Below are 278,295 nucleotides of genomic sequence, written 5' to 3'. Positions count from 1 at the left end.
AGTGAACAAATTATTTTTGTGTTTTGAATTAAGTTGGTAGTTTGTCATGCCTGTCCACAGGAAAAGGACTCCATGAACACTTTATGATGCTCTTTACTGATCAAATGTAAAAAGCAAAGGATAATAGAGAAGATGCACAAAGGTACCTCCTTATTGTGATGAGACAGTGCAGACCTGTACTGTGTGTATCCATATTCACAGATACCGTACATAGCAGAATATTGGTCAACATTTGATTTCACCATGAAGCACGCTTTGAATCTGCTGTGCATAAATTATGTTAATTTGCAGGCTGGAGTTAGTGATACTTCTGTTGTTAACACTGTGGTTGAAGAAACATTTTGAAGTCCTGACTGGTGGATTCCTTGGTCTCCCCCTTCTCTGTTGGATGCTTTGTATAAAATTACATTTCATTCCTTTTTTCAACTTTTAGGTTCAGCATTGATTCTCATTCCTTTAAAACCAAAATAATTCAATTTTCTCCAATAGATTTTCACACTTGTTAGTAATTGGGGATTGCAAGTTCAAATAAAACCCCCAAAATGTTGGAACTGCAAAGCAGGTCAATCAGTTTCTGAAAGAAATCTTCTGAAGAATTTTCCTATCCAAAACGTTCTCTTTCAGGTGCTGGTTGACCTCGTGTGAACTAGAAGCAAATCTGTTCATTTCAGATTTCCAAAATTCTTTTTTGTTAAAAATTATAAACACAAGCTTGTCTGTCAATAGCACACTCAGTCATGATGACTCAATTCCATGCCCTCCTGAGTCCATTAAACTGCAGGCAGTTACTTGGCATAGATGCAACAATTCATTTAAAATAGCTTTTGAATTATACAACAAAGCCTGTAGTTTAAATCAGTGCTGGTAATTGTATGCCAGACAAAGACAGGATAATTGTTTTTTTACTATTGTTGTAGCTGCACCTTCTAGGTGCTCTGCTTTTATGATTGATGGTCAAGGACATTGATAATGCATGCTTTATAAAGTTACTCTGAACCACTTGCTATGTTGGTGATGTGCACAGTCTGGTATTTTTATCTTCGCAGTGAGACTGTGGAACATAATAGCATTATTGTCAACATGTTAAAATATCCTTCAGAGAATCGAAATAGAAATTATATGAAGCTAATTTTTTGAGAATAGATTGTGTGCATGTATTGCATAGAATTATATAGTGTAAAGCATGGTTTACATTTGACCTAGCTAGTTCCTTCTCTTTCCTAGTGTATTTGTCAGCCTGGCTCAGTCGGTAGCACTCTCAATTCAATTAGAAGTTTTGGGTTCAAGCCGCATGTTGGGACTTTGAGCTCACAGTCTTGGCTGACAAGTCAATGCAATGCAAGGTGCATTGTTTTAGGTGCCATCCTTTGGATAACATTTTAACCAGGTGGACTTCAAAGATCCCACTGCATTTTTCCCCCAGACAAATCTCCCCATTCACTTTATGTCTGTTTGTTGGACACTGCTTTGTGTAAATTAGCTGCCATATTCGCCTTCTAAATACAGAATCACTCAAGGTTTCAGTAAATCCTGTGAATCACTTTGAAATGACCTCCCAACATGAAAGGCGTTATATCAAATGCAAGGACTATTATATATGTGAGTGCTCAAATTGGCTCAATCGAATGACTAGTCTTTGCCAAACTATTAAGATGATAAACCTCTTTGGTAATGGTTCTTTTCCCCAATAATATAATTCTTTTGGCTTTTTTTTGTTTCGGGCAGAGCAAAACCTCAGGCAAGTTTCCTTACTCCACACGCCTGTTTAGGTAGCAATAAGTAGGAACCCGGTTGTTCATTGATTGGTGGATCACTTTCCGGGGCAAATAATCCCTTCCCCACAAAAAAATGTTCACTCAATCTACCACTGTTTGTGGGACACTGCTGTGCTCAATTGACTGCCACATTTTGCCCACAAAATACGCAATCAATCCACTTTACAATATATTCTGTGAAGCACTTTGAGATGTGCCAACTACGTGATATATCAAATACAAGGATTATTATTATTGAAATGTGTATGCAAAGACAAGCTTCCCCTATAGAATCTCCTGCTCTGCTAATGATGATTATATTCAGATTTTTGCTGTGTCTGTGATGATTTGGCAACTAAGAAAAATCAAATCATTCAGTTTTCCTTTTTAGTTTCCTTAAGCACCAAAGATTGTTCATATGCCACTTTCTGTATTTTGATGTTTCCATTATAATTTCACTTAAAAATAGTCCTTTTAACAGGTATTATGTAAATGAAGAGAAACAAAGAGGCTCAAAAGAATTTTCAGTCACCACTTGTTCTGCTCATTTGCTTGCTCTTTTCAGCAATAAATCCCTCTTAATTAGATACTTTGAACCGACATCGACTACCTGGCTGTTTCTGCTACCCAATTACATAGGCACTTGCTGGGCAGCACTGCTGATTAATATAAACTGGAATTAACGAGGAAAATATCAACTCAATGAAGATTTTTTTAGCGGCTGGATGATAACCTGGATTAGTTTGTACACAAAAGGTATCACCTGGCTATATTACCAAAGGAAAAATAGCACTGATATCTACTACAAACATTCAATCTTCCCCTCCTCTTCCCTTTAATTCTGGCCTCCTCTCTTGAAAGCGCTAAGGCTAGTTTTACATCTTTCAGCTGCTTATTGTCCATTCTTTATGGGTGAGACTAGACAATGAATGTCCACAGGCTGTTGAAATGTGAGTATGTCACAGCTAAGTCTACAGCTGAGAGCCATTTATGTTCACTTTTCAACCCGGGTCGCTGGACAGTGATCAGGTACATTGGTGTATTTAACTTTGTTCCCCAAGGTCGCTGAGGCAAATCACAGCACCAGCTCCTATTGCAGGTCTGGCCAAGGTCAAAAACATTTCAGCGATTATTGTAATTTCATCAAATCTAAGGTGCAGGGAGATTTTAATTTGTGGAGAGAAAAATACTGTTAGTACAAATCTAAATCTCCATTGATAGCGCTCCATTGGCTCACCCTGATTGTGGAGGTACTTTAACATCCACGCCTTAGATTGAAGAAAATAGAATAATCTTTTCCATTCATTTTTAAATGGAAATAAAGATAAAGAGGATCGGCTAGACTAGTTATGGTGGATTACAGAGTCAAGAGTTCTTGAGACGCTATCCTGATTGAAGGGTGCAATTGCAAGTTATTGTTGTTGGCTGCAAGCACCGATGTAATTTATAAGTTTCTTTGTGTGAGAATTGGTTCGATTCCCGGTGGGGCGAAACCTTGGGCAAGTTTCCTTACTCCACACGCCTGATAATAATCCCTCAAGAAAACAAATTGGTCACTTCAATCCACGACTCTTTGTGGGACACTGCTGTGTGCAATTGGCTGCCACGTTTTGCCCTCAAATATGTAGTCAATTCACGTTATAGTATATTCTGTGAAGCGCTTTTAGATGTCTAGAAGAGGTGAAAAGCGGTATATCAAATGCAAGGATTATTAATAATAATAATCCTTGCATTTGATATAGCGCTTTTCACGTCGGAAGGACGTCCCAAAGCGCTTCACAGAACACACTGTAAAGTGAATTGACTGTAAATTTGTGGGCGAACGCGGCAGCCAATTACGCACAGCAATGTCCCACAAACAGTCGTAGATTGAAAATGCCAATTTTTTTTTTATTATTGTTTTTGGTTTTGGAGGGATTATTATTAGGCGTGTGGAGTAAGGAAACTTGCCAAGGTTTCGCCCTGCCTGGAATTGAACTCAGGTCTCTCGCTTGCAAAGCAAGTGCTCTAACCACTGAGCTACAGAACTCCACTCCATGTATTATTATATATCAGTGTCAGTTCATGGTGCTGTGTTCATGCTACAGGCACGGTTGGTAAGAAATTCCACCTGTGTTTAGGTGAAATGCTATGGGAGGTTCCCATAGCATTTCAGAACCTCCAGAATTTGGCAACTTGTTGAATTCGGTAATAACTTTGAAGCTGTTTTTCTGTGATGTAAATGTAAAGAATTCCATTTTTCAGAAAACTGGCTTCAAAATTAAGAATGTATTTAATAATCTGCCAAACTCTGTGCACACTGAAATACTTGAGAAAATAGAGTAAATCTAGACTCAGGTGGAATTGTGAATTTAGTTTATAGCAACGAAATTATTCATTTCACAGCTTACCCATTGAAGTGAAAAATCTGATATCAGATCACTGGATGAAATTGTGAATTAAAGCAATATCTGACCTTATCAGTTTGTACAAGATGGTTGGAGATAGAGCAGCACTTTTCAGATTTAAGATAGAAAGTAATATTATGGTTGCGATTGTACCAAACTTTATTTTTATTTTACCTGATGTTTGTCTCGACATAACTGAATCATGTTTTTATCATTAAAAATAAAGGTGACCCACCAGCCAGAATACTCAGCAAGTCCCTTCTGTCACAGACATATCACTGAAATTCCAGATGGAACTCCTGCCTTCTGATTTTTATCAGGTCAAACCCAGCTTCCAGAGGAAAAGAAGCTTATCCTCTTGGGTGCTCACTTGGAAAAATTAGGTTAGGATTTGAGAAGCTGATCTCAAACCTGTCACTTTGCAGAGATGTTGACAGATGGATAGTGAGAGACAGGTCTGGCACAATATTTCCATTCCCTTATGGGGGAGGAGATGGGGGAGAGGAATATGCATCAACATTATTATCATCATATTAGTATTTGAAAGCTTTGCTTGCACAACTGTTNAAAAAAATTCTTGCAAAATGCAGTGATACTATGTGATGCTGGGAAAGCTACCATTTATTAATATATCAGTCGTGTGGGGAAGAGGCTGAAGGGAACCTGATGGCTTGGACTCCAGTCCTTTTGTAATGTCAACGTTCATGGAAATCTCAATAGAACTGTTTCATCAAGCCCTTTGATAAGCATGACACACATTTGTTTAGGCAGTTGGGAAACCTCTGCTCTCAATGTTTCAGAGTGTAAAGAAAATTATTCTTCCTTAGTGATGCTCTAAGTGGTATTCTGTAACAAACAAAGCATGTTTTACATGTTAAAGTCAACAGGATTTTGTGTTTGTGCATCTGCCTCTAACCATGTAAAATAGCAATTTGTGTTTATATAAGGCTTTTCAAGTTAAAGAACATCTCAAAGTGCTTTAGCTTCTCAACTTTACTTCATTTGAATTGTTTCCTTCCAGTGTTCAGAAGCGTGATATAACATCTATTAATTAACCAATGCACTTTTCAAAACTATCCTTAGTATCGTAGAAAGGAAAAAAAAATATTGAATAATGATACACAGGAGCAGTTTCAGATTAGATCATCAATCATAAAACACTTTATAACTTTTCTTCCTTAAACTCACTTCCCTGTATCTAGTGCTTCATGTCTGTGTGTCTGTCCGCCAAGAGCGCAATAACTGATTGGCGTACAGACATGATTTATACTTCAACAGAAAAGTCTGGCATAGGGGACTGTCATGGGCATATTTTTTTTTGGAGGGGATCTCCTATTATTCCTAAACTATGACCTAAACAAGCTCATCAACATGACCTAAACAAGCTCCTCCCAACAGAAGTCCTCCCAACAGGAGTCCTCCCAACAGGAGTCCTCCCAAGAAGGAGTCCTCCCAAGAAGGAGTCCTCCCAAGAAGGAGTCCTCCCAAGAAGGAGTCCTCCCAAGAAAAAGTCCTCCCAACCAGGAGTCCTCCCAACCCTGCTTTTCCCATGACAATTCTATGTTGGATGTTCACGTGTGGGTTCATCTCAAAACCTTTACATCATTGCTGAAGGAGAAAAAAATGCGAATGTTGTCTACACGGAAGCCTTGCAGTAACTCGAGGACCTGCCGGATCACGCAGTAAACCCCTTTGGTTAGCATAGCTTTGATAAAATCTACATTCCATATTGGATCGTTTAGTTGCAAGTGTAGCTGCATCGGGTACAGCTAGTCTATTATAAATATAAATACAGTATATACATATTTGAGTGAGCTGGTGATTTTGCTCTTTTTAGACCAGTCTTAGTTTCATGGAGAGCATTAGTGACTCAGTAACCCATGTCGTCCAGCATATTTTCAATGGAGGATTGGTGCTTGTGATTGAATTGTTACAGGTTTATTGAGTTGCAATGTACAGTTAATTACTGTAATCATTATGTTTACAGATTTCTTGTTGATCTTGTGTCCTCGATAAGGGAGGAAAGAAAACATTCCGGTGTTGTAAAATAACTTACTTTGGCTTTTCACTGATACAAAGTTTGGCAAAAATCGAATTTTGTCTTAATTACCTTCTTCACCTCCTACTGAGCCCTAGTGCAGCAAGCTAGACAGCTCCACAAGAAGAAAACTACGGTATTTCAGCAGTAGGATTCACAAATTTACCTTGAGGCATTGCACCAAGTGTCTTGATAGTTGTGTCAAATGTAAGTAACATACAAGCAGAGGTGTTCATTGAATGTTATGAGGCATTTAACACCAGGAAAGGGTTTCATTTACAACATATTTGTGTCTTTGTGTTGCTCAAACAGTTCCCAGCAATTCTCATGAGGGATGGCTGTATTCCTAGAAACTATTTTTTCTTTCTCACATAAATTTACTTGAATGTGAAAGTGTTTCAAACTTAAATGAGAAAACATTTTGAGTTGTCGGTTTCACTTTCCAGCTAATACCAAGATTGGGAGTGGATAATCATATAGGATTTCAATAATAGATTTACTATTACATCGAATCTGTTATGGAACACCTCAAGTTTTACAACATTCTCTCATGTACTTAAGCTGTAAATATATATATTTTAAAAAAATCATCTGGGCCATTTGAGGTTTATTAAAGAAATAAAGAAATATGCTGTAGATATTCTTGAAGTGACATGCCAACACACCACATTACCTGTTGAATGTACACGTGTGTTTATGTGTAGTTGAGGTACATGGTATGCTCCCACACAGAGAGCTCCTGTTGCTATGGAAAGCACTGAGCAGAAGCTATGAGAATGGAAGTAACATAACAGGGTTAAAGAGAGAACGATTGGAGACTGGTCGCTTATAACACTTCACAGCAGTATCAGGGATTTCATCTTCTCAGCCTCAGATCGCAAATGCCATATGGAAATAAGATATCCTAAAAATGAGGAGGCTGCTTCCCCTTCACATAAACATGTAGCTGTGCTTTCTCCAGACATGTAATGGGAGAATGTTTTGGAATGCTGGCTTTACATAGGAAATAAGAATGAAAACACTTTGCAATTTGTACCTCTGTGTGAAGTTTGATTCAATAGTAGTCCTGCAAATCTGATAGTAAACCAACTTCATCAGAATATTCAAACCAATGCATGCCATGACACTGTTATGATTATACCAGGTCATGTAAGACTTTGAGCCTGAGCAGTTTGGGCTGCAATGCAGCAGCATAGATTCTCTGTCAGAATTGGGCATAAAGAACTGATATAAAGGTATGAGCTATTACTTTGTGATTGAATTGGATCTCCAGAATCAGATATTAATAGCTAGTTTGGTCTGTTTTTATCTTGTTACTCCTATTCTTCCTATGACTTTCTCTTGTGACATTTTCCCTCCTGGAAATAGAGGTGATTGTGTGTGTGTACTGTTTCAAAGACTATTGCAGCCCTCTCGTTTCTTATCCAAGTGGTTGTTCTTTATCTGTAAATCTGGTTAATTGGAGCTGGCAAGCTATCCTATTTGGAAAATACACACACGTGTATGTGTGGTCACTAGAAGCATGGCTGATTTACACCCACCTTCCACTCCTTATCCAAGGACATTCAGAGCAATTGTTATGCCCATTGTTGCCTCTTCTGAAATGGGGAAACTCAGCACAGATGTGTCTGATTTGGAAAGGCTTCATGGAGAGCCAAAGTCAAAAAGTACCTGACCTGAACATCGTTTACATTGACTAAAAGCCATTCTCGCTTCAAATAGCAGAGGTAGCCGACACCTTCAAAATCCCCCTCCTTTCCTACCTGCTTGGTGATCCCCAGCGATATGAAGTAATTCAAGTTGTGAAAGTTGTTGTATAAGGGCAAGTTGTTGTTTTGGGGCTCCTGATCAGGATGGGCTGAACACTGGCAATTATTTGAAGAGGTATCTTATTCTTTCCACAGCTGCACTTAAGATTTTATGGGAATCAATTATTTAATCGAATATCTAGCTGAATTAAAGGTTGTATTTACTCAAACATGGAAATTGATTTGGCCAAAAGAGTGCCGAGATACACATCCAAGTATTTCCTTAGGCATTGATGGAGAGTTCCATTGAGCTTAGTGTTTACCCCGTGAATCAAGGAAGCAACATTGAAAAATCCGTGTGGGACATTAACATGGTGCCATACTATAAAGAAGACTACAGTTATATTTTCAAGTTCCACTACAATCAAGTGTAACATAAAAATTAAATGACAAGTTATTATTTTCCTTCAAAAAATACTTTATATATTTAATATTCCAGCTATTTTATCTCTTAAGTGCATTGCCAACCTTATCTTTGATTTGTAACTTTCTTCTTAATTGCTCTAGTTATTATTCCAATACCGCATAGCACTGTGCTTTAAATTCGAATAATTCTATACCGAGTCCAATACCTGGAGAAAACCTATGTTTAATCCTTCCTTCTGCTAATGTGTTCTACACGGTTAATGTGCACAGTTGTAGAGATTGAGTGTCCTTTTATTTCTGAGCCTGGATTTAAGTCTACCTGGAATAGTGATCCCCAGTGGTTGCAAGAATCCTAAATGAAGTGTGCTTGAGCAGGCTTTATCCAGTTGTCAGTGAGCAAGTATCCACAGCACCAAACTGCCCACTAATTGGCACCAAATTCCCTTCACAGATAGCATTTCCTGGCTGCAGAAGCACAAAAATCATTGTGTCCATAGAGACATTCTCTTCTTGTAGTGTCATGGGTTTTCTTTTCACACTTAAGTAAACAGATCCCGATTTAACATTTTATCCGAAGGACGAATCTTTCAACAATGCAGTACCTTCCCAACACTGCACTGTCATCTTAGACCATGAGCTATTAAAAGTGCCTGGTATAGGACTTGAACCCACATCCTTCTGATCCAAAAGGGAGAGAGCTATCGACTGAGCTAGGTTAACATCTATTTATCCTGTTTCGTTTCGCAACATTTTGTTAGAAGTCTGCTCTACATAGCTGCTATTCTGTGTGGAGGAAATTTTCAAATCTGTCTTGTACAAATCTCATTAATTTAACCCCATGCCCTTCATTTTTAGTCTTACTTTCTAAGCCAAATAACCTGCAATACATGGATCATCTGTTACCCATCATCATTTTAAAGACTTTTTTCAATTGAAATTTCATTTAGTTCTCGATGCCTCTCTGCCATACTTTGAGCTCTAAATTCTTCCTCCTTGATAAACCTTCAATTCATTCACATCTGTTTGATAGAAAATGATCCCTCCTACTGTGTAAGCTTCAATCCAGTTAACTAATTTGTTAATAATTCCATGGAAAATTAACACTTGAAGATGCTTTAGAGACTCATTTAAGGCTCACATGTGAAAATTATCAAATGCTTTCTAAAAATCTAAATAGATTGCATTCACTGTATAGCAATGCCACGTTTTGGGGAAAAAAGTGCATTAAGTTGAAGAAAATAAGCAAGCAAGTTGGAAATGTGAATGAAAAAAATGTTTAATTAAACTCTTTTTAAATATTTGCACTAAGACAAGCAGGTCAGCAATAATTGGAACTGGAAAACAACAACTTAAACAAACAACAAGGGAAAAATACATTACATGACGTTCCTTGCTTTGAGATTCTTGGTCTCTAGTCATGCTTGTACATATATCCTCTTTCTCTACTTGATGTTAAAACATTTTGTCCCACACACAATCTAAACAAGTTTACACTTGCTTCAAAATGGTTTCTCTGGTTATAAAGTGGCCACATGGGATCAGCTCCAGCACTCACAGTCCTGGCTATACTGGGACATCCTCCTGGCAGTACAGCGTTAGTTTTGGTTGAACATAAATTCTTATTTGGTATAAAGTTGATTTCTGATAGGAAACTTGTTCTTGAAGTGTGAGTGTGTATACGTTACGGTATCAATATCGATTCTTACCCCGCAGAATGAACAGGGATTCCATACAAATGCACAACAAACGCTGTGACTAACACTTTACTGTTTAACGTTGCTAAAGGCACAGTGGGTCCACTGAGCAGCAGGTGTGACCATTCTGAAAAAGAAAGATTCTGTATGAAAGAGCTGGAGTCTAAGGTACATTTCAAAAAAAATATGATTCAAGGCCATCTATATTTTGTGTGTGAAGAATTTATATCAAAAAATAAACAAAGTGATGTGAATGTTACTTAATCAGAATTTGAAGACCCAGAATGTGTACACTGTTTATATATTGTATGTTAAAGTCATATCTGACCCTGAAATTAGTGGCTTGGGACAGACAGGTGTGAAAATTGTACATGTAATATTGGTGCATTGTTCACAGCACAGTTTTACTTTGTTGGTTCCTTGTCACTTGCTTTCTATTTTCTCATGAAGACACTTTCCGAGCACAGTGTAGGCCTACTGTAATGCTATTGCGTTCTGCAGTAAGTCAGCAATATATAGATGGAACCTGAGCCCATTTGGGTTTCATTTTTCAGTTAACACTTGTAAATAAACAAGCAGACTAAAAAAGACTTGATGTTTCTTGTGGAGTCCTGAAGCATATTGGTTAGAGCACTCGCCTCACAAGCGAGAGGACCTGGGCTCGATTCCTGGACAGGGCGAATTCCACCTGGGTCTAGATTTACATTACCAGATCTTTCGGTCATCTTTCCCCTCCCCAGCCCCATCGGCTCCCAGCCTCAGCTCAGATACCCAGCGCTTTGTGATGTTTTCACAATTTCCATTTATACAGTGAAAGGCACTATATAAATTTAAATTATATTAATTTTGAAGCCGTTTTTCAAAAGTTGGAATTCTAAACTCAATATCCTGCTCTATTCCCGTATGTCTTGAGAAATGGTCATTCTCTCCTACACACATTTGCCTGTGAAATTGTGTTGTGCCCCACCTCACTGACTGAATGACCAGTCAATGAATTATTGATTTATTTTGTGTAACCACCTTAGTCTATCAAAGTCTATTAACCTACAAAACATTAAACCTATGTTCTTTTAACTCGGAATGACTACCGATAGAGAAAAAGATTTAAAATGAGAAATATTATGCATTTTGAGGAAAAGCATCATAAATGGAACTTAAAAATGCTGAAGTCAGTGGAATTGTTAAACAATTCTAATCAATAGCAATTCTGTCACTTTCCAGTAATCAACAACAGGCTAGTGGTTATTTGATTCAATTTAATTTGTTAAAGATGTCATCATTTTTCAACTGCAAGGAATAGCCTGTTGTGACTGTCAATCGCTTCCCCTTCCTAGTGGGAATTAACAGCTCTGTGGACTCCACACTGTATAGATTAAGAAAGACCAGGGATATATAGGAGTGATTTCCAGGCTTGGGCCAGCTGATGGTTATAGATTAGTTGACTGGAATGCATTGCCTGAAAGGGTGGTGGAAGCCGTTTCGATAACAACTTTTGAGAGAGAAGTAGATAATTATTTGTGGAGGACAAATTTGCAGGGCTATGGGGTGGGAGCGGGGGAGTGGGATTGAATTGGATAGTTCTTTTCAAAGAGCCGGCACAGACACGATGGGCCGAATGATCTCCTTCTGTGCTGTATAATTCTATGACTTCCACTTCTCTCTCCTCTCTTTTTAAAAAAAACAGATTTGTGCTGCATAGCTGTAAATTTTTATTCACCTTTTACTGTTAATTATTTCTTTAAATATAAAATATACAGTATTTTCTGCCGTAGACCACACATCACTTTATAACTTGAAGAATCATGAATTGAGCTGGAGAGTTCAATGATGACTTATGGTGTTTGAGGTCTGTGCAGTGTAATCTCGACAGACTGGAAAGAGACATTAACGTTTTGTTAACGGCAGGAGTGCAGTCACTGATCTCACCTTGCACTGGCAGATGGTACATTCTGTAGCGTGCTTTCTCCATGACGATCCGGTGAACCGAATCAAATTCAGTTCATCTACACACGTCTTGGTGATGTCGTTGCGGATTTGGTTAGCATGGCACGGATCTGTGACACATCGTGGACAGCATTCACCTTCATGGATTGTACTAAATTCACAGTTTCCTTCTGGGCACTGTAGAGGCCAGCAATCAACCTCTCCTTGCTAAAAAAAACACACACAGCAAAATGAAAGGTGAGCATCTGAGTCATTGTACAAAGAAATCCAGCACCAGGACTCTTCAATGTACAAACATAGGAATTGGCCAATATTAGAATGTTTTCACTATGTACCTGACCTCATTGACAGCTGAGGGCTGGATAAGTTACACAACAATGAAATTATCTTAATGTCACAGCAAACCACTAGAATTTACCCCACTGAACAAGATGGAATTTATTCTCTCATCTTTTGGACTGAAGTATCCTGAAAATGAAAATGCAGAACACAGCGCACAAGAAGTGAAATTAGACTCACAATAATACTGCTTTAAATGGTTTAAAAAATAGTGGTTTTCTTTATTTTTCATGAATGTCATCATTTTTCAAATCCAATAGAAATCAGCTGAGCCCAATTCTCCGATGTCTCATTTATTCTATTGGAAGTGAAGCAACATTGCTTCCAGCAGTAGAATAATGTGGTACTCTCTTCCATCAAGTCCTTAAATTTACCCCTCCAGCCAACACCATAAAAATGTTCAGCCAATTAACCCTCATGTTTTAATGGCATACTAACAGCTTTGTCTAATTAAAGTAAACACATGGTTGTGAGTCATGTCCTCCTGACAACTAGACACCAGCCATGTGAAGTGTGAGAGGCAATACAATAGTGAGCATACGACGAGTCTGGTCTGAACACAGTCACGAGTTAGGTAGAAGAGAAAATGAAATATCATGACTTATTGCCAACTCCTAATAACTGTCAGTAGACAAAGAGAAGCGGAAAATAAAGCCATGAGGTAGTTCTACATTTATGGTTACCATCAGGGCACAAATCTTAAAACTATTGCCAGTAATGCATTCTCTGCCACCTTCAGCAGTAAAAAAAAGCTTATTCATGTCAAGTGACCTCATGGCCATTCAAAACATGGCTTCACAAGAGGAAGGGCAGGACAATAAAAATGCTCTACTCCAGAATCAAGACTTTCAGAGCCCTGAGTACAGAAATAGGTACCATTTTTATAGGCAGTTTTACATAACAAAACCATAATTGTTGTATTCTATTTGTCAGAGCACAGTTATTTCAGATAAATCAATGCTCCTTCTAAAGATTATGTAAATTTGAGAAGCATTTTTCTCCAAGTCAGCAATAATGTGACTGACGGTTTTACCATTTTAATAAACCCAGCCTTGGAAATATTTTCAAAAACCCAAGTGCGCCAGAGAATGTTTGAATATTTATTGTACAAAGCTGTAAAAGATAGTTAATTACTTAAAATTTTTCAGCTCCTATTTGTTTAATGGCACACTATCACAGCTACACTTTTCAAATGATTTAGATATTCTATTGAACATGAATGAATTCTATAATTTTCCTGTTACATATTTGGAAATATCTCACGAGATGAGAGGCAGTTTCTGTTGAGATACTTGCATGATGTGTTGTTCTGTGTCTGACAAATGACTGAGAACCTGAGTCTTATTTTGGCCTCTGAACTAACGGTGACTTACCACACAGCGGCACTGTTGGCAATCTTGCACCCAAGTGCTCCCACTATCATACTTCACATCTCCAGTTTGACTCAAGCATTGACTGGTTAGCCGTGGGTCACATTCAGGGCAACAGAACAGGTCCACTGTTGGATTTTCACAGTCACAGACCATTCGACGACACATCACCATGCCTTTCTGATAATGAGCAAAAACAAAACATGGTTTTATTGCATGCCAGATTCATTTGGTAAGAGTTGATTTCATATGCATCCATTTCTCACAAGCTCCTTGAAATAGATGGAATTGTTTTGATTTTTAAAATAAGGTATAATTTTTCAGGCTTTTCCTCTTCTAGGCCTGCACTCACCCATGCTGCCTCTTATATGTCAATCCAACAGGGTAATGTCTGCCAATCTTCTCTGAAAGGAATGCTTCACCTTTTGTTCAGCGCTCTTTCTAGGAGCCCAATTGAGAACTGGTACAACTCGCCTGATGGCAGTATGTTAGAAATGTATGTAGGAATGATAAAACACTCTGGATTAGATAAAACCTTATCACTATAGATTTTGTGTAAGGTGACACTGACTAGCTTTGCTTGTTTTCACAGCACTGGGAAGTGTGATTCCCTCAGGGCAATAATGATGCTCTTAGATTTTTGATACTCTGCTTCTGGGTGGTATGGTACCAAACAGTGTATTCAAGAACCGACAGGGCTCATAGCAACCAGTGGTCATGTTTCCTTCTCAAATAAGAACTTCTACAAAACACTGCTTCTGGCAGGAAGCTTTTCTATGTTCAATACAGTATTTTCAACAATTTTGGGATACTTGATCAAGTTCTTTTTTATATAATTTAAAAAATATTAAAACATCAACTGTTGCATAAAAATGGAACAATGCCCACTATTTATTGTTTGTTCTATAATTCCTCTGAAAAATCCTTGTCTGTTAAATTATATTCTAAATACGCTAGAACTGGAGTACCTGAGATGACTTAAAAAAAATCCTAGCCATTGGGCTGAAAAACTTTCAGTAGAGTGATCTTTAGTGAAGGCACATGAATTCAAACAGTAATAATAATATTGATAATAATAATAATAAAGTTCCACATGTCTATCCTTTATAACACAACGGTATTTAATTGAACATGTGGCCGTGTTAAATCAAGTTAACACTTTGCATTATGTACTTTTCATAACACCAATCTTCAGCCTGTTTGTTCAGCAGTAATAGTGAGAACTCACAAGTTAGATGTTTTACTAGGAGAGAAGCACATTCCGCAGACATTATACAAAATCAATGTTACAATCAAATGGTTTGGCTGCTATTCGTAAATTACTCCAGCTTCATTATTCACTTCTCGTCACCATATCATCAGTTACACAGGGAACACTAACACAGATTTCTGTTTGTATTGAAAGATTTTAGAAATAGTGTTTACACTTTGATACATCGTATTGTACGTGACACCATTGCAGTTTATTTGGCTGGTCCCAAAAATAAATAAAACCTACACTACACTATCTCATACCTCCCAATTGATTTTTTCGCCAAATGTCTGTCTAATTCCCTTCTGAATTTGCTGACACAATCTGCCTTCCCTGCCTCTCTGGCAGTCTATTCCACACATACACCATTCTGTGTAAAGTAATTAAATCTGATCTGTCTGTTCACCTTCCCTCCTCTGAGCTTGAGTCCTTGTCCCCTGGTTGTTAATTCTTTGACCATGATAAATGTACTACTAAGGTTCAAATTATCTACACCCTTTAAGATCTTGAACACTTAAATAACATTTCCCCTGTATTGTTCTGTAATACAGTATAGGCTAAATGTTTTTTTTCCTCCTTTTTTTGTCCCTATTGTTGAAACTCAGAGAGTTGCAGCCTGTAGTTTTCATCGAATGCTTTTTACTATCTGATCAGACATCTGTTTTATGCATGGACAAGCACAGTATTGACTGACTGGTAAAGCTGGGAAACATCACATTCTTTCAGCTCAAGCTCCCTCCACTGGAAATTGGTAAATTATTCTAGAATAAGACACACAAGACATTCTGCTTCAATACTATAAGATTTTGAAACCTGCAATAGTGAAAATGTCCTATAAACTGTGGGCTGTTTCCCAATGCAGCGCCAAACCATCTCAAAGCTGCTTATCGGGACTGTATAAATCTTATTACTTCACCGCCATGTAGTTCATACAAAATGTAATGCTTGGACGATGGTTGTTAGTAAGGGTTATATTCCCATTGTACCTAGTACATCAGGCACAAAGAAGGAATCCAGCAGCTAAAGTGTTCACAATCCAAGTTGCTGCGGACTTCTATAGAGTTCAGGAGGTAAAAATCTACGAAAAGAGAAAATTCACCATACATTGCCATTGTGATATCATTTACTACAGAATGAATTTATTGTTCACTTGTAAAATGAATCTCCAGATCAGTGCATCTTCCAGGCACCATGATCTGTGGTGGGAATGACAGCAAATGGAAACTTTAATCATTGGAGCACCAAAGATGACTTCACAAGATCAATTCAGATGAAGAAGTAATTCAGCCCATTTGATGTTACCCTTACAGAATACCCACCCTTTTGTTCCTCCCACTTTAAAATCGAGCCTAGTGTCCTAGCCTCAGGTTACCTACCTGGTAACTTCTTCTAATCATTAATTACCTTCTAGGTAAAGAAATACTTCTTGGTATTTGTCCTGAAATTGCCCTTTGCAACTCTAGACCTCAGTCCTCTTGTTCTGCTGTCTCAGTGCATCTAAAACTACTGTTCTCTTATTTTCTCGATCTCAATCCCACAGGGTTGGGGTATAATGCCAATCCAACTTCTGATTGGATCTCAAAGCCTGTGCTACTCTTACGTTATAAATTATCTTCATATTTGAGGTGTTTTTTTTCTGGAATTTTTTCCTAGCCCTGAGAACTGGTGCAGACTCGATGAGCCTCCTGCTGCGCTGTAAATTTCAATGATTCTATGATTCTAGCTTAAAAGTACACAAGATGAAAGTGCACAAAACTAATTGTTCAACGGAAAATGGGAATATTGTAGAACTGCCATTATTCTACGAGTTAACATATTAGTGTAGAAAGTGTATGCTTATGCATGCTGCAAAGACTTAAAAATAAGGAAAACATTTATTAATTTAACACACTCACCTGACATGAGCAGACAGAACACCTGTCATTTTCTAAGACCCAAATTTGTCCATTATGCTTTATTTTGCCTTCATAGACACAGTCGTCAGTACAGTTTTTTCCATGGGGACATCTGCAGTAATACCCTCCTTCAAGGTTAAAGCAAATGGTGTCATTGGCACAACTGTGCCTTCTGGTCGCACATTCATCGATGTCTGAAATGATGCATGTAAACTTTTCTTAAAATACAGCACTTTCAATCAGCATAATGCTTCTCCTCCGCAGATAACATAAATAATTCTCTCATAAATGTCTGGATTTAAAAATTAATTTCCTTGTAATATTTAAATCCCTTGAGTTAACAACTCTGAATAATATTCTGAGACAGTCAAGTCAACGTGTGAATTAATCTTTTTTAAGGGCAATATCTATTTTGCCTTATTGTAATTAAGGATTGTTGAAAAAACTTTACTGCTTATCTGTCTTATGTTTAACCATCGTAAAAAGTCAGTTTCAATATGTTAATAGCATCTTAAAATTGCCACTCCTCAGTACTTTTAAAGGTAAAGAAACAACTTACATTTTTATAATGCCCTCATCATATCAATGGTGCAAAGTGCTTCATAGAAATTATTGTTTTTTCATAGGCAAATACACACAGCAAGACTCATCCAGTCATGAGGTGAATGATCAATTAATCTGGAGGATTGTTGGTCTGGCCATGTCTTTGTGTTTGAATAGTCTCATGGGGATATTTAATGTCCACAGACAGACAGGACTGGCTAGAGGCCAGGCTTAGGCACTCGAGAGTGTGCATTGGGGTCCTGCTAACCAGGTAAAACCACATAGCTTGCCATCAAAAACTCTGTCTGGCAAGTTTTCTGCTGCTTGTTCTGCTAAGGTCATCCAACTCATTTGAGCTTTGCAGAGCTAACTGAGAAAAATTCCTGCCCCCATTGACTGGTTTGCTGCTCCAAGTCCTGTAGATACACCAGACTGGCTGCACTGCCATGATCAGTGCCCTGGAATACTGTGGACTGGCCTGGCTCAGGAACCAGCAAGGAATGCCATAGAGAGGGCTGACTCAATTCTAACATTCCTTTGTCAAGGACATCCAGAAAGCCAGCTCAGCTCCAAACAGAAAACTCTTGTCTCATGGGATAATAATAATAATCGTTGCATTTGATATAGCGCCTTATCACGTCTTTGAGACATCTCAAAGCGCTTCACAGATTATACTGTAAAATGAATTGACTGTATATTTTATGGGCAGCCAATTGCGCACAACAGTGTCCCTTAAACAGTTGTGGATTGAAGTGACCAATTTTTTTTTAAGGAATTAAGAACTCCGGAAAAGCGATCTGCCAATCAACTAACAACCGGGTTCCGACTTACTGCTAAATAAACAGAGGAGTGCGGAGTAAGGAAACTTGTCCAACGTTACACCCTGCCGGGAATCCAACCCAGATCTGTCGCTTTCGAGGAGACTGCTCTAACTGCTGAGTTACAGGACTCTACAGGGATAGAGTGTAAACCCAGAATTTTCTGACCCAGAAGGGAATATTGCTAACTGAGGCAGGTGAACACTTGTGACTATCACATGCTAAATTGGGTAATAATTTTTTGAACAGCATTAATAAAATACAGCAGATAAAATAAACCAACATCAAGCGAGGCTGTACGATTTTAATTACACTTCTCTCAGCACGTTCTATTCAGAATGATTACAACTAGAAACCCTTTCTTGATACTGACCTTCACATGTCTCCCCATTTGCTGCAAAGAGTCCATTATCGTGGTAGCCATCTCTGCACTCACAATGGTACCATCCAGGAAGGTTGATGCAATTAGCACGACTGTCACATTGCACGAAACCCTCTGCACATTCATCGATGTCTTTAGCAGCAAGGAAACATAACAGAGCATTGTCACCTGATGTTTTACAATTGTCACTCGATGTTTTACATCCTTGCCATCCAATGAAATCACACACCACTTCTGAAGCTTGAGACAAATTAAAGGGCACAATGTTACGCAATTAATTTTCAGACTGCTGTCAACATTTTAAGTGCTACTTTTCAGCAGGCAATTGCTACAACAACAATTTGGATTTCTATAGCACCCTTCAGATGGAATGAAGTCTTAGAGCGCATTATAATAATAATAATAATGCTTCCATTTGATTTAGTGCCTTATCACATCTTCAGATGTCTGAAAGCGCATCACAAAATATATTGTAAAGTAAATTGATGCAACTGGCTGCCACATTTCATCCACAAAATATACATTCAAAAAACACTTTACAGTAAATCCTGTGAAGTGTTTTGAGACATCTCGATGATGTGATAAGACGCTATATCAAATACAACAACAACAAATTACATTTGTATAGCGCCTTTCATGTCAGGAGGGTGTCCCTAGGTGCTAGACAGTCAGAGATTTCGACCCGAGCAGGGGGTTGGGATCAGGATAGGTGAGGGTAGGAAGGTGGCCTAAGGCTTGGTCGAAGAGGAGGGAGGGTCTTGAGATGTGCCTTGCTGGAGGATTATTAACATTTTTAACAGGGAAGCTTCTTATCACCTGTTTATTGTATTTGTCAGCGGTTAAATATTTTTGGAACAATGATGGAGAATTGAAGTGTTAAATAATCCATAAAACCTATGTACATAGTAGTACTTTAAGTACTCTTTCCTATATACACAGCAAAACCCAATACAGTAACTTCTGTTTGTATGATCAGATAACTGGATGTTTGCCTACCAATGTGCAGCCTCTATTATAAATACATTTTGCTACTGCTATGCATATTATGCTACAATTATGTGCAAGTATGAGTATAATATTGTAAGGCAGTTGCTATTTTCTATCTGTAATGCTGAACCTTCGCTGTAGACCTTGTGAAATTTCAGTCTTCCCAGAGCTACAAGACTTTGTAAACTTAATAAAAACAATTCAGAAACAACTAATGACAATAAATCATTACATCTTCTCATATTTAAGGAAATGCTTTATCTAAGTAATATTTAAACAAGTGTAAACACCTTAATACTGTTCATAATGATTTTCCTTTATTTGTACTCTTGCTCACTTACTACTTACTATTATTATTTTAACTACCTTAGTTTTCTAAACTGATGACACATTTCTACGTATTGTGTATCTTATGTCCCTAAGAAAAATGCACTTATTTCACTTGCCTTGCTATGTTCATCCAAAAATACACAGTCACTACACTTTACAAAAAAATACTCTGATAGCGCTTTGAGAAATTTCACCAAGATAACGCACATATCAAATGCAAGGATTATCATTTTTATTATTACTTTGTGAGCTTTCTGTATCTTGCTGTTCATTTGACAGCAATTTTGATAAAATGTATCTCTGGCTGGCTGAAAACTATTGCCAAAGGCTATTTTCAACCGATCAAGTGTCAGAACAGTAAAGATTGACATTTCCATGTCATTGATATGACCAGATGAATTTTGACGTGTTTTGAAACATCGGAGACCTGCTACTGCTGAATGAGCTGTCTCTTGTGCATGGCCAACAGTCAAATTATACCTTGACAAGATAATTCAGCCATGGCATAGGAAAGGTTATGTTTTTCAATAGGGCACCGTTTTTATTGAAATGGATTATCTTCTGGATTGTACATCATATCAATATGATAAAGTTAAGGCACATTTCTACTCCCAGACAAGTAAACATGCATTTTGAAGAACCTTCATAAGGAGAGGGGTCATTTAATAGTTTTTGATGGCAAATTATGTCAAAATATAATTAAATTAAGAAATCCTGAAAGCCATTTAAAATTGAGTAGGCATGACAATTTTCTCTATAACTTTACGTGTTTACACCGCTCACACATCAATGAATTTTCCTGGGTCTTCTGGTGAGGTTCAGCAATAAAGGTTTGAGGTGTGGAATTGAGCAGCTATTGAAAAGACAAACCTTGGTGCCTGGAAGCATTTTCATTTCCATGTATTGCATTTTACTGCATGGAAGAGGCTAATTTTGAAATGAAATACTGTTAAAGCAAGCTTTGAACCCAGGAGTGAATTCCAAAATCATCCGTAATTTCAATTGAAAGCCGTAGATTACCGTTAAAGAAAAGGAGAAACAATATTCTGTCAGGCTTTAGTGCTGCACCATGAAATATGCTGACCAAACCAACGTTTTGGCCTTGAAATATTGTCAAGAATGATAAACATGTTGCAGTTTTTTCTTTGCAATCAAAAGTGCCCATTTAATTTGGGGATACATTTCATTTCTTCTTAAAAGTAAAATCTGATAAATGTGATATGGAGTAAAAGCATAGCTGCTAACTGAGATGAAACTGCCTGAAAATGCACTGCTGTAGTCCATGGCAGTTCCATATAAAATACACCCAAACAGGGTGTAGTAATACGTCAATTGTAATGTAAATAACAGTGTTTAAGATGCAATTAAACATAAGTGATTCCTAAAGTATCAAATAGGAATTACCAGATGTACATGATGTTGTGCTCTCTCTCTCTTCCCCAATAGCATTCTCAATGCCAACTATGGGAAGCCAGGCATTCTGAGTTTTTGGGTAGCTGCAGAAATTCGACTGCATGATCATGGCTTAATTCTTTGTTCAGGGCAAGTGTACGTTCTGTGCACTGGATTCATAGTTTGGATGGCTTTTCCTCTATCCATACATTCTATGAACTGTACACTTCATAAGTCAGTTGTGGTTCTAAGTGTCTTGTTAGAAGACAGCAGACCACTCAAAGTTCTCATGCCCTTGAAGAGAAGCTTTGAAATGGATCACAATCAAATGAGCCCTGTGCAATTTGCATCTGTTCTCTAAGGCTGTTTTTATACTGCAGAGAGTAAAATCCCTTCACTCCTAAAAGTGTAGTCATGCGGAGGACGAAACCAGATTTATACTTTCCACGCCACTTCACTGAGAATTGGAACTCGACACCAACACACAATTTGGGCCTTTTTAATGTGTGCACATCAAAATGAGAGGGTGCTTTCATTGATGCAATTAAGTAACTGACCATGAACTAATCCTTTTATCACCATTAAAATCAAATGGTTCCATTAAAACTTCACTAAGGGATAGCCCAGAACACTGAAGAGAAATGAACCCTGTGCGATTGGCACCTAATGTGTTTATTTTGTGCGGGGGTGAGTCACTCTGAAAGCATCTCTGACAGGTAGACCCAGAATTTGTGCTTCAGCATGATTAATGCTGTCTGTAACCCCGTATACAGAGTAATGTTTAGCAGTGATTAGCTTTATTCTATGCATTTACATTGGATGACAGGATGGAAAGGTTGTGCTCTCGTTCAAATTAATTTGCACCAAAATGTAATGAAATAATTTCTTCACAGTCCTCTGCATTCTGTGGTATAATAGACACAAAAACAATGAAGAAACAAGGAACTGAGAGAAAGAAGATTGATTAGCCTGTTTGACAGAGTTGCTGAAACATAGGCTAAGCAATGTTGCAAATGCTGCAGAATTAGAGGTGAATGAAGGGCTCGGATGTGTTCTTAGCTTTCATATCTATTTCAGGGATCAGATCTAGCTGAACTTAACTGTGAACTGAGATAGCTTCATCCATTTGTGATTATCTATCTAAGAGAGTTACAAGGAAGCGGTCCAACTGATAACATCATGAGCCACATGTGTGAGGCAGTTCCAGTGGGTCAGCATGTGCATGATGTATCACAGAATTCATAGAATTATACAGCACTGAAGGAGGCCATTCAGCCCATCATGTCTGTGCTGGCTCTTTGAAAAGAGTTATCCAAATCAATCTCATTCCCCTGCTCTCTCCCCATAGCCCTGCAAACTTGTCCTCCCCATATAATTATCTGCTCTCTTAAAAGCTGTTATCGAATTGGCTTCACCACCCTTTCAGGCAATGCAGTCCAGATCCGAACACCCTGCTATGTGAAAAAATTTCTCCTCACCTCCCCTCTGTTTCTTTTAACAACTATTTTAAATTGGTGTCTTCGGGTTACCGACCTATCTGCCAGCGGAAATAGTTTCTCCTTGTTCACCCTATCGAATCCTCTCATAATTTTGAAAACTTCTATAACGTCTCCTCCAACCTTCTCTGCTCCAAGGGGAATAATCCTAGCTTCTCTAGCCTCTCCTCATAACTGAAGTCCCTCATTCCTGGTACCATCCAGGTAAATTTCCTTTGCACCCTCTCAAGTGCCTTGACATCCTCCCTAATGTGTCGTGCCCAGAATTGAACACAGTACTCTAGCTGAGGCCTAACCAGTAGGGGTTCATAAGGGTTCATCATAAAATTCCTGACGTTTGTATTCTATGTCCCTATTTATAAAGCCTAGTGTCCCGTATATACAAAATAAATGTCTCACGCATGCTATCCTATTGCAGCATTCTCTATTCACATATCCTTTTATGAGTTCTACTTCTTAAGGCCAACCATTGCGACATCTATGCAAACCCAATGCCATGTAAAGCAAAAAATATTTGTGCGCATCCACATTTTATTTCACCAGAAGGAAAGGAATGACTGTCAAATGAGTGTAAATTTTATTTTTATTCACTTTGTGTTTTTGTGCATCTGATCTGTGTTTGATCTGTCTCATACCTGTATTGGCCCAGTCAAATGTCTGCTCGAGGCATTTGTTTAACAAGTAATCCAAGAGCAGCCATCTATCAAAACTAACCATTTCCCTGAGCCTGGTCTAGTGGGATAGCATGTATGAGACATACACTTTCTTCATGTTAAAAAAGTTTGCCTTCACTCTGTGGAGGTAGTCACACACAGACAATTTTAAAAAAAAACTTATTTGGGGATTTAGCATTTTAAATACTTGAATTTCAGTGAAGCTGAATTCTGGATGAATGCAAACATGTTCCATTATCTGTCCTAGTACCCTGATTATATTTCACATTGTTCTATCCAATTTCAATCAAGACCACAAAAAAATATTTTTTCAAGTCCAGTATGATAGTAGTGCACAGAAACCGTTGCTTTAATTTAAATGAGCTCCAGTAGTTTCCTGCTTTTGAAGCTGATGGCTGACACCATTTTTGAAAACTCCACAGTGAGATGAGACATTGGAAAGGAGATGAAAGACCCATGTCTCCCTCAGGAAGCACTGAATCTCTGCAGTACTTCGCTGATGGATTACACAACTTGGGCCCAGTTCATTAAATTGATGGATAGCAGCACTGAAGGCTCAGGTCCCAGAATTTCAGTTGGCGTGGAACGAGGTCACAACAGCAAACAAGACTACATTTGACATGGGTGCATTTAACAAGGAGCCAGCTGTTGGCTTTCCAATTCAAATCTTAAAATAGAGCAAATGTGCTGCAGAATTTCGCTGGGTTCTGAATGCTTGAATGCAACTTTTTGCTTTGTTGCCACATGACCTGACTACCTATATCAATCCCCAAACTCCCTACAATCAAACGTCTGGACCATTAGTGTTTCTTTTTCAAAACTTTCCTCCATGACCATTTCCATAGGCAAAATTTTTCCAATCTAATGCCTATTAAAAAAGTGAATCATACGCTGAAGCAATACTCCAGATTATTAATCTCACTTTCTAAAACACGCTCTTCAGCTCTGAATTCGTGCACTCGACTCATGACGTATCAAGGGTCCCAAAGCACAAGAAGCTTGGTCGTCTATACAATAATTAATCATTGATGCCAATCCTTCTCGGTACATCCTGAAACTCTTAATTAGGTTATTCGTTCAGGTTTTTTAAAAGGAGTTTATCAATACACTGTTAACTGTTTTGCAGAGAATTTATTCAATGTAAACACCAATCATCTGACTTCTAATCATGGTGATATTTGTTAATTTTATATGCTAGTTCTGAGTTCAATGGAGCCTCCTTGATCACTGGACTGGACCTGTACACTTTCAGCCCATACTATCAATTCATTCAGTGTATTTGCACTTTGGCCAAGATTCCTTTCATTGCAATACTTATTATGACAAAACAATGAAGCTTTTGCAGAGCTGCTAAATTATAAAACATCTTGTTTTAGGGGGGGGGTGAAAAATATTGAACCAAAACACAATATTACAGTAGTAATGCTTTTGGAACATCAGGATAGCTATCATTGTAAAACTATACTAAAATTAATCTTAAAAACCTGTTTTATTTAAAAATAAACTTCATTTGCAATTTCCCTGTCACCCCTTTATGCTTCTATTAGCTTTTCCAAATTCAAACTGTTCCTGTTTCTTCAAAAGGATATGCAAATGAGAAAAAAAATGGATATTCCCAAAATATCATAATGCCAAATGATTTGAAGTTTACACAGATGTCTACTGATAACATGGAAATAATCCAATTGATTACAAAATATGTTTTTTCTCAAAGGTCATAGAAATGTTTAGGAATGTATTGTGGTTCCTAAGAACAACTATTAGGGGTTGTTGCACACTTGAATTCAGTTCTGTAACCAGAGGGGTAATATAGGTAGTCTATTTATTTTACTGCATCATTTTGCCACAGTGACTTAACAGTACTTTAGCCAACCAGTTCACTTCAGTAAATGCACAAAAAAGCAATGTCCTCCATTACAACATCCGAGGTCAATGTTTGCTCATCCGAACATTACCCAGAGGGTAATCATCATTCTAATACAAAGGTTCTCCATCTGTTGATGTGACTTCCTAAAGACTGCAGCACTTAGCAGTGAATCACTACGGTGAGCCAAATGCATTACTGTTCTAAAAACTAAACCAGAATAATTGTGTTGTTTTCTGACTCACTGGATAAAGTCAAATTCTAATTTAGCTGGTGTCATTGCCCTGAATGTTTACTTGATCTACCACTGCATTGCAAAAAATGACTATGGTCAAAATTGACTGCTTAGCCATAAATGAGGATTCTGTACAATATTTTAATGAAATTTTAATGGCACAAGTCGCATGGTTTACATCAATTTGCACTAAGCTTATAATCGACTTCTCCAGTTAATCAAATTGCACATTATCTGTATTTGTGCATGTTTAATAATGACAATGGTTCACTTTGGCATTGGTGGAAAGTTATGACCAAAATTACCTAGTTTAGAAGAAGTGATTATGTTGGAAACCAAATCTACATTGACAAAGACAATTTCTTCTAATCATTTAACTTCATATGTGAGTAATTTCATATTTTAGTATTTTCCATGTAAGACCATAAGAAATGCTAGACGAAAAAAGACCCCCAAAATCCATCTAGTTCACCTTCCACCTTCCTGGTGGTCGCATGCACATATGTCCCAAACTACATATGTACTCTATCTCATAATGTTATTTCGTATAAGAAAACTAATCTGCGTTTGAAAGAATCAACGCTTCCTCTTCAATCGTCTCCATAGGGAGCCTGTTCCACAGGTTCACTATTCGTTCACTGAAATAGTGTTTGCGTAGATTCATTCTGAATTTAACCCCTTCAATTGCAGGTCGTATCCTCTGGTTTTACTATTCTGGACAAGTTGAAACAGCCTATCATGATCTATACTGTCTAACCCCTTTAGAATCTTAAAGGCAACAATTGTGTCTCCTCTCAATCTTCTCTTTTCTAGCATGAACATGCCCAATTTACTTAGTCACAATAAATTGTGTAAATACACCTCATAGTCCAGCCCTTCCATTCCCTGAATCATTTTGGTTGCCCTCCTCTGTATCGTCTCGATTTCTCCAATAACCATCTTAAATGATAGTTTAGCAAAAAATCCTTATTCAGTGGAGAGAAGAGAATCTGCTGCTGTATATTTTAAATGAGGGCTTTATCCAACATGCTCTTTGCTGATTTGGGTTTTATGATATCCAGGTCATGAAAGTAACTGTGAATTTGGCAAACAAAAGGTCGCAAACTGGAATTTGTGATTAATATAACAAATCTGGTTAGGGAAAGTTACAAATATTGCAACTATTGATTCTATCGGTCTTTTTATCGGTCTTCACAGTGCCTTGCATCAGTTTCAAGGTCAATTTGAATCATGTTACAATTGAGAAGGGACCTGATAGTTTTTTTCCCCTATGAAAGGATAGAGGTGAATAGGCTTTTTCTACTTCTTGGTGAGTCCAAAATGAGGGGCTTTAATATAAAACAGCTAGTAGCGAACCTAAAAGGGAGTTTAGGAGCTATTTATATAGACAGAAGGTGGGTAGAATAGTGGAACTCACTAGTGGAAGCTGTAATTGAAGAAGAAAGGATCAAGGACCAAGGAAGGATCATTTAAGAGGAAACTTGATGCACACATGAGAAAAAAGGGAATAGAGAGAAAGAGATATAGGAGAGCAGCTATAGGAGTTGTGGAGGCTTCTGTGAAATATAAACATGCAGACGGACCAGTTGGGTTGTTTCCATGGTCTATGTGATATAAGCTTTGTGGCAGATGTGGTCATTTGGGCTCAGACAAAAATATTTTGTTTTCTCTGAGAGGAATACCTGAGTTTTGGCCTGACACACATCTGAGTACCTGCAGGATCCACTGTTTCCAAATCCTTTAGTGAATCTCACCTTTTAGCCTATTGTAATTAAGTAGCTATTAAATTCAAATGATCTTTTAGACTTGATTTGTAAAAGATACAAAGGTCACGGGCATGTGTAGTTGTTATTGTGGTAATTTAATTTGTATTAATAATTCATAATCACATTGCTTTCAGTATTTTAATGTATGTGAGAAATTGCTCATTTCAATAGAACAAACATTCTTGAGATGTAAAGTTAAACTTGTATTTTTGCAAAATCTGGTGAAGCAAACACCTCATAAAATATTTAATCCTGGTACTTTGCCGTCGTAACTTATAAAATATAACTGAACCATAAAACCTAATTAAGTTGATGGCATTTCCAGTTGAGCAGACTATTAAAATCGATTATGCAAATATTTGAGTGCTGCTTCCTGTTATTCTGTAGAGATTGCGAATGATGTGCTTATGCTCTATGAGTTAATGTCCCATAAATATTGGAAAGTCTCTTATGTTTAAAATTTAAAATCCATTTGAATAGGCAGGGAATGGGATTTAATCTGTGGTATTTTTCAATGCTATTCCTTTAATAAGGAATCCAAGATGTGCAAATAGGAACCTCTTTTGTCATGGAGTCCCCATTTCTTATGGCGGCGACCCAAAGGAACTTAGCTCTGACACAATCTACCTCCATAGTACACTCATAACAGGTTTACCAAAATTTTAGTTCAATCCTCATTAAGCATTTATTTGAGTCCTATAGAGTATTGGTTAGAGCAATCACCATGTAGGCGAGAGGATCCAGGTTCGACTCCTAGGTAGGGCGAAACATTAGGCAAGTTTCCTTACTCCACACACCTCTATTTACCTAACAATAAGTAGGAACCCAGTTGTTAGTCGATTGGAGGATCGCTTTCCGGGTAATAATTTCTTTAAAAAATTGAAAAATAAATAATAATTTGGTCACTCAATCCACAACTGTTTGTGGGATACTGCTGTGAACAATTGACTCTCACATTTTGCCCACCAAATATACAGTCATTTCACTTTACAGCATATTCTGTGAAGCGATTTGAGACATCTAAACGTTGCAATTAGGTGCTTTATCAAATGGAAGGGTTGTTATTATTACTAATTCAGATATTGTCTGGTCTGGAATGTCCGACGATGTGATCATAACGAATGTTGCATATTCCACCCCTCTAGCAAGATCTGTATAGTTCTCACAAAATATAATGTCATCAGTTAGGTTTGTGATGAAAAAAACAAAAGGATGTTGTTCACAGTAATGTGGCTGCACTGCGCTGTGGATTAAGGGTGAAGGTTATCGCACAATAGTAAATGATTCCTCTCTCTGGTTTAGAAAGAAGTAAAGCAAACGGATATTGAATGTTAAACATTTCATCATCGCTAAGCCAGACAAATGCTGGAAAACTGCTGCCAAATGTTGGCATTCCTGTCTACTGAAGTGTGAATATAATTCCTCACGCCTAATTAATTCCGCTGAATTATTATCTGCAATTTTTTTAAGTGCCATTTTGCAGTAGTAAAGTGCTTCTCCAAACAACCTGCATACCAATAACCTGGTGCTAGTCTCCATTGACGGAGATGCTTCAGATCCCTCTTGATGCTGAAGTATAACCTGGACACTAGCTTTTTAAAATCCTATGTTTCTGCTTCAGCAGCCGTTCAGCGTCTGAGCAATGGTGCAGCTCACCTTTGAACTTGATGTGATGTTAGCAACAGCTCAAGGTTACTTTTGAGATAGCTATCCAAAGACAAACCATGATACTGGAAAATTAAGCAGTTGAAATTCATTAAGTGCTGTAATTCATTATTTAATCAATTTCAATAAATCTAGCAGTGAAGAAGGCCGTGGATTTATACCTTGTTTACATCATTAATTACAAAGCCGAGCAGAGTAGTGAGCAGCATCAATCCAACGTAGAGGGTATAACTCTAACCTTGGAATTCGTCCCCGTACAAAGAGCTCCCCCTAAGCCTCCACTGGAATAAGTTTCATCCTGGACAGATTCTTCCATAGATTTACTACAGAATGTCTTCATGTTTGTTCCATCATATTACAACAAGTCTAACAACTGAGGGAGCAAGAGGTCCTTCCTTAAACAGGGTTTTCTCCCATCAGGATTCTGCCCTGCATAATCTTACAATGCAACATAATAGTATAATTTTTACATCACCTTATTGAAGTCAAGAGCTCTGAGACGCTACCCTGTGTGGAGGGCGCTATATAAGTGCAAGTTGTTATTGTTGTTGTTGTTGTTGTATTTCAAAAATGTGGATATAAGCCATGTAAAGTCTTTATACTAAACTAAATACTGTAGTTGATCTGAGATTGGGCTCTGATCTTGTATAACTATTTTTTCTTTACTGATACCATGGGAGTTGAGTGGTGTTTCCTTTCTGAAGTGTGTCAAAACCCATTGCACATTCATGTACAGATGCAAGCACCAGCACTTCCTGACCAAATGCATCAGTCCAGTCAATGCAAACACCAGCACCGGAATGATTCAGTGAACATGAAGGATAAAGCAATTGTTTCTGGAGGCTGCAACTTCAACCCTAAATTCATGAACTGTGTACAAGACTGATCACTGGGTGAACAAAGATTCTTTTGGATATTTTACCAATTAAGGTATAACTTTGCTTTTGAGAATAATGGATTTCACCAAAGTTGAGAAGAGTTAGATAGAGGATATTTTTAAACGAGCTGAAACAACTAATTTATGTCAAACTTTGGATTTAAATGGCTTTATATTGTAGTCAAAGGAGAAGGCAGGATAGTACAGCTTTGATGCCCTTGAAAAGAATGAAGAATATGTGAGTTAGGAAACAGTGCAAGGAGTGTTGATTAGAATAAGGTGAGAATGAAAGCTGGAGGAAGAGTTTGTAGGATGATGTAGTAACAATCCTTGCATTTGATATAGCACCTTGTCACATCAGTGAGATGTCTCAAAGCACTTCACAGGATATACTGTGCAATGGTAAACTTAAAATTCAGCAGGAACTAAGGAAGAAATTTCAGAGGAACAATGATCAAAGTCATACTAATAAAAAAAGAACAAGAAAAAGTATGAGCGAGAGAGAAAGAAATAAGAAAGATTACAGGTGGGAAAGGATCCCTTTCTGACAACAATTCTTTCTTGTATTTTGGTCAAGAACATGAGAGATGCCCTCACAACTTTAGGAATATCCAAATCTTGGCTCGACATAATATTTACATAAAATTAAGCTAAGTAGCATTCTGCACAGAACAACCCAGAATGGAAGAGATCCAAGAAGAGTGAAATTGGATTCTAAATTTCCCATTGCCTGAACAAAACATTTGGACAACATATGTAACCGGAATGTTGCTGGTTTACGAATTTCAAACCAAGTTTGAATGATACTGCATACAGCAGGAGTCTCTTACACCTGCCGGATGGAGGCTTTCAAATCTGCAGATACATTCATTCTCACACTGAGGCAAGTTTTAAATTGAAAGCAACTAAGAAACCGGGGTGCATCAGAATTTCATGATGACAGATACCAAATATATGCATGATATTCATTAAATCTGATGCTATGTCTCCTGAAAGACATCTCAGATTCTGGAATGTGAAATTAGGTCATCTCCTGTAGGCTGCAGGATTTCTGCAAGCTTCAGTGCAGAAGAACAGCAGGACTGCTTCATCCCAATAAGAAAAGACATTCTAAAATCTCAAGAAATTGTAACCATCTCTGCAGGGATTCATTACAATGCACACTTTTAAAGAAATCTGGAATAGAGGCACGCACCAGTTTGAGAGCAAGCAATATGAACAGAGGGAGCCCTCCCAAAGGTAACATATTACACAGAATTACATGGAATCTACAACCCACAAACAAGCCATTCAGACAACTAGTCGATTAAGGCTTTACATTTTAAAATGTTTGCTTTTGTTTTGTCTTTGGGGGATTTGTTTTAGAAAAGCAGAAAGGGTAACAGGTTGCAATTGTTCCAAGGTCACTTGGAGGAGGGGGATATTGTGTTATGATCTGATTTCAGTTCACGTGGCCAGTAGATTATTCTCTGCCTAACTACAACACTGCATAGCTGCACAATTTTGAGGTGGTGCTGATAAATGTTAAAATTACATAGTGGAAAGATTGTTTTGTGGTGAAGCAGTCGCCCTTTGTAGCTGCTGTTAGTACAGGAGTAAGGATCGGGCCAGACTGGACAGTAAGGGAGAGATGAGTTGTAACAATAGGAAGCTTTAGTTTTGCAGGTTCTCTCCCCCTTCCCTCCCTCCCTCCCTCCCTCCTACAAACACACGTACTTTTCTGGTAACACAGCTGGATTCCTACCTGATCAGCATTAACATATTAACATAAACAGCAGTGTTTTGCGTTGGCATTGCCACACATAAAGTCTAATTTTAAAGCTTTAGAATGGCAGAACTGTCCATTCCCTAATAATTTATCTTCCTTAATAAATTTGTATTATCGAATTAAATAGCCGCTAGTATCGACAACAAACATACTGTCATTCTCGTTTATCATTAACTCTGTTAAGAATTCCAGTTGTTCATTAATTAATTACTAACCAGCCACCATTAGTCATCTACTGTCCTCTGTGGATACATATTATTTACCTTCCATTTCTCTCTTCTTTTCATTTGAATAACTATTCATTGATCTCTTCGCCTCACTTTAATACATCAGCATTGACATTAACATAAATGGACGAATTGATGCATTTATACTGCACAGTACCCACCGAATCACACTGATTTTTGACAGTGATTATCGGCAAACGTGCAGCTGGAGCTCAGACAGTGGGAATCTCACTGGATTCCCGCTCCTTACACCTGACAGGAGGAAGTGATGTTGTGAGAGCAGGGATTCAAACCCATAAACACAGCATGTGTGAACTGTGCTGGGCACACTCCCTTGTTCTCCATTCTGTGGCCTGAGAATCTTGATGGACCATGTTATTGAATGTTATTGAAGTTTTAGCCCCATGATCAACATTAACATTAAAAATGCTTATCAATTTTTTTTAAGAAGATTGTTTCAAACCAAGGTGTGAATTCATAGCTTGCCAAAAACACATGTTTATTTTTATTTCAACCTGATTGAAATCAATGTGAAGAGCGAATTGTAAACCCATCTTCCCATGTGCATCACCATGCTGCCGAGAGTAAAGTGGCTTCAACCTTGGCAGCACAAGTGCAGATATTGGTTCTCTTACCCAGCTAAGATTTATTAGTCCATTTCCAGGTGCACTGGATCCATGACACTTTGTCATATTTGCTCTTGTCTCATTTATAAGATTAAATGCTGTTTGGTATTTTTTGCGTAATTGATAGATCAGAAACGTGTGATTTAGAATTCCCAAGTTAATCCTATCTGGGTTCTTGCTCATAAATCTGAGACCTCAAAGAGATTCCCTCAGAGCCTATTTTCCTTGCCATGGCTATCGAGAGACTTGCATTAGGCCCTCATTACAAGCAGCTTTCAGCTTTGGTCTATGTATGACCATCCAAGCAACAGCAATTCAGAGATCCCAAAGCCATGCTTTTAATTAACGTAATTGAAATAAAAAAATCCCACAGATTCTACTATGGAGATTTTGCAGAAAATAGGTTATTGGTTTGACAAGATTTATGGCTGAGAAATATGTTTGGATTATGTATTTAGCATCTCTTCAGACTGTGTGCTTCATCCTGCTTCTCTCATCACGTTTGTCTAAAATATGCAGGTCATAAATATTTGAAATACTGACAAAAAACCTTATTGACCACGGGAAATTTTATTGCATTAGGAAATTTTGATAGTTTGAAATAAATGTATATGATCAAACATCTTAGTTCATCATTACAGTGTGTGGTTCTTTACTAACATTACGCATGGAAATAACCAGATTGATGAAATATTTCACATCATTACTCCCTGATTTCTAAGATCGTAATGAACAGGTTGTGGATTCAACATTCCTGAAACAGCTCAGACTATGTTGTATTTGTTTGATAGTTTTTCCCTCTCTATATCAGTGGATTTCTTCTCCCACTGAATTAAATGAAACACTTTTGTGTGAAGTTATTTACAATGCATCTACCTGCAAGTATTTACATACTGTGGAGTGAGTGCTACAAACTGTGAATTCTTATAGAAATGAGAGATGATAGCGCTAGCTCATAGAATTACACAGAAAGTTACGGCACAGAAACAGGCCTTTCGATCAAACTAGTCCATGGTGGTGTTTCTAAATGAGCCACTGCCACTTCTGATCATTCTCAAGCTGCAATTATACTGCTCTGACTAGGAAGTCTGGTTTATAATGCCCCCGCCTCTTAAAAGTGAAAAAAATCTTTTTCCTTTGTTTTATTTTCCATCACTGCTCTGTTCTCGAGCTATTCTCGTAGATGTAGAGTTTGCATTCCTAAATTCATGTTATAAGTTTTGGTTGCAGCCTTGAAAGGTTCTTCCCATCTATAGTCAGCTGTTTCCTCAACGAAGAAAATGAACAAATAAATCTCTGATCGTTTTTCTTTGTCTTAACTTTGTGGTCTGTTTTCTGCAGGTCTTAAGGGCAACTAGCTTCAAAACTTTCCCGTTGATTTCACAAAGTCAATATGGAGGAATTCACTCTGAAATCATATTGGATTACAGGCTGACAACCAGCTGAGCTGTGTGCAGATCTGGGTGTAGAGTTGAAATTCACACCATTAAGGATAAAAAAAACTTCATGTAAATTTTCAGCAAGGTTTAACCATGTGAGGGAATACACTAGGCAGAATATTGTAATACGTCTTTCAGCATGAGTAAGGCCAGTGCTCAGTTTACGTCTCAGGGAGCACATTCACTTTGTATCAGGCTGACACGGCAGCATTTTACAGAATTATCAATGATTTACAGGTTCATTTGAGTTTTACTTCAGTGATTGTTTAAATTGCTTCCATCACACAGCATTACATCATGCTAATGAACTGTATGGAGGATTGACTTGTTTGAATGAATTTTGAGTGCTTGACAAATACACCATTTAAGTAAAGACACCATTTACTTGATCACTCGCTACTCATGTAAATGTGAAGTATGGGGTGCAATACATTTGAGGAAATTGGGCATTTTTATGCATGTGAAAAGCTGGCCACTCCACATTGCGAGAGCCAACCATGGGACCACAGACCATCTGAAGTGAACCTACTAAGGGGATACCTTATACTGGAGTCGCCCAGTTTCTTTGAATTATACTGTAAAAATAGATGCATATGTTGCCCCTTATCATAGATTATGATCTAATTTATGCACAAGTGCAATCACTACTTAAAGGCTGGTTGGCTTAAAAATTCCAAGTGCAATAGTATTTTACAATCCGTGCACTTAAACCAAGTCAATCTTAACAGGAAACATCACATGCTGCAGCTGATGTACTTACCTGTTTCACAAAGTTGTCCTGTAAACCCTTGCGGACATGAACAGACATTGGGAGTATTACAAGTGCCTCCGTTTCTGCAGCCATCTTCACAAAAAGCTGATGAGAACATCAAAGATACATACTGAGAAACACCCTTGCAATAAGCAGTAAATTTAATTGCTCAATAAAACATTAATACGTTAAAGATCTGGATTTTTTCAAATATATTACAACCCCTCCCCCCACTTCTTACTTTGCTACCAATTAGGCTTGCATACTGGAGTAATTTTCTATAGTCCCCAACGATTTAAAGAGATGTTTCCATAACTTGTGACATGAAATGCATTTTGTTTGATATATTTTCTTTTAAAAGCAAAGTTCAGCTGCCTGGTGTTAAAAGCAACTGTTCTTCATTGCAGTCTCTTGATATGAAATAATTTCAGATAAATCTCATAGTTAATTGTTAATTTTATCACACAAACAATTTTTTAAAAATTCTGTCCTATCTTTAAACAATGGTTTTAAACTGTGTTTCCCTAGTTATCCTTTCTACATCTCTTCAATATGTACAGGGAACACAAGTTGTTTTCTAACTTCAAATTAACTTAATGGTGAGCCATTGAAAAGGGATCCTCCAGTTTGAAATGTATTAATCCAAATGTTACGCAATAGTGACCAAAGAACTAATGTCCATTAAGACTAACATTGAGAGGAGCTAATTTAAAGCAAAATATTGATGGTGCAATGAATCAGCAACATTGTGAAATATTAATTGTGTGGTTTGGCCTACAGGTATCAGACAAACAGTCACACTTATATGTTAGCTGTCACCAATGGGTGAATGAATGGCTTGCTGGATCTCCACTACATTAAAATCTGCACTTGCAATTTTATTTAGGTGCACAGTATATACACTAACAGAATTTGATGAAAACTTCTGATGGAAATAATATTGAGGACTACAAACGTATGTTTACTGAGTGTAGGGTGAAGTAGAGCAGAGTGGAGGCAAGAGAAACAGAAATACTGTAGTCATTTATGAACTGGAAAATCTGAGTGCATTTGTATTGAGCTTCTTTGAACTCTGAAAGTAGAGAAGGCTGTTTCTGTAAACTACAAGGGAGTTTCTTGTTACTCAATTACACTACATGCACCAAGTGCTATGTGAAGACTATTATTGCTGTTAATCCTTTACAATAGAGTGCTCTCAAAACAGCCAAGCAATGCTTGTAACTTGACAGTGAAAATAGCAGGAATCACAGAAAGATTGGGGTGGGGAAGGATTAAACCTAAAGTAAACTGACAATAAAGAAAGGAAACTGTTCAAACTTGAGTTGCACTAAGCAGCACTTGAAGAAGGAGCTTAGTCTAAAATCAGGGAAATGACTCGTTATGGTGCACTCCTGAATCAAATTGAAAAGCTTGATTAAATGTCCCATTTCGTAAGAGTGCTTATAATTATTTAATTTAGGTTTTTGAACAGTTTTTTTTAAAGGAAATGAATCACCAGGGTAAAAACATCACAAGTGCTCAGCACTCAGATTGTCAATGTTTCATCTACATCCTTCATTTATCTTCTTCACAATATGATTAGAAATGTATTTTTGAATACGTGAGTGGCATTATTTCTTACAAAGCAATTTCAGTCTACTATAAAAACTGTCATTTATACCAGGAACTGACAATCACAAGGAAATTGTATAATCTATAGAGCAGTTTGTTTTTATTTAATAAAAAAATAATGGCTTGAAGGTTTGTGCTCAGTGCTTCTATACAAATCTCAGCCTTTGTAGCTGTATTGTTGTTTTATCCAGTATTTGAACCGTGAAGGCAAGAAAAATTCAATAGCTACTGAATGCTGCAAAGCATGTAGTATTCCAGGGTCAAGGTCACCTTTTAGAAATGGAAACAAACCATTTGGCTACAGGAATGCTTTTATTCAAAATAATGTGTTTCGATGTGGAAATGTCACTTTTAAATACAGCATCTGTGTGGGTGTGTATGTGTGTGTCCCTCATTTGCTGTGCACATCACAAGAATACAAGTTCACAAGGTTGGTTTGGATGAAGGATTGGTTTCGATATAAATAAATCCATTATCCTAGCCTGAACTACTCTTCCTAGTGACCTGTTCTAGGTATTAATTACCCTCCAAGTAAAGAAATACTTCCTGGTGTTTGTCCTAAGATTGCTCTTTACCACGTCCTTTGAATCAATCAATTGTTTAGACTTCTAAACATCTGCATCATATAATTTTAGATTGGATAATAAATGAAAGGGCCAAGCAAATTATTGGAAACCTGAGTACTGAGCACTTGCACAGCTTTTAATTCTCTTGCGATTTATTTTCTTAAATATGAAATATTTTAACTGATTTTACAACAGGCATTTTCATTGAAGTGTTATAATTTTAATCAGATCTGCTCTAGTAACACACTCTACCATGGATTGCTCTGTGGGCCCAACATATTTATACTTAATGTACCAATTTAATGTTACAGTTTTGCTTTTTTTCATTATTTTGGAGACTAAGCTAATAAGTTGAGGATCACAATTACAATTCCACTTTAAAAAATGTACACTGCACACTTTTTGTAGATTGTTTAATTGGAGTACAGATAACTACTGCAACAGATTGAGACTAAAGGAAGTGGCCTATTTTTTAAGTGGATACTTGCATTCACCAAAATAAATGCATAGTCACTTTGTTTGATGGACTTTGCTGAAACAATATTCAATGAGGATAAAGCAAATAGTCAGTGGAGTGTCAACTCCTTAATTGTCAAAGCATTGGAATCAGAAATTTCAGCCCAGAAGGAAATCTGAGCGATACAAATAGGGACTCCATATGATAACTGGATGTACGTCACATTAATCTGCTCTCAGGAATGCAGACTTGTAATTGTAATCCTCAAAGTATTAGCTTAGTCTACAACGTAATCTACAGTTGGATCAGAGTTCCTGGAGGTTCCAGTGGAAAGTAATGGGATCCCTTATTAAGAATCTCATTATTTTTAAACTCCACGTTTTTTTATCAATGGGGAAATAGAATAGCCAGACATCACATCTTTGCAAACATCACAGTGAGATGTTCTGATGTATCAAAGACAGCTAATAAATGGTACTGGTATTGCTTACCTTTACAAAGCGTGCCATTGCCTGTGTAACCTGGTTTACAGATGCAGTTATGCCCTCCTACAGTATTAAAGCACAGAGCATTCTTGTCGCAGTTGTGGAGCCCTGTGCGGCATTCATCATGCTCTGAAACCACAAGAAAAAAAATATTTAAGAACAAAAGTAAGATTAATTCAGAAACAAAAAAATGTAATTTGCATAATTTGCCAAATGGACTCCAGGAAGCTTCGAGAAATATCATAAATTACTGTATTGTATTCCATTCTTTTCCCTCCTTAGTTTCCAGAATGTTTTAAACAAGTTTCTTAAGAGAAAGAAAATGGCTCAAGACTAAAGTTCCAATTGATCTTGCTCCGTAAAATTTAAGATCATGCAGAATTATGAGGAATTCTTAAATTGAGTCCTAATTCGGAAGTCTATTTTTGCCGTTCTTAAAAAAGAACCTTCTAAATCAAATTGGTTACTCACTCCATGACTGTTTATTGGATGTTGCTGTGCACAAATTGGCTACCACGTTTCCCCAAAATATATAGTCAAATCACATTACAGTATATCCTGTGAAGGGCTTTGAAATGTCTCAATAGCATCTCAGATGTCCAGATAAGACACTATATCAAATACAACAATTATTATTATTATATCTTATATATCTTACATTTTAATACAAAATGTTCTTACTGGGTAAGGTTAAGTGGCATTTTGGCCTTCCGATTTTACTTTGCCGTAAAGTTTTTATTAAAGAATAATCTATGAAAGATATTTTATAGAATCTCCTGAGAATTTGTACTGCTGTTGAGCATGCTAAATATCTGTTGTGTATTATTTAATTGCTGTTTAAACCGGTGACATGATAGATGTGATATGATTCCTGGGCACAATATTTCAGAGATATTGACAGTCACAATTTTTTTAAATAAAACAATTTTAAATATGTTTGTTTAATACCTTTTTCTCTCCTGATGATGATTCACATATCAAATCTTGCAATTTTTACTGAAGTATATATCAAATTTATGGGTTTATTTTTAACTAGAGGATTCTCATTAGTGATTGGAGGAGAAAAGCCTTCAACTGAGAATTGAAGGGATTTCAGTGAACAAAATGAACATGTTTGTTTTAGCTGGAATACTGCTGCTGTGTAATTGTATTTAGTATCAAGCTGAAAGAGCCATCTGTTGTAGTTTTTGGTAAAAGATTACCCGAACATTTCCATTAAATAAAACAGTGCATGCTAGACACACACTGCCTCGTAATGGCTGAAAGGGGCTTTCTTTTTGTTCCTCGAAGCAGCTTTAGATTTATCTTGATATTTCTATCAATTGTATTCTTTGTGGTCTTCAAAACCAAGTAATTACTACTAATTCCAAGTGATATATGCTTTTTACGTTGGGAGGATGCCTCAAAGCATTTTACAGGATTTACCTTGAAGTATAGTGACTGTATATTCTGCAGGTGAATGTGGCAACTGAATTTGTGGGTGGCAGCTGATTTGCACCTGACAATGTCCGACGTGAAGTAAATAACCAATTTTTATTTCCATTAAACCTTCCATTTAACCTTCCATTAACCAGTTGTACATCACATTGAATTGTGGCAACTTTGGTCCAGACACATTCTACTTCCAGGACAGAGTTACTGCAGGTTGATGGGCACTCTGATGAAGTTCCTTATTAAAACTCAGTATATAGAGGAGATTTAAGTAGTGTTGCTGCTGGTGAAAAGTACTTCTGCCCATTCCTCCAAAGCACATCAACAGTACCAACAATGCACATGGTTTTATGTATTTTACTTAAGAAATGCAAGAACTTTACTGTGAACAAATGTAAACGATTCATGAGTATGGTTGCCTTGCTGCCTCTGCTAGTTTTATACACTGAGCAATAATCATTTTTTTACAAAGCAATTCAAAACACATGTCTTTATGAACGTAGGAAACATAATAATCAGCACTTGAGAACCAACCCATCAGTAGGTAGTCTCAATCATGGTTCATTACTCTAATGGCATTACCCTAGTGTCAGAAATGCAAATTCATGCTGCTTGCTTGTCAAAATAGGTTATAAATTGAAGACTGAAACTCTCCCCAAAATGGGAAAAAAGAAACAAAGCTTTCTTTAATCATACTGTATAACACAGAATTAAGGGCACTTACTGGCCTCATTTTCCATGCTCCTGCCTGCCCTATCATTGTTTATTTATTATTTTCTCTAAAAGTTAGGCATTTTGATTTTTCTCCATCACAATATTGAAGAAAATGAGAATATTTTTTATCGATACAGATGATATTACCGTCGATTGTATTATATTGTTTTTAAAGATTATGTTTGAGTACTTCATTTGATTCCTTTAAGACATAGACCAATATAAGCAGCCTGATTCCCAGATGTGACTTGTGGTCTTATTTCTTTATTGAAGTGTCTGCCCTCAGTCCTACTCCATTCTACTTCTGCATATGTATGACTGTCAAATCAGACTGCACACCAAATTATTAGCTGCTACAGACAAAGTCCTGGTAGTCTGCAATGTTTTGGTCTGGTATGGCTACTTATAATATACATTGTCACATGCCTGTGGGACGCATTTATTCCTCTTGAAATTCCATTTGGCGAAACCCTTTGCTTAATGCTAACCAGAATTTCAGCCATTATAGTCTGTCTCTCTAAAAGGTACCATTCTAGTTACGTGAAGTACACTCTTCAGATATTATCATCAAATTAAGAATTTATTAATTCTTTACACTGTTCACTTTACAGTATATTTTGTGAAGCGCTTTGGGACGTCTCGAGCACATGATAAGGCGTTATGTCAAATGCAAGGATTATTATTATTAAGTTTTTTTTGTAGGATTGCACTGCAAAATCTAGATACATAAACAGACTATAAAGGAGGGTACTGCTTTAGTCTCTATTAGGGGCATAGAGCCAGACTACAGATCCATTCAATACAGTATTTGCTTACTGACAACCAATCATTAAAACAGCCTCAACCCTTACAATTGAGGGCATTTATCTACCCCAGTAGCAAGTACATTGGTATCATTGAAACTAGTGAAAAGCTTTCTAAACCTTTGCCAAACCCTTCATGCAAGTAATTAAAGCAGTTATTTCCTGCACAGAATAAATAAAACCAGAATATTCCAAATATAAAAATCTGTCTTTATTTTAACTGAATTAGTTTTTACAGTATTTATACTAACTTTTTAAAATCTCATTTTATAGTATATTGCGTATATTTTTTCATTGGTAAGATCTCATGCAACCCCTGAAGTTCTGGTGCTTTGGAGCTAACAGTGTGTGACAGCTCGAATGTCCTGCGTTAGTCACATTCAGTGGGCTGTGACAGGGTAAATGACACCAATTACCCGATATAATTACTGTCTCTGACAGTAGCTTCCCCCCAGTGATCATTTGATGAGTTTTGCAATGCCTGCCTTGTCAATCCAGTCATCGTCTGAAGACCCATATTACTATCCATAGTCCTTTCACAGACATTGATTAGCTGCTCGGCTTTCAGTCAAGCTACTCTGAAATATAACAAGCTGAACTGTGAAATAGGCTGCATTCAGATAGTTATGAGAGACTTCTGAGCCTAAATATTTATAGTCCTTTACTATGAGGATCATGAATTGATTGTTAGATGCAGCCTTAGGGGTGAGCACCAGAGCAATTTTCTTCCCTGAATCAGTCCGCAATTCAGACATTCTGAAAAATCAAGTGTTAAAAACAACACTGCTCCTGTGTCAAGAACAACAATCCCTGTGCCCCTATGTAGCATATGTTGGCAGCCGTGATCAATGGTTTGCAGCCTTATGTCAGTGATTGGAAATGACTAGGCAAAGTGACAGGCAGATTCATGTCCCGGTCTGCTCCCTTTATAAGTTTATTTTGCCCTTGAGGTCATGCGTAATAAACACTGTAAATGTCTTCATATCCGACGTGCTTTGTAGTTCAGCAATGGGATCACTACAGATCTTTGTTTCAGTCAGCGGCAGGCTGCCGGGAGGAGACAAGAAACCTTGGTCCATCAACACTGATCGCATCTTAATTCTACTTAAAACTACGCTAAACTTGCAAACAATTTATTTTAATTTGGGAGTGGCATAGACAAGTTCACTCCTCCTCACCTCCCATTTCGAGTTTAGAAAGCAAATTCATGTCAGATGTTGATTCGATCACATGTATATGGTTCTATCAATGTACAGTAACATTGCTTTTCACCAAGTGCAAAGTTGGCATTGGTAGAAATCTGGAATTCTCTCCTTCAAAGGCCATAAATGCCTAATCCATCCACACCTTCAAGAGTGAGGTTGATAGATTCTTGGTAGCTTAGGGCAGTAAGGGAAATGGGGAGAAAGTGGGAAATTGGAATTGAAAGGATTAGCTGAGATACAGATCAGCCATGACCTAATTAAATGGCGGAACAGGCTCGAAGGGCTGAATGGCCTACTCCTGTTCCTATGTTCCTATGTTTTCAGATGATGAGTGCAAACAAATTAACAAAATTGTTCCCACCTGGTAAAAATGGTCCATAGGAAAACTGGTGACAAGGTGTTAATATAAGAAATAGATTAAGAATTAAAATGGAAGAAGTGGAAAATAAATTTAAAAAAAATGTTAACCCAAAAGGGACAGAGATTAGGGTAATTAATGATGATAAAGGGGTGCACAAGAAATGTCTTCAAAATATTTAATATTGCGCCTTTTTTAAATTGATTTAGGTTGGGGTTAATATTGTAGTAGCAAAAATCATCCTGAAATTGGAGTCACTTTGATTATATAATAAAGTGGGCCATAGAAAATCTGATTGTAGATGCGGCAAGAATAATTCACCTGTCATGTATTTGGTCCTTTCTATTATAAAATCTATCCATGACAGGTGACGACGACAACAACTTGCATTTCCCCCACAAAAATATATATAGTCAGTTCAATTTGTAGTATATTTTGTGAAGCGCTTTGAGACATCTCGAAGGTGTGATAAGGTGCTATATCAAATGCAAGGATTATTATTATTACTGCCCCCATCACGCCGGATGGCATCTCGGAGCACTTGGACTGTTTCCAGTATGAAAGGAAAGCATGTGTTTAGTTGCTTGAATCTCTTTAATAACTTTGCTTTACTGTTGTCTATTTTGTTTTAGATTACTGAGCTACAAATTGTTTTATCTGGAATTTGTCACACACTTCCAATCATTTTTCAGTCGATGGAGGGTAAACAACCAAAAAATGCAATAAATGGGGTGGAATTACATAGTGTAGAGATTCAGGGAACTGCAAGGAGTTAATTCAATTCTTCACAAATCAATTCTGTGCACACAATCCAGATAGAAGATAACACTAAAACATATGTTAGAAGGGAAGTCAACCAATCAAGCAGGTTTTCCCATTATACTTGCTTGTTGTGTGTAAACAGAACTCTTCTCTTTCCTTCACCACTCAAATCAGAAACTTTAATGACTATTGTCGGTGAGCTTTACGTGTCTGCTGACTGAACTAAACACTCATGGAAATATCTTAGAATAACAGTTCTCAATGAGAACTTAAGCGAGAAGTATGATCTGAATTCTGAAGGCAACATATACATTACCTAGAGCCTCATAAAAAGAAATCCCAAACAGTACACTTTCAATAACCCTGTGGTGCTGTAATTTAAGTATGAGATAAAGCAGAATGAGGCACAGAATGTGGCACAATATCTAGAGAATCTTTCCTTTGCATTACAACAACTGCCTCGGGGCATAGTGGCTGAAGGCATGGCCGCCGATGGTGGAGCGGAGGATTAGGGGGACAAGGAGGAGGCCAGACCCGGTGGAGCGAATGCAACGGGCACTGAGGAAAGAGGTCAGTGAGATAGGGTGGTGCAGAGGAGTGGAGGGATTTGAAGACAAGAGTGAGGATCTTGAAATCGATCCTCTATGGGACAGGCAGCCAGTGCAGTCTGGCAAGGACTGGGGTAATCAGGGAGCGGAGTTTGGTGTGGGTAAGAACGTGGGCGGCAAAATTCTGGATGACCTGGATCTTATGAATGGTAGTGGAGTGGAGGCCGGCAAGGAGGGCATTTGAATAGTCCAGCCGAGAGGTGACAAAGGCATGGACCAGGGTTTCGGCAGCTTTTGGGGTAAGGTATCGGCGGAGACGGGCGATGCGTCGGAGGTGGAAGAAAGCAGTGCTGGTGAGGGACCAGATGTGTGGGAGGAAGGATAGTTGGGGGTCGAACCTGACGCCTAGGTTTCGTACGGGTTCGGAGAGTTTTAGGTGTAGGTTAGGTAGGTGGAGGAGGTGAGAACCGTGCAATTTAAGACGTTGACGAGAGCTCAGAGGGAAAGCAGTAGCCAGGCAACTTGCTTGCAGAGAAATACTGTTAATATTAATCATTCTTCACTTGATATACTGCCTTATCACATTGTCAAAACATATTGAAGCGTTTCACAGGATTTACTATGTTGTCTATAGTACTTGCACGCAAATGCCATCTCCCTTTTTTTTCTCCGTTTTCAACAGTAGGAAACTATTGCTAGGGTTTGGGGAAGGAAAATCGACCTAAAGGTGAGTTACTTACTGATTCTAATCGAGAAATTGTAAACTGGGCTGTGTGACTATTTACATGCAGAATGGGATAAATATATTGTGTGATCATGATTGTCAGTACTATCGATCACAGCACGTAACACCCCTCCCACCTATAGAATCCTAGAAATTAAATCATAAGAGGAAACCATTTAATCATTTGAGCCAAAACACTATTCTATCTCTTCTAATCCTAATTCCCTGCCTTTATACCGTTTACATTTACCAGAACCCTTTATAAATGCAGTACATATTTGAAGGAACTAACTTAGGTAATCTCCTAAACACACATCGATTGAATCTCTGTGAGTACAAATTCTGAAATGACATTGAATGATGTAACACAATATTTGTGCCTTAATAGGACCACGGACTATAACAGTAGTCAGAGGAATCTTGCAATCTTGCAACTCTGCTGATCATTGTTCCAGTCCAATGGTGTCACAGGTTATTTTTAATGATAAGAGCAAGCAAGTTTTGTGTTTAAAATAATCAACAGGATTTCACCCTAATCAGATAAGGTACAAATACAATGTTATCTAACTGAACTGTGGAATCTGAAATAACTTTCAGGCAACTTCTAATTTCCCTGGAGTGTTTGGAGTTATTGACTGTGTGTGTGTGTGTGTCTTTGTGCGCGCCCATGAGCAAAGCAGGAGAAAAGCAGTGAACTTCATGGCTTTAATTTAATATACAAAGTTGGTAACTACATATCTACTACCACAAAGGTGGTAACTACAGACTGGAGTCCTGGAGTCCTGTAGCTCAGTGGTTAGAGCACTCGCCTTGCAAGTGAGACACCTGGGTTCAATTCCAGGCAGAGCAAGTTTCCTTACTCCACACGCCATTTTCAATCCACGACTGTTTGTGGGACACTGCTGTGCGCAATTGGCTGCTGCATTTTGCCCACAAATATACACAATTCACTTTACAGCATATTCTGTGAAGTACTTTGAGACGTCTAAAAGACGTGAAAAGCGCTATATCAAATGCAAGGATTATTATTGTTATTATTATTATTATTATTATTATTATTATTATTATTATTATTATTATCTGCTTCAGTGCTGATTGTTCCAGTCACTGCTTTTGGAAGAAATGTGGGACATGAGCCTGCTGTGCCCCTAACAGTTTATCCTGGTCAAGCTGAAAGGTGGCATTGGTAAAATGCTTTTACTCAATAGAATCTTTCGAAAGGGAACTGGATAACTAACCATTGCAGTCCAGCTCCATTGATATACATTGAACTAAAGACTGGGAAACATTTGCAAACTAGAGGTTTGATCTAGAGGTTCCTATTGGTAGCTGGTAGATCTATTGGTAGACCTAGATGTCCTTAGATGGTAGATTTCCACTAATGGTAGAATTACGTCCAGTTTCTTATTCCTATCTGTCAAGAATCGTTACCAAAAAATCATTGCTGCAAAATAACACTCAAGAGTGTGGTGCGTGCTACATCAATGGCAGCAGCACAACTACCTCTGGATAAGGACTAATAACTAGTCCCCTTTGTTGGGTGAGGAAGAGGTAAGTGGGGTTTCCTTGGGGCTGAGCTGGCTCCAGGGTCTTTAGTGAAAATCTACTAACATAAGAGGTAATAAATATCAGTTTAAAAAGTGTACTTCAAATAGATGAAAGATGAAGTCAATAATATATCTCAGCAGTGAAACCTCTCAGGAAGCAACAGTTCTATTGAGGAGGAGCTGCAAGAAGCATCTCTGATCTGCACTAGATCTGTCAAGTTTTATTTATTTGCATTAAGATTTGGTGTATTTTGGGGACCCATGACAGCTGTTTCTGAATGGAAAGTATGAAAAGATGCATTTCTTTGCAATGAGCCACATTATTCTTAGAGAAGACAAATGCTCTTGTGGGGATTGGGCTAGTCTTGGAACTGCTTTATATAGACACGAGGAAATATCTCAAACAATAATCTGCTGAATGTCATAAAAAGTAACTTTGTTCTCTGCGGGGCTGATGTCACCCTCTACAAGTTGTTAATGCTTCGACTGAAAGATAAGTCATGACCAAATCACTGTTGACAGCTACGAGAAAAATAGGTAACTGAAAATACCAAGTCAATCACTCTGTCAAGGAAAGCTGAATATGATGTTATCAGATCAACTCTCTTTTCTAAGAGTTTGCAACCTTGTAAGGAAATGTGAAAATAATGGAAGATTTCTATCTTGCTTATAGATTGCGAGAGGAATAACAAAGTAGGAAAGGCAGCTCATGTTTTGAATGCGTACATACCTGATAGTTTTGTAAAACTGTACGTCTTAACTCCAACAAGGGAGCAGCTCAGATTTTGATTAGTGCAGTGCATTGTCTCAATCCTTCTGTGCCTTCGGCGGGAGTAATTCTGTCTGACCTTGTTACTGTTGCACCTTGTTATACCAAGTCTTCATGCCAACATTTTATGCCCGCGTTCTTCCCATTCTGGAGCTATTCACTTGTTATACCCAGATGGAACTTTAATTAGTGATTGTTTCTGTCTATTGAACAGAAAGTGAGAAACAAAACTTCCAGCTGCTCCCGGTTTTCTCCGTCCAGTTACTTCACTCATTTGTGATATAAATTCTTTGTCAAGTAAATGCTTTTCTCCCAAATCATACAATTTGCCTCATCCAAGCCTGAAATTACATCCTGTCACATTTGGTATCATGGGTTCTGGATGGCAGCCACTCTAAATGGTGTTTGACTTCACCAACTACAGAAAGTAATATTAAAAAAGTGTCAATGGATAAAACTGCTGCAATAAATGTAAGGCAGGGATGTGTCAACACACAAAGCGCAACCTGCCACCAGCAGTAAAATGTACCTTTACACAATGTTTAATTGCATTCATTGAGTCAGTGAGATCTATGAGCCTAAGGCTATCTAGTAACAATCTCCAGTCATGAGAAAATTAACCTATTTTAAAACAGTTTGGGATCCAAGTTGCTGTGAATAGAATTTTTTTAAAGCTCAACATTGTAATTGAGCCTCCTCCCCCATCCCCCATGACTGTTTGTGGTCTTACTTTGCAGATGTTTGTAAGTTTGAGTAGAAAGTGTCTGGCATACTAATAAAATATTGAGTCACCAGGGCATTCCTGTTTTATTGGTTTAAGGTTATCAGTTTACTATTTTAAGAACTATGAACAATAAGCCAAAAATTAAAAGTGCAGCCATGATTCAATTTATCTGAGAGAGCCTTCCTATTGCATTTTCTTACATATCAGTGAGAATTCTTGATATTTGCATACTGTAACAACAAAAAGCAGCAACTGAATACGTGGCATATAAAGATATTTATTACTAAAATGCAAATAAAGCAGATTTTTTCTGGTTTTAAAGTAGACTTTTCTCTCACAATATTTTACTATTTTTGGAATTTTTTTAGATGCTGTAATAATATTATTAGTCCATAGAAAATACATCAGTGTCTTGGCACCATTTGACAATATAATGCAATTATAATAAACTAACACTCCTATATTAAATACAATCTAAAGCTCACAAGTCAGTGGTGAAATACCAAGATGTCACCCAGGATCTACACTCCACAGGAAAGACATCAGGATATGGAGTAAGTCCCTGTACAATCTGCTACTTGAAGTGGAAATACAGTGCAATTCCATCACCATTTGAAGAGAGCCAGAGTCCAAGCAATGAATTAAATTCCATTTCAACATCAGTAAAAAACGATCAATCAACACAATCTACTTCTAGTTTCCATTTGGATGATATTTAGTTCGGACAGTTCTAATACCTGGTTATCTGTACATTTAAATTCATGACAGACTGGGTTTGACAATGATTCCACAACAATAGGAAGCGAGCAAGAGACTGAGATTAGATTGATTCATGCGCAGAAAAAACACCAGCATTGATTTAATAGGGCAATCGTTCCATTTCCCTCCTGTAACCTTCTATGAAGAACAGCTGGAGTAGGAAATAAAAATGGCCCACTGAATGTGAACATGAGTGCTTTTCTGAGGCTGGATTTAAACCCATTTGTGTCTTTCAGCCAATTGTATGGGGCTAATGGTTATAGGATTTCTCTCTGTTTAACCACAACCCAAGAATGTAGTTGGGAACCGAATACACTTAACAGGAAATAATAGCTGTTTTTGTGGACTTTTTTCATTAGTGTCCATTACTTTTTTTCTCTGTTACCAAGGATTACATCTTTGACCTTTTCTTTTGATTCATTTTTAACTCTAAAGCACTTGATACAAACCTCACAAAGCCAAACTCCATGACTAAGATTGTAATAATCCATTTAACTGTCAATCTGAATGTACCCAACACACAATGTAACGACACTGAAGCTCATACAGTATTTGTTTATATAACAGCTTTCGAGAAAGGAAAGAACATTGGCTTCTAACACTTCGTTATTTGTGTGAAGTGTTTTGAGATGTCCTCCTGATGTGAAAGGTGCTATATAAATGTAAATTGTTGTTGTAAGGCATAATGATAGGGGCCTGTAGGAAATAGAGCATTAAACTACATCTAACTCATGTTAAACCTGACCAGATAATGGTGGAAGTTGTCACTGGATGAAACAGAATCAAATCTTTCATGTCCTTGTATTAATTTTGCTTGGGCAGCACACAACCATATTGGATCCTTAGGTAAATTAGGGAGGAGATAGCTGAGCCTCTAGGATGTATACTTAAGAACTCCGCAGAAAAAGGAACAGTGCCAGAGTACTGAAGAATGGCCAATATAATACCCATTTTGTAAAAAGTGTGATAGTTTAAGGAGGGACCCAACAGAAGTGTTTAAAATTATAAAAGGGTTTGATAAGGTTAACATTAATGTTTCCTTATATTTGTGTCCTCTGCTTATGTTTGTGGAGTCTGTAACCGGGGACACAATTATAAGATAGCAACTAGGGGATCTAAAAGAGAATTTAGCAGGAACTACTTCACGCAGAGGGTAGTGAGATTGTGGAACTCGCTGCCTGAAGTGGTCGTTGAATCAGATAATGTAGATGCATTCAAGAGGAAGCTAAGCCTTCACATGAGGGAGAAAGGAATAGAAGGGTATGGGAAGGAGAAAGGAATGGGTGAAGACTTGTGTGGAGTATAAACACCAGCACTCACTGAGTGCCTGTTTCCGTGCTGTACATTTTTTGTAATCTAAGACAAAGATAGATGTGTATATTGACAATGTACTTGAACTCACATGTGGCCAGAGCACACGCTAAAGAAAGGGCTCAGTGAACATGGTCTCATTGTCAGAAAATGTCTTGGATGGTATTAATAATCCTAGCATTTGATACGTTGCTCTTAATTTTGAAATGCCACAAAGTGCTTCACAGGAAATTACTGTCAAATGTAGTGAATGTGTATTTGTAGGCAGACGGCAGCCAATTTGCATACAGTAAGGTCATACAAACAGCCATGAAGGGAATTATTGGTCAGGATACTGGGAGAAACTCTCTTTACGTTTTGAAGAGTATTTCTTTTGGCCAGCTGGGTGTCTGACACAAGCGGAGACCCAATACTATGCTTAAGAGTATCCAAACCAAATTGAGAATTCCATGAATCTCACTTATAGATGGAAATTCCAGAGATGTGTATTGGAATGGAATGTCAGTCTCTACCTGGAGGCATGCATTTTGCTTACCTAATGCCAGAATGTATTAAGGTTAGGTTGGCAAGAACTGTGCGGGTTGGGATACTGCTGGCGTCTCCCAGCTAAGACCGCATAGCTTGCGAGGACCATCCTACCCTGTATCAGTCTGAAAAGCCCCATGGAATACTGGTGGTGGATTTCTGCTCTTTCGACTGCAGATAGCTATATCTCTTTCTCTGACAACATTGTTCTCTGCAAATCTGTCCCTTATTTGTCTTTAACAAATGCAACCCTTGCATGGGTGTCAGTTTAAGTGTCAATCAATACTGTTAAAAGGCTGAACTTTCATGTTAAGATGTAAGGGACTCAGCATTTCAATTGTCCTTGTGATAGACAATGACCAAAACACAATGTAACATCTGGCTCATGCTTTTAAATGTTAATGGATTTTGGCAATAATGAATTTTGACAATTATTAATATATTTCTCCCTGCATATGGATAGTCAACATATTTAATATTGGCAGGATTTATTGATCCTCGTTTTCTATCACACAAAGAGTATCACCTTCAGCATAAATGGAGACATCATACATTAACTTCAATATAATTACTGACATATTCTTACCTGTACAGGAGTAGTCATCAATTTTAATGTAACCATCTTTGCAGAGACAGGTGTAGCTTCCAGGGCTATTAATGCAGATGGTATTCTCTCTGCAGTAATGTTTATTTTGGGCGCACTCATCAATATCTGTAAAATGAAACCATTTGATCAACTCAGTTCAATCAGATTAAATGCAATACCATTCAAGCATCAGAGAACTGATTTTTCCGATTGTAAAAATAGGTCAATTAAATAATTTAACAATTTGGTTGCCATAATACTAACTCATACTTTGCCTACTTTTTGTATAGATCCCAAATGTTATGTCAATTATGAGAACCTTTTTTTGGTATTTACTCTATGCTTCAGTCATTCTTTATTCCCAGTGAAACTAGTGAAAAGGTGGAAAAAGGTTTCTATCCTCATAATTGACATAACATTTGGGATATATACAAAAAGTATACTATAATAACAATAATACCTGCATTTGCTATAGCACCTTATCATGTCTTCGAGTCATCTCAAAGCACTTCACAGAATATCCTGTGAAGTGAATTGACTGTATATTTTGTGGCCGAAACGCGACAGCTGTGTCCCACAAACAATCGTGGATTGAGTAGCCCAATTTTTTTAAGGGATTATTACCCCCGGAAAAGTGATCCGCCAATCGACTAACAACCAGGGTTCCTACTTACTTCTAGATAAACAGAGGCAAGTGGAGTAAGGAAACTTGCACAACGTTTCGCCCAGGTCAAGCCAGGTCCTCTCGCTTGCGAGGTGAGTGTTCTAACCATTAAACTACAGGGGACTCTTGAGGACAATTCATTTGTAAACTTATTATTGAAGGAGCTATATACTTTGCATTATGTTATCAGGAAATAGAGGGATTAGCAATGTTAAAGGAATTGCTGTCTCCTTATCAGTATTTTTAAATCCTTTAGCACAGAAACTGAGCAGTTTGTTCCAATGGAAAATAACTGTAAATCCAACGAGTCAATTGCATTTGTTACAAAATAATCCATTAAATAAGATTTCTTTGCGCTTGTTGAAGAAAGAATGCATGATTCATCACAGAGAATTATGATTGCAGCTGAAATCATCATTAACAATGAAAATATTTGGATGGTCCACTTTAATGCTTTTTGAAGGACTAAAGCAGTTCAGAATGCACACAAGCCTGCAAAAGCCTTAACGTCTTTTTCTTAAGGTAATAAATTAGTTTTCTATGGAAAACAATATGTGATGAATTGCAAATCATATAGGCTCTAAGGATGTGGTTTTCAGGCAGGAGACGGGAAGAACTGGTGATAAACAGAAACACGTAAATGTCTAAGCTTGAATGTCATTAGACAATAAGGAAAATTCAGAGTGCAGGGCAATAGCAGATAACTGTTACAAAGAAAAACAGTTTTAAGAATCAATGAGTCTAAATAATTTCTGACTGTGCTTTTAGAGGAATGTGTTCCAAAATATATATGAAATCAATAGCTTTCACTAAAAAAACCTTGCTTGATAAATTTACACAAGCTATTCTTATGCCCAGAGGAAATGCAGAATAGGATGAAAAGATTATTCCAAAATGTTGTTAATATTCAATTAGACACAGTTAAATGTTCCAGTTAATCATTTAGTTGTCCATTTGCGTAATAGCACTTTGAGCAGGACTAGTTTTGTAAACCTTATGCAGATGCATGTCCCATTTATATCAAACTCAACAACCAGAAATGGCAAAAAAACATAAGTGATTACTTCAGTTAAATGATGATTAAATGAATGGCTATAAAAATTTATAATTCTAAACTTGATTTACATTAGCGATGTGCACTATCAGATCAACAACATCTCTGTATCTATATGACAGTTATCTGAAATTCTGACTGACAGTGATTGGATGCTTGATTTAATAGCTGAGAGGGCCTTCAATCACAAGTGACAAATAATCGGACAGGTTGAGCTAATCTGTTATTGCGCATGTCACTATTCGTACGGTAAACTTCAAGATTTAAATTGTTTATAACTTAGAAGCACAGTCTTCCATCTCCATTATTTCCACAAATTTTATGAGCTCATTTTTCTGTCAACAAAGAATGTCACCAAGTACCCATGATAGATAAGGTCCCCTGGCATATTAACATAGCCAAATAAGTGCCCGTGGCTTAGCTGGAGTGAACAAAAGATGCATTGCTCGGCCTCTGGGAACAGCTGATTAAATAATAATAGGTGTACACTCTGACTAAAATATACAATTCAAGATCAATGTGAATGTGAGGTGAACCTAATCTTCCATTCCCAGTCTTTAATGAATTAACAGTGCATTAAGGGTGATATGTGGGAGTTTCTTTGCATTCGGAGGATTCTCCATAATTTCAACACATGCTTTTGTCTTTGGGACTGCTATATTTTCTGTGCAGTTGAAAGCCTGAAATAACAAACCATTATTCATCTGAATGACACTGAAGATAAGATGACAATGACTTTATTCAAGAATGATTTGTGCTCCTCTTTCCCCCCACACCCCCCCCCCCCCCCCCCACACACACAAATACAGACACATTTCCATTTGGTGCAAAGGTGGTGGAGAAAGAACAGTAAATCATGTAAGTTGTGACTGGTTGAGGGAGTAATTCATGGAATTTCAAAGAACAGAACATCTTGACTTTGTGCAGATTAGCAATGATTATATTACAGCAGATGCAGCAAACATCAGCTGCTGAAAGGAAATAGTAATAATAATCCTTGCATTCGATATAACGCCTTATCACGTGGTTGAGACAGAATATATTATGAAGTGGGTCGACTGTGCATTTTGTGGGCGAAACGCAGCAGCCAATTGTGACTGTAGTATCCCACAAACTATTGTGGACTGAGTGATCTCATTTCTTTGGGGAAAGCAATCCAATAATCGACTAACAACTGGATTTCTATTCACTGTTAGGGAAATAGAGGTGAGGTAAACTTCAGACAAAAGCTAATTAAAAGAGGAAAAAAAGCACCCACCACCTCACTATGATACGTTTCATCAATGGGGAGAAACCCCATTTCTCTACCCCATTTTCTCCTTTGTTTTCCTTGCCCTGCCTCCCCCCTCTCTGTTAGCCCTTAAAAGCCTCTCCCTCCCAACATGCTCCAGTTCTGACGAAGGGTCATGGACCCAAAACGTTGACTCACTTTCCTTTCTCCATAGATGCCGCCTGACCTGCTGAGGGATCCCAGCAACTTCTGTTTCTGTACTAGGTTACCATGTCTGTTTGCATTTTTGTGATCTAATGGTGCATTTTTGTGATCTAATGGTAGCAACGCATTATGCCTATTTTCATGTATCCCTGTTCCCTGCATTTCCAGGCTTCGTGCCAAGCACTGAGGGAAGAGGATGATAAATTTGCCCTTTTTGTGGCAGTGTGACCAGTAGAGGTAAGACTTCACAGTGACTGATATTTCTTAGGACCCCTCATGTAGGCAGTATTCAGTTGGACTAGATCTAGACCTGTAAGCCTCAGAAACAATTAGTGAGGCTGAGATGTACTGGTATTTACTGCTCAGTAGATATTCTGCTCTCAAACTTCTCAGTCAAAGGGTCACTGCAATTCTACTACTAGAATTTAATGTGTGGGACTGGGAGGTAAAAATAAAAGATGACATTTCCAGTGAGAAACGTAGCACCATCCTCAGAACTGAAAATCATGAATACAGTGTTTAGTGAGGTTGCACTACGTTAAAATAAAAAATAACTTCTATTGATGTAGCATCTTTTGTGCAAAACTCTCACAGAACTTTACAAAATACAAATGACTAGAAATCAGGTGAACGTTGTTATATGGACAAATTTGTCAGCTAATCCGCACCATCAGCATATTTTAAACAACAATGAGATGAGCAGCCAATTCATTTTAATTTCGGAGTAAATTTGGTGTAGAAAAGAGATCTGAACCAGAATAACTGGGAGAAAGATTCAGTATTTCTTTGAAATAACAATGAATTATAGTACTGAATAATGCAAATAACAGCACTGGGCCCTATCTTACAATTCACAGTTTTGCTCTTACTCATTTCCAATCCTGATGGCTGTTCCAATCACTAGCCTTTTCCTAGTTCAGTGCCAATTCCTGTCTGCTCTCTGATGTGAGAGAAAATAACGAAAGGGGAAAAAAAGACCCTGAGAAACACACAAAGTAAGCAAGAAAATAGAAAGAAACCGAGAAAACTGCACTGAATAAATTGGGCCAGGCTGTCCACTCGTGACAGCCATCTGATGAGGATTACAGTAAGATGTCAATTTGGCTCACCTGGAGGAGAGACTTGGCAGAGAATTTGAAGCAGTTTTCCAAATCATTGCTCTACTGGTAAACCTCAGTAACACTCTGAACTATTCTGCTTGTCACGCATATATTACTTTGCATTTCCAGAGACTGAAGCAGAGGGAGTCTCTCTCAATTGCTGAGCTTGTAGACTGGTTGCATAACTTATTTTTTCCCCTGGTGTCAATGATTTTCTTCTTTCATTTAGATTAGGAAATAATATGTAGGGTGGCCCAAACATCTACTGCATTCAGCAGTGTGGATATTTGCCAATATAATGTGCTTTGGCCTTTATATTATTATGCTGATAGTATTAGACTTACCAAGAATAGTTTCTAATGGATCTACATATTTTATAAAGTTCATCATACATGTTTCAATAGGCTTAACTTTGTAAAATATGATATTGTTTGGGGTTTTCAAAAAAATCTAAATTTAGAAAAAAGTTGTTTAAAATTTGTAATTACATGGTCATTGTTACAATAATGTGGCTACTGGCACTTTAGCAGAATTAATGACGTTTGTACATTATGGCACATGAGCTAAAAACAATTGTCTGGCATAGGGAGCATGAAAAGCACCCAGACTTGCTAGCAGTCTTAAGAGTTAAAAGCAGCTGGTGGAATAATGCTTTTGATTCCTGATCTCAGAATAGGGACCACTTGGCAGCACCAATCCAGAAATACACTTTATTTAAACAAAATAAATTTCAATGCATGACAACTGTGCACAATTGGTTGTCAAATTTTGCGCACAGAATACACAGTCAATTCCCTTTACAATATATTCTGTGAAGCGCTTCAAGACACCTCAATGACGTTATTAGGTGCTATATCAAATGCAAGGATTATTATTAATTTCCAAAAGAGTAACAGGCACTAAAGGCAACTATGTTTTCACACCACAATGTAAATGAGTGACTTGATATTGTTACTGTAAACAGTATAGTTGATTCTTGCACTTAATTTAAAGAATGGAGCCTCATGCACTTATAGCTTTTCGTTTCTGGTTGCTTTGGACCGCTGATTATTTTTTGTAACTGAAGAGTTCTTAAATATTTGGAATGCATATATCTGTGAGGCCATAGGACTCTTAAGCGTTGAGCTCCACTGCAGAAATAATATTCAGAAAATCATAATCTCTGAAATGTCTGTAAATGCAGTGTGATGGGTGTGTGTTTGTGTGTGTGTGTGGGGGTGGGGGGGGGGGTTAAGAATGTAGTCTCTATATTAGCATAAGATCACACCAGTGCTAACGTCAACAAGTAGAGCTCAGCAACCTTTGAATTAAGACCTGAAGAAAGTGATCGTTTTTCTCAGTATTATAGTGGATAATGTTTTAATATGAAAAGGCCTTGCACAAGAAAGATAGCATCTTTAATTACAGTGACGCTTGAGGCAAAGGGTGACGTCAGATTAGTATTAAAATCTAGTGATCTTTGAGATAGAGCATATTAATTTTACATTCAATCAAATACAGCTTTGAAAGAACATCTGAATAGATTGTTTGTTTAAAAAAAACTGTTTTCCATTTGAAACACAAACTTTGGAGAATCATTTTGCTGACAGATGGCAGAACTTCAGCGAGATTCAGAAAAGGCAAGGCAGCTTTCCAGCACCATGTCCTAATTACAAGGAGGGATGGGACATGATGGATTACAGAACTGCTTTGACTTTTCTGCCAAGTCTTTCTTATGGATGAGACAAACTGAAAAGGGCTGCCATCGAACTGCAGTTTTCATCTGATGGCTGTCATCCAAGCAAAAGTCTTGCTTTACTGAGGCCTGAACGAATGATAATAGGGAGGAATCAAATGCAATATTTCAGAACTCCAAGACGCCTTGTGCTGACAATGTTTATCTCTTTTACAGCTCTAAAGAGAAATCACTGAGCTGGAAGCACCTCCATAGTAATAGTTACACATATAGGCAGATGGCCACAATCCCTAAACCAGGAGTGGCAGCATGCCCAGTTAACGATTTATGCCATGTATGTTTGGATTTGTAGTGAACAGTTCTACTAAGCTCTCCCCAAAGCAGATGTTGTGAAACCAATGTTTTTCAAGCAATAGTTTAACACAATAGTTTAACTCATCATAGAATGAATACAGTTCAAGATTTTCCTATTTTTTGAACATACTTTAAGGTTTCACCCCACTCTATGTTCCTTTGCTCGGTTATGAAATACTCCCCCATGATGGTGGATTAAACTGACCACTGGAAAGTATATGAGAACAGGATTCTCATCTTTCCCTTGCTTCCTCTGTTGGACCTAAGCTCTATTCAGTGCGCTGCTCTGCACTGAGAGGGGCAAATCAAGGGTGTGAATCAGTGTATAAGCACGTCAGTGGATTAAAGTGCTGTTCAACCATTCATTGACTTCTTCGCTGTTTGTGGGACATTGCTGTGTGCAAATCGGCTGCTGTGTTCCCCCATAAAGCACACATAGTCACTACACTTTACAGTAAATCCTGTGAAGGGTTTTTGAACCAACGTGAAAGGTAGTATACCAAATGTAAGGTCCTGGAATGAGTTGTTGCTTCTCAGCTTCGCTCCTTCTTCTCCCACCACTCCCTTCTCGAACACCTCCAATCGGGATTCTGTGCCATCCACAGAACAGAAACCACCCTGGTCAAAGTGACAAATGACATTCTGTCCATCTGCAACCAGGGCTCCCTCTGCCTCCTCGTCCTCCTTGCCTCTCTGCTGCTTTCCACACCATCGACCATTGTATCCTCATCCACCGTCTCTCCTTTCACCTCAACCTCCACAGTGCTGTCCTTGATTGGTTCAGATCATATCTCTCACAATCGCCTGCACTTCATCTCCTCAAACAGTTTCTCCTCTAGCCCCCAGACCGTCTTGTGCGCCGTTCCTCAGGGCTCTGTCCTTGATCCCCTCCTCTTCAATATCTACATGCTCCCTCTTGGTGACATCATCCGCAGACATGGGGTTAACTTCTACATGTATGTGGATGACACTCAACTCTACCTCTCTGTCTCCACCCTTGACTCTAGGATCACTGCTGTGCTGACAGAATGTCTGTCAGACATCAAGTCCTGAATGAGAGCTAACTTTCTTCAGTTGAACATCAACAAGACTGAGGCTCTCCTGATTGGCTCCCGTCAGCGCCTCCTCACCTCAGGTGCTGACAGCATCACCATCCATGGTTGTACACTCCACCTTACTAAGCCAGTCCGGAACTTAGGGGTCTTGTTTGACCCTCAACTATTGTTTCTACCCCACATCTGCGCCATGACCCACTCTGCAACGTTGCCCGAATCCGACACTGTCTCACACCGCAGGTCCTCAAAACCCTCATACATGCCTTCATTACATCGAGGCTCGACTATGCAAACTCACTGCTTGTCGGCCTCCCCAACTCCTCCCTCCACAAGCTGCAGATCATCCACAATCTGCAGCCCATATCCTCTCCTGCACTAGGCTCCGAAGCCCTATCATCCCCATCTGTGCCCAACTCCACTGGCTTCCCATCACACAGAGGATACAATTCAAGATCCTGGTCCTCACCTTCAAAGCCCTCCATGGTCTTGCTCCTCCCTACCTCTCTGACCTCCTAAACCCCTACCACCCTATTCGCTCCTTCCGCTCAGCGGGCTCCGGCCTACTTCACGATCTCTGCCTTGCTCGCCCAACTATTGGCGGATGGGCCTTCCGCCACTCTGCACCCACCCTCTGGAACTCCATCCCGCAATCCTTCCATCTCGCCACCTTCAAGAACCATCTCAAACTCTTTGACCGGGCTTTCAATCTCCCTGCTTCCACCCCTGCCCTCCACCCTCCCCCACCCGACCCTCAGCTCAGGTCCGTAACTGTGTCAGTCCAGCATCTTGAGACATCCTCCCGACGTCAAAAGCGCTATTTTAATGTAATCTTGTTGTTGTTGTATGAATTATTTATTATTCTTATCTTCCTTCACCATGTTATCTCACTGATCAAATATGGTCTAGGCAACTGAAAAACATGTTGCTTCTGTGCCAATTAGAGCTTGGCAATGAAGTTAAAACTAAAACAAATCTGAATTTGCTAATTTAGATACAAATGGTGGGGACAATTTTAAATATTTAATAAGGTTGGATATTGATTGCAGATGCTGTATGTGTTCTGTATGTATATGTTTTGTACGTGCAGTACCTATGACCAGTGGTGACCAACCAAATACATTTTCCATGAGTATTTCTTAATTTATGGCCACACCATAAATTTTGCTAATCAGTAGCAACAGGATACAAAATATTGATTTAACACAGACTTACCAAGACTTATGTGACTGTTTGGCAGGTCATGTTTTGTTGCCAGTGCGGGCCACTTTTGGCCTTTGGGCCATGGGTTGGCCACCACTGATCTAGACAGAGTGAATAGCCTGTCTCCGTAGTGTGAAGTAGATTTCTCATTCTCAGAAAACGCAAGGGACAAGGAGTTATCACCTGCTTATTTCTGTCACATCTACTGTTCCTTTTCTTTTCTAAACCTTCCATTAATGGCACTTTTAATGATGCGCCAAACTATTTTACCTTGTGATCACTTTCTAACGTCCTAATACCTTTTGTTTCTTGACTTGCCATCCTCTGCAGTGCCTCCCCAGTCAAACACATTTCAGCTCTCATTTTGCCCAAACTCTATGCCGATCTATTTTTCTCTTTCAAATGTCAGCCACTGAAATTTTTGCTTCGTTGGTAATTATCGTCTGTTTGTACTACAATTTTGTTAATATTAGCAGTAATAATAATCACATCAGTTCGCTTTTTTCATCTCTGTTTCATTAAAAGTGTTGAAAAGGCTCAGAGAAAGATTTCTGGAAGGTCAGAGCTAATCTATAGTTTTCCTGCAGAAACACTGAGGAACCCAATGTCTACATGCATATTGGCATACTATAATAATAATAATCCTTGCATTTGATATAGCGCTTTTTACGTCGGGAGGACGTCCCAAAGCGCTTCACAGAACACACTGTAAAGTGAATTGACTGTATATTTGTGGGCGAACGCGGCAGCCAATTGCGCACAGCAATGCCCCACAAACAGTCGTAGATTGAAAATGACCAATTTATTATTGTTTTTGGTTTTGGAGGGATTATTATTAGGCGTGTGGAGTAAGGAAACTTGCCCAAGGTTTTGCCCTGCCTGGAATTGAACTCAGGTCTCTCGCTTGCAAAGCGAGTGCTCTAACCACTGAGCTACAGGACTCCACGATACTGTATATACACTACAGTTTTGTGCTGTTTACTGGGATTTGTTGAATCTGATGTGCTTTGCTGATGCATGGAACAAAGCAGCTTACCTTGCCTTTCAACCGAGCTTTGTACTGCCTTTCATTCTATGACCTGACTAGTAATTTCACGCCTCACAAGATTATTTCACTTGTGTGAAAATCCAAAGTGTTCCTTCGCCAGTGTGAAATAATTGCTGGTCAACAGCAGCAGAGTTCTCAAATCAATTTAAAGAGGCATTACGTTTCCCTCTGGAGTTGCGCCTCCACAAAATGAACAGAATATTTAACTCATAATGGTGGCTTGCGGGTATTTTTTTCAGTTATGTAAACAACAAGCTCAACCCCCTAACGCCTGCATCACTTGTGGATTCTGGTTCGTCCATACTGAAAAAACTAATCTATCTCACTGTTGCTCGGGAAAAATCTTTCAAGTATTTTTATTTGCTATCTGTTCCCCCCTCCTTGCTTTACTTTCTCTCTTCTTTACGTTTTCATCTCCTCTCTCTTTGCTGCACTTAGATTACGCATTCAGCCCATGTTAATATTATAATAATAATAATAATCCTTGCATTTGATAATAAGACTGTCATGGTATAAAGGCTCAAACGCGAATTGTGGTGCAACATTTTCCATACACTGACCTGTGCAATAGGCTTTGTCTTCCCGGAGAGGCATGTAGCCAGTGTTACATTGGCAGAATGCACCAGCTTCCAAATTCACACATTTAGAGTTTTCAACACAGTTGGGGCCCTCAGCGCAAAAATCATTGCCTGCATTAAAAAAAATGCATTAGTGATTTGACAACAAAATCATATGATAAATCTAGTCTCTCATCAATCTGCCAGGAGTGAGAAGCAGTGCACCTTAGCTGTGGCATTGTATTACCATATCCTGTTGATAAAAAGCCCCGTCAGATTGAGTGGATTCGCTAACAACATAGGCTGAGAAAAGGCAGCACCTGGATACCATTGTTTAAAAATACACATCAAGATACTGTGTCCAAGCTTCAGACACTGTGAGCGTGTGTGTGTGTGTGTGAATATATCCTTTTGAAAAATAATTGGTCATGTGAGCTGTACACTTCATTGCAAGTCATGGGTCAGATTCCCAACCTCTTCACAAGATGATCAAAACCAAATTTTGAAAGCACTCCATCCTTTTCAACCTGGCTTCCTGATTCTAGCTTAGAATCTATCTCAGAGGTGGATTTATTTGGTGGGTTTATTTTGATCCAGAACTGATTTTAGAAATCTGAGTCTGCCACCTTTACATTGACAATGAACAAACTGATTCTTCATCTATTTCATAGCACTAACTTCAACGGCTTGACACTTAAATCGGTTCCTTTGTTTTTCAGCTCTAGTGCTTTGAAGCTGGCCATGTTGTAACCTGTTGGCCCAAAGCCTGTTCCATTAACCTCCAATAAATTAACTAATAGCTATGTAACTGGAGCAACAGAGTGTGTTAAAGTGATTGAGTCAGGAAGGACTAACCGAGCAAATAGTTGGTGGAAGTTGAAGGATAAAAATCAACTGCACAGACTGTAGGAGCACTACTGCCATTAGCAGTCATGATGTTCAGCAGGCAAGCTACAAAGGCACCGCTTTGTTCAAGATATCCCAGTCTATCAGGTCCCAAAAGACATATCCATATTAAAAATTCCTTTTGTCACAGGCCATTATTAGCAGTGAACCAATACAAATTGGAATATCTTGTAATTGAAATGTACATCTTAAAAAAACTTGGATTATAACTTGCCCTGTTGTTCATATTCACTACAGCTAGGTTCCTCGGGGCACAAATGACATGTCTCCCTAGAATTACAAATCAATCAGAATTCAACATGGCAAATCTACATTTACCACATTGTACATTGATGTTGATTCAGAACTTGACTTGAGTCCTAAACCCTTTGTCCAATACCTTTGCAAACCTTGCAGCAGCTGTATGTCAGGGAGATTTGGTCTGATGATGAACAAGGCAGAGAAGGGCAACTTGGATACAGAACACGTTGCATTGATTTGTCCTGTCAAACAATGCAGAAAACATTAATTAAACCCATTTAGGGGTCAAAACATTTGCCACTTCAGAACTAAGGTAAAAATAATTATTACTCTATGACATAAACATTTTCGATTATATTTGATTCAGGTTCTATTATTAAAGATACCCATTGCTTTCATTACATTTCTGTTTGGTGTTTCTGTTTGCAGATTTAACATAATTTAAACTTGGAGTTATCGCTTGAGGCTTCAAACCTTTCAAGACTGAGTCCTTCACGCACAAAAAAACAACACAAATTTTTGACTTCATTCATTGATTCATTCATCAGATATTGTGAACATATGCTCCTTAATTCTCTGTTACAACACATTTAAATTTGTGTATGTTAGTTTTCCTTGATGTTTTGCTTAACTAACTACTTTTATTTTAAAATTTACCAGAGGAATTATTCCTTCAGGCCTCAGCCTGTCCCCAGGTTATACTATTTGACATTACTCAACATTGGTGACACTTTTGTGCATGTGTCTGTGCTCATTAGGATGACAGATGCGAGTGCTGTAAATAGATTTTTTTTCGTATTTTTACCCATCAAGCAGCCCCAGGTCAGGTGATAACTTGAATGAGATGCTGAGTAAAGCTTCTTCTACACTACCCCCAGCAACATTCTTCACTACATCAGCTTCAGAGAGTCATCCTCCTCTTCACCAGAGGGACAGTTCCATTGCGCTCAACAACAACAACAAATTGGATTTATATAGCGCCCTCCATGCCGGACGGCATCTCAGAGCGCTTCACAAGCATGGCTCGTGAGCCTTGCTTGTGGCTTCTCTCAGCAAGACTGTCCATCGGTGCCAGTTTATGAGAAGTTCTATTCTGCTAACTGGAAGAGAGTGTGAGGCACTGAAACCCATCTCACAAACACTTTCAAAGGAGAAGGGAAACTGAGATGGATTCAGGCCCATATCCCAAAAGTGAAAGGCCAGTGTATTAAATTCATTGTGCCACCCATAAAGAGTAATAGCTCTTGATTTAAACAACAAAATTACATTTGTAAAGCACTTGTCACATCGGGAGGATGTCCCAAGACGCTGACCAGTCGGGGATCAGGACCCAAGCGTGGGTGGGGAGGGTTGGGATGAGGGAGGGCAGAGCGGTAGGAGGGCGGCTGAAGGCACAGTTGAGCGGTGTGGCTGTGGCAGAGTCAGGCAATGTTGCGCAGGTAGGGGAAGGCAGAACGGGTAAATGATAATTAACGTGAAGGATCGATTGTTAATTAATAATTAATTTTCTTTAGTTGGTAAATATTAGACCATAATTGAAGTTACAAGAATTTCCTCTGTGCTGTGTTTACACATAGTTTACATAACTCAAATAATAGACCCTGACTATTCCACTAAGCTTAAATTTAATATACTGTAACACACTTAAACTCCTAGAGCCAAGATTTCTAAGTTTTTTTTTCACTTTACAAAACTGGAAACTGGAAACATTTAATTCTGTGATATTTTCTCCATAAAGAGCCATAACTGACTCTCTCAATTCTCTCATATGGACCCGTTCTACATATTGATTGCACAAGCCTTTTTGTATGGCTGGTCTTGTAACACAATTCCAGAAAAACGTTAACTTTAAGAAAAAATGTGGACTTGCACAAACAGTTAACATTTTAAAGGTTGCATAGTTAGTCAACGTGTGTCTCGGTTGTTTTACAAAACAGAAATCGTGAGTCTTAAAATAAGATTTTGTTTGGCAATTAGAACACAAAGGAGGTCTTAAATCTACACATCAAAACCTTTATGCAAAATTAAAAAAGGTTTTCATAGTTTCATAATCATCAGTGGATGTGTGAGTCCTACCTTGCACTCTAAGAGATAACACTCCCCTGAAGCTTTCCACTCTGTTGTTCTCTCTCCATTATGGTAACGCTTGTTGCCAAGGACACATACAGCTGGTAATAAAAATAATGCGTTATTTCAATTTGTTTTATATATAACTGAGTCATGTGCCAAAAAAGGCTCCTGTTTAGATTTCGGGTATGTTGAGTTAGCTGCTATTAGTTGAGTAGGGTTTGTACAACGGATGTCAGCATTACCTGGGCTAAGAGAAAAACAAAAATTTGCTAGAGCTCTACTATGGATTTATATCCAATGACAACCCTAGAAAGCACAAGTTGAGGGTATAAGGGGCAGGCAGAATTAAACTTAACTGTGAATCATACCATCCCTTGAGAAGTACTTCAACAAAATGTTCATTTGTGATAAGTGCAAGTTGTCGCTGTTGTAATTACGCTCCCCGTAATATCCTGCTAACACTGGCAATCTAAAATGGTCAGATGAGTGAGGTGATGGAGAACAGTTGGCATCTGCTGAGTCATACACCAGCCACAAGTCAGTTTCTTGAGGAAACAACAAAATAAAACAGATTTTTGAATTCTACTGTGGATGCTCAGTGTTTCTGGCAGGGCAGGAAAATGTCCATTGGTACTGTCCAATGTAAATCTGTAACCAAAACATGGGAGGGAATATCTCTCCTTAAAGCATACTGCAGCTGGTCTAATTTAGATTTAAACACTGCAAAAAAAATTACAAGCTAATTGAAATCAGTGTCCAAGTTAACCAGGGGGTTTAGTAAATTAATGCCTGGGATGAAGGAAATTACCTAGGATGAAACTGGGTAAATATGAGTCATATTCCCCTGAGTCAGGAAGGGGATCTGATTGAGATGTTTACATTTTTAAATATTTAGTGATATTTGGGTACTACACTTTCCATTAGCAGAGGGATACAAAATAAGGGGGCATGACTTTAAAATTACAGCTGAACTGGTTAGAAGGAAATGCAGAATCATTTGGGATATTTAAAAGGGAGACATGTAATACTTGTAAATGTTAAGTACTTCTACCCACACTCAGCTTGAGCTCCCTGTCAGCTCAGGGAAGTATTTGCCCAATGTGAAAGGTCCTACAGAAATATAAAATTACTACTGTTGTAGTTGTTGTAACAGTTTAACTGATTTGAAGAAAAGGTGGTGAAATGAGATTAAAAGATCTGACATGATCTAACGAAATAGAATAGACTTGACAGACAAATGTCCTACTCTGTACTTAAGTAGAAAGCTGAAATATTGCTCAGCTGAAAAACGATGGCTGCATACCAAAGAGCATAACAATGTACTTTATCCCTATATCACCAGCAGATACATAAGTATTCCTTGCCTACCACTATAGTCCAAAAGTAGACCTTTGTATTATAACACTTGTAAATAAGTAGGTCACAGCGACATGAAATATGGATAGGTTTTCGATTCTATCTAATAGCTTGCAGAGTTACTGGTTTTGAACTTGCCCATTTTTACCTATTGCTGCAAAAAACATAATAGTTCAATGGAAAGAGTTGAATGATCCAGATTTATACATAAGAGCAGATGATCATTAAGAAAACATGTTGGCACCCATCCCCCCACTTCTCCCCCTCGTTACAAACAGGAATTTAGCAGTGTTTCCTGCTGGTAAAGCTGGTGCCCTGTTTTTTTTATTCTGGGTGTTTATTGGTTCATCAGCTTCCCAATGGAAATACAACTATTAATTGGAACAAAATTTGCTTTATTTATATCTGAAATATTTGCATTTTGGTAAATTTGAAATATATTGTGTGTCATATGTGGTGGGATTCTGTTCATCCGCCATGTGAATGGGGGCAAATACATTCATATTTTAGCAGATGATTAAAGACAAATCGGCTCATCAAACAAAAGATACTTGACATTAGTCAGAAATCGGTGCCATTAGGGGAGCTTTTGCATTAGCACAATAAAGCTGTGAAGAGGATAACCTTTGCATCACCACTCTGTAAACTGCACAAGAAACAATGGAGCTGCTGAAGCTCAATAAAACCAGATCAGCACAGCAGCTTCTGGTGGCATTCAGTACTTACCAACATTTCAAGCTGCTGCTCTCAGGAGAAACTGTACAAACTGAATACATAAGCTCAGCCAACACATATTGCTTATCTCACTTTCAATAAATAAACAACAACTTTGATTTATATGACTCCCTTCATGCATATAGATTCAAACAAAAATTAAATAAATAATTTGGTCACTCAATCCACCCTGCACTCCGCAATTGGCTGCCGTGTTTTGTTCACAAAATATACAGTCAATTCACTTTACAATATATTCTGTGAAATGCTTTGAGACGTCTCAACGATGTCATAAGGCGCGATATCAAATGCAACGATTATTATTATTATTGTTATTATGATAGCATCTTTGAGCCTGTACAGTGGTGGGATTGGACTCTGTGAAGGGGGAGGTGACCATAGGCGCAGTTGAAGAGGTAGGTTTTCAGGTTAGATTTAAAGATGGATAAAGAGGAAGTGAGGTGGAGGGATTGAGGCAGGGAGTTAAGTGGATTAGGACCATTGGTGGCGGAGAGGGGTTGGGGGACGCACAGCAGGCCTGTGCTAGCTGAAATAAAATAAATTATAATAATAATTGCATATGACAGCGCTTTATTATATTATCATAAGATTTTTACTGTGAAGTGTATTCTTGTAAGAAAACACCACAGCCAATAATGCACATAGCAATGTCCCACAAACAGTCAAAAAATGAATGATCAGTTTGATCTCAGGTATTGTTCGCCGGGACACCAGGAGAAACTCTTTTCTTTAATGTCCACCTGAACAGGCAGATGAGACCTTGGTTTAACGTCTCATCTAAAGGATGGCAGCTGTAACAATGCAGCACTCATCCAACACTGCATTGAAGTAATGTATCAGACTAGATTGTGAGATCAAAGTCCTGACGTGGGGCTTGAACCCACAACCTTCTGATTCACAGGCGAGAGCGCTACCAACTGGACCAGACTCAATCAGGTTGAGGAATGATCTGTTTGAGGTGTATCAAGTTACAAAGGGATTTGACAGGCTGAAGAGTGAGCAACTGTTTCCTCTGGTGACAGAATTGAGAACAACAGACCATATTCTTAAACTTGAGGTTAAACTTTTCAGAAGTGAAATAAGGAAATATGCAGTGGGTGGTGGGAATTTAAAAGGCAAATAGATAAATGCTTGATAGACAGGATATAAAGGAATATGGAGAGAGGGTGGGGAAGTGGAATTGAGTTGCGGATTGACCATGATGTTGGAAAGTGCTGGCATGGGCTCGATGGGTGGAATGACCTACTTATTTGGTGAATACGACACTTGGTAAATAGTTAAACACCCCAGAAAATGCACATTTCAATATTATATTTTTTAAATATATATTTGATAATATATCATTGTATAATTTGTAATTAATTCTAGGAGAATGAGCACTGAACTGGGGGCAATTCAGGCAACATCTGGTTAATTTGTGTCTGAATTTTGCTTATTTCAGAGATTCTCTGTTTCACAGAAGCCTGTTCTTTTGAAAGAAAATAGCATCTCAAACACGTGGCGAGACTAATATTCCTCTTAAATTATCTGTCACAGTTCTGCAAATGCAGCTAGTTTTCTAACATGGTGAACATTGTTGGCTAAGTGGCTTCTATATGATGCTGTAGCAACAAATTGCACTCATACCATATAGTGCCTTTCACAAAGGAGAACGTCTTGAAGTGTGTTCTATAGGTAGTATGGGACACCAAGCAATGAGGAGGCCAAGGGAAAGATGACCAAAGGCAACAACTTGCATTTATATAACGCCCCTCACGCAGGGTAGAGTCCCAGACCACGTCCCAAAGGCATAGCCAACAATGTAGTAACAACAGGAAAAGGCAGACTTCAATGCTTTACTTATATAACACAGTTAATGTCTATTTAATGATATTCAAGACTCCATCAACACTAAAGGTGCAGTTTAAAGCTGATATCTAACTTCAGGAGCATCAATGAAACAACAAATATTGTGTAATTAAATCTGCACAAAGACTGCAATATAAATCCGATTTGTAGTGCGCTGATTTCAAAGGAAGCTTTACTCTTAAAACAAATTACATCTTAATGCTGGGGAGGGGGAGAGGATTGTCATTGCACATACCTGAAGCATTTTAAACTTTATAAACATAGTGCCATTTGGCAGGGCTCTGTAGGCGCCCTGAGGGATTACAACAACAACTTGCATTTAATAGCACTCCTCACACAGGATAGTGTTGTAGAGGGCTTTCGTTAGTAGAGCTTTACTCAAGCTTTGCCCCAATGAGATTTCAAAGCAGGAAATACAAATATAAATCTATATTTTTAAAAAAAATCAAATCCAATTTCTACTTTGATGTTGCTTCCTTCCATGGGGGTGAGTCAGGGAGAGAACTGTATTTATTAAGTCTTTGAATGTTTCAATATGGCTATATGTCATTTTCCTTAGTAGTGCAGTAAGGGAGGGACAAACGGTTTGGTCATGACCAGATAAATAATAAATAATCTTTGCGTTCAACCAGATGTATGGGTTGTGAAGGTTGAACCAAAACTGAATACAGATTGAGTGCTTCTCTCATTTTTTTTTGATTATTTTATAAGGACTTGAAAATAATTGTAGTTTCTATTAAAGGATATGCATATTTTAATAGAGAACATGCTTGTGCATAATAATTAGGCTATTAGTGAAAAGGTTTGTTTTTTTAAAGCTTCACGATGAGACCATCTGGAGAATGTTACACTTGGAGGACAGCTGATAATATAATGTCCTGCACGAAAAATGAATTTAAGAAGGAATTAAATGTATTTACTTATAACCCGAGTACATAAGGTATCCACGAAATAGTGAGATACTCACGCTGGCATTCCTTGCAACATTTCCCATCCACATAGACGGGAGCATTACCCGGAGAACAATTCTCAGGTGGGCAGATCAGCTTCTTGCACTGTGCTGTCCCATTCTGAAAGGAAACAAGAGAGGTTCAGATAAAGAAGGTGCTTTGGCTCATTAGATCTGATCCTTCCAGCAGACCCACCTATCATACTCCCATCGCAGTATCAAGCTGTTTTTTAAATTAATCCGGCATCCTGGTCTCAGACACTCTGCCTGGTAACCTATCCCATTTGTTAATTACCCTCTGGGGAAAGAAATACTTTCTAGTGTACTGTGCAGCCGTAAACCTGTGTCCTTTCATTCTGCTTTCTTGGGTGCTTCCAAAAGTAAACATTGTGGTTTTTACGGTTAAAAGAACCTTTTGTTAGATTTTGACACCGATACATTATTCACCACTAGAAATTGGACAGGACTTTACACACACCCCACTTGCTATAAATCTCTTGTACATTCAACTACATGTCACTGACAGCACTGCAAGCAATGTCTATCGCAGCTTTTGTGTGCAGCACTGGTCATAAAATATGATTGGGCATTCATAGAAAAGATATTTATCTGGATTTCTTTCTGAAAGAAATCATATTTGCTGCAGATCTGTCTTAAAATAAACTGTGGTTACAGCCTAATTTTACACTGGTTAAAAATTTCATTGTAGTTGTCGTGCTCAGAGAGAAATGAATGGGTATAAATTGTTAGTTTGTTTTAGTGGTTAATACACAGGTTCTAGTTCAGGGGAAGAAATGGAATTGTAATTTTTTTAAAATGGATATTATAATCCTGGCATTCACATTTGATTTAGTACCCATAATGTCAAAATGTCGCAAAGCACTTTTAATAACAACAACTGCATTTATATAGCAAAATACAAAATACTGCAGATGCTGGAAATCTGAAACAAAAACAGAAGTCGTTGGGAACACTCCGCAGGTCAGGCAGCATCTATGGAGAAAGGAAAGTGAGTCAATGTTTCGGGTCCGCGATCCTTTGCCAGAACTGACAAAGGGTCGTGGACCCAAAACGTTGACTCACTTTCCTTTCTCCATAGATGCTGCTTGACATGCTGAGTGTTCCAAGCGACTTCTGTTTTTTGTTTTGCATTTATATGGCGTCTTTCACGCAGGGTAGCATCCTAGATCACTTTTACAGATAATTGCTGTCAAATATAATGACTCTGTAATTGTAGTAGTCTATTTTACACACAAGGTTCCACAGAAAGTCATTAACTGAATGATCAATTTCTCTGGAGCATTGTTCACAAGATTATAAGATTGGTTCGGATAAAGAAGACCTTTTGGTACATCTTTGATCTCATCTTTCAAGGATATCCACCCTACAATGCTTCCAATACAACATCAGACTTTTTAAAAAAAAACAAGTCCAATATCCTGGGCTCAACCACTCTCCTGGTAACATATTACAATCATTAATTAACCTCTAGGTAAAGAAATACTTTCTGGTGTCCATCCAAAAATGGTCCTTTGCAACCTGTACTATCTTATTCTCCTGTCTCGGTGCATCTGAGAATACTGTTTTGCGTTTACTTTCTCAATCTCATTTAAAATCATACCTCTATTAGGTCCCCTCTGAGATGTCTCTGTTCAAGACTGAACAGCCCCAGATTGTCTGGTCATTTCTCCCCTGCTGGGGATTGTTTTTGTTGTTCTCCTCTGTACTGCCTCTATGACCTGGAAGTCCTTTATCAGAAACTGCCTACTGTTCTGGAATAGTGTCATGGGATCTTTAACAACCACAAGAACAGGCAAATTAGCATGATGTTTTCAGTGCATAAGTTGCTCCTCATGTTTCCCCAGCTTTTATTTCAAGTCAAACAACTTTCTAACCAGCTCATGCAAAGATATTGTTTTCCTCTCAGTTTCTTTGCCCTATTTACATAGCAGTTTGTCAATCCTATTCCCCAAGATCTCTCTTTTTCAAAACAAGTAGACAAGCTGTTTAATAACATTAAATAACCAAGCAGTATTCAGTGCCAGTTAGTGGAGCTTTGCACACAGTTCTCCTCAGCCAGCAAGCGTAAACTTGAAATGGGAAATATAAATCCTGCTACTGCTTCAAATCCACCATCTGTTGGCAGAGATAACAAATTATCCCTGCTCAGTAAATGAGACATAAGAGTAATATTTCTTCCACATCAGTCTTAGCTAGGGCTTCATTGTGTAACTAAAGCCACATATGTAATATAGAATGCTTTGAAAGTTGCTCTTTATTCTTTAACATTTTTAAACAACCAAGCTTTCTTTCTGGATTACATTTCCCCTCTTCCCCACCCCCAAACAAAAAGCAAACTTACAGGTGCACCTTTACTGATGCAATTCACTAGCTCCAAATATTAGCAATAAACAGGAGGGGAATTGCATGTGGTTAGTTTAGTGGTGTAGTTTATCTTTGGTGTAAAATCAGGCATAACTGAAAACCTAATTAAGTTGGAAAATTAAGTGTGCAACTTTGTTGAGGGTTGATGCAGAGTGCAGTAATATTGAATATTATTATTTAATATGACATTCACAAGAAAGGATTAATTGTGATATGTTTTGTTCTTCGATTTGTGGTATTTGCAAAATGTCCAATTGGGTTGAGGAACTGAACAAACAAATGGGTTTGCAATACGCCCTTTTCTGTTTGCATTTTGGTGAGATTTGGAAATCGCAAGTAGCCATTTTTTGTCAATTGCAAATTCAACCTTGCTGTTGTAGTTGTAGTTCGGGGAAACTGAATCCCATTGTTTGGAAATCTTGATATATGAAATAAATCAACAAGGACAGAACTGAGATCAAAGTCTTGCACTGTAGTCACCACTGTAGAATGGGCAGCGTTGTGTACCTTGCATGTACAGCTTCTGCAGCCATCTGTCCAGGTCTGTGATTCTCTGTAGACGACATCATTCACTTTACAGCTCTTCTCACAGTAACACTGGTCCAACTTGTTCATTTTTTCCTCAGCGTAAGAGAGCTGTGTGAACATGAGCGTTATACAGTCGGACTCTCTTCATTTTTAAAACATATACAGTACATGCGTAATTAAAAAAAAACATTTACTGGAAAAAAGGGAAATCTTCTATTTGAACTTGATTTAATTTTAATATGATATCCAGACTAATGAAATGAACTTTCTATTTTATGAATTCAAAGTGCTCATCCAGATATCAGACAGCCAATGTTACCAACATTAACATGGTTGTTAATTACTTCCAGCCAAACTTGTCTTCAGCCACCTCTCTCAGGGGATTGAGCCAAAGTGGCTTTTATATAAGGGTGGCTTCTGAGTTAGGGTTCCATGTGTGGTTGCATATTGTTTACCCAAACACATTGGTCATTGATGCTATATACAACCACAGTGTGTACTTGACGTCATATTCTGAATTCATTCTACGAAACTCAGTCTTTAGTGCACAAATGCTATTTTAATTCATCCAGAATTAATTTGCTATCAAAGAAATGGCAATTTATGGCAAAAGCAAAAAATCATTCCTTATATAAGAGGAAATACCTTTCCTGATGTCTTGGCTAAAATATCTTGGAGTTCCATAATCTTTTGCACAAGCCCATGGAAATCATTGCAAGTTGGACAGGCTAGAACGATAGAAAGCTTGATGTTTAAAATATGAATGTTGAGAAGTTATACATAACACATCTGCCTTTATGATTATAATGTTTCACAATATTGAACTGTTTTAAACACAAACAAACAGCATTTTAAAAGTTTGTTTAATACAATAACCAAGAACAGCAACTTGCAATTATGGTTAGCATTTCGGAGTGCTTAATAGCAATGTGGCTTGATGCTGAGCCGGAATGTGGGGGGCGGTAAGGTACAGTCGATAGCATGGTCGAGGATCTTGAAACTGATCCGTTGTGCAACAGGGAGCTAGTGGATCCTGGCAAGAACTGGGGACATGGGAGTGCAGAGCCTGATATAGACGAGGACATGGGTAGCAGAGCTTTGAGTATAATATAATTAATAGGGAGCTTGGGAGACTGGCAAGGACGTTAATATATAATATATACTGTAATATATAATAGCTAGATTAATATATATCATACCGTTCTTAAGGTCAGATCACATGTTGTTTCTTCTTGTCAAAGTTATATAGCTAGTGGATTACCAGGTACACTGACAATCTCCCTATAAAGTGTTTGCTGTAAAATACGATTCTAAGATTTTCTTTCAATCTTACGTACAATTAACACAATGTCAAAATGAAACGTACTTCGATTGAGATCTGGGCATTGAGTAATATACCCCTGTGGCATCACAAGAATCTTCACGTCCTGCATGACGCCCTGTGGTGAGAAACAAATTCCATCAGTAAATACCCACAATAAAAATCCTCAGTCCTATTGCTCTCTTCAGCTTGCAACACTGCTTTTTTGTGGCTTTGGTTTCTTCCCCTAGAAAAGTACACTAGAAACTGTGGCTAATATTGCAGAAAACAAACAAAAGTTCAAGTGCTCAGGTTTTGTTATCGTAACTGTAAATCAATGGAGATTAACAGCGCATCATATTGCTATTTTAAATTTGGAACATTACGAAATAAATTAACAGGTCTTAACTACATATTGGATAAACTGCAGTCAGAGTGTTACAAGGCTGTATCACAGCAGAGGGATCTGATGCCATTGTAACCTTTTAGAGTTATGTCTGTCTGAGCATTTTCGAAAGTCAACTGAACCCTGAAGCTGTCTTTAAATGTGTGAAGCCCACCTTCAAACAGCTGTTCCACTCTGTTCACTCACAGAGTGAGGTTAGTGGTGTTTCACAACATATTCACAATTCAACGCTTTTTGAAATGCTGTTAATTTCACCCCATGATTTGCTATTGATGTCGTTCAAAAGTTCCCATAAAGATTCATATAATCTGCAAGATGTGACAAAGAGATGACAGAATGCGCCCACATGTACCAGCAGAAGCTAGAGCTTGAGCTGACACCCCTTGTGAAGATGCCTTGCTTTAGAGAAGAATTAACCTTGAGTTAAGACCATTATTTCAGTTCTCACTGCTTGAGGTATTGACCTTGAACAGTTACTTCCTGCATTTGTTCCAGTTAATTTCACAATCAGTTGCTTCTATTGAAATTGATCAAGACTAGTTTGAACCAGTTGAATGATCAAACTGCTTTCAATTGAATTTCTCAGTAGAAAACTGTTATTACATTTGCTTCAATACTCAACCTTTATTGAATTGTGGCATTGTCATTAGTTGTATAAAACTGCATGATTAATCCAAGGCCGAATAATATGCAGTGTATTTCGTTTTACATTTAAAGATTGTGCTATAAGATGAAAAATTTTATTTTGTAAATTAGCTGACTTTTGGGAATATGAAAACTATCCAAATTTCAGACAATCAGATTAACTACTAACTTTCCTCACTGGGAGGCGATAGTGATTCTCCTTGGAGCTGAACTAGCTCCAAGGTGAGGCACCTGGTTATGGAATAATAGTCAGAAGGGCGATTTTAACCAGTTAAACGCCCACAGTACCTCAACATACATTCTTGCCCAAGCCACACCAACTTGCACATAATACTTCCCAGAATCAGGTATGCAGTGTGCATCCCTCCAGGAAGAGAGTGTGCATTCCATTTCAGACACAGAGACATTTCCATGTGTAGGTGATGGCATATGTGGAATTCTCAGTCCGGTTTGAATACTCTTAAGCATGGTGATAGGTTTCTGCATTTAACAGACATCTGGCTAACCAAAAAACTGAAGGGTTAGAAATCCGAAACAGGCTATTTCCTACACATTGGCAAAGTTGAGAGTGAATCGCTATTTAAAATCAATTCCAATCAAAACCAGATTTGGGCTCAACTGGAACAAAATAGACGGTATCCGCCCAGTGCAGATTTCTCGCTTGGATTCTTGCCAAACCCTGGATATTACGAATACTTAGCTTCGAGAAAGTATTTTAAGTATAGTGAGAACAGAGAAATTAATCACTGATTTAAAAATGAATAATTTTTGCTGCCAGCCTTCACTTGCTCAACAGTAATACAGTAGGAGAAATTGATTGATATTGACTAATGAAACCTGTTTCAGCATCACTTTATACAGAATAAAATAGCTGTATTATTTCTGCGTTTGGCTCACCTTGAAAAGACCATGAACATTGTTTCTTTGTCCTAACCAAAGTGCTGAGCCAGTTGGAATATCCATGTAAGGTCGTTCAATAACACGTTCGTAAATCCTATAAGCAAAGACGCAAACTATTAATTGAAATACATTGGTGGAGATGTAGTGAAATCCAATGAGCTTCTTGGCTGACAGAGTGACTTTTAAGTGATGAAAGAGTCTCTATTCAGAGGTGGATTGAAATGAATCAAAAGCAGTTTGTAAAGTTCATATAGTGAAAGCACAATAACATATACACCCATTTAATTTAACCTGCAACCTGCATTTCTTTGGATCTGAACTGTTAAAACATCTGAACAAATAAAATATTAAAAATGACAGGGACAAGGTGGCTGTTTCAGACTAAAGTGTAACCTATTTCACCATGCAAATTTTAAAAATAGTGAGGGAGAAATTAATTGACATGGAGAATTCAAATGCCTAATTTATATTTGTAGATTAATAAATAAAATGGGGGAATAATTCCACCTGGGTTAAGATTTACTCTATTTATGTAAATAGTACTTTCTTGTTAAAATAACTTACAGATAAACTACTTTTAAAATTAAGAATGTATTTAAGAATTTTCCAAATTCCAGGTGCTCTGAAATGCTACACAAACAGAGCAAATCTAGACCCAGGGGGATTTTCTCCCTAATAATGTTTATTGCCAGCTGTTTTAAGATGGAATATGGCCTCTCGGGTGGATTAAAATGTTGAATTGCATCTTATCAGTGCTCCATCACCAACACTGCCATAAGACATGCTTGACTGTTTGCTATAATCGCAGCATTGGCATATAATAACATTCAGTTGCCTCAAGAACAATTTTGTTCTCAGTGGGAGGTTCTTCACATACTCAACATTCAGATTCATTGAAAACAATAGGCTCTTTCAGTTTCTTTCTCCAGCAGTGCGGTAGGGAATTATTCTCATGTCATTCACTGGGGACCATTAAGATAGAAAGTGGGTGGTAAAGTGCTGGACTACTGAACCCTGAGTCAAAATATTCTACTGAGCAACTGAACGCTGCCCACGTTTCAGAGGCTTTAAGTAACTAAATGAAGCACTTAATGATCTCATAACCAGGTGGGGTACAAGATTCAAATAGGGCAGACAATCAGCAATACAGCAGCAGAATATCGAGGCCTATTTTATGGAACCAGAGATCTCTGCATTTGTAGAGGAAGTAATGTGGAGGAATGGTATGACTTTCAGTTCTGACAGCTGCCTACCAGATCCAGTTGCCAGGATGAAGGCATGTTGGCAGGAAAGCAGGAGAATGCTTCCCTGGTCAGTCCACATGACAAGAAGTAATAAAAATCTGCATGAAAGTCCAATTATAATCTCATACTCCCAAGGCCCATACATTATGGACCAGTGGAGAACAAAATGCACTCCACCATTCATTGTTGGTAAATTCACCGACCTTCAAAGAATCATCCTTTCAATATTTTGTGAGTGACATAGTTGAATTGAGGCTATTGTGTGCTATGGGCATACAAGCACTGGGATCTCAGTTGAGACTATCCAAACTCATTTCACAAAGGACAGAGACATTCATCTCTTATTTTGGGTAGTGAAAATTAAGTTGCTGAAAAATTGAACTAATTTAAAATAACCTTTTCAATTAATAATGGTAACTGGGTTGATCAGGTATGGCAAGTCAACCCAACAATATATCATCTATTCACAGCACTCAGCCATCACTGGCTATCCACATTATTATTCTTAATTATTCATCCGATAAGTAGAAACATAGTAACAGGTTAGGGCAGGAACAGACTATTGGCTCATATGGCCTATCCATCCAACTTCCCCAAATACACTTTCAGCAGATATATCTCATTACCTAATAATCCTGAATCCTTTTAATTTCAAGGATCTTAACGAATTGTATCTTGAAATCATAGAATCATAGTATCTGCCAGTAGAGAAGGAGGCCATTCGGCCTATCGTGCTTGTGTTGGCTCTTTAAAAGAACTATTCTAACTCCCTCGCTCTTATCCCATATCCCTGCAAATTTTTCCTAATAACTCTTCTATGTAATAGTTANTTTTTTTACTTACTTGTTGCAGTCCACGTATAAAACTATATGCGATGCACTAACAGCCAAGGCTACTCGATGCCATTGACCATCAGCCAAAGCATATGGAAATACCTCTGTGCGGGACTGATGCCACCAATACTGATAATGAAAACGTACTTCATTCCGATGGCCACTGCTCTCCAGCTCCAGATACCTGAAACAACACAGCATTCTAAATATGGACACTATTCAAATTATTCAATAATATATCCGGTAATACAAATTTACATTAATATAGCAACTTTCCCTTCAATTAAAGAAGCATTTGTTTACATTCGCTATTCATATTTTCGTTGCAACTATATATGAATTTCACACATAGAAACCAGTGTCAAACCCCAGCAATGGCATCAACATGTCATTTAAACTGAGATCTCATTATTCTGGCATTCCTAAATTCACAGCCAACCCCAGCTATGATGAAAACAAACTCAAAATTAACCTAAATACAGTTCTTTGTATTATGGTATTAATCTGCAATTTGATCATCATAAACTGTCATCTGGTGTATCTCAAGAGACCTTGCCCAGCATTACAAAGGTTAACATGATATTGGTAGATTGTGTAGAACTGTGTGTGTACTTCATAAACACAGAACCTAGCTCAAAATATGTTCTCACTTGGTTGTCTAACTCACGAGTACACACATCAAATGATACAGGCTACCTCCTGTGCAGTTGTTAAAAGATGTCAGGTCCCATCAGCATTAAAGTCATTGTACACAGGATTGCAAAACATTATATAAACTTGATGGCATATCCAGCTGGAAACAAGCCGTGTGTGTGCTTGAAGTGGAAAAAGTGTGCTCTCCCAGTGTTTCACCCACAAAATATACAGTCAATTCACTTTCAGTATATTTTGTGAAGCACTTTGAGATGTTTTGAAGACGTGATAACCCGCTATATTAAATGCAAGGATTATCATATTTCATTACAAATCTCAGAGAGATTCCCTTTGTAATGTAATATTGAGGAAGCACCATCTTTTACTATTGAGCTTTATTGAGCAAAGAACTGGAAATTACAATATTGGTATAATGGAATTGTTCTATTTGGAGTATTGCTCAGCGACACAGAGGAAAACTAGACAGCTAAATTGGGAATTCTCCCCAAACTGAAAGATTTTGAGAGAAAATTACACATACTATGTCATTTTTAATGTTTGGAGTATGGTCCGTGGGTCAGTTGTGGTTTTGTTGTATAATAACACCTTACGTGTTCCATATCCAATAAGAGAACCAAATCTATGATTTGACTGGTTAAAGAGGAAATAATGTTATTGAGTGGCACACAATAAGTCCCACAGACACAATGTCGTAGGGAAATTTTAGGAATGTAATGGGCAGAGAATTTTTTTTTGTCATTTAAATGACCATATAATGAAGTCCTGTAACTCAGTGGTTAGAGCACTCGCCTCACAAGCAAGAGACCCATGTTCGATTCCCGGCAGGGCGAAATGTTGGGCAAGTTTCCTTACTTCACAAGCCTCTGTTTACTTGTCAGTAAGTAGGAACCCGGTTATTAATCGATTGGCGGATCACTTTTCTGGGATAATAATCCTTCAAAAAAAGCCAATAATAATTTGGTCACTCAATCCATGACTGTTTGTGGGACACTGCTGAGCATAATTAGCTGCCACGTTTCGACCGCAAGTATTCTGTGAAGTGCTTTGAGACGTCTAGAAGACGTGAAAAGCACTATATCAAATGTTAGGATTATTATTATATTAATCCTAAATATATTAATTATATTAATATTATTATAAGCGCTTTGGGACGTCCTCCCGACGTGAAAAGCGCTATATCAAATGCAAGGATTAGTATTATTATTATAATAGATATTTAGAAAATCTGCAAAAAGGTACAAAGGTTGAATATAGAAAATTATAAGAGTTTCCTTCAAATCAAATGGAGATCAAATGACTTAAGTATGAATTTATGCTTGGAATTAGTTTCTCCACGCTCCCCATAGTGAGTTGTAATGTTGTGCAGGGGTATTTTACAGATCATTTAAATAAAATGTCTAATGAATATGGATTTACATGCACTGATGGGACACTGATGTTTCTCATGTTATTGATGTGTCTATAAAGTATAAAAGCATAGTAGCTAAATCAAAGTAAAATAGAATTAGGTAAGAAGTGTGTCTCTATAGGGGGAGTGCACATTCCATTCCCTGGAAATTTTCCATGCATTCATGGCATACATATGTTAAACTCTATCTGGTTTGGGTACACTAAAACATTGTGATGAGTCAAGACACCCAAATGACCAAAAATACAGGAAGTAGAGAATCAGGGAAAAGCTACAGTGTAACAAATGTGATTGTGTCAATAGATGTGATTATTTGTGGAAATATTCCTAATTACTATACGAAGAATAGAAGTGGTTTGTACTTTTTTTTTACTATTTACTAACATGTGAAACACTTTAATAATCAATTTACTTGATAAAGAAAAACTAGAAGATGTAGATGTGGTACTTTCCAGCTTTCATTTCTTTTCTCTGAACCCTCTTACTATCTGTTGCCATCTTCTCTTCCAAATTCTGATAATAAGTCATCGTTTGTCATTGTATTGTGTTCTGCTCTCTGAACTTCATGTGGAGTACAAGTGATAAGCTGTCATTGTATGCAGGATGGTTTAAAGAATTACACTTTTTGCAAAGGCAATGTTTGACTCATTTTGTAATTGTCCAGCATTTTAAATCTTTTTAGCAATCACAGAGCAGTTTGGGTAAATTGTAAGTGCAATTTTACTGCACTAAGAATAAATGCAAAATGCAAGCTTTCAGATAAAACACCAACTGAGTCACTTACCTATCATCAGAGTGATGAATTGACAGAATGACACCTGAATTGTAGGGAGTCTGCTTCAGTGTAACCAGAACAGTAAACTCGTGTGTGTGCTTCAGTTTTTGAGACACCTGTTCCGCTGCAGATGGAGAAGCTTTTATTTTTCTGACAGTATCTGTACAAAAGAAAAGTAGGCAGCAAGTTGTAATTATTTCCTAGGGATTTCAATCGTATTTAAAGATCTCTTCCTGGACTGCCTTTTCGGCAAGTGTTAATGGATTATCGTGCTGGTAAATCTGGCAATTTATCCATGCTATTGTTTTGCAGTGCTGAAGGAAGTCAGAGGATTGAACTATTTGCTGCCCCCTTTGTACTACTGGAGCAATTTGACATTGTTTCCATGGTAGAGTAATTTGTAACAGAATTACAGGAGTAAAACTTGTAATATTCTTTAACTGTTCCTTAATTTAACACTGTCATTAATTTAAGGAACATTTGAGGGATACCACAACTTTGACCTTGTAATTCCCAATCTGATTGCTCTCCCGGGAGGAAAGGGGAGCTGATGGATGGTTATGCACATGCATAACTGGCCAATGCCAATTCCAATTTTAATGTTACCAGCTTGCCAATAATACACAAAACCTACTTGTTTAAAGATCTGATGTGGAGCTTGATCCCACAATCTTCTAACTCACTTGAGCCAAGCTGATATCTTTAGTTAGCTCCTTTAATTGTAACCTGTTCCTGAGTACTGTGATTTCAACAGGCAGTTGCCATTCATAAGTAAACAGTAGAAATCAATGAAATACAGCATTGTATCATTCACCACAGTCTAAAATATCCAACCCCTATGCGATCCTGACGGCTATTTGGAGTGAGTAATGCAGTGGCTGAATCTATCAACTTCCAGTAATGGTGCACAGTGTCCAAGTTATAAAGCTTGTAGTTTTCGCTCACCACTGATGTGCAGATAAAGCGCAATAAGCTTTGATGTCAAAGCTCAATTGCCATCACCTAATAATTGTAGAGGAGGTTTTAGTCAACTACAGTTGGATATAATTTATGCTCAGATACATCGAGAACAAAAACTAGTCAGTTTTAAAATCTGTAATCCTTATATTTCATTTTGTTCATGTTGAAACGTATCAAAGTGCTTCACAGAGATTTCTACAAAGTGTAGTGACTGTGTATTTTTAGGGAAATACAGCAGCTAAATTGCACACAAGAGTGTCCCAACAAGTAGCAGTGAAGTGAATTACCTTTTATTTAATCTTTATATAACTTACAACATCAAATGTATTCTCTATCATTGTTATTCAACTTGAATCTCTAATACTGAATCCATCAACTGCACTTTGTGCAATGGTACCACAGACTGATTAAATCTCAAGCAATCCTGAGTTATCTCTATATCAGGCATGTTTGACTTAAGCCAAAGGTTTACACAAGCAGATACCTGATCAGATTTCAGCATAGCAGAAGGTCTGAATGGGAAGTGGAGGCAGATATTTTTGGTCAGCACCCAGTCATGAACTGGTCATTCAGATCCAGTTATACGACTGATTTTATTTTCATAAACTGTATTTTCAAAAATGTATAGCTTTTGCACATGTTATAAAAAAATGATACTGCAATTTACCCCCTTTATCACTTTCATTGTCGGTAACAAAAAGAAAGGAAATTACACATGACACTTTTATTTCGTATTATGGCAACTGAATTGCTTCAGGAAGCTGCCTTTTCAGGTTTATTATAGGACGGTGTCAGTTCCTACACAAGCTTGGAGCATTTACTGTACCAACCTTCTTCTTTAGAAGAGCATTAAACTTATCACAGTGGATTATTACAACTGCCATAGCAAAAGCGGCTGCATTCACTGCAATTTTATCCGCTGAGTATTAGGAAGACCAAACTGACATTCTGTCTTCAAAGTTGGGTGATGTGGTACAAGGTTTAATATGCCCTGTTGAGAGGGTTGGCTTATATTTTTCAAACCCCAGATTTGCAATGAATAAGTTGCCACTGTGAGTAAAGAATATTCGACCAGAAGCAATGTATTTTTTAAAATGTTTAATCCATTCAATCAACTAACCAATCAATCAAGTCATTGACTTTCTTGCTCGCTCGGTACAGAGAGAATGGGGGCGTTTGGAGTGGAGAGAAGATGGATTTAGAATTAAGTTCAAAACAAAACATCTTTTGTTTGTTTCTTTTCATGCCAGCATAATAATGTGAAGCTGCATGCCCTCCGGTGATGTGAAATTTAAAATACGACAACTTCAAAGGAATCATCATTCTTCAGGATTGGGATGAAATTATGCCTTTTATGTTCCATTTTGAAATAAAATTTGATAGAATTGTCTCATCCTCAGCTATAAAGTGTATGTTTGGATTTGATTTGCTGAACGTTGCTATAGCTTATTAGTTAGAGTACTCACCTTGCAAGCTAGAGGACCAGGGTCCGCTTCCTGGGCAGAGCGAAACCTTAGGCAAGTTTTCTTACTCCATTGCCTCTATTTACATAGCAGTAAGTGGAAACCTGATTGTTAGTCGATTAGCGGATCGCTTTTTGTGGGTAATAATCCCTTTTAAAAAAAATTTGGTCACTTCAATCCACGAATGTTTGTGTGCAATTGGCTGCTGCGCTTTGAGACGTCTCAACGATGTGATAAGGGACTATATCAAATGCAAGGATTATGATTTGCTCTACTGGAGTCACAGATGTTTTCACAGTTCCAACCGAGGAATGGGGTGCAAAGGTGGACAAAGTCATGCTCAATTGGGGTCTAATTTGTGGTATAGGGCTTCTTCCAGTAACAAGAATAAAAATCATGCCAATTGGTGGGATCTCCAAAATTAAAAGCTTCTACTTCAGAGTGATGTTGTGTGGGTCAACAGGATTGTATAAGAATCATAATCAGGAATAAAACAACCAAACCCTAATATACAACAATATACCCGAACTAAGCGTTCAACATACTGCACCAAAATACGTTGCTTTTGAAAGGAAATTCTTGATGAGTTAATTCTATTTTTTTAAAATAATACATTTAACCATGGTCATTGCTGCTATGAAATGCCATACAAATTCAATCTGTTTTCAATGTATACGTCACCTTCCAGTTTTAAAAGATATTTTAGCATAATTGCTAAACCCCTTTTAGTGATGGTTTGACAGTGATTAGTGATAACAAAGGATGGACTTGAAATGAGATTATGTAAATCATTCCACATGCCATTTCTAAGGCTATGATGTCCTTTCTATAGTGAAGCACCACAAACTAGATGAAATACTTCAATTGCAGCCTAACTGAATCTTGCACATATTTGACTATATTTGTCTCCTTGCTCCTGTATTCAGTGCCCTATGTATAAAATGTAGACGTCCTGTTGATTTTTTATGGTCTTGATTGCTTGTACTCCTACTCCTTAAATCCTAATTATCTATGCACCTAGGGCCGACAATTTAATACTATTACAGTATAATATTATTATATGTAATAAGATATACAGTATTTCCTTTCTTTGTTTTTCTTCTGAAAGTACACTATTTTGCATTTTCCTGCATTGAAATCATCTATCGGTCCATTATGCTAATTTATATATGTCCTCTTATAATCTTCTACAGTCTGCCTCACAGTTTGTCATGCCCCTTAATTCAGTATTATTTTAAATTTCAACATCTTGCCCCCAAATCCAGATTACATGAAAATAATCGAGGCATTAGCACAGATCCCTGGGCTATCCCCAATGCCAATGTAAAACATTTGCCTTAATACTATTCTACTTCCTGTCTTTCATCTCTTTATCCATGCTGCCATGTTCACTTTAATTTTTGCAACAGGTATCCTATGAGGCACCTTATCAGATGCCTTCCAGAAATCCATGAACACAACCTTCACTCCATTCTCTTTCACTGTGCATTCCTTTCATCTCTTCTAAGAGACGGTACTTTTCCCTATTGAGGAGGAATATCTCAGGTCCTTATGAGTACTGCCAATTGAAACTAGTTGTATTAAGGCCCAGTGAGAATATAGGAATACCTGCTTGTGTACTTTCAGCTGAGCCAAGAGAAGTTATAAATAGGACAAGTGAAGATCAATTTGTGGGAAGTGTTTAAAACTAATTTAAAGAGATTCATAGCAACACTGTTCTGAGAGGAGCTAGTGATTTGCTTTGAGGAGCGAACACCAAGGTTTTGTCTGATATTTGCGTGTTTTGTGCTTTGAGACATCTTCCTGGCCTGAAAGATGCTATGTATATGTAAATTATTGCTGCTGTTCAGCATGATTGACATTCTGATTTTTGTACTGGGTTATTATAACTGCCATGGCAAGGCCATAATAACAGTCAAATAAGATAGGTCACAACTTTTAAGAAAAAAATAGATAATTATTTGGGAAGACAAGTTTGCAGGGCTATGGGGAGAGAGTGGGGGAGTGGGATTGATTTGGATAACTCTATTACAAGAGCCAGGACAGATACGATGGGATGAATGGCCTCTTTCTGTGCTGTACAATTCTATGATACTATGATTCTATTGAACATTTAAAGAAAATCAGCATCATCTTTACAGTTTTTAATTAAGTAGTGTATGTAAAAGGAAATAATTATCTTCATGAATGTATTGAAGCATTTGCCTACAAAAACAGTCATTTTTGCTTAATTACTATCATAAGGTGCTTTGAGGCATTTCATTTTGATGAGACACTAAAACACATGAGATCTGACTTCTTTCTAACTTCCAGTTTGACTCAATAGAATAAGAACATTGTTTGTAAATTGTAAATATTTGGGCGATGCCATATTTACAGGATATTTTAAATTCTACACTATTGTAACTACTGGCAACCAACCTTTTATTTTTCTGGTGTCTGATGTCCATAAATTACTTTTCCTTATCCAATTCTCTTAAATTGCAAATATTCACTTCCATAGCTTTCTACAGCCAGATCTAAAATTGGTAAGTTTCATGAAACTACAAGATTTCTGGGTCACATGGTCAAGTTACAGTTTAGTTGTGGTTTGACTAAGGATCAATTAAATGGTTGTATACATCCAACCTCTGTGTGCCAATGTATTTGCACAAACACTATGCAAGGAAAAGAGGCTTTGGATTTCTTTATCTTACTTAAACTTAAACTTAAACGTCTCAATGTGTTTCACAGATTTCTTTACAGTTGAGCATTATTACTGTATAACAGGGTGCCTGGGACCATAAAACCCTAACTGCACTATAGCTAGACACGACCCCGGGTTTCTATATGCATGCATGCAGCCAGCCGGCTAGTTCCTTGCCAGTTCCTGCATTAAGAAAATTTGGCCCACTTTTGGGTCAGCATGTCACTGCCAATGTCACTTCCTATTTATGGCATATGCCCAAAGGAGCAAATTACATTGGTAGTGGCTTGATGACCCAGATGTCACCATTTTAGCATAGGAAGCTAAAAGCTTGGCTTCTGGGTCATTGGGTCATCATCATTGTCACTTCCTGCTATGTGCATGTGCAGCGTACAGAAAATATTGTGGATGGTGACCAAATGGTCTGGAAGTCGGCTATTTTAGAGATCCAAGAATCTATCCACATTATATAAATGCAAATTGTTGTTGTATTTTAGTGCTAAAAGATTTGCTGGGAGAGAGGGAGGTTGTGCATTTACATAGTGAATGGGATCCACACTGCAATCATGTTATAATGGAATTCACACTAAAGAAATGTGTTATAACAAAGCTGCACTGCATTTGGAGATGAAAATGACAGCCAGTTTGTGCACAGCAATGCCCCACAAACAGCTATGAAATGAATTATCTTTTTTTTTCTCTCTGGGACTAGGACATCAGGAGAAATGTCCATTTCTTTTTGAATGATGCCCCAAAATTTGTTATTTGCTTGTGGAGTCCTGTAGCTCAGAGCTTAGAGAGCTCGCCTTGCAAGCGAGACATCTGGGTTCAATTCCAGGCAGGGCGAAACCTTCGGCAAGTTTCCTTACTCCACACACGTAATAATAATCCCTCCAAAAAACAAAACAATAATAAATTGGTCATTTTCAATCCACGACTGTTTGTGGGACACTGCTGTGCGCAATTGGCTGTTGCGTTTTGCCCACAAATATACGGTCAATTCACTTTACAGTCTATTCTGTGAAGCTCTTTGAGACGTCTAGAAGGCGTGAAAAGCGCTATATCAAATGAAAGGATTATTATTATTTTCTTTGAAACATCTATATACACTAGCACTGTTGCAAGTTGTGTCTTAAGATTTCAACATTAAGACACACTGATTAACGATTGGAAATACCCAGGCTCTGTCCCTCCATTGAAAATGTAATTCCCGGTAGGTGGAAACTTTACTGTAATGCAATGGCCCCTCACTATAATCTTCTCTGATCCATAAAACATTTCATAGGTCTCCCTCATGAATACCACAGCCCTCAGCTGCTGCTGGGACATGGTTTGTGCAAGAACCAGAAGAGCATCCAAGAGTGGATCCATTGTGGTAAGTAAATGAAAGGGAGGAAAAGGACAGGAGCTGAAATGAAGAGAAATGGACATGTTCATTTTAGGAAATAAACTACTCCCATTGTAATCTTATAATCCTAGAGAAGAGATGGGAACATCAAAAGACAAAGAGAATAAGTACGATTCAAAAAAAATAGGAGGGGGAATTCTAACTCCCTGAAGAATAGCTTGGTAAAGTAACAGCCTCGGGACGACAGCAGTCAAGCAAGAATGAGAAATGAATCAAACAACTAAATTTCTCAGTGTCTTTGTCCCCAGCAAAATAGACCTACATTTTTCATGGTTCTTGTGTGAATAATTGTTGCTGTCCAATTGCAAAAACGTGTTTATGAAAGTTATTTGGGGGATTTGAAGCTGTCTAGTGCTGTTCTAGTAATTTCTACCTCTTCATGTCCCATTTATGCCATTTTTACACACAGAAACAGTTTACGGCTCTTTATGATGTTACTCCTTAGCAAAACAGATCCCACTCTCACTTTCTTCTGTGTGACAGCTTCAACCATGCCCTTTCATTTCTTATCTTTTGTGCATTAGTAGAAATGAACTGTGTAGATAAATGTGCAGTTATAAGGTAACATCATTAGCATTTCACTAAATCTGTATGGTAGTAGAATCTCATTATAGATATTGGAGTTTAACTTGTAATAGTTCTTTACAGGATTTCTTAATAATGAATTTTACTCAGAAGCAATCTGCTTCCATGGGTTCACAGGAATTCTAAAGAGATTCCTATAAAGAATCCATTGGGAAATAGTGTAAATTAGAGCCCTTTAAAATTAAAGTTTTGTATTATAGGAAGTCCATTATTTTGACCACTGTGCTGGCAAGTGAAATTGCCTGTTGTGAAAATGGAACCTATCTTTCTGGAAGGCAGCACTCCCATCTCTCACCCCCCACCGAACCTTGTCAGAATTTGCAAACAATTTTGAAGGAAACAATTTTGAGACAAAAATAAAATAAATCTCTTAATTAGCAGAACCATATAACCAGAACCGTAAACTGTATTTCATGCTGAGCAAATTTCAATTCATTTCTCAGCAAAGGTTGTGCAATTCCTCCATGTGATCCAAGCATATGAGTTACTTTAATAGAATCATCAATAAATGATGAAGTAGCTCAAAAGCAATCACATCAAAGTATTCAGCATCCACTATGGTGTGTGTGCTGGATGCCATGATACAGTTTCTCTCACATGAACAGAATCAGCCATAACCTACTTCCTGACCTATAAACCGTAAAAATCCCACCGATCAAAGAAAAACAGACAAGGAATGATACAGTGCAGTTTCAGTTGTGGAGCCATTTAGCACAAAACAGATCCAAAAGATTGAAATCATCTTTTTAGCGATTCAAGAGATTGAAAAACAAGTCATGGCAGTTAATTTTGAAGATGAGTTAATTTGGGTGTTATCTTCTGGCAAATATATTTATCACAGCTCACTTTTAACAACCTATCCCCAAGCTAAGCATCATTCCCCAGCTGAGAGTTTAGTCAGACAAAAAGGCTTGTGCCAATGCTGCATCTGAGCCAACTACAAGGAAGAGAATGCCCTGGTCACTGCATGACTTGTCTGTGTTTTCAATAAGCCCAATATGTGAAGAGTTCAAGCCACAAACCACTGATTTGCTGCTCTGTGCAATTAAACATTGTTGATTTATAAAAGCAAAGTGAAAAGTCATTGCTCTTCGAATCATAAAGTTAAGAAGGCACACTCAATGTAGTCTCTTCTAGTTATACCACTAGCCTCCATGTTCTCTGAAAGTCAGGGACAAGGAAACGGTTCTGAAAAGAAACCTACACCAATAATCCTATCATTCCTCCAAAACTGCAGCTGGATCTCTCCTGCACTTGATTCATTATTTATTAATTTGCTCCGAGATGCTACCCTGCATAAGGGGCGTTATATAAATGCAAGTTATTGCTGTTAAAGATAGAGAGTTGAATTTATACATTGTGTATGTGTGTTTGTATCTATATATTATATTTAGGTTTATGTGTCAGATTGCTAACTATGCAGGTCCAAACTTAGCTATTCTTCCATTACAAAACTTTGGGTAAAGGCATTGTTCCTTTCTTTAAAAAAAAGGAACGTTTTGCAGTCAACAATGAAATTATAATTACCTTATAGACACAAGAAATAATTGGAAATATGAGCTTATATACATTGAATAATAATCCTTGCATTTGATATTGCACCTTATTACGCATTGAGACGTCTCAAAGCACTTCACAGGATACACGTAAAGTGGATTGATTGTGTATTTTGTGAGTGAATTGCACATTCACTTTTAACATTAAAATTAAATGATACTGTTTACTGTCACATGTCTATTTTTCCAAGTTACTATAATGCACCACTAACTGATGAACAATGTAATAATAATAATCTTTGCATTTGATACAGCACCTTATCACATTGTTGAGACATCTATCTTAGTTATGTTTTATGACTGATTATTCTTTTATTTTTAATTTTGCTTTATTCAGGCCATCCAGCTCCACATCTTATGCACTTTAATTAGTTGTTAGACTTTCTCATAGCACAAAATCAGTCAAAATGTCTCAATATCCAATTTACCTCAGTCACTGAGATGAGCTTCTTGCGTAATTGTAACATCAATAATGAAATTCAAACAATGCTGCTTTAGTATTTATAAATATTAATGTAATTGGCCTGCAATCCTGTCCTCCTTTGTTCCTTGTTTGTGGAATTTCTCCCCACCTCGTGGTTCCTGTTTTTTGCTTTTCACTTGTTGTTTTCTCTTGCTTGTGTAAAGTTGTGTATGATGTTTAAACTCAGTACATATCTCTGCTTTATTTACATTAATATTAGGGAGTCACAGTTCTGCATTCATGTTTTTATCTTTCTCGTTGCTTTCTCTGTCTGTGACATTGATGTGCATCTCTTGAGGTTAGTCCTTTGGGATTTCTCCTGGTGCTTGCGCACACTACAGTGGAATGATATTTTACATATTACGTAGTAATCATTTTATATCTTTTCTCTCCTCTCTCCATTTCAGTTGTGTAGATTTGCACTGTGACATACTTTGTTATTTTGGTAGTGGCAACTTGTAGTATGGGGAGTGGGGGGGGGGGGGGGGGAGGAGGAATCTGCACCATTACCAATTGTTCTTCCATTTTATCTCTCTCATAATTATTTCTTCATTCATAAGCAGAAAGCACATCCCTCTCCTTAGATCACAGTTCATGACTGTCAAACCTTGCTTGTGTCTCCATCAGCCTGGAATGAAAGTATAAAGTCCTACTCAGGACTGAATGCATTATACTTCTGGTGCTCTGGCTGAGGCAGCAGCACTGTGATGTGCATCATTAATATTAAATCAGAGTAATCTAAAAAATGTGCAGCTTTCAATATAAACTTGATTTGAAAAAATAAATCTTCTTTCCAACTAGAGTCAACATTCAATCAGTGACCAAAAAAGTGTAAGGAGGGGAACAAAGTATTAAAATAAATAACAATCCCTACATTTAATACAGCAACTTTCACTTTGGGAGGACGTCTCACAGAATCTCACCCTGTGTATTTTGTAGACAGGAAGAGCTGCCAATCATGTTGGATAAATTACTTAATTTACATTAATACCCAAAAGAAACAATGTGCCTATTCAATAGTTGAATGATATATTTAGGATATTAGGGTAAATTAGATTAAAACACATTTGATAAATTTAAATAGCCTTGCTAAATAATTTTTAGGTACTTTTGAGCGCATAATCTTGGAATTAGGAACTATCTATTAATGAAATACTTGACTTAATAAATGTTTAAATTCAGTTTATTAGAAATCATTTTTCTCTTTATAATTCAAGCACATTTTTTTTCAATACTGTTATGCTCTTCAGAATAGTATTCATTAAGTGTGCTAGCTGGATTTTGTTTGTATACACATTAGAGCGAATGAAAACAAGAGTTCCCTAACTATTAAACCAAGCAAATCACATCTTGTTATGATTCTTGCAACAAATTCTTACATGCTGTTAGGAATTAATGTGTTATGTTAATTAGGCTGATGTTAATATGCAAATTCAGTTATGCATAAAAGGCACTCTGTTTGAATTCAAAACCTCTCAATTCTTACCTTTATGAAAGTAGCAGGATATACAGTGAATATACATTGTCCTTATTGACTGAACGTCAGTGAATTTATGGGGAATAATGTATTGATCATGAAAATGATGTGGAGTTATGGATATATTTTCAATCCTGCATAAAAGTAAGTTCATTATTATAGCGCTTTTACAAAATGACTTATTAAACAGGAAGAATCTGTTTCCAGTCCTTAATCTACAGTCAAAGTAATGTTACTTGAATATAAATGTAATTTGTTGCTGTTGTTGAATGAAGTGCATCATGAGCAGCAATCTTATTGGCACTGCCACTATGCTACTATAAGATTGGTGTCTCATTCACATCAAGGAGTTGAAGTCATGTGTGCTGGAACCATCAAGAAAACACCAGCATACTGCCAAGTTTCCAGTTCTCATCTATTCCAGGCAAAGGAATAGGGGTTGTAGGTTGTAGATGGAAAAAACTGCCCACAAGCCACCATCCGGCCTTGGACACTTGAGTTATTGCCCACAATATCATAATACGGTTGTGCCTTTTTTGTTCATTGGCTAATGACTTATATTGGTGGAAAGAGGATTGATTTTTATATAAAGTATATGTTCTTATTAAAATGCCATGGATGTGTTTTAATACAGTTGTTGTTAGTTATCGCTTTAGTCTTTAATACCGAATGCTACATTTTCCACATTCTGTAGATTCTGTATGTATTCTGTCTGCAAAACATGCACTGTAAAGCAGCCTTACAACTATTTTCAAGTAACATCTTTTCACAGAGAGGCAAAATTTAGTAGTATTTTAAGCTTCAGCCTCTTTGTTTACTGGTAAACTGAAAGCATCACCCAGAACAATATAATGCTGCTTCCCTTATCGACCGAGTCCTATTGGTAAGCAATGGACAAAACATGATCTCAGTTTGTCAGTCATGTTTTTCCTTTGCAATCGATATTATCAGGTTCCCGCATTCTAGGATCAGATCATGTTTATGGTCTGTCCCAGTAGGATTTCCACGTTGACATATTGTACTGACATTGGTGGAATAATAATACTAATATCAGTCTAGCTGATTGCGGTGCAATGACAATGTCCTTTTTTGCTTGCCTCTGAGCTGTGTTTTCTGCTCTTAAATGAATCCTGCTATTATTTTATTAAGTTGCCCAAAAAATAAATAGAAGCAAAGATGATAACATTAAAAAAATGTAACCTAGCAGCAACCTAGGTTACAATATAGACACTGTTTTTAATGCTAGCTTTAAGAACATAGGTTATTGTAATCTTATCATGTACTGCCAAAGGATGAATAAAATTCAAAGCTAATTGTTTCACATACTACAATTTGGGGATTAAGATAATTGGCCAAATAAACAAGTGAACTGTTCACTATATTTGAGATTTCATAAAAGGAAATTAGAATGGTTCTTGATGGCAGATATGAATGAAGCTTAAAATGTGGATACATTTAGCATTCTTTTTTACCTTTAAAGTTTTAGTAGCAATCCATACAAAGCAAATACATGATAAGTATGATTTGACTCTAGTGTGAAAAAAAACTTTCTTAAATGTGTATTTATTTGGAAGAAGCCTTCCTTATCCTTCCTCAGTCATTCAGCTCACTACATCAACTCTCCTTTCTGAATACAACTTAGAAGGATAGGATGGATGAGTCCACTGATATCTTCTGGACACTGCAAACACCAATCCTTGGTTGATTAACTAGAAAGGCACTATTGTGTGGAGTGGGAAAGGACACTCCCTTCCCACACAGCACAGTCCAGACTGAGAAACTCCCTGCAATGCCAATACAATATATATCCAGACTGGAAATTAGCTCCTTACTGCAATGATCTACGTTTTCATGTCTAGGTCCATAATCAATTAAATTAATAGATAGATAAATAAATAAAGGTACCCATTTTATTTATTAATTATTTGCTATTTTTCTCAAGTGAAATACCAACAAAAGGCGAATCTTTGTTAAATTCTCTGTGGTGTATCACACCCACAGAATTGCGGACTGATACTCCTGTCAACACAAACCAAGTCAATCTTATGTGTGCACCTTGTGTTTACTGCTCCCAGATCTATGAGATGTAAGGCTGCAGAGCCTGTTAAATTCAGCAGCAGATCGAGACCAACAACAACAACAACAACAACAAAATTATATATGTATAGCGCCCAAAGCACTGCACCTTTACCAAACAGATCGAAATGAAGGTGACTGAAGGAACTTGGTACAACGTGAGCCCTGATCGATGCGAGATCGGTGTCACAGGTCTCTCCTGTGTGCAATCTCTCTCTCTCTCCTGAAGCAGCAACTCGCTGGGTGGAATCAATGCCAATTGCAATTGAACCTTTCTCAGCAAATAAATAGTTTTGAATCAACCTGTTTCCCGTCTCACGATTATATCCAAAAGCTGATTGTAATGTAATAGGTTGGCCCCCTGATGCTCATGAGGTATCGTGTTTCTAATCGATGCAAAAGCACTGACAATCTCCCCCTCTTCCACGTTCCTACTTCATCTGCTTTTTCGAGGGTACAGCAAATGCACGATGCCAGTAGTGAGGCTGATTTGATAGATAAATCAGCACCAGAGCTCATCTTCATCTCCCGACAGTGGGGTATTTAAAGGCTCTGCTTTCTACCGTTCCCCCGATAGAGCCCAGACCCCCCCCATAACAGGACTGCCCCGGCAATCACAGGGCATTACAGCGAGTCTGGGAGCTCCAGCCCTTTCCTCTCCATCCCATGTCCCCCTCCCGGGGAAAGGCACTCAGCAGCATTTGGCAGCTTTGAACCCTCTCTACCGCGTTGTGCAATCGATTTCACAACCTCTCCTCGCAAATCCTTCAGCCTCTCCAGGACCCTTTCCAGCTGTGAGTGAGAACCGAGCTCAGACCCCGTTCCCAGCTCAGCTGAGACAGACTTTTTTTTTTCTCTCTCTCTCTCTCTCTCTCTCTCTGAAGGCTCAATGTCATTATTTATTACCTTGAAATACAAACGCTTTGCTTCCATTGTCAAATCCTTGGACCTGGACAATCCCCTCAGTCGAATCGTCCAGTTGCAGAGCAGAAAAGACATCAATTTCCAAGGCTGGATCCACGCCAAACCCTAAAACTAACACGAACCAGATGTTACTGCGCATTTTGGGGGGCATTTGGAGCGCTGTTTTTTTTTAAAAAAACACACAAAATCCTTTCGTTACCAAATGATGACAATTCTGCCATCTCCTCCTCGCTCGTCTTTTATTAACTACACCTTTTTGAAGCTTAAAACAAAACGTGGAAACAAAGAGCGAACAGCAATGAACACATCGGATTCGCCTTTGTTAGTTATGTTACACACATATATATATATATGTGTGTGTGTATATTGATGCTAAACTTAGGACAACCACATTTCCCCACATCACAAGCTCAAATCGCTTCTCATGCTATTTCCAAAACAGCAAACACACCTTTATTGCCTGTAAATACTCCTTCGGGGATGGGGATGGGGTGGGAGGGGAGTGGGGAGAGTGATTTTTGTATTAAATCTGATTAATTCGAAAACAATGAGGTTTGAAGAAATCTTGGCTGGTTTGCCGGGGAGATCAAATCCTTGTAAAAAAAACTCCTGAAGGAAGAAAGGAAGCGAGGAAGGAAGGAAGGAAGGAAGGAGGGAAGGAAGGAAGGAAGGAAGGAAGGAAGGAAGGCGACATTTACCTGATGCGATGTGAAAAAGTGCGAAGACAGTCCCGATGATCCCGAATGCCATTGTCAGGAAACTCTCAGTCCATTGTACAGTACAGTGTATCTGTGCTCAGAGCTTTTCCTTGTGGGGATCACTGAGGAGTTGGAGGCGACCAGATGCAATTCAGAGGGAATAAGGACAGGGTCCTCCTGCGTTTAACGCCTCATCAATAAACCTCTCCAAAAAACACGCACTGGGCACCATCGCCCAGTCACATCCACCCCGTCACACACAACACCGACAGCAATCACAGTTGTTCCGGATTAAAAACAAGGGGTATAGATGTGGAGAGGTGTTGCAGGGAGACAGGGCAAGGCAGGGAGACAGGGCAAGGCAGGGAGACAGGGCAAGGCAGGGAGACAGGGCAAGGCAGGGAGACAGGGCAAGGCAGGGAGACAGGGCAAGGCAGGGAGACAGGGCAAGGCAGGGAGACAGGGCAAGACAGGGAGACAGGGCAAGGCAGGGAGACAGGGCAAGGCAGGGAGACAGGGCAAGGCAGGGAGACAGGGCAAGGCAGGGAGACAGGGCAAGGCAGGGGGACAGGGCAAGGCAGGGGGACAGGGCAAGGCAAGGAGACAGGGCAAGGCAGGGGGACAGGGCAAGGCAGGGAGACAGGGCAAGGCAGGGAGACAGGGCAAGGCAAGGCAGGGAGACAGGGCAAGGCAGGGAGACAGGGCAAGGCAGGGAGACAGGGCAAGGCAGGGAGACAGGGCAAGGCAGGAGAGGATTGCTTGTCACACGCTGCAGACTGAGAGAGTGGATCTGTTGTATGTGTGTATCTGTCTGGGGTGTCTGCTGGAGACTCGCTTTCCCAGCGCTGTCTGGACACACACTGCTCTGTTGCAAAACAACTGGCGGTTCAGGGCCATTCACACCCCCCTCCCCCCCCCCCCCCCCCCCCCCCCTGCCCCCGCCTTGTGTGTTTCTCGCCAAAGCAAGAAGCTGATGGCAAAGGGGGAGATTTCAATGCTGCTGACAGTGTGCAGCCCGTGTCTGTGTGTCTGTCTGTCTGTCTGTGTGCTGTGCAGTGCAGATGCTTTCATCCAACCTGGAGCTGAAATACCTTTAAACCCAAATTAGAGTAAAACTTCTTAATACATTTTGTTTTAATTCACAGAGTAATATCCCCTTTCATCAATATATATACACATATATATATACAATATATATTAGGATTATATATGTACATATATATATATATATAATCCTAATTCCATTCGCCATATCTCAATACAGCAGCTTCTACTTGAAGAAGAATAAGGCTTTCAGTACCTTGTGTTAACGTGTCTAATATAGACTCTGTTTCCGATAACTTGAAGACATATAATGTTTGCAGCTGAACCTGTATTTTGAAACCTAATGGTTTTATTTGGTAATTCTAACACACACCGTTAGTTATGTCTCTTCAACTTAGGGCGAATTCTGGATTCTTTTAAGCAGTGAATCTGCATCTGAGGATTTACTGTGAGATTCTGGTTATTGCGTCCTCTTGAGTATCTGCTGAAACTAAAGCAGCAGCAATGCAAGTCAGTCCCAGTGAAGTCAGATTCAAGTGAAATCGTTGTGTGCTTTCCAAAGATGTCGATCTGTTCCTTGTTGCCTCGAGTTGCCAGAACTGATTCTATACTGTGCTGTGCTTTGCAAATTGACTCTGGTTCCAAGAGCTCTCGTTTCCCCGAAGAATGGTCTGGAATCAGCACCTTTTTTTTTAAAAAAAAGGAAAAAAAAAAGAAAATGTCATTTCGAAACTCAGCCATTATCAGGTGCAGGTAAATGTTTTGTGACACGAGGTTTCCGTCACTCTGTTGCTCTTTGAGGCGTAAATAATGCAATAGCAGTGGTGTGAGGAGGTAATCATTTTAATGTAACTTAGAGGGTCATTGCATTTAATTGCACACTGAACTGAGACAACGGACAACAGTGAGTGTTTCACTGTGAATGGTGTATTCTCTGCCGGAGTTCACGGTTCACTCTATATATAGAATGGATAATCAGAGAACTCGCGAGTTAGGTTTGAATACAGCCCAAATCAACCAAGAGACACGACACATCCTGCATTCAGACACCATTCCTCTGCACATTGCATATGCTGTACAAGGTTCCACATTGCCTGATTTCTGCTTATATGTCTGTGCACTGCACTTTCTGCCACGTTAGGGGAATCGTGTTTCTGTACTTTTGACATCACTGTTATCAGAAGTCTATTGTAGTAATAATAATAATAATAATAATCCTTGCATTTGATATAGTGCTTTTCACGTCGGGAGGACGCCCCAAAGCGCTTCACAGAATATACTGTAAAGTGAATTGACTGTATATTTGTGGGCGAACGCGGCAGCCAATTGCGCACAGCAGTGTCCCACAAACAGTCATGGATTGAAAATGAACAATTTTTATTATTGTTTTGTTTTTTGGAGGGATTATTATTAGGCGTGTGGAGTAAGGAAACTTGCCCAAGGTTTCGCCCAGCCAGGAATTGAACCCAGGTGTCTCACTTGCAAAGTGAGTGCTCTAACCACTGAGCTACAGGACTCCTTATGTACTATAGTAACCATGAAATCATCCATCCACCATTCAATACATAAAGCCTTTTTACCAGTGTTGACTCCCTGGTACATCACTCTGCATGAACAGAAGCAAAGATAAACAAAGACCTCGACCATGATAGGTGGGATAGGGGATGAGTGACAGTACTGATGAAAAGGCACATGCTAACCATCCTATCCTTCTTCACACACTTATTGATCCCTTATCCATTTCCTAGATTTCCTGTTCTTATTCCTTTTTTTTAGCATTTTAATGTTTTCATCAATAACAGATGTGTTCTGGGTCTCCCATGGATTAAGGCTTATGAGAATACGCAGCCTTAAAATTCAAGACACTTGTTATTCAGAATTGATCATCCGTTATATTGCAATATATACCATTTGAGGGACATACTGCTATTCATAACAATAATCCCCATTTGATCCACTTGTTAAGGCAAACGTATGTTCCTGACCTGCATCATTATCTCTTTTTGATGGTGATCGCACAAGTAATATTGGCAGAAGCTTTTTTTTAAAAAAGGCAGCCAAAGCTGTAAAATTGGAATCTTCAAGTTTATGTTTGATGTGCGTTTCAAACCCTATAAGGCTAGGTGATCAATTGTGCACCCACAAGGTTTATATAAAATACTTAATAGTGGACATGTGATTTATTCGCAGATATATCGTGTACCCCCCCCCCCCTCACCTGCATTTTACAGGTGTAATTAAACACATTGATTTACAGGTTGATTTTATCTACTTTAGGGCCACAATTTAACACTTCTTCCTCAGAATTCACTGGAACCGTTGTATTCAGTGACTCAGTGACATCGGAGCAAATATAGAAGCCTGATGTTATCTGGCACCAATTTACTGTGATTACTTGTCCCATGCTGCTCAAAATTAGCATAGCAAAGAAAATAACAGCAGGTAAAGATTTAACGAACACATAATGTTTGTAATATATACAAATATGCGGCACAATCTGTACAGTTACAAATGCATTCTAATATCAAATCCAGCATTTCCCATTGCTATTCTAGACTTATACAATATTATCCAGGCTACACAGCATTTTTTTAATGTCTTGTTACACATGTTATCAGCAATTAAGTTATAAAGGAAGCACAATTACAATGCATGCATTGCAATAAATCTGATTGTGAAATGTATCTGAACATCACTTGCCTGTAAAGTGTCTTGGTGAACAGATGGGGACTGGTTGCAGTACACGTGGGAATACATTTCTAGTGTGTTCATAAAGTCAATCCTATTTTTGGAAATTATTGAAGCTTTAATATAGGAAATTGTAATAAAACACAGACATCTCGACAGTTGCACTGATACAGCCTAAACGCATATCAATGGTGGAAGAACACGGATTCCACATTTTAAATTGGCAGATGAAAATATTTAGTAAAATAGTAACTTTTTGTATATTATCAAACTTTTGATTTAGAAAAATATCTAACTGCTTCCTAGAAGTTCTTCTTGGTGTCCTAGCCAAGAATTCCCCCCAAAAAATTGGACATTCATATCATGGCTGTTTGTGGGACATTTCTCTGTGCAAATTGACTGTCACATTTGCCTATGCGTTTGCCTACAAATATGCTACCACTACACTTTATAGTAAAATTTGTGAAACACTTTGAGACATTTGATGAAGTAACAAAACATGTGATCACGTTGCTGGGGAACAAAGATGTATGCAAAATATTATCTTTATATANTTTTTGAATAATATTTCTCATCTCATGTTACTTATTTCCTTAGTGCCTCCCTGCCAATCCAACTAAGTGGGAAAATCACAGGGTAGCCTATATTACCATTCACATTTCAACATGGAAAGGTGCTATATCAACCCCAAGGATTCTTATGATTATCATTATATGTTACCAGGCATATTAGTTAATTTCTGAAACCACATGCACTCACCACATGGCTGTTTGTGGAGCATTTTTGTGCACAAATTGGCTGCAGCAAGCGGCTACAAATACATGATCACTGCACTTTACAGTAAATCGTCTGAAGCTCTTTGTGATGTTTCAAAGGCATTATACTAAATGCAAAGATTATTACTATTAGCTGTATTGGTTCTTTAAATTATTCTATTGTAGAGAATTACTATGACACAGTTAATTATAATGTGGCCTTCATATTCCCTCCTATTACTTTGATTCATGTATTTGGGTTAATACCTGTAGTAATTTACTAGTCTCAGGGAAGACAAAGTTAGATGTCAAATTCAAAGACAATTGCACTTCCGTTGTGGAAGCCATAGCTCCTCATTCTGTTCCTTTGATTAATGAGCCACTGTGAATTGCAGTATACTATATATCCAATGACTGAACAAAAGGATTGAATGATCTGAGACCAGAACTTAGCTACATGAAGGCAATTGGAAACATTCGTGAAGAATTCTTGAAGAATTAATACAGTACATTTTAAACCTGTTCACTTGCACAGTCCTGTATTTAGTTCTGAACAAACTGTCTATACATTTCAGACATTATTCACCTCTGTCTGAACACCAAGTGTTATCTTTATTGTTCAAGATAACTTAACATCCGTGTAAAGTTCAGGAAACAATCTGTGCATAAACCAGATGTCCTAAAACATGAATATTAGCAAAAGGATCTGTTGTTAAAAGAGAACAGAAACATTCAGAATGAATGTCACTATGGCAAGGACTCAGTATTAGCTTTGTCAGAGTTATACTGCGCTGTTGAAAAAGCTTAGCAGAAAAGTGTTCCGAGAAGAGACACTTTACATTTCATTTTCAATAAAAAGAAAACAGATGAGATATGGAATGTTCTACATTTATATTTCTTTCATGGACATTCAATAAAAAGGAGCATAAAATTGCATCTAACCTGTATCCAAGTGGTTTGTTCTGGAGGAGCCATCACATTAGCACCTGTCAGAAAGAGAATGAGCATTTTTGAAGCAGATTTGATTGTACAGTCTTAATGTAGCACAGGGTTTTATTTGTCTTAACTCCAGTGGAACATTCTGAAGATGAGTAGAAATCTTCAGATGCAACACAGAATAAAAACCGTATGCTGAGATAAAGCACATAAAATCAAATTGCAGATGAGATAGATGAGCCCTGTTCAACAAATCATTCATTACTCTCCCTCTCAAATAATTACTGTAATCTGTTTTCTGTCAAGGGACTTTATAAAACTTCAGATATAATTGGATAAATTGAGAATAGCTCTTGGGTTTGTAAGTATGGATTACTGTAACCAATCTTTGTTTCTTGTGATTATTGTCATTTTAGATTTTAACTTTCATTCCGGATTTGCTGCTTTTTAAAAAAAACTATCAAAATATAATGTTTAGCTATCCATTCCCAAGAAGACACCAGTCCTGTTGATGGTGTACATCCCATGATAGACCATATGGTACAAACCATATTATCTCATGAGTTCTTACTTTTTTGTGATGTTATATTGGCTAAATGCAAATCGCTGCCATCCAAATTATTAATGGTTTCATAACCATACAAATAACCAGGAAGGCTTACTCCCTAATCTTTGTGCATTTCAGTTATGGAAAAGGTCATGCTTGTTCCCAAACCTTTGTGGAAATATTGCTTGTGCAACAAGGATTTGATGGACACCAGCAGGCTGTGGGTCAATTCGAATATAAAACGCTGATGAAGGATTTAGATCTATAGACAAGGTGCACTTACTATACTCAATAAAGAAAGTAATACCACCTGGAGCCCCAAAATTAAGTCCCTGGTGCTTGGCTCCACCCTCTGACTACAAGATTTGTTGTTGAGAAGTTGATGGATGTTTCCACATCCATTCAATATCTATCAATGAACAAAGTGGCTCGGGGGGCAGCACACGTCAACTCAAGGATTTCAGTTCAAAACAAGGGTAAAACCAGCTCTGGTGATTGCTTTACTAATTTACAGGCTGTTTCCCAAATCTCTGTTTAACTTGTTAAGTGAATGCAAATTTCAGTCAAAGCCAACATTGGCAAAGATGGCTTCAAGCATGTTAATCTGGTACCTGAACATGAACAATTAATGAACAGCGCACTAGTAAATTAGTGCAGTTTTCATCTTACGACTCTGTCCCTCCGGTGTTGAAGTCACGTGGGAAAGATATTCAGAAGCTAAGTACTGTATCACTGGAAAGTTCCAATGCAACACCTGTTTATACATTTAAACAATTGCCCACAAAATATGCAGTCACAACATTTTACAGTGTATAATAATATGATAATCCTTGTATTTGATATGACACCTTTCATGATGGTAAGTTGTTCAAAGTGCTTCAGAAGGTTGACAGTAAAGTGAAATGACTGGAAGTGAATGGATATATACTGCGAAGCTATGACTCTTCCTGATGTAAAAGTCGCTAGATCAAATGTAAGGATTATCATTATAATTAGCAGCCTTATATAAATAAAACAAGGTCTTTAATGAAGGCTGCTGCTCTACAACTCTCTGCCCAGTGGTGGGAGGTTTTATTGAGATTGACTGATAATGAGTCATGACAATTTTATAAGAGATGGGATCCCAGTACACATGGCTCTGATTCCAAGTGGGTGAGCATCCCCTACTCAATGATTCAGTGAACATCAACACCATTAGTGATCAATCAGTATTCTCACGAGTCCCCTGCTCTCCCAAATAAAGGCATCACTTTGNAAAAAAATTGAAGAGAAAATAAATTTGCAGCTAAATCAAAAGAAAATCTGAAGGTTAGTAAAAATAAGATGTAAAATATAGCTTAATAGTTTTGTTGCAAACTCCTACTGCCTGGGTGATGATGTTTTGGCTCCAGCTCTGCTTTAGTTACAGAATATTGTGTCTCTGTGCCCTCTAATGGTGGTGTCCAGTATAATCTCTAACTATTGTAACAATAATCTTGGCTTTTGTTATAGCACTTCACAGGTTTTACTGAAAGTGTAGTGAATGCAGATTTGTATGTCAATGTGGCAGCTAATTTGCACACAGCATAATAATAATAATTCTTGCATTTGTTATAGCGCCTTATCACATCATCGAGATGTCTCAAACAGTTTCACAGAATATTCTGTAAATCGAATTAACTGTATATTTTGTTGGCACAATATCCAACAAACAGCCATAAAGTGAATGACCAATTTTATCTGGAGGATTGTTGGCCAATGAAACTAGGAGAAACATCCTTCTTTTTTAGAATAGTGCCACAGAATCTTTAACGTCCATCTGAACGGGCAAATGAGACCTCAGTTTAAGGTCTCATCTAAAGGACTACACCTCTTCCACACAGTATTGGAGTGTCAGCCTGGACTGTGAGTTGAAATTTACAAAGAATGTACAGCACAGAAACAGGCCACTAGGCCCGAGCAGTCTGTGCTGGTGTTTCTACTCCACACACACATACTCCTTCACCCATTCTTTACTCTTTCCCATACCTTCTATTCCCCTCTCCCTTATGTGAAGGTCTAGTTTCCTTTTGAATTCATCTACACTATCCGATTCAACCACTGCTTCGAGCAGCGAGTTCCACAATTTTACTGCCCTCTACGTGAAATACTTCTTCCTAAATTCTCTTTTCGATCCCGTAGTCTCTATCTCATATTTGAGTCCTGATATGGGGCTTGAACTCAAAGCTTCTGACTTGGAGATAAGAGTGCCAGGCTGACATTTGTCAAAGGAAATACAGATTCAATTATTTGGTCCAGTTGCACATTTCGAGCAATAAATATTTTTTCCAATGTATAAATTCCTGTCATTCATTTTCCTCTGGGTCTTTCAACTTTATTGCTATTCCACTTTTTAAGCTTTTGAAGAACTTACTTAGTTTTGCACAGAAAACATATTCCACACTTAAAAACTAAGTGCTTACACACTTTAATGTCAGAGTCCTGCCGCCTTGTGAAAGATAGCCAAACAGCACTGCAACATTTCCTGTCTTTGAGGATTAAATTGTTTTAACCTCGACACCATGATAGAAATTATCCACATCCCTTTATTCACAGTCTTTACTCGTGACTGCAGTCATTTCCGATTGCTTCAGTCTTACAACTATTAAGCGTTTTATACACAGTAAAGGTTATTTTATTCTACTTACTTATTCTTTTAAGTTTCTTAACCTACAATAAATCCAACTTGTAATGCCTATTCTGTGGGTAAGACCCACAAATAATTACATTTCTACGATAACGTTTCAGGTCATTTAGGTTTAATGGAATTTAATATGAATTTAATAATGCAATTAATATGAATTTAATTATAGGGCCTTACGGATTTTAAACTCATCAAAATGACCAATATCCCCTTTCAAAACTATTTAAAAAGATAAATTGGAAGCTTTTAGATATTATCTACATATGTAAATAAAATTCATACTGTTGTAATATACTGTGTCAGCCTGGTGCTATAAGGTGTTACATCATATTCAAGGATTATTATTATTATTATATATTGAATCATTTATCATGTGTGAATTACATGATATGACTACTCAATGGATGCATTCCTTTACCTATTTGTCCTCTATAATAACAAATCATGTCTTATGTGTTGCTGAAAAACTTGATTGTTGTATCAGATTGTGGTCTTTGACACCAAGCAGTCAAAATTGACAAGGATTTCAACAGCACCAGTGGTATCAACTGCTTGTTTGGGATGCCATCTAGTGGTTTAATACGTATCCTACAAGCAAGCAGGAAAATCCCAGTAATCAAAATCATTAGATTAATCATGTGTGCAATTTCAGAAACGTTTTCACCAAGTATTCTTAGAAACACAGATATATATATATATATAGTGCAAATATGACCATTTGTCCTATTGAGTTCACACCCCCTCACAAAGAAAGGAGAACAATTCAATCCCACTGCTCTGCCCTACCCCATACCTCTTCAAATCCCTCTCTTTTACATACTTCTTGAAATCTACAATGGACTCCATCTCCACTACCCAACTCAGCAGGATATTCTGCATCCCAACAACTCTCTGGGTAAAAACTTCCCCCTAAATTCTCCTTTTCCTGTTCTTGTGGCTATATTATAACTATGTCCCCTATTCACTGACTATTCTCAACGGAATAAAAACATAGAAATCTACAGCGCAGAAGGAGGTCATTTGGCTCAAGGTATTGAATAGGATAGCAGTATGAACTACTTGTTTGGGACATCATCCATGTGACCCACAGCAGGAGTGGTCTGTAATTGTGCTTGCAGGCCTAGATACCTCGGGAATATTGGGAACTATTTTGAGGGGCACCTGATCACAGGCATGCAAAGCTGGTCAGACTATATACAGGATGATTGCTGGTCAAGACATTGAGAGAAATTCCTGAGGCTTTTTGACGAGTGTAATGGAATTTTTAACATCTACCTGACCAGACAGATGAGAGCTCCCTTTAACATTTCTTGAAAAGATGGGCACTTCCAGAAATTCAACACTTCCCCAACACTGTGTTAAGAGTGTCAGCTTGGACAGTGAGCTCAAGTTCCAAAATTGGTTTTGAACCCACAACCTTCTGTTGCATAATTTTTTTTTTTTTTTAACAAATCACAGCTCTTGCAGACATGTTCCTCAATCCGAAATGTTGAATTATCCTGCATGATCAGTGTAGCATTCTAAATAAGTTTATTGGGAGCTAGAGAAGCACCTTGTTCAGCTACCTGCCAGGACCTACTCCGGTTAAACTACAGGAAAAGGTGAAATGCCAGGAATATGTCTGAAGGTGTAATTAACGGTGGTGATGACCCAGTTTAATTTGCTTTGCCTGCCTATGATAACCACCTTCCACCCCCACCCCAGCTCGGTATCTGATCGGCCATTGTGAAACACTCTAAGACATGATTTTACATGAAGGGAGTTATGTAAATGTAATTTGTTGTTGCGTAGGGAAAATCAGAGTTTGGCTACACGGAACCTTACTCAGAAACTTGAAACTGAAATCTTGGAAGATAGAGAGGACGAGGAGCCAGCAATTTCACATCATGACAAATATAAAGGTTCCATTTGAATGAGCTTAAGTTTAAAACAACGCTGTATACCTGTACTGTTGCAGTTAGATGGGAATGAGCAGTGCGAGAACCCTTCTTCTGAGCAGTCTAACCACTGATGCAAATTGTTATGCAATCAGAATGTTTGGCCTTGGTGCAGTGCAGCAGAATTCGGGAATAAAAGCAAGAAAAATCCATTGTAAGCAAAAGTGTTGACATTGTCTTGCAGTGATATTTAAGATGAATATTCATCATAGGTATTTAATGAATATTAATCTCACCCCTAATTACTATCATGTCAGAAAGACAAAAGGAAATGTAAACAATATAAGACACTGCGACTGTTAGCTGAGAACTCATTAAAACCTGAGACACATTCAAGTGCAATAATTAGCCTGAGGTCCCCAGTTGCAATTCTGAGCATGATAGAGCATTCATTAAAATCATTACTCAGTAGCTCCTTCCTTTATTAAAATTCCACACACATTCAAAAAATAGAGTCACACATTGGCCCTTTGAGAAATCATACAGCATTGGTTTGATCTTTAAAGCCCATTTATAGAATTAGGGACTTTAAATCCAGTAATGGTTACTGCCATGGACAATGTGTTAGATTAACGAAAAGAACCAACCTACTAATTACTCATGGAGCCTTATAGATTAAATGTCTTCTTTTCTGTTTAGCAAACATATCTGAATGCAAAACTCCTGACAGCAATCATTATTTGGTCAATGTCTCCTGTAAGGCTTCCATCTTTCTCTAACTCAACAGACTGAAAAGAAATGCTCTGGGATTGTCTTCAAATAATAAAAAAAATCTGTTTTAAATCTTGTCACGTAACCTGGAATCAAGCTTATATAAATGTTTATACCTGTTGGCTATAATTTTGTAACTGAACCTGTGTGAAATAACAGGGGCAGTTAAAAATAACATGGATATGCGTGGATATATTCCATTTTCAAAGGGTCTAACTTGCTGGCAGTATACTAACACTCTGTAGTACAGGGCACATAGTGAGTTTAATCGCGTCAAATAAAATTTAGGTTGGTCATGAGCTCTGATGCTCTGCCCTCTGTAAAGAGATGAAATCATGTTTAAATGCCTTTCTCAAAGCCAATTTGTTCAAAATTGCCACATTATTAAAAATTGTTTGCAACTCCCTTCGATGAAGGCTGACAGTGCTGCACTACGATGCTCCTCACATCATTGATAATTATGTCATTTTACACCTGTGAAGCAGAGGCTTGGCAGAACAATAACTGGTTCTGCTAATTTTCTCAGGTTACATGAATATACCTAGGTATATAATCTGCGGATTATTTTAATTCTAATTTGATAATTTATGCAAAAAAATGATATATAATCCCAGATTTTCCCTTGATTCTCCTGCAGGAACTCTGTCAACATTCTCTCCTTGCACTGCAGTATTATTTATTTAGCTTGTCTGAAACTATCGTGTCTTCCCATTAGAACACACACTTGGAAACAAACCTTTACCAGATGAGCACAAAAGTATTCCCACACGGCGTTTTTTGTTTATTGGTGAGCGAGGTTAGGCCTGCTCCCTCCACTAACCGAATTAGACCAAATGCATTCCTCTTAGGGAACGAGGGTTGCCCCTGCAAACAAGCCCCAATCCCGCCAAAAAAAACTCTTGTAGGCCCCATCCTTGCAAGTCAGGCGACTCAATTGCTTCTCCAACAGGGCAAGCCAGGCCTGACCTTACTGACCAAGTGCTCAAGTGAGACACAGCACAGCACATAAGTAGCACAAGCAGGGCAGCAGCTGGATACAACAATCGACCGTAGTGCTCCTGAGGTGTGGATTCCTGCTTCCTATTTCCCTTTTAAAGTTGCTATTGTGTGTTGCTCATCTGCACAAATTTCAAACGCAGGCTGGCAGACATTTGCTTTACTGCTAGCCTTCAAATTGTTGCGTGCAGCAGAAATGGGGAGGAAAATTCACAGTCAGAAGAAATTAGTCTTCTAATTGTAGGAGTCGTAGGCTTTTCTGTAGTCAGTGTGAGAATGCACCTAGGGTATTCTTCTCTGTTTGCACTTTTTCATAGAAATCTGTAAGCTGTCGTCACTCAATGTTTCTTGCAAATAAAATGGCAGGTGTTGCTTAGAGCTGCAAACATTTGGAGAATACCACAAGCAGCAACAGTGAACAGAGTGATGATGGGACTGACAACAATAATAAGGACTCAGAGTAATAAAAGAGATTAAATGCAACATGTAACACAGTATTTGATCTCCGTTTGAGATTTCAAATATCTAAGGGGAACCATGAAGGATGCAAGTCACACTGAAGGTAACGGAATATGCACAGTGACTATGGCAGTTATCTTTGTGATAATGTCAATAATAAGTTTGTTATTTTTCCTTGTTTTGGAAAAAAAGTTTACTGTACACAGCAGGCTTTGCAACCATTAGATAGACATAAAAGACAACACAATTTGTCCTAATACAAGTATTTGTCTTATAAAATAACATTCTAGTGTAACTGCTTTATAGAAATCTATTGTTATTGCATTTATTATAATCTTAGCTAACAATATCAATGCTGTTTTATTTGTTTTGTTATATTGAGCCTGTGGGCTGTATATTCCAATCCATCTTCTTCCCTGACGGTTTAATTTCCAATCCAATTTAATAGTTTTGCATGCTTATTCTGGGCTTTTAAATTAATGCAATAACATTTTGTTTCAGCAATGAATCATCACATAGTTAGTGTCGCAAGCATGCACGGAAGAGATAATGCGACAACAGTGTAACATTCAATGAAGGTTGTAAATATTGAAGTAATATATACACACATATATATATCCACTAAATAAATATATAGAAATGTTCCTATTGTAACACTCAAAATGGTTGTAAATATTGAAATAATTAACTAAATATATACATTTTCCTCTTTGATACAATCAGTTCATTCTCGCCTTAGTAATTCCCACTATGTTTGACATGTAATGGTGACAATTATTACAAGGATTTCAGTCAACTAGCTCTCTACTGCTCACATCCCTTGAAACCGTTGGGCCTAAAGTCTCTAGGTCTCGCTTGGGACACTACTGGAACACTATGGGGTCCGTAGAAAGGGGTAAATTGACAGATAGTTTCAGTAACATTGCAATATATAGTGCTGTAGTATAAGTCCAGTCATACAGATCAATATCTGCTCAGCTTCTCAATGGTACCTTAGGTGTTTTTGGTGAAGGAGGCCATTCAGCCTATTGAGTCCAAATCCCTAACTGTCCAGCGCCTTGGGATGTGTTCCCGACGTGAAAAGCGCTATACAAATGTAATTTTGTATTGTATTGAGGCTTTTCTGGTGCTACCCCACTTTAAACATTAATCCCAATTTCCTGCTCCATCCCTTTAGTTTTCTTCAGATATTTCAAATAGTTTGTCTTCAGATATATATCCAGTTCCCGTCTAAATGTTGCCGTATTCTCAGCTATATGAACAATGGTGTATTACAGCAGTGAGCTATCTGAAACCCTCAATATTGAGAAAGTAGTGGTATCAGTGAAATATTTCAAACACTTAAAGAAACAGCATTACCATTGTTCCTATTATCTCTGGGCATTCTGTTTAAAAATAGCTTGCTCACAGTTCAAATTGGGAAATGGTACATCACCACATACAGGATATATCAGAGATTGCTTTTCATTATTTCCATGTTTTATCACATTCAGATGATGGTTACATTTTAAAACAATCAATCCTGACAGAGAATTGTTTGTTCTCAACCCTCTAGGAATGAAAGGCAAGTAATGTGAATTCAGCACAAAACCAGCACAACTAATAGGTAGGTCACAAAATGACTGCTAAATATCCAGCAGTGAATAGAGCAGCAGTCATTTAAATGCGTTATCATTTTCTGCAATTATTTTAATTGACAGACATATATGTGCTCTCTTCATTTCATACAGAAAATGGGAATTCCTTATATTGTCAATAACTGTGGGTTCAATCTGCATTGGCTAGGTTGAACCATGCCAACAGAACTATCAAAACACTGATATTGGTGGATTGGGTTGTGAGGTGGTTGGAGAGGTAGGGAGTTGCCAGGGAGTGAATGGAATTGAACACGAGTGTGAGGATCTTGAAGTCTATCCGTTCGGTGATGGGGAGCCAGTGGAGCCTGTCCTAAGTTCTAATTCAGTCCCTATCTTAGAAATTTGGTACTTATCAGTCAGAGAGCTATTGTTTATAATTTCTGTCTTGTGACTTGGTCTCATTTAATGACATTAAAAACTGTAATCATACTGTAATCATAAATAAAATATACAGTTAGATTTGTAATGCACATTTAAAATAAATAGCTGGAGACCAATACTTTTTTACTTTTAGTCATTTTGATTAATTTGATAAATCATAAATAAATCAATGTAATTATTGCAAAAAACACAAGCCTGACTGTTTTGTTACATAATTCATAATCTGATTAAGTTTTTTTCAGAACAGAAATGTACATTTTCAAAGTACCTATTCATTTAATGAGACTTTGCAAAGTAGACTTCCAGTGATGTTTTATGCAGAGAATTATAGTAACTGGCTTTCTGCTTGTGATGTATTGTAATTTATAGAAAGATCTAATTTGCAGGTTAGGAATTGAATGTCAAATGACTGTGCAAATGCAAATGTGTGGAACCCAGAACTGTCATGATTAATGACTTAAAAAATAAAAATTTATCCCTCAGATCTGCTCAGATAGTCAAATGTTCAAGTTGTTAGTAATATGGCCCATTGACCGTAGCTGTTGATATATTCCTCACAGTTTCTACAATATTTTATTTGATCAAGGTTTGAAATAAACATTTGGAATTGAGCTTTGGGATTTTGCCATACTCCAATCAGCAGCGTGTTAAATATCACTGCTGTCATCTAATAGATGTCAACATTTGGCTATACTTTTATTGCCAACACCCATTGACTGAATCTGCCAACAGATTCATTGCTAACCATTGAATCTTCAATGAACTGTGATACATTGACATAATTGCAGATGAGCTCTTAATGACAGAGATATTGCCATGAAATGGCAAACACGTACGCTCATCACCAGCTGAGTTATGTACTCACAGTCAGTCTGAATCTCACAGGAATGGCAACTACAAATAGTAAGGTAGCTGTAAAATATACTACAGTGTCATCTTAGATGACCAGTCTTTAAATTGTGTAAGTAAAGTAAATTTAAAAAGGAAGCAAAATGCAATAGTCTTAAAAAAAAGATATATGTAATTGGACAGTATTGGCATCATTACACTTGCCTTTCGCATTATTGGTCCCCTTCTGTTCATTATCAGTCACTGGGAAACCTTATTGCTATTGGCAGTGCTTCCTACACTTGCAGGAAATTGGCAGATTGTGACCATGTCTGAATGTCTGAAATTCTATAAAGTTTTATCGTGTAAGACTATTTGAGCTTAAAATATAACATGCAGAATTGTGGAAAATTCTTAAATTCAGGTTCAATCTGAAAGTGAATTTCCAGCAGAAGTTAATTTAACTGCCTTGCAAATTAAGACTGAATTTAGGATTTTTCCACAATTCTGCATGATTTTATATTGTATTTTAAGACAAATTGTTTCTACAAGTTAAGACTCTGTGTATTTGTTTTAAGACTCCGATAATCATTGTCATTTGTTTGTCAAGGAAATTGATTAGATATAAGTGCTCTGAGGCTCTACACTGGGTGAAGGATGCTATATAAATGCAAGTTGTTGTTATTGTGGATAATGTATTGTGGATGGAGAAACACTGATACCAATGTAATGGTAAAACTTCGTGGAAATCCATAACAGGAATTAATCAGTATTTAAAAGGCAAAAATAAGTTAAGGTTTTGGTTATGATCCTTTCACAGAACTCCAGTTTCAATAAATTGTTATTCTTTTTCAGGTGCAGATCGATGGGCTATGGATTTCCAGCATTTGCAAACTTTTTATTTCTACTCGACCCCAAGAATGTTAAAGTGACTCTGGTTAAGAGGGCACTTTATTTGGGGGGTATGAGGTATATAAAATTATTATTTGATATAGATAGGGCAAACCTGTAATTATTTCAGATTAAAGTAAGCAAATAAACAAGGACATATGAATGTAACACAATAAAGAACAGTTTTGAAATAGATATTAGGAAAATAAGTTGTCCAGATAATGAAAATCGTTTGGAACAGTGTACCCTCTAAAAAATGCATTAGGATCATTCAAAACGAAACCAATTGCTGTATGTATAATATAGGGATGAGCTTTGGTGAGGCAAATGTCCTTCTCTCCTTGACTTTTCTTATGTACTTAAGTTCTTAAACTTGGGTAAAGTGGAAGCAGGTAGCGATGAGAAATCAAATAAGTTTAAAATCAGCACGACAAAGGTTAAAACTGACGTCAAGAAACATTTCTTCACATAGAGGGTTCTGAAGATGTGGAATGCTCTACCCAAAAATGCCATTGAGGTGGAAGGAATAGGGATGTTTAAGACAGATAGATAAATACTCGAATAGTACAGCAGTAATTATACTACCTGGCGAAAAGGCGGGTCATTCAGATTAAAAGATCTGACAAGATCGAAAAACTGTTAGAACTGGTCAGATGGCCTGAACGGCCTGTTCCTGTTTTCCTATGTTTCTAACCTGCAGTGTGTTTATTCGTTGTTTATGAGGAGGATAAAGGACCAGAAGACAGAATTGCTTTTGAGAAAATGACGCAGAAATGATACTATTGATATCCAGCGAAAATTATCCCCTTTAATTGGCAGCTATTCTCCATTTACAAGGTCACAAGGAACAACAGAAACTATTGGCTAAAATGTAGCAGAATTGAAATAAAATATAGGCATTGTAGAAACAGGTCATTTAGCTTGGAGCGTGAGTACAGAACAAGGAACAAGAGCATAAAATTACCAAGCCTTGAACAACATCTTCAATCAGAAGCAATGTTTCTTTCCGCAGACTAGTAAACGTGTCATGCACAGCACTTGGTGTGTTGATTAACTTTCCTATTTACCTTCCTTTCCTTGCACTGGGATATGATTCTAAGGATGCTATCAGCTCTTTTGTACCTCACGTATGTTTTTTGATCAGCTGCGTGTCTGACACATGTGGGAATCCATCACCATGAGTATCCAAACCAAACTGAGAATTCAATACATCCCACTCAGACATGGAAATTCCAGAGATTTTATTGGAACGGAATGCATAATCTCTCCTTGGAGTGACGCATCCAGCTTACCTAATTCTGGAAAGTATTAGGTGCGGTTTGGCAAGAGCCAAGACTTGGGGTCCCCGAGTGTGCGTTGAGATACTGCTGGAGTCTAACCAGCTAAACCTGCACAGCTTGTCATTGAGAGTACTATCTGGCAAGTTTCCCACTACTTGAACAGTTAAACCACCTACACACACATATTTTCCATAGAGTGCCGCTGGACACAAATCATTTATTTACAGGTTCAGGAGCACAAAAGCAAAATGTAGCACCTCCAGTGAGTTAAATCAGTTCACGCCACAGAGTTTGAATCTGTGACTCTCCTGGCTTTTAGAGTCAGTACCACAGCTATTAATATAAAAGTGAAAAATATGCACATGTGATATAATTATAATATATAATTATGATATCACCTACGGCATTTATCACTCCCAAATTGTCCTGTATGTGTAAGTGAAAAATGGGGGAGCTTATTGCAAAGTCTCATAAAGCTATTTTATGAAACAATGTATTCACTACTTTGCAAAGGTTGTAGCATTATTTCTGTATCCTGTCAACAATTAAACAATCATATGAGGATAAACACTCATATAAGAACATGAGGAAGACAACGTCAGAAATGTCAAATGATACAATTCAAGAAAGTGTTCAAGCAGACAAGAGAATTGTAATATATCAAAGCAAATTCAGATTGTTTAAGAAACAGACCAGAAGAAAGTTTATCAATACCATTTTTGAAATGAAATTGTGTGAATATCCCACTGTTATTTTCTTACAATGGACAGTAAAATGAAATAGATCAGTTACAAATGGGATTTGAATGAATAATTATGAAATTAATCATCTGCAAAGATAGATGTGCAACAAAGCACCAATCTAGAAAGAGGATCCTGTGAGCGATTGACTGTACAGTTTTTAATCATAGTCCTGCAGAAATTATAACTGTGAAATCTCCCACTGTGTAGGAAGATATGGAACAGCATTGTTGTTAGGAGATGGCCATTGGATATTGATTAAATTAAGTGGATTACACCTTCCAAAACATACATAATAATTCTAAGGATTAAGTCCTTTCTGGCAAACGTTTAATATACAAGTCAAGGCTGATTTAGAAGTTTACTAGTCTAGAAGAATCTAGCACTGCTGATTTTGACACCTACCCACATGTACATGTGCACAATGCACATGAGATATATATATATAAATAATTGATTATTCTGATAATGCTGAATCTTTAAGCTCATTTTGTGCTGCAGTAGGAGGAAGAGCAGATTAAAGCATGAAATGCAGAAGAGGGTTTAAAAAATGTTTTCTATTCCAGCGTGGAATGTACCAGAGGGCTTGTTATAATTATTAGTGTAAATTATGAGATGGGGATATTTCACTCACTAATATTTTGATACTTTGTCAAGAAGAAATCTTAAAGTAAATAGAGTTGGTTAACTAAAGTGTATTTTAAGAAACTTATAGAAACAATGTTTCATATCCTGGAGATGATGCTATTAGAAGACACCGAAAATGTAATGAGATTCACCAGTTAAGATACCAATCAGAAAGTCCCAGTTTTCATCATATCAGCCTGGGTTGTATTGAAACTCAGGTCTACAAAATAAAGGATAACCCTTTCCCTTAAATCAGCAATTTGTGATTCTCTGGGGGAAATTATATGTATTATGGGACTGAATGGTTGTTTAGTGGGAAAATCTGATAAAGAATTAATTCTATATCATCTGACAGATTAGACAATATTAACATATGCATGTAAAGAAGACAGGAAAGCCTATTGTAAAATGAAACATTGTCCCTTCCTAAATAGCCTATGAAGAACAATTTCTTCTGTGCCACACTACTAAATTATAACTTGAAACTACGCTTCCTACAGAGGCAATTGCTGAATAAAAGATAGCCTTTATTTGTCGAACCATTTATCACAGACTTGGTTGAGAATGGTAATGTAACCACCTTTACTATGCAACTTGTGTTACCTTTGACAGAGATAAATGAAAATAATGACAGTGATGGAATGACATCTTAATTATGCGACAAAAATGTATTTTATAGTGTATTTTTGCATGAATAGTAAATGCATTACAATATATACAGTATGTGAGTTTAATTTTAATGTTAAAAGAAGCCCAAATCCAAATTTTAAAATTATATTAGAGATTGTTTTCTTATGTCTTATTTTGTTTTTATACATGGAAACACAGTCCATAAGCAACATTCTACATTCGCTGAATTCAGTTTCAGGGAATATTATTCGCCATATATTATGGTTAAAATATGTTCTTATTTTAAAATCAAGAGTATTTTTGAAAAAAATAATTGTGTAATAGAGAGATGTAAAAAAATGCTTATTTATAGATGAATCATGTTTTAGCAGTATATGAATTGAATTTTCAGCATTAGTGTAGATATGTTGATTTTTACAATGTTCATAATGGATGAATACTTTTTTCCAAACAGTCTTTGTGAATTGTATGTGCTGGTGAAAGCAGAGTGACCAATATTACAGAGTACATTGTTAAATGGAATAAATGTTATTTTACTACTTCTGATCAGTTGACATAAATGCTCTGCTATCTTTGCTGCACTGCACAGATTCTGAACACGGGGCTCTCTCCGTTAACTCCAGTTTCAGATCTGGGACTTTCCTGTCAGCAGTCTGAGTATATTGTGATGCTGGCGAAATTGTGACATATTTGCGTATGAATGCTTCTCCCACTTCTGTGTATTTTCTGTCAGGAGCGTTTGAAGATTTGTTGTCGCTCTGTTCAGAAGCTGAAAGAGATTTCTCTTGCAATGGCTGTTCATACACACATTCTTGTGCCAATAGTTCTCGTTCCTTAGTGTTTCGCCATTTCATTCTTCGGTTCTGGAACCAAATTTTCACCTTTGAATTGAAAAAAATGAGTAATAGTATTATTGATGTTAATACTGATACTGATTAATGATACTGATATTTAGTATTAATGATACTAAGACTAGCATACATTATCTCATTACTTGCCAAATATACATTTACAGGAATCAAAACAACATTATAACTATATTGTGATCTGAAACACAGCAATTTCAAACAGGATTGCTTAATTAAAGAATTGAAAAGGGAATTCCTTATGTAAACGACAAGTACGTGTACATTGCACTTCAAATTTAAATAATTTTGAGGATGTTGTCCTTCTATATTTCTTGATGGAGGAATCTCATTTGAAATGGTATGGGTTAGACTTCATTGTTTAGCTCCTTCCCTCGAATTGGTTTGATTGGTAATACTACTGCTTGGCATCAAACTGAACCGAAAGTATACAGGTTCCGTCATTGGTTGTGCTAAATTAGCTAATGTTAGCCAGATAGCAGTTAAGGGATTATAATTAGCTTCAATGCTCTGGATTGGGAAATAGAAGAAAAAAAACAAGCATTTGCAATCCTGAAAGTTATCCAGTATTACAATAAATAAATTTATACGATAATATATTTCTGTGATCATTAAGCAGTTTCTGTAAACCTTGTGAATACAGCACAATAACCAATTTAGAGCAGAGCAATAATAGAGTGCAACNTTTTTTTATTAACCTGCAACATTGATTTGTGAAGATCTTAAATCATATTGCTCTCACATGTGGGGTTCCTACTCATGATAGTTGCTGATCGGAGATTTGTAAAATTCTTTTGATATTCTGAAAATTAAAATCTTAACAAGTAGCAAACTAGCTCATTACAGGAATATTAATATACATTAAATTATTGCAAAATAACAGAGAGCCCAGTGTTCAGAATCTGCGCAGTGCAGCAAAGACAGCAGAGCATTTATGTCAATTGATCAGAAGTAGTAATATTAATTTACATTAAATTATTATTGTAAAAGTTTAAATGAATTATTTAACTGATAACAAATGCCAAAACAATCAAATACAGTTCAGTATATTGATAATTTAAAATGGAAATTGGTCATTTTGAAAGTGGTAAGTGAGGCACACGTGGGATGATATTTTCAGTTTCTAAGTGAAAATCATACAATCTTCGAAGGGCGCTCTATAGATACAGACTGTTGTTGTTTAATACATTATTCAACATATTCACTGCTTTAGAAAGTAAATAATACCATATCTTATTTTAAAAAATCTATTAAGAAATATCATAATTCACCTTCAATGTAAAATATGAACACAAACAAATGTGTTTGTTGTTTCCTAATCAGTAATCTGGAAGTGGTAAGAATTTTAAGATCTTGTCATATTACCTGTGAGTCTTTAAGCCCAAGATTTGTAGCTAGCTTTTTCCTGTCTGTTTTGCTGATATATTTCTGTTTCTGGAACGTTTTCTCCAGTGCTTTCCTCTGCTCTTCAGAAAAGACCACTCTGCGCAGAATTCCTTTTCGCGCTTTGCTGTGACTCACCTGAGGCCAAAGTGGCAGATCACAGCACCTGAAAGAACTGTTAACTATGGGTGCAAAGTAAATATTGTTAGGAACACAGGAAAGTTTAAGAATAGAAAAAGATAATTTGACTCAACAAACACATCCCTACTAGAATGATTTTGGGCCATGGCAACAGCTCTCCTTTGGGTGAGGTGATATTTTTCTGCTAATAGAGTTTTTGTTTCCAGACTCAGATTCCTTATTGAGGAATCCTGTTAAGAAATACTGCACATTAAACCCAAATAATTCATCAATTAATCAGTTCCCATCTTTATATATAACAGGATTTTTAAAAATAAATCTTCATAGGAAATAAACTCATAGTTATGTTTCAATCAAAAGCATTCAATATATTTCTGGTCTGGTGGGGTTGCTACGTTTGAAGAATATGCACTTAGAAATATACTTAGAATTCTCATTATCTCAAATGGTATCTGCAATATTGTTGTTGGATGAAAGTTCTGAAAGTTCCTGCACATATATCAAGTTCATTATTGTATTTAAATATTTCTCCAAAACACAATATGCAAGTCTTGGACTTCAGCACTAAATAAATAAAAGTATAATTATTTTATTTTTAAAAATATAAATGTTCATAGATTAATACTCACAGAAGCAGTTTGCATTTGAATGACTCGATTTCTTATACTCACAGAAGCAGTTTGCATTTGAATGACTCAAATTCCTTATAAAATAATTCTATATGATATACTCATTTTGTGTGTGTGTGTGTGTGTCTTTTTTAAAAGGCAAAAGTCCATATAAATACATGCCCACATCATAGGTGTACAACAAACTGGTATTATATTTTGCAGACCACCTTGGAGTTGAGTCCAGAATGGTTGGTCACGATTTTGTTTAGGTGATTAATTTCAATATGAGATCAATGAAGTCAAGGGCAATTGATAATTAATGGAGGCACAGCCAAAACCATTAATCAAAAGAGAACCATGGCACAATTTTGTTTTTAGTAAACTGGCCTCAACAGTTTTCAATGTGATCTGGACTAGACTGAAAGACCAAACACAAACAAATAGCAATGCAAATGCCCTCTCCTGTTGGAGCTGTATATTCAAGTACCAATCAATCATAGTGTATTTCATACAATCGAATAAAAGACAACCCTTCCACATTAATGATATGACTGCTTGCATGCTTATAGATTTAAAAAAAATAAACAATATAACTATTAACTACTAGGCATTGGCTTTCAGAAAGTAATATGGTGAGATACAACAGCAAAAAGCTTTGGCTCTACAGCTGACTGGGATTTGATAGTCATTTGATAATCAAAAACGCAGTAACGTCTTTGCTTATAAGCTCTGTTCATCCTCTGAATGCTATTGAGAAAACAGGAGGGTCTGCCCGGATCAGCGAAAGAAAGTCTATAAAAGTCGATTTCATTTATGTTTCAATGAACTGATCTCAATGATGGTTCGCAGGATTCCCCCCAATGGAATGTGAGAGACAGGAGTTAAGACTTTGCAAACAGAGCTTTATTTTATGGCACTACGAAAGGGCGCCTGACCCCTGTCCAGTGCTTTCTTAGTGGAGGCTGATTTGGAAAGTTCATCTGCACTGTGAAAAATAGTGGCGAGGTCGCGTGTGGATGAAGAAAGTGAAAGTGCCGATTGGTCATGGTCCTGTTGGCCATTGTGCATTAGCCATCGCCATGTAAAACGCTCTGTGGGAAAGGGGCTGCCCTGAAAACATCCCTGAGAGAGAGTCTCAGCTCATTAAACAGCCAGAATTTGCTGCCTCACTTGTCAAGAATCATTCAAGTTGGCAACTCTCCTTTCGGGGTTAAAAAAAAAAGAGAGCTATTTAGTCAGTTTGCTAAACCTGAATTCACTTTATACTCGGCTTGATTTAAAGAGGCAGTGTCTTTTGCTCCAGAAAAAGGTTTGGTGCTCTTACAAATAAGTGCCATCGGTTCTTTTAACATACCTCCCATCATCAGGACCCTATTTTTCTTCCCTGCTGTTTTGGATCTCTAAAAGCAATTTGTCTGTGGTGTTTATATTGTCTGACAGATAGAAGACAATTTAGCCAAATAAATTATTTTCCTTTAAAAGAAAGGGGATCGAAGCCTCAATTAACTTTACCTAAACACTGGAATATATTTTTTGAAAGAGCTAACTGTACTTTTTTCTATTAAAAAAATAAAGCAAACGTATCTATTTTGAATAGAGTGAATGATGTGTTGCTGTTACAGCTTCCTTTCATCAACTCAGGCTATCAGATCCAGTGCAAAGCTTACAAACCTGACAGGGGTAATGGGAGCCAAGCTGGTTTTAATGCATTTTAAATGCTGAGATATCAAGTGTGAAGCTGTAATTTGGCGTTTCACTTGTAACCATTTTTCAGGCCACATGGAAATCGTACCGCTACGGTTTACAAAGCACATCAAGCATTCAACTGATGAAGCACAAAAACTTACTCGGAAAAGCAGTGGGGGAGACCGGCTGCTGACAGGACCCACCGCAGCAAGACAAGAAGAACTGGGGGAATCTGGGCTGGAAGCATTTGGATAAAGCTGCACACAACGAAAATAACACAGATCTTAATAACTTCATTCGAGAAAATAATTGCTGCAGTGCAGGATTCCAAAGCTATCGAAGCGCTCTGTAAAATAATTAAAACAGATTTAACACTCAAATGTGGTTTTGCGTTATGATGAACCACTACTTTGGGTTTCTAATTTTAAAATGTACGCACATCTGATAAAAGCACCAAATTCTCCATTTACCTCGGAGTATAAACCAGTGTTGGTGCAAGTAGTCTATTGTCTTATGGATAGAAATTCCACCTGGTTCTAGATTTACTCCAGTAACATTTCAGGGCGTACAGGATTTATTGAGTTTTTAAATACAGTCTTTAAAATAGAAGCTGTTTTTCTGTCAGCTCGTTTTAAGACCTACAGAACTACTAATATGTTCAAAAATATATTACCCGACTGGTTGACTTAAATGTATGGACGTGATATACGGAATTAAGGTGAGCTACACATTTTCAGTCCACAGCCTGTGTCCCCACCTTCATTCCACAATGCGTCAAACCTTTTATATAAGAAATTAAATAGTATCTCCACATGAAATTGGATTGTTTTATATATGACTTGACTCCTAATTTTACAGGTTCGGGACGTACTAACCACATCCTTTCCATTATTCCTTGCGATGAAGTTCTACATATTTATTCACTTCATTCCAACAACTTCAGAGTATTGGTTGGGTTTCAGTTCTTACTTAGTAGGAATGTTATGGGAAAGCTGGTGTGAACTCAACTGCTTTACTTTTCAAAGTGTACATGATCAAAGCCAGGTCGAACACATGTAACCTTGTAAATAAGGGAATTAAGGTTTACGTTTTGTGAAATGGCCTTTTGCAATTTTTTGTCCCACAAAAACAACATTGGAATAGCCAGTTACAGTCGGAATATGATGCCCGGGGAAGTTGGGGAGGGGGAGAAATTACACATCTAAGTGTATGGTCGGACCACATATTTATATTGTATGTAGCAGTAGTCTCAATACATCATCTCATGTGTTTCCCAGAAGTTAATGTTACCTAACAAACATGGTGTGACTAAAACAGAAGGTTTTTACAATGCAGGTATGGAAATTGTGGAATGGCAAATAGAAACATCCTGATGTGCAATGTGTATAAGGTTTATTTATTGTTTCAAAAGTTAACACTGTTAAACTTGCAGCTGCGTTTCTTGAAAGATTTCTAAAGCAGCCCCTTTTTACTGTGAACATTCAATTCAACTCCCGACCAAGTGCTGCTATTTAGGTCATCCAGATTCAGAGAAAAACATCGATTCACTGTACAATAAATGTTACGTTGTTGGGTTAATCTGAAGATTTCCACCTGAATTCCACCGAAACTTGCCAATTCGGAAAGTTTGGGTGCAGTTGCTTTCACTCGGGGCTGTAAACTCTTGGGAGGTAAGAGTGCAAAATCAAAGTTTATTTAAGAAGCAGATTCAAGTCAAGTGCAAAGGGAAAACATGCAGTTCAGGAAGGACACTGACAAAACATAAGATAATATAACAGATGAGATTAGTGTGAGCGGCCTGAAGCAGGTGAAACTGGGTTGCCTTACCTATTTCAGGATAGGGGACTATTTGGCTGGTAGAGGTGACTGGAGCAGACTGGCTGTCGGAGGGGTTAACGAGCTGAAAGGAGGGTCTTGTAGGATGTGGACCTCCTGATGGGCTGATTTGTTCCGCAGTTTGGGGCACTTTCACTGGCACAAGGGTTGCCGGAATCGGTCGAAGCGGAGGACTCGAGGGACCATTGATCCGCAGCAAATTATCAATCAGGAAACTTTTGCCCAAGTTGTGGAATGCAGGGAACTGAGGTGAGTTCTGCAAAGGGGATGAGATCGGACTGGGGATCATGGTGAGAACGCAACACAAGGCGATGTTTGCTCCACACCAAGGAGTCACAGGCAAGTCTTTATCAGAGGTTTCGTTGCTTTACGAAAAGTGTCTCTTCCCAAAGGTCTGTCTTGTAACTTCTGGGAAAGTCTTGGGTCTTGCTTTCCCAATGCACGATGTGCTGCGATTGGCTCGAAGGTTTACATGTGATTCTGTCCTGAGATCCTTCAGTAATTTCATTCTGGTGGGACAGAAGGTGTGTCCATGTCACTCATTTAAAAAAGGCAGATCGTGGACTGTGGGAGTGGGCAGGGGGTTACACTTCAACAGTAACCTATAACATATTATAACTGGTCAGTCATTTCATTGCTGGCTGTTTGTGGGACGTTGCTGTGTGCAAATTGACTGCCAGGTTTGCCTGCAAATATACAGTTACTACACTCTGCAACAAATGCTGTCAAGTACTTTGAGATATTTCTGATTATCATGAGGCACATTACATCAAAGGCAAAGTATTATTATAATTCTGTACATCAAGTAGAATATTAGATTTTGTGCTTATTTACAGATGTTTCAAGAAATCAATCAATCTAATAATTAATCCTCTACTCAATATATTATAGAATAAAAGTAAAACTAAAAGGGCAATATTATGCCTGATTCAAAATCATTTCAGAGTTGAAAAGTGAAGCATCTGAAATCATGTTGGGTAACAATGTACTATTTAATAAATCTAAGAAAGAAATCAAGGAAATAATCACAATTACTTAAAATATATTGGATTAATTGCATATTAATAAAAAGTATCAGTGGGCTCTTAAAAAAAATCCAGGGTATAGTTGTAACATCAATAGTACCAGATGTATAATGCTAAAACCACATTTAAATCATAAATTGTTTGAAGGGCAATAGTACAACAGCAACAACTACTTGCATTTATATAGCACCCTTTACTCTGGGAAGCATCCCACAGCACTCGACAAGAGTACAAAACACAGTGCTAAATTTGAAACAAAATGCATTGACACATACAAATTAAATCTCTTATTTTATTGTGTAGAGCGTTATTGTTTAAATGTATCAGAGGATAATTATATCTCTGGAATTTCCACGTGTAGGTGGGATGCATGGAATTCTCAGTTTGGTCTGGATACTCTTAAGGGTAAGAGTTTCTTTAGATGGGTTTCTGCATGTGTCAGATACCCAGCTGACCCCCCAAATCTGACTAATTATAATTGCATTTGGTGGTTTGTTTTAAATGGGGCATGTGTAATCCTTTACTTCAACAAATTGGATTAACAACAGCTGTGACTGCTTATCTTGCAACACATTTTATCAGAATGATTTCGTAAACAACAACTTGCATTTATATAGCACCACTCACGGAGGGTAGGGTCCCAGAGCTCTTGACCAACTGCTAGAGGAAATTTTGTGAGGAAAAGTAAACGACTATTTTTCCAAACCTGGTAACTTAGTTTGTGTTTTTATTTATGCTTTTTTTTATGATTCTATGATCAATATAAGAAGGGAGGAGGTTTGTATTTAGGACAATGGAGTAATCCTCTCAGTCAACAGATACTGGTGTTGCTGTTGTGACTACAAACCAAAGTAATAATTTGACTATTTTTATTCGCTGTATTTTGTTCAGCAATTGCAAATTATTACCACCTAAAATTTTTTTTAGGTTGGACAAATTTCTTAAAGAAAGGATATTAGTTCTATACACTATTTGCCTAGAATCATTTGGACCTGTACACACTAGACTTAATTCTAATTAAATTTGCAGGAGTAAGGCTGAAACCAAGGTGGATATCTGGACATGATTACAAATCATTATTCCAAACTAAAGAGTGCAGATTACATTTTAACCTGCAAGAGTGAAGCTCCAGTGGCTCCTGAGATTAGATTACAAGGCTTGAAATCACACCGAAACATCCTTTACTGTGCAATAATTCTCACAACAGAGGATTAACAAGCACCTGACCTCAAGGTAGATTTATTGAGAAAATCCTCAGCGGTTGATCACTGAGAACATTTCTGTCCAATGTTTTAGTTTTCAGTTTGTTTTTGTTCTCACACAAAAGTGGAGTGGAATAATTAACCAGTTATGAGGTGCCACATGTTCTCTCACTTCATCAGAGCAGTGAACGAAAGCAGCTGTCCAATATTGCTATGGATACACTCATCCTGCTCTCCCCACCTCATTGCCCTAATTGGTGACTTTTGAATCAGACGAGTTTGTCTTTAATTTGTGCTCCCCGTGTCATTTACTTATTAATGACCCCATGAATGACACTAAAATTAATTTAAAATAACACCGCAGGAATCCACAGAGTTGTGGATTGCATATCCAAATGCATATGAAATGCATATCCAGGGAATCGTGTTGTGAATTTAATCTGAGTAGCATTTAACAACTGCTGGATTTCTGAAATTAATCCCAGATTCATATTAATTATCATCATATAATTTAATGTATTTGTCCTGGGCAACAATCCCTAAAATAAAATTGGTAATTTACTTCACAGCTGTTTGTGGGTCTTTCCTGTGTGCAAGTTGACTGCCACACTTGCCTACAAATTCTACAATTCACTACAAGTGGAATCCAGTAAAGTGCTTTGAGACGTCTTGATGATATGATAATGTGTCATATCAAATGCAAGGATTATTATTATTAATTTAGAGACAAACTTAAAAAACACACAGAAAAAAACAAAACGATAACTCAGTCAGGACAGCAGCTGGGCCATGACCATTGGCTTCTGCATCCAGGGAAGCAAAAAATAAACAGTGTTCCTACTCCTGGTGACTAGTGATCCCTGCTGAAACATAGGGATGTGGAGGAGATTTCTGGTGAGAACAGGATTGGGTTCGGTACTAATACCCCTCCAATCAACTAGCCTGCAAACACTTGTTATCTCACAAGTTATATAAAGTTATCTCGTCTCACCTGTACAGAATGGTGACTATCCTTCTGGGGGGAGGTAAGCGGATGAACTGGCTCCAAGGGGAATGTTTGGCAACATAATACCAGAATCGAACAAACCCTCTGTGGTGGACTCAGCCAGGCAGATCTGCACAGCCAGCTAAGCTCATCAGCAAGAGTTGGACAGCCAGACTGGAGGTAGGGAATCATCCCACTCAGCTCCTGTTAACCCTGCAAACCAAAGTGCTAACGGGTAAGGTGATCCAAGCTGGATTCGCAGTTACTACATCAATGGTACCAGAAGCTTGCCAAACAGAGATATCAATGGCAAGCTATGCAGTTCTAGCTGGTTGGACATCAGTAGTACCCCCAACACAGACTCTGGGGTCCCCCCAAGTCTTGGTTTTTGCCAACCTGTGTCTAATATCCTCAGGAATTAGATAAGCAAGATGCGTCCCTCCAGGGAGAGAGTGTTTTATTCCAATAAAATCTCTGGAATTTACATGTATAGGTGGGATGCTTGGAACTCTCAGTTTGGTTTGGATATTCTTAAGCATGGTGATGGGTTTCTGCATGTGTCAGACACCCAGCTGACCAAAAAAACAGACATGGATTGTCAGCTGATAATCATAACAATAAACAGTTCTGGAAAACCTTCAGATCTTACCAAGCCACCCTTCCACAGCAAACGTCCACAGTGGTTGTACCAGTAGGAGGCAATATGATCATTTATTGGCCACAGTTCAAAGTATAAATAGCTATCTCAACTTTATCAGTTACTGAATCTGTTGACAAATGGTCTCCTCTTGTTTGGGTTTCTTAACCGTAGATGTGTGTGAATTTGTTTCCTCTGTTTGATTTTCACATTGCTGTGTTTCATCTACAAACAGCAAGGTCCTTTACATTTCTCCATTTCTGATAATCTCCTCCCCACCACCCCCATTAAACAGTCTAGCAGATAACCAAGCCAAAATTTAGTAAAAATTAGTAAATTTATTTTAGGGTATTGTAACTCATCTTCTTTTGAAGACCAACAGTCCAAAAGAGAAAATTGCATTTAGCTTGACCGTCTTCCTAAAGCAGTGAGTAATTTATAATGAATTCTCATGTTATTCAATGTAGAATAATAAAACCTATATTTTGCGCCATGTGAAATATGCATGCTGCACATTCTTTGATTCACTCCTTCAACAACAAAGTCTGCTCCATAGGTTTGTCCTGAACAGCAAGTGACCACATTGTAACTGGGAAAAAATTGGAAACCACATGCTGTGTAGTAAAATTGTCCTTAACAAATTGCTCTATTGTTAAAGTGATAGGAAGCCAAAGGTTGCATGTAGGCTCATTTAAAAGTTGCCCACAGCGAAAGATACTGAAAAAAATAAAGTGACACTGCCCTGTCTAAATTTTTCAACAGGCTTCTGCTAATGTGAAAAATCACTTTCCATGCCTATTGCCTGTGGCAGTGCAGAGAGATTTTCTATGGTGCTTTGTTTAGGAGGATCTGTCGGAGGGGCTTTTTGTAATGAATGGCTATATAACTGGGCTCATTGGGAGTTTACACTTATAGAGAGTCTGTGATCATTCTTATTTTTAAACCAGAGAGTGAAAATGTAGATCAGAGTCATTATTTCAAGCCGAGAGGTAAATGATAATGTGTGTTCATAATCCCAAAATAACTAAAAACCAGAAGTTCAGATTAAATAAATGCAGCTACGCTCTTATTGTGTTACAATGAAGGCAAATGCTGTCTGAAGCTGGCGATGCAAATCATATACTCAGACTTGAAGAATAAAAGAAACTGGACTGAATCGACTGTACAAGACTATAACCTCTCACCACTTACACAAGACCACAGGCCACATTTTTAAAACAGCAACCCTTATACACAATTTAAAATTAATTCACTTCAAATTAATCATTTAAAAATGGTTATCTAAATGTTGAAAAGAATATAATACAAATGTTACTGAATTAATTAGGCTTTGGATATTGTTACAAATATTTGTAATTAATTATAAATAAATATACATCTATACCAAAATATATTGGTTATAATTATTGCTATCATCTTCTCATATTTAATACATTTCAACTTTTAGTCCTAAACATTCAATATGAAAAGAGTAATGATATTTTCACTACAAAAGTTACAGTCTGTTTAAAAGCAATATTAATGTTCATTTACGTTTCTGTTAGAGTTGATAGTAGCATTTATTGTGTATACTGATTAATCTCTACTACTTCCATATCTGTGATGTATAACTAACAATTTGCTATCTGGTCTGCTGAAAAGTGACAGTTTTGCACTATTTAATAGCCCAACACCAATCAATGAATCTGTCAGTCCCTTGACTGGCTCGTTGTGTGGGATTGTAGTGATGGCATATTGAATTCCTTGTGACACCAGGCTGTTAATCTGGTAACTATTCTCAAGTGCGACTGCTGGTAATGTGTGAGTATTTATTGTGTTTAGATGGAGTTCCAATGAGCTCCGAGGGTGAGAGTGAAACCTCTTGCCTTTTCACACTGTGCTCAAGACCCCTGAACTTTATGCACATTGAGTCACAGACAGAGGGTAATGGAGCATGATTTTATGCTCAATAGACCATACATTAACACAACAGATAAGAATGTCAGTAAACGCAAAGTAAGAAACAGAAAAAAGACCCACAAGAATTACTCTATTTTAGATGCAACCGTTATTCTATTGGAAAAAGAACACTAATATAATAATACCGCTGACTCCTGCTATTGGTGGCTTTCAGTTTGCCAGTCAATAAAGAGTCAATAGTTAAAGAATGACAATGCAAGGTTGCTCCCTCAGAGAAACATTCAATAAGAGCAATTGTCTAAGAATCTCACTGAAGAAGAAATTAAAGCATGTTTGCTGGAGGGCTGCAGATATTTTAACTATGTTCAGACTAACTTTGCATGCATGCTTCTTAATAGTCTGACGAGAACATGTTATATATAGTATGCAGCCATGCTATTTATGTGTAACAAGTCACAATAGATCAGAATTAAGGAATGACCCTCTGAGATAATGGATGAGGATCTACATAGTTGAAGCTTTAGGAATATATCAATAAAAGCATATATCAGTAAAGGAGCATAAACCATAAAACAATATTACAAATAAAACTTGATATGGCAAACATTTCAATTTCATATTTTGGACTACTATATACCACAATAGGACTAATGATTGCCTACTTATACAGGGTGACCCAAAAGTCAAGATACCATTACAATGTCTAATAAGTCTTAACAAAATGACGATTTTTTTAGATAATAGGGTAGACATAGCGAAGATGTTTTCACTTGTGGGGGAGACCAAAACTAGGGGCCATCAATATAAAATAGTCACAAATAGATCAAATAGGGAAATTAGAAGAAATTTCTTCACGCAGAGAGTAGTGGGAATGTGGAATATGCTACGACAAGGAGCTGTTGAGGGAAATAGCATAGATGTATTTAAGTGAAAGCTAGATAGGTACATGAGTGAGAAAGGAATAGAAGGTTATGCTTGAAGGCTTAATTGAGGAAGGGCAGAAGGAATCTCATGTAGAGCATAAACACCGGCATAGACCAGTTGGGTCGAATGGCCTGTTTCTATGCTGTATATTCTAATATATTCTAATGTATGTCACAACTTTTTGGTCATCCTGTATATATGAAATGCAAAATTTTGCTTGGTCTTAACCTGAAAGACTATTCTGTTATTCTGTCTTAAAATTTAAGAATTGTATAAAATTATGGAGGAAAAAACTAAATTCAGTCTTAATTTGAAGCTAATATTCCAGCAGTTCTTGAAATAAAACAGCTTCCAAATTAAGACTGAATTTTAGAATTTCCATAATTCTGCATCATCTTAATTTTTGGATGAAATGGCCTTATGGGGTAAGAGTGGATGGAATTTTGAGCCTATGAATAAGATACATGAACTGTAGTTGCTGAATGACAATATGTTAATTGAACGGAATTACACCACCATCTAGTGGTACAAAGTAGCAACAAAAAATTCAGTGGATATTTTGAAACTCTGCAATGATACATTTTAATTTACTACAGTTGTCAGTCAATGTAGCAAAACTATAGCAATGTAGCAAAAATGTAGCAAAAAATAGCTATTTGTTAGGATGACATGAATATCTCTCTAAACATATGTAAATTTGGCTATATCAGAGTTGAGAACAGACCCATCAGAACAGTAATAATAAAATAATAATAATAATAAATTTTGCATTTGGTACAGTGACTTATGTTGGAAAGGATGTCTCAAAGCACTTCGCAGTATTTACTGTGAATTGGAGTGACTGTGTTTGCTGGCAAACATAGCAACCAATTTTGCACACAACAATGTCCCACAAACAGTCTTGAAAGAATGACAATCATCCACCCAAATTTTGTTGGGGGATTGTTGGGCCAGGGCACCAGGTGAAACTCCCTTATCTTTTCGATTAATGCCATGGGAACTTTAACATCCACCTGAACAGGCAGATAGGATCTCGGTTCAGCATCTCACCTGAAAGATAGCATCTCTGATAATGCAACCCCCCACCCCAGCACTGCATTGGAGTGTCACCTTACACTATGGTGTAGTCCTATTATGAGACTTGAACCCACAACCTTCTGACTCAGAGGGTAGAGTGCTACCACTGAACCCAGTTGACATACTCCTTGTTGTTCTGTGAACCATAAGCTATCAATATTCACAAAGTAAAATATGGCAAATGGAAGCAAGACTGTAAATTTAAAGATATAAAGTCAACACTGCCAGGAAATTGACAACTAGAAAGAATAGAAAGATAGTAATAAAATAAGAAAATAATAATCTGCATTTGCTATGGCACCTCTCACATTGGATGGATGTGTCAAAGTGTTTCATATGGTTTACTGTACAGTTTTTGTGACTGTGTACTTTGTAGGCAAATGCAGCAGCTAATTTAGACACAGCAATGTTCCACAAACAGTTATGAATTGAATGAATAATTGTGTCTGGAGGATTGTTGGCCAGTACACCAGGAGAAATTACCTTTTTTTCCCCCAACCAAGTAGTGCAGTGGAATAAAAAATCCACTGTGCTTCACATGATACATTATAAACTGCAGTGACTGTATTTGTGGAACGTGGCAAACCATTTATGCACAGAACTGTCACACAAACAGTATTTCCCCCTCCGTCTCAGCCTTCAGCTCCCCCTTGCAGCTTGGGCTCCTAGTCAATTGTGTGAAGTGTTTTGAGATGCCCTTGCAATGTGAAAGATGCTATATATAATTGTAAATTGTTGTTGATGATGAGTAACTGGCTCCTTTAAATAACTGCAGAAGGAAATGTATCTTGCTTTTTCTCTTTAGCATTTTTCATATATCGTATATCGTCAGCATTTCTTCAGTTCCCCATTTTAAAAATTACCAAACATCTGCTTTTAAATTCTTACCTCTCAAGCCTCACTTTCATATCAATGTCATACCACTATAATGACAATTTACCTCTAGAGGGAGTCTTTGGTCTCTTTTTGTGTGCAAGAAGTTTGTGATTTGGAGTTAGCACACATGTGTGATTGGATTACAAGAGTCTGAGATCTGCATCTGTAGACTTCTTAAAGACTAGCACCCGTAATAAGTAGACCAGGTATCACTTCTTGACTGATAAAATATACAAATCCTTGTATAAGAATCATGTGGTTCTTACACAAGAACCTGTTTCACTGCCCCCCACCCCTCCTCCCCTTGTTACTCCTCCCATTTTCTCTTCTCCTGGTGATGTTTTTCATTCCATTCTTTGTGTATGCAAGCTTGCCAGACATGAATTGCATACTGAGTGCAGGCATTTTACTTTGGCAGGTGCTGAACTTCTTACAAGATGTGTGCTAGGGGTCCATAGAAAATATATTTTCTTTACCTGCTCAGTGGGGATTGAGCTGGACAACACCAATATTTACTTTCAGTGATGAATCATGATCAGAACTTAGCAGCCTGGAGTATTATACTGCTGTATCAATCTGGAAATAAAATTGGCCATTCACTTCATGGCTCTTTGTGGCACATTGATGTGTGCTTTAATGATGCAATAAGGCATGGTATCAAATGCAAGGATTATTATTATAAACAGGGTGCACCCTTGGAGGGAGTGTGTGGATTCCATTCCAGACACAAGGACATTTCTATGGGTAGGTGGCAAACATACTTGGAACTCTCAGTTTGGTTTGCATGCTCTTAAGTATGGTAATGATTTTTGTACGTGTCAGATATGGGGCTGACCAAACAAAAGTTATAAAGTAAAGCTTTATGTTTGTTTACTGACAGAATACAGACCTCTGTATAGACTATCTTTAGGAACTAAATAAAACACTTGTAGTCTTAGTGAGGGTAGATTATCTTTAATAATTTGAGAGCCATGAATATTTATTTGATTGGTCAGCTGACTATATGATCTTCAGCAATAATAATCCTTCTATTTGATATAGCACTTTTCACATTGGGAAGATGTCTCAAAGCCTTTACAGGCAAATGTGGCAGCTATCAATTTGCACACAGCAATGTCCCACAAACAGTCACAAATTAAGTGAACAATTTTATTTGGGGGAATTGTTAGCCAGGGTATTGGAAGAAAGTTCTCTTTTCCAATAGTACTATGGGATCTTTCATGTGAAGTGAAGAAACAGAAATTTCACCTGAAGGACAACAACAACAATAAAATTACATGTGTATAGCGCCTTTCACGTTGGAAGGATGTCCCAATGATATGGAGCTATCAAGAATCAGAGTTCATAGTGTATTATAGGAGTCCTGTAGTTCAGTGGTCAGAGCACTTGGCTTGCAAATGAGAGACCTGGGTTCAATTCCCAGCAGGGTGAAACCTTTGGCAAGTTTCCTTTCTCCACATGCCAGATAATAATCTCTCTCAAAAAAATAATTTGGTCACTCAATCCACAACTGTTTGTGAGATACCACTGTTTACAACCGACTGCCACAATTGGCTGCCGACTTGAAAAGTGCTATATCAAATGCAAGGATTATTATTGTTATATTACAGAGTTATAGCTATTTACATTGTAAATAAGTTCATTAATTTCACTGAACTATGGCCAGATTTAAATTAAACAAATACTTTTCTCCAACTCCAGATTGGTTACATTGAAAAATCATCTTTTGGATAATGTACTCAATTTAATAGGCTTGCTCCTGGTGTTTCTTGCTGTTGGACTCATAAAGTGGAAAGAGGGCACAACCAGAAGATGCGTAATAATAATAATAATCCTTGCATTTGATATAGCGCTTTTCACGTCGGGAGGATGTCCCAAAGCGCTTCACAGAACACACTGTAAAGTGAATTGACTGTATATGTGTGGGCGAACGCGGCAGCCAATTGCGCACAGCAGTGTCCCACAACAGTCGTAGATTGAAAATGACCAATTTATTATTGTTTTGTTTTGGAGGGATTGTTATTAGGCTCTGTGTGGAGTAAGGAAACTTGCCCAAGGTTTCGCCCTGCCTGGAATTGAACTCGGGTCTCTCGCTTGCAAAGCGAGTGCTCTAACCACTGAGCTACAGGACTCTACAATAATAATCCTTGCATTTGACATAGCGCTTTTCACATTGGGAGGACGTCCCAAAGCGCTTCACAGAACACACTGTAAAGTGAATTGATTGTATATTTGTGGGCGAACGCGGCAGCCAATTGCGCACAACAATGTCCCACAAACAGTCGTAGATTGAAAATGACCAATTTATTATTGTTTTGTTTTGGTTTTGGAGGGATTATTATTAGGCTCTGTGTGGAGTAAGGAAACTTGCCCAAGGTTTCGCCCTCTGCCTGGAATTGAACTCAGGTCTCTCACTTGCAAAGCGAGTACTCTAACCACTGAGCTACAGGACTCCAAAGGAGGACTGAGCACTGAGCTACAGGACACCCTTTGTGTTTCAAAATAAGACTCGACTGCAATTTTTGTCTAATAGTTGGGTACAAAAAACACTAATAATAATTGGTCATTTTCAATCCATGACTGTATGTGGGACACTGCAGTGCGCAGTTGGCTGCTGCTTTCGCCCACAAATATACAGTCAATTTACTTTACAGTATATTCTGTGAAGTGCTTTGGGACGTCTAGAAGACATGAAAAGCGCTATATCAAATGCAAGGATTATTATTATTATTAATGAGTGGTCCAATGTGTTCAATGTATCGCTCTCACTGTACAAAACTAAACCTTAGAAAACCTACACATGCAGGAAAACACACATAAGTCTGATCTGTATAGCAACAACAACAACACGATTATATTTGTATTGTGCCTTTCACGTTGGGAGGACATCCCAAGGCGCTGGACAGTGTACAGCATTTCAGACCTGAACTGGGATCCAGGAGGGAGAATGGAGGGGAGGGGAAGGGGGTTGACCGATGGCACGGTAGAAGAGGAGAGTTTTGAGGCGGGACTTGAAAGAGGCGGGGGCGAGGCGGAGTGATTGGGGGGGGATGGAATCCCAGAGGTTGGGGTAGAGTGGCTGAAGGCTCTCCCGCCAGTGGTGGGGGGCGAGTGGGTATAAATCATGTAATCATTTCAGTCCTACGTACATCTGCCTAAGAGTCTATAGTCCATCCAAGTTTGCCATAACTCATACTTTGCGTAAGTCATATTGAAGGTAATAGTCCTGGAGTCCTGTAGCTCAGTGGTTAGAGCACTCGCTTTGCAAGTGAGAGACCTGAGTTCAATTCCAGGCAGAGGGCGAAACCTTGGGCAAGTTTCCTTACTCCACACAGAGCCTAATAATAATCCCTCCAAAAAAAACCCAAAACAATAATTAAATTGGTCATTTTCAATCTACGACTGTTTGTGGGACATTGCTGTGCGCAATTGGCTGCCGCGTTCGCCCACAAATATACAGTCAATTCACTTTACAGTCTGTTCTGTGAAGCGCTTTGGGACGTCCTCCTGACGTGAAAAGCGCTATATCAAATGCAAGGATTATTATTATTATTATTATTAAGGTATGGGTCTCAACTCGTACGACTTAAGTGAGGTTAACCCTATAACAACACACAGGAGGTAGGGGTGCCATTCAATTAAAAGAAAAGACACCACGTAGCCAAAGCCTTAGAAGAGCACACGATCCGATCTTGGGAAAGGTTATCCTCATCAGACTTTGTTGCTTTTCAAGTTTTCCTCCAACCACTGTGCAGTTAGAGGGCGGAAACCATTGCGAGGGTTTGGCAAAGATTTCTCTCGAGTCGAGACCTACTGCTGTTGGGACCGGTCTTGTGGGCAGAGAGTGGGGGGACATCACCAGCGTCTCTCTTTTATTTTTGCTCTGTGACTCCTCACTGACCACTTTTCCGGGTTTGTGCCTCTTACGAGTAAAACCCACGACCTCCCCCCCCCCCCCCCATCCCTCCCTCCCTCTCCCTCTCTCCCTCTCCGCCCTCCTTCCTTATTAGGGGATCATTTCCACCTCCGATCCTATTGTTTTTAAGGCGTTCCTCCAACGCGAACTCGTCGATCGCAGAAGGTCGAAGCACTTCTCTCGGATCTTATCGCCACTTTCTCACACACACAAACACACACACAAACACATAGATATATATATATATATATATATATCCACGGATTAAAGATCGAATCCTTTTTCAAGATGAGCGCTGAGGATTCGGACGAAGATCATTTGGAATTGGAAGAATTCCCCGAGGACTGTGAGTAACTAATCGGCAGAGCCTGGGCTCGGGGTGGGGTGGGGGTGGGGGGGGGGGTGTGGGGGGGGGGGTGGGGGGGTGTGGGGTTGTGGGGGAGGGGGTGGGGGGGTGTGGGTGGGGGGGGTGGGGGGGTGTGGGGGGGGGGGTGTGGGTGGGGGGGGGGTGTGGGGGGTGTGGGGTGTGGGGTTTGTGGGGAGGGGGTGTGGGGGGTGTGGGTGGGGGGCGATTCCTTGGGACTCGGATCCAGTTGGGTTTCGGGTGTTTTCCGGATCAAACTTTTGACTTTTAACTTTTTTTTAAAAAAAAAGAGAAAACGATTTCAAAACGTGGTCGTGGAGAGGAGCGGCCGTGGGGTTTAGGGGCTTCATCTCGAGTTCAGATCTAAAGCGACTCTCAAACAAGGTGTTGGGGTGGGGAAGTCCTGGCAAAGGGACTACTGCAACTCTCTTTAAGAGTTAGGAGTCAGGATCATCACAGTGAGACCATGTGAAGCTCTGACTTGTAACTCATCCTATAGGAAAATGCAGCAAACCAGGTTTATGGACCTGACAGTAATATAATAATAATAATAATAATAATCCTTGCATTTGATATAGCGCTTTTCACGTCGGGAGGACGTCCCAAAGCGCTTCACAGAACACACTGTAAAGTGAATTGACTGTATATTTGTGGGCGAACGCGGCATCCAATTGCGCTCAGCAATGTCCCACAAACAGTCGTAGATTGAAAATGACCAATTTATTATTGTTTTTGGTTTTGGAGGGATTATTATTAGGCTCTGTGTGGAGTAAGGAAACTTGCCCAAGGTTTCGCCCTCTGCCTGGAATTGAACTCAGGTCTCTCACTTGCAAAGCGAGTGCTCTAACCACTGAGCTACAGGACTCCACAGTGCAGAGTGAGTGACTGTGATTCAGCCCCAGGGCTCAAGGTGGTACCCCACCTTTTATTGTGCCAGCACTTGGCTTTTTTGCTTTGAACCCACAGGTTTTGGGGTTGACAGGCGACTTCTTGTGTTTTGGAAAACAAAGAATGCGAACGAGGTGCAGTTCAGAGATTCTCGCCTGAGGAAGTGGTTCATCTCAAATTAATTATTGTGAATTCAAAATACTAGGGATTTGGTGGTGAGGCGAAGGGGAATTTCACCGAGGTATAGATTTGCTCTGTTTTCATTGCATTTCAGAGCTTTCGGTCAGAATTTCGAAGGTGTTCCTTATTTTGTAGTTCTTAAAAAGAAGAACTTCAAAATCTTCAAAATTGAGGCAGTATTTAAGAATTTGCCAATTCTGGATGCTCTAAAATCTAGACCAAGGTGACATTTCTACCCCACTGTGCTTTGAAGGTTATTATGTGAAAGCTTTATTTGTAAACCGGTTGACACCGAGGTTTGGAAACTGGAACCGGAAAACTAAGATACACATTGTGGAAAATTTACATTGCAGAGAGCCATTTTATTTGAACAATAGAGCCCACTCCACTTCACCAACTGAGGAAAGAGGATGTCAAGAGAGTACCTCCTGTATTATTCCTAGAAAAGATTGAACTTAGTGGAGATAAAAGCTACTGACAAACTCAGTTTAGGCACCAAAATGTATAATTTTTGATTCCATGCATATTTATCCTAGAAGTTGGTTAAGAGGGGCAAAACCTTTTTTTATGCGGAACACTCACAGTCAACAAAGAAAAAAGTTTTTATCCTGATATCCTGAGTCAGATTCAAACCCAAGCGCTAGAGTTGAGTGAAAAGCGTGGTTTCCTACTGCACAAACTGCTCCTCTTAGGACAGTTAGCAATTTGTTTAACCTTTTTTTTAACCAGAAAATGTATGTGATAAACAAAATAATTACTTCTTGCTGAGAGCCCAAATGCAGAATTAGCAACTGCCATTCCAAACAAAGCAGTTTAACATCAAAAGGAAGAGAACTGAAACTTCCATGGCAATGGTGCAAAAATACACATAAATAAGGAAGTAGAAGTCTTTTTTGGCCCATCAAGCCCATTTCTTTCCCATCGTGTTGCAGAACCTTGTCCTTTCAACTCTACCTGACTCATTTACAACAACAAGATTCCATTTATTGAGCGCCTTTCACGTCGGGAGGACGTCCCAAGGCGCTGTACAGTTGGGTCAGGACCCGAGCATTGGGGGGGGGGGGAAATGGTCAGGGTGAGGGGAGGGAAGGGAGGGAGCGAGGAGTGGGTAGAGAGTCGAGAGGGGAGCTGAAGGCACGGTCAAAGAGAAAGGTCTTGAGACCGACCTTGAAGGAGGAAAGGGAGGAGGCGGCGAAGGCACTGGGGGATAGAGTTCCAGAGCCTAGGGGCTGAGAGACTGAAGGCCCGGCCACCGATGGTAGGGCGGTTGGGGCGGGGGATGTGGAGCAGACCGGAGCCAGAGGAACGGAGGGTACGGGCGGGTAGGTAGGGGGATAGTAGGTCGGAGAGGTAGGAGGGAGCAAGGCCGTGAATGGCCTTGTAGGTGAGGGTGAGGATCTTGAATTCGATCCTCTGGGGGATGGGGAGCCAGTGGAGGCGAGCGAGGGTGGGAGTGATGTGTTCCCAAAGCCTGGTGCGGGACAGTACACGAGCTGCAGAGTTCTGAATTTAGTGTCATGAATGGAAGCTGTCTGATATTTTTTGGTAACATGCTATGGTAACAAAACAAATTCTGGATTATCTATACAGGCATAGAGTTTACATTGTTTCAAACTAAGCGAATTGTTTTGCACAGTTAATATTTCCATGGTCTTGATATTCAGAACCCATAACGAACTTCTGTAACCTGCTGATATTTCAGTGAAGTACTGGGGTGTGCTGCATTGTTGGAGGTGCTGTCCTTAGCGTGAGACTTCATCCCAAAGTCCCATCTGTCTATTCAGATGGATGTTAAAGATCCCACGGTACCATTTATAAAGAGAAAGGAATTTCTTCCAGTGTCCTGGTCAGCAACCCCCCCAATACAATTGGACATTCACTTCAGGGCTGTTTGTGGGACATTGCTGTGTGCTATTTGGCTGCCACATTCAATCACAAAATACACAATCATTCCACTTTACAGTATATCCTGTGAAGCACATTGAGACGTCCTCCTGATGTGAAAGGTGTGAAAGTAAACACCCAATAACTTGATCCTGGCTTAACTTTTCACTTAAGTCATCATGCTGTCAATATCCCAGTCACATTTATTAATGTACTAGCTGTACCTATTGCAGCTACACTTGCAACCAATTTAATTTAATTGGCCTTCTCTCTTTTGTCTGACATTTTTATTTGTCCTTTAGAGGCTTGATCTTTGCTTCTTAGGCATCTTTATCCCTTAAGATTAAAAAAATGTGCTATTGAACTTGTTACCATTTCTTGTTCACATATTTGCACACATATCCTTTTGGGAAGACTCCTGTGGGAGGACTCCTATTGGGAGGAATCGTCGAGAAGACTCCTGGTTGGGAGGACTCCTGACACACAGCCAGACATTTTGTCTTTAATAGTATAAGATGTATCTTTCTAGAAGGTGTGTGACCTCTGTCGCTACTTTATTGCAGAGTACCATGCATACCTTTTTGAGGGCTTAATTAAAGCATTTTTTAATGTAGCTCATCAACAATAGGAGATCCCCGAAAAACTCCTATCCATGACACTCCCTAATGCAAGACCTTTCCGATGAGGTATAAATTGTGTCTCTACGTCAATCAGTTATTGTGTTCTTGGCAGGCAGGCAGACAGACAGACAGACAGATAGTTCGTCTTTATTAGTATAGATGTATACATGTGGCTTACTTGCCATTCCGGATAACTTGCCATTTTTTCCCTTGGAGTGACGAGTTCTCGGCAGTTTACAGTGTATCAAATGTTATCATACGCTTGTCAACAATCCTCCAAATAAAATTGGTCACTCACTCCATAGCTGTTTGTGGGACATCACTGTGTGCAATTGTGCTACCGCATTTGCCTACAAAACACACAGTCACTCCATTTCATAGTAAATCCTGTGAAGCACTTTGAGACATCCTTCCGATGTAAAAAGTCGCTATAACCACATGCAAGGATTATTATTATTATTGTCCTTTGCAACCTTTCATGCTTTAAAAATTTGTTTCTCATATGTTTTTTAAAAACACCATCCTACATCACTACAAAAGATATCTGTACAGTGTCCAAAAAAATTAGATTGAAAATACATAATCACTCAGACAATATTGTAGTAGAATCTGATTAGGGTTAGCTTTTTATAGATACTTATGAAGTTAAAAAAGTCACTGCGTTTCAATTAATCTTGTTTTGTGGCCATCAAGAGAAAAACTGGACACACCTTGTTCTGCCTCCAAACTGTCAAGCTGCCAATAATTTCTGGTAGGCTTCCAAACATAATACAGTATCTGGATGATTGTTATACAACCTCAAGGGATAGGGCTGGAACACAATTTAGCAAACAAAAGCTTGGTCCTGGATCAATCCGGTAAGATTCTGCAGGTCAGTACAGTTCTGTGATATAGGTTCAGATCCATTCCTAATTAGTTCTTTATTATAATAATCATCCTAGAATTTGTTATAGCACTTTTTAATTGTCCGCACAGACTATAAGATTCCAAGTCCCGACATGTGGCTTAAACCCACAACTTTCTGACTCAGAGCCAAGAGTGCCACCACTGAGCCAGGCTGACAAACAAAATAAGTAAAACCAAAATATGTGTCTGATCTCCATGTATATCCAGTATAGTTATAAAATATAAGTCCTGGTTTAATTTATGAAACAATCTTTATATAAATGTAAAGAGTGGAAGTCTGTTTCTAGCAAGTGTCTAATAAAAATAGGAAGTTTTGTGTTCTATGTTAAGCATGTTGTTGTGTAGTCAATACCTTCAATCCACCATTGTAACTGGAAATCTCATAGCAGGCTACACATCTGTTAGAGATTAGCCAGTGAAATTATCGGGACCTAAATTCTTTTAAATTGATCCCTAACTGTTCTATTATTTTAAACCTACATATTACATTTCCACATCAATTTGTACTTGTTGGACACTTTATATTTACTCCTTGTTTGCCTTTGAAAATTGTGGGAAATTACTGATGAGGCGGTGTCATTTGTTTTTTTTCAAGCCACAGCTTGTGAAAAAAAATCTGTTTTGTTGTACTAACTGGCGTATTCTGCAATTGACAGAATTCTCCGGGTACTTGTATGGAAAGTTTGATTCCGTTAGTCATATGACTCCTTGGCTTCACAAAGAATGTGTTTTTGTGGAAGTAATGATTTCCATATTGCTGGAAATACTGACAAAATAGCGAATCTTTTTTGCGGTTGTGCGATGAATTAAATCTACTGTGATTCACCAAGTTTAACTCTTTGAGTTCCTCCATTGCCACAGTGACATACTTTTGGTTCTGTTCAGATAGGCTACTGTCAAAACTTCCTTGGGAGATATTGGAAGTGTATCTTGAGAGCAAATTCCAAAGGAAACTGGATAGCTATGTAACAGAGAAACTGATTAAAGAGTGTGAGAAACAGAATAATACAGGATTTTTTTTATTTTTGCAACAGCCAAATGCAGTGCAGTAGTCCTTTCCAGCTTGAACAATGCAATTTCTTACTCAACAAATATTTGTAGATCCACCCAAGAAATACTGCAGAGGATTATTCCCCTTCTCGGTTTGAATACCACACATTGTTGCATTTAATGTCTAGCCCCCTACACATGCGATAAGCTGTATGCACAGATAAGACTTGGATTCATAGAATCATACAGCACAAAAAGAGGCCATTCGGCCCATCGAGTTTATGCCAGCTCTTTGAATAGAGCAATTGATGTCAGTCCCATTCCCCAGCCCTTTCCCCATAACCCTGCAAACCCGTCCTCAAATACCCATCCACCGCGTTTTTAAAAGTAGTTATTGAATTGGCCTCGACTGCCCTTTCAGGCAATGTGTTCCAGATTCGAACAAATCGCTGCGTGAAAAAATGTCTTCTCACCTCTCCTCTGCTTCTTTTAGAGACTATTTTGAATCTGTGACCTCGAGTCAGCAACACACCCACCAGTGGAAACAGTTTTTCCCTTTCTAACCTATCAAATCCCCTCATGATTTTGAAGACCTCTATTAAGTCTCCTCGTAACCTTCTCTGCTCCAATGAGAATAATCCCAGCCTCTCTAGCCTTTCCTCATAATCAAGGTCTCTCATTCCTGGTACCATCCTCGTAAATCTCCTCTGCACCCTTTCCAGTGCCTTAACATCCTTCCTATAGTGTGGTGCCCAGAACTGGGCGCAGTATTCTAACTGAGGCCTAACCAGTGTTATATATAGATTAATCATAACCTCCTGACTCTTGTACTCTATGTCCCTATTTATAAAACCTAGTATCCCATTTGCGCTTTTTACAGCTTTATCTACCTGTCCTGCCACCTTCAAGGATTCATTTACTTGCACCCTCAGGTCTCTCTGTTCTTTTACCCCCCTTAAGATTGTATTACCAGCTTGTATTGCCTCCCCTCATTCTTTCTACCAAAATGCATTACCTCGCATTTCTCCACATTGAAATTCATCTGCCATGTGTCTGCCCATTTTACCATTCTATCTATGTCTTCCTGCAGTTGGCTACTATTCTTCTCACTGTTTACTACCCTACCTAACTTTGTGTCATCTGCAAACTTGGAAATGGTACTTGCTATACCCAAGTCCAGATCATTTATGTATATTAAGAAGAGCAGTGGTCCTAATATCGATCCCTGAGGGACGCCACTGTACACTCCAGTCAGAAAAGCAGCAGTTCACCACAACTCTCTGCTTTCTGTCTCCCAGCCAATTCTGGATCCATGCTGCCACTTTCCCTTTTATACTTTGGGCTTCTATTTTTCTTACAAGTCTTTCATGTGGCACTTTGTCAAATGCCTTTTGAAAGTCCATATAAACTACATCAACTGCACTACTTTTATCCACCCTCTCCGTTACCTCATCGAAAAATTCTATTAGATTTGTTAGACAAGATTTGCCTTTAACAAATCCATGTTGGCTGTCCTTAATTAACCCATATTCTTCTAAGTGAAGATTTATTCTGTCCCGGATTATAGTCTGCAGGAGTTTCCCCACTACTGATGTTAGGCTGACTGGCCTGTAGTTCCCAGAAGGTTTGTACTTCTGCCCCATTTTATACAGGGGAGTCACATCGGCCACTCTCCAGTCCTCTGGCACCACTCCTGTGTCCAACGAAGATTGAAAAATTGTAGCCAAAGCCTCCACTATTTGTACCCGTGCCTCCCATAGTAATCTTGGTTGCATCCCGTCCGGACTGGGCGACTTATCTACCTTCAGCGCAGTCAACCTTTTCAGTACTTCCTCTTTGTTTATACTTATCCTATCCATTCCCTCTAACCTCTCCTCCGATACTGCGGCATTTGGTGCATCCACTTCTTTTGTGAAGACAGATGCAAAGTACTCATTCAGCACATCAGCCATGCCCTCTGCCTCCACAATAAGATTTCCCCCTTGGTACTTAATTGGCCCCACCCTACCTTTGACTAGCCTTTGTTTCTTGATATGTTTGTAAAATATTTTAGAATTCTCTTTAATGTTACCCGCTAACCTTTTTTCGTATAATCTTCACACTGTAGAAGGGGAGTTTTTTTGGAGAATGGATATTGCACTAAAGCAGGAACATATTTAATTATTTCCTGCTTAGTCACATAGACATAACATTTGCCTATTAAGTAATATAAAAAAAGGCTAAGTCAAATGCAAAGAATGGTTTCCCTCGGGCAGAGCTGGCAGTTTGTCTGTAAAGCGACAGAACAAATGTTTTTCCACTGGTAGACCTCCGTCTTATTCCTCCAGCTCATCTCAAAGGCCCCTCCATTTAATTTCTAGTGGTGGACATACATAGTGATATCTTGAAATGAGTCTAAATTAGACAATTTTCCAAAGACTCTGCCTCCACATTAATCAATCACAGCAGAAAACACTCAAGGTTTGCTTCCTTTGTGGATTTAAAGGACCCATGTCAGTATGGTACATTTCATATCACTAATAAGTAGAGAGCTTGCTAATGGAATTGGTAATTCAACAATCATATCCGCCACCACTACTTCAGCATTCAGTGTGTTAGTCATACCTATGACTTTTCCAGTGACCGGTCAGAAAAACATCAATTGGACTAATGCATACTTTATACTCCTAGGTTTAACAAATCATAAAATAGACTGATATTTTTTATGATGATTTCTTAAATGTTTTCTTTAGTATTAATAAAAGTGGCACAGAAACTGGGAAAAGAATAACTTGACCCCAAATCTTGACAGAAAGTGATACAGCTACGTATTTCAATGCAAATCCTTTGGGATCTATTATGCATAAGCACATATGTGCAGAGGGAGGTACAGATGTTATATTGTAATACAATATGCAATTGATCTTGACACCAGGAACCTGGATCATATTGTATTCAATAAAGATGCACTTGAAATATATTTATATCTCTGCACTTAGGATGACTTTTCCTAAGCAGTTCTGTTTAAAAGCAATTTTTAAAAAAAAATCACTGAAAATATTGAGAATAGCAGCCATTGTCAGCAGCTCAGGAAAACTGAGTTAAATCTTGCAGCCACAGGCCCCTGGGCAGCTGAGAGGCACTGTCCTTCAATGGAGTAAAACACAGAATTACGGAACTATAGTTTGTGGTTTTACATGTGTGGGTTCCCATATGATGAATTTGTAATTTATCCTAGCTTCCGGATAGATTCTTGAGCACTGGCATCTCACTGTCTTCAAAATGCACTCTGTAAAAACAGGTCTGAAGAATCTACTTGCCTCAGTTTCCAAGGTGCCAATATCTTGCAACATTATGATAGTTTCAGAAATGTTATATCTGAGGAATCATATTTCACTGATGTGTAAGGTACAAGTGGGTGGCCTATAAGACATTAACCTTTCTAAGTACAAAGTTACACTTAAGTTAGAAGAAGCCACTCTAAGAGTTATGCTAACCTATTTGTTTTGCTGGCTTCATTTTTGCTAGGCTATACAATTCAAAAGCAAGCGGGATTTGTAAGTGAATTAGAGAAAGTTTCAAAGTCAAAAGACAGAAAAATAGCATGAATATTTAATACAGAATCCTCATAAACATGCAGGAACTCCACTGTGGAACTAGATCATAATGAAGTGGAAATCCTGTGGGTCAGCAGTACATATTTAATGATTATCAGAAGGAGTCTCATTTCACAAGAGATCATAAGCCATGTAAATCACATTTTTTTAAAAATAATTGCGGACAGATTGTCGAACATCAAAAGATCTATACTTATAATAAAAATCTTGCATTTGATATCGCATTTTATCATGTCATCAAGACATCCTAAAACACGATACAGGATATAGATCACAGGATATGTTGAAAGTGGTATGACTGTGCGTATCTTGTGGGCGAATGTTATATCTGTGTGACTAAGCAGGAAATAATTAAATATGTTCCTGCTTTAGTGCAACATCCGTTCTCCAAAAAAATACTCCCCTTCTACAGTGTGAAAAATGTTCTCTTGTAAACCAAAACCTTTGAACATAGCCCTGTTCAATATTCTAAAATATATCATTATAATCATTACAACTTTCAAAATATTGAGTGTTACCAATTATTTTAAGTAATCAATATGTCAGATATACTGCTAGATATTATAACAGTTACAGAAATTTGTAATGAAGGTTAATTTCACAGAACTACTTTGTTTCAGCTTGTTTTATGTAGTATTTCATATAGACACCTTCTCCACATTTGGCTGAAAACACAGACGGGCTTGAAATCAGAGAGGGAAGGAGAAAGGGAGAGAGATTTCAGGAGAGTTTCAGATGGAGGAGTCAAAGTGGCTGAAGACCAATTTGCCAGTGGCAGGGAGGAGTTTGTGTAGAATGGGGCTGGGGGTGACTTGTGTGGGAAATGTTGAACCTGGAGATGACAAAGGCTTAGATGAGGATTTTGACTGTGTTGGGGGTAAGGTAGTGACATAGATGGGCGACATAATGAAGATGGAAGAAAGTGGACTTGGTCATAGACTTGGTCAGATGAAAAGATTGAAGGAGAGTTGAGGGTTGAAAATATTGCAGAGGTTCTGCGCAGGCTCACGGGAAACAATCAGGAAGGTTGAAACAGTTAGCACTTGACATGAGGAGTTTGTGGTAGCCAAGCAGTATAACCTCAATTTTGTTGACGTTAAGTTGGAAAAGTTATGGCTCATTCAGCATTTGATGTCTGACAGGCAATCTGTCAGAACAGCAATGATTGTGGATGCAGTACCAGGCATTTAATGAATTAAAAAAGCTAGCAAAAACTTCGCAACAGTCTGAACATTGTGTTAGAGTATCTATAATGTCAAAATTTATCAACTCTTCTCATAATAATTAAGTTCTCTAGCTACAATAGAACTAATTATATGCAATTGTGGTATCATGTAGCTTTAAGCAACAGCATTATAGATTATCTAATCCAGTCAGACTAAACCATGGCAGATATATGTGTTTGCTCAATCTTTATCTGATCCATAAAACGACTGCTGTAGGAAGATTAGTGGAGTCCTGTACCTTAGTGGTTAGAGCACTTGCCTCACAAGCGAGAAACCTGGATTCGATTCCCAGACAGGGCGAAACCTTGGGCAAGTTTCCTTATTCCACACGCCTGATAATAATTCCTCAAGAAAAAAAACTATAATAAATTGGTCACTTCAATCCACGATTGCTTGTGGGACACTGCTGTGGGCAATTGGCTGCCGCATTTCGCCCACAAATATCCAATCAATTCACTTTACAATATATTCTGTGAAGCGCTTTGAGACTTCTAGAAGATGTAAAAAGCACTATATCAAATGCAAGGATTATTATTATCATTAATTATTAAAATTATACTTTTATTGGGAAGCTTTTATTCTGCTTACCATTATATTCAAAACAATCTCAGATTGTGAAACTGCAATATGCTTTCATTCATATCCAGAAAGTAATGTATTGAAATGAAAATCAAATGTAACCTCGCTTGTATTTGCTAGACTTGAACACCATGCCAACTGTTTAAAGCTGAGCCAAGGACTCGCACTCTCGTCTCAGCATTGGAAACCACTATACTTCATATGTTTTCATTGTTTCTATCACTTACTACCTCCATTCTCTGCTGAATTGTTGTATTAAAACATCAAAAATAAATATACTGAATATGATAGTATTTTGTGAAAAGAATACAAATAATACTGTATACATTTTAATATGGCCACAGTGGTAATGAAATCAAGTTTATTTTTAAACGTTTCCCAGGGCCTTAAGAATGGGGAACTACTTAGCTCAGTATTGGCTTACTTCAACAAAATGCAGACATTTAAAACCTAAGCTTGGTGTTGACCAGTAGGTTTTAGTGGATTTAACTTATTTTTTCAGCCATGTTAGTGTGCTGCTCTCGCCTCAATCCTTCACCTGCTTCTCAATATATAAAAGAAAGGGATCAGAGGTGCTGAGACAGAAGGGTGAATAATTGATAATGGATGATAGCAGCAGGAAGTTATACCATACTTATACCCAATTGCCCAGTACTGTATTGTCGGCCAAGATATCAATCCAAGTGTTCTGTTTACACTGGAAGAAGCAGCCTAGTTGCCAGATGTATTTAAACTCCATTTGCCACTAAAATGCAATGTCGATTTCGAATTCCCAAACCAAAATGTGCTGGAATTTCAATTAATTTGGAAAAATCTTGTTTACCAAATTCAAACCTTTCCAATAATGTCTATTCAGCTGTATACAGCAAATTATGTGTAGACCAACTAGCTGTTGGGGTTTTGTAGGCTGGTTTCAGCAGTATTTTCAAGCTAGTTCAAGTTGCAGGGATTGACAGAAGTAAACACAGTTTTAAATTACTTTCTCTTGATGGTAATAAAATGCAAAATTTGTTCATGTAGGAGAGATATTCCACTTGGATCCATTTTCTTTTCATTTCAGGTTGTCCATAATTTGATAAATAAGGTTAACTTTGAAGCTGATTTTCTGCAGTTAAAAGAATTTACACAGAAATCCAGCTCACTCTCTACTTCATTTGATACTTGAGATTTGTTTTGGAGGAAGTGATGGGAGGATTCATTGTGGTCTCATTTGTCTCACCTCCATCATTTATAATATGCCATTAAAGAGGCATTTACCTACAAAATACGCAGTTACTGCACTTTAGAGTCAATGGGAAAGATGTTGCAGTATATCAAAACAAATGCAAGAATTATTATTATTTTATCATCTTGAATGCATTAGCAGTTTTCGCTCTGCCGTTTGGTTTTGCAAACAGTATTTCTGCCTTCCTTAGGTTCTGCCCTGTTCTGTGTATCTGCTGAGAGGCACAGCCTGATCAGGAGATCTAGTTCATAGAGATTTCTGTTGGGCAGCTCTGGAGGTGTGGGAGAGTGACTGACTTACTCATGTAGTTAGCACCACATAACCTGACAATGTGGCTCCTATGATGCATTCTCTCTCATTCAGAAAAACAAAAGTACAACAAGGAGAATAAAGTAATCCTTTTTAAGAGAGGTAGTGTTAGTGCAGTGACTGTGTATTTTATAGGTAAATGCCTCTTTAATAAATGATGGAGATGAGCACTACAAATGAGACCATAATGAATCCTCCCACCCCTTCCTCAAAAAAAATCTCAAGCAACATATTAAGCGGAATGAGAGCCAGTTTGTAAGGAAGGGTGGAATGTGCATGAGTCCAATGACATCTGATTTCAATTACTGCTATTAAAAAGGATCTTGTGCAGTTTATTGTTCTGCAGTATGGATTGGAACCAGTCGAACATAGCTGGACGGGGGTGGTGTGGTGTTACCATTAAAGATAGATAATAAAACCCCATTCCCTGAATCAAGAGGGTAAGCTTTAGAATGTCAGCAGATCCAGGGGAGTTATGTTGCCCTGGGCTGGGTTTTTTTCCCTCTTTGGCTCATGTATTGTAATACTGAAATAAAAACAAATATTACAGTAATAAATGCAGTTCACTGTCTGGAATAGTTTTCTTTTGTAATAATCATCAAACTTGAATGCAGTATTAACCTTACCTTCATTCATTCAATTTTCTTCTGAAACAAAATGTTCTAAACAGCTTTTCAAACCTTCCATGGCCTTGTTCTGCCTTCCTCTACAACCTCAGACCTAGCCACACTCAGCTAAGAGTGGCTTGCTTCGTATCCAACACTCGATTCCCCCACATAATCAATGGGGTGAGCTTTCAGTCATTCTGCCCTGCTCTCTGGAGTTCCATCTCAGGGTCCCACTGCCTCACCGCCCCACCTCCCGCCTTTAAAGCCTACCTCGGGTCCTATCTTTTCACTCCATCCTTACTCAGCTCCTCCCCAGGAGGATAAGAGTGAGTGTTAAATTACTTCTATAGTACATGTCACTGCTATGATTGCTTGCCTGAATAGAAAGTCTGGTGTTTCACAGCTGAAGAGATTTATCACAGTTTACGTTAACCAACATATTTGAATATTTATTTCTTCTCTTAAGTTTTTTGTATTTGAAACACAAATAATTTATTAGGAATGCATTATACACATTATTTTAAAAAAAACTTTTTTTATTCTCAGTGGACAACGACTTTTGCCAACAAGTGTGTGTTCCCAACTATGGAACCATGCAGGGTGAACAAGCGGAAACAGCGATTCAAATGGTAAGTCAGTGAACCATTGGAATAGTGCTGCATAGAAACATTAACAAAATGCTCGATTTCAGGGATATATTTTAGTATAGAATTGCTTGTAAACTAGTGCACAGCAGTTCGAAAAATCTGTGTATTTTTATTGATGCTAAACTGTTAAATATTAGGCAGTGACTGTTTCCCTTTACCAATCGACAATTTGCATGTTGTCTCAGTGTGGTAATGTCTGTTCCTAGTTCAATAAACATGAAGAACTCCAATAAGATCACTGCTCAACTTATCAAAGCAAATGTTAAGTTTAACAAGTTTTTAGTAGGTTAAGAAGTATTAACCAGTCTGATAACAGGGCTGCAATTTTCCAATCTACAGAAGGAAAGAGCAGTCTTATCAGAGCTAGTAATACACTTTTCCACCAGCTGAGCAAGTTTATCCTTGGGCTGAGGAAGTCTTTAGTGGGTGAGACATGGTAGAAATATGGAATTAATGTAGAATTAAAAGGGTTTTAGAATAAATTGTAAACGAAATTATGCCCTTGCCACATGGGTAACTTTTGTACCTCCTACTTCATACATTGTTTATGGATGGAGACAAAAGAAAATGACCAGTACAATATTGTATTTACATTTTTGATCGGTAGAGATATCTTCACCGGTATATAGCCATTCATGAGAATGTTCACCTTAATCACGGTTGTATCTTGCCAAAGGTGATCTGCGTGATCTTAAGGGAGTTCTATTTCATCAATATTTATTATCCTAATCTACTAATTCCACACATAACGCTTCAATTAATAGGCAGCACATAATTGTTTTTCACTAATATTTTAATCAAAGGCCTTGTTGAATGTTTCTAACACCTTCCTCCTGGTACCTTTAACAGGGCCCATATTCTAAAGAGTCAACATACTTAGTTGGTGCAAACTCTGGGGTAAGATGGTACTATATGCACATAGTTGACTTTAGTTAACAAACTTAGTTACATATTTGGCCTCTTAGAAGCCTTTTGATAGGAGTTTCTGGGGAACTGCCTAATTGGTTGTGAATCGAGTTACGAGCATTTATTCCAATGCATTATGCAATTGCCAAGAAAGACTGTAGATCTTTGACAAAGCAAAATGCCTTATTCTCTTGTGCAAAACACCTAAGATCACAAATATCTGTCCTAGTAATTGAAACCGGAAGAGCATATAGCTTAGAACTTATAGATCTTATAGGCTTATAGCATAGTTAGATTATTTCTACATTTCAGAATTTATGTAGTTTTGTCTAATTGTGATGGATTACTTCAGTAAAGACTGTATTCTTCTCCTCTCCCGGTATATTTACATCTATGTAATAGCTGTCATACTAACAAAAACTCTTTTTGACATTTCTAGTAGAGGAGATGGTATCTGAATCTTTTTCTCTTTCTGCCTTAAGATACATTTTAAACAAACTCTAGATTTTTTGTTTGATTTGGAATGAGATTTACCTGATATCAGCAGCACATAAAGTAGCAGGTTACACTACTACATTCCGTATTTGGCAAGAACAGGTATATTTTGACTGACATTAATACTCACCATGGGAATAGGGTAAAAAGGGATGAGCAACAAATTTAAGGACAATCTTTTTCCATTCCAGAGTCACTTTCATAAACTTCAGTAACTAATGTTATCAGGAGGAGTTACAGTTGTAATTAGATTCATCCTCCAAGGCTAGGTAAGGAAATTCACCCAGGATGTCAGCTTGTTTTCCATACTGGAAATGCATTGGTATGGATGATGCATGAGAACAGAAGTTGCAAATTATTATTCGCATCAGTAAACAAAGGAAAGTCAACAGTGAAAATGTACTTTGTAATTTACAAGTTTAAGTGAAGTTTGCCATAGATTTGTGGGCTCTAGAGACTGATGATTATTTGTACTACAGGATGGAACTTCTTGATATCACACAGTCGTTTGTAAAACCGCAGTGAAGTTGCCAATTTTGGGTAATATGAAGCTAGTCCCTGTGACCCAAACCTCTACTATTTACAATGCCACATGCTTCAGCACTGAGTGGCTTGGAAACAGAGGTTTGTCAAATTGCATGCCACAAAGGCTTTCAGTTGTATATCATACACCAATGAAAATTCATACTATGTGAGCGTATAAATTGGTAGTCTATATCAAAATCGCAAGTTTCTCACATGTTGGGTTAACTGGGTTCAATTCCCGGCAGGGAGAAAGCTTGGGCAAGTTTCCTTACTCCACACGCCTGATGACAATATCTCTCAAGAAAAAAAACAATAATAAAAAAATTGGTCACTTCATTCCATGACTGTGGGACACTGCTGTATGCAATTGGCTGCTGCGTTTCTCCCAAAATTATACAGTCAATTCACTTTACAATATATTCTGTGAAGCACTTTGAGATGTCCAGAAGACATGAAAAGCGCTATGTCAAATCTTAACTCCAGTATTTTAGGAAAAAAAACAATAATTCTTTCTAGCATTAAAGCTTTCACGGAAGCTTTTATGAGGACTCAGAACACAACAGATTTTGCAGGCATATTAATGTTACTTTACCAAAGAATAAAACTCCAAATACTGCAACAATTTACAAAATTCAAAGTGAGTTGTAAAGCTTTCCATGTGTCATAAAGGAAGATTATCAAGTTATCTCTCAGTTGGAACATTGATAGTTATTTCTGATACAGTCTGCATACTTGGCAATTGCTGTGCATTAGGTAATGGTGTTCTGTGGAATATCTGGGAAAGGTAAGTGAGCTAAATCTTGAACGATTAGAATCAATACTGCATTTTGAAGCAATAAAAGCTGTAAGTAGGACATGACCACTTCACTTATTTAATGATTGATACATAGTGCTTATCAGAAGGTTGTTCAGGAGGATTGAATTACCAGTAAAATGCATTGTTACTCTAGCCGATGGTTTAACCATGTATTTAGCATGGAGAGATGTAAACAATCACTACATCCATGAAATATGATGGCTGCCATATTCTACTCCTCACTGAGGAAATTAATCGAGGCCTTAATTTGGAGAGAATGGGCCTCACTAGTGCAACACTCATTAATCCCATGAGTAATGCTACAGTATAATGCTTATTTGCTCTCAGCCTTACCCGTGTAGCACAATACAGGGCCGGGACACTATCAGGATGCACTGCAGAAACAAAGAAATAGATGGGAAATAATAGAAGATGTATTTCCTGCGTTGATCAAAAACTTTCAGAAGAACACTTAATGTTTTCTACTTAAGTGAATTTACTCAAAACTAGTCAAATCTACTGGTTTGTGACAAATGTATCATTTCAATCCTCAACAATTTCAGAAAAGCTCGCATCTATATCTGTGACGTATTAAGAATATAAATGGAGTGAAGTGATTATGAAACTACGCACAATAAAAGCGCACAAATTGTCATCACTGATTCTCAGATAAGACCAGATAAAATTAGCTTTTCAATTCCAATTTTACTGAGATATGAGGAAGGGTGTATGTGCTCGTGACCAAAACAGAACAACACCCACACTAGAAGAATACCAGTTTGACTTCTTTGGAGATAAGTTGTCATTGTGTTTACACTGAATGGTAGCCATTTTCCAATAAATTCCAAACCAAATAATCTAATTGCAATAAATAACAATTTTAAAACTTTCAGCCCTTAGACGTTCTGAACAAATGGCAGTTTGGGGGACTTTGTAAGCTGTATCTGGCCTTATCTCACCTCATGTGATCTGTACTGTAGTTTTTTCAAAAGTGCAATGTGACTGAAAAGATGATTCATTGTTTAAAGAGGCACAATTATTGCTGCTGAGCTGTACAAGCTGTTACACAGAATAAAATGGCACAGCACCTTCTAATACATTTAACAAACTGATTAAAAGCATACGTGCAGTCATATCTGTCATAAATATTTGTCATTTTAACTACCAGTCTGTGTAACAAATGCTTGAGAGCTGAGGCCTGAGTTTTAGGTGCGAACTACAAATGTAAGTTGATACGGTGTTTTGAAGATGGCTAGTTTCAACAAGTATCTTCTTGATTTGGAATCTGTTACAAGTGTGTAGAGGAATACCTGAATGACGTGGTGATGACCTGAATTCAGATGTCATATAAATGCATTCCAACTGCATGAGTCTCACTAACACCGTGGAAAGTGATGTTTGTATAAAACAATGTATTTTCCTGGAGTATGGGCACCGTGAAGTTAGCACTGTTAAAGGGGCAGTCCTAATCTAGTGCTTCACTAATCATATCTGTCATTACTTTCCTCAAACACACTTGAAAAGGCACCATATCTGGAATCTATATACAGCTTGGGGGTCTTCAAAACAATCAGTTTGGAAATGCATTCAAGTGGACTTTCTTTCAAGTGGGCTTCATGTTCGATCTAAAACTGTGTCAAGTTTTGTTGTACTATGGGTGAGCCCAGGTAAACATCCTTTGTCTCTGTGCAGCAGCAGTATGGATTGTGCCTTTTTAATCTTTTGTGTTCTGTATCGTATGTTCCTGACAATCAATCCAGCACTCCAATTACCTCATTACAAGCCTGTGAAGAAATGTAAACATCCCTTCATGATGGACTTCGCCTTTCCCTGTGATATACTGATAAATTCAGAATTTGTCATTTTAGGTACCATTTTGGGTATTGAAACTGTCATTTTACAGACATAATTCTCCAGGCTTGTAACAACTTCAAATTATAACTGCAAGCAAATCTTTTGTATCCTGCTTAATGCAATTAAACTAGATACAGCAACAGCAATTATTAGCTAGATGGGAATTAGAGCTTTTTTTTCTGATTCTTATTACTGAATAAGAAGTGTTCGTATTAAGTTTATGCATGCTGTTGCAGAGGTGGACTTTGCCGCTTCTGGAAATATTTCTGATATAAAATTTCACTCGGGTCACAGATGAAGTAAAGTGTTATTTGTTTACTGTTCACCACTAACTTGTTTCTAACTGCTCCACAGCTGCTCAATGGGAAGGGTAAAGGACACACAAGCATATGCATGGTATGGCACTAACTGCTAAGACATTAATTCTTTGATATTTTGCTTTCTGCACAGGCTGATACTATTTCAGGTCCTAAGTGATTCAACCATGTCCTTCCATGTTCCAAACAATTCACCCATCAAAAGAAATGAAAATGAATACATTCACTGAAATTGCTTGTGTGAATCTTTTGTAAAGAAAAACATTGAAGGAAGCATGAGCAGGGCAGGCAAAAACACGCAGAGTGAAATGAAAGTTTACCATGAATTGATGAGAACCAGATACAGAATCCAATTCTTGTTCTCTGCCCAGGAAATTTTCTCAATTCGACTTGTCCCTAGCTCTCACTTCCCTTCAGCTGCTTCAGAATCAGCCTGGCTGTCATTCCCTCTCAGTCTTTGGTCCTGCTCATAAAAAAAATCCCGGGATAGGACTTGTAACATCCTGGATTTCACAGTCAAAATCAATGAAAAGTAAATAATATACTAACACTGAGGTAAGTGTTCTCAGGCTTCTGGCTGTTTTCCTAGCTCTAACAAGTGGCTTAGATTGACTTATTCTCCAAGTTTCTGTCCTTACCTCTGGAGTAGCGTGACACCGCTACTCAAACCCATTGCCAAATGCCTAGACTGATCTCTGATTCTCACTGTGTAGAGAAGACTAGCCACAAGCTTCACAGCATGATGTGCTAGTTTATTAATATGCATCTTCTGTTCAATGATTTTTAAAACATTAAACCTTAACATTTTGTTTGTTAGTGAAGCATTCCTTGATCAATAGGCTCCTGGATGCTGATAATGTATTGTCATAGCTATTTGGATGAAAACCATTTTGAGCACTGGGAACTGTGACTTAGATCAACAGTGCAAAAACAGTGCAAAATTACTTATTAGCAGAGCGATCATTTTGTGTTGTTTAGTTTTTTTTCCACAAACATCTGTTTATGGGACACTGCTGTGCGCAATTGGCTGCCATGTTTTGCCCACAATATATAAGGTCGATTCACTTTACAGTATATTCTGTGAAGTGCTTTGAGACGTCTCAACAATTTGATAAGGTGCTGTATCAAATGCAAGGATTCTGCTTATTATTATTATTTGGAGCACATACCAATAGCAACATCCCAGGTAGGTTGAAAACTGAACAAAGGACTAGAAGGTTCTTGAATTACATCCTGAAAGGCTGACTCAGTCCTCTACCTTGTAAAATAAACAAAATATCTAAAATTGATCCTGGGTTAATAAGTGGAGTATATTTAGATTTAAAAAGCCTGTCAGGGTCATTTATAAAGTGAGGATATTTCTCAACGCTGCAAGCCAGATGGTTAGGGGGAGATCGATCCTGGCGAGAGCTTTGAAATTTACATATGCTTAGTTTTATTCGTGATAAATCCTTACTGATGTAACACTTGCTGTGGCTGTTGTGTCTTACACATCAACACGCGTTTATACCAGGAGTGGAAAATGACACACAAAATATTGTGAGATTCCTCGTTAACTTGGGGTGTGTAACTAAATATTATGCTCTTTTAAATCCCCCTCCCCCATCCCAAAATTAACTAAGTGATTGAGCCTATTTCATGAGGTGTACTCTGTAGTAAATTTATGTTTGTATATGGTTTTGGCAGAGCAAAAAAGGAATACTTCTTCAGTCTACATTTTGTTTGAGGAGCTTTCTCAAGAATTGTATGAATCTGCTTAACTTTTTCTCCCTTCAACTATTAATGTCACAGTCAATGATAATATAATTTACAAGGATTATTTAAATATTTTCTTCTGGGCATGAGCATAGACACATCAATGTGTGGAAATGTTCACAACTGGCATCTGCGGTTAGGCCTGTAACAACAAGTAATGTTAAAGAGAGATTAGTGTTGAAGTTCTGAGCGGTGCTCTCAAACATTTCTTGGTTTATGCAAATAATCCCTCAAATTCTACATTAATGTTATGAGTTCAGCATACTCTTAATAGCAAATTTTTAAAGCATTTCCCCAGGTTTTTTGGTATTAAATCCCCCCCCCCCCCAGGTTTTCCCATTTCTTTTACAGAAAAATAAATCCAGCAAAATGCACAGGTTTTTATTTTGTGAATAATAATGACTTTAACAGTATCTATAAGAGTGTTTTTGAATGGGATTGACTATGCTGAAGAGTGTAGGTAAGAACTTTTTCAGAAAGTGAAACCAACGAACAAATAGCACAGTGATCCAGATGAAATGTTATAAACATTAGATTATTTACCCGAGACCATATGTTGTGCAACACAAGATCTCCAGATATTCTTCACTGTGTGTCACTGCTGTTGTAGCATGCCCAGATTAGTCAATTACTGGATGTTTGTGGTGATCTGGGGCCCTCAACTCCCTTCCTTAAAACAAGAAAATGAAATGCAACACAAACGTGCTTTTCCCCTTAAATTAAAATAATAATAAGAATAATGATAAATTAAAATTAAGAGTAATGCCATTTTATTAACTTCAATAACAAACATGAAAATAGTCAATACATAATCTACCCTTTACAACATTTCATCCAAATCACTGTGTTATTTGTTCGTTGGTTTCACCTTCTGAAAAATTTACATTGGTGACATGTAACATTCAAATATAATGGCATAATAATAATGAAAGCTTTGTTTGAAACTCCAAACATTGTTTGTCAATCCAAGAGAGCTCAGAGGTCAGAATGGAATAATCAGTAGCAGACATTTCATTGACTGTAGAATAATACATAAATGAGTTGCATGGTAACAATGAATCAAATGATTCCAGCAATGACAGGTCATGGCAAATGCAAATGATCAGAAGCCTAAAATTCAGTTACTGCTCCATTCTTTCAGTGGTTCTTGGTGGCTTCTGACATCAAGCTTTACTGAATGTTAGATGATCAACTTCTGTGTTCTCAGAATATGTTACTTGGAGCCATTTGATATCAAAGTGGAGAATGTTCCGTACATTAGAATGGAGTAATTTATTTAGGTCCAGGGTGGTTCAACTGGTGGCTTGCAACCTACCTGGGAACCTACCAATGATTGCCTGTGAACCCAGTAGCCATGGCCTGTGAACCCAGTGCCATGGCTCCATACCTATGTACCCACCCCCCAATGCCAGGGCTACCAATTAACAGCCCTCAATCTCTGTATCCAGGTGCCTGATTTCAGTATCTACGACCCGACTTCCCCCGCTCCCACCCCCCCACCCGGCCAGGCTACTGAGACACTTGGCCGAGTGGCACCCATCCAGGTCCTAGAGCCCACCTCGTACAACAATAACAACAACAACACGATTCCATTTATAGAGCGCCTTTCACGTCAGGAGGACGTCCCAAGGCGCTGCACAGTTGGGTCATGACCCGAGCAGGGGGGAAATGGTCAGGGTGAGGGGAGGGAAGGGAGGGAGCGAGGAGGGGGGAAATGGTCAGGGTGAGGGGAGGGAAGGGAGGGAGCGAGGAGGAGGAAGAGAGTCGAGAGGGGAGCTGAAGGCACAGTCAAAGAGAAACTCTGTGCCTTGCAATTCCATAGACTTCATAGGTTGAGCTGATCGTCTGTGTTTTGATTCTAATACATAAAAATTAACTTGATATATATGTTGATTTCACTTGAGATGTTAATCATTTTGTTCACTGTTAGGGCTACTGAACTATGTTTCTTTCACTTTCATTGTTTCTCTGGATTTAATTATTTTTCTTGCATATATGTACTTTATTGATAAAAGTGTATTATTGTTTTGAAATTTGTATGAATTTTTACATTGCCTATTTAAAGTTTGCATTATAACTAAAATATAGTGAAATTAAGTAATACAGTTGCACAATTGAAACTGGATTTCTGTATGATTCTTACGGATTTAATAATAATAATAATAATCCTTGCATTTGGTATAGCGCTTTTCACGTCGGGAGGACGTCCCAAAGCGCTTCACAGAACACACTGTAAAGTGAATTGACTGTATATTTGTGGGCGAACGCGGCAGCCAATTGCGCACAGCAATGTACCACAAACAGTCGTAGATTGAAAATGACCAATTTAATTATTGTTTTTGGTTTTTGGAGGGATTATTATTAGGCGTGTAGAGTAAGGAAACTTGCCCAAGATTTCACCCTGCCTGGAATTGAACTCAGGTCTCTCACTTGCAAAGCAAGTGCTCTAACCACTGAGCTACAGGACTGAAAGAGAAACACAAAAATACTGCTTATGGTGCTCGCGTCATTTCTCAAATCTGGCATCCGGTCCTCAGTAGCCAACAAATTGGACCACCCAATTTTAGGTAAAAATAAAATAAATATTCCCAGGTGGGGCGAAACCTTAGACAAGTTTGCTTACTCCACATGCCTCTGTTTACCTAGCGGTACGTAGGAACCCGGTTGTTAAGTCAATTGGAGGATCACTTTCCAGGGATAATAATCCCTCCAAATCAAAAAAAAATGGTCACTCAATCCACAACGGTTTGTGGGACACTGCTGTGCGCAATGGGTTGTTGCATTTCACAGTCAATCCACTTTACAATATATTCTGTGAAGCTCTTTGAGACGTCTCAACGATGTGATAAAGCGTTATATCAAACGCAAGGATTATTATTATATTCTTCTCTCAACATAATCAATAAATCTGCAGCGTGAGATCAAATACCTTGCTCTCCATGTAGTATGTTGGCTGGGACATGGGCTATATAACAGAAAGTGCTCTGTGCAGATGACCTATGTGTGGGTGGGGGGATGGGTTGAGAGGGATTAGAGTCCACAATGTGTGAATGGGAAACACTTGATATCTTTCCCTCCTCCTTCCCTTGCCTTTGTCACCTCAAGGCTGGACTATGGGAACTCTCTCCTCGCCGGCCTTCCCGCCACCTCCCTCCACAAGCTGCAGGTCATTCAGAACTCTGCAGCTCGTGTACTGTCCCGCACCAGGCTTCGCGATCACATCACTCCCACCCTCGCTCGCCTCCACTGGCTCCCCATCTCCCAGAGGATTGATTTCAAGATCCTCATCCTCACCTACAAGGCCATTCACGGCCTTGCTCCCTCCTACCTCTCCAACCTACTATCCCCCTACCTACCTGCCCGTACCCTCCGTTCCTCTGGCTCCGGTCTGCTCCACGTCCCCCGCCCCAACCGCCCTACTATCGGTGGTCGGGCCTTCAGCCTCTCAGCCCCCAGGCTCTGGAACTCCATCCCCCAGTGCCTTCGCCTTGCTTCCTCCCTTTCCTCCTTCAAGGCCGGTCTCAAAACCTTTCTCTTTGACCGTGCCTTCAGCTCCCCTCTCGACTCTCTTCCTCCTCCTCGCTCCCTCCCTTCCCTCCCCTCACCCTGACCATTTCCCCCCTCCTCTCTCCTCCCTTCCCTCCCCTCACCCTGACCATTTCCCCCCTGCTCGGGTCATGACCCAACTGTGCAGCGCCTTGGGACGTCCTCCTGACGTGAAAGGCGCTCTATAAATGGAATCTTGTTGTTGTTGTTGTTGTTGTTGCTGGGTGGAGGAGAGGTGCTGCACGACTCTGAGAGAAGGCTATGAGAATTGGTGTTGGAGGATTTGTCTCGTGCATTACTTTCATAGAGAAGCAGACGGACATTAAATTCTGTGCCTGAAAGATTCTGCACTCTGTCCAACCCAGGTCGAGTTTGATGGGAATGAAGACTCGGTGCATTTTGCCGATGGTGAACGTCGAATTGACTTTGTATTGGCCTATGAAGAAGAAGCGGCGAAACCGGGAGACAGGAAAAAGATCGCACAATTGCTGAGTAGAAAGGTACAATTCCTGCTCCTACTGCTTTGTGCTTGTCTTCAGAATTTAGATACAATGGGTTGTTCTCACTATTGAAGTTTAGAGTATATAGAACCAAGTCATTCTTTATACATAAATATTTGTATATTTCCCAATTGTCTTTTACATTTTGACACTTTATATTTTAAAGTTGCTTCTCTTCCCCTTCTTTAGACCTTATGTTTACATAATAACATAGGAACAGAAGTAGGCCATTCCTTTCTTGGTGTTACTTCTATAGCTGTTAAAAGATATTCAAGTCAAAATGTGTGACTAATTATCTTATTTTCCTTATTCCCCATTGGAATATACAGGGTGACCAAAAAGTCGTGATACCATTACAATGTCAACAACAACAACTTGCCCTTACATAGCGCCCTCCACGCAGGGTAACACTTCAGAGTGCTCGAGAGTGGCGGAGCATGACTCCAAGCCGGGGGGAGGGGAAGGTGACCATAGACACGGTCGAACAGGAGGGTCTTCAGGAACAACCTGAAAATGGGGAAGGAAGGGGCGAGGCATAGAAAAAGGATGTTCCAGAGTTTCGGGGCACTAATAAGTTTTAAAGAAATGAAGATTTTTTTTAGATAATAGGGTAGATATCACAACTTTTGGTTGTGCTCTGTAGGAGAGGAAATGCAGGGCTGACATAGTTTCCATAGGAAAATTCATGAAGTTTCTTGGTTCACTTTCAATCAGTGAGCTGGAAAACCTGACATAACTCTTAGCACCTTTTTTACCTGTTACAGACCAGAGACACATTCACTAATCTGGGTGCTGTCAGATGGCAGAAGTTGCTCGACAGCCACTTATCTCCTGGTTTTGAACACGTTTTTCCATGTCTGAGAATAATCATGAACATGTCAATTTGTTGAGTAACTGTCTTTCAGAAACTGGAAAACACAGTTCATTCTGAATTACTTTTGAAGACTCCCATTATTTTTGATTACTTATTTACAACAGAATTTGATTAGTTCTGTAATCTTACAATGTAATCTTTTCTAGATTGTAGTATTTCAGAATAATGTTAGTTTCTTTATATTCCTTCAATCGTGTTTTGTCTAATCAGAACGGTGCAAAGGGATTATGCATTGCCTCAATTACCAAACTCAAGTGTGAACGAGAAAGCTTTGGATGCTATCAGATCCAGGTTGTAGTCCAACAAAAGTAACAAAATTAGGACAGAAATAGGATTTATCACATCTTAGCCATCTTATTAGTTAATGCAACTAGGATTGTGACAGTGGAAACCAAACTTAAAATGTTTCAACATCGGTGTCCTCGAAGCAGAATCCTCCCTCTATTCTAAGACCGTGGGGGAAGAATAACCCCTGAAGACCAAGTTCTGAATATAAATGAAATGATATAACCTTTTCTTTTCAAATGAGAGCTTCTTACACATTTCTTACATTTCCATGTTTTGGTGTGCAGAGAAAAAGAAACGTGTTTCAAGCCAATTTAATACAGAAAGGAATACAGATTGAAGCCACAAGATCCGTAAGTATGCCATTTGGATATCATACATGAATATTCATAGTCAACCCTTCAATGCGCTTCAGTTTTCATCTGGCACAGTTGGTAACATTTTCGCCTCTTGAGTCAGAAGTTTGTGGGTTCAAGCCACACTTCGGGTCTTGAACTCACATAAGTCTAGGCTGACACTACAATCCAGTACTGAGGTGTGTTGCATTGTCTTTCGGATGAGATGTTATTCCAGAGCCCTGTCTGTTTGTTGAGGAAGATTTTAAAGATCCCGTGGCATGACTAATAATAATAATAATAATAATCCTTGCATTTGATATAGCGCTTTTCACGTCGGAAGGACGTCCCAAAGCGCTTCACAGAACACACTGTAAAGTGAATTGACTGTATAATTGTGGGCGAACGCGGCAGCCAATTGCGCACAGCAATGTCCCACAAACAGTCGTAGATTGAAAATGACCAATTTATTATTGTTTTTGGTTTTGGAGGGATTATTATTAGGCGTATGGAGTAAGGAAACTTGCCCAAGGTTTCGCCCTCTGCCTGGAATTGAACTCAGGTTTCTCACTTGCAAAGCGAGTGCTCTAACCACTGAGCTACAGGACTAGAAAACAGAAGGGAATTTCTCTTGGAGTCCTGACCAACAAACCCCCTAATAAAATTAATAATTCATGGCTGTTTATGGAACATTGCTGCATGCAAAATGGCTGCCATGTTCACCTACAAATACACAGTCACTCCATTTCACAGTAATTCTTGTGAAATTACTGAAAGTGTCTTCCAGATATGAAAGGCACTATGCCAAATGCAAAGGGTTAGGATTAGTTCTCAGAGAACTGTGTGCCTGAGGCATATTTCACACAATGACTTATAAATGTTAATGATTTCATAATGTTTTTAGAAAATCTCTGAAAATACTCCATAAATCTCTAAAAATGTTTTCACATTCTTTTAGGTTTTGAATCCAAAGCTTATTTTTCTCAAACTTCACGCACCATGGGAAGTTCTTTGCACTTATGCTGAAGTAATGCACATCAAACTTCCTCTGCATTCCAATGACTTGAAGCAAAAGGCCTCCAGATTTAACTGCATTACTAAACTATTCTCAGTGGATGAAACCAAAATCGAGCCAGAACCTGAATATTTCACCGCACCATTTGAGATGGATAAAATTCACAGTTTCCACATTGCTGATAAGAATTCGTTTTTCACACCAGCCACCAGAAGCAGAATCGTAAGTAAATGCAAATTAGGATACTTCTATTCTAAACAAAGTCTTAACTGTTCTACACTTCACATGACAGATTAGTATTTCTAGCATGATGTAATGACATCCAGATTCTAACCACAACTTACAAATTCCTTGAATTGTCTGGGGATGCATTGGGGTCAATCATATGGCATTTGCTAAAATGGAAATCTTTTCAATACTTGTTTATATACTTGTTTAAACCCTATTGAGCAGAAAAACTGTGATACTGTGCAGGGATTGATTGAGTAATCATCTGTGTTGGCTTCTCTAAGGTTATGTACATTCTGAATCGCTGTGAATATAGAAAATCAAATCAGACACGTAAGTTTGGTATAACCAAATTGCTCGACTCAAACACATACAAAGGAGCTTATCCTCTTCATGACGTAAGTTACTCTAAATAACTTTTATTAGGACTTTTAATATTTTAGGAATATTTGTTTCTGTTCTACTGTTGCTCATTCTTTCCTAGAATCACAAGATTGTGGAATTCATTATCTCCCTCAGCCTTCCTGGACCTCTCCGCTGCATTTGACACAGTCAACCTTGCCATTCTTTGTCACCGCCTCACCTCCCTCATCCACCTTAGTAGAATCGAACTTGCCTGGTTTGAGTCCTATTTAAACAATCACTATCACTTTGTCTCTGCTAACATTTTTTCCTCTTGCACCCTCGCAGTCACCTGTAGAGTATCCCAAGGCTCCATCCTCTGCCCTCTTCTGTTCCTTATTTATATGCTCCCTCTTGGTGATGTCATCTGCATACACAAGGTCAACTTTCTCATTCTCCATCTGCCACTCCAGGTCCACTGATGCTCTGTCAGCTTTTCAGACATCAAGGCCTGGATGAGCGCAAACTTTTTGCAGTTGAATGTTGACAGGACAGAAGCCATACTTCTTGGCTACCGTTAATGTCTTTTCTCCTGCGACTCTGATCTCCTCAATCCCCCGGCTTATCCCTAAAATATACCAAACCCATATATAACCTTGGCATTCAATCCCTAGCTGTCCTTCCTACCCCACACCCGGTTTCTGATCAGGAACCCTCTCCTCTACATCCGTCACATTGCACGCCTCTGACTGTATCTCATACCCAATGCAGCTGAAACCCTTATCCACGCTTTCATCATCTCGTGCCTCGATTATTCCAGTGCCCTCCTCACCAGCCTCCCCAGCTCCAATATCCACAGAATCCAATCTCGTATACTTGCTTGCACTGAACTCTGTAACCCCAATACACCAATCCTGGCCAGGCTCCACTGGCTCCCTATCATGGAACAGATTGACTTTAAGATCCTCACTACCCACTCCACCACCCACCGTCTCCATTCAGCTGTCTCCAGCCTCCTGCACCTCTCTTCCCTCAACTCCACCATTGCCTGTCATGCTAACCCAATACCCGAAACTTTGAAACTCTCCCCCTCAATCCCTTTGCCTTGAGACCTGCTTCCCCGTTTAGATCATGCCTGAAGACCTTCTTCGACCATGCCTCCAGTCACCTCCGTCCCCCCACCGCTCAATGCCAGGCTGTTAAGCGCTCTGAGACACTACCCTGCATGAAGGGTGCTATATAAATACAAGTTGCTTTCCCTTACCTCATACAATGTATAATCTTTTAAAAGCGCAACATCCTAGCCACTTTTGGATTTTTCTTCTGCTTATCTTATCAGCTTTCTGTCATTCTAGACTATGGGTTTTTTCCTTTCACCTGAATTTTCAGTGAAACAAATTAGATAAGTCTATGAACTTAGATTACTTAAGTATGGATTCCATTGACAAAATGTCATGCTCACTTTTCTTTTTCAGTGCAAACACAACCTGAAATCAGTTGACCCATCATGTCCAAATGAACGATACCTTCTGTACAAGGAATGGGCTAATCCCATGAGTTTTTACAAATTGCAGCCCTTAGATCTTGTCAGGTATTCCAAAGTTTTTATATTAATTGCTTGAATAGTGCATTACAAAGAGGAACTGGGCTGAAACTGCCATCTCAGTTGTACTTAGAACTGAAAAGACAAAATAATGTAGATGTTGGAAGTCTGAAATAAAATAGAAGTCGCTGGGAACACTCAACAGGTCAGGCAGCATCTATGGAGATAGTTAATGTTTCAGGTCGATGACCCATTAAAACACATTGGTATGCATCCATAAACTCAGACTCAGCATTGCAATAAAGGGCGTTAAAAATGGCTGAAAATCATCAAGATTATTTCTGACATTACTTGCTGTGTATTGTGCATGTGTCCGCTCTGCACACGAAACACCACTGATGTTACTTTTTTGGCAAAGTGATGTGAGTTGCATTTCCAATGCATAGTGCCTTCTGAGCTATGTATAGGAAGTCGGCCAAGTCATGTCCGAAAGCTGGAAATGTACCAAATTTCTGGTATAGCGCAGGTCCACAATACAAGCACGGGTCCATAATACACTCACACTTGTACATCGAGCAAGCTGGCAGTAAACCAGGGTGTATTGTAACAGGATCAGCCGAAACATTATTGCTGAGAAAATAAATGAATTACTGTGTATAAAGAATGATGTTCTCTGTTGCTCATTCACTTTACTAGTAAAATAACTGAATTGTTCCTTTTAAAGCATAACTCCGAGCATTTCAAGTTATAGTTCAGCAAAGAAAGTCCAAACTTGAACTTTTTTGATCAGTTGGGGCTTTTACATATGTGGAAACTGACGCCATCCTTGTGAGAATCCAAACCAGATTAAGAGTGTGCACTGGAGATTCAACATTAGGGTGATATTATTAATTGATGCAACTATGTGGCTGGTAAAGTACTGTGGAGCTTACACTGTGTTCAACAAATATTTAAATTTATTAAATTAGAAAGAAAAATAAACTACACAATATTTAAGAATATTAAAAGCAGCCTTTCAAGTCTCATTTATTTCAGAGATAAAATGAACCTAGTTCTGTCCATATCCATGGGCACAAAGTAACACAATACTAGTCTCATCAGTTACATTGTTGACACTGGCCTGGCCTTGGCAAATGTGATATGAGATAATTCGACTGCATGGTCCTGCAGGTTCAGAAATATAAATACTTTCTACCAATTAAGAATTACAGCTGGAAAGGTTATGGATGTTATATTTATGTACATCCAATTCAACAAGGTCTACCAAGATCAGCATTTTTTTAGTTGTTTAGCTATTTAGCTCATATGTCATATGTAATATTGTGAATGGAGCTTTTTTTTTATTGAGGATGTAGTTGAAAGGCTGAGGTCTATTGAACAATGCATCGCCAGGGATAAAAACATGGGAAATCTTATCTAGAATTGATAGAATAGCACTCACATTCCAGTAACATAGAATGAGTGTTTAATGGGTGATACCAGTATCAGAGGTATAAAAAGGATCCAAGTTTAAGCATCTTGACAGAATAATTCAATTTGAAATATTGTATTCACAAAATTAATATAATACATCAGGATCTAAAATTATTAGCAGTTTAATTACAACTAATTCTAAATCTCTTAATTTTGTGCACATGTTACTTTAAGTGTGTTTACTTGGAAATTAATCTGATCTTTAAAAGCTCTTATCCTGCTCCATAGGAAGTATTTTGGAGAAAAGATTGGAATCTATTTTGCTTGGCTCGGTTTCTACACAGGAATGCTGGCCGTTGCAGGAATTGTCGGACTTGCGTGTTTCATTTTTGGAATAATCACTCGGGAAGACAGCACTTGGAGGTTTGTCGAGAACTGAAAAAGCAGCTCAGATTCAGTCATATTACACAAGAGTCAACAGCACTAAAATGGTGATACTGTGGGCCTTCCTTTTAACGGGGTCTAATTTACAGGATTCATAGAGGATTTGAAAATATTGTTGAAATTCGTAGTTCTTACTTTACAAGATAATGATGAGAAAGGTATTTCCCTTAGTGTAGTAACTGATCAAGTGTTTATTTTAAACTATACATAAGTGAAAATAGAATTTCTTGGCTTGGAGCATTACAGTATTGACTGCAATCCCTGACTTTTGAAACCTTTAGGACTTGTATGGTGCATGAATATTTTTCAGCACTTTACGTAATGCCTGCAAGTACAATCTGACATAAATACGGTAAACTCCTCATAATTTGACCCTGACTTAACTTGTCATTATCATTTAAGTCATCTTGCTGTCAATATCTGGCTGAATTTATTTATGCATTTACACATAGTAGAGTCCTGTAGCTTAGTGATTAGAGCACTTGCCTTGCAAGCAAGGTACCTGGGTTCGATTCTCGGCAGGGCAAAACGTTGGGCAAATTTCTTTACTCCACACGCCTCTGATTACCTAGCAGTAAGTAGGAATCTAGTTGTTAGTCAATTGTTGAATCGCTTTTCTGGACGTAATAATTCCTTCAAAAAAATAACAATATATTCTGTGAAGTGCTTTGAGACGTCTTGAAGATGTGATAAGGTGCTAAATCAAATGCAAGTATTATTATTACTATTATTATTAGATGCCTAATTTGCCACTCCAGATAACTTGTCACTGAGCCATTTTCCCTTGGAGTGACAAGTTATCAAGCGTTTACTGTGTATAGATTTTGCATGACCAAGTTTCACATTGTTAAGTCCTATTGAGTGAGAATGTATGGAAAAGTGTTGTACCCTGTTTTAACCAATGGATGATTTGATATTGTGATTATTCAGTGGATGTTTGCTTTCTGTTTTAAAGTCAGGAGGTGTGTGATTCTGCCATTGGAGGCAGTATCATCATGTGTCCTCAATGTGATAAAGAGTGTACTTACTGGAAACTCAACATCACATGTAATTCATCAAGGGTATGTACTTTCTTAGCAAGTTGTGTATGGAACAAAGCAAGGTGCAAAACAATCAAAGAACTATATTTAGCTTATTGTTGCAGACAGGTTCAAATTATGTTAAAAATGTTTTACAGAAATTAGCCATTTTTGACAACTATGGAACCTTAGTGTATGCAGTGTTCATGGGAATTTGGGGTAAGTCATTGCAGCTGTTATTCTGTTTGACGTAAAAACATTTGTTTAACAATTGTAAAGCAAAAGCTCCAGTGATACTGAAGTTAAATAATCTGATAACCATCGCACCTGAAGACCTTCCCCTTCGACCACGCCTACGGTCCCTTTCTCCCCGGTTCGGTGTCAGGCTCCACCACTGTTAAGCGCTCTCCGATGCTGCCCCACATGAAGGATGCAATATAAGTGCAAGTTGTTGTTACAACAGCAAAGCCAGAGTTATCATGGCATCAGCTGACTGCTGTTTCATTATGGAATATTTCAGTATTTGTGACACTGATTTTTTTCAATTTATAGACCGGTAACAACAATAAATTGCATGTATTACAGTACCTTTTATGTTGAGAAGATGTCTCTCACACAGTTGACTTGGAATGCAAGCTGGCAGGGGGTGGTGATGGGGGGGAGAAAGTAGCCAAAAGGATAATCAATAAGATAGGTCTTAAAGTGGATTTTGAAGGTGGGAGGGAAGTTGGAGAGAGTCTGGGATGGATTTTCAGAGAGAGTGGAAAGAATGGCATAAAACCCACTCATCAGCAGTGGGACAGATTGAGCAGGATACATGAATAATCCAGTGTTTGTTCAGCAAAGTGTTCACTTTAAGATTTTCCCACGCATACGCATGCATTAATTGACTTGATCGTCCTTTAACTATTATGTTTATACTGAGGCTGATTGCATTGATTGCAGTTAACACTAAATGTTACTTTGCAGTGACTGTGTTTTTGGAGTTTTGGAAACGGCGTCAGGCAGAACTGGAGTATGAGTGGGACACTGTGGAATTCTTAAATCAGGAAGAACAACAACGACCAGAGTATGAAGCAAGATGCAATATTCTCAAGAAGAATCCAGTCACACAGGTAAGATAACCTATTCAATAAACTCATGAGGACTTTTTCCAGAGTGGTAGGACTCAATCTGATGCAACGTTACTTAACTAAGTTATGATTCTGTCCTCCTTAACAATGCACTCATTGCCAAAAGTGACTGTTAGCATTGAATCTTAACAATTACAACTATCCTTTGTTTCTAGGAAGAAGAATTAGTACCTTACTCAGACTGTGGGAAATGTATGCGAGTATTCTGTGTTGGGTCCACAGTCCTTTTCTGGGTAAGACACCTGGGCTTGTTCTCAGTTCTCCATGGCCTTGCTTTAGAAGGACATTTCTGTGATTGTTGGTGCTTGGTGAGGTGAAAATGATTTTCGAAACATGATAACCTCCTTTGCTGATTATGCATTGCAACTAGACTTTTTTTTAAAAAGCATAGTAGTTTTCTTGGAAGAAGGTAAAGACACAGATATAAAATGTATTGCTACCCTCTACTGTTTTTTTTCTGGAGCTTTAGTAGTTGTACTGACTATTATTACTCATTTACGGTGAACGGGCAGTGACATTTCAATTAAGTATAATGCTTTCCAGTAATAATAATAATAATAATAATAATCCTTGCATTTGATATATCGCTTTTCACGTCAGGAGGACGTCCCAAAGCGCTTCACAGAACACACTGTAAAGTGAATTGACTGTATATTTGTGGGTGAATGCGGCAGCCAATTGCGCACAGCAATGTCCCACAAACAATCGTAGATTGAAAATGACCAATTTAATTATTGTTTTTAGTTTTGGAGGGATTATTATTAAGTAAGCTAGTAATCTTTCCCAAACTCAGTTTCTGCCATATAATTAAATATTGCTACAGCACAGAAAAAGGCTACTTGACCCATATGTATTTTTTTTCTTTTAATTTCATTCATTGTTTGTGTCACAGATAAGCTTAACTTCCTGCTTGCTGGATTTCCCAACTCTTCTCTCCACAAGCTGCAGATTATTCAGAACTCTACAGCTCATGTCCTTTCCTGCATTAGGCTCCGCGAACCAGTCGTACCCATTCTTGCCCAGCTTCACTGGCTTCCCATCCCTCAAGAGAATCGAGTACAAAACCCTCGTTCTCACCTTCGAAGCCCTTCACCGTCTTGCTTCCCCCTATCTCTCCAACCTCCTAACCCCATATCAGCCTGTCCGTTCCCTCTACTCAGTGAACATCGGTCTGCTTCAGGTCCCCCACACTTCCCACCCCAACATTGGGCATTCAACATCTTTGCCTCAACATTCTGGAGCTCTATCCCGCAATCTCTCCTCCTCACCTCCTTTCTTGCCTCCTTCAAGTCCTGTCTAAAAACCTTCCTTTTCGACTATGCCTTTGGCCCTCCTGTCCTCCACCCCTCCTGACCCCAACTCCCAGCTCGGGTCCAAAAATCCCTGACTGTCCAGCGCCCTGAGACATCTTTCTGACGTGAAGGGCATTATACAAGTGTAATTTGTTGTTGGCAAGAAAAATACATCCAGATTTAAACAGTTTTGCTAAAGTGTATGTCTATTTGTTTAATTAGAGTTTGGGTGTTTTTCTTTATATTTCATTAAATAGTTCAATGGTTTCTATCGATGGTCTTTCAGATCTCATTAATCATTGCCTCGGTGGTTGGCATTATTGTCTATCGTTTGGCTGTCTTTTTTGTGTTCTCTGCTAACCTGCCCAAAGAGGTGGATGAAGACCTGGAACCCTTCAAAGATTACTTGACTCCCCAGATGGCTACTTCAGTCACAGCCTCCCTCATTAACTTTGTGATCATTATGATTCTGAATCTAGTGTACGAAAGGGTAGCAATATGGATCACTGACTTTGGTAAGTTCATCTCTTGAGGTCACAATTTTAAAATATGAAACTTTTTAAAAATAAAACTCTATGAATTAAACCATTCTTTGATCATCAAGACTTAGCAATCTAAAATGGCTTTGTATTGAATGACTTTGAATAACCCCAATAACATACCATTTTGAGTGGCGATGCATATCACACTGGTAATATGTGCTGTAAGTGAAAAATCATTTGTGTGCTGACAATTCTATAAGGAGTGGCTAATCAAGTTACTTTTTATCATTCAGAACTTCCCAGAACACAGACGGAGTATGAAAACAGTTTGACCATGAAGATGTTTCTCTTCCAGTTTGTCAACTACTACTCCTCCTGTTTCTATATTGCTTTCTTTAAAGGCAAAGTTGTAGGCTATCCTGGAAAGCCGGTTTACTGGCTTGGGCGATTCAGAAATGAGGAGGTAATAAAAATCATTAATACAGAAAGCTTTTTAGAATTTGCTGCCAAGACATTTTATTATTGGCCTCCCTCCACAGGCTGCAGATAATCCAGAACTCTGCAGCCCATGTCCTCTCCCGCATCAAACTCCGTGACCCCATCTCCGCCATTCTCGCCCAACTCCATTGGCTCCCTATCCTTCAGAGGATCCAGTTCCTCACATACAAAGCCCTCCATGGCCTTACCCCACCCTACCTCTGCGACCTCCTAACCCCCACCAACCCGCCCACTCCCTCCGCTCAGCCGGCTCCAGCCTGCTCCCTGACCCACCCGTCCCACCATTGGCAGGAGAGCCTTCAGCCACTCTACCTCCAACCTCTGGAATTCCATCCCTCAATCACTCTGCCTCGCCCCCTCCTTAGCCTCCTTCAAGTCCCACCTCAAGACCCTCCTCTTCGACCATGCCATTGGCCAACTCCCTTCCCCTCCCTTCTCCTCCCCTGACCCCAGCTCGGGTCTGAAATGCTTTTCACTGTCCACAACCTTGGGACGTCCTCCCGACGTGAAAGGCACTATACAAATGTAATTTTGTTGTTGTGTATGCTGCAACATGATTTTCATTTAATGTTCATCTTCCATCTGATTGCAACAATTTAGTTTGCTATCTGCTTGCTTACAAAGAGCTGCTAATGCCCAATTTTTACATCAATGTAGTGAACAGGTCAGTCCAAAATATCTATTTCCAAAAATTATTAAGTATGAAATATTTGTGTTTGTCAGTATTCAAAACCTACGTCAACTTTGAACAATTTCAGAATTCAGAAGAATTGGTAATTTGCGAACAGATTTAACCAGCAACCAATTCTTAATTTAAAATGTGTAGCGGTGGATTAATTTTCTTTTCTTTTAGCAAAACATTATCTTAATTTATTACAGTTTAAAATAGAATTTTATCAAAAAGAAATTCATGTAGGATTTCCTGCTGTTAATTATTTTCTTCCTAGACCTGTTCTTTAAGACGTCTCCCACCATGTATCATTCAGTGGTTAGACATTGTCAAATATTTGCTAAAGTTTGCTGTCTAAAATTTATAGTGTGACCCAAGTGGCTGCCTTTCAGAACTGTCCACCCAGCTGATGATTGTGATGGGAGGAAAAGCAATCTGGAACAACATTCAGGAAGTTCTTATTCCGTAAGTCAATACCTTTATGGGTTTAACTTCCATAACTGCGAAACAAATTCCAACACAACATTTCCTCATGGAGCTTTGCCTTCACGCTCTCAAAAATCTTCCGCGTAGATATCACCAGCATCTGAACTATGTTTCATCGGTTTATCTGAGAATACTAAAAAAAAATGGATCTTTGGACTTCCTTGACCATCTCTTGATACCAGGCGAATGGAGGTTATGGAAGTTCTTCCCTATTTTGCTTGTCCCACTTATTTACTTCTTGAAGGAATTGTAGTAGCTTTGTGCTTGTAAATGGCTATTTTTTCCTGTCAACAATGAACCTTACTTGCAATAAAATCCAGATTTACATTCATTTGAAGCTGGAACCTGGGACTGATATTCTGATAGCCCATCCTTGTTGTTTTCACAGGTGGTTAAAGAACCTTATTGGTCGTTACTTTAACAAAGCTTCAAAAAAAGAGCTGCCTCGCTGGGAGCAAGACTATCAGCTGCAGCCTATTGGAAAGTTGGGCCTATTTTATGAATATCTTGAAATGGGTAATTTCTTTTTTTTCAAAAGTTATAGATTGCATGTTGCATGATATATCGGAGCATTTCAACCGTGCTTATGGTCACATTTCCCTCCCCACGTGAAGGTGCGATGTAAATGCAGGTTTTTAAAGGAAGAACATTGTTAAATTTTGTTATCATTTATCTGAAAACAAAACATTGTGTAGTGGCAATTTTCTGGTAGCAGATTATAATATCGATCTAAATCGAGTAATGATTTGTGAAATTAATTCACAATTTGTTGTGACCCCATTCTTGCCCCTAAGGGTGAGATCTCCCATGTGAGAGATGAGGCAAGTCAACCAGGACAGAACTAGATCATTGTCTTTACTTACACATTGTATATTGTTACAAAGGAATTGTACATAACACAAAAGTGGCCTTATGGAACTGGAGCTGTTTATCTCACTTCTGTAGCATTCCTGGTAATTTCACATAAAGATCACTTTGTGTTTATTTCCTTTGCAGTAGCAGCCATTTCAGTAAAGCACAAACTTTATAGCAAAGAGAATGATACACAATAAATTAATTTCATGTTTTGTTTATTATGCAGTAATACAGTTTGGTTTTGCCACCATTTTTGTGGCATCGTTTCCCTTGGCACCTCTCCTGGCATTGATTAATAACATCATTGAAATAAGAGTAGATGCTTGGAAGATGACCACTCAGTTTCGACGGATTCTGTCAGCCAAAGCACAAGACATTGGAGCCTGGCAGCCAATTCTCCAAGGAGTAGCTGTTTTTGCTGCTGTGACAAATGTGAGTAATTCCTATGTCTTGGAATCACTTGTAACTTGTGTATCTCAGAAGGAAATTAAGAACATTTCAAATATGTGGGGGAGGAGTCTGACCTGGGTGTGGAGTGATAGCTGAGTTGGTGTGGGAGCCACATCAGGCAAGCAGAACTTCTGGATCTGAAAAACATCCTTAAGTTTTTGTACAAAGTATCTATATATCCAGAGGGACTGGAGACTTTTCTGTTATAAAACAAATATGTTGCTTTAAACTTATATGAACACTATGATGGAACTTCAATTTTGCATCATTTCTATCATGTTGGATAACCAACGTTGGGCAACATAATAACCAGAAAAAAATACCATTACAAAATGACTAGAAAAGTTAAGACATATTATGGAACATTCAAATAGAGGTAATGATCATAACCTACTCATTTATTTTCTAGATATTTGGATTTGATGTCTAGATTTTGTGTTTTGTGTGATTATTTGATTAGTTAAAATACCTTTTATTTTTTTTATAGGCATTAATCATTGCTTTTACATCTGACATGATTCCCAGACTTGTGTACTACTGGTCGCTATCAGTATACCCCTATGGACAATTTAGCAGCCCAACCATGGAAGGCTACATCAACAGCTCTCTCTCTGTTTTTAGAGTCTCTGATTTCACTGATCGCAGCAAGCCTTTAAAAGTACCTTACTGGTTTGACCCTGACGTTGATGCCACCTGCAGGTTAGTCATATGTGTTAAAGTAAAAAAATCCTGTTATAAGCAAGAATAATGTTTTGTTTAACATTTCTAGGGTTTTTGATAAATGCCTTCTGAATATTAGACCGGAAAAGCTTTAGACAGACAGCAGCAGCTCCAAGTTGAAGTGGAAGCACTAGTTTTAAACTATGATTCTAACCTCGTTGTGATTCAAGTGGCCCTTTATTTTTGTATTTGTATGAAAATACAGTGCAGCTCTGATCATTTCCTTTAGAGCGCTATTATTGTCTTGATAGTATGGAGTCTTTCAATTCGAATACAGCATCTTTAGGTTTTGATACTAGGCAGAGTATGTTTTGAAAATGAAACAATGTTCTGATTTTGTTAGGTATCGTGATCTGCGATATCCTCCTGGTCATCCTATGGAATACCATCACAGCATTCAATTCTGGCATGTGATGGCTGCCAAGCTGGCCTTTATTATTGTTATGGAGGTGAGGAGTCATTCTGCTATTTCCATAAAAATTGTATTTGTGTTTGTTCAATATCATGACCATGACAATGAGTTAAGATTATAATATAATAATAATCCTTGCATTTGATCTAGCGCCTTATCACATCTGCAAGACATCTAAAGCGCTTCACAGAATATACTGTAAACTGAATTGACTGTATATATTTTATGGGCAAAATGTGGCAGACTATTATGCGCACCAGTATTCCACAAACAGTTGTGGATTGAGTGACCAAATTTTTTTTAATACAAAGAGCTACAATTCACCCATGTCACAAGTTTTAAACTTTTGTATATTTCACACAAGCTACTTGAAACTTAAATCCATTTAGCATATTTTTCACCATTATGACAGAAATTCTGGCAATTTAATATACAGCACTTTAATTTAAAACATATGAGATTTTAACATTTTTCTGAAATCTGGCTCATAAATAGCAAATACATCTGTATTAATTATTTGAATGTTGAAACCAGACATGGCTAAATATCGTCTATAGCCAGATAAACATAAGATTTCTAAAGACATATGAAATATTGTTCAAGGAAATGAAAATGTTCTATACTGATGCATCATCTTTCAGGCAGAGTCTCGTATTGAATGATGAATAAGCACTGCACTAAACAGCCTTACACATGTTCTTAATATGTTTATTGTAAAGCAGGAAAAGGCACAAAGCCAAAGCCATAAATTGAAGTATTCATAGGTCTTTATGCAATAGTCCTATTATTTATTTCAGAAATATTATTATATTTTTATTTTTTTGCAGCACATTGTATTTTTGGTGAAATTTATTCTCTCTTATGTAATACCTGATGTGCCAGAAGTAATTAAACAACAAGTTAGCCGGCAAACGTACTTAACACAGAAGCTCCTGCATGAATCTCATCTCGCAAAATGGAAGGAACGCGGATTTGATGCTAGCAGGGAAGGTTTAACGAACATAAATGTTGGGAGTTCGTTTGGTAAAAGTAGTGTATAAGGGCTTGTGAAATCAGTCCATGCTGTTTGTTTTACACATTTGTATTTCTGTTCTGGCTGATTTTTCAAAAAGGTCAACTATCCAGAATTTGGCAGATCATGCTTTCTTCCACACCAGGCTCTCCGAGCCTATCAACTCCATCCTCACTTGGTTCCCTGCGCTCTAACAGATTGAACCAAGATCTTTGTCTTTGGTTCAAATCTCCACATGGCTTTGCCCCACCCTACCTCTGCGACCACCTGCAACCCTATCATCCTGACAACTTATTTCACTCAACAAACATTAGCTTCATTTTCCCCACCAACCTATCACCATTGGAGGTGTGGTGGGGGGGAGTTTTCAGCCATTCTGCTCCCACTCTCCATCCCGGAGTCCCTCCACCTTAACGACTCCATCCCTACCTTTAAAGCCTACCTTAAAAACTTTTTTTCAACTGTACTTTTGGTGACCTCCTCCCCCCCACCACCAGCTTAGGCTCCCAGGTGGCTTTGTGAAGCACTTTGAAACGTCCTTCCAACATGAAAGGTACTATGTAAATGAAAAATAGTTGTTGTTATTGTCAAAGACTTTGGAGGGAAAGCTTGCAGTGTTTCCTAACATTTCTTTACCCGATTCTATATAAACATGTGAATCGACTCATTCATTTTGTTCCTTCTATACTTTGCTTGCCATATCAACTTTTTCCACTTGTGATGTTGCTTAAGATGTTTCAACAGTCTACATTGACAGTCAGTTGCTGTGACCACCAACGTGCTTGGCTCAGGTGGGTCCAAACCTTTAGAACACTGTGAAATCCAGAATTTGAGGCCTTCGACAGACCGATTCATTATTTATATCGCCAGTGCCTTGGGACATCCTCTTGACCTGAAAGGCGTTATACAAATGTAATTTGTATTGTATCGTAATTCAGAAGAAGCTGTGGTTCAACTTAGCTTCAAAAGTTCTAGGGATTATTTTTCTAAAACCACTAAGTGTAGCAAATCATGTTATTGTGCTCTTATAATGGGATTGCACAAGCCTGTTCTTATTATGCTCGTATTTTACAGTGGTATTAACAGAATTCTATGCGGTGGGGGGTTGGGGGGGGGTGGCAGGGAGAGGGGATACTTTCAATCTGAGCTGCTTCATCCATCAGCACCATTTTTTAAAACTTCTCTTTCTGAGAGAATAAATTCCAACTATACATAGTAAGAAAATTGCCAAGTGGAGACCCGTCTTATTGGATCTCCTACCAAAAAGAACTGTAAGGCTAGCCATGTTTTGCTCTATCGCAGTGGTGGCTAACCTTTATGGTCGGCCATCAAAATAAATTTTCTTCATTGAATATTTCTTGATTTAGGCCATAAATCGATCAAACATGGACTTAACTATACTAGTGTGAATGTTCCTGACAGCCCCGTGGGTCACTTCCAAGTAGGTCACCACTGCTCTATCATCTGATTCTGTTACGTTGAACAGTGATTGCTTTTCTTCCTTGAATGCCAATCTCAGCACTTTCAGTTGAATTAGAAAATGCCAATACTGCCGAGTAAATTTGTGACTTGTTACAAACATTAAAAAATCTGAATTAATGAAATCATAACGTGGTTACAAGCACACTTGGCCCAATTTGTCTATTTAGATGCTAGTACATCTAGCTGCACTTGGACTTATTTAAATGCCAAAGCGATCTTATTTTTGGTTACAACTGCATTCTCATTTTACGTGTCAGCTACGCTTGAAATAAAGTGTTGGGAGATCACAGAGCATTTAAAGAAAAACTGGATGTTTATATCAATTTTCACTAATAATATAAAGGAAAGCAATAAATGATCCTCTTTCTCAAAGTAATTCCATCAGAGTCAGGCTCACTGGAACACGATGAGAGAGCAAGAGGGACAACAATAACACATTTTCTTTTGGGTGATTTCCATAACACTTCCATTGTGACTTCACAGGTATCTATCTATCAATCAGTGAAATCAAAGTTATCAAAGTGATATTTAACATAATGGCAGCTATCCTGTGCTAGTTATTAGTAGGTAGCAAACATTTTAAGGTAATGCATTATAAGTATACAAAGGAAATGTTGCTGTCCATTATGCAGATAGAGATCCATCTGCGTGGCACAATTGAGGTTAAGTACCTGGGTGTTAAGTATGTAGTCATATGTAGTCTGGAGTATATCTGCTAAACAAAACAGAACAATGAACACAGAACGATTTCTCCTGTGACAAAGTGTGGCTATTCAATTTTACCAAATCCAGATATATGCAGCATAACCATGTCTGACCACCTCCAGAAGAGGACAATTTGTTTCTCCTTTAAAAATATTTTATACCTTGGAGATTATCTCTGTTGCTACAAATATTATACATTGTCACAAATAACAAAAATCATTTAAAAACTTGTTTACATTGCTGGTGGGTTTAGGAGTGTTTTAAACTGAAAGGACTTCCACTCAATATACATTTTAATGTTCGGTGATATTTTCACTTGATGTTTGTTAATTAATGCATTTTAAAAAATATTTTAAACTTCTATTGTATTGCATCCATTTAATGTGCAAATACAACAATGAAAGGTCCATTTGTTTAATCGTGCAGCCATGAATATAAGAATAATAAGATTACTTTAGCCTGAATACAGTTTGTTCAAATTTATGTTTAGTTATGTGCTGATGAAGTTCACAGATGTGGCTGAACAAATGTAATTAATCATGTATTTTACATCTTTGGAAGGTTTGATATCTGTTTTGGTAAGTGATTTTATTAAAATTGTTATGAAGCCACAGTGCATATAGTTTATTTAATTCTGACTTGCACTAGAATCCTCATTAATGAACAACAATAAGGGGATGAAAACTCCATTCATTTGCTTTAGTTTTTTTGTGGTGCAACTAAGGTGAAAAACACTTCCCTAATTCCTAATAATAATCCTTGCATTTGATGAAGCACCTTATGTTATTGAGACGTGATGAGGCTTCCTACACCTCAATGTTGACAAGATGGAAGCCATACTCATTGGCTCCGGTCAACATTTTCTATCCTGTGGCTCTAAACTCTTCAACCCCCTGGCCTATCCCTCAGACTTACTGAAGCAGTGCGCAACTTGGGCATCAGCTTTGACCCACAGCTGTTCTTCCTTCCCCACATCCAATCCTTGACTAGAACCACCTTCCTCCACCTCTGCCACGTTGCCCGTCTCCGACCGTACCTTACCCCAAGCATAGGTGAAACATTCGTCCATGCGTTCATCACCTCGTGACTGGGCTTCTCAAATGCCCTCTTTGCTTGTCTCCCCAGCTCCATCATGTACAGGATCCAAGCAATCCAAAACTCCACCCCCTGCATACTCACCAGTACTGAACTTTGTACCCTCATCACACCAGTTCAAGCCAGGCTCCCCATCACCGAACAGGTCGATTTCAAGATCCTCACACTCATTTCCAAATGCCTTCATGCCCTGGCACCTCCCTACCTTTCTGACTTGTTTAACCCCCAACTAACTGCCTCCATTCGACTGGCTCCGGGCTTCTGCATGTCCCTCGTGCTCTCCGTTCCACCATCAGTGGCCATGCTTTCAGCTACTATGTTCTGGAACACCCTTTCTCTATCCCTCCATCTTGCCCTTTCCTTCCCCATTTTCAGGTCATGCCTGAAAACCTTCCTGTTCAATCGTGCCAATAGTCATCTCCCCCCACTCGGAGTCATGCTCCTCCACTGTCAAGTGCTCTGAGATGCTACCCTATGTGGAGGGTGCTATATAAGTGCAAGTTGTTGTGCAATTCTTGTAATCTTCTTGTAAGAAAACTTGTTGTAACCTTTCTACTTTTGAGTGAATGTCATCAGTACAATAATAATATAAATAAAATGCAGCAACCATGTTGAACCTTGTTTGATGCATTTTATTTAAATTATTATCATTGTAACAATAACATTTACTCAAAAAAAGTAGAAAGGTAACATCAAGTTTTTTTGCAAGAAGGTTACAAGAACTTTCTGCAAATTAGTTAAATTGCAATTTTACTATCATCTGTGCACAATCCTGTCAAAAGATGGTAGCCAAAGAGGGAGATAAATTTGTTACACCGACTTAAAAAAAAATTTAAGTCGATGTTCTGTAGAGAGATCAGGGAGCAGAGAAGAAAAAACAACCTTACAGAGAAATTATGAGAGGTTTGGATGAGGAAGGTCATCCAGCCCATTTGACTCCTTTCTTTTAGAATATCCACCCTACTACCCTTCCCACATAGATTTTGTAAAGTCAGTGTGATTTAGAATGGCTGAAATGTACTGTATCCTCATCTCATTTCAATCAGAGTATTATTTCCACCTTCTGGTTACAAAGAGTATCACAACACTTTGACATCTGCTGTGCAGATTGTAAAGAATTGCTGTAGAATGGGATAACTGGCACCGCCTTCCATCACCTCCGGAATATCGCCAGACTACGGCACTACCTCACCCCTCACGCTGCTGAAACTCTGGTCCATGCCTTTATCACCTCAAGGCTGGACTATGGGAACTCTCTCCTCGCCGGCCTTCCCGGCCCTCCCTCCACAAGTTGCAGGTCATTCAGAACTCTGTAGCTCGTGTACTGTCCCGCACGAGGCTTCGGGACCACATCACTCCCACCCTCGCTCACCTCCACTGGCTCCCCATCCCCCAGAGGATCAAATTCAAGATCCTCATCCTCACCTACAAGGCCATTCATGGCCTTGCTCCCTCCTACCTCTCCGACCTACTATCCCCCTACCTACCTGCCCGTACCCTCCGTTCCTCTGGCTCCGGTCTGCTCCACATCCCCCGCCCCAACCGCCCTACCATCGGTGGCCGGGCCTTCAGTCTCTCAAGATTCCATTTATAAAGCGCCTTTCATGTCAGGAGGACGTCCCAAGGCTCTGGAGCTCTATCCCCCATTGCCTTCGCCACCTCCTCCCTTTCCTCCTTCAAGGCCGGTCTCAAGACCTTTCTCTTTGACCGTGGCTTCAGCTCCCCTCTCGACTCTCTACCCCCTCCTCGCTCCCTCCCTTCCCTCACCCTGACCATTTCCCCAATGCTCGGGTCCTGACCCAACTGTACAGCGCCTTGGGACGTCCTCCCGACGTGAAAGGTGCTCTATAAATGGAATCTTGTTGTTGTTGTTAGTTTTCTTATTTATGAAGTTAAATATGAGAGATTGTAAGTATCAATGTACTCAGCACTGTGAAAACCATCTGGCAAACTAAAATCACAACTATATTGACAACAGTAACCATTGTTCCCACACACCAACAATCTTTTTCAATTAGTTTTTTTTTGCCAAATGAGACAAAACACAATCTTCACTTCAACAATGCCATTCTTTCAAAGGTATTTTCATGAGTTAACAAGCACAATATAGCCCAGCTCTTTTACATTTTAAAATAATAGAGACTGCATCAGGCTCAAATTTGGTAAGATGGGGCTTGATCCATGGATGTGTTAAATGGTTCTTAGTAATGCCATTGAGGGATTCAGCAGAAACCATAATGGCAAGTGGAAACATTGAATGTTATAATTCTTCTTTCTTATAATCCACCAAAAAATGAGATTTTTTGTTGTTTTTTGTAGTCAAGGGTGTGACTGCTTTAGAATCTATTTAAAAATAATTTTTAAAATATTCTGAGAAATCAAGAATGGTTGATATGATCTGATTCGAGATGTGATTTGCAGCCAAACATACCTTATTAATGGAGTGATGAGTGATTTCACCACCACATTATTTCATCATAATGAGGGAGAGGGGATTTTAACAAGCATCAAAGATCTCAAACTAGTATCCAAAAATGTTGACTGAACAAAAGCGTTAGATGTTACTTAAAGGATTAAAACAATATTTGTCAACACCATTTAAAAAAAGGCACTATTTTCCTGTCTTATTTTAGCTTTCTCTTGTGTTAAATATTTATTGTTTAAACATTGGGTTCTGCTAATACGATCAGTACAAACTGGCTTGAGGTAGTTGGGCAGTTCTGGTTTGTTTTAGTTTGCAAAGCACTGAATTTGTTAAACCATACTTAAATGAGACTTTGCTCAGGTATAATGATTTAAAGTGGAAACATATATGTTAATTTAACCAAGTTTAAACGAGATTATCTGTTGGTGTTACACATTATGGCTGAAGGAAAACATAGGTTTGTAACTCAAAAATTTTAAATTGAAATTATTGTAGAGGCTAGTATCTTAAGAAACAAGCATTTACTAGTTAATTATATGCAAGTTATATGTCAAACTGACAAAGATGAACAAAGTTGTGGGTATGAAAATGATGAAAATGCCTTGTCATTGTATAACACTTGGCTTCTTTTTTACAATGAAAGCTTTCATCTATGCAAATTCAGCAGATGTACCAAAGAACCCAATATATTGCGGGAATGTAAGTAATAGGAAATACTACACATACGCATGTTTTTGGCTTCCTGCCTCAAAATATTAGGTTAATAAATGGAGTTCTTTAAGTACAGAAATGGAGGATGTCTCCAAGTGCTTCACAGGATTTTTTGTGAAGTAGTTTAACTGTGTATTTGTAGGTGAATCATTTAAAATAATTATTTAAATATTGAGACACTATGCTATAGGGGTAATTATTACTTGTTGATAGGAAAATGTTTTAAAAACAAAGAACTTGTTTGCTAAAATATTATTCATATTACAGACTCCTCCCACTCCTCCCCACCCAAAAAAGGCAATCATTTAAAGGACAAAACAAAATCGCTCTAACATTATTTTTGTTTACTTACTTGCTCATTGGACAGTTTCACTTTGGCACTTCATTTTGGAATGTGTGACTGGAGCAACAGTTATTTATTATTTTGCTTTAAATATACAGTTCTTAGACCTTTCATTCACCTACATAATCACGGTCACTACACTCTTCAGTATGTCCTGTGAAGTGCATTGAGATTTCATGATGTGATCAGGAGTTATATGAAAGAATTATTATTATACCAAATAATGCTTGATATTTGCATTCAGCAATCCTCTTCCAGTGAACAAATTATATTTTTGTAAGAATTTTTTGATACCTGTGGCAGAATGTTCAAATACATTGTTTGTTACAAGTGTGTCTATGTGTGAGGTAACTGACTCCTGACTTGCAGGGTTAATAGGAACTAAGTGGGAGGATTCCTATCCCCAGTGATTGGTTGCCCTTCTAAGTCCTGCCAAAGAGCCAGGCTGGCTGTCCTGTCTTCAGCAGTACTGCGGACCCGCCTGGCTCAGGAACTGGACTACCGAGCCCCCACAGCGGACTGGCTTGATTCCAGCATTCCATTACCAAGCATGCCACTTTGGAGCCAGTCAGACTCAGCTTACCTCTCCTCCCCAACCCCACTACGGGTAAACTATACACTGTCACTAGATTTAGGATAATGCATTAATCTCTGATTTTTGTCCTTTTTATTTTAAGCAAACAGCTATGGAGGAAACATTGATTGAAAGAAATGCTGCACCACAGTACAGGGAGTTAGAAGTAGAAGGGCAGATTTCGGTCACTGCTTTCACTCTCTTGCTCGTGAAAGCTTGCAAGACAGAGATATCAATGGCAAACTATGCAGTTTTAGCTGGTTAGACTCCAGCAGTACCCCAACGCACACTCTGGAGTTCCCAAGCCTTGGCTCTTGCCAACCTGGGCCTAATACTTTCCGGAATTAGGTAAACAGGATGCGTCCCTCCAAGAAGAGTGTGCATTCCATTCTAACAATCTATCTCTGGAATTTCCACGTGTCGGTGGAAAGCATGGAATTTTCAGTTTAGTTGGGATACTTATAAGCACGGTGGCATGTCAGACACCTCTGGCCGACCAAAAGTTTGTGACAGCACCCTACACTATTCACCAACAGAGGGCAAAACTCTGCATTTACAAAGCCAATCCAAAAAACCACTGTGTAAGTGCTGTATAATATTCTAAACCATACTAGAAAAACGAAACTATATGAATGATTTGTTTTTTCAAATGAATGCAAAAGACTACAATTCCAATGAACTAACACATTGAAATCGGAATCCTAGCCAGCCTTCGAGGGGAAAAACTACATAACAATTTACATTTAAATAGAAGTCCCTGGGAACACTCGGCAGCATCTATACTGGTTCCGATGCAGGGTCAGAAACATTGACTCACTTTCCCTTTTCCATAGATGCTGTCTGATCTGCTAAGTGTTCCGAGCGACTTCTGTTTTTGTTTCAGATTTCCAGCATCTGCAGTATTTTGTGTTACATTTAAATAGTCTTTCAGTTGGGAGGGCGTCCCAAAGCACTTAACAGTACTTTGGCTGGGCACCCATGTGAGGGTGGGAGCTGAGGGGGTGGGGAGGGGAAAGATGGTGGAAATCAATCAAAAGAATGCCAAACAGAGCAAAGCCACTTGCATACAAGAAGGACAAGAGAGCAAAGCAATGAAGACCATTCCTCGAAAACTCTATGAGTCCCCAATTATAAGGTAAAATTAGCAGTTGCATCTTTAGAAACATATAGAACAAATAAAATAATCTTTGCATTTGATTTTCATGTCAGGACATCTCAAAGTACTTATAGGATTTACTGTTAAATACAGTAACTGTATTTTGCAGGCAAACAGCACCCAATTTGCACAGCAGTCTTACAAACATCCATGAAGTGAATGACCTTTTGTTTTTAATCTGAGGGATTTCAAGTGCTCCAAGACATTATATATGAAGGGTGCTTTATAAATTCAGTTGTTGTTGGCTATGGACACTAGGAGAAACTCTACTCTTTTAACTGTTACAAATTCTTGAATGTCTACCTGAACAGGCAGAGGAGAGGACTACAGTTTATTGTCTCATCCAACGGACAGCAAGTGCCACAATACAGCATTCCTCCAGCTGCATTGGTGTGTCAACCCAGATGTGCAAAGACCGAATGTGCGGCTTGAACCCACAACCTTCCTTTTAAAGTGAGATTGCTTCCGACTGAGCCAGGCTGGCACCTGAAATATAATTAAATATACACGTACACTGATACAAACAAAAGTAGAAATTCAACAGATGGTTGACGATAAATGCAAAATGTACATTACAACGATCACCAATGCATGTGTTGAATTTCTGACCATTAGTTACTAGATAAAAGTAAGTTACGGAAAAGATTAAAAGGAACCCCTAATACCCAGTCCCTGCTGAGAAGACCGGAATCGGCTAATTTCATTCTTCAATCAACTGCAAGGAGCTGGATTGGAACAGCTGAATGGAGACTTGGTCTGTTTTTTCTTTCCTTTCCTATTGGGAAAGTAACTAAACTGACATTCACTCTGCCTTTTAAATCTTACAGAATGACAAGAGCAGGAGTTGGGTAACTGGTAGTTACAACAAAAATCAGCCTCTTTGCACTTCATACTACAGCCAATAATTATGCAGCAAATTCTTCTTGACCAATGTAAAATTTAAACATTACAAAACAAGCAACAGTTGAGGCAGTCTTTTATGAACCTTCTCAGATTTTAATAGGAAAATATATTTTATACAGTCTAGACAGCTATATTTAAAAGCATATAACAATCCGTGCATTTGATATAGTGCTTTTCACGTCTTCGAGACATCTCAAAGCACTTCACAGAATATTAGTCTTAAGTGAATTGACTATGTTTGTGGGCAAAATGCAGCAGCCAATTATGCGCAGTAGTGTCCCACAAACAGTCCTGGATTGAGTGACCAAATTATAATTTTTTTTGAGGGATTATCATCAGGAAACTCGCCCAAGGTTTAATTTAGTAATATTTCATCAATGCAGCCAATAAGTGACTTGCTTACACCAGTGAGTGTTTGGATTCATAAGTATCAATTGCTAATTATAGCGTTCATACAGGTGTTATTTGTTGTAGTTTGAATATCTTACACACAACATACAAAGCTACACACAATAACTTTTCAAAAAGGAAGTGGTTAAGGTCGCAGACAAAAGTTTATCGAGTATATAAAGGCGGTTTGGTTGCTTTCTCCAAGTAGTGATATTTTCTATAACTGTTCCCCGTGCAGCTAATCTTTCTACGTAACCGCTTTTTTTTAAAAAAAATATTGTTTTGTCTGGACCTGAATAGATTTCCAGTTCAGAAATACCGTGTAGTCGACCCGACTGGAAGCGAGTCGGGGAGGTCACGGTGGAGACCTCTCAATAGTCTTAGATTTGCTCCAGTCTAAACTGAGCAAAAGGCGAAGGCTGCGGCTCGCTCGCTCGCTGCTGCCTCGGATCGGTGCCTTTTTTTTTCGCGCTGCGAACAAAACGCAACGCGAAGTTGGAAGCCTCTTCAGCACCTCCACGTGGTGGGGGGGAAAAAAAGCCCAAACAAAAACTGGCGCAGGCAGGTGCGTGCGGGCAGCGGGCAGGGCCTGCCTGGTCCGTCGGGTTTTAGTCAACTCGGGGATTCCCCTCTCCAGCGAGTCCAGCGGAGGACAGACAAACCGCCGAAACCCACCGCCATGACCCTCACCGCCAGCAGCTCCCACAAACTGCACACAACAACAACAACTCCTCTTCTTCTCTCCCCACCCCGACTGCTATCAAAACAACGTCAAAACAACCTCCCCTCACACACACACACACGCGCGCGTCTATATATATATATACGTATAGGGAAACTAATTTCACTCAGATACAAAGCATCACACGCGAGAGAAAATACAAAGTAATCCACAGCTCTTCTTCCCTCACCCCCCCCCCCCCCACACACACACACCCGGAATAAACTGCCACCGCAACACGAGGGGCGCTCCTCTTCTCATTGCCATCGCGAACCTCCCAACGCACCGTTCGTTTCTGAAACCAAATTTTTTTCGAGAGAAAAAAAAACACGACCCCGCTTTTTTTTCGGTGAAGAAGCGTTTTGGAAATTGAATAAATAAAAATGTCGCCGAGCAGCGAAGGAGGCGGCCGCTGGGGGAGCGCCGCCATTTTGTGTGGTGTGTGTGCCTGTCTGTGCGTGCGTGCGCGCGCGCGCGCGCGGCGGGGGGAGGGGGTTCGTGTAATGGTTGAATAGGGACACCCCCTCTCGGGGCCAGGCTGTGGCGGCCGCTCCGGCTGAGACGAGGCGCTATTGTTTCGCCGCTTGGAGCAGAGCGAGTGAGAGAGAGAGAGAGAGAGTGAGAGAGGAAAAGAAAGGGGGGAGGGGAAGAGAAGAGGCTCGAACTGCCTCTACCACCACCAACGCCGCCGCCGCCGCCACCCGGGTGCCTCGGCCGCTGCCACCGCCCGCGTCTTGTCTTCTTACCACAGCGGAGTGCATGGAGCCGCCCGGCGGCAGGAGCACAGCCCGTGTGTGAGGCGGCCCCGAGTCACTCAACTCACTCGCTCACTCGCTCGCTCGCACTCACTCACTTACTCACTGACTGACTGAGAGGGCAAAGAAATAGCACAACAATAACAAACGGCGGCCGGGGAGGGAGGGAGGGAGGGAGGAGAGAGAGATTCCCATCCCGGGCGGCGTTTAATTCCTTTATCTCTCATCTCAACCCTCGGCTTCGGTTATAGAAAAGGATCACTCGCGGGAGCCGGGAGTGTGAGCGGCGTTTTATTTAACTCTTTTCTTTTTTAAAAAAATATATAATATACCGTCCGCGTTTCCTCTCCTCCTCCTCTTTCCCTCACTTTAACTTTGGCAGTTGATCAATGAGCGAGCGGCGGCGGCGCCGCGGCGGGGACCCGCTCTGAGGCTCACTAAGTTGGTCTTGTGTGTGTGTGTGTGTGTGTGTTTTTTTTTGTGTGTGTGTGTGTGTTTAAAGGAGGGTATTTTCTTTGGGGTTTTATTTATTATTCCGGGAGGGTTCACCCCTCCACCCCACCCCCACACACCGCCCTCCCCCCCCCCCCCCCCCTCGCGCTTGAGGTTTATCGGGTTTTGTTTTTTTAAAACGAAAACATAAAAGACGCACGAAAAAACAGCAAATAACAAGGGACGGTGGAGAGGGCGAAGGAGGATGAAAAAGTCGAGCCATTGGACGGCGAAGCGGCAGCAGCAACAGCAGCAGCAGCCCTCAGAGCCGAGGAGGAAACGGCAGGCGTTCGTGGAGGAGCTGCGGCAGTTTCACCAGCATCGAGGGTGAGAGAGAGAGAGAAAGAGAGAGAGAGAGAGGAAGAAAGTTTTTGTTTCTCTTCCCCCACTCCCCCCTCCACTCTCCTCACAAAGAAGTCGCTGCGGAGGAAGGTCCCGGACTTCGCTAATCATTTCTCTCTCTCTCTCTCTCTCTCTCACACACGCAGATCGCCTTTCCACAGGCTGCCGGTGGTGGCCGGCCGGGAGCTGGACTTGCTCGCTCTCTACACCAGGGTGACCGGTCTGGGCGGCTTCGCCAAGGTGAGCCGAGCCGACCGCTAACCTCCCGTTACCCCCTCCCCCCCCCCACCACCCCCGCGAAGGGTGTGTGTGTGTGTGTATGTGTGTGTGGTAAACGGCGGCAGGTCGTGTGGCCCGTGGCCTGACGACGCTTCTTTCTTTCTTTCTCCCCCCACCGCCCCCCCCCCCCCCCCCCAACCAGTGGCGCGGCTTTTCTTTCTCTCTTTCTTTCTTTCTTCCTTCATTTGTTTATATTTCCTGCCGACTCCAAAATCAGCGGCGCTTTCCAACGTCCTCACCGGCGCCGTCCCTGCGCTTCGGGGAAGACTCGCTCGCGCCACTTCTTTCCTCTCGTCCCCGTCCCGAAGACGGTTGCGAGAGGGAGGACAAAAAAAAAACACCCCCCACCACCACCCCTCTGGGTGGCTCTCTCTGTGTGTGTGTGTGTGTGTGTGTGTTTGTGTGTCGAGCTTCGCGGGTGGGGGGTGGGGGGTGGTGGTGGTGGGGGGATGTAGGCCTCATGCAGGCCCAGTGATGGTCTCGGTGAGAAGGGAGAAACTGGTGTAAAATGCCAGTGCTTTGAGGTTTGATGAAGTTTCAAGGCTGTGTGTGTGTGTGTGTTTTGTTTTGTGTTGTTTGGGGTTTTATGGTCTCGCAGGTGCTGACTGTACGAACGACTGTATAAAAACCGGGACAGGTCGCGCAATTCAAAAGGGTGAAGGGAACAGATGGTATGTTCTGTTATCTGATAATGTACGTGTGTACGTGTACGCGTGTTAATCGGGATTATGATCGTGTTTTTGCCGCAGGTAACCGACAAGAACAAATGGCCACAAATGACCGAAGAGTTCAACTTTCCCAAGGGTTGCCCCAATGCAGAGTTTGCCTTAAAACAGTATTACCTACGGTAAGATTTGTCGCGCACATCAATTCAATTTTAACAGTCTTTGAAAGTTGGTGCCGCTTATTTCAGGATGAAAGTAATCATCCCAAACTACTAGGCTCCCTTAGCTGTAAGATGTTACTCAAAGCGATCCTTTTCTTTACACGAATTACTGGTTTGTAACTTCAGCTGCTATTCAAGATTGTTTGTTGCCAAATTTGTTGCTCCTCCTTGTTACTACGTCTGATAGTTTCTTTCACGTGCAGTTTAAAAAAATGCACAGGTGTCTGACCCACTTTCACAGCAACAGTTTATAGTGAAGCCTCATACAGTGTTCACCGCTAATATAGTTAATATAATATAGAAACGGTAATATAATGTAATACAATTGAAGGAAACATTGCAGATATTTACATCAGTCAGTCTCAGTGACAAAACATAAGCACTTGTAGTACCACATGGATGTTACTACAGCACATTAAGTCAAGATGAGCAGCTTTCATTGTTTGAATAATCTGATTGCATTTTTTAAAAAAAACAAGTGCTTTTATATCATTTTTGCCTTATAACTAACTCCAAGTGAATTAGGAAGTCATTAGGAATGCTGTTTGTGGTGTGTGATATTTTTCTTCTACTTCAAATGTAATGGTAGAAATAAAGGAACATCGGCTATTTTTTAAACCTAAGGATTTTCACAGGACTGTTGCTACATAAATTTTCACATGCATATCTCATTGGTAAACATGGTAGGTTCCCACTCACCACAAACATACATGTTTGTATTGTCTTAAGAGAAGCTGAAACATACCCAACTATTTTACAATAGGTTGGTGAACATGCATGTACAATTGTAATGTTTACTTAATGACCTCTAGGTGTTTTGATTAGGTTGTGTAAATACCAATATCTATAGGTGGAAATAGCAACATTAATGAAAATGTTTTAGTATTGACCTTTATTTCATAGCTGGGTGAAATGTGATTTGAGGCATTGGAAAGAAAATTGATGGCAAAGACCAATACATTTTTTAATGCAGAAGATTTCTAGCAAATACAAGCAAACTGATTAACACTAAATATGACTTGGCCTTAACTCAATAAGATTAGATTCATTACATCATACATAATAACATTTTATCATCACAATTCCACTTACATTTGAAAAAAATTGAAAAGGCTTTGATTTGTATACCATGTCTTAATTTTGTTTTAGTAAACAATGCCTTTGTTTTAAAATAATAATGTAACTTTTTAAATGTCGGACTCTCATAATCAGGGAAAGCAGTATGTATCTTTCATTATTCGATGCAAATCCTAAAATCCTAAAGTGTAAATTTTTCTATAGATGTTACAAATTATAGCATTTTTTACATCTCCAGGCATCAAGAATGCTATTAAATCTGCAACTTTTTGAGAAATTTAAAATTTAGTGTGCACCCAAAATGTTTGTAATCATTCTATAGTAACCATATGGAAATGAGGACAAAATTGATATTAAAGCTTTAATCCAGTTTCTGAAATTTTGATGAAAGCATATGTGCAGAGCTTATTTGTCCCATAAATCGTGGACATTGTGCTGTTTGGTTTAACATTATTGTCTTAACAGGTGTGTACATTTCAAATGTGTTTGATATCTTTCTAAATCATGCAGTGGTGCTGATCATCAGGTTTAGGTTTGATCAGAATATAACAAAATAAAGAAATAGTTAAAATCCTGCCAGTTTATTTTCTTTGAACATATTTGATGCATTGTATTAACAAAAGCTTTTGTGTATTGAGCATATTTCATCACATTTCCTGACAGATGTGTGTGGCAACTCATGGACAGTGATATTGAAATAGATCTTGATGCTAATCTGGGGCAGAATGTCAAGTATAACTAAATTATGCATAGCTCATAATCTGTGCAGTTCAAAATTTAGTACTGGGTACTTTGCCTTAGTCTGGATTTGCACTATTACAAGGACACTAGGAAGTCAGCCCAATGTTTTGTTTGAATATTCCCAACAAATATTTTCATTGCATATTAGAAGTATAGTTGTGCACTTTTACAGCATTGGATATTTTCAGATTAAAATGGTTAGTTGACTTGCATCAGATGCTGTTGAGAGAATAACTTGATTACTAAATAATTTTAATTGTTTGAGTTGATTGTTTGAGTTGATTTTTAAAAAAATTCCAAAATTGTTAGGAGACACATTGAAAATGATAGTTCAGATGAATTGTTGCAATGGTGATATTTCAGGTAGAGGTTCTTCACAGTGAAATCGAAAGCAGCCTTGGCAAGATACTGGTTTGATCAGAATATAACATAAATTAGTATCATCATGTTCAGAAAGTACTCTCTCCACAAAGGTTGGATTTGAACTTAATGTGTTGGATGAAAAATGTGGAACAGTGTGGTATCAATTGTTTTGTTACATGGTATAACTTAATGGTAGCCATCACATAAAACTGTCTTTTACTAGAACTTTGACACAATAGGTTTCTTTTATTGTTAGTGTTGCGTCATACCAAGCATTTCAGAATGGTAGGTTATTTGCACAAGGTAATTTAGAAACTAATATTTTTTTTGTTTCACCAAAATTAAAACATTTGCATACATTTTTAGAGATTTACATATTTGTTCGTATTGCCATCTCGTCCCACACGTGAAATAGCTCAAGAAAGAAAATGAATGAAATAGTAAGTATCAAAATGTGAAAATACCCTTCTTGCCTGCAGTCATAACCATTCATGTTTCTACTATACATTGTAGCAGAGTTTAAATTCAAACAGGCATTTGCTGAGATAAAGGTAACTAACTGGGAAGAAATGATCAATTGAATATATTTATAAATTTTTAATGAGCTCAAAAGGCTTACTACTGCAGGTCCCTAGAGTTAGTGCTGATAATATTTATAATATCGCACCTGCATGTATAAATTTCAGTAAATTGTTGTATGGATACAAATATGAAATTTTAATTATTAATAAAAGGGGATGGCCAGTACACTGGTATTCAAATTTGTATTATTTCACTGACATTTAACATCAGTACAGGACCATCAGTGTAATAGCAATAACAAATTTCCACCGAAGATCATTCTGACATTGTTAGCGCAGGAGCAGAGAATGGTTTATTGCAGCTACTTAGTAGACATTCTCACTTGTTTGGGGATGATTTGTTTTGAGTGGAAAAATGGAGGCTTATAAATTGCAAATGCTGTGATATTCCAATTTGATAAATATGCTAGTACTGTCATCTCAGAGAGAGATTCCCCAAAATTATTTATAAGAAAGTGGTTGAGTTCTTGGTCTTAACCATCAGAGGTGTATGAATTTAAACTGTAGAGCTGGCCATCATCTCTATAGTTTCTCATAAGACTTTTTCTCCACAATTAATTTAAAACTCCGCGGCCTGTACCAAACTCCATACCCCCATCATCTCAGTTCCTTCCCAGTTAGTTACCTTTATCTCAGCAAATGCATGTTTGAATTTAAACTCTGCAACCCTACTGCAGGATGGATTGATTTCCAGATCCCCACACTCGCGTACAAATCACTTCACGCTTTGGCACTTCCCTGTATTACTGACCTGCTTACACCCCACTGCACTATGCACCACTTTTGTTCGGCTGTCCCCAGCCTCCTGCTTGTCCCTCGAACCTTCGTCTTCAGCAATGCCGGCCGTGCTTTCATCGTGGCTCCAAAACAATGGAACTCTCTGCCTCAGTCCCTCCACCTTCCTGCCCCCTTTTCTATCTTCAGATCGCACCTCTTTGACTGTGTCTACGGTTACCTCCCCACTCTCCTCGCCTTGGCATCAAGCTCAGCCATTGTTAAGTGTTCAGAAGATATCCAAATGAAAATATGTTGTTGCTGCTGCTGTTTTTAGGTGCAGCAGTCAAGCATGGACAGTGAGAAAACTGATGGAATCAAATTAGAGGCTATCTTCTGTTGTGAAGCATCTTTGATGGTTCTTAATTGGCAAGGACTTGGGTTTAAAGATGGAAGTGAAGATAAAAATACTAGTGGGAATTTTAAATATTATAGATGGGGGCATTGGCAATGAAGCCAAGGAAGTGATGTTACATTTGTACAAATGGTTAGTTCATAAAAAGAATCCCTGTATTTGATACCGTGTTTTCATGTTGGGGGTTGTCTCGGAGCACTTCACAGGATTTACTGAAAAATGTAGTGGCTATTATGTAGGTGGATGCGGCAGCCAATTTGCACACATCGGTGTTCTACAAATAGCGTTGAAATGTGCAGGCTATTTTTTTGAGAACACTGGGAGAAACTCCCTTCTCTTTTCAGACATGAGATCTTTAACATCCACCTCAACAGACAGATGGAACTCTCAGTTTAAAGTCTCATTTGAAGAATGTCACTTCCAATATTGCAGTGTTCCCCAGCATCATATTGGAGTGTCAGCCTAGACTGTGAGTTCAAATTTTTTGCATGAGATTTGATCACATTTGAAGTACTCTCTATATTTCTGATACCCCATTATAGAAGGGACAGAGAGCCATAGAAAGCTTAGGGTGTAGATTTTGATGATAAAGGGAACAGTAGGTTATGATTTTGACAAAAGGCTTGAAAAATTAGGTCTGTTTCCACTGGTGCAGAGAGGTTTAACAGGAAATCTGATAATCTTCAAGATTCTGAAAGGTTTCTAAGAGAATAGATAGTGAAATATTATTCCTATTGAATTGCCGACAGGGTGTATATGTTCAGGATTTTTTCTGGAAAAGTTAGAGTGAGGGTACAAGACATTTTTCTGATTCTAAAAGCAGCTGTGAAGAAGTTCATTGCTTAGATTGTCAATCATTACAACTGAGGAAGTCAGAATGGGCGTAAGAGAACCAATGGGGGCTAAGTGAATACAACTGCAAACTTTGCACTGGATCAGAAATGAAAGCTGAATTTCTAGTTGGATAGACTGAATCTGGATTTTCCAGTCCGATTTTTACATTGACTGTGCTCCTGTATTCTGTTCTTAAAAGCTGTTAAACAAATTAATGTACCTAGAGTTAAAATATACACACATGAATGGTACTATGATAATTACGTTTTTAGTCAGTAAGTTTAAAATCTAAGTCAGTAACTTCAAAATCTTGCTGATTTTTTTTTAAGTTGTCAATGCTATAAATTTTGGATATTGATCGGTCAGGCATTGTGAGACCAGATAAACGACTTTAGATTGGGTTTATATTACTTCACCTGTTGCACAATGAGTGACATTAGGTGGCAGTATTTTTGCTTTAAAAATCCCGGTACCTTCTGGGATTTAGTTCCTTGGATTTGTGGAAAGGGTGACATTTATTTTCCTGATCGACTGCTACCTAAATAATACGACAGAGACCAGAATTGAAGTTGAGTTTTCGTGAGTTTACTCCTGACCTTTTTTACCTTTTTCCACCATTTTATAGATAGCTAGTCAGGTAAGCCAATGTCACAATTTGTATGTGCGCTGAATGGAAATCCTTTGCCTTTGGGTATTTAGCCTCTGGAAGAAGTGCCAGTAACCAGCTTAACAGAAGGGGCATCTTGCTAGTGGCAGTCTACAACCCTACAATAGAGTACACTTTGGGCTGACTTGTTACAGCAATAGCAGTAGTGTTATGGTAACATTGTAAATCATTTCTTTGTTAACAGAGTTGCAACTTGACATATGATCACAGTTTAAAGCAGTGATGGATATCAAAACTAGGGTTAACTGGGGCTAACAAAATATTGGCAAGGTAGAACTTGTTTGTGTGACAAATAATTTTAATGCTTAGTTGGAAAATAATTTATGACTTCCATGTTAATATCCAGTAGAAGGTGATAACTACAGAATTTCAGAGGAGAGAAATTGGCATGAAATCTGATTCTCATGTTTCAGAAAATGTACTTTGTGCGTCCTCCACATGACACATTGTTCGGTCTGCTCTGTTGTGTTTCACGTATCATCTGTAAGCTCACATTTGAATGCTGATGATCTTTAGGGTTTCGCTAATAAAATATTAATGTTAAATGGAATTATAGTACACTTCTTAAATTATCCAAACTGCTGTGGGCTGATGCTGTTGGATGTGATAACATTTAAAATTTGAGAACTAAAATGTGCAAGTTAGTGGCTATCCAGATGTGTCCGATTATTGCAAAAAAGAGTCTCACAGCAAAAGAGTATATTGTATTTTTCATTGGTATTTTGCATGATATGGACATCCACTGTAACAATAAGCAAAGACAATACAAGGGTGATTTCAAATAAAACAAGGTCAGTTTTGTTAATTGGCCATCATCAACACATGGTATGCCACAGATGGTTACAATGGCTTCTATTTACAAACATGGTCAAACTAGGCATTATATGTAACAGAATTATAACTTTTTCTCCCTTGAAAAAATAAATAGGCCCTTATTTTTTGTGGGTAGAATGAAATTATTTGTATTTATACTTCTAGTAAGTGCTAGCTGTTGGATTGCATTTTGCTAATTTAAGATATCTTAGGAGTACTAAGGATAATAAATTACTAATTTTCTATAGCGGATGAGTCCATAGGGAGTCCACACACACAGCATCACATTCTGGTATATCAAGAATTAAGAGATTGGTATTTGCACACCACCCAATTATCCAGTCAAGTATAAAGGCTGTTGTAAAGAGCTCATCATAAACACTTGGCTCTATAGTTGAATCTCTTGCACATGAAAATGTTTAAATGAATGAATGGCATCTTGTATAGCAAGCAGAGCTGGCCAAAATCAACAATTTACAAAGATTTGACCTTGTAAGTGGTATAGGCATTAGTGTTCTTTTATATTACATTGGGTTGGCGGATTTATGAAATGAGCAGAATTTATGTTGTTCCACACTTGTTTGTTCGCTTGTTGTTTGTTACTGTGTCACTGAAATATGCTAGGTAAAACAAAATCCTCTTATGACACCCGTAAGTAGAGTTGTACTATGAGAGTGCAAATATACTAAACAAAGCTTTTAATAGTTCATATTTCCTAAAATTGCAAATGGGCATATGATTTTACATTGTTTCAATTTGTACTTGTTTGTACAGGATCAGAAGCGTGCTAACTGAACTGTATGTGAAGTAAATATAATTTGGCCATAAGATACACCAGATAAAAAGCATTGAATGTATTTTCATTTACAAAAGCTGGAGTTTTCCTCATTGCCTAAGTGACTTTCCCAGATGTTTGCTATTTCTATTATTTTTCACAGGCCCGCTTCTCTTTTCTGTGGGAAATCATTCACTGGCCAAAAGCCAACTAAGTTCTCTTTCCTGTGCGCACACTGCCATGGTTGTAGAATCTCCAAACACAGTTGGATTTTCTTTCTAAAAATCCTAACTTTTTTTTCCAAAAGGAGATGTAGTGTCATTCTTTCATAGGGCTTTGTTGGAATCTATAGAAAACGTTTTCATTGTCCAGTTTTCTTTGGTTCATGCAATTCTATTCTGAAAATCTATGGAAATGTTTGAAATGGTTTGCAAAAACAAACAAATATACATAGGATGAAAATTGAGACACCCTTGTGTACGCAAAATAACAAAGACTAAATGGACCCATAGAAGGATAATCGTAAGATTATCCACTCTAAAATATCAGAAGAATCTACAATTATAATAATAAATAATAATTATTGCATTTGATATGGCATCTTACCACACGGTGAGATGTCTCAAAGTACTTCACAGGATATACTGTAACATGCCCCACCCAACATGCCCTAGTTCTGACGAAGGGTTGTGGACCCAAAACGTTGACTCACTTTCCTTTTTCCATAGGTGCTGCTTGACCTCCTGAGTGTTCCCAGCGACTTCTGTTTTTGTTTCAGATTTCCAGCATCTGCAGTATTTTGCATTTTGTTTATACTGTAAAGTGGATTGATTGTGTATTTTTGGGGGCGAAACGTTTTGGAAGCTGGTGATACCAAAGGTAGAGGAAGACGATCATACAACAGTAAAGCTTGATTGGAAATGTCAGACTGCGTAAACTTGGTAGATGAGACCAGTGGGATTGGAAGTATAACCTATTTGTGCCTTTGTATTAGAACATAAACCAGGGAGACATGGATGTAGATTAGGACACTATATACTTGTATACAATTTTGCAAGAGTAGTATTACATTTTATTAAATGTGTTTTGTGATATCATACATTTAAAACCTTTGATACTTTTCCTCCTAAGTAGGTTTTCTTCATGTGTGTTCTTAGAATGGTGAGTATCAGTAGGTTTTGTTGACAGAGGGACAGTTCTGCTGATCTTGATACTGACCCTGTCCTTGCTGATGTACACTGCAGCAGGAGTTGCTGGATAGTGATCAGGAGTAGAAACTACAGATGTGATTTTTTTCCCCCCCTCCCCTGTCCAAGCCAATTATATAATACTTGCATGGCTGGTATTAGTAAACTCTGTGCAGACTGTACATTGAGTCTGGAATTTCCTGCCTTAAATGACTGGGTGGTGTTATATGGTGCTTTACCAATAAAGGTCCTGACTTTGCTTGTAATCATTTTGGAGCTCCGTAATCAGCTTGAACTAGGAAGGATTCTAGACTTTAATCCCATGCTGCCTGCTTCAGCAGAATGGATGTTTTGGTGCTACAAGACTCCTTGTAATTGTTCTCCACCAGACTGTGACTAGTGATGAAAATGGTTTCAAGGATGGGTGGAAAAATAAGCAGTTTAATAAACCCAAATGAAAATGCTTTATATTCTCTTTGCCTTCTTCCCATCAATCACATTTGTGGAAAAGGCCAAACTTTTGATTAATGTTGTAAATTTGGTAATATTTTAAGTGATCCAAGTGTCAATTAGAAATTCTTGTCGTGCCTTTAGATAATCAGATTGAGTTCTGGTCTACATTTTGGATCAACATACAGTATTATTATGAGATTAATATTTTACAACTGATAGTTGTAATATTTTTGTTTTCATTAAAAATATTGTACAGTTGGCTGTCTACTATAGATCATCTGAGAATTATTTTGAAATCTTGTGGAGTACAAACCTAAATAACGAGTGCTTGATGTTTTGTATTTGAAATAATCTTCCAAGGAAGCTAATAACATTTGATTTATTCAAAGTACAGTTAGCTACCATTTTGGCAGAATTAATGTAAAATAATCCTCTATGTACTGGAGGAATAGTTTGGTGAACCAGATTGATTTGTCTTCTCTTCTTTTTTTCTCCCCCTCCCCACCAAATCTGTGACCAGGGCCCCTTGTCTCCTCGACCTCTCTGCTGGCTTTAACACTGTGGACCACTCTGTCCTTCTCCAACACCTCCCATCTCACTTTAACCTCCAAGGTTCTGTCCTTGAATGGTTCAGATCCTATCTCTCACACCGGCTCCACCTCGTCTCCACAAGCCCCCTCCTCCAGCCATCTCGTGCGGTGTTCCTCAGGGCTCTGTCCTCGGACCTCTTCTTCAACCTGTACATATTCACTCTTGGTGACATTATCCGCAGACATGGGGTCAACTTCCACATGTACACGGATGACAACCAACTCTATCTCTCTGTCTCCACCCTTGACCCCAGGACCACTGATGTCCTGACAGACTGTATGTCAGACATCAAGTTCTGGATGAGAGCCAGCTTTCTACGGTTGCACGTCAGCAAGACTGAGGCCCTCCTGATTGGCTCGCGTCAGTGCCTCCGCACCCCAGGCATTATCAGCATCCACACTCCATCTCACCAAGCCAGTCAAGGACCTAGGCATCTTGTTCAACCCTCAATTGTCTTCTTTGCCCACATCCGTGCCATGACCTGCTCTGCCTTACCCCACCTCCGCAACATTGCCCGACTCCTCCATTGCCTCACCTCTCAGGTTGCTGAAACCTTCATACATGCCTTCATTACGACCAGGCTCGATTATGCCAACTCCCTGCTTTTCGGTCTTCCCAACTCTTCCCTCCACAAGCTGCAGATCATCCAGAACTCTGCAGCTTTTGTTCTATCCCACACCAGGCTCTGTGACCCCATTACACTCACCCTCACCCAGCTCCACTGGCTTCTCATCCCTCAGAGGATCGAGTTTAATTCTCGTCCTTACCTTCAAGGTCCTCCATGGCCTTGCCCCCTCCTACCTCTCTGACCTGCTAACCCCTTATCAACCTGTCCACTCCTGCTGCTCAGCAGGCTCCAGCCTGCTCCATGTTCCCCACCCCACCATCGGCGGTCAAGCCTTCAGCCTCTCTGCTCCCACCCTCTGGAAATCTATCCCACACTCCTTCTGCCTCACTCCCTCCCTTGCCTCCTTCAAGGCACGCCTCGTGACCCCCGCTTCGACAGTGCCTTTGGCCAGTCTCCCCACTCATGTAATATTACAATTGTAATTTTGTAAATGTAATTTTGTATTGTATTTGAAGATTTGTGATAATACAGCACTCCCCCAGCACTGCATTCGTCAGCCTAGACCATGAGCTCAAAGTTCGTTGTTTGAATCCGCAACTGTCTTATTCAGAAGTGTTAATGCTAGGAAGGAGGCAAGGGAGGGAGTGAGGCAGAAGGAGTGTGGGATAGAGTTTCAGAGGGTGGGGGCAGAGAGGCTGAAGGCTTGATTGCCGATAGTGGGGCAGGGAACGAGGGTGAGGTTGACACCAGAATTACGTCATGTGTGTCGTATATAAACCCAGATCCCGGAAACGTGCAGCAATGTAATTTGCTGCTTGTTTAAGTGTTAAGTGGTTTAACACAGAGAAAGTATATCCCTAGCAACTCCAGGATTGTACATTTTCCAGGTTTCATAATAATTTTGTAACAGACAATATTCTCAGCAACAAGGCTGTTGTGAGAATATTGTCAATTCTAGTAAAAAAAGTGCATTTTTGCTGTTTTATATTGTTTGCCAATTATGTTGTGTTAAGTGTGAATGTTGTAGCAGTGTCTCGCGTCTCTATCCATGTGTGGTGCTATACAGCCCCGTTTTTAAACTGATTTAAGTGTGGAACTTTTAGTGATGGGTGGACAGGATGGTTTAGCATTTGGCCTATATTGTAAAACAATATCTTATGTGAGATATGTCAGCAAGATATTATTTCAATGCTGCAATTACCAAAATGCCCCTTTGCTTTCAAAACCTGGAGTAGTGCATTAATTAAAATTTCTAATATTGCACTGGTAAAGGTTGTATACTGATGTACTATAGCACGCTATAAATAAACATTATAGTATTATCAGATGATCATGCCCTTTGTTTTGCCTTTGACCCCTGGTCTTGTCACAATGCAGTCTGAACATTTTTGAATGAATTAGTTTCCTGAACAATATAAATGGTGCAGCAAAAAAACCTGTATGGAAGTCACACAGACTAATTGTGACTTTGAAAGGAATCATATCACAACCATAAAATGTGCTGCCATGGTGATTCTTCAATTAATGCCTATCCCATCGTTACTTACTGTCTTTAGCAGCTGCTTTTATTTGTAACACCATTTGTTAGAATTCATAACTGCAAATCCCTCAGCAGCTTGGTTTGATTAAACAGTAGTATGGGGGGGATGGGGTGAGAGGGAACAGCAAGAGAGAGAGATCTAGCAGTTTGTGGAAAACAAAATTAAATGGAGTATGTAATTCCTCTTTTCTCTTTCCCCCCCTTTGATGGGAATTCATTCAAAACATGTATTTACTTCATTAACAACCTAGAATATAGAAATAATCAGGCTTATAGGGATTGAGGAGAGTGAGTCAAAATCAACTCAATCAGTTTATTTACTTAATTAAAAGTTTTTGAAATGCTCTCCTCCCTCTTCGTTCCCCACATCCCAGTGAGCCACTGAATAATGAATAGACATGGCAAAGCTGCCCTAGGTGCACCATCTTAGTGCACCATACTTCATGGGAACTATTTGCAAGTGCTGCAAAATGGCCTTAGTGAGTTGATTTAGGGTATACCGCCCTAACTCAATCTTAGTTAGGCTTGTATTCCTCAAATACACAGTGAAAGGCTGTTTGTTCTTGCAACAAGTGTCGACAACATGGTCAGTTGTTAGAAATTCTGCAAGAAGGTTGTGGATTCAAGCCTCACATTGAGACTTTGAATTCATATAGTCTAGGCTGATGCTCCAATGCAGTCCTGGAGGTGCACTAAGATTTAGAGGTGACATGATTGCTGTCTTTTAAGATTCTAAAGGGGGCAAGACAATGTAGATCATGACAGACTGTTTCAACTTGTCCAGAATAGTAAAGACCAGAGGACACGGCCTGTGATTAAATGGGGCTAAATTCAGAACGAATCTATGCAAACACTATTTCAGTGAGTGAATCTGTGGAACAGGCTCCCATGGAGACAGTTGAAGCAAGAAGTGTTGATTCTTTCAAACACAGATTAGATAGTTTTCTTTTAGGAAATAACATTATGAGATATAGTACATAGGTAATTTGGGACATATATGCATGCGACTGCCAAGAAGGTAGAAGGCAAACTAGATGGATCTTGGTCTTTTTTCGTCTAACATTTCTTATGTTCTTATGTACTGCATTATTGGAGATGTTGTCCTTCACATGACGTGTTAAACTGAGGTCTCTTCTGCCTGTTCAGATGGATTTTAAATATCCAAACGCACTATTGGAAAAGCGAAGGAGTTTGTCTAGTGTCTTGATAAATAATCCTTCCACAAAATCGGGCATTCACTTCATGGCTGTTTGTAGGACATTGCTTTGTGCAAATTGGCAGCCAAGGTCACCCTCAAAATACAGTAATTATACTGTATATCTTGGGAAGTGCTTTGAGACCTCTTCCCGATATCAAAGGTGCTATATTAAATGCCAGGATTAATATTCTAATTGTAACAGGAACCTACCAAAATATTTGTGTCAACATGACAATTTTCCACTGTCTGTCCAACCTCTGATTCTGAGACAGATATCAAGTTGACATAAAAAAATTGCCAATTTAAAATAAGTACATGAGTGATGCAATTTGATGTTTAAACAAATCAAGTCACCTCATTATAATATCTTGATCACATTCACTGAAATGACCAGATGAATCTAGGACTTTTTCAGTACATGGTTCTAATTTGAACTATTTTAAGGAATCCCATTAGAATTTCCACAATCCACAGGAATGCATCCAGATTGGAGTGGAGTTCCCAAAGATCAGTGTAATGTGTTTCTGGTTGAAGTAAAAACTTTACTAGTGAACAAGTGGATCCCTGTCCCTTTATAGTTCACTTATTACATTTCTGACTCAGAAAGCAGCACCAAATTGGCTGGTGAAGTTTCTGATTTCTGCATTCAAGGAAATTAATTTGTTTTCATTTTTCATTTAATGGTGAAACGGTGGGTTTGCTCATAACGTAATTTTAGATTGTACATCCTGACGCTTTCTTAACCACAAATAGATATCATGGCATCCAAATCCTATCATTGTGGAAAAATGCCCAATTCAGGCACTTTGAATGGTGGACAGATCATTCATATGTTATAGTCAGTTATAATGTGGGTCCTGAGACATGGACCCAGACAGTATGCTTTGAAGTGGTTGTGCTGTATTGTGAAACAGCACAATTTGTAGCCTGCAAAATAGTCACTTCACTTTACAGTAATTCCTGTAAAGAGCTTTGAGACATCCTCCAGATATGAAAGTTGCTATATCAAATGCAATGATTATTTATTATTAACTTTCTGATATGGCACCAAATGAAGTTAGTTCTGACAGTATGATTCCTAACAATTTGCACAACAGAAAAATAATCAACTTTGGTCTAAGTCTATAGACTGTGCCTGCAATGTACCAATAATGTAAAAGTACCCATCAACTTTAATTACATTTTGAAATGTATTTTTAATACATTTGCTTCAGGCTGTTAGAATTTTATAGCATCTCTACTGTATAGAATTCATGGAGTCTACCATGAAAGCCAGCAAATTGCCAGTGGCTGCAGTTTGCATCTAATTCTCTGTGCAGTGCAACTGCACAGATGCTCTCTGATGTCCACTGGAGTGCATATATGTCGGTTTCAGCACAAATTGTGCTATTACTGCAATAATATAAGTATGTTAAATAAACAATGGAGAACTTTCAGATGAGCCAGTTGAACACTACCGTGTTGTTATTTCAGTACATTAATACTGTACTGAGATAACAAAACTAGTGTATTTTTTAAAAAAATCATCCATATTTATTCAAATTACTTATTTTTTCCGCACCTTAATGTGTATGTATAATATAGGAAATATATTTTTTAAATGTTTGAATGTTTCATTAGGTTTGGAAAAGTAGGATTTTAAACAAGACATGTTTAAAATATTCTGCCAAACTTGTCTTAGTCAGTAAATTCACTATAAAGAGTCTTTGTAAGTCTTTCTACCTGAACATTTTAAAGGTTAGCTAAGAATCCTTGGAGCATTGTGAAAATATGTGTGAGCATCAACTGTTGTTGGGGTGAGTTAGCCAGCACATTCCAACTTAATTTTGTAAAATATGCATTTAGACAGGTTTGATATTTATTTCTTTTCATTCTGTCATTCTACCTTAACTTTTTTTACTTACGTTTTATTATTCATCTTTTTTTGAAAAGGCAATTCAAAATGAGTATGTGGATTTTTATCCTATTTCTCACATTCTGAATATGAGATCACTAATGAATAAAACGCTTTCACTGAAATGTTAGCAGAACAGTAATGATAGCTATAGTTGCCCTTTAAGTGCAACAGTTCTTGAACATTTTGGCATTGAGTTCCTGAAATACTAATAGATCATAGAAAGTTGCCTAGTTCTACCATTACCAACTATGTGCCAATTAGTGTTGACCAAGCCTGATATATTTGAAAACAGTGTAGTTACAGGATTAAAAGAAATTCCTTATTGGCGTACCTATGTTCTACATCTTAAAGAGTGGACAAACCTGCACTATCAGATAAGCAATCTATGAATATACAAAGTTTATTTGCTCCTCCCCTCTTTTCTCTCCCTTCCCCCCCATCCCGTGCCTCTGAGTTAAAAGCTTGTGAGTATTATTTACCTGCAAAACATGCTCACATTTTTTGCCTTTGTATTTTCTAAAATCAAAATATAGGTTTCAAAAGTTAGAAAAGATGTCAAAAAATATAACATTTCATTGTTGTATTGAAATGCGTCAGCCTGTCACAGTGGTAGCACTTTCGCCTATGAGTCAGAAGATTGTGGGTTCAAACCCCCACATTGGGACTTGGAATCACATTATTTAAGCTGACACTCCAATGCAGTGTTGGGGAAGTGTAGCACTGACATAGATGCCATCCTTTGGGAAGATGTGGTTCCCTAACATGCTGATGATTTCAGACAGTAAAATATGATGACCTGGCTTGTATTTATGTATATATGTGATATACAAGACTGATTTATTTCAGCAGGAGATGAGGTGCATTTGACAAATTGTTAACTTCATTCTTTTTACACACAATAGAAACTCTGAAATCCAATTTAGTCTCGACAGTGAATTGAAACATGAAAGTTTGAAATATCTACCAACAACTGAAGTAAAGTAAACATGGTTTCAATATTTTACAATCCATTGTTTACAAAATACAAAAGGTTATCCTCTTTGAAATACATTTTAGTTTATAAAGTGAGTCTCTAATTACCAAAAAATAAAGATTCCATGCAAATCATCTCCCCATTACAATTAGAATAGAAACTAGTGTACAGGGTGAACAAAAAGACTTATTTTTCAGCTACCCTATTATCTTAAAAATAATCATTTATTTAAGACTTTTAGACATTGTAATGGTATCATGAGTTTTGGGGCACTCTGTATCAATTGGATATGTGACTTACAATTAATTGTGAAAAATATCACTCCACATTAGGGGCAAATGTTGAATCACTGATTGAAAGGTGAGATTTCAAATACCATCCCTGACTATTTTATGAAATGCTTGACTGATGTTAATGCTTTCTTTTGCTGTCTTTGATTATTAGGTGTAGCTCTAATTGGAAGTAACCTGTGCAAACCAGTAAATATAAGGGAAAATCAAGCACTGATTCCAGTTAAGTTGCACTTCAGCATGGCTGCAAAATAACTATTTAGGAGTGTTCTGGTTGGCAACAAAATGAATAACTAAGAATAAGTACAAAATATTGTACCATCTTCAGTAGGTTAGTGCCAGTGTAGTAGTGGTGGGTCTTGTGTGGAATTTTAATACTGCTTGTCAACTTCTTTTTCAAAGTCTGAGGCAAAGTCTCAGGCAGATGTAGAGGGTGCTCTTCTGTTACGACCAATATCATAATTACGGAGAGATGCTCTCTTTAATGGTGTTTTGCCTGGCTTGTGCTATTAAGAGAGCATGGACTGTATTATGGTACAAGCACGCTGTACTTTTGGACAGACAAATTGCAATTTCTCTTTTTTTAATTGTTCTGGCAAATTGGTAAACTGCTGTGCGCAATTGGCTGCCACATTTCGCCCACAAATATACAGTCAATTCACTTTACAGTCTATTCTGTGAAGCGCTTTGAGACATCTAGAAGATGTGAAAAGCGCTATATCAAATGCAAGGATTATTATTTTATTATTAAATGTCAAATTTGTGAAGGATCTATCCTCATTGCAATTGTTTTAGACTGCACCACATTTTTCTGCCCATTGTAAATAGAGATCCTGATTTACCTGCTTGAAGAAGCATTGATCATGCCTCTGCTTTATCCAGATCAGGCAAAATAGGATTATTAGTGTTTAATATTGCCAAATACAAGTAGTTGTCAGATATGCTTTTACAATTAACTTGACACAACTCTGTTCTTTCAAACTATTTAATCCAAATCAAATGGCTCACATTTGTTTGTTTATGAAATCCTCATAAAAGAATTGAGACAAGCATATTTTTTTTCAAATACAAAACATTCAAATGGTCTTGCCTTACAAATCGTCTTCAACCACAGCTTGTCCACCCGTTTTCCCACTGCGCATTTTCTGCAAGTCAGCAAGGGTACACTTAAAAAAAAGTACATCAAACTAGGAAATAACATATACAAAGGAAGTTCAGCAGAAATCAGCAATGAAAAGAAAAACACAAGCATTCTACTTAAGTCTTTGTGTAGCACTGCAGTGTGTTTGGCATGCAGTGGTGGAACAATATATTTTGCTCTCAGAATGAATGATTGCTGCATCTAACAATAGGCTACTCACAACAAATAGTACTGTATTTATGAAAAGTCAGCTGTTTTTGCTGGGTGACTTTTTAAAGAAAAATGTAATTAGCCCAAACCTTAAAAATACTGTATAAATCTATTTATTGATGAAGAATGTTTTAATCAAAGTAATCAAGCATTGCTTTGGAGTCCTGTAGTTTCATATTTAGAGGCCTCGCAAGCAAGAGGACCTGGATTCGATTCCTGGCAGGGCGAAACCTTAGACAAGGTTCTTTACTCCACATGCCTTTGTTTACCTAGCAGTACGTAGGAACCTGGTTATTAGTCGATTGGTGGATTGAGTTTCCGGGGGTAATAATCCTTTAAAAAATAAACAATAATAATTTGGTCACTCAATCCACGAATTTTGTCTGACACTGCTGTGCACAATTTCTGGATTTCGCCCACAAAATATACAGTTAATTCACTGTACTGTATATTCTGTGAAGCACTTTAAGACATCTTGAAGACATGATAACGCACTATCAAATGGAGGTATTATTATTTTACACAGAATCCGTGAGTGGCATTTTCCTGTAGGTGAATAATATACTATGATATTAATTGGGTTGATTTGGACAATTCAACTGATGATTGATGTGAAACTTGTAAATATGTAGATAATGTAAAGCTGATAAACAGACAAGTGCGTTGCTGAATATGCACTGCATACTTAAACTGGAAATAATGGATTTTCCATGATTTACAAACTTATACTTCTGGTGTTTCTTTTTTGTGCTTTTTGAGTTCCAAAGTTTTTCTACCTAGCACTGCAAACAGTGCAGTGGCACTACTTTACTGTAGTTTGTGGCACTAAATATGAATATTAGATTTTAGTAGAAGAATTGGTTTAGTTTTGGAGAAGTAGCCCAAAATTTGAATTTCATCACGTGGTTGATAAAGCAGCTCAAGGACCACAATTGTGGTTTATGACTTATTTGAGCCCTTTGATGAGATTAGTGCTTGTAATTACTCTGGGTATTACCATTTTCCATTCAGCGCAGTGTTCTTTTTTTCAATTGCTTCAGATCTGATGCAGTTGATTAAACATCTTTGCAGTATAAATCTCTACTTCTGTTTGCAGTGCTAGGTAGAAAAACTTGAACTCTTAAGAGCACTGCAAAAAAGAAAATTCATACAAGGGAAAAACATTAACTGCAAGGCTTGCATTATGTTCTGTATTTACATTTGAAGTCGTCCAAAAAAAGTTGCATTAAATAATATATTAATTTATGTGGCATCTTTTAGTGTATTAGGTAGAGCAAGCAAGAGAACCTGGGTTTGATTCCCAGAGGAGCGAAATGTTAGTCAAGTTTCCTTGCTCCACACACCTCTGTTTACCTAGAAGTAAGTAGGAACACGGTCATTAGTTTGGGCGGATGGCTCTTCCAAACGTGATAATCCCTTCAAATAAATAAAAATAATTTGGTCACTCAATTCATGACTGTTTGTGGGACACTATGGAGCACAATTGTCTGCCCTAACATCTCTCTGCCTCTGCTCTGATCGCCTCATCATCCTGGGCGACTTCAACTTGCACTTCACCCCCTCCTGCTCCATCTCCTCGGACTTCTCCTCTCCTCGCTCAACCTCTCCCTCCACATCAACTCCGCCACTCACATTCACGGCCACCCACTCGATTTGGTGATCACCCGGGGCCTCAGTGTCTCGGATGTCACCATGTGGAGTCCTGTAGCTCAGTGGTTAGAGCACTCACTTTGCAAGTGAGAGACCTGAGTTCAATTCCAGGCAGGGCGAAACCTTGGGCAAGTTTCCTTACTCCACACGTCTAATAATAATCCCTCCAAAAAAACAAAACTATAATAAATTGGTCACTTCAATCCACGACTGTCTGTGGGACATTGCTGTGCGCAATTGGCTGCCGTGTTCGCCCACAAATATACAGTCAATTCACTTTACAGTGTATTCTGTGAAGCGCTTTGGGACGTCTAGAAGACGTGAAAAGCGCTATATCAAATTCAAGGATTATTATTATTAAAGCGCTATATCAAATGCAAGGATTATTATTATTAAGTCCGTCTATGATCACCACTTCATCTCCTTCACCACGTCCAGCCCCTCCCTACCTCCACCAAACCCACCACCATCTTCTACCGCCCCTGGAAAAAGTTACCCCCACAATCCCTAACCGCTGCCTTGGAGTCCTCTGAACTCCTCTCCCTCTGGCCTTCATCCCTCACTGACCTCTCTTCTGGTCTCACCCTCCTCCACAACACCCTCTCCTCCACACTCGACACTCTTGCCCCCACACCTCCCGTACTGTCTCTTACTCTCGCTCCTCCCCCTGGTTCACCACCTACCTCCACTCACTGAAGAGCCAGGTGCGGGCCGCTGAACGCACCTGCCTCAAATCTGGCCTAACGGTCCACCGGCAAATCTGGCTGGACCTCCTCAAAATCTACCGCTCCACTCTAGCCTCGGCCAAGTCGTCCTTCTACTCCAGGATAATCCTGGAGGCGAAGAACAACCCCAGGCTTCTGTTCTCCACCACATCCCGACTCCTCAATCCCCCCCGCCACCCCGCGCAGGTCACCTCCTCCAACTTTCACTGCGAGGAAATGCTGAATTTCCTTGAATCCAAAATCAAGGGAATCCGCTCCGCGGTCACTGCTCCTCCAACTTCCACCCAACCCCTACCCCTTCCCTCCCACACTCCGACTCCTACCCATCCTCCCCTACACACCTTCGAACCCGTTTCCCCACCCTCTGTCACCAAACTCATCCTGTCCTTGAAACCCGCCACCTGCTCCCTGGACCTCAACCCACTCCACTCCTTATCTCCCAGCTCCACCTCCTTGCCCCACTTCTCACAGACACTATTAACCCTCTGGCTCTGTTTCCATTCCCCTCAAAACTGCCACCATCACTCCCACATTGAAAAAACCCTCCCTTGATGCGTCGCAGCTAACAAGCTACCGGCCCATCTCCAACCTCCCCTTCCTGTCCAAGGTTCTCGAAAGAGTTGTCGCCTCCCAGCTGCGCTCTTTCCTCTCCACTCACTCACTTTTCGAACCCCTCCAGTCAGGTTTCCGTGCTAGGGAAACCGCCCTGGTCAAGGTCACCAATGACATCTTGACCATCTGCGACCAGGGCTCCCTCGTCCTCCTTGACCTATCAGCCGCATTCGATACGGTCGACCACTCTATCCTCCTCCACCGCTTGTCCTCCCACCTCAACCTTCAAGGCCCTGTCCTTGAGTGGTTTAGGTCCTACCTCTCTCACCGTCTTCATTTTGTCTCTGCAAACTGCTTTTCCTCCAGCCCCTGCACTGTCTCGTGCAGTGTCCCTCAGGGCTCTATCCGCGGTCCCCTCCTCTTCACCCTCTATATGCTCCCCCTTGGTGACATCATCCGCAGATATGGGATTAACTTCCACATGTATGCGGATGACACCCAACTCGACCTTTCCTCTTCTACCCTCAACTCCACGACCACTGACACTTTGCCGTATATTCTGTGAAGCGCTTTGAGACTTCTCGAAAACGTGATAAGGTGCTATATCAGTTGCTATTATTATAATATTGGTATTGGTCTCATTGGGCTATGGAAGGGAAATAAAGCCAGGGTTCCTGCTCCAGTCAACCTTGGTTGTGAGTTTGCCTTTAAGGGACTTGCACGCAAATTGGCCCATGAAGAAGAGCACTATGTTATGATGTTGCACATGAGTTGAGAAGAATTTTTTTAAACAAGATTTAAGCCTTTGACAAAGATTTATTGGAACACAAGTACAGGAGAAAGTCATTTGGCCTTTGTGAAGATTGAACCTTTTAAAATGCATCACTGTATCAGATAAATCCTCTCTTTGGGACTGGGTAAAGGCTGAGAAGTAGTTGGAAACTTTTCTGGACAGGTCTATTATGAGCTAGAAACTTTGAAACTCTTTTCCATAAGTTGGACCTGGAACCCCAGCTCCCCACCCCACAAAAAATGAGAAATCTTGTGACTTTGTACTTCCAAAATGACTGAAGAAACAAAAAGTATTTTTTGGTTCGCAATATTGCTTAGTTGATTAGTGTACTAAATTGTGTTGAATTCACCTGCAGTGACTTTGCAAAATATGATGATTGGTAAAGTTTCAAGTTCATATTGGCTTTTTTGTGTTGCGTTGGGATTTGGTATGAATGTAGATTTCTGTACAATAGGTCCTTTTTTTTTTAAACAAAAGATCATTCAAAGCCACCTGAACAGCCAAAGATCGTATAAGGAACCATAGGGGAAAGGTGCCAAATGTGATTTTGATCTGTGCTTAGTGGGGAACAAATCATGTCCAAGTACTGCCTGAACTCTAAAGAATATGTTTTGAGGCACTGTGAAGCAAATAATATTTATGCACTTTTTGTAGCAACAAGTAAAAAATGGAAACTTTATGTGATATGTTACAGTTTATACTTTCATGTTCAGGATCAACAATGTTAGTGGCCAAGGTACTTCACAAATAATTCCCCGCCTCACTGAATACATTCCATTTGTTGAAATTCCCCAAATTATTTTGAAAGCCAAGTTACAGAAGAAATACTTGACCTTCAATAAATTATAATATGTTAACTTCAGATGTTCAGACATTGCCATGATTGTAAAATATCAAACTTCAATTTCTCCTGATGTTTACTGCTACGCATTTGCTGTGCATTATATAATTCCAATTATTTCTTGGTTCAACATCTAAAGAAAACAGAATATTGCTTATAATCACTCTTATTCTAAGTGCTCATTTATTAAATATTTTAATAATTTATATTAAAGTTGCAACATTGAAGGTAAGAGAAACCTGAATTTGGTAAGGGAAAAAAACATTGTTTCTATTTACACACATGTGGAATTTATTATGTGTTTGAATTGTAATGTGCGACTTACATAACATGTCATATTTCATATTTAATAACAATTGCCTTATTTCATAGTGCTTTATATCTAATTCTAGTTACCTTGAAGTCTATGAAAAGGTACATCATTTTGGGGAGGATGATGATGAACCTGGTCCAGGTTTACGGGTCCCAGTTCCTGTTGGTGGCGTACCTTCATCATACAATTACCAGCAACACTTTTTGTCAGGTAAATGATCACTCAGTCATAGCATTACTACACTATTCCAAAATAAAACCTGGAGTAAAATTACAGCTATTATGAATTCACATTATTTGATTCCATATGTTGTATGTTTGTCATTGGAAATTAAAGTTCAGTTATATACAAAAGATACAGTAAACTCCAGATAACTCGACCCCATTTGTGATTTAAATAATAAGATTTAACCCCCCCATCCAAATCTTAAGTTCTCATGTCATCAATATCCCACCGATTTCCATATAAACTATAGTAAGAGACATTGCTTTGCCTGTCACCCTGCTTAACACATAACTTGTTGCATTTATATAAATCCTTGGAAGTATTTCAGTGTGAAATTGATCGTATCAATTTGTCCTATAAACAAAATGGCGGTGCTTATGTTGGCATCATTGTATCGCAGAGGTCTCTGGTCTTTTGGAGAGCTGCGCAGTGCTTTCCGTCCTATACTGTGACTGGTGTTCCTTGGGACGTTCTGCCGACGTGGAAAGTGCTATATAAATGCAATTCGTGGTTGGTGTGGGTAGTTGGCGGAGGTTGATCGTACACAGTCATATGTGGTGTCAGTGATGAGCAAGTGCTGCTGAATGAGAGGGAGTGACCCAACGGCTAATTCGTCACATCAAATAATTCATCACTGGATCATTTTCTCTTGGGGTGATGAGTTATCCGGAGTTTACTGTATGTAAGTTTTAAAAAGTAATGTTCCCAGTTCTTTTAAGCTTAAATAAGTACAAGGGAAAAGATCTAGAGCAAGGGAAAAGATGTAGAGCAAAGCAAAAGATCTTTCTGAAACAAATTGTCCTTTCTATGGAGCAAACAGCATCAGTAAGTGTTATTTCTAATGTTACACACTTTATCTCCCACAAGAAAGAGGAAAACGAAATGTTCTTTGCTTTGTTCCTTTCAGATTCACTGCCCTTATGCAAGTGGTTTGCACAGGAAAGAGAACATTTATTATATTCTCTGCTTGTCCACGAGTTGTTGCTTGCTATAATCTATCACTGAGTTAATCTCATCACCTGCTACATTCTTGTCATTGGCCTACAAAATAGTCACTACATTTTGAATTCTTTCCTGTGAAGCGGGTTAAGATGTCTTCACAATATGAAAGGCATTATATCCAAAAGTAAAATGATTATTATTTTTGTCCAAAGACTACAGGGAATTATCTCCTAAGAGACTGAGGAGGAAGAACCATCTTTTTTTCATACTAATTTAGAGGAACAATTTTGCTAGCACTGAATCAATAACCGAAACATATCTGTCAGGAAATTAGACCTCTAACTATATCTGATGGCCTGATAATTACAGTACAGTGTCACAAGCTCAAAATTAAACACTTGCCCCCTAAAATGATACATACATACCTTCTCCAATACAATCCGATAGGAAAGGGTCATGAGTTGTATGTCACGTTGGTTGACATGCTAACAAAATATTCAGTACTATGGAATGGAAACAGGTGCACCTTTTAGTCCCATTCTGCTCATTTCCCCGTCTAAATCAAGTGAAAATGGTGCAAAATGAAGCTTCTTCTCAAGGGGGGGGGGGTTCGTTTGGGGGAAATAAAATTTGATTGGATGCCCGGGCAGTCTCTTATACAATAGTATTACTTGCATCTTGAGCAGGCCATGCACCCACCTTCTCAGCTGAAAGGTTTAAGAAAAGTAGAGCATGAAAATAAAAAAGAAAAAGGGACATCTTAATTGAAATAAATTAAGTGCTTTAAAAAATCCAGTAAGAAGATTTTTGATGAATCTCCTAAACTGTGTAAAAATGCAAATTTCAGAAAGAGAGCTGTTTTTTTCCAGCCATGTTGTTTGCCAGGAGGATAGTCACATTCAACATCAACAATGAACCATTGAATTCCAAGTTTATAAAGGCGAGAGTATTTATTTTAATCTAGCAGTTAAGATGGATTTGAATAAAAAATCAGGCAGATTTTTGGTTGGTTAAGTAGTTTACTAGTTTAAACAAGTAATGCAGCAGAAAATGAGCTTCAGTAAATAGATGTGAAGGGTAACTATAGAACAGTTCCAGCACTGGCAGGCAGGGAGTAAGCTGTATAGCTCAACTGAAATGCATGGTTAATAGGAATTAGCTCCACGTACAGATCAGTTGTTTTCTTTTCTGTACATATAACATCTTCATTATGGGACAGTAGATTTTACTTTCCAGATACAATGAGTGCAGTGCAAGCAAACATACTTAAGTCATTTATTAGTAATTTACAGTTACGTTCAGCTGGGAGCATTACGTCATTTTCTTCCCTTTACAGCTAAACCTTTTGGTTGCATTGTGTTTTGCCTAATCACAGCTTGACATCAGCCTAAGACCAACTCAAATTATAGCCTTACGTACACTTACAATTTAATCTCTGGTACAGACATTGGTTAGATATAAAATCATAGAAATTAAGCACAGAAGTCCATGTGACTATTTTGAATTTGGGCTGTTCCTCCACTGTATCTGTTCTGCTCTACTCTTTATTCAAATCCTTTTTCTTGATATATTCAACTTTTTACCTTTTAAGTGTTCTGGTCTCAGCTTCAATAACCACTTGTAAAATGTTCTACATTCTAATAACCATCTGCATGAAATTGCTTCTTCTAAACTCCCCCTCATCCCCTGAATTCCGTGAATCGGAACACATAGGCATTAGTAGTTTTGAAGATGAATTGTACATTATCAATTGCAGGTCAGGAACTTTCCCAATGGTAATTGTCTGGTAACATGTTGACTTGCAAATGCATTTACATGATTTTCACAAAGTATTGGAGCTCTCTTTGATCTGAATGCAGTGTTTAATTTAATAACAAATCTAGTATGGGTCATTATGTTTGATAATCTGTCCACAACAGAGATGTATGCTGTAATTGAAAGAGCAGCATTCCTGAGGGATAGCCCATCCTTTAAATACAGCGGCTTAGAACTTCTGCTGTGTTTTTGGAGAAATTAGTGACAGGAATAATGCACCATGCAAATTGATCTCCTGAATACAATGTCACACAATGCTGGCATTTCTCAAACCACTAATTCAATCGGGAAGCAAGAAGGATTCTCAAATAAACAAAAGAAAAAGTGAGTTTCACTGCCACGGGTAGAAAAATTGATTTAATTGACTCTGCATTTATTTTCAATGGCAATAAAGTTGCCTCTGCAGCTGCAGAAACACCACCCCCTCAGTTTAACTCCAAATCTTTGCAGGCTAATGTAAAGGGTGGCTCTCGCTGCTTCTAGCCAATGCTTTTTTTCCCTCCAACTGTAGTGAGCTGAATTCTTGGGACAGACAGCTCGTCCCTGACAGAAGAAACTTTGTGAAATTTATTTCTCAGTATTATGCATACCTTAGTTCAGTTAGCCTATAGAGGGCAGTGTACTGTTCACTACCTAACAAACAATCTTGTGTAATGTTTCCTCACTTGTGTATAGATTTTATTCATTTTTGTACTTGTGTTGTGTGGATTTTGTTCTTTAAAGCTTTCCTATCAATATATGGTTATTTATTCTGAGTTTTAGCTACTGGAAGTTAGAAATCTTGCTTGTATTTGCTATTTGTAGTTTTAGTTTTCCCAATATGCTTGTTAATTGCTTGTCTCAGCACAACATCTTGTGCCAGTCATGGTATTTATTACTTGAATGAATTATGCTGGCAAATTTTCAATTTTAATTCAAAAGATTCATATTGGAATGTGCATCAATATTTAATATAAGCAGCAGAAATAGTTGATCTAGATTCAAGAGAGAATTCTCTACTTTTTGTAATTCTGTGTTGGATAAAATGTCAAAATGGTCAATCATACAGTTGTAATATTGAATGCATCTCAGATTCTGATAGTAATTCATTCTTAAGGCTATATTGAAATGATTGCTGGAAAATTCTATATTTATATAGTAGTTAACATTTTTCTTTCAGTCTTCTCTTTCCTGCCCCCTCCCCAAACAAAAAATGTTCTGTAGTAATTGTCTGTAAAGTATGTTACATTAAAATGATTAGCATTTTATGAGAGAATTGCCAAACCGATAGAAAGCTCAGAATCAAACCTTCAGAGAGAGAGAAAAACATCCAAGTCCTATTGAACCACATATTTTGTGGTTATAGTAACGAGAAAGAGGAGTTGGGGAGATGTCTTTTGAATACTATAATAATAATAATAATCCTTGCATTTGATATAGCGCTTTTCACGTTGGGAGGACGTCCCAAAGCGCTTCACAGAACACACTGTAAAGTGAATTGACTGTATATATGTGGGCGAACGCGGCAGCCAATTGCGCACAGCAATGTCCCACAAACAGTCATAGATTGAAAATGACCCAATTTATTATTGTTTTTGGTTTTGGAGGGATTATTATTTTAATTATTATTAATTTAATTATTATTTATTATTATACTGGAAGTTTCTTATGTCATTTGATGCTATTCTCCATTAACACAATTAAAGTGAGTGCCATGTTCAATTTTAAGTGTGTTAGAAGCCATAATTGCATATAGTGAAAAACAACTAACCAGGGTGAATTTGACTTCAGGGCAAAAACAATTAAAGAAAATGCACTGGGGTGTTGATAAACACATCTACAATTTCCCATTAGTTAATGCATGGCTCATTAAATTATAGTTCACTCTGCATTTCAACTTCTGAGTGGAAGTTTCAAGCAGTTTGCAAAGCAGATGTGGCATGAGAAGCTTTGTAGCAATGTTCAGAGTTTTTGATGAATAAGGTTGAGATGCAGCTGGTAGTAGTACTTGTGTTTCTGGCATAAACATTGAAATATAATAATAATAATAATAATAATCCTTGCATTTGATATAGCGCTTTTCACGTCGGGAGGACGTCCCAAAGCGCTTCACAAAACACACTGTAAAGTGAATTGACTGTATATTTGTGGGCGAACGTGGCAGCCAATTGCGCACAGCAATGTCTCACAAAAAATATAGCTTGAAGCTCCGGTTTTAGGAGCTCACTATCTCTTAGAGGACCAGCAGTCGTGTTTTACCGCTGGCATTGTAGTCAGTCATCTTTATCCAGTCCATGGACCTGAGTGGAACTGCATCAAATTTTCTCTTGAAATCTACTAAATGGGATGCAATATAATTTTCATCATTTTAAGGTGAAATGTGCTCCCATACTTGCTCATCATAAGCAACCTATTACTAGTTTCAGGTTAAAGAATTGGTAAATAATGAAAATTCAGTATATTTTGAAAGAATTTAATGACTAGTTTGATGTTGCTCATTAATTTGAAGTATGTAATTGAGTTTGTAGGCCCCGTATTACTGCCCTTTTGAAATCAGTTAACTGAGTACAGATCAATGATGGGCCTGAGCCTAGCGGTTTGTTTGACTCAACTCCTCATTAGACAAGTCACCAAACTATTAGAGGAACTTTTCTTCTGTTGCCTTGCCCTACAGTTCATTTTTAATGAAAGTTTTTTATTTCTCATCCTCAAAACCAGCTTTATAACCAATGAGAAGCTAATTAGATTTGAGACTGAAGAAGTGCATTGTAGAACATCTTAATCTGAAAATTGTATTGCAACGGGGAATGGGAAACATAAACTTAGCAGTAGTGCACAAAGTGATTGGGCCCAGATGAGGAAGCATATCTGTAGCACTTAGATAACAAGTGACAATTCTTGGACATGTTCCTAAACGGGCAAATCGTAATGTTACCAGCTGTTTCACTATAACAACAACAAATTACATTTGTGTAGTGTATTTCACAACAAGAGGATGTCCCAAGGCACTGGACAGTCATTGATTTGGACCCAAGTGGGGGGTTGGGATCACGAGGGAGGATAGGGGTAGGAGGGTGGCCGAAGAGGAGCGACTTGAAGGAGGCATGGGAGGGAGTGAGGCTAAGGGACCGTGTGATTGGAGTTCAAAAGGGTGTGGACAAAGAGGCTGAAGGCCTGATCGCAGTGGCCTGGGCAGGGGAAGTGGAGAAGGCAGGAGTCTGCTGAGCAGAGGCAGCGGACAGGTTGATATGGCATTAGCAGGTCACAGAGGTAGGAAGGAGGAAGACCGTGGAGGGCTTTGAAGGCAAGAATGAGGATTTTGAACTCTGTTCTCTGGAGGGATGGGGGGCCGGGCGAGGGTGGGGGTGATAGGATCAGGGAGCCTGGTGTGGGTGAGGATGCAAGCTGCAGAGTTCTGGATGATCTGCAGCTTGAGGAGGGAAGAATTGGGAAGGCCCAACAAGCAAATGTTTGGATGAGGGTTTCGATGGCCTGAGGGTAGAGAGGCAGTGTTGCAGAGGACCCTTGCACATCATTTTGAAGAGTTTCCATCCTTCACTTTGGTTTAATCAGAAAACATTTTTTTTAAATGAGCATCGATTTATTTATTGAATGCTGAACTATTAAATGTACTTCTGATGGAAATATTTTTAATACCTGAATTTATAGTATTCTCTTTGACCGTGCCTTCAGCTCCCCTCTTGACTCTCTACCCCCTCCTCGCTCCCTTCCTTCCCTCCCTCCCCTCACCCTGATCATTTCCCCCCTGCTCGGGTCCTGACCCAACTGTCCAGCGCCTTGGGACGTCTTCCCGACGTGAAAGGCGCTCTATAAATGGAATCTTGTTGTTGTTGTAGTGTGTAAATTCATCCTCATTCATTCAGCCTTCATGTATATACTATTGAATAATAGGCCATCATTTGAGTGAGAAAAATCTCTAATTGGTGGCTAATGCCTTAGTGTTTAGTACCAAACCAGCCTACATTATATGTTGAAAATAATGTTGAATTAAACTGAAGAATTGTTTTGATTTTAATCTGTTTTCTTTTTCCTCCTTCCGCCCCCAATTTACACATTTACTTATCTTATTAATCCACATTTGTCCTTTTTTTTCCAGAATATATTCGGCAAAGCTATGGACTTCATACAGACTTTGTCACACTTAGTGACTATGATAAACTGGTGCTTTCTCTTACGTCTGGACTCCCAAATGAAGTGGATTTTGCAATTAATGTTTGCACTCTCCTCTCAAATGAGAGTAAGCATGTCCTGCAACTTGAAAAAGATCCCAGAATCATCACGATACTACTTGCTCATGCTGGCGTGTTTGATGATAGTAAGTTAATGATAACTTGTATGATTTACACTGTGTACTCGGGATATGAGTAATTATATATTTTTTAACTGAGTTAAAAATGGGTTAATTGCTCATTCATTCAATCTTGACATAATTGAAGAAAATGGGGAGAATCCATAGTGACATTTAGTTCATGACACAAAAAAAACAGTTGGCTAGTTGATCCAATTTGCGTTGTCACCTTTCTTTATTCCATCTCGCCAGGGCGAAACTTTAGGCAAGTTTCCTTACTCCATATGCCTGATAATAATCCCTCAAGAAAAAATAAAATAATAATTTGGTCACTCAATGCACAACTATTTGTTTGACACTGCCACACTTCGCCCACATATACACAGTCAATTCACTTTACAGTATATTCTGATATAGTGCTTTGAGACATCTAGAAGACATGAAAAGCACTATAACAAATGCAAGTATTATTATTATTGGCTACTTAACTTTTTCCTTATTTGCTGCTCTCTGAATTCATTTTGACTCTTCCCTTTCTTTCATTGGTGATGATCACCTTCTCTGTACCTCACTGAAGTGCTTGCAGGCTATTGTACAACAGTACAATGTTTCACTTCTTTATTTTGCTTGTGATTGAGATATTTAATTGTGCATTTGGTTTGTTTTTCTTCCCTTCCAATTTAATCAAAACTTGATCAGAAATTGCATTTGTTTCATTTTAACTGTTAATTAGTTTGTTGTGCATCAGTTTGTGGAATTGAATTTGGCTCCAATAAAAAAAAACCTGACCATGGGTCCATTTCTTCTGCACAAAAAAATATAACACCTGTAAGGGAATGAGAGTTTTTTAAAAAAAAACTGAAGTATAATTTGGTGGCATCTTGCATTTCAAGTTCATTGTTTTTCAGTCCATTAATTGAGTCAAAGTGGGGAAAAAACATATCTATTCATTCTCAATTAACTGACCAGAGAAAGTATTAAAGATACAGTACTTGGGGTGCAACCCCACACAAAAGTGTGCTTAGCACATCACATATTGAGTGATCCAGGATTGCATGCCTTTCCTCATTGTAAACTAGCTTTTTCAGAACAATGGTGCCTCTGTTATTTAGATATTTATTATTAATAACTTGCTCGCACCTAATATTGAACTTATTTATAATTGTAATTAATAATTATTTTCACAGCTTTGGGAACGCTTTCTTCTGTATTTGGAACAGAATGGAAAGAAAAAACAGGCAGGGATTTTATGAAGGTAACAATGATGATGCTTAATAGATAATATATTCACTTTTTTTAGCAATAGATTTATACTGAGCTTATAATAGCAAGAAGCTCTGCCTGGATATCAGTTGTGTCAATGTCAATATTACATGTGCCGGTTGTAAAGCTAACACCAACAATGCACTATATATTTTTTCAAAAATAGTGTCATTGCTGCACATACAGTGTGATTATCGAGGGGGCGAGAGGAGACGACGATCATTTGAGTTGTGCTGTTCTTGCAGTGAGATGAAGTGTTTCATATCTAAATGTTTGCTCCACTGTAGTCTGTATGGTGTGTTCCTGCATAACATAAATGTGCCAGCCACTTACGTGCATGTGCACTCAAAAACTTGCTAAGTGTATAACACTACAACATAGAGTGGGATTTTGTGGGTCCTTATCAATGCGTTATAGAGGCTTCACTGTGTGTATAATAAATATATATGTATATATATATATGTGCACATATATGTGCACTACATATATGTGTATATATATGTGTGTGCACTACACATATATATATGTGCGCCATATATATATATATGTGTGTGTATATATATGCACTACATGTATATGTGCGCTACATATATATGTATGTGCTCCATATATATGTATGCGTGCGCTACACATATATGTATGTGTGCGCTACGTGTATGTGTGTGCGCTCTGTGTGCGCGCTGCGGGGGTGTGCGCGCGCGCTGCGGGTATGTGCATACAAATATATGTGCGCTACACGTGTGTGTGTGTATATATATACGTGCGCTACATATGTGTGTGTGTGTGCGCTGCGGGTGTGCGCGCGCGCTGCGGGTGTGTGCATACATATATATGTGTATATATATGTGCGCTACATGTGTGTGTGTGTATATATATGCACTGCATATGTGTGTGCATATATATGTGCGCTGCATATTTGTGTGCATATATATGTGCGCTGCATATGTGTGTGTGTATATGCGTGTGTGTGCGCGTGTGCAGTCCTGCAGCTCAGTGGTTAGAGCACTCGCTTTGCAAGTGAGAGACCTGAGTTCAATTCCAGGCAGAGGGCGAAACCTTGGGCAAGTTTCCTTACTCCACACAGAGCCTAATAATAATCCCTCCAAAACCCAAAACAATAATAAATTGGTCATTTTCAATCTATGATTGTTTGTGGGACATTGCTGTGCGCAATTGGCTGCCGCGTTCGCCCACAAATATACCGTCAATTCACTTTACAGTGTGTTCTGTGAAGCGCTTTGGGACGTCCTCCCGACATGAAAAGCGCTATATCAAATGCAAGGATTATTATATATATATATACTGCATATATATACAATATATATGTGTGTTTGTGTGTGTGTGTATCTATATGTATAAATAGTTTGAAAAGCTGTGGCCTTGCTGCTGATCCCAGGAGGGGGACACTTGTTATGATCTGCCAATCAGAGAATGGCTCTTTTCATTCAATTTTCTGCCTCCCAACCAATTTCTTCTCCATGCTATGAGATTGTCTCCAATACACATCTTCATTTTAGCTAGTAAAATGTGTAATATTTTTTTTGCATACTTTCTGAAAATCCATATACATCACACCCATCCTCAGTCGTCTTCAATCTATATCAACTTGGTGGTTTCTGTCAAAGAACTCTTATTGGGTTAATCAGAAATGAACTACTCTTCACTAAACTGATGATTTTACCTGATTTTCTCATTAATCCTAATATTTAATTACTCTATCTTGGATGATGGATTGTTTCATTTGCCTCCAACTGATAAACTCACTGTATAAAGTTACCTGGTTTGTCACTTCCTTCCTAGTTATGAACGAATCTGAACCATTAACCAATATTAAAAGATTCACACTCTGTATTACAAATATTTCCCTGTGTGGTAGGCTTTGTTCCTGGGCATTCTTGTAAACCATCTTTGTGAGTTTTTCTTCAGCTTCGCTCCAGATAGTTGGGATGTATTCTGAGAACGTATCATTTTTCTTGGCTCATCAGTAATGAAATTGACTCCAAAAAGGTAGGCAAATGTTTATTTTATTATAACTATTACTTATTCTTTTCATGTATTTTTTGTTTCACATATTTTGGTGTCATGTTATCTCCTATTTCTGCTGAAGGAATAATAATACTGTAATTGTTTTAACTTTCCACTCTTCCCACCCCCGAAAAATACAAATATATCTTATTTCTGGACAATGGTGTGCACATCTAAATGACCATATTCCAGTGTTTCAAAATATTGCAGCTGTGTTGAATTTGAATCTTTCATCAAGGCGGTGCTCAGTATTGCTCAAGTCATGATTATTTCTACAATTCGCAATCTATCAGTCTTCAGTTCTGCTAGCTGTAGCTATTTTCACTGTCTACCTGTTGCCCACCTGTCTTCATTACAAAGAGAAATTGGCCTAATTTCTGTTGTTAACTGTTGCTGTCACTGACAAATACTAAATCGAAAAATTTATTTTATGCCAACTTGTATATGATTGATTCCAATAAACATGTGCACAGCATGCATTTGGTTGGTTTCCATTGTAATGGGATGCTCCTGTTGTTAATATACAGCAGCGGAAAACAATCAGGCTCAGCTGTGGTTTGTCAAAGAATATCTATTCAAAGATCCAGCATTTAAACTGCTGATTAAAAGCTGATGATTATATTTAACACTTTTCCCCTATCTGTTCCAAAATACTGTATTCAACACTTCCCATACCACTGTTGCATTGTAGGAGTTCAGAACAGGTGTTACATCTAGGTAGTATCAAGCAATGAAGTGTATAATAATCCTTGTGTGATCTTAAATTTGCATATCTCATTTTATTTCAGATGGATGCCATGTGTACAGATTCACAGCGAGTCCCACTTGTTGCCCAAAGGATGGTGAAGATGTGTTTTACCTGCTTGGCTATTAGACTTTATCAAAACAAATTCAATAAAATATTACAAAAATTGAGTTAATTTGAATCATTTTTGTGAGGTATTTCATATTTTGAAGGAAATGAATAATACATTTTGTTGTGTAGAAGAAGTAACAGATTTGAAAAATTTGTGGCTCAAAAAATCATTGCTGGTTTCATATAATTACTCCCCGCCCACATGATTGCTAATAATAATCCTTGCATTTGATGTAGCTCCTTATGTCATGGAGACATCTCAAAGCTCTTCAAAGGATATACTGTCAAGTAGTTTGACTGTATTTTGTGGGTGAAATAAATCCACTTGAAATGGAGGAGGAAGCTATAAGTGGGGTTAAACAAAAACTAATTTTGATGCTTGTCTATGCTATATTTTTTCAAAATATCCTCCCATCTTGTTCACATTTATTCACTATAGGGCAAGTAGTGTTCCATGGAAAATACCTATCTCTCCCAGCTAGAGTTTGATCCAATAAATTAGGATCTGATTATGTTCCACAGCAGAAACTTAAATTCAGAATTTTGATGTACCCCATCTTCGGGAAATGGAATTGTTCAAAGGAAATATGAGGATGTTTGTTCTACCTCCACCACTATCAACCCCACCACCACCTTCACCCTACCTCCACCCTCCTCCCCTCTTCCTCAACATATATACAAGGCATTCAAAGTTATGTTGTTTTGAATTTTCAATTACCAACAATTGAAAGGAATAAGTATAATGAAGTATAATACATTTTCATTATGCTTAAATGCCAGTGAAAGTGTGTACGGTAGTAGTATGTTGAATTGCCGCCCAGGAAAGTTAGTACAGTTAATGGCTCATAGTGATGGGATCAATAGTTGTGGTATTAACTCAAAGCTCACTATATAAATTATATAGTGAATAAAAAATAATATTGAATATTGTTAGAAACATTCAGGAGTTACTTCAAGAACTGCGACATGTTTGAGAAGTGCTTTGGAGCATGTCAAGTCCTTCCCGGTTGTTTGCTATCCAGATGTAACAAATTATTGAAAAAAACTCACTCAACTTATTTCTTATAAAATTTAAAATGCTTGATAGTGACCAAATATAATTTGAGTAGCACTGTGATATCTGCTGAATTATTTGTGTTGAGATACGTGGAATAGGTTTATCCACATATGGTAGTGTTGAAAACACAATAGATGCTTGTGCATGTACTGTAATTCTTTAAAATGTTATCTGATAAATTTCAATCTCGGTTTGAGCATTCTTTATGGGTTTCTCATTGACGTGAAACTTATTTTATATAAGTCATTTTGGATTGCATTTTTATGGTTTTCTAAGGTAACATTTTGAGGATGGTCAACTTTGGATATTATAGTAATTACTTTGGAATTGGACTTTATAAACCATATCATTAATTGTTCATCCCTATCTGAAATGCTTGCAATTTGTTAGTTTAATTAATTAGTTCAATTAAAAAAATTAATCACTTAATATGTGTTTTGACTTCCATAGTTCTGGAGAGACAATGTAGAAGATAATGAAATACGAGAGCTCCTTATTGATAGGACCAATGGATCACAAGGTAAGTGAAATTGGTGTATAAACATTTTAACTAAATTTACAAATTTAATGCCTACTATATATTGTACAGTACTTTACGTTTTTTTCATATATGTCTGTGGAGTCTATTAATGCTTGATGTACATTATATATTCCAATGAGGTAGGATGTGGGACACTGAAATTTATCCCTATAGTGAGTTTGCAATCTTTGTATGTTTGGATTTATATTAATAATAATCCTTACATTTCGCATTGGAAGAATGTCCCAAAGTGCTTCACAGGAAGTTTTTTTTTAATGCTTTGTGTAGCTTGTTTGATTTGGATATCAGGTTATGTTTTCATTCATGTATTCAGATTTGATACTTGTGTATGAATGGAGATTTAATTTTTAAAAAAAAAATCTGTTTAGGTACAAGTATGAAAATTGAGTGGGAGCCCGCTTTATTTCACCGATCTCGTACGCTGGGCATCAATGATGTTGAAGGTCAGCGAGTGCTTCAGATAGCGGTAATCCTTCGCAATCTGTCTTGCGAGGAAAGAAACGTGAAGTTACTGGCAGCTCACCGCACATGTCTCCGTTTCTTATTGCTGTGTTCCCATTGTCAATATGCCTCTCTGAAGCAACTGGGACTGGACACTTTGGGAAATGTAGCTGCAGAGGTATGAAACTATTCTGATTGGTATTGTATTTCAATTGTTTGAATTCTGCATCTTCTTTACTTTAACAAATCTTAATTTAGGCAACTCAATACTCTTAATATTTAGTTTATGGCACTTTTTTGTCGAATTTTAGATGTAATTGAAAGATAATTTTAGAATTGTATAATCATAATTAGAATATAATTACCATAATGTTTTATAGCACAAATATATTATCCAATTGCCTTGAAAATTAATGAGTCGAAATATTTGGTCTAACCCAAGTTGCATATGCATCTTAATTCAGAAGCATTCGTAATTTCTTTTTGGTTTTGACACAATTTAATATCTTTTCACTTGTAATTGTAATTCACTTTACAAGTCAGCTTTTTTTTCTCCATTATTCCTTAATATGAATCGCTGGACAACAGCAAGCACCAGAGACACAAAAGAGAATGTTATTAATACGTTAATGTCATTTTATTTTACAGCTTCAGTTAGATCCTATTGATTTTAAAAGCACTCACCTAATATTTCACACTATAACAAAGTGTCTACTTTGCCAGGACAAGTGTTTGAAGATGAAAGGTGAGTGATTACAGTAAAGGTAAGATAATTTAATTTTTTTAAAAAAACATGTTGCCATCAAACAATTTTTGTATGATTTTGCTTCAAGGTATGGAGATCCTCGGAAACTTGTGTAAAGTCGAAGATAACGCAGACTTGATATGTGAATTTGTTGATCAAGAGTCCTACAGGGAGACAATATGCCATCTAAGTTTACCTGATATGCTGCTGGTAATCTCTACATTAGAGATGCTATACATGCTGACAGAACTAGGTGAAATACCTTGCACAAAGATAGTTAATGTGGAAAAAAGTTTAGGTAAGTTAAGACTCTCATTTCTGGAAAAGGTACCAATTTTATTAGGACTTACTTATTAAAAATACAGCTTGATCTTTTTCCAGTTGATCATTAAGTGTGGTGTGCTGCTAGTTAATGAATCAATGTGTTAATTATTTACATGTCACTTTCTCCTTAGATTGTGCAATACTGCAAGCCGTATTAATTTATTATGCTTTACTATAGAGCTGAATTTTTTTAGATTGAAGAAAGAATCTTTTTTAAATAATTTGATGTATTTTTAGCTGAAATAATATAGGCAATAGCTGCAATTTATTGACCAACTGAAAAATTATTAGGTTGCATAATTAATTAAATGTGTGGTCATTTAATAATTTAAAATGTAAAATGATTTGTTGTAAACTGCATGTTTGTAAAACCTGCTTTAGTTTGTGGAGCATTGGTAAATAGGTAGCTTATTTTTCTTTCAGATACACTAGTGTGTCTTGTTTCAGTGGATATCCAGTCATTTGGTTCTGACACAATTACAACAGTGAAATTAATTGAATATCAAACTTCAAACCACCAATTAGTCACGGATGTCAGACCCCAGGCGATGGAGCATGCTCACCAAGCGCAGACCCAAGTCACACCAGTTCCAGGTATGTTTATGGGTAAGATATTACATCTGGTTCGATTGTAACAGATGCAACATTGTTCCTCAGATTCCAGTTGGTTTTCACAGTATTCAGGCACCAAAGGTTTGACCCAACACTGAAAATGAAGTGAATATCACTCAATATAAAAGCAAATGGACGCTTTGCTAAGATTATGTTTGATGGTGTATTACTACATTATGAGTGACGATTTGCCACCAAATGTGAAATGTAAATTTAAAAAAAATTGAGGGTCAAAATGCCTCAAAGCATTTCACAGTAATTGCTGTCCAGTGCAGTGACTATTTTCTAAGCAAATTCAGAAACATTTTTGTGCACAGCAAGGTGCACAAATGGCCATAATGTGAATGATTCATTTATCTATAGGATTGTTGGTGAGGACACAGGAGAAAATCCCTTCTTTTTGAATAGTATGAAAATTTTAAGGTGCAGCGGAACAGGCAGGCAGCATCAGTTTACATCTTGTTTTAAAGAAGGTATCTTCAGTAATGCAGGGTCCTCCCAATTCTTCCTTGCAGTGTCAGTCAAGACTTGGGGCTTGAACTCACAACCTGTAACTCACAAGCAAGTGCTGTCAAGGTGATTGACACCAGTATTAATTTGGAACGAGGGAGTCCAGGCAGTGCAAATCTCGTTACTTTGAAGAAGTGGATTCAGGAGTAAAGCGATTCACATCCACACAATAACAGCAAATTTACATTTATATAGTTTCTTCCAGATCAGGAAGATGTCCAAAGGCGCTTGACAGTCCTGGCTTTTCACTTGAGTTTGAAATAATAGTAATAGGGCACTGAGTGACAGGGGGGCAAAGGAAAGATGACTGAAGATGTGGTCAAAGACGAAGGTCTTGAGATGGACCTTGAAATAGGCAAGGGAGGAGACAAACACAGGAAGTGCAAATTCCACTGGTTCAGTTCTTTAATCTTATATTTTTAACAGAGTACAATCTGGGGATCATATTTTAATTTCTCTTCAAATTGGGAGAGATGAGGGAATATTGCACTATAGATTAGCTGTCACCCCTCCCCATACAATTACCAAAAATATCTGTTTAATAATGTATCAAATGCAAGGATTATTATAACACCTATAATGTAGAAATGGCTGCAAGTGCTTCATAGGGAATTGGTGTAAATTGTAACTGTAAGTGAACTCAGCAGCAATGATTTATTTATTTTGATGATGTTTGTCATACCTTCTCTTTTAACTGAGCCATAGCTTCAGTTTAACATCTCATCTGAAGGATGGCACTTCCAAAAACGTGGTGCTCCCATTACTGCATTGGGGTGTCAGCCCAGAGTGTAAGTTTGAAGTTCTGATGTGGTATATCCCATTACATTCTGACCAAGAGGTGAGAGTGCTGCCAACAGAGTTAGGCAGACTCTGTAAAGTTCATGTGGACTGTTTTGTTTTGATCAAACATCTAAAAAACAACTTAGCCAGGATAGATTAGATGCTGGTCACCTAAGTTGCCGCATACTTTCTTGTTTAGTTCCTTATTTATAGATGATGAATTTCATAAGGTTCAGCTTTGCAGCCTGCTGACGTTTTCATTGGTGGAAGACTTGATTTTGTGGTTTCTGTCCCCAAAAATGCCCTTCCAGACAAACTCAGATCTAACATTTTTAACGGGAAACAATTTGGCATCCGTGGGGTGATACTTTAATTTGTGACTGCCCAAAAAGATCAACTTGCCAGCTACTGTTGAGTGAATTATTCACTTTGGAGAGCTGAAAAGCAAAGCAATTGCCCGAATTGCACATTCTAATTTCTCACTCTTTTTCAAACTTTTATTGCATCTGATCATCTTGTGGCTTGTTTTCAGTTCTTTCCCGACCCATTAAACTCCTATATATGTATTTTTAGGAATATGGCTCTGAAACTACTGGAAAGTCAACAAAGATTTGTCTCTGTGAGCCAAACAAATTCTGGACATTTCAGCTCATCCTGTGATTCTGCTATCCGTCACCCATATAAAAATAAATTAGTTATAAAATGTCAGGATAGTCTGTTGTAAATATTAACCCTAAATAAAGAGTGAAAATCAAACATTAAATAATTTAATACAAAGCATTCTAAACTCCTGATCAGCTTATCATCATATGTTCTTTTTATTTTTCCTTGCTATTCTTTATTTTAACTTTACTGTCTCTTCTAACCTGCTTCCTATTTTTTTCTAACCATTCTCTTCCTCCTACCATTAATTCAGCACCCAACCTTTTTTGGAAAGTGTGATCAACTTTTTACTATTCAGTCATTGAAAAATGACTTACACCCTTAGAGACTGGTTTTGCAGTGAAAGAGAAGGTAAAGGACTGAAGATTAACATCACAACCACTACATAGATACTACCTGTCTATCTGCTATGCAAATTACATTTGCAAAGTAAGAATTGCGAATGTATCAATAAAACCCGCAGAGCGATTAGGGACTCCAACTTGTATACAACTTGGGCATGCTGTACAGGTTTAGTGAACTAAAAGAATGAAGTCTATTAGCTAAGTGGTGAATAACATCTTTCTCTTTTTGAGGGCATGGAATCCCTTTGCTTTCTCCCCAGTCACCTTTGGTCTCTCTGGTCTCCGCTTATGGACTGCGGCTGAGAAGGTGTGTGGGTGACCCGGTCCCAGTCTTCTGCCAGTGCTGCTCTGAGCAGGTTGCAAAGGAGAGCAATCCAGGCTGACATTCCCTCCCCCAAGGGTAGGCATCTGGCTTCTGCTTGCTGCCTCTGCACAGCAGCATAGCTGAGATTGGAAACTGTGAACTTTGTGGCATCAGATTGCCTCAGTAAGTAACTTTTAAAACCTTTTTCCAGCACTGATAGAGGGCTCAACACCTACCATGCAGGAGTTCACACAGGAGCATGTGGGTGCACTTGAAAATTCCTTCCAGCATGCATGCAGTCAGGTAATCCCAAGGATTTATATGGAAGGTCCATCTTTGGAGAACAGGCAATACGATGAGGATTAATTTTCCTTTTACAGTTAGAAATTGTATGAATAAAATGCAAGGATAAATAGTTCATTAAAAAGTACCAAATATCCTTTTTAAAGAACTGCCTTCTATGGCTTTATCATGATAGGATTCCTCTTTGCTGTCATTCATCTTTTGTTTGTTCTACTTTACACAGCAAATAGAGTTGGTCCTGTGATGGTAACGACCCCGAGTATAGAAGCTGACAGTGAAAAGTTTGGTTGCCAGTGGTAAGTGTAAATATTTGGAGCAAATGGGAAGCAGTTATTGGTTATTAATGAACAGTGCTATGTATTTAAAAGTAAAATTACTTAAATATCCACTATTGTTTTCCCGATTATGACATAAGTACAAAAAGTGACTGATTTTGAAATACATCCCGTAGTGTAATTTCTAAATATTCATGTAGAAAATTGCCAGGGCATTAAAGGTAACCAGGGTGCTAATTAACATGTGTTTTGAATCTAGTTTTAACACTGTAAATGATGTACATGATACAAATAACTAAGATAATTATTGACTCTAGGCTAAGGAAAGTCGGTGGTGTGTACTTCCATTCTTGCCTTAAAAACAGTAGGAAACTGTACCCTTTAGGTTCAAATTTTGCTAAAACCATCGGTCCCAAAGTGGCACAGATATTTACTTCAATGAAGCTAAATGCTTTTGCCAACTCAGTCCCTGGGAAAATATCGAAACAAGTATGCAATAATTGCCAGATAGCTTTCTCAAACTGTACACTAGCATGGGCATTTTCAAAAGCCTGATCTTAAAAAAAATGGAGAGTAATTGTGATCTTTTAGATGACTAACATAAGCCCTAATGCTTTCTTGCAAACCCTCTGGTACGTGTGGTGTATTCCAGAGGAGGCTCTATGGAAGATCTGACAACTCAACAGCACTGTGTAAATTCTGGCCCCTGGGTGGTGGTATCTATTGGTAATAGCTGTTCTTTTTCAGTTGAGGATTCAGTGTCTTCTTGTGAATAGTGGCATTTTATCTATAAAGATATAACTTCCCGATTTTGTAAAATACGGGAAGATTAAGAATGAACTATAAACATTTGGTGGACAATTTTATTTTAAAAAAGTTTAGAAAAAAAATCTTATGAACTTTGTGGAACTTCAGAAAGTTACTTACTTGGTATGCCACTAGTTTGCAAGTTGTCTGCAATTGAGGTAAGGCACTTGGTGCTTTTTAAAATTATATATTTTTATTTAATAAGTATTGCATTGAATGTCCAAAAACACTTTTGCACTTTTCTGTGAGTAGTTTGAATAATATCCTGTCTTGGTGTATCACTGTTGGTGTTAAAGTATGATGCCATGTAATAGAATATGCACTGTTCACAGCTTAATTATCACCCAACTGTGCAAAAATAAATCTTGAAAAATTGAATACATTTTTTTTAATCAATGGATTGTTTAAGTGCCATATCCTTTTTTTTCTTCTGTTAAATTGGAGTCATTGAAGACATTGATACAGCAGACCAGGAGTTGTGTAGATTAATTATCAAAGTATTAGAGTTTGCAGAAAGTGTTTCTGATTCATACATTTGAAATATAGAAGTAATAAAGCTGTAATAGATTAAATAAATTTCTTTTGAATTAAATATATTCAAAATTGTTAAAATTTGACACTGCAGTATAATAGTCTAAAATATTTTCAAAAAATATGGTCTTGTCTATTTAGGTTAAATTCACATTTGGAGACCACTTTAGATGGCTCAATGTCACGTGTGGATCTATACTCTGAATACCTTTCTGTATGCAGTAAATCGTCACATAGTGGGATATTAACATCAGCAGGATTTAACAAATGTCTCAGGTAAGTTAATATATTCTTTCCATTGGTCTTTGCAATAAGGTGGCTTCAACTGGGATATGTATTTTTGTAATTTTTTTCTTCAACACTTGCTGAATCTCTGCTTGCAAATCTTGGTCTGGTGGGTAGCCTCTCGCAAAACTCCATCGGTGCCACTCCTAAATCTAGCCTGTGAAGTTAATAAGGATAGATTGTTTTGTTCCTTCTCTCCTTACCCAATTCGGGATGCACATGATTCCTCCTGCTTCTGAGCCTAAGCTGAAACGATTTTTTGTTTTTTAAAAAAACTCATATTTCTATTGAGTTTTTGGGGCAAGAACGTTTAAGGAAATTATTGTATTTCATCATTTTGATTCTCGGTAGTTTTAAGTAAAACATTAAGCTTGTTACTTCATTTAATTTTTTTGTATTCTCTGCAAGGACTGTATTTCCAACCCATACAATAAAGCGAGTGGAAGATCCTAATAATAATGGGCAAGCACAGATACATATAGTAGGGATCCAAAGAAGGGCTACACCACTTTCCATGCAGATGCACTACCAGCTGTCACAGAATCTTCACTCCGCTACTCCAGAGATAGCTCTCAGTCCACCTCCTTCAGGTAAGACACAGCACATGAATGTAAACATGTCAGACATTTCAGTGTTTAAAATTTATTTTCCTATTCCTTATGCAAATGAAATAATGCCTTGAAGAGTTGAACTATAGATTCTGTTCCACTTTAATTCATGTTCACCTACAAAATCCACAGTCACTACAGTTTAAAGTAACTCCTGGGTAGAATTTTGAAATGACTTTCCAACCTGAAAGGTGCTATATCAAATGCAAGAATTATTATTTTGTTATATAAATATGGTCTTTCAAAAAGTGTTATCTGCAGTGTTTTATTTATTTGGACTGCAATTTAACGATTCTTCCATTGCAATCCTTCAGACGAGATGAGTGGGGGGAATGTAAATGATGCTTCCTTTTATACCAAATTTGTATAATAATTATAATCTTGCTCAGATTTAGTGCCTTATTGTTGCCAACCCACGTACACAGCTTTGGCTTCATCTAATTTAGTTGGAAGTTTTTTTTAGAGCATATTTGTTCATTTCTTCTGAATCTTTTGTTCAGATTAGATGCTCCAAAACCTTACTCTCCTGGGTTTAACATTAGCATTTTCTGTCGTGAAAGATTTTCTTTAAAAAACTTGGACTTGTTTGGTCTTCGGCTTCAGTCTATGGTTCAGATTGGGGGGAAAACTTCCATGGATCAATTTGGAGAGATATCCAAATCATTTCAAATGATGTTGTAGGATGCTTACTGTTGGTCTGTTGGTTGCTTGGACATTTCAGTTCATACCTGAAACTCTTCAAATCTGAATAACAAATAACGTTGCCTATTAAAGCTGCTTGAACACTTAGAATTTTCAGAAAGAAAAAGAACAACATTCGCATCTATGCTGATTATTAATTTGAACTGTTTTATTTGCAGTGCCGACCGTGATAAACCACTTTCAAAGGATGCCGATTGCTAGCGTTTCCACAGGCCAGCCAGGAACTCCAACCGTCTACACACTTCAGCAAAATGTTCCAATTCAGAACATTATCAGGGTGACACAAGACCAAACTGGCGTGCTGCAACCCCATCAAAACACTGCAGTGACATTTAGCAGAGCTCTAGTCAGTGGAGATGTGATGAAGGGTACAGTTTTCCAATCTCCACATTTCAACTCTCATTCTGCAGTTGCTGTTGCATGTTCCAGCATTCCACAAGGGGTAGTGATTCAAAACCATACAACTACAGCACCATCATCTTCAGTTACAGTGACTGCTTCCCAGCAAGCCCTTCACCATCAAGTCTTTCAACAGCAGCTTTCCAGTCCTGAGCCCTCAGTACAAACTGTATCTTCTAACCAGGTCAATGTGTGCACCTCTGTATCAACAGGTGTTACTGTAATTCACCAGGCTATGCCTCACAGTCAAGTAACAACTAGCAGAATTCAAAGTATACCAGCCAATACTGTGACTTTTTCCCAAGGAGGTTTATTATCAGGTCCAACATCTCAACCTGTGCAGACGTCACTTCACCAGCCAATAATGAATAACCAGCAAGACACCATTCTCTTCACACCACAGCATTCTTCCTCAACGTCTAGCTCTGCTGTTGCAACTGGCACTGCAGTGCAAAACTTCCAAGTCTCAGCAGGTCAGCTAGTTACAATTGCTGGTGTTCAGAGTCCTCCAGGTCCGAGGATGAGTTACCAAAATATAGCACCAAAACCAGCGGGAATGCCTCATCAACAAGTCCAGTCTACCATAGTACAACAACCCCAGCAAAGTGTTCATGTCATTGTTAGCCAGCCAGCTCAGCAGGGGCAAGGTTTTGCCCCTGCGATTCATCAGATATTGTTAGCAAACCCTACTGCTATTCAGGCTGGTCAAACTATTCATTTGACTGGACAGGCAAATGTTACCCCATCTTCTTCACCATCCCCAGTACCTGTCAATAGTGCCCAGGTGCAACTAGGTATGGTGGCTCAATCTTCCGCGCCACAAATACAGGGGCCTAAAACTGTGAGTATGATGCTTTCTGTAAAACGACAGCAACAGCAACATCGCCCTCAACAGCAGCTTCAGGTGCAGCTTCAAACACAGCATGCAGTTGCTGGATCCAATCAGCCTCCCCCTAGTGAGTCCAGTTTAATAAAACAATTGCTGCTTCCAAAACGAGGTCCTCCGACTCCAGGCGGCAAGTTGATATTGCCTGCCCCTCAGATGCCGCCACCCTCTAATACCAGAGCTCCTAGTCCTCAGATAGTTTACCAAGTGACTCACAATCCAGCAACAAATTTTGGAGTTCAAGGCCAACCACAGCAAATGATAGTTGGCCAGCAAAACGTGCAACTTGTCCAAGCTTCTATTCACTCACCGGGTTCTGTACAGGCTGTACCCATTCCTCATATGCAGATTTTACCAGGCCAGTTGATCTCGACCAGTAACGCTTCTCTTCTCCAGGGAACAACTGGCAACCAAGTAACTATTACAGTTGTGCCAAATACCACCTTTGCCACTGCAACAGGGACTCATGGTAATGGAGCTCAGATCATTGCCCCTGCAGCGATTGCTGTTAGTGGATCACAAACAGGAGTTGGCCTACAAGTGCAAACCCCACCATCTATCTTGGCAACACAGCCTGGACTGGTGCAAAGCCCAGAACCTGTCACCACATTTACAGGTGATAAAATTATTTGTCAAAAGGAGGAAGAGGCAAAGGATGCAACAGGGTTACATGTACACGAACGGAAAATTGAAATTATGGAGAATCCTTGCTGTGCAGAAGGAACTTCTGGTGCCACCAATGGTGATTCAAAGGAAAGTAAAGTGCAGGCAACAACGCTTTTAAATGGAAACAAATATGACAATTCATGTGTACCTCCACCTACCTCAGGGATTACTCAGTCTGAGCCCATTCAGTGTACACTGGCCTCAAATGGACCATTAACAGGAGTATGTCAAAATGTAATCAATGGGAAGCTGAATATAGAGCATACAGGGATGCAGGAATCAAAAAAGGATATTTTGAAGATACACATGATTAATGGGATCTGTGATTTTGATAAAGGAGATGGTTCACACTTAAGCAGAAACATTCCAAATCCTAAGGCTTCCAACCATGTGGAAAATGGTGAAATACTTGCACAGGAACAATGCAGCAAAATAGACTCCAAACAGCAAAGTACTGCCAAAAGTGGTCAGTTGGCCAAAATGCCTCATGGATCTGTTTCAATAGGAAATTCTAGTACTACATGTGCAGTGGTTTCAAGCTCTGTTGACCATCATAAGAGTCCAACAAACTCAGGACAATCCAATGGACCAATAACAGCTAGCATAAATTCAGTTGTGCCTCAACAATGTTCAAGTGTAGATGTATCTGTGCAATCTTCAATTTCTAGTAACTCTCCGCAGTTGCATTACTCTACTGTTCCGCATCAATCTGGGCATGTATCTCTTCATTCGGTACAGCTTTCTCAGACACCAACAACTAATGGTTCAGTGGATTGTCAACCATTAAAAAGGTCAGCTGAGGGTAATGATAATATATCAGGAATTCCAAATAAAGTAGGAGTAAGGATTGTTACCGTCAGTGACCCTAACAAAGCTGGCTGCAGTTCAACAATGATGGCTGTGCCAGCAGGAGCTGATGCAAGCACTGTAGCCAAAGTAGCAATGGAAACTATAACACCGCAAAAACAGCATCCTCCTGTTCTTCCACAGGGCATAGTTAATCAGGTAAGCAAGGTGTCAACTAAACAAAACAGTTTACTAATGTTTACAGATGTATCTGGTAATGATGTGAAAGCTTATATTTGATTAAATCCCTCGTCTTTCCAGTCAAAAATTTGTTGAAGGTTCGACATTTTGTTCCCCATATGCCAGTAGATTTGCTGACCTTAGCAGCAAGGGAGCATTATATTTGCTTGTCGGTAAATTTATGAGGCTTGAATGTTTGTTTATATTGGAATTTCCCACTTTAGGCCAAATATTTCAAATCCCTGGCTTTCAGCCATGTAGAAAATGGAGTGCATAAGCTGTACTGCTAAAATTGATTGATTGGCAAAAGGTCTAATGAATCTGTTTCAATAGGAAATTCTAGTACAAGTTGTTTACCATGGTTTCAAGAGTGGTACAAATTATTCAGTGATAACCCAAATTATTGATAAGCAGAAAATAATACACATTTGCCAGTAAGGCTGATAAATTTACCAACAAGTGGGAAATAATCCACTTTGTTTTTAAATTATAAACTTTTATCAACCTTGCAGATGGACAATATGAAATTGGTGATCTCATTAGACCTCAACTTTATTCTAACCTGCTAGTTTTAGTTTTGTTAAAGAATTTAATTTTTAAGACTTTTTTAAAACTATTTTATTTCTAACCAGCTGTTTCTTTTAACCAGAAGTAACTATGCAGATTCATTAAAACAATGAAGTCCATTCCGACAATTTTTCAGATTGCTTACCTCAGATCAATAGGTTTCAGAAAAGTTCATTTTTGCTAAGGCTGTAACTTCACAAAGCAAGTTTGCTCTATTTTATGTGTTGCTCATTATGTATTCTGTTTTCCATAGTAGCAAAATCTACATCGTTTCACTACTAACAACTTATTTTATAGCTTTAATCCTCCTCATGCTTAATTTGATTTCCCTATTACTACTTCAATTCTGTCTGGTAGATGCTTGAGCCGGATGACCAAGAGTAATGAACCGCACATCGTTTTTTTTAAAAAATGTAAAAATCAGAGTTGAGGGTAAGGGCCAAAATCTTTTTTTAGAATAAAAGACCCATGAAGTGGTCTCCATTCCGGGCCCAGAAGATGCGTGTGTTGGATACACAGGCAACAATGCCCAATTATTTTGGTATAATCTAATAATTGCAAAACATAGTAGCACAGTCATTGTAGTGCAGTACCAAATCCGGCATCTTATTGGTTTAAATTTGTTGCTAAAAACAATGTCTTCAAGCCACATACAGAAAATCTCATTATCCATTATGTATGCCATCCAAAATATGTAAGCTTATTTGCAAATTATATGACTGAGGAAAATTGTATTTAATGGGAAACAAAGTAGTTTTTTTAGTAATACTTAACTACTTAATGGATTGTCAATCCAGCGAATATTATGAGGAACCCTATTAAGTGAGATTTACACAAACCTGTGTGTCTCACTGATGTAAATGAGTAGTAATAGGTCACTTAAATTAATTAATGCAATAACACTCTCAAACAAAATTGAAAAATGTGGTATTATCGACCAATCATGCATTCCAAAAGTGCTTGGAGCATGAGTGTACAATGATATCAGTTTCACGCTCATGACTTGAGTATTTTTAGGTTTCTATAAATATTTCTGAGGTTCCACTAAACCACACTTGAAAATAAAGAAAACGCAAAGCTGTAAGAGGTTTCAGTTTAGCTGATTATTGCGGCAAGAATATAAAAGCTTTCATCTTCTACATCCAAAAGTGAAAGCTGTTAATACATTGTATGTTTTTCAGTTCACAGCTTATTTTCATAGGGCTCACACAGAAAGTGACCTTTGCAGTGCCCTTATGATCAGGAAGTTGACCATTTATGTAGTTGAAAGCAATTTCACAATAATTTAACAGTAGAAATTTTCCTTGATTCAAAGAAATTTGCTGACAAATATGTAGTCACAACACCGTAAATCCTGTGAAGTGCTTTGAGTCATTTCACCTACGTGATAAGGCATTATATCAAATGAAAAGATTATTATAAAACTATTAATCCCTTCAATACATATTAAAAGAAGGAAAACATTAAGTATTCTGTGTAGAGATGAGTATAAAAATCCTCATTGAAAAATAATGTATATTGTTTGCCAGATCTCTGCTTTAAAATGAGAGTATTGGATTGGAATATTCCCTAGAATTATTTAATCATTACATCAACTGATGTTCTTGGTATTGTATTTTTTAAGCTTGTTGTAATTGTTTTGTTGAAATTAGCCATCATTTATTTTAATAGAATGAATGAAAATATGAAAGGTTTTAAAAAAAATTGCTGGAATGTTTTATGATTTAGTTTGGAAACGTGGCATGAATTTATATTTTGTGGTTATATGTTCTGTACACTTCATCATATGCTTTAAAGGGTGTTTCACAGTTGGATTTAAAATGCAATTAGATTCACAATTGGATTCACAAATATTGAATCAGACAGAAAACAGAAGGTGTGTCACCTGACCAAGAGTTCCTCTCTGGCACACCCAGAAAATAATTGTACAGGAGCAAAGTTCCTACTAATTTGCATGATATGCACCTGGTTGATTTGAATAAATTTGGTATTTTTGAAGTCTTTTGTGAATAACACATTTCATTCCAATATGGTAATATTAAACTTGTATTCAATTTAATTGAACCCACTATCGTAGCAAGTTTGACCTGGCATATTCAGCTATGCCTGTGATCTAAACTTTCTGGATGTTTATGGAACATTGGTTGTGCACAAGTGGCTGGTAGGTTCACCTTGAAATATACCATCAATACACTGTACAGTATATCTTTTGAAGTGTTTTGAGATGTACTCCTGATGTGAAAGGTACTACTACTAATAATAATAATAATCCTTGCATTTGATATAGCGCTTTTCACGTCGGGAGGATGTCCCAAAGCGCTTCACAGAACACACTGTAAAGTAAATTGACTGTATATTTGTGGGCGAATATCAAATACTATATCAAATGCAAGGATTATTATTTTTAAACTTCTGTATCTTGAAACAGTGATATGCTATATATCTGAACAAGGCACCTGTTTGTTTTCACATTGTTTACAGTAGTTTGTTCGGTTAGCGCACTGGGAAAATTGAGTTGATACTTGTCGATTTTATTTACAATTAACTCCTTACAGTCTTTTACAAAATCTTAATGTTCTGTTAATGATTCAAAACAAACTTGAACATGTTGGTTGAAAAGTGTTTGCTTGGTTTAAAGACCAATTTATACCAGCAGCTGGCTTCATTAATTTTGTGTACTTCACAGTGACTGATAATTACTTGCTTGGTTTGTTGTCTTCAATGTAGATTGATTTCCAGAGGTACACAGTCTATTGCAAACTAAAATATCAGAAAATTCTAGAAATCCACAGCAGGCCAATTATTTAAAAGAAGACTATTTCAAAAGGAAAATGTAAAAGGGTGTGAACAAGAAGCAGGGGAAAGAGACTAAACAGCTCTTACAGAAAACCAGCACATGTACCATCTTTTGTGATGGAAAAGGTTCTGTGATTCTATAGTCGGTGAACACCCTGGTTTGGATGAGTGAGAAATGAGTGCAGAGAGCTTGCTTCATATTTCATTCTGGGTTACTGCAGTGTAGACATGTAAATATACAGAACTTCCATTGAATTCCTTGAAATATTAGGATATTCTATTGTTTCATCATGCTGTCATTAAAAACATGTATACATATGTTACAAATTGTTTGTACACTCTATTTTCAAGAATCTGATTGTACCTTAATTCTATAATCAAATGAACCCAAGATTTTTAGAGGTCCAGCTAGTTTGGATAATTGCTTGATTAAAACAATTTCACTTGTACATTGCAGTAGAAACCTGAGAATTATACTTTAAAAAATCAAAATGCTGAATTATTTAATGTATTTTTACAGTATCTTTCTGTATTTAAATTTTAAATCTACAGTAATTTCAAGTCTTGATAGTGGACATTAAGACCTTTAATGTGTTCTAATTGATGTCACTTTCTTAGTTCCAGTATCATTACAACACTATAATTCAAACATTTTCTTTTAAGCTTATTTTTATTAACAAGTTTTCAGTATTCCACCTTATTCAAAGCACTTAGCAATACAGGCTTCAGAAATATTTATGCAATAAAATATTTGGTTTGAGGTTATTTTGCTTTAAGAATGTTGGTGTTGATTCCTGTATGACTTGGTTTCCTGCAGTCTAGTCCTTTATCAACATCACCAGCAGTGGGCCCGCAGATCAGCTCTCAACCTCAACACCCAGTTCCATCAACTCATCATGAAGCGCCACCAAGAAAAGCAGGGCAGAACTTCATGTGCTTGTGGCAAGCCTGCAAAAGGTGAACAACTATAGATTAATATACTTTTCCCTCCTCCCCAGAAATCTTTTGCAACTTTTTTTAAAAAACGTTGCACCCTGCTCAACAGATGGTTTCAAATAGTAGATTAATATGCTCCTGAAGCATTACCAGTACTGACATGTAATGAGATGGAATTTTCTCTCTTGGCTTTTCACTCCCTTTCAAGATAACTTGACTGAGGTTGGAAATTTGCCTTGAGGAAACAGTGAGCTTGTTTGTGTACTGATGTTTCTGTTCTGTACAGATGGAATTACAGTATAAAGTAATACATTGGTTTTATAGGCAAAAATGTTATTTCCCTACAGCAGTTATGTTCAAAGTAACTATAAATATACTTGGGACCTTCTGGATTTTACCTGGACCCCTCTAAGTGACATAGAAGAATCTTTTTTCCCCAACACTTTTTTTTGGGGAGGAGGGGAATTAGATATTGTTAGTGAAAGTAAAGTCAGATGACATGCAGTATGCATTTTTCTTGCCACAATCCCATGCATCCTGTCAGTATTTTGTGGCCAATACTAACTTTGAGTGAACTACGTGTTCCTAGCTCTTTGTGAGGCACTGAGCAGGCAAGTATAGGGCCTTGGTGAGACCACACATAGAATACTGTGTGCAGTTTTGGTCTCCTTATCTAAGAAAGGATATACTCACCTTAAAGGGGGTGCAATGTAGGTTCACTAGATTGGTTCCTGGGTTGAGGGGGTTGACCTACGAGGAGAAGTTGCGTAGACTAGGCCTATATTCTCTAGAATATAGAAGAATTAGAGATAACCTTATAGAAACCTATAAGATTCTTAAGGGTCTTGACAGGGTAGATATTGTGAGACTGTTTCCCCTGGAGAATCTAAAACTAGGGGTCATAATCTCAGGATTAAAGGTCAGCCTTTTAGACCTGAGTTGAGAAAACATTTCTTCACTCAGAGGGCAGTGAATTTATGGAATTCTCTATCCCAGAAGGCTGTGGATGCTCAGTCATTGAACATATTCAAGACTGAGATCAATAGATTTTTAAAAACTAAAGGAATATGGGGATAGGGCGGGTAAATGGAATTAGGTTAAAAGATCAGCAATGATCTTATTAAATGGCAGGGCAGGCTCGAGGGGCCGAATGGCCTACACCTGCTCCTATTTCTTACATTCTTATGCAAATATTTTTGTTCTAAAATACTTAGAATGTTTATGTCAAACAATTTGAATTAAGGCTTGCATATTTTCTCCCTCTCACTTTGAGGCCATTTTTCCACCTTGTGGTAAGGAATGAACCTTGAAAAAAGTTCTGTGCTTTTTTAAAAAAAAATGTAACTAGAGTATAATTCTGCCCTGGGTGACCTTAATTGTTGTTTCCATTGCTAGTATTGAGAATAGTGACCTGCATATGGTACAGGTTGCATTTGTATAGTGCCTTTCATATTGAATTAATGCCTTAAAATGCTTAACCAAATAGAGGTTCGAATTCACTGTAAAGAAAATCTGATTAAGTTCAATTATAACAGTTACTCTGACCTGATCTTCCTCTGTGAGTAGCAGTTTGATCTCTGTTCAGTTTGCTGCTTTTTAAAGTAGCTGCTGTTGGAGATATGTGCATGTTTTTGCAAAATTGTGAAGTTATAGATAGCTTTCCCCACAGTGGTTTCTCATAAGTACTGCTGATTTCTTACATCATGTGCATCAACACTCACTGTATTCCATATTGGCAGTTTGGCCTTCAGTTAGGTTTAAAATCCCTTAACATCTTGCTTCCCAAAAATCTAAATAGCAAACTCTGATCCCACCCTTTCGAACTCTATCCCACAGTCCCTTTGCCTTGCTCCCTCACTTGCTTCCTTCAAGGCCCATTTCAAGATCTCTTCATTGACTGTGCCTTCGGTCTCCCTCTCTGCTTTCCACCCTCCTGATCCCAACCCCCAGTTTGGGTCTAAAATCCCTGACTGTCTAGCGCCTTGGGACATCCTCCAAATGTTAAAGGTGCTATATAAAATTTTATTTGTTTTTGTATACCACAATACATTAGCTCAAGTGCAAGGCAAATCTGTTGAGGATATTTCTATGTTTACTTTCTAAAGATCATAATTTCTGATCCTTATAAGAGAAATCTTGTAATAATAAGTTTTCAATTGCAATTAACCACCTCTAAGGTGGTTAATTGCAAGTGTTCCAGTTGCCCAAGGATGAGCAACCAAATGACTCAGGATTACTAATGGGTAACATTCATTCCTAGGATGAAAACCAGTTTGTTTCTCTAATCCTCTACTAAAAACTTTAACTGATGTTTTATTATAGTTCCATGAATGCGAGACTCGCGATTATACCTTGCCCAAGAAGCAAGTCATAAGGTGTGAGCTGGAGCTAGTTTACAATACAAAATTATATTTGTAAAGCGCCTTTCACGTCGGGAGGACGTCCATGTTTAGCTGGATATTCATCCTTTGGACATCATAATTGAGATCAAAGGTGTCCTTATCTATCAGCCTTCCAAAGGGGAACATTTGATAGCAATCAGCAGCTGGAACCTTTTCAAAGTGGGGTCAGAGTTTGCTATTTAGATTTTTGGGAATCGAGATGTTAAGGGATTTTAAGGCAGGGCAGTGAGATTAAAAAGGTGAAGAGCTGCCATGAACTGAAAGAGCAAGATCAATGAACCCACATTATTCTTTCCTAATCCGGGTTATAGCAGCCTGACTAGCGCCAATTACGATTGCTAACTCAGCATTGATGATAATATGATAATATTAATATTGGATTTTAACTATATGTTTGAGAACCAGCAATTGATGTTAAATGAGCTGCACTGGAATTGAACTAAAAGAAAGTTTCTGTCAAATTTCAGATGGTTTGATTCTCCATCTCAGGTGTACTATCATGCAGCAACTGAGCATGGAGGGAAAGATATCTACCCAGGGGTATGTATGTGGGAGGGCTGTGAACAATTCCCACGACAGAGGCTCTCCTTCATCACTCACCTGCAGGTATGTAGCTATAGTGATTTGCAAAATGGTCATTTTGATCTGAAGACAAATGTTTGGTTGCTTAATATATGGTTGCTATAATCAATATGTGACTTTGTTTATAACTAGGATAAGCACTGCACACGAGAAACTCTCCTAGCAGCACTGAAGCAGCTTGAAGACCAAGCACAAACTGGAAACCAGCAAACTTCTAATAAGTAAGGGGAGAAAGACCCATATGTGCTTACGCTAGAATTACATTTTCTAGAGTTTAACACCAACGCTACGATAGGAAAAACAAGATAATTGGGATGCTGAGTCCCCTCAGGTCGGGGAACAGATCACCTGCCCTTGGGAAATGGGGAACTGAGAAAATAATCAATATTGTTTTAAAAAATGTGTTGCCAGTAAGCAAGATATCACTATTGTGATAAATACATTGAATCAGTTGCTGTTTAAGATGATGTCACATTGAGGGTGCCTCTGTACTTGATCCCATAAGATGGTTATAGACTTCCATAACCATCCAAGAAGCTGCACTCTACAAAATTTGTGGGACACAGGTCAGAACAGTCCCATGTTGTTGAATTATGCATGAGACAGCCATGGTTTGAAGTCTAGCTTTTTCTGTCCTCCTTCAAAACTTATCCTTTAATAGATAAATAGAAGTTTATTTACACCACTTCTGCCTCCTGACTTCAAACATTTTTATCCCTTCATTTCTAGTAATAAAAAAATTTATATGTGTTTTATTGGAGGAGAACACAACATGAGTGATTGTGTTGGCTTTATTAACCTCTTGTTATTTCTCCAGACACACAGCTGCCATATCCACTCCTAAATTGCCGAAGAGTATTGTGAGTCAAGCAGGTGCAGCGCTAGTGGCATTGCGGAGAGGATCACGAAACCTTGCATTTAGAGATTATGTGGTGAGTTGGTAAAGCATTACTTAATTATGAATTGGTTTACTTCCTTGAGTAGAAGTGGAAGTTAGAAGAAATATTTTTGCACAGAGAATTGTTGGAATTCCTTGATGTAAATGGCTCTTGAAACGGAGTCCAGAACAACATTTAGAACGTAATTAGATAAATAATCGAGGAAAAATTATATTAAAAGTGGGTATGAAAAGTGGGAGAGCTAGCACCGGCACAGATGATACAGATTCAATAGCATCCTGCTTTCTATAATTCTGTGTTTTACAAGTGTTTTCTTTATTGCTAACTAGTTTGCCAATTTTGTTCCAGGATGAAAAGGAGGGGCCAATAACAAAACACATTCGACTGACAGCTGCCTTAATTTTAAAAAATGTTGCTAAATATTCAGATCGTGGTCGCAGGTAAGTTCGCTATTTTATAATTTAAATCAAATTTGGTTATAGGCAACCAATCAAGAAGGAGCATTTATTAGTGACATAAGTATCTTAACCTGTCTTAACTGAAAATTAGATGGCAACTTCTCTGGTGGAACTCAATGGCTTATTAAGAGCACCTGGGATGACACCGTTTTTTTTCTTCCCGTTTCTCATCTTGCCTTGCTGTGCTAGAAGCCTTTTTTCTCTCTTGTATTTGTGTTTATTGTTTATGGACTGTTGGCATAAGAATTTCTATGCTTTGTTTGATTTTATATAATGCAGAGTCTAAGCTTTGAGTTTAGCCATTTTTGACCCACATAGTCACGATCAGTGTCTTAAATCCTTTCCCCATGACTTCCCTCATTTAAATTCTGCTGATATTTCCAGAAAAAAATTAAAACCATGAAGATTATTAATATATGGCCCAGATCCACTATGTTGAGGTGGCTTATGCCATTTGTAAATACAAAACCACACAGTCTAAGCTGTAGAGAGCTGTCAGAGCTTAGGCTTCCATTTATTGCCACAGTCCAGCATCTTTGTACAAAGAGGCATCAGAGACTCTGCACATGACATTGTTCCCAAGTAAAAAGGCTCTACTGCACTGTTGCTTTCCATACAGATATCTGTGAAATTATACAATCAATTGGCGTAATTAGTAGGAATCCCCACAGCAGGCCTTATAGCGAATAAAAAAGGGAAAAAACCTTGGTAGTTAGATAGAATGGGTTACAGAATTTACTGTTAAATATGTTCAAATTGCACCATAGACAACTTTAGCCTTGTTTTTAAGATTTAAGTTCTCCCAGTTCCCAAGAATGTTGTCTCTTTTGAAAGAGGCGCCTATTCTATTCAATTTTAGTACATGCAGTCTCGTAGCATCTCCATTCTTTAGAGTATCTAAATTCAGACAAACTTATATTTATCAGAGATACCACTAGTGCACTCTTCTATAGGAAATTGCTCTGAAGGATTTGCTCTTCATTTTATTGGAATTATCTCAACTTTCACTTCAGTAATTATGGTGAGAGTTACTCCCAATAGATTTAGGCTGCTTTTTTCTAATATACAAACATTTGATGACTATGTTTTATTCCTATCACTTAATATTTTGCATGAGTAATTCATGATGTCCTGCTGCATTGTTCTATGTAATTCTATGTAAACGTGTAATTTATGATGGGTTGTTTGTTGCATTTAAAGCCTGTTAATTCACTGTTGTTTTCCCCTACAGGTTATTGAAAAGGCACGAAAGCCATTTGTCTCTACTAGCTTTTAGCAACATGGAGGCTTCCAGCACAATTGCCAAATGCCTTTTTGAGCTTGTTCATCCAGACCTATGGCAACAACCAGATAATACATTGTGAAATGATGCATTGAGATCTCATGTTCATGTGGCCAGTGTAAACTATTCTATCTTAGGATGTGCACCATTTCTGAGAAAAAAAAGCAACAAGTCTTAATGAGAAAAGAACATTGTGAATGAAGTTTTTCTCTTTTTCTTGATGCATAAAAGAAACTTTGCATTGTGATCACAAGCTGAACCCCACTGTTGACCAGCTTTTAATAGACCCAACTGTGTGATCAGATTTTTTTAAATAGAAAGTTTGAAATATTAAATATTGAGACCACACGGTTAGAATAAAAGCATTAAATATTTTTACCCTGTACCCCATATGAGCACATTTTTATATTTCAGAATTAGTGACAGATAGGTTTAATAAAACAAAAAACAATTGATACTAGCTGTAAAACCTCCCATTTGAGGCAGCAATTTACTTCTAGTGATGATGTACTTTTTTGTTTAGAGATCAATAGCTTGTTTTTCATATTTGAGCCAATATATTTTCACTTATTTATTATCATAAATTTACCAGTATGATCTATCAACTGTTGTATATATTTGTGAATAAAATAAACCAACTTTCATACCACTGCAATCACTGGAAACCCAACTTGTGGTGTCATATGAGCATTATTGTTAGGATCCAGGACTTTTTTGTTTCTAGTATTTCCTGTCAATTGTAAGTAATTGTGATATATTCTCTGCAGTGGATGAATGTTCTTTAAGTCTCTGTAAATAATTCTGCAAAGGTACTGATGCTGTAAAGTCAAAAACAGTTTTGTTGAACTGATTTTTTTTGTATAATACACCTTGTAGAACTCATTTGCTGGTTGAAAGAGTATGGAATAATATATCTCATGTCATTTTGTAGAAGAAAACTGTTGAAGGTTATTTTGGTTTACTCTAACTCGGATCCACTGAAAGACATCACTTAGTACAAGCTTGTACAGGATTTTTTTTTGTATTTGTAAATTGGTTTAAATACAAGGACTTTTATACAGTTTTTTCCCAGTTATATTTACATTAGGTGCAGGTATGGTATTTTCACTACTCATTACTTGTGTTTTCAATGCAATTATAGTGCAGTATTTTAGTGTTTGTTCTTCCGTTCTTTATCCCATGCCACATTCCTGTTCAGAACCAGTCATGTCTCCAGGTTGTTTCCTGAACGGTGTGTTATGTGATCTTCCATTACTGCGTATTCCTGCTGTGTTGACATTCAAAGGAGAACTCTCTCCTTTTCCATTTCCTTCTGTCTGTAGAATGTGCAGTAAAAACATACAACAGTTTTACATTAGAATAACTTTAATTACTTTGGTGACTGTTTATAGTTTTAAATAAATAAAAGACTGGACATTTTTGTTCTTGTTTTTTACTTGGTTATTTCAGTTGTTTCTTGCATCAGTTTTTTTTAAAAAAAGCAAATAACAGTACAGAAGGAAGCTAGGCTGTGAAAACAAAAAGATGAACTGGAAAAAAAGCAAAATAGTGATACCACTTGTGTGAGAATATGCTCATTGTTCAGTGGTGTTCACACATCCCTTCACTTGCAGTGGCTGATGGGCCAATAGAAAAGTGGAAATTTGCCAAACATTGTGAGGCGTTGGTGTTATCGAGGTACATTTTACTGCTACATTTTCTCACTTTATTGATAAAAAGAGACAGACACATTCACACAGAGAATTGTAAACGCGCACACATAGAAGAGACACTGACAGGCACAGGCAGACACACACAATGTGCTTACAAATATACAGCCAGTTCACTTTACAGTATATTCTTTGAAGCACTTTGAGACACCTAGAAGTGAAAAATGTTGTATCGAATGCAAGGATTATTATTACGCTGCACCCCGCATGTGTGAGAAATCGTCCCGCCCAAACTGATGTCAGATAAACAGCGCGAGAGGCCCACGGATCAGAAATTGCATTTGTAATTGATTCCGCGGAAAAAGTGTGGCTGCACTTTTCTATTGGCCCAGCTGATGACCCATGAGTTGATTTCTTTATGAATTGGATTTCAAATCTCTGCATGCAAGATATATAAACTCTCAGCGGGATTTGAACTTGCCTATTAAAAAGGGAAGAGAGCTTCAAATTGTAACTATTCAAAATCAGTAATATCATAAAACTGGAGCACAAATGGTTATACATCAAGCATTTCTACTTGGCCAATTTGTAGTTTAAAAAATAAATGCAAGTGCTGCACTGATTCCTGTTCATCAAAATATTCCTGAATGTTAGTTATTACTGCTCAATGTGAAATTCAGTGTCAACTTGAGATAAAACCACACTAAACCTATAACCGATAGGACCACTGTGGATGAATTGAAAGCATTTATTCAAAAATCAAGATAAAGTAGACCAACATAATTCTAAAGATTGATGATCATGTAATGAGCAATTTATTGATTCTATAATCAATTTCTCATAATTCCATCAGCAAGTTCTAACAGAAACTGTCCTCCCAGTAAACAAACTTACTTGCAAAATGAACCCTGACACACAAGTTAGTTACAGGACACATATTGGCTTTGACATTACAATTATGTAAAAAGGGTTTTTTCCAGTAGAATTATGTTTATAAAATGTGAACTGTATAAGATTACACATTATAGATGTTTGAAGAGCTGTCTGGACATAGAAATTAACTGGCTAACCTATGATTTTTCTGACCTGAAAGGATTGTGGTAATTTGGCCAAAGATCTTCTGAAGTAGTCCTATTACTGTTTCTTAGTGTCCATTAGTGCCTTGAGTGGAACATGTTGTGTAGCATAAACTTAGGACAATATTATTGTTTAATGGGTTACACAAAATGCACTGGCAGGCAGCAGTGGCAATTCAAGATGATGTTGGCACACCAACCTGTTAATGTATTCTGAAAAATATAACAGATGCCCTGAAGTACTTTCAAGAAAGCGATCTAATCACAAGGCAATTGTAAACCACTGTTTTCAGTCACAAAATTTACACAGCCATCTGTATACTGAGATTAGTTCCTGGGAAAATCCTTTCCATTGTGACCTATGCATTACTATTCGCTTTTGTTAAAAGATGTGCAAGATCTTAGCAACTATATTTTCTACAGATTGATACATACACCAAGCCGGAGAAGATAGTTCATTATTATTAAAATAGTTCATTAACTAGATTACAGTACAAGAAGCATGGCTAGTCAAACTGAGGCTCTTCATTATTAGTAGCAATGCAGGGATATACAAAAATCTGAGTTGGGAGTATGAGATGAGTCCCCCAAAACCCTTTACCCAAGTGAGCCAACACATCCCAAAATAGTTTGACTTTGGGTAATTCAAGAAAATCTTTCAACCCTAATTTTCTATTTGGGAGACTATGAAGTACTGCAGCAGGATTCAATCCTCTATCTCATTTATGGAAGCATATATTTGCAATATTGTCCCAAAACTCAACATTTGCTTACACTGACACCAAGGGGTGTAATGTCCCTCTATTTGAGATCGTCTTTGAATGACAATGTCTTTTTGAAATGTATCTCTATAATCCTGCACCAGATCTGATTTCCTCCCACAAGAAAGAAGAGCCTGTCTTTCACTGGAACATTTAAATACAAAGTAAGCGAGATGTTGGTGCAAACTTAGTCTCAAACTGCATTTTAAATCCACTGAAAAGACTTGGGGTCCTTTGTGGTAGCAATTGTCATTAAGTGTAGGATGACAATGTGCCTATTTTAGATGTTTCTCTTTAATTGTGATCCAATTAGATCCATAAACATATACAGGATTTGAGCACAATGAATGAGGAATTTGGAATTCTTGATCTTATTTATTTTAAAGCCTCAATAGACTTAAAATATTAAACTATTTTGGATATACACATTGTAAATATCAATAGATATTTATATTTGATTGAAGTCAGTTTAAAGACTATTTCAAACATTAACTGAAACTTCCAACATTAATAAAATTCAAATTAAACTGACCCTCAAACCTTCCATCAATCAAAGGATATTCTGCAGACATAAATGTAAAGCTTTAGGTAAAAGATACCACCAACATACACACATTTCAAGCTTCCTCATAAAGTCGACCCTTTTAAAAATGTAAGTGTGTAAAAGTGCTAAGAAATTTTACAATAAAAATGACAGAACTCAAAAAGAAAATCTCAGTGAGAGACTTGCTGAGATAAGTGAATGTGAAACAAAAAACTAGATTTTAAAACACAAAAACTGAAAGCGAATTTGTGGTACTGTTTTACATGATTTCATTTGTTTCCCAATACAAGAATATGATCAAGCACGATTAGTAATGCTGTTACAGAATCTGTAGATTGGTATTAGTTTGCACTTGAAGATCAGCCTTTTTAAGCAATAACAAATTAAATTCCATTTAAATATTTAAGACCTTGAGCTAATTGCCATTGTACAATATGATTATCTAAACCCTGATACTCAAAAATGAATCAGTGTCCATTGTCATTGATCTGTTATTTTTAAATTTATCAAAACATCAGCAGCAATGACACAATAATTATCTTAAATGGAATGTAGCTATATTTTTAACAGAATATAAACAAATCTAATTTGACAAAGGTTTGGGATTTCATCTTTTTGGTAATTGTGAAGTAAGATTACAGACTTACAGCTCTGCTTCATAATCTGAATTTGGGCAAATTCAAACCTATACATGTGTTGAACAAAACGCAGAAACTGATTTGACAAGCAGCAGAAAATTTATTTTGGTGTGTAGGATAAGTATTACAGAATACTCCCATCACAGTTTTATCATTCTTTTCTGCTTTTCTCAAAAATGAAACTATAGAATTAAATTTTTTATCAAACATTTTCCACTTAGCAACAGTCCTAGCAGTATGAAGCAAATTGTCTTTGTTTAGACCCTATACGCACTAAAACTGCTGATCAGCTTCAGACTCCAGTTTTTAGTGCAACTACATGATCCAGATCCTTCCAGTTAAACCTGGAAGCATTTGTACAGCATACAAACGGTTTACAAAAACACTTAACTAGAATTAACAAAAAAAAATCAGTAAGAGATAATTTGATACATTAGGAAATCTAACAAATATCACATTTATACAGCTGTTCTAGTAACAGCCCACAGGATGCACTCCTGCAGCACCTGCTGCACGGGTTATACTTTGAGAGAATCCTTACAGCTCAAAAATCACTAATTATCAGCATGCTTTCACTTCATGTTCTTGTAGTGTCGCAAATGCCTCAAGTTTAGAAAACCACGAAACCCTTGTAGGAAAAGATACACAGATGGTCAAAGTTCCTACACCGCCTACACTGGTGACAAAACAGGTTTTTCTTTGTTTAAAATGATTTGTTCCCAGAGCTGCTGAAGTCTTCAGGGTTTTGCTTTGGGTTCCCTTTCCTTGCATGTTTGTATTTCTCTACATATGCTTTTACCAGGTTGGCTACTTTCCCGGGGATGACTTCACCACTTTTACTATGGCAGACCTAGAAAAACAAAAATAATCAAATATACTGGTCATTGGAGATATGAAATAGTAATATCAAAGTGGAAATATCATTTCAAGTTTTCAACATAAGACACTAAATCACAAGTTTTATTATAAGAGAGATTATACATAAGATTGTTAGATTGGCCTTAGGCTCTGTGACATTGTTTAACCTTTGAGGCGCCAATAAATTAATTAAATAATTTAGGTTCATCATCACAAACTGACTATCCATAGTGGCTAATGACATAGAAACTTGGAAGTCAAAAGGAAAGAGGAAATTACAAACCACCTTACATGATAGTTAACCTTACACCATTACCCACTTCACCTTGTTTCTTTAAATTCTCCCTATCCATCTCTCAACCCCACAAGAACAATTTTGCAATCTCAAGGTAATTTTAGAACATACCTTATCCACTGCTTTGCGAACAATTTCTTTATATTCATCCTTGGTAATGTCCTTCTTTTGGTAGTAAGGCTTGATGGCTAATTTCACTTCCTCTACAGCTCTTTCTTGAATATGAAATTTCTACATAATATACAATACAAATTGCAATTTTAATAAGTTACACATTTCTTTATCAAAATCTGGCTGAACTCAATGAAAAGTCCTACAATCAGGCACATTAACAAAAGGATGATAGCTATAAGGTAATGCAAGTGGAATGTTAATATTACATAAATTATAAGTGCATTATCATTTTAATGCAATAGATTTTCTATTTGAAACAATGATATAATGTGAGCATAATGTAAGAATAAAGCACTAGTTTCTCCCAAGTGTCCTGGCCAACAAACTCCCAGATAAAACCTAGTCATTCACTCAATGGTCATTTCCTGAGCATAGCTATGTACAAATTAGCTGCCACGTTCACCTACTGTCACTACACTTTACAGGAAAATCCTGTGAAGCACTTTGAGACAAGCACCTGACCTGAAAGGCACTATATCAAATGCAAGTATTGTTATTATTTGCTTTTTGCCAACAACTGATATAATTGTATCTGTGGGAAACTCATGCAATATCATTTACTAATTTGTTTTGCCACAGGAGCAATTCAAATGAACATTAATCACTGATATTCTGACTACACTGGACTTGCCTTTTCTTTCTTGGGTTTGTCTGCTTCAAATTCTTCCTTAATGATTTCTTTTTCTGGTACAGGTTTTGAAGTTGAAAGAGATGCAAAGACCTGTTGTACTGACTGGAAGGCTGAAGAGACGATATCCACTGGAACTGGACACTGTGCTGCCTTGCTTGACCCAACAGTTGGGGTGGGCGCAGGAGCAGGAACAGAACTACTCTTCAAATCCACCTCAGTAACTGTAGTTTGGTGAGGTATGATCTAAAGCAAAGTCAGAGTAAAATAGTGTCAAACATTTCTAGAAATGTGCAGAGACAATATTTAAAAAAATGTATTTTAATGAACTGTGGACATGATTTTTAATATTCCAATTTAGCATTTTGATTCCTACATATGATGCGACTAGATTTCACTCCTTCATTTGTGCAACAAAAATTTTGAACAAACTGACTTTAGGTGCTGTTCAAATGGTGTGTATCTACTTAACATGTAAAAGTCTGGATATATTTGCACATCTTTCTTCATGCGAAGGAAAGGGAGTTTTGGGTGTAAACCCTCAATAACCTTATGGAGCAATTTCACCTATGTAATGTTGCACGGAAAAAGCACTGCTGCTATATTGACTAGAGTGTAATATTGGTCAATTAATAACAAAAGTTGGTACCAAATTGGTAATATGAATATATGCCGACTAAAGGAGAGCCCCTCTGTACATTTGTTATATAATATAATGGTTAAGAGGATGCAATGGCTAAACATTGCCATTTTTCCTATTATACCATGTTGGCAAGATATCACTGAATGTCATAATTACTATTTACATGGGGATTTGCACATATCCAAGATGAACTGTGTAAAAACTATTCAAACTGGCAGGCTACCAGGATTTGCATATATAACTGAATAATTTCCTAAACATTGAGAACCATGTAAAAGCACTGCACTGTTAGAAATTGTATAGTTTATAGGGTAAAGTTTGCATCAACATTTCAACAAGTCAGTGTGATTTAATAACAATAATAATCCTTGCATTTGATATAGTGCCTTATCATGTCTTTGAGATGTCTCAAAACGCTTCAAAGAATACTGTATATTTTGTGGGCAAAAATATCAACATAGAACATTATTGCACAACATGAAGGACTGGCTACATAAGTTGAAAGTACTCAATGCATTTAGTATTTAAAATTGTTTTTAAATTTTTCAAAATGACAGCTCTAAATTGATCTCCAGAACCACTGCAGGGCACATTAACCTACCAACAATATAATCATTGTTAAGAGTTGGATGCCTAACGTTTCAGAGAAGTCAGGCAAAAGCTTAAAAAAAGTCTAGGTACAAATAAGGACATCATAGCGACATAAACTCTGAGTATGGGAGCATCTTGTCCATTTTAAGACATTTCTGTTACAGACATGATACATGTTTATAACCCTCAGTATACACCTACATAAATACATAAGAGATTAATGAATAACCAATACAAATGTTTACCATCCCTATAATACTTGCATTTGATATAACACATCTTCGAGATGTCTCAAAACACTTCACAGAATATACTGTAAAGTAAATCAACTGTATATTTTGTGGGCAAAATGTGGCACAGCAGTTTCCCATAAGCAGTCATGGATTGAGTGACCAAATATATATATATTTTTTAAAAAAGAGATTATTACCCTGGAAAAACGTTTCACCAATCGACAAACAACTGGGTTCCTACTTATCTCTAGGTAAACAGAGGCATATGGAGAAAGGAAACTTGCCTAACGTTTCGCCCTGCCCAGGAATCGAACCCAGGTTTTCCCAACACACTACAGGACTCCACAAATGCAAACAGAATAGTCTTATCATCTGTAATTACTTGTCAACAAAACTGGTTTGCAGCTTTGTCTTTTCAACAATTTCAAGGAAGAATGAGAATATCATTGAAAACTAGACAAGATAACATTTGTAGAAAGAGCCTATTTTATGTAAGTGCAACAATAAAACCAATAGGTTGGCAAAATAGATCTCAAGATCAACAACTAAAATGCACTTATACTCAGAAATGTATGAGAAATTTGAATCAAGTCTATTCAAGTGAAATATATCTATAAAATGTAAAATGGGACAGTTTAGAAATACTGCACTTTATCTAACATATTATACCATTAAAGCTCAATATAGAAAAATAAACATAAAAGCCCATGTGCTAAATTCAGCCCAAGATAAGTCTGAACTTTTAAATTAAAGTCCATTTGCCTGTAATGTTCCAACAGGTAAGAATGGCAATTTTGGACTAAGAAGTTACCTGAGGTTGGGCCATATCATGCTGCTGAATCGCATAGTTTACTGACTGACAAGGTGGAGGCGGAGGTGGTGGTGGAGGTGGACTGTTAGGCAGATTTCCAGCACCAGTTGGGTGTACTGCAGGAATTCCTGAATGTACATTCAATGGAGGAGGGTGTATGTTGTACGGATGATGGAAATGCATTAAAGGAGGGTGGACATTCATTGGATATGGAAAGACATTCATTGGCTGGGGAGGTGCATTCATTGGCTGTGGTACAACATTCATAGGTTGGTGCATTATATTAACTGCTTGCTGAGAACCGTTCATCTGTTGATTTGATTGGTCGCTGAAGACTGGTACACCAAGCGATGGATCTACTAAATAAATATAATACAATTAGTTGAGTGACAAGCATCTTTTTTTCAGAAGTGTTTTATTACTCACATACCAAAAAATTATTTCATCCCAACATTGGGAGAATACTAGCAATGTATTATTTCCCTTGAACCATTATTGACTTGGTTATGTTCCTCCGTCTATATTGCTTAACCGTGACAATCTTTTGGGTGCAAGGCGCAATGGGATGCTGTAAAAGCATCTCCTTGGTGAGTGAGTCTACTGAAGTAGACTGTGACACTAAATAAAAAATAAACTGTACAGGAGACCGCCATGCTAACAGATTTAGGTGAACAAATATCAATCTGCAACATCACTTAGTAGAAAAATGGCAACTTTAAGATACATAATAAACATATGTAATAAATATATTATTATATAATATATATAATATAATTATAAATAATAAACTATAATATAATTATTATATATCATTATATTATATATAATCCTGTTATATATGTTATAATCCTCGCCCCCTCCTTAGCCTCCTTCAGGTCCCGCCTCAAAACCCTCTTCTTCGACTGTGCCATTTAAGCACGATCGCTAGAAAACCTCTGGGTGAAAAGTTTTCACTCTCTATATATCTACTCTATGGCTTGAATGGTATGGTGTTGTTCAAGTGAACTAGTTTTTAGAGCATATAAAATAAATAAGATATACTGCACTTTAAATAATTAGCTTCAGCAATGATTTTTTAATCTAAAAATCTAGAAGTGTAGCTAAAGAGCATTCTACTTCAGTGTGTCTCTCATGCTCTTCCCCCATACCCCCACCATTTGAATAGTACAGTGTACGTTCTAATACGTTTTTCTACGAGGCTTTCAAAGTACATAATCTTGAGATTTTGCCAGGAGCAGATTTCTCCAATTGAGAAAGACTAGGACAACAAAAACAAATACCTTGCTCTGCTGAGGTCGGGAACTGTTCTTCTTCTTGTCCTCGCCAGTTTGACTGTGGACCTGAAGACTGTCTTCCCCTTTTGGCATAGTAATTTTGTACATCAGCTGGTAGAGATTTTCTTGCATTCCAACTGGAGAAGGACGACCACCCTGAACGGTCTTGGGGAACATCAGTAGTGGGGTTTGGATCATCTCGCCACCTGTTCTGTTGACGGTCATTATATCTGCGAGGTCCAGGACCTGGGTATGCCCCTGAATTATTTGGCTCACCTGAGAAATTTGATCTTCTATTTTGCCATGGATTTTCATTTTGGTCTTCTTGAAATGAACCGCCCCGAAAACGGCCACGGCCACGCTTCCAACCAAGGTCAAAGTTCCTATTAGTCCAGGGATCATCCCTTTCATACCGACTTTCTTCCCTTTTGGAGTCGTTTCTGTATTCATTCTCTCTCATACCAGCATCAGGCATAACATGCAATTGTTCTGTCATCCAATCTGGATTCCTGTCATCTGAGTATTCATTCGTCTCCAATTGATCATCTAGATGTCTGGTTGATTGCTGGAATTCTCTATCCCTACTTCCTCGACCAAATCTATCATAGCCTCCTCTTGGCCTTTCTCTATCACTCATTCTGTATCTATCCTTTCCCCTGGTATTTCTCCAGCTATCATCCATCTTTCGATCTCGTCTCCCTGGAGAAAAGCTAGTCTTGTCCTCCTTGTCTCCAAAATGATCTCTTTTTCTGGATCTAGATCTAGACCGGGACCTGGATTTAGTTCTGGATCTAGTTCTAGACCTGGAGCGCCATCTACTTTTTTTCTCTCGGTCTCCTTCCTTTTTCTCAGTTTCACTTGCCTGTCCTTCCTTATCTCGGTTAGGAGATCTAGATAGTCTTCTAGAGGATGGTGAATCATGGTTGCTTCGGTCACTTTCTTCTCCTTTTGAACGATTTCTTTCACGTTCAAATCTGTCTGAAGAACTGTGGTGATCACTTCTTTCCCGGGATGGCGACCTGGTCCTAGATCTCCTACGTTCTTGTTCGGGTTTCTTTTGCATTTGTGGAGACCAAGTTGTAGATGATGAATGGAATCGAGATTTGCGACGTGGCGTATTTTTCTCTTTCTCCTTAAGGCCAGGCTCACTCACAGGGCCAGCTTCAGTCGCAGGGCCAGCCTCAGTCACTGGGCAAAGCTCACTCGCTGGGCAAGGCTCACTCGCTGGGCAAGGCTCACTCGCAAGCTCACTTGCTGGTCCAGCTTCACTCGCAAGAAGCCCCTCATCCTGTTTTTTGTCAATATTTTCAGCAGCAGAATTAGCCTGCAGTTCCTCATGATTGGAACTGAAACACGAAGCAGGTTTTAGTTCTTCATTATTTTTTGAACTATTTTGCTTTTCAATGTTGATTTCAGCCATCTCATCATTAACAGGTGAATCGCATTCCATAGCCACCACTTCATTGTTGTCCACATTAAAGACCTCATCTCCACTGCTTGGGATTCTATCTGTAGGTAAGTCAGATGTCTCCCTTTTACTTATAATGCCTTCATTTACCTCTGAAAATATTTGCATTTGGTCAGACGCAACTGAGGTTATTTCACTTTGAAGGCTTTTATCCTCTACACATTTTCCAGGACTTTCATCAGATGACTGCTGAGCAATATCACTTTGACAATTAGATGCTTGCTCAGGTGTACTTAGAGCTTCCACAGAGTCAGTTTTAGATTTAAGATTCTCTGAAGGAAGCTGACTCTTCAAGAGGTTATCCTCTACGAGTGTTTCAAGAGTTTCACTGGGTGACTGTCTGCCATTATCGTCCTTACAATCAGATACTAGCTCTGGTTCATCCAGACTATCCTCAATAACCACAGATTCTTCCTCCTTAAGTTGATCAGGATCTGTCCTCTCTACAGACATTTCACTCTTGAGGTGATCATATTCCATGCATTTTCTTGGACTTGCGACCGGTGACTGCTTATAAATATCATCTTCGCAATCAACTGCTTGCTTGGACTCTTCCGAATAATTCTTAGTTTCCACAATTTCCATTACTTTATTTCTCTCAGATTTATCATCTTCTATGGGGATTTTAATTTCCACCTTAGCACTAACTTCATCTGATGGCATTTCAGAATGTTCTACCTGAATATCGTCAGTGATTTTATCATGATTAATCACATCAGAACAAGCTACATCTCCACTAGGAGAATTTAACTCTTTCAAATTATCTGGTTCTGTTCCAATATCTTCTTCATTCTCATCATTCTGTTCAGCTGAGTTTCCTGAGTTTGGCTCCACAGAGCTTTTGCTATTGTTGGTAGTTATTGGAAGATTAGTCTCCAGATTGGAGTTTCCTGAGACATCATCATTATTGACCTTGTCAATACTTGGTACTATGTCTTCTTCACTGAGGGGACAAGAGGTTCTGTTTGACATTTCATCATTCTGCTGTTCAACATTTTCTTCCCTACCATCATCTTTCTCTGTCACATTAATTTGTTCACTACAATGATTAGCTGATGAATGACTCACATCACTATTATCCAGGTTGGTCAATTGCTCCTTATCTGAAACAGAAGACTGTGGTTGAGATTCATTTTCACTGACTGAAGGACTGTCAGGTGGCTCTGAACTACTAGAACTGGATTTCTTATAGGAGCTACGAGTAAGCCTAGTTTTCTTTTTCGCCGACGGTCTTTTTCTTTGCTCATTCTCCAATTTCCTCTTTGCCTTTTGCCTTGCTGACGCTTTAGCTGGAGGAGTTCTTGCATTCTCTGGAGATGTTTTATCCACAGAGGTACTTGAACTTGACTGAGATGTTTGAGGCGAGTTGGCAGAATTGTCTAACTTTTCGGTTTTGCTGATACGCGCTGACCTTCTTCGGCCTTGTGTGGTTTCAGATTTTCCTGAATTGCCACTACCTGATGATCCAGACGTACGTTTTTTCTCCCCACCTTCCCTGGCACCTCCAACTGCACACTGCTTGCCAGAGAAATCTAGTATTTAAAAAAGAAGTACCCAATCAATAATGCTCTCCTTGAAGCAAACAGATCAATTCAGTGCAACCATATATTAATCTATTAAAAGTAAGAAAATGTTCATCTGAATCGCTGCAATTTTTTGTAAATAATTTTTCAGAAGTACAAACTTTTTCACCTAAATGTTAAATAATGGTCACTTGAGATTCTCCTCTTTCAAATGCTGCCAGTCCACTCACTGGTTCAGGTCCCATTAACACTGCAAGCCAAAGCCCTAATGGGTAGGTGGTCCTAGCTGGACAATCGACACAAAAGCTTTCGAGTCAGTTCTCTCCATGAAAAGCTATGCAGTTTTAGCTGGTTAGCCTCTAGCAGTACCCTAACACACATTCTGGGGTCCCCAAACCTTGGTTTTATCAACCTGCGTCTAATACATTCCAGAATTAAGTAAGCAGGGTGCATCCCTCCAAGGAGAGTATGCCTTCCATTCTAATAAAATAATCTCTGGAATTTCCATGTATAGGTGGGATGCATGGAACTATCAGTTTAGATTCTCTTAAGCACGGTGATGGTTTTTTGCAGGTGTCAGACACCCAGCTGACTAAAAAGATAGAATGTGTTTTTGGAGAAATCATTCCTTTACTGTACAAAATGAAAGCTACTGATTATAAAATCGTTTTAATGCTCATTAAGTCCAGAAAAATTGCAATTTTCACAACCAATTGCCTGTACTATTTCACAAGAAAACTTTATTTCTAGAATCAGCAGGCATGGAATTTTTAAAAAAATCTTAGTTATCTAATCTCCTTTAATAATAAAATCTGACATTTTCAGAATACTCAAAAATCCAATATTGCAACCTTAAGCAATATGTGCTTAACTGGGGGGAACACAACACAGCAAATGTGCTTTCAACAGATTCCAAGAAAATGATTTTTTATTATGTTTGATTAAATCTGGAATAAAACATATTGAATGGTGCAAACCGCAAAGTTGTTAAAGGCAGGAAGTACCCAGACCGACGGTTTTGAGTTCTAAATAAGAATCTCACCAGAATGTCCCAGTGCAAGTGGGTTCAATGGAAACATTGGTCCAGATATCGGATCCATCAAAGGAAGAACATTTGTTTGTTCATCATATTCAACAGAAATCAAATCAAATCCAGATCTGAAAAATAATCAGCAATTGCTTCAGAACAAAGTATTATGACTTACTTTTCTGACCACAAATAAAGCTATTAGTACAGGCAAAAATGTAAATACTGAATTTACTTGTCATTGTCAATACTCATTTCCTGTACCTTACAAGCCACACTGATCAAGTGAGAAAGACATTAAGAACCAGTTAGGCTTCAAATGTGTGTATCATTACAAACAATAAGACTGTGAACCTCATTTCAAGCCCTAATCATCACCTCCATGTTCCTGCTGTAAGCGCAATAGAAACAGCCTGCCATGGCAACCTCAGTGACTCAGGTCCTCTTCTCTTCTGTCTGATCAGTGGTGTAGTTCCATACCCATCAATGAACTCTGTGCTAGAAAAGCAAAACAATTTTCAAAAGCTTAGGAATAAAATACAGAATTAGGAATAAGACGGCATCTCCAACAATGTGGCGCTCTCTCTTTTCTCTCTCTCTCTGTATGTTTCTCTCCCCCAGCTCTGCGCTGGAGGGTCAGCCTGGACTGTGAGCTCAGAGTCCCTGATATATGTGTGTGTGTGTGTGTGCGTGCATGTGTGGGGGTGCGTAAGGTCACCTTTACTTTAATCTAGTTGCTGAATCTATACTAAGTTGTTGTTATAATGACAAACCCAGCAGAAGGCCTACTTTACCAAGCTTTCTACATGATAACTATCACTACCAAATTTTATTCACTATTATGAAACAAATCCATAGCTACAAAGGGAACAAAAAAATCTTAAGGTTCAACTCACTTTTCTTCTCCCTCAGCTTTACTTTACCTGACCATTACTCAAGTTATATTGACCAATGTACAAATTCCATGTACAAATGTTTCAAGAGTTAGCATTTGAATTATAGAGAAACTAACTAGTTTTCCTTTTTAAATTCCTTTCCGAACTGCCTCCTATTCCTGATCCTCACCCTGGTTCACCAGCCACCTCCACTTGCTAAAGGGCCAAGTGCGGGCTGTCGAACGCACTTGGCTCAAATCCAGCCAAACAGTCCACCGCCACATCTGGCTGGACCACATTAAGAACTACCGCTCCGCTCTCGCCTCGGCCAAATTATCTTTCTATTCCAGGTTAATCCTGGAGGCGAAGGGCAATCCCAGGCTCCTGTTCTCCACCACTAACCGTCTCGTCCGCCCTCCCCAACACGCCTCGCAGATACCTTCCTCCAATTCTCACTGCAAGAAAATGCTGGACTTCCTCGAGTCCAAAATCGAGGGAATCCGCTCAGCTGCCACTGCCCTCCTAACTTCCAACCTCCCTATCCCCGCCCCACACAATTACCCATCCCTCCTTCCAGACCTTTGAACCTGTTACCCCTCTTCTGTCTTCAACACGGTAACCTCCGTGAAGTCCACCTGCTCCCTCGACCCCATCCTTACCCCTCTCCTTAAATCCCAGCTCCACCTCCTTGCCCCACTACTCGCCAACATCATTAACCTCTCCCTGTCATCTGGCACTGTTCCTTCCCTCCTCAAAACAGCTATTATCACCCACACCTTGAAGAAATCTTCCCTCGACCCATCACAGCGATCTAGCTACTGTCCCATCTCAAATCTTCCCTTCCTATCCAAGGTCGAGAGAGCCGTTGCCACCCAGCTTCGCTCTTTTCTCTCCTCTCACTCCCTCCATGAACCCCTCCAATTGGGTTTCCGTGCTGCCCACAGCACGGAAATTGTTCTGGTCAAGGTCACAAACAACATCCTAACCATGTGTGACCAGGGCTCCCTCTGCCTCCTCGTCTCTCCGCCGCCTTTGACACAATGGACCACTTAATCCTCCTCCACTGCCTCTCCTCCCACCTCAACCTTCAAGGTTCTGTTCTTGACTGGCTCAGGTCCTAAGGCCATCCATGGCCTTGCCCCCTCCTACCTCTCTGACCTGCTGACTCCCTACCAACCTGCCCACTCCCTCCGTTCATCAGGCTCCGGCCTGCTCCATGTCGCCCGCCCGACCATCGGTGGCCGGGCTTTCAGCCTCTCTGTCCCCACACTCTGGAACTTCATCCCACAGTCCCTTCGCCTCGCTTCCTCCCTTGCCTCCTTCAAGGCCGGTCTCAAGACCCTTCTTTTCGACCGTGCCTTTGGTCTCCCTTCCACCTCTCTGCCTTCCCTCACCCCTACACCACCCCACCCCCATGCTCGGGCCCTGACATCTGACTGTTCAGCGCTTTGGTACATCCTCCCGACATGAAAGGCGCACTAGAAATGTAATTTTGTTGTTGTTGTTAAATGTTTTGTGGTTTGCATATATACCACTGAACATGATTAGGATCTCGGTACCACCTACCTAACTTGTTTGCTTTTTCAGCTATAATTTAATCTTGCATTATGGACATGGGCTCAAACCTAGGTTATTGGTTCCTCCCATTTTAAACAATTCTAACAGAAGAAATAAGGTGAAATGAAGCAATGAAATGCTAACATATTCACCTCGTCGATTGGAAAACTGCAACTCATCAAGTAAACAACCTAGTCTATTTGTGCTCAGCTCATGTGTTGGGAGAAGGAACAAAAATCTCTCCATCCTGTGTGTAATGCTCATTGTAACAGGACTTTCTTTATACAATCTGGAATTTAAAACAATGATAGGCTGAAACTTACCAATGTTCAATCGGAGAAGACATCTCTGGTTTCCCACATGCAGGAGTGAAACTGCTGTGATCTGTTCTCGTACATGGCTGGGAACAGGATTTTCTGCTCACCTATTAAAGAAAGAATAAACTTGCATTCTTATAGGGTCTAATTATGCCGAATGACAAAATACTTCATAGGTAATGAATGCCAAATGTAGTGTGGTTTTGAGAAAATACACCATCCCGTTGCAAGGTAAGATTATAGTCATCACACTTTACGGTATATAGTCAAGTTCTTTGAGATGTTCGCCTCACTTGAAATACACTATACCAAATGCAAAGATTATTAGTATTATTACAAGTTTCCCATAACAGTCGATTAATCTGGAGGATTGTTGGCCAGGACACAATCACATCATACCTTTACAATTATCAAAGTAAGGCTTTGGTTCCGCTCAATGTACAAGATGACTGGTCTAACCTGCACAGCACAAATAGTATCTCACTATTGTTGCATAAATGTAATTTTGAGAGCACATCACTGATCCATTGGTGTTTATCACATTAAATTGACCCCATTGCCATCCATTCTCAATAGTGAAGTCTCAGAAGCTGAAGGAATGGATTTCCAGTTCATGGGTTGCTGGTTAGAGAGATACTGTTTGTTTATTAAACAACCAGTTACATCCCATTCAAGAGCTAGAAGCTCAAATGAGCAAATTTAGTTTTTCTGACTTTACCACTGAGAATAGCTAGTGGGGGTGGGGGAACAGACACACAGCACTACACATATAAGATAACCAAGAAGAGAAAAGTCTACTTTGCTTCAGTTGTAAGTTACATTTTATTTAAAAGGAGACCAAGTTATAATTGTTTCTATTGCCACTTCAAAACTTTCACCAATCAAAACTCCCTACAATTAGTCTGAGATAATTCCTCTACATAGAATAGTGTCTGAAGTATCAGCACATTGTACTGCGTTTTGTAATATGTAGTCAAACTTGAAGGCATACATTATGCCTAGTCTACCCGAAACGTTGACTCACTTTCCTTTCTCCATAGATGCTGCCTGACCCGCTGAGTTTTCCCAGCTCTCTCTGTTTTTGTTTCAGATTCCAGCATCTGCAGTATTTTGTGTTTTAGGCATACCTTATGGTTTTCACAAAATGCAGATGTCTGGTTTTCTATCTGTGCATTGAAAACAGACGTTGCAGCTGTCTGGCAGATACAACAAGTAACTGACAAGTCCTGGCAAGCTGCCAACAACCTGTACTTTCAGTTTTCCATCTAAGTGCAGAGGCAATTGGAGGCAAAGTGATGAGACGCTCTAGTTGCTCTCACATGAATTTTTCAGACATGTTTGTTGTATATGCTGTGGAGAGGTTACAAGCCTTTGATAAATACAAGGTCTTAACATCCTTCAGCAGTAACCCATCACCTCCGTTATTGTGCAGTTTGCTGCCTAGGAAATGCTAACAGGGTGCAGGTAGGTAGCCCAGGGACATGTAGTTGGTATGTGCTCAGTTTGCCCTTGTTTGTTGTGGGGTCACTGAGAAACTGTGAAAAATACTTTATATTTTTAAACGGCTGTAAAGTCACACATTAAAGAGGTTCCACTTTAAATAACAATACATTTCAGGAATCTTTCAAAGCATTAACTTTTTAAAAAAAGCCATCTCCCCTCACATGATTTTGTACATTTGTTTCAACTAATGATACAATCTACCTCCTTACCACTGCCACACAAAATCTCAACTAACCTTATTTTTACTTTTATTGGAAGGCCTGCTCTTTTTGTCACAGGTCTTGAGTGTCGGACTTAGTAGACCACAAAATTCTGAACGCATAGCTTCTCGACGACCGGCACAGAACCCTGAATAAAGAAAGATGTAATAATTTTTTGTCAGAAAATGTCAACTGGGTGTAGTTCAACTGTAGGTATTGGCAGGTCTTTAGCACCTTGCCCACCTGGCCACTTCTTGTGCACATCACAGTCAAATCTGAAGACCACTCATATGCATTTATCACAAGATGAAAATCTGACTGCTGTTTCCCCGTTCCCTAGCCCAGGGGCACTCAGGACAGTCACAAAGTCCCGGAAGCTTGCTTGTTTGGATGAGATTAGGAATCAAGTTTTCCAAAATGCATGCAGAAAGTTGGATGGATGACTTTAAGTCACAATGTCAAGCTTTAAAATGTTTAAATTGTGCAATCAACCATTTTGAAGTGGTTGCAACAGAAGGCCAAGTCATAATGAAGCATTTTAGAATGAGTTTCTACTGTACTTACGTTTGCATTTTCCCTTTAAGCAGATGCAGAAACTGTTATTCGAGGAAGCTTCTCTTCTGTAATGAAAAGATACAGCAGGTAAGGATGGTTCAAGATCTACGTTATTTTGAAAGTATTACATTCTATAAACTATTTTCAAATCAATTGTGATTTGCCAAGTTCCTACAAGCTTATAAATTCAGGTCAATATTTTTAAAACTGTGGGGAGATTGCAAAGAAGTTATAGTGCAATGAACATATAACGTGGCGCAATATTACACAGTATTAGCTGCTATTCGGAGCTGCCTTTTGTTCAGCAGATTAATAATAATACAAATTTTACTAAACAAACAAGGCCCAATGCAACTGTGAATGAGCAATGTAAAGATAGCATAACCAACAACACTGTAGTACCATATTGCCTATTAGCCTCTTCCCAAATGCTAAAGACAAAGATTTTCAAACAAACAGAACTAAGGTATTTGCACTGACTCACCAATGAAAAAATTAAATTCTCCTTCACCAAGTGCAATCCCAAAATGACTACCACAGGTCCCTGATTACACTATAAAATAAGCATGTTCTGAAATCACTGGCACATCACAAACACAAACTACAGAACTCACATTTCACTTCAACAAGCTGGTAACAATGACTTATACTATAATATTACAACTATATGAAGGAATTAACTACTTAAAAGCATGCATTTGATGTGCAAGTATCAGAACTCTCAGATTTTCATTGTAACTTTACTAAACACTTGCAATTTCCTGCATAATCTTGTATGGTTTTCTATGTACATTCGGAATTTGAACCCTTCTCCCCCCAAACTATTAAAACTCTGCAACTGTTCCTGACATTGTTCTCTTCTTTCTCTTTTAATCCAAATGAAGAATTGGTAGAATGTATTTAAAAATTACACACTGCAACTCCAGCCAGTGTAACAGATAGGCACCGTAAGGCTGAAACTCGTCTGATTGCCATTGGGCCACAAGTGACGTGAGCCAAGCAGAGTGGGATCTGTAAAGGCCAATTGTATTTACAGCATTCCTATTCAAAGAGGCAAGAATAGGAACAGTGTCCTGATCAAAACAACTGCTGCATGTATAATGCCATTCTCTCAAATGTCCAGCATCCTTATACATAATCTGAAGAATTTGTAGAACGAACAGAAGAAAACTGACAGTTGTGCTATACTGCAGAATACACCTGAGGTGCTGTGTACAGCTGGCCCTCACTACTTTCATGTTGCAAGCTTCCACATCATCGATAAGATAAGACTGTTACTGTGGATGCACAAAGCAATATATAATAATTGGATAATCTGGACCTATCGTAGTGTGTTAATTATTTCAAAAGGTTTTGTAGCACATACCTCACAGGTCTAGAATAATGGCCTTCTGCATTGTCATCCTTCCAATCTTCTGAATTTTGACTGAATCTCTGCTTTACTGAGATCTGAAATATCAGGAAAATGGTTCCAATCATTTTAAAACCAATCTAATCATATATATTATATACATAACATTATGCAAATAAACATAATCCAAATGTTGGAGTTACTAATACTGTACCTTGGTATTATTCAATGCATTATCTTGCTTGTATACCGCAGTGAAAGGTTTACGATCTATAGGGCAAGAACTGAGTTTCTGTGGAAAAAAGTTATTTTCTCTCTCACTTTTTTGTAGCATGTATAGTAGTTACATTTTCAACCAAGACTACCAGTTGCATTTAAAATTTCTCATTTTCTACTTGACTATGCCTCAGCAGCAAGTTTAGCTTTGCTCTTAGCTGGGAAACGTCTTGACTTTATTAAGTTGTCATTAAGTTGTTCATAAACAAAAGAAAAATGTTAATAACATGTTGCAAAATAATTAATATATCATTCCTTCATTTTTTTTTAAATCACGCTTTTAGGAATTTTAAACCAACAGACGCAAGGAGAAAACACAATGCACAAATTGCATTTATGTAATGCCTTTCACATCGGGAGGATATTCCAAGGCGCTGAACAGTTAAGGTTTTTCACCCAAGTTGGGGTTAAATTCAGAAGGGATGGGGGGCCAAAGGGGGAGGGGAAAGTTGGCCAAAGGCACAGTCAAAAAGGATGATCTTGAGATGGACCTTGAAGAAGACAGCAACAACAAGATTGCATTTATAGAGCGCCTTCAACATCGGGAGGACGTCCCAAGGCGCTGGACAGTTGGGTTGGGATCCGAGCAGGGGGGAAATGGTGAGGGGAGGGAAGAGAGGGAGCGAGGAGGGGGTAGAGAGTTGAGAGGGGGGTGAAGGCACGGTTGAAGAGAAGAGGCAAGTCTCATAGTCACACTACTTCACTTATGCTCCAGAATATCTTTAAACACATTATTATTCAGAAACACACTACTCATTATTTTGATTTTCTGCCAGCCATTCCCTTCTCACTCTGTCATTAAATCTTGCAACCAAAACTGAAATCAGTCGAGTTTCTCAAGATTTAGCACTTGTGTTTCATTTCAGCTTCGAATATAAAGGAAAAACGACCTCACTAATCTAGCGCGAAGAGTTATTTTCCTTACCTCAGCCCATTTTAGAATACATCTCAAGCAGAATATGTGAGAGCAGCTCTCCGGAACAGCCAATTCTTGTTCTACCAAGCAGCATAAACAGATAGGACAGAGGTCACTGTTATCAGCTGTTGGGACCACTGCTTCATTATCAGCACTCTCTCTTTCTCGTGTATCTTCCCCACCTGTTGGCAAAATTGCAGAAGTTATTTTTTTAAAAAAGACTGCCCAAAGTCAGGACATTGCAGAAAAAAAACTAAGCATTTACTGCAAAAAATAAACTGTGTACAGATTGCTACCCAACAATTCCATTTAATATCAAGTACAAGTTTGATCAATACCATTTGTTTTTCTTAATACAATTATAGGCATTGTAAAGCACAGAAAAAGCTGATACCTCACATCCATGCTATGACCAGCTCTGCCTCCCCCACCTTCGCAACATCGCCTGCTTCGCCACTACCTCTCCCCTCAGGCCATTGAAACCCTCATCCACTCATTTATTACATCCAGGCTCAACTACACCAACTCCCTGCTTGTTGGCCTTCCCAGCTCTTCCCTTCACAAGCTACAGATCATCCAGAACTCTGCAGCTCGTGTCCTCTCCTGTACCAGGCTCTGAGATCCTATCACCCCCACCCTCGCCCGTCTCCACTGGCTCCCCGCACCCCCAGAGGATAGAGTTCAAAATCCATGTCCTTCAAAGCCCTCCGTGGGCTTCCTCCTTCCTACCTGTGTGACCTGCTACCCCCATATTAACCTGTCCGCTCCCTTCGCTCAGCAGGCTGTGGCCTGCTCCACGTCCCCGGCCCGCCCCGCCATCGGCAGTCAGATCTTCAGCTTCTTTGCCCCCACCCTTTGGAACTCCATCCCACCATCCCTTCACCTTGCTCCCTCCTTTGCCTCCTTCGAGGCACATTTCAAGCCCCTCCTCTTCAACCGCGCCTTCAGCTGCCCTCCTACCCCTACCATCCCTGCCCTCCACCCCCTCCTGATCCACCCCTGACTGCCGAACGCCTTGGGACATCCTCCCGACACGAAAGGTTCTATACAAATGTAATTTGTTGTTGATATATGCATTGTTAGATATAGTTTTATCTTGGAGAGAGAGACAAAAAAAACTTCTGTGCATATTTATTGTAACAACTTCGATCTATGTTGTATTTTTGCACCACATTAAGTCAAATGCTCTTTTCACTTGATGATCTTGAAAAAACAGAAATTGCAGACTGTAATAAGCAGCAAATAAAAATAACTGAAAATTATTGCAGTACATTTAAAAACCCTGGAAAAGTACTAAAAGCAATTTTAATAAGTTAAGTCCATTTTTCAAACTTATATTTCTCTGCAACAGTCTTCATTCCTATACCCAGCATCTTTTCGTAGCACAAAATATTTATCAAATTTAATGGGGAAATTTTGTGCATTAAAAAAAAGTTAAATTACCATTAATATATTTTATTTTGATTCATCTCCTTCTGTCAATTTTTTTTGTTTCAACAAACATGCTATCACTGATGCTGCAATTATTGGAATTGAAATAGTTGTTAGGATCCTTTCATTCCTTCAGTGTGATACAATCAGAACTTGGGATGATTTTATTATAAATAGTCTAAACTAACCCAGTTACCTCAGTTATAGGCTCAAATTCCTTTCAACTCAATAACATATGATTAATTCTGATCTGAGAACCAGTACAGACTCAATGGGCGGAATTGCCTCCTTCTATGCTGTAAATTTCTATGATTCTAATATAGAAGATGCTACTGGTGCCATTATTTATTGTAACTGACTTTTTAAAAAAAAGTGGGTCTGATGGGCTGATCTTCAAACAACTCACCACACAAAACATCAACCTTGGAAGTCTTTTGAAAGCATTTATGTTGAAAGTTTAACATATTCCAGGAAACGTTACAAAAATACACTGTATCTAGGAGCAGCATTTCAAAGTATTTCCATATTATACTCCATTTTTCTCTGCATTTCACCTCTACCTCTAGCCTGTAATGAAAGAGGAAGCTCTATAAAAGGCACTAAGAACCAGCTCACCAATTATCTAGGTAGCACAGTACTTAAAATAGATGTGGTTTGGACTGGTTCAAGCAACACAAGTAAAAACCGCTGTACTGAAATCTTCCACTCAAGAGTGTTAAATGGTCCAGTTACAAAACTGTGCTTTTGCAAGCATAAGCATTCAAAATGGATTATAGCCCAGCACACTATAATAATAATAATACTTGCATTTGATATTTGCATTTGGTTATTCAAGTTAACTGAACACAGGATACGGAAATATTGAAATTGAATTTACCTTCAAAATCGTCATCTTTATTTGCAGACTTTGTCACCTCTCTGGCTCCCATTTTTACATTCAATTGATAAAACAAAACTGTGAATAAAACAGAAGGATTTAAACGCACTGAAAGTTTAATACATTTCATATAACGAGCTTGTTGTAGACAACTAGTTAATCATCCTTTCGGTCATAGCCTTCAGCTTCTGTCCCATACAGGAGGTCTGTGCATACAGTGCTGGCTTACCTCAAACACTTGCTGCAACTCGATACCAATAATTATGCACTTTGGATCACAAAGGCAAATGATCAGCCTATGAACTGACCAGAGAATCTTTGATGCCAAAAGTGGGGCGCAGCACCTCACCCCAGATAAAGGAGACCGAACAAACGTGAGGAAGAGTCACGTGGAGGGCAAGGCTGAATTCACGAGGGTAAAAACAAATTGATCATTTAGGGTTGCTGGAACAATCCTCCACACATCCTGAGGCACCTCATGTTACAATGCATTCAAGGTACATCCTCTCAGCAACAAGCAATAATTTATCAACAAAATGAGGTAATTGCCCTTGATTGATATTGCTGCTGCTGGGAGAGTTGCTAATCAAAAGGCACAGGTTTCAAATATCAAACTCCTGTCAACTCGAGTCATCTTTGTTAATCAAAGCCAACAACTTGAATTTATTTTGACTAGCTCCCCAAAATGGCTCGTGATTATCACGTAAAACAGGGAAGGCAAAACACCCACATGATTAAAAACTTTGCTGGGTATAAATAGACCTTACCTGATCCAGGACCATCCATTGTATTGAGGACCAAATTACTTTTGGAGAGGGGTGTGGAGAGATTGAAAGTGTATGCCATTTTACCTGCTATCTGAATACAGCAGCTGCATATTACTGTTGAGAATAAAAGTTGTACAACTTCCCCTTTTAGTCTTACAACTGTTTTGGTGGTAAATTCACGTGCTCAAAAAGCTTTGCTTATATGCTAAAAATGGCTATACAGGAAATGTTTCTTCAAAAGAACAAAGATTGAAGTATATTAAACTTGCTACAGTATTAAGGGCAGCATTTTGCCCATATTAGAGAGCAGGGGATCTTGCTTACCATGAGTTTGAAATGAAACCAAAAGAGAAAGCATAGCCCAGATCTCGAGTTGATCACAAGGTGAGGTTCAACTATAATTTAAGTAACAGCCAGCGTGCATTTATTTCAAACTTTTCACTACCACATATCATCTTCCATTAATAAATTCTACATCTGAGGAGCTCAACTTCCTCTTGTGACATAAACATTTCTTTTACGCTCAACAACTCTTTCTTGTGTTTACTGCTGTACGTTTGGTGTTGAATCACTGAGTTTTATAGAGATTAGCCAAGTGTGCAAATGAACAAACTCGTGCACTGTTTAAACCTCGGTTGGATGGTCTAGGAAGTTTATAGGCTACTGTTTTCACAAAGCTCATCGTCTAACAAATGAGGCTCAATTTGAGCATTCTGGAGATGAGAATTTTCAGCCGAATTCACAGTGATATAGAGTGGGAAGTATAAGCATGGCTTCCCACTCGCATTCCTCTCCTGCTGCAGTGATTTTTGGGGGATCAGCCGGATGTCTGACACACGCGGAAACCTATCATCATGCTTAAGAGTATTTAAAACTCTATCCAAGCTGAGATTTCCATGCATCCCACTTACACATGGAAATCCCAGAGACAGATTGTTGGAATGGAATGTGCACTCTCTCCCCACTTACCTAATTCCAAAACGTATTGGGCGCAGGTTGGCGAGAGCCAAGACTTGGGGACCTCAGAGTGCGCAATGTGGTAACTGCTGGAATCTAACCAGCTAAAACCGCTTAGCTTGCCATTAATATTGCTGTCTGGTAAGCTTTCCCACTGCTTGTCCAGCTTGGACCACCCTACCCATTAGGGCTTTGGCTTGCAGGGTTCACAGGAGCTGAGTGGAATGACTCACTGCTCCCAGTGACTGGTCTGCCCTTCCCGGTCCTGCCGATGAGCCAGGCCGGCTGTGCCCTGGAATACTGCAGACCTAACTGGCTCAGGAACCGGACTGCCGAGACTGCCACAGAGACTAATCTTTGCTCACTTCTAATTTCTCTCTCAATCGTAACCTCTCTTACTTTGCTCTACTATATTGAAAAGTCATTGTGCCTCTGATCTTTCTTCGCTGATTCCTCCCAAGCTCCAAATAGGAACCTCACACTTCCTCTTCCACGTACCCTCATTATGACAAAATCAAACGTAGCTCAGTGGGCATCACAACGTATTCTTTCCCAGGAACACAATATACAATCTACAGGGTTTGGAGTCACCTAATTTCTATTTTCTGATCTATTGCATTCTTTTGCATACACCTTGGTGGTGTCCTGCACTGTCAATCTTGGCCCTTAACCTTAGTTCCTCAAAGATCTAGATCATCCAATTCTGTTTTGATTTTCATTGGAATTGAAGCACATCAAGACAAGGAAGAACATTCATTTAAGCAAGTCAGTTCAAGTATCAGAAGCGTCTAAGACTAAGAACCCATCGCAGAAATAATATTTATACCTAAATGTGCAATTATATAAGGTAAAAACGTAAAGTCCTGGCAAGAGTCTAACAGAATGTGAAAACCAACTTGTGATATCCTAACTTTCTAACGTACATCAACAACAAATGGCATTTATATGGTGGCCTTCAGCGGGGTATCGCCCCTGAGCGCTTAACAGTGTTCTAAGACAAAACCTTGAACTCAAAGTTGTGAGTTATTGGGTTTATACAGCACTTGCTTTTACTGTGAATTTACTTTATTTTATGAAAAAACTAAAGCAAAGGGTCAAAATCATAGTCTAGTACACCATGAAGATGAAAAGAATGAAAGGGTGAAATAAAGTAGAAAACTGTAAATAGCTGACACCAACTCCTCTTTGACCATCCTTCAGTCACCCTCCTTCCCTAATTGCCCTCAGACCTCTCTTACCCCAACCCCATCCCCTTTGCTCAAGTCCAGACCCCTGACTGTCCAGCACCTTGGGACGTCCACCCGACATGAAAGGCGCTAGAAAAATGTAATTTTCTATTGTATTGTTTAAAAGGATGTTGATTATAGGAAGAACGACAGTCTAAGATCTGGGAAAGAATGAATCAAAGTGTGACTATAAACAAATCCAGGATTTATATTACTCCAGTCGTTTGTCATGACTTCTACCAGTTAGGTGATAAGTGGTGCAAAATATGATTTATACTTAACTCCTACTGAGGAAAGTTCTGCTAACTACAGCAGTTACTTTTTATTGCTATGAACATATTGGGAATATGGCTAGTTTCCTGTTATTAAAAAGCTTCAAAGCAGTCCAAAAAACATTAATACTCAATTATGTTTACATTCAAATCTTCTGCCATTGGTTAAGGTATATTTTATATCACAGCTCATGCATAAATTTAATTTTTGAAATGAGCATCTGAGGGGCTTAAAATTAATCAAACCCTTTATTATATAAAAACATTGTGAAATCAATTCTAACTTTGCAGAATAAACAGGCCACACCCGATCCAGGAACACCCATAGTTGTCTAGAAGAGGAACAATTTTTTTCATATGGGTTGAGGGAGTGATGCAAAGCATTTAGGGGGTGCGACTTGAAAAAACTCCAAATTTACACTAGGGAAAAAAAACTGTTTTTTGTTGTTAATACAGTAAACATTTCATACGACTTAAAGCCAGAGATGCGCAAAACTATTTAAGTGACATAAAATCCAATTTAATCAATAATCTACCCTGCAAACTGTAATTCAATGCATTTGGTAAAGTATGCACACGTTAGTTTGTCACTGCAGCTGCTAAATGTGCATGTGGTGACGGATCAAAACTATGTTTTCCATGATTCAATGCTTCTTTACGCATCGCCGCAAGTGCACTCACAATGGAATTGCATCGAATCGTGAGAAATGGAAGTTTGTGCGGCGAAGGGTCAAGACTACGTTTCCCGCGATTCAATGCAGCCGGTTGGCAAGCGCACGTGTGTGGATGGATCAGAGCGTCATTTCTCGCGATTCAATGCAGTTGGTAAGTGCAGAGTAACGGAGGGGAGGGGAGCGATGTTACGAGTTGAGGACATGATTAATACGAGTAGTGCAAAGAAATCTAAGTGAGTTTGATAGGCAACTGAATGGGGCTCAGGTGAATGCACGACTTGGGCAATTATACGATTTGTAAAGATAAGACTTATGCAAGTTTTACTGTAGTTTGGATCCTGACTTCAGGTGAAGCGTGAAGGTTCAAGGATTATTACAGAAACTGAAAAAAGGCCAAGATAAGGATTTCGCTCGAAATAATGTTGTAGTGGATTACCGGATTGAATGCAAAACGAGTCCAACATGTCAACACAACCAACAAACGTCCTTCAGAAACATTCTATACCGACCAACCGCAATTCAGTTTTTTTCCTGCCACAAACCAAGAAAAACTGCGTTGTCGTAAGTGTCGCTCTGGATACAGAGCTCTGAAATAACAACTTTACAAACAAGTTTGGTTTGCGCTCAGTAATAAAACACAAGTTCACGCCCGACGTTCCTCTCACTGAAAGTTCAGTGTTGAACTTTCGAGCGTTGCATCGAGTTCGCAATTCCAACTGATCCGTCGCCGGTTTTCGCCCACAAGTAATTCACAGTCAAATTCACTTTACGGTATATTCTGGGAAGGACTTTCGAGGCGTTTCGAAGACACGACAACAGCTAACGCAAAGGATTATTATTATTATTATTGTTGTTACTAATGTTGTTGTTATTGTTATTATTATGACTTCCTTTCTTCGTATTGGGGGAATTCATTTAGATTTTGAAGTGCGGATAAAACAACAGCTTTTCACTGTCAACTTCAACACAAAACACAAACACAGAGAGAGTTTGGTTTGTAAAGTCGGTGGCGCTGTGGCCTAATCTCCAGACTCCGCCCAACACCGGGGCCACTGTTACTGACCTGGAAATGGTCCACTTACAGTGTGTGTCTGTAACCACCCCCCCAGACACACACCCTCACACACATCCACACACACACCCTCACACACACCCCCCCAGACACACACCCTCACACACACCCTCACACACACACACCCACACCCTCACACACACCCCCAGACACACACCCTCACACACACCCACACACCCCCACACACACCCACACACACCCCCCCAGACACACACCCACACACACCCCCCCAGACACACACCCTCACACACACCCACACACACCCCCACACACACACCCTCACACAGACCCACACACACACCCTCACACACCCACACCCCCACACACACCCTCACACACAACCACACACCCCCACACACACCCACACACACCCTCACACACACCCTCACACACCCCCACACACACACCCTCACACAGACCCACACATACCCTCACACCCCCCCCACACACACACACACCCTCACACACACCCACACACACCCCCACACACACCCACACACACACCCTCACACCCCCCACACCCTCACACACACCCCCACACACACACCCCCACACACACAGCCACACACACACACACACCCCCACACACACACCCTCACACCCCCCCCCACACCCTCACACCCCCCACACACACACCCTCACACACACCCTCACACACACACCCACACCCTCACACACACCCTCACACACACCCACACACACACCCACACACACACCCTCACACACACACCCTCACACACACCCCCACCTCACACACCCCCACACACACCCACACACACACCCTCACACACACCCCCTCACACACCCCCACACACACACCCTCACACCCCCCCCACACACACCCTTACACACACCCCCTCACACACACCCACACACACCCACACACACCCCCTCACCCACACACCCCCTCACACACTGTGTACAACACTCCCCGGGGGGGGGGTGGTGGGGAGAGGGTGAGGCCGAGGCCTCGGCTCAAGGCCGCAGTCGCTGCTCTGACAAAGCCGCGCTCTTTCCCCGCTCTCGGGCCCCCGGTGAAGCCGCGGCTCCGCTCTGACCGCCTCCCCGACACTCGCGAGCGCCCGCGGCCACAACAACATCACCCGAGGCCGAGGCCGAGGCCGCGCCGCGCACTTCACTCTCGGCCTCACCTGCGTCTCCGGGGCCGCGGCTCCGAGCCTCGCTACCGCAGCCCGAACCTCATCACCGCGAACCCGCGGCGCCTTCAGCCCAACTCTGTGCCGACAACAACCCCGAGATCCCGACTCCGCCGAGACCCGACTTCAGCAAACGGCGCGGCCCGAGTCTCAGCGCCACATGTCGCCGAGTAACTGCCTGCGAGCGGGGGAGGGGGGACTCTGCACTGCCCGCCCCGGCCGCCGAGCGGCGCTGTGCACATTACACTGCCCGCCCCGGCCGCCGAGCGGCGCTGTGTGCACTACACTACCCGCCCCAGCCACCGAGGGGCGCTGTGTACACTGTACTACCCGCCCCAGCCACCGAGGGCGCTGTGTACACTGTACTACCCGCCCCAGCCACCGAGGGGCGCTGTGTACACTGTACTACCCGCCCCAGCCACCGAGGGGCGCTGTGTACACTGTACTACCCGCCCCAGCCACCGAGGGGCGCTGTGTACACTGTACTACCCGCCCCAGCCACCGAGCGGCGCTGCGGACACCGCACTAATACGCCAGTACTCGTCTCGGCCTCAGATAGCGCTGTTGCAGTACATGTTTCACCTGACGGTTTCGGTCTCCAGATTGCGGTATGTTGATTGGGCACCACGTGGCGCTGCGGAGACTGCCCGCCAGGTGGCGCTGCGGAGACTGCCCGCCAGGTGGCGCTGCGGAGACTGCCCGCCAGGTGGCGCTGCGGAGACTGCCCGCCAGGTGGCGCTGCGGAGACTGCCCGCCAGGTGGCGCTGCGGAGACTGCCCGCCAGGTGGCGCTGCGGACCAGCGAGTGCAGAGCGAGTTGGAAACACCGCCACCTGCTGCTCGCTGGTGGTAACCGCAGGAAGCTGAGCGATGGGGTGTGGTGACTGTCTGTCTCTCTTTGCCCTTTTCCCCCCAAACTGAAATACATTTCGTTTATATTAATATCAATATTAGATTGCAAGGAGCAAACTGCTGTTAGAATTGCCGACCAATTACGTGACCAAATAACAGGCTGCGTGTCAAGCCTGGACAGTGTCGCGCTCTCTCGCTCTCTATCTCGCTCTCTCTCTCGCTCTCTCTCTCTCTCTCTCTCTCGCTCTCTCTCTCTCTCTCTCGCTCTCTCTCTCTCTCTCTCTCTCTCGCTCTCTCTCGCTCTCTCTCTCTCTCTCTCTCTCTCGCTCTCTCTCTCTCTCTCTCTCGCTCTCTCTCTCTCTCTCTCTCTCTCTCTCTCTCGCTCTCTCTCTCTCTCTCTACTCTCTCTCTCTCTCTCTCTCTCTCTCTCTCTCTCTCTCTCTCTCGCTCTCTCTCTCGCCTCCGAGTCAGGATGTTGTGGGTTCACGTCAGAATTTTTATGATTATTAATCTTCAGATTCGCATAAACCTCTGTCAGATGTAAGGATTATGATTACTGCAGACGTTGCTGGTAAACGCATTGATTTGCTGTCACGGTAAAATAATCTGAGCGCTCCCCCCCCCCCCACCCCCACCCACCCCCAAATGCATTTGCTTTCAACAATGATACTGATGACGGAGAATGCCATTTAGATGTGCCCTGACTTTGAATCCGGGACATGGAATGAACTGCACAATTCCTTCACCTCTAAAGACTTGAGTAACAATCCCTTTCAGCTCATAAGAAAAGACAGTAGAGAAAGCATTACGATCGCTATCAGCTTTAGAGTCTTGTCAGTTTAGGAAGAGATCTGGTATCTCACCAATTTCCGTGCTGACTTCCCCCCATGTGAAAACAGCAGTTCACACATTAAGGCTTCTCTGGGAGAGATGTCACATTCCAATAAAGGTTTAAAATGGCAATCAATGTTCTTTACTGATATCATAAAGCCACCGGTAATTTACACACACACGCGCATACATACTATATATATACAAATATCCAGTTTACTTTAAAGTGAAATAAAGTCCAAGGTAAATACTTTCCACTCTTTTGTTCTGGAAGAACATGTCGTTGGAGATTTATTATCCACAGAGAAGAATCTTTGCTTTTAGTATGTCCTCAGGATCCGCTTGCTCAGGCGTTCAGCAACACTGAGATGGATGTTACATAGGAGCCTTGTGACAGCAATATAGAGCAATAAGTCGGGCAGATTATTGTATTCATATATTTATATAACACCCTCCAAGTAGGATAACATTTCAGAATGCTTCACAGTGACGGGGTTGAACACCAAGCAATGGAGAAGGATGAGAGGAATGGCCATAGGTGTGGTTGAAGAGGTGGGATCTAAAGATAGACAGAGAAGCTGGTGCAGAGAGGGTGAGAAACTCACAGCATGTATAAATAAAGTAAACTCAGCAAGATAGACTCAACTGTTTAGGGCAGCTTTATGGACAGCAGGGGATGCTGTATAAGATAGAATGGGCCATTAGTATTCAATTTATGTTGAGGGTTGCTTTATGCTGTGTCTGCAACTCATTTCTTCTGCTCGAGGTAATAATAATAATAAGAAGAAATGAAATTTATTATTAATGAAAGTGAAAGGATTTTTCCACAATATTTGCTTTGTTTTAAATAGTTTTAAGAGATTTTTTTAAATGAAGTGTTTGAACTATTCTAATTATAGTGGTCAGACTGAAATGGAAATATGTGTTTATTCCTGCTTGAGTCTTTGACCAATACATAGAGAGGCGGCAGTCTTCTGTACAATATATACAAGCTATGTTTTCTCTTACAATATAATGATAATAATTCTTACATTTGATAAAGCGCCTTATCACACAGTTGAGGCATCTCAAAGCGCTTCACAGGATACGCTGTAAAGTGTTTTTTGACGATGTGTTTTGTTGATTCTTGTTCACTTTGCAAAGGTGACTGATGCTGTATCAGGATTAGTATGTGTTAGCATACTAGTGTTAATCTGCCTCACCAACAAATTTACATTTATTTAAGAGTTAGCTTTGCCAGTCAAATGTTAATCAGGTAGTAGGGTGGAATGGGCGTGAGTGAAATGTCTTTGTCACTGAAAACATTGGCTTTGTGATGTGACTGCACATCTGTGTGCAGCCAGATGTGAAAAATGTTGGAAATAATACTGCATATTCTGAAACACAAGCTCAGTTATGATTCACGAAAACAGAATAATGCAGTGGTTTCAAACTAGAACCTCTTATCACTGGTTGAATCTCACATAGAATAAAAGTCACATTCTGCCAATTGTAAAGGTACTAAATGAGTTTGGACACTCTTACTCAGTTTATTGGGTGTGCAACATAAATGAGCAATTGTACTCCGGAAGCCCATATGGATGGCTGACATGCGAAAATCACAAACTGGTGCAGAGCAGGAAAGTCTTTTTGAGGTTGAGTTTAAGATATACTAGGGGCGGAATACAGCGATTTATTTTACTATCATTTGGTCTGTGCAATAATTAACCTAGGAATTCTTATTGCGACATCGTTCTATTTCCTAACATTGATATTCCTCTTCTTGAAATGCAAACATATCCCTGCTTGATCTGTTCCCCCACTCAGCTGTCTGAAGTACTTTGAGACGTCCTCCTAACGTGAAAGACGCTACACAAACGTATATTGCACAAAAAAAGTTGCAGAAGCATAAATATGTAATTTTTTTGGTTAGATCTGTGAATATTTTTCACATACAGTTATTTAACCAAAGTATTGTAATAAAGCTTTAACATCACTTACTAGAAATGTGTACTTCGCAAGAAGTAGATTTAAGGTTAAAACAGAGTGAATGTATACAGTTATGGCATTGCAACACTCTGATAATCTTCCACAGATGAAATATCCAACCAATATCCAGCTAGCAGATATAGACTTATGGTCTTTAGCTGATTCATACCTAGAGATTTGGTTCATAGTTCAAATGTTGTTTTGTAACAATTGAATATAGTTTAACACTTTACTGTACTATAATATCCTGTTAATTTTACTTTTAAAATGGACCACAAAGAAACAAAATGTGATCCAAAAATTAATTTGCTAAATATAATAATAATCATAATAATCATAATCCTTGCATTTGATATAGCGCCTTATCGTGTCTTTTAGACGTCTCAAAGCGCTTCACAGAATATACAGTAATGTGAATTGACTGTATATTTTGTGGGCGAAACACGGCAGCCAATTGCGCACAGCAGTGTCCCACGAACAGTCATGGATTGATTATTATTTTTTTAACGAATTATTACCCTGGAAAAGCAATCCACCAATCGACCTACAACCGGGTTCCTACTTACTGCTAGGCAAACAAAAGGCATGTGGCGTAAAACCCAACGTTTCTCCCTATATTAGGGAAGGACCTGTACAATCAACTGTGTCAAAGCTTCAAGAAACCTGAGTGACAATCTTTTAACAATATTCTCTATCATTCTATGCTGCAGTTTTTGTTTCCTGAAACTTTTCTAGGAACTGAAAGTAAGCTTGTTTCTGAGGTGCTGAGGCGGGAACAAAGTGTCCACCTGGGTGAGTGAGAATAACAGGTCCACAAAAAGAGTGGGTAACAGTATAATAATAAATTGTCCGTGGTCATATATGCAATATATCCTGTGAAGAGTTTTGAGACGCCTCAAAGACGTGATAAGGCACTATATCAAATGCAAGGGTTATTTATTATTATTATTTGGATCTATTTTTGTAACTGAATTTGGAATGGACATTAAATTGTAATGTTCAGGTGTGGTGTACTAAAAGTGTTTTTTTGGTCATCCAGGTGTCTGACACATACGGAAACCCATCACTATGCTTAAAAGTATCCAAACCAGACCAGACCTGTAGATGGAAATTGTCCTGCTACTGGATGGAACGCGCAGTCTCTTCCTGGAAGGGCACACCCTGTTAATCTAATTCCAGAGAATATTAAGTGGAGGTTGGTAAGAATTCGACATACTGCACTTGTGAGAGACAAATTCAAACCCAGTATCAATATAGGCATGAGTAGTGTTCGCACACACTTACTGCCTCGACGGTACAGTACTATTAAATCAGTAATACATTTACTGCAGCACTAATACTACACTCCTACAGTAAAGAAGCAGAGGCTTTTTAACTACTCTTGCCTTTGAACACATTGGTTCTTTTAACTTCCAGATCAGCAACTGCATCAGTTGTTTGCAAGGAGATAGATGCATCAAGTTTATATATGGAATATTTATACTTAGAGCACAGGATAATTACAAGTTGTAACCTACTATCCTACAGGAACAGCTTAACTAGTCATGCTATAGTGCTATACTCATGAGGATTACAGATTCACCAATTGACTCATAGTGCTGGCAGCTGATGCAATGTTACCCTATAATTACCTAAATTGTTCAGACCAACTGTCTGCTTCAAGGAAAAGAGAAGTGAGGGCCAAAGTTCTTACCTATTTATAATTTGCAAATTGAGGAAGCCTACAACAACAACAACAAGATTCCATTTATAAAGCGCCTTTCACGTCAGGAGGACGTCCCAAGGCGCTGCACAGTTGGGTCATGACCCGAGCAGGGGGGAAATGGTCAGGGTGAGGGAAGGGAGGGAGCGAGGAGGGGGGAAATGGTCAGGGTGAGGGGAGGGAAGGGAGGGAGCGAGAAGGGGGAAGAGAGTCGAGAGGGGAGCTGAAGGCT

At 38.5% G+C, this 278,295-nt stretch overlaps 5 protein-coding genes and 1 long non-coding RNA gene across 16 annotated transcripts; 3 read left to right on the top strand and 3 right to left on the bottom strand.

Moving 5' to 3' along the window:
* Positions 1-9,611: 9,611 nt before the first annotated feature.
* LOC103184650 (protein kinase C-binding protein NELL2) lies at positions 9,612-94,567 on the bottom strand. Its single transcript, XM_007902791.2, has 20 exons — positions 94,193-94,567; positions 93,477-93,605; positions 79,906-80,056; positions 77,070-77,243; positions 74,980-75,076; positions 73,098-73,170; positions 72,377-72,459; positions 71,711-71,839; positions 68,837-68,939; positions 63,937-64,028; positions 62,000-62,102; positions 60,718-60,846; positions 50,573-50,698; positions 37,813-37,935; positions 34,697-34,792; positions 18,582-18,722; positions 16,848-17,041; positions 13,704-13,880; positions 11,974-12,198; positions 9,612-10,174 (listed from the first exon to the last, which is right to left on the bottom strand). The coding sequence occupies exons 1-20, from the start codon at positions 94,242-94,244 to the stop codon at positions 10,133-10,135; spliced, it is 2,439 nt and encodes an 812-aa protein (XP_007900982.1). The 5' UTR covers positions 94,245-94,567; the 3' UTR covers positions 9,612-10,132.
* Positions 94,568-114,477: 19,910 nt separating this feature from the next.
* Positions 114,478-120,753, bottom strand: LOC103185234 (homeobox protein DBX2). Its single transcript, XM_007903637.2, has 4 exons — positions 120,456-120,753; positions 118,786-118,885; positions 116,173-116,356; positions 114,478-114,822 (listed from the first exon to the last, which is right to left on the bottom strand). Exons 1-4 carry the CDS (start codon positions 120,751-120,753, stop codon positions 114,478-114,480), a joined length of 927 nt encoding a protein of 308 aa, XP_007901828.1.
* Positions 120,754-132,915: 12,162 nt separating this feature from the next.
* On the top strand, positions 132,916-182,390 carry ano6 (anoctamin 6). 4 transcript variants are annotated; one of them, XM_042335735.1, is made up of 23 exons: positions 132,916-133,001; positions 133,294-133,351; positions 146,927-147,009; positions 147,877-147,924; positions 151,958-151,999; positions 157,587-157,721; positions 159,168-159,233; positions 160,174-160,452; positions 160,743-160,856; positions 162,276-162,391; positions 164,045-164,179; positions 165,156-165,261; positions 165,378-165,438; positions 166,189-166,334; positions 166,508-166,585; positions 167,931-168,159; positions 168,420-168,589; positions 169,662-169,759; positions 170,169-170,296; positions 170,862-171,067; positions 171,573-171,784; positions 172,149-172,254; positions 182,032-182,390. In XM_042335735.1, exons 2-23 carry the CDS (start codon positions 133,294-133,296, stop codon positions 182,170-182,172), a joined length of 2,757 nt encoding a protein of 918 aa, XP_042191669.1. In that variant the 5' UTR covers positions 132,916-133,001; the 3' UTR covers positions 182,173-182,390. The 4 variants fall into 4 exon arrangements, with proteins under 4 accessions (XP_042191669.1, XP_042191667.1, XP_042191668.1 ...); XM_042335733.1 differs by lacking the exon at positions 182,032-182,390 and adding an exon at positions 173,045-176,032; XM_042335734.1 differs by lacking the exons at positions 147,877-147,924; positions 182,032-182,390 and adding an exon at positions 173,045-176,032.
* A 2,708-nt stretch (positions 182,391-185,098) lies between these two features.
* Positions 185,099-243,949, top strand: arid2 (AT rich interactive domain 2 (ARID, RFX-like)). 3 transcript variants are annotated; one of them, XM_007902851.2, is made up of 21 exons: positions 185,099-185,308; positions 185,470-185,563; positions 186,352-186,449; positions 208,470-208,600; positions 215,469-215,687; positions 216,848-216,915; positions 221,312-221,381; positions 221,771-222,021; positions 222,492-222,588; positions 222,677-222,886; positions 223,336-223,506; positions 226,652-226,724; positions 228,183-228,317; positions 228,735-228,916; positions 229,795-232,592; positions 236,794-236,933; positions 239,782-239,920; positions 240,029-240,117; positions 240,714-240,828; positions 241,144-241,235; positions 242,485-243,949. In XM_007902851.2, the coding sequence occupies exons 1-21, from the start codon at positions 185,187-185,189 to the stop codon at positions 242,615-242,617; spliced, it is 5,427 nt and encodes a 1,808-aa protein (XP_007901042.1). In that variant the 5' UTR covers positions 185,099-185,186; the 3' UTR covers positions 242,618-243,949. The 3 variants fall into 3 exon arrangements, with proteins under 3 accessions (XP_007901042.1, XP_007901033.1, XP_007901048.1); XM_007902842.2 differs by having other exon boundaries at positions 223,336-223,518; XM_007902857.2 differs by lacking the exons at positions 185,099-185,308; positions 185,470-185,563 and adding an exon at positions 186,031-186,273 and having other exon boundaries at positions 223,336-223,518.
* On the top strand, positions 218,793-219,859 carry LOC121849229. Its single transcript, XR_006085160.1, has 2 exons — positions 218,793-218,930; positions 219,737-219,859. It is a non-coding gene; the product is annotated as an uncharacterized LOC121849229 (long non-coding RNA).
* A 3,334-nt stretch (positions 243,950-247,283) lies between the features above and the next one.
* scaf11 (SR-related CTD-associated factor 11) lies at positions 247,284-272,916 on the bottom strand. 6 transcript variants are annotated; one of them, XM_007902870.2, is made up of 15 exons: positions 272,706-272,916; positions 266,587-266,664; positions 264,288-264,460; positions 263,301-263,378; positions 263,102-263,184; positions 261,745-261,800; positions 261,216-261,328; positions 259,484-259,584; positions 257,107-257,226; positions 256,744-256,859; positions 252,717-255,710; positions 251,437-251,795; positions 249,162-249,404; positions 248,468-248,587; positions 247,284-248,053 (listed from the first exon to the last, which is right to left on the bottom strand). In XM_007902870.2, the coding sequence occupies exons 2-15, from the start codon at positions 266,636-266,638 to the stop codon at positions 247,907-247,909; spliced, it is 4,755 nt and encodes a 1,584-aa protein (XP_007901061.2). In that variant the 5' UTR covers positions 266,639-266,664; positions 272,706-272,916; the 3' UTR covers positions 247,284-247,906. The 6 variants fall into 6 exon arrangements, with proteins under 6 accessions (XP_007901061.2, XP_042191006.1, XP_042191003.1 ...); XM_042335072.1 differs by having other exon boundaries at positions 251,725-251,795; XM_042335069.1 differs by having other exon boundaries at positions 251,437-251,792.
* Between the last annotated feature and the right edge of the window lie 5,379 nt (positions 272,917-278,295).

Source organism: Callorhinchus milii, unplaced genomic scaffold (genome assembly GCF_018977255.1).
Source record: "Callorhinchus milii isolate IMCB2004 unplaced genomic scaffold, IMCB_Cmil_1.0 Scaffold5, whole genome shotgun sequence".
Classification (NCBI taxonomy): Eukaryota; Metazoa; Chordata; class Chondrichthyes; order Chimaeriformes; family Callorhinchidae; genus Callorhinchus; species Callorhinchus milii.
The sequence above is the reverse complement of the archived record's forward strand: the minus strand, read 5'-3'. Positions and strand labels throughout refer to the sequence as shown.

Excerpts from the sequence above, each read along its gene's own strand:
- arid2 (XM_007902842.2), top strand. The coding sequence starts at position 185,187 with ATGAAAAAGTCGAGCCATTGGACGGCGAAGCGGCAGCAGCAACAGCAG. Across the intron at positions 185,564-186,351 it reads GTCTGGGCGGCTTCGCCAAG|GTAACCGACAAGAACAAATG; the intron begins GTGAGCCGAGCC and ends TTTTTGCCGCAG. Across the intron at positions 232,593-236,793 it reads CACAGGGCATAGTTAATCAG|TCTAGTCCTTTATCAACATC; the intron begins GTAAGCAAGGTG and ends GGTTTCCTGCAG.
- ano6 (XM_042335733.1), top strand. The coding sequence starts at position 133,294 with ATGAGCGCTGAGGATTCGGACGAAGATCATTTGGAATTGGAAGAATTC. Across the intron at positions 157,722-159,167 it reads CACAATTGCTGAGTAGAAAG|AGAAAAAGAAACGTGTTTCA; the intron begins GTACAATTCCTG and ends TTTGGTGTGCAG. Across the intron at positions 165,439-166,188 it reads AGTGTTCATGGGAATTTGGG|TGACTGTGTTTTTGGAGTTT; the intron begins GTAAGTCATTGC and ends GTTACTTTGCAG.
- LOC103184650 (XM_007902791.2), bottom strand. The coding sequence starts at position 94,244 with ATGGCATTCGGGATCATCGGGACTGTCTTCGCACTTTTTCACATCGCA. Across the intron at positions 80,057-93,476 it reads CAAAGCGTTTGTATTTCAAG|ATACTGTCAGAAAAATAAAA; the intron begins GTAATAAATAAT and ends TCTTTTGTACAG. Across the intron at positions 77,244-79,905 it reads ATTCATCACTCTGATGATAG|GTATCTGGAGCTGGAGAGCA; the intron begins GTAAGTGACTCA and ends GTGTTGTTTCAG.
- LOC103185234 (XM_007903637.2), bottom strand. The coding sequence starts at position 120,753 with ATGATCCCCAGTCCGATCTCATCCCCTTTGCAGAACTCACCTCAGTTC. Across the intron at positions 116,357-118,785 it reads CCCACTGCTTTTCCGAGTAA|GTGCTGTGATCTGCCACTTT; the intron begins GTTTTTGTGCTT and ends CAGTTCTTTCAG. Across the intron at positions 114,823-116,172 it reads TTGGGCTTAAAGACTCACAG|GTGAAAATTTGGTTCCAGAA; the intron begins GTAATATGACAA and ends TTCAATTCAAAG.
- scaf11 (XM_007902870.2), bottom strand. The coding sequence starts at position 266,638 with ATGGGAGCCAGAGAGGTGACAAAGTCTGCAAATAAAGATGACGATTTT. Across the intron at positions 256,860-257,106 it reads CTTACAGCAGGAACATGGAG|ATCTGGATTTGATTTGATTT; the intron begins GTGATGATTAGG and ends ATTATTTTTCAG. Across the intron at positions 255,711-256,743 it reads ACTTGCACTGGGACATTCTG|ATTTCTCTGGCAAGCAGTGT; the intron begins GTGAGATTCTTA and ends TTTAAATACTAG.